This window comes from Lacerta agilis, chromosome Z (assembly GCF_009819535.1).
Source record: "Lacerta agilis isolate rLacAgi1 chromosome Z, rLacAgi1.pri, whole genome shotgun sequence".
In the NCBI taxonomy this organism is placed as follows: domain Eukaryota; kingdom Metazoa; phylum Chordata; class Lepidosauria; order Squamata; family Lacertidae; genus Lacerta; species Lacerta agilis.
Window position 1 is genome coordinate 13,430,176 of NC_046331.1, and position 288,358 is coordinate 13,718,533.

Here is a 288,358-nt window from a genome sequence, read left to right on the forward strand (position 1 = left end):
GCCCAACCTGGAGATACAGAAGACTGGACCCAGGACCTCTCTTGCTCTCAGAACTCCATGGGTCAGCTACCTATCCTGATGCATTCATATACAATTCTTTGCAGTGGCCCGTTTACATCTGCAAGTGCAATACAATGTCGTAGTATGGGGTATGCCAGCCAGTCCATTCCATTCCATTCCCTCTTCTTCTTGATTGTTTGATACAGGTCTCCAGCATACTAATGGGTGCAAAAGTTCATATACTGAGGTGTGCCTTAAAAATGCACATATTCTTGAAAGGAACATACCAAAAGAAAAAAGGACAAGAGAAAACGACTTTGCAAAAGATTTGTGTTGTAGGCAAAATGTGTGTATGTGAGGAAATCCTCAAAAAGGATGTTTCTACATTTGCAGTGAGTGCCCCCAGACTAACAGATCTCTGCAGCACTACTTTGCAGCTGCTACAAAATTAGGTGTTAATATTTGGAGGGAAATAAAAACATGAACACACAAATGAAAGAAAAGCAAATGAAATCAAGTGGGTCCAGGATTTCATATATATATATAAAATATTTGTAAAACCACCCTTCATCTGAAGATCTGAGGGCAGTTCATAGCATAAAAAGCACAAAATAAAAACACAAAATACATTATAAAAACAAGAAGGAAAACAAAACAAACCCATAACCTATCCAAATGTGTCCTGTAGGCTGCTGCAACTACTACTGCTTCCTTGAAAAGTGACCTTGTGTACTTGTGGGGTGGGATGTTCAGGAAAGGGGTGGAGCGACTCCTTTATGATGAAAGGTTGCAGTCTTTGGGACTTCTAGGAAAGGTGAGAGGGAGGTTAGAAGTTGGTAAAATTGTGCATGGTATGGAGAAAATGGATAGAGAAAAGTTTATCTTCCTTTCTCATGATATTAGAATTTGTGGACACCCAATGAAGCTGAACGTTGGCAGATTCAAGACACATTTAAGAAGTATTTTATGCTGCTCATAATTAAACTTAGTTAAACGTGTGGTGGTTGTTTTTTTTAAAGTAAAATGATTTAATATACATTAAGGTTACTTTTTGTCTTTTTTCAAAATCAATAGTTGTAATTGTTTTGATTTCTACCATGGAACCTTTTATAATCATAGACTGCACATCCCTTTCCTCCTGGGATGTTTTACTATAAACTCAGTAAATCACACAGCTGTGTCCTATGTTGGCAATCGTATCGACAACATTCCTAAACTATTTTCCTTTCATTTCCTTTTTCTGTAACATGTTATTAAAATTAAACAAAATATATTTAGAAATAAAAAAAAAAAAAGTTGCTGGAAGCCCCAGGAAAGGAGAGTGCTCTTGTGCTCAAATCTTGCTGGCAAGTTTCTTGCAGGGATCTGCATTGCTACTGTGAGAATAGGATGCTGGGCTAGATGGGCCATTGGCCTGATCCAGCCAAGCTCAGGACATTCTTTCTGCAGAGCAGGAGGCCTCAGTGAAGCCTCAGGAGGGCTCAGAACAGCTATGGGGGGAGTCTGAACAGGAGGTGGTGACAGCAGTTGAACACCTTTTCACCTAAAACCAGGCCATGCCTTCGTAGAGGGAAGCAGACCCACCCTCTCTGACAGAGCTCATGCTCGCAATCCCAACACCAACATTTCCGTGATGTGTGTGCCCCACCTTGTCATTAAAAGTGTCACAGGTGGGGTGCCGAAACTTGTTGTGACATCTTCATTGTTTCCATCCACTTCTTGCCCTGCTGCTGAAGTGTAACATCTGAGCACTGTGTCTGCTGCTGAGCCTGCACCATTATCTGACTGAATACATATCTCTTTTTTACTTGCAAGTCAGAGCCTTTGTCTGCATGTACTGTCTGGGAGAAGGATACTAGGGTTGAGATTTGTGGTGGTAGTGAGGAAAACATGTTCTGCATGTTTGCAGCAATGGCCAGAAGCTAGCGGTTGGTGTGAGCTGGCTAGTGCCCCTTACATCACCAATTCACTTTCCACTAATCCCCAGAGCATTGTTGTCGCTATTTTTAAAATGTTTGTTTTCTTTAAAAAGAAGAGGTGAATGATCAATCTACAAACATGTGGAATGTTAACATTTATTTATTTATTTTTAAAAATGCAAGCATCCTACCTGAAGCATAGGATTAGGGTGCGTGAGACTGACAACTGACTTAGGGTTGCTGTGTCTGATGGTAACAGACCCATTGAAATACATGGGCCTGGCTAATTTTGAAATCCATGGATTTCAGTGGGTCTAATCTGAGTAGGACTAGCACTGGATACAGCCCCTAGCGCTCAGAGTGATGGAAAGCCTATCTGCCATACATGTTGCAAAGTCAGGAGGCAGCCATACTCACAATGTGGGTGGAGAAACTGCTCCAACATCTCTTTAAATATGACGTCTTTCTTCACCCCTAAATGGGTCTGTCCCTCATCAGAAGCTTCTGCAAGCCATGAGGTCACACCCATTCCTTAACCTGTTCACGAGCCCTGCTTGTTTCCTTCCCTTCTGCTCTAATTCGGGTGTGTTTTTATTATTTCATTACACTCCCTTGCATTGTCAAACTCCTCATCATGCTCCCATTACGATTATTATTTCTGATTTATGGGTCCATGCCAGGCGGAGCAAAGGCCCGAAGTCTTCCCCCACCCCCCGCCTCCTTTCCTCCAGACAGCTTGAAATCAAGCCGTTCATTTGCATTTACATGATCTTGCTGCGCAGCTTATGAGATAGAGAGATTTATTTGCTACTTAGCTTGATGTTTGATTACACTTGGAGAAGGCGGAGAGCTACAAAGTGTGGGGGTGTGGAGAGGCATGTGCTGGAGAGCGTCCCTGAGGGAACTGTAACACAGCACATCGGGTTTAGTTAGATGATGAAGAAGGAAAGGTTTCATGGTTTGGAAGGGGACGGTCATTTTATCAAATATGTGGGCATAAAAAGGGAGTGTGTGTGTGTGTGTGTTGGACGGCATTGCATGTTGTGTGTTGTTTAAAAGAAGCAGTTCTTTATTACTGCTGCTAATATATCCTTGTATTAGGGAGGGACGGATCTCTCAATATTGGTTTTTCTCAGTTTCTCGTGATACCATCTTGAGTTCACTTTGCCATGTTTTCACCTTGGCTTCTAATCTTTATTATTTTAGAAAGTTCTGCTGAAAATGCACCAACATTTTAGTGATGCCCTCCTAGAACACACATTTTTGTGAGTATTCCCCCCATATTATAATGAAATTTTATACACATTATTTTCAAAAAGATGTCTGCAAACAGGACATGAAGGCTGCCCTTGTAGACAACCACAGTGCCTGGAGACAGACAGTCAGGTCGTGTATCCACAGCAGTGACCAGAGGAGGAATGACCACTGGGTGGAGCACAGAAAGAAGAAATGCCATGGTACACCTGCACCAGCACAGCCAGACGCCTTTATTTGCTCCAGCTGCAACAAAACACGTATCTCCTGTATCAGTCTCTACAGTCATAGTAGGTACTGCAACTCTCTAACATAATGGTTTGACTTCACCCCCAAAGGCACACTCTTTTATTGTCTCCTGAGACAGGCGGATGCCAACCAGTACAAATATGTGGTCCAAGCATACTTGGAATACAGTGGTACCTCGGGTTAAGTACCGTATTTTTCGGCGTATAAGATGACTGGGCGTATAAGACAACCCCCAAATTTTCCAGTTAAAATACAGAGTTTGAGATATACTCAACCGCAGATTCTCTACCCGGCGTATAAGACGACCCCCGACTTTTGAGAAGACTTTCCTGGATTAAAAAGTAGTCTTATACGCCAGAATATACAGTACTTAATTCGTTCTGGAGGTCCGTTCTTAACCTGAAGCATACTTAACCTGAAGCACCACTTTAGCTAATGGGACCTCCTGTTGCCGCCGCGCCGCCAGAGCACGATTTCTGTTCTTAAGCGGAGTTCTTAACCTGAAGCGTACTTAACCCGAGGTACCACTGTACTGCAAACAGTTCTGGTTGCCTCTTCTCAAAAAGGATACTGTAGGTTTGGGAAATGTTGAGAAAAATGCAACTGATTATCAAGGGGTTGGAGCAACTCCCCTTTGAGGAAAATCTACAACAACTGAGTTTTGGAAAAGAGAAAAGGTGAATAAGGCAGGACATAATAGAGGTGTATAACATTTATGCATAGTGTGAAGGTGGTGAATAGAGATAAGCTTCTAGAACCCAAAGGCATGCAATGAACAAAAACACTGGAAGATTCAGGACAGGCAAAAGACAGTACTTTACACAGTGCATAGTTAAACTATGGAACTCATTCCCACAATATGTAATGATGGCCACCAACTTGGATAGCTTTAAATGAGGATTAGACAAATTCATGGGGGGAAAGGCTATCAATGGTTACTAGTAATGTACTACTAGCTGCAACGGCTATGTTCTCCCTCCACTGTTGGGAATCGCAAGCAGGAACAATGCTGTTGTGCTCCTGTTCTACTTGCCAGCCTCCCATTAGGGCATCTGACTGGCCACTGTGGGGACTAGATAGGGCTAATGGCCTGATGTAGCAGATGGCAGATGAACAATCATTGTCCATATTCGATTGTGTCAGAAGAAAATAGTTGGAATTTAGCTCCGAGGCTGCCAAATTACCAAAAGATCTGCTGCCTTAATGAAGCGAAATTACTAAAAGGCTGCCTTGGCTGAGGAGTAGCCTCACTGTCATTGGAGAGACTGCCTGGAGGATCACAGACTTAATTGCTGAGGGCTTACAAAAACAGAATAGCCCATTATGGCTAAAAGAACGCTTGTTGCATCCCCCTGTATCCGACTCTGAAAACTGGCAGGCTTATTGCAGGCTGGCTGAATCTTGCCTCTTGTCTATATCACACTGAGCACAAGCTCTTGAATCTGAAGTGAACATTTTGAGATGGGGTTGGGTGGGAATGACTAGACCAGGCTGTAATTACTGAGGGGGGGGGGGAGTGGCGGCGGGGAGGAGGAGGAGGAGAGAAGAGTGAAAAAGAACAGCGGGTTTTTCTAATGAATGACAAGCTACTGGGTGGAAATCTAATTTGGTCTAATTAAGCAGCCTTTGTGAGGATTTGTCTTCAGATGAGAAGGAACCAAAGGAGATCTAAATGCAAATGAACTCTTAGGAATTCGGTTTTAAAGGGCCAGCAAGATAGAAAAGCACTTAAGCACAGGCTCTCTCTGTGTGTGTTTGTGTGTATGTGTGTGAGAATAGGAGGGGGGGATTGGTAAGACTTTAACTTCCTACTTGAAAACAGGGTGTTTCTAAGCAGAAATAACCTTTAAAAGTATTTTTGCATGCCTAGTGTTGTGCACTGGAAATTGACAGGGGCTATGCACTGGAAATTGGTGAGGTCTGTGCACCGGAAATTGACAGCAAGACTTTTACTATCTAGGCCCAGTTGCTTAGTAACTTTAAACACGTGATGTACGAGCCTATGACGGTATAACAGTTGCACAAGTGCATACTTGCTGTTCAATAAAGTTTGTGGAGGCTTTAAAGCTACTCAGAGCCAAATGATAAAGCCACCTGTGTAGCAATACAGATCATTGTCTTTCATTAGAGAGTGTGTTTCGAGAACAAGTGAGCCTTTTTATATCATTGTGAATCACAATAATATTTAATCTTTACTTTTTGTAAAAAATAATAATGAGTAAGGGATATGAAAGTTGTGCTAGTAAACAAAAGCGACAAAAAGAGCAGCAGGAAATACTTCAACGTTTAAAGCTAATCCTGTCATATGGCTTTGTACAGCAGGCAGAAGCAGTCCTACATAATCCCTCCAATACGGAAAACTCATGTTTACAAACAGAAGAAAATCAAGTAGACTACACTGAGCAGTCTGAGCACACTGAAGAACAACCAGTCAACCATTTGCAGAATGTAGCCTCCCAAAAACTTCGATGAGAACTGTTGTCAGTAACTACCACTACACAGGTACAGACACTTCAGGAGAGGAGAAAATGACCATGAAGTGACAGGACCTACAGTCAAATAATTAATACAAGGCGCAGAAGGAACATACCACAAGATAAGTTACTCCAAAAGAAGCAGTTCATGTTCATTACTGTCTTAAAGAATTAAAGGAAGTCCAAGTATTGCAGACACAAAAATACCAATACTAGTGACATTTCAGAGACAATAATGATATAGGTTTCTGGACGACACTGAATAACAAGGAAATATTCTGAATTGAGAAAGGTCCATTGGAATGTCAGCACTGGGATGGACCTACGACTTAGAAGCGAACATACAGAAACCAAGCCCAGTTCTGCTCAAATAATTTATTATATTCCACCAAAGTAAATGGAGAAACCTACCACCTGTACATCAGATAAGCTCAACCAGAAAAAAATACATTTCAGCCACCAGTATATATATCAAATAATATTCTGTCATGGCCTGGTTGGGCTCAGAGGAATGGTGGGAGGAACCAGTTTAGAGCCCGGGGACTGGTGGTGGGACAACGTCGATTGTGCATTGTTCCAGTTACAGGTAGGTAGCTGTGTTGGTCTGCCATAGTCAAAAAAAAAAAAAAAAAAAAAAAAAAAAAAAAAAATCCTTCCAGTAGCACCTTAGAGACCAACTAAGTTTGTTCTTGGTATGAGCTTTCGTGTGCATGCACATTTCTTCAGTGTATCTCTAAGGTGCTACTAGAAGGATTTTTTTTTGATTTTTTTTATTGTGCATGGTGTAATTTACTACCAGCTCACTCCTGACATATTCTAGGAGAAAATTCGGACAGCTTTTCCAAATGTGGGAACACTTTTCAGATTGTTGCTGCGTTTAACTAGCTACAAATGTTACTGGTGAAAGATCACTTTCTAGACTAAAAAGCATGAAGAGTGATCTGTGGTCAGCAACGTCCCAAGATCTGTTGTGTGATCTAAGCATTCTCTGCATAGAAAACAATAAATTGTGGCTTGCTGATTTTAATGATATAATTGATAAGTCTGCATCCAAGAGATCATGAGAGAAACTGTTCTGACTTTGTATGTAGTGTATGGTCTGTGTGAATGGTCTATGTGAACATCTTCATTAATGCCATACTTTTGTTAACTTATTAAGGGTTATAAACCTATAAACAATCATTTTATTAATGCTAAAATTTCGGCAATTTTCTATTTTCATTGCGTAGATAAAGAAGAGAACATGGTTTTGTTTCTCATGATCAGACGCTATCAAGTTTGGGCCTCCCAAGGTTTCCTAGCCCAGGGCATGCAGTTGCTTTTATTTGGACCCAGATTGCTCCAGATATTGCACCTGTGACCGTGTTTGCCAGGTCAGTCAGAGAAGTGTCTGGGCAGCAGGGTAGACATTACACCAGCTATAGGGGTGGATAAATCATGGGAGTTTGAGTAAAAAGTAAGCAAATTCCATATAATGTAAGAACATAGGAAGAGCTTTGCTTGATCAGGCCAATAGCCCATCTAGTCCTGCATCCTGTGCTCACAGTAGCCACTGAGAAGTCTGTAGGAAACCCACAAGCAGGACTCAAGCACAAGAGCCATCTCTCCCCTCCTGTGGTTTCCAGCAACTGGAATTCAGAAGCATTACTGCATCTGACAGGGAAAAGTAAAACACAGATATTGTGACTAGCAGCCACTGATAGCCTTCTCCTGCTCCATGAATTTTGTCTAATTCTCTTTTAAAGACATCCAATTTGGTGGCCATCATTGCCTCTAGTGGGAGCAGGGAGCACGTAGCAAGTTAGCCAGCCAATGGATGCGGCTTTGGATCCTGACCGTTAGTGTTTTGTTAACGTGACAACACTGGCAGAGGAAGAACCCCTCCTCTAGCAGCCTTGTACCCCACAATTCCCATAAGAAATCAAATATAATCCTATTTAAGAAGCTTTAAATAATTTTGAGCTTTCATATTGACTTATTAAAATGCAGCTTACAAATGCGCCTCACTTGCAATCCTTTTACAAGAAAGGGATATTTTTTAAAAAAAACAGATGGAAGGAAAGATGATTGGAAAGATCAGTGAGTGAGAGAAATAGATATTTTCTTCTCCAGTCCTTGTGAGATCCGTTCTGTCTCTTCCTCTCCCTAACACCCCTGGCACCTAGTCCAGTCCCAGACAGCTGTATGACTCTGGCTGGACTATTAATAGACACCAAAGCCTTTGGGGAGGTGTTATGGAGGGGGTTATATCTCCCTGCTTTTGACAGTCTCGTCTGTGCAGCACAAGAGGCTCTGGGAAGTAGGGACAACAAATGGCAGACCAAGGTTGGGGAGCCTTGCAAACACCACCTGCCCTGCCCCTCTTGCCAAGTCCCTGGATTTTGTGCCACAGTGTGGGGACAGGGATGAGAACAGTGAGAGGCGAGCAGCCCCATGGGGACAGATCACCCTAGTATAGCAATGAGCCCAGTCCTTGTCTGTTCTAATACAGGGTGTGGAAAGAGCAGACTTTAGGGGGGAAAGACATCCGCTACGGTTTTTTCATTTTGCTTTTTGGCAGGGTGGAACATGCCCCTTTCAACGTGGCATCTTGAATCTTCACCCCCAGGCATGCTTCTGGCTTGGGCTCCTTAATGTAAATTGGTCTACTCTAAGTAAAACATAGATAAAACATAACATGAACTTGCTGGATCAGGCCACAGGTCCATCTAGCCCAGCATTCTGTTCTCACAGTGGCTGACTGAATGCCTGTGGGAAGCCTGCAAACTGGACATTAACTCTTCTTGAAGAGGGTTCTGAGGTCTGATCTCACAGTTGAAGGTGTAGGCCAAACAAAGCCTTAGATCACAAGTGATTCAAGGAAACAGTTGCTCCTCTCTTACGGCTGTGTGACTGAAGCAGCGGGGAAGCCTGATGTAGTTCCACCAGTGATATTTGAGGTAGACCTGGTACCTTCAATGGAGGTAGCTGCAAATCTGGAACAGGGCTCTTTGTTTAAGGGGTACTCCCTGTTACCCCAGTGACTGGCCTTTCATGGCCCACGGCATCAGTCAGTTTTGGGGCTGACTAATTATCCATCAATTGGTGCTGCAAATCTTAGTAGTTGAGTATTAAAATGTGTGTGTGTTAAATTGACTCCCTGAAACCAAACCAACTTTCAACCACTTAAAAATTAGCCCAAGGTTTAATACTGACATCTTCGTGGAACTCTGCTTTATCTCGCAGTCCCCAACCTCTTGCAGGCATAACAGAAGGTCTTGTTGTGTCAAAATCATGGTGTGCATGTGTGTGTTTTTAAAAAAAGCATGGAGAGGGGGAAAAATGTCACACACATCCTGTGACAGCTGCAACCAAAGTCCAACCCTCAGGCATGAATAAAAAAAGTTATTAGTTGCATTACTTCCCCGCGAAGTGGTTTGACATATTAGAATGTCACGATCACTAAAAAAGGTGTAATGAGCAGGGTGTGTGCTGTTGCCCATCAAGCTCAGCCTGTGAAATTTTGGCATGTTGAACGCACATTGCTGTGGGGTATGGCTTGCAAGCATAGGCGGAAAACGAGAGTGTGTATTCCAGGGAAGTGCAAGTCTCAATTTAATGGACACAGGCAAATTTATTGCATTTTAGGAGGGTTTAGGCTTGCCATTTCTAGGTACAGAGGAGAAATTAAATTCTTTTTGCATTTTGATGAGAAACTATCTAATTCACACTTCTTGAACCAATATGTGAAGCAATCTTTAGAAATTTGCACTTCCCTGAATTTTTACAGTGCAGTTCTTGGACCAAAACAAAAAAAAAGTGTTTATTAGGGGAAAGTGTGCATGAAAATATCGGTGGAAATAACATGCAAAAAGGCATTATGCGAGGAGAAAGACTCTGTGTTGGTCAGAAAGTAATGGCTGTTTCCACCTGCCTTGCCCGAACCTCCATCCATAGATACCTTCACAAGGGAGCTACCGGGGGGGGGGTGTTGGTTTAAGTGTGTATGAACTAAACAGTGCTTAGTTTATTTTTTGGCTGCTAGTTTGTTAATGTTGTTAGTATTGCTTTAGAGATTATAAATGCTGTATTGATTTGTTAATTATATAATATGACTTCTGCTTTAATTGTGATGTTTAACTTATTTTTCAGTGTCCTCTACATTGTAATTGTGTGTGAAGTCCCCCAAAACCACCCCCAAATAAATACACAGTAGACACAGAATTTTAGTTTAAAGTTTTGGCAATAATTTTAGCCACAACTTTATTGATCACAGCATGTGAGTGGTTGCTTAGGCATGGTTCCAGACTACCTGAACTTGCACTGTGGCAGGAACAGGACTGACAACTGGACACCACCAGAGGTCAGTAAGGGAAAGCATTCTGGGGAAGCACGAAGCTGGCTTCAGTCTCTCAGCTCACCCCAGATGCTCCCAGGGACTCTGGTGTGGCCCTAGCCCCCCAACAGGGTTCGGAGAAAAGCAACGCGAGCCCCTGGATTCCTTTAACGGAATTCCCTAGCAGCAGCAAATGGAGGGGCAGGCACAGCCAACCACTTCCCCTCCGAAAACATTGAACCAATGCCTAACCGCCAACCTTACAAAGTTGTGACGATTTGCTACACGGCAGGCAAAAACCAAAGGGCAACAGCCAAACAGCCAAATGGCAAAATTCCTACCGGGCCCCTGCTCCAAAACAGACGACCCCTAGACAGGCATAGCAAGGCCAAAAGAACAGGGAGGGAGGGAGGGCAGCTGATCCGGTGCACATTGCAAGAAAGAGGAAGCTCCCAGAAACGTGCAGCAACTTAAATATACCAGTGGTAGCCAATAGACAACCCAACAGGCCACATTTCTGCCCCAGCAACCAAGGGGCAACCATTGGGGTGTTGTGGCTATCAAAATGGTCCTGCCCCACAACAAGGAGGCAGTTTAGGTGATCTCACCGCAGCACGTGCTGCTCTCCATGATGGAGGACACAATTTGTTTCACTGATGATTTGTTAATTATTCTATAGGACTTATGCTGTATGTGTGATGTTCTATTACATTCTGTAATGTTATCCTTATTTATTGTTTGTAAGCCGCTGTGGAATTCATTTGAATAAAAAGCAGCATAGAAATGTAATAAATCAAATCAAATCAAATTATACCAAGGCTTGAAAAATTCAACAATGTGTATATTGGTCAAAACTGCATTCAAATAGAATCACAGTAGAGCTGGAAGGGATACATACTTGTCCCTTTAATAGGTCACTGTTAGAGCACATGCTTTGCACTGAAAAGTTTTGAAAGACTGGACCTGCAGGCTGGTGGTGACCATAGATTACCGGTACATTTAGAAAACACGTTTTGTTAGATTGACTCATACATGCACATAAACAAGCAAGGTCTTCTGTGTTGTGGCCAGGCATGCCAATTCTAGGGGGGTGGAGGTATTGCCAGCCTCCTCAATATTCTTTAGCAGGTGGTTCAGCCTCCCCCACAAATATTGAGGGGATGGAGGAGGCCAAAGCATTGCTTTGAGCATGGTTTGTGTAGCATCAGTGGAAGGCTGCACCGGCCTGTGTGGTGTCAGGAGGTGCTGCGCAGGTCGGTGCAACCTCATGCCAGGCCCACACTGGTCCCCCACATATGACATCACACATGTGTGGCGTGTGGCGCCCCTGAATCTTGGGGGCAACCCAGCGCCTGTGGTTGTGGCACCCGCATTATGAAACCAGATTCACCAGGCACTTAATCGGCATACTTTTAGGTACCAATTTAGAAATGCAGTTTTTGCTCAGGCTCTTGATAAACAAGAATGCTGAATTTTTAGTGCTGCATGGGAATATTGGGTTGTCGCCAACTAAGTACCCATCTGCACTACACATTTAAAGCAGCATCATATCACTTTAAAGTCATGGCTCCCCCCAAAATGTATCCTGGGAACTGCAGTTTGCTAAGGGTGCTGAGAGTTGTTTTGCAACCTATTCTGCACACAGAGCTACAATTCCCATAACTTCCTAGGAAGAGGGATTGATAGTTAAACCACTCTGGGAATGGTAGCTTCTGTGAATGGCATCCCACTGGCACATTATGTACCAGCTCATTAGTGAAGCAAAGTGTAAGTAAACATTGCATGCGGCTCGCGTAACTTATTTCAGGCACAGAATTCTCAGGGTAACCTCAGAGCAGAATGTGGGGAGTTTGTGGCTAGGCCTATTCTAACTGTCACTGCAGCAACCCAGCATTGGCCCTGCTAAAGTTTCAGGTCCTTGAAGCTTGGGCGGCCAAGAAACATCTCCTTCACACGCCTTTCCCCCCCCTCCACCCTTCGCGAAGCCTCATTCAGCTGGTGTGCTGTTTCCCTTCATTATGTTGGTGCCTCCAGACTGTAAACCTCTCTAATTTTCTACATCGCCGCTATTTATTTAAATGCTAACTCGCATTATGAAGTGATAATCCACCAGCGCAGGAGATAATTTATGAAGCATTTAAATTAAGAGAAGCAGCTAATTGGGAGCATGTGTCTTATAAGCCCGGCTAACACCAGAAGACTACAAATTAGGGAGGAAATGGAAGATCTGTATTTATATATATATTTATTTTCATCTGAGCATAAAGGCACAGAGGGCCAAAATAACAACATCATATATATGTGTGTGTATATGTGTGTGTGTTTTATATATCTATATCTATAGATATCTATATTAAAAAAATGAGGGGATGAATACTCAGTCTTCCCCTCAGAGGGGATGAATACTCAGTCATGAGTTGAAAGGATCCCAGGGGTCATCTAGTCGATCCCCCTGCAATTCAGGAACCTCAACTAAGGCATCCAAGACAGATGGGGAGACAAGACAGATGGCCTTGTCTTTCTTATGTGTGAGGTCATGTAATGTAACATCTATCCTGCTGTTTTCTTAGTTCATCTTTTGCCAACCCTCTGCCCTCTAGGTATATCAAAGGGGAGAATGCTCTTCTACAGAACAAGGGCCAGCAAACTGCAGGCCCTGCTCCAAGTTACTGTGGAGTAGGATTCTGACATCTTTGGGACTTCAAGGAGAAACCATATTGCAGAACACAGTGACGTACTGTGTATATATAGGGATTTTACTAGAAACTAGTGGATGCGGGTGGCACTGTGGTCTAAACCACTGAGCCTGGGGCTTGCCGATCAGAAGGTCGGTGGTTCGAATCCCCGCGAGGGGTGAGCTCTCGTTGTTCAGTCCCAGCTCCTGCCCACCTAGCAGTTCGAAAGCACGTCGAAGTGCAAGTAGATAAATAGGTACCACTCCAGTGGGAAGGTAAACGGCGTTTCCGTGCGCTGCTCTGGTTTCGCCAGAAGAGGCTTAGTCATGCTGGCCACATGACCCAGAAGCATCCCAAACCTTTCATCGCCTACAGACAGCCACCCAATCTTAAACAACTCCTCACCCACAAAATACAACAGGACTCAACATGGACACTGGTACCAGAGCCTGCAATAAACCCAGATGCCAACTTTGCTGCCGCATAAACCCGGAAAACACCACTACTGGCCCCAACAACATCAAACATACCATCTCAGGACTATTTAATTGCTCATCTTCTAACATTGTGTATGCCATCAAATGCCAACAGTGCCCTTCAGCTCTCTATATTAGACAAACAGGCCAAACACTACACCAAAGGATAAATAAATATCAGACATAAATCTGATATCATGAATCACAAGATAGAGAAACCAGTAAGAGAACACTTCGATCTCTCAGGACATTCTATACAAGATCTCTAAGTAGCTGTCTTAATACAAAGGAATTTCAGAAATAGACTGGAAAGAGAGGTTGCTGAATTGCAACTCATTACCAAACTTAAAACCATGGAGAGACCTGGTCTGAACAAAGACGTTGGATTATTCTCTCATTATACATGACAAAGCTATCTTTAGCCATCTCACCCCTTGCTTTTTCCTTTACAACTAATTGCAGTCGTTAACAGTCACCAACAGGTTTCCCACACCCATCAGCCTATCACCTATTCCCACCACCCTTCTGAGTAATACCCCTCCCCACCCTCTCACTATATATAAGGGTCTGGTGACTTCTGTTTCAGTGTATCTGAAGAAGTGTGCATGCACACGAAAGCTCATACCAAGAACAAACTTAGTTGGTCTCTAAGGTGCTACTGGTATGATTTTTTTAAAATTTTTAATTTTTAATTTTGTTTTGATCATCTTTGCATAAGGATGTGTATGGAGATAGTGGGTGTGGTCTGAGTCACATTTGGCAGCTATGTGGTTCAGACTGCACACTCTTCCCAATTTGCAGTGAAAAAAACAACAGGGCAGGGTCAATATGTTTATCTGCCCCAGGTGAGGATGGGGCAGGAATTAAAAATAACTGCATTTAATAGGTAGTATTTCACACATTTTGAAACAACATTCAAATCAAAGCACAACCCTTCTTTCACAGAATTGTAGAGCTGGAAAGGTGTGTGTGTCCCCCCCCCAATTATTATCTAGCCCAGGCTTCCTCAACCTCAGCCCTCCAGATGTTTTTGGCCTACAACTCCCATGATTCCTAGCTAGCAGGACCAGTGGCCTGGATGATGGGAATTGTAGTCTCAAAACATCTGGAGGGCCAAGGTTGAGGAAGCCTGATGTAGCCCAACCTCCCTGCAATGCAGAAATCACAGCTAAGGAATCCTTGACAGGGGGCCATCTGACCTCTGTTGGAAAACCTCCAGTGAAGGAGAGTCCACCATTTTCTGAACAGTTCTTGCCACCAGAAAGTTCTAATGTTTAGTCAGAACCATCTTTCTTGTAATTTGAATAAATGAAAACATTAGATTATTTTGCCCTGGAGAGGGGTTTGCACTGACTATTGGGTTGGGCTCACTCTGAACGGTTAAAGGGGTGGGGAACCAAAAACCCTTCATCCAAGGAAAGCCATAAATCCAAAACTTCAGTTGTGTCTTTATGTCCGTTCAGCAAAGGAAAGTGGGAGATTTATTCAACACAGAGGAAACGGCAGGGGGTTATTGCAGGAGCTATTGGTTTAGCTAAGAAACAATAGTTCCCCTGGGTGTCTCTGGGGAGCATCTGATGTGTGTCCATGCCATTGACAATAACAAGGCAATTATAAGGAACAAGGAGATGGACAGATGGGTGGCAACGGGATTGTGTATGTGTGCGTGTTGTGCATGGGCAGGCAGTGGTGGTGAGGGGAGAGTGTGTTCAGGCTTTGTTGAAGGTTGCACAGCAGTGCCCAAAGTGAGGCATTTTGTGTGATTCAATACTTACCTTCAATATTTTTTTATTAGCAGCCAAGGACTCTGAGGACCTACAGCCAGTGTTTTTCAAAATTCTTGTTTCCCCCTCATTCTGTTAGAGATCAGACATGACAGAGAGCATCATGGAAGAACCAGCCAATAGCAAAAAGGAGGAGACACCTCTCTCTGCTTTTCCCACCACAAGTCCCTGGGCACTAATAAAATCTGTATGGTTCACTCATAAATGGAAGGGCCATAGCTCAGCGGGAGAACATTTACCTTGCATGTGGAAGGTCCTGGGTTCGTTCCCCAATGGCATTTCCAGGTAGAGCTAGGAGGGCTCTACCTCAGAGAGGCACTGCCAGTCAGTGCAGTCAATACTAGCTAGAAGGACCAATGGGTCTGCCTTAGTATAAAACAGCTTTCTATGTTAAAAATTAAGATAAGCCCTTAAGGCCATATATTCTCACACTCCTTTTCCAGTAGGTGTTCCAGCTACATGCCTCTGGAGAGCCTACCTGAAGGGCAGGGATGGAGACTGAAAATAGTATGCAGACCGAAAGGCAGACTGAAAATTTGCACTGCTCTGAATTTTGCAATGCAATCCTGCAGCCAAATAATGTGTGCACATTATTTTATTTTTTTGCATACACTCAGGTAAAGTGTGCATATAATCGCATATGATAGAGAAAATTACTAATTAAGAAGACAGGGCTGCAAGGCAGGCGGATAGAGAGGGAATCTGGTTAAATTAAAGTTTAAATGAATAATAGGCCATAATATGGGGCCCTAAATATTCCTGGGAGAGGCAGGACCGCAACTCTTAAAACAGCCGATTAATTAGATTATTTTTTTTAAAATGTGAAACCTGCACACTCCCTTAATTAAAGGAAGGAAAACGTTGCACTTTTCATTTTGCAAAAGAGCAATTGCCAGTTTATTCCCAGTGGCATTTCCTTCTATGAAACTGCATTGCAGGCGTCCCATCACACCCCTGCCTCCTCCCATGCTGCTTTGCTTTCTTTGTGAGTCATCACAAGCGGCTTCACCTGGGCCAGCAGAAGAGGAAGTTTTGAAATATTACGGAGAAGGGCAGGGGACATTCCCTGTGGTCCTGCCCCTGGTGGCACACAGCCAGACATTTAAACAAAAAAAAACAAAAAAACAAGCAACTACAAACACTATCAGTAACCTGTCGCCAAAGCCCAGCTCCGAGGCAGGAGTTTTCCTCCCTGCCGTGGCTGTTAACCACGATGTATATCTTTTAGCACTAAGCACCGTCTTTCCTGGGGCTGCATTAGAATGATTTATAAACCCCATTTCTGTGGCAAACTAATAGATCAAAGCGAGAGGGGAAGGATGACGCCGACAGCTGGAGAAAAGCAGTAGGAACAGGGAAAAACTAGAGGATGAAAAACTAGATGGTGACACCACTGCGCCTCTCCACGCTGTGGTTTTATTAAGGGGGGGGGGAGGAATAATAACAGGGGCAGCTGTATTTTAACCTCCTCTAATTCTTTTTCTTTTAAATGTGTTATCCATCTGAAGAGCTTCTTCTGAACAGTGTACATGCTTGTACATGGGAAGGGGAGGGAACGCATCTGTGTCATTACACCAGAACATTTGTGTTGACATTTTTCAGCCCCAAAGGTGGCTTATCGCCAATACTTCAAAGCCTTGTCCACATGCTCGACACCAGGTGGCAGACACCAGGCCTGGTCTGATAGCAGAACAGTGATGTCAGGCTTTAACCAGAGTCAGAATCTGTCAGATCCATAGTGCCAGGAGAGGGCTGTTGTGCCCTCATCCTGCTTGCAGGCTTCCCACAGAGGCATCTGCTTGCTCACTGTGAGAGCAGGAGTCTGGACTAGATGGGCCTTTGGCCTGATTCAGCAGTTGAGCTCTTCTTACTTTCCACTTCCAGTATCAGAGGCAGTATGCCTCTGAATACCAGCTGCTGGGAATCATAAGTGGGGAGAACATGGTGCACTCATCTCCTGTTTGTTGCCTCATCATTGCGGCATCTGGTTAGCTACTGGCAGTGCTTTTTTCCCTTAAAAATGTTTAGGGGTACTCTCCCAGGGGTACTCTCCCAGAAAAAAGCACTGGCTTCTGGGAGAACAGGAGACAGGGCCAGCTGGTCATTTTGTCTGACCCACTAGGCAGGCTCTTCTTATGTTCATAAACCTGTTTCCAATGCCATAGGTTACACCTACGATTCCCAGATTATATGCCCGGATGCAGGAGCAGACATTGAGGCAAGCAGATATGTCCCTTGAGAAACTAAATCACCAGGGGAGCCGCATTTATGTCCTCCACGTGAGGGCATAAGCTGATCTACTGATGGCCATCACCTTGGAGGATTAACACAAATTCATTGAGAACAGCTACCGGCCACCATGGCTAGGTTCTCTCTCTGCTCTCTGAAGCAGTATGCCCCTGAATACCCATTGATAGGAACCACTGGAGGGGACATGTTTTTGCACTCTAGCCCCTTCTTGTGAGCTTTCAAATGGGGCACCTGGCTGGCCACTGTAAGAACATGATGCTGAACTAGGTGGGCCCGATCCAGGCCAGCTCTTCATTTCCCAAATGCATTGGGATACCCTAATGCAGGCTGCAAGATAACCAGGGCCCACCTGCCCATGGAGCAGGGGGAGGTGGCTGCCTCAGAGTGGTACTCTAGAGAGGCCTCGCTGCCGCATGCCACCGCTTGCCACTGCTGCTTTACATGGTTGTTGCTGAACAGTGGCCTCTAGTGTGGAGAGCAGCAATACCTCGCTTTCACAGAGAGAGCTCTGTGCAAAAACAACGAGGCCTCCATTTCGCTGAGGCTGGAGAGGGGTGGCTTTGGCTGATTAGGGGACACAACTACCACAATTTTATACAAAAAAGAGGTGGCATTATTGCTGGCCAGGGAGTGTGTTCAGCAGGGCTGCCTTTGCTATCACTGATGTGCTGAGTTCCCTGCCCTCCCACTAACTCAGTGTGTGAAGCTGGGCCGCTTCCTCCTTTTCCTCCTGCTCCTGCAGAGAGATGTGCTCAATTCCTTATGCATCTCTGAAGGATGATGATGGGAGAACTTTCTTTTTGGAGCAGCAATTGTGTTGCTTCAGAGTAAATGGCCTTCGAGGATGGCAGCCCCGATCTGTGCAGTACACCTTTCAAGATTTACACAGGAGTAAGTCCCCCACAAAGCATACTCCTAAGGACTTTTGCCAATGTTCCACAGAGTAATTAAGCATTTTTAAAGCCAATGTTAATTGGAGAAGCTGCTAATTGATTACTGTGCTCCAATTTAGGGTTTTGTAAGGGCTGGGACCCAGGTGGCGCTGTGGGTTAAACCACAGAGTCTAGGGCTTGCCGATCAGAAGGTCGGTGGTTCGAATCCCTGCAATGGGGTGAGCTCCTGTTGTTCGGTCCCAGCTCCTGCCCACCTAGCAGTTCGAAAGCACATCAAAGTGCAAGTAGATAAATAGGGACCGCTCCGGCGGGAAGGTAAACGGCGTTTCCGTGCGCTGCTCTGGTTCGCCAGAAAGCAGCTTTGTCATGCTGGCCACATGACCCGGAAGCTGTCTGCAGACAAACGCCGGCTCCCTTGGCCTATAGAGCGAGATGAGCGCCGCAACCCCAGAGTCGGACACGACTGGACCTGATGGTCAGGGGTCCCTTTACCTTTACCTTTAAGGGCTGCAATTGCTCCCCTGCCCCCTGCTCCTCTCGGGTGCCAGACCCTCCAAAGGATGTTGTTTGTTGGCTGCAATCTTGGGTGTCCCATTTGGGATCATCCAGGCACACCTTCCAAAGGAAACCCTGTCACAGTGCAGGGACATGAGGCAGATGCCCAAATGAAATCCCCAGACGTCCTCCTTCCACAAACAGCTCCCATCTCCCCACCACAACCAATAGGTTATTGGGTCTTCTTAGTTATTTTACTTGGCAGCTGTTTATACTCTATGGACGTGCATGTAGTGGGGGGATCCTTTAGCAGGAGCAGTCCATGCAGGGAAGTTAGGCACATCACCTGATCTGGTCCTGCTTAGAAGAAGAGTTTGGATTTGATATCCCGCTTTTCACTACCCGAAGGAGTCTCAAAGCGGCTAACATTCTCCTTTCCCTTCCTCCCCCACAACAAACACTCTGTGAGGTGAGTGGGGCTGAGAGACTTCAGAGAAGTGTGACTAGCCCAAGGTCACCCAGCAGCTGCATGTGGAGGAGTGGAGACGCGAACCCGGTTCCCCAGATAACGAGTCTACCGCTCTTAACCACTACACCACACTGGCTCTTGATCAAAGGGGCTTGAATGCTTCATGCTGCAATATATGCAGCATGTTTGATTTGGAAGGTGCCCCTTAATTCAATTAAAAGGACTTCCAATGATCCTGAACAAAGTATACAGTCTTAGGTATACAATAAGGTGGCTGCAGCCTAAGTGGGATTGAGTAAAAACTTGCAGGATTGTATCTCAACTCCCTTTGAAACCCCCCCCCCCCGGGGGTTTGATTTCACAGGTATTGACTGTGAAACTCTCTTCATGCCTACCAAGTTTAATGGGGCTTAAAGGTAAAGGTAAATTTTAGCATTGATAAAATGATGGTTTATAAATTTATAACTTTTAGTAAGTTTACAAAACTGTGGAATTAATGAAGACATTCACATGTAGCATTTGTAGGGGAATCATAGCTCTGTTATAACATTATACTATATACAAACTCAGCACCCAAGAGGATCTGTAGGGAAGGAAGTGCTCTTTCAGATATTTGGAGCCTGGGTGGTTTAAGACCACCCAAAAAAGAATCAAAAACAGTTAAAGCACTTTGCATTCACAAGAACAGGGTGGGTCCTGAAAGCGCACACCTCAGGTGTCACATAATTGAGAGTAGGGAATCCTCCTAGCTAGCCTAGCGTCAATAGAAAGTGTGCTATGGTAAAGGGATGATCTCTACAAAAGAAAATCAGAATGAGTAGCTGGAAGCTTAAATTTTCAGGAAAGAGCTGGGGGGAAAAATCACTTGACATTCTCTGGCCCATCCTTAATTATGTTACAGGCGCCATAATACTTGTTCTGCATTTAATGTGGCAGGACCCACACTTTGGAACTCCCTGCCTATTAACATCAGGCATCTTCATTTTATCCTTTTTGGCTCCTGCTAAAAACATTATTGTTTAGGCACAGCTACCTAGACATGAATAATGTTGACATGTGCTTTAATATGGTTTTTAGCTTATTGTTGATTTTAATTATAATTTTGAATGTTTTAAATAGTTGTTTTTAACTGCTTTTTACTGATGATGATGGTTCTGTAAACATTAAGGTTTTTTAACAAAATAATAATAATAATCAAGTTTTATATATATCTTAGGAACTAAATAAATAATAAGATTAATGATCCAATGGTTTAAGAATTCATGCCTGAATTTGATTCCACCCTGCTTCCTTCCCTCTCCTTGTGTGTCATACAATTTTTGCTTAGATTGTAAGCCTATGGGCAGAGATTGCCCTGTTTCAACTAATTGTATGTAACCCACTCTGGGAACATATTTAGCTGAAGATCAAGGTAGGTAAAGGTAAAGGGACCCCTGACTATTAGGTCCAGTCGCGGATCTCTGGGGTTGTGGCGCTCATCTTGCTTTATTTGCCGAGGGAGCCAGCATACAGCTTCCGGGTCATGTTGCCAGCATGACTAAGCCACTTAGAGTAGCACACAGAAACGGCGTTTACTTTCCTGCTGGAACAGTACCTATTTATCTACTTGCACTTTGACATGCTTTCGAACTGCTAGGTTGGCAGGAGCAGGGACCGAGCAACAGGAGCTCACCCCATTGTGGGGATTCAAACCGCCAACCTTCTGATTGGCAAGCCCTAGGCTCTGTGGTTTAATCCACAGTGCCACCCGTGTCCCATGAAGATCAAGGTAAAATGCTCTCATTCATTCATTCATTCATTCACTTCCTTACTGGCCTGGGTTATCTCCATGCAGTTCACTGCTTCTGCCAGCAATGGATGGTGGTTCATAGGCTGACTCTCCCTCTTAAGTCCTCAAGCCACTGGTTTGAAACCTGCCATGGGCTCATCTCTAAGGTATGGTGAGAGCTCAATATCTTGGTGTTCAAATATCTTTCTGAAGCAGGTACCCGTCCCTAACAACTAACTAGGTGCCACTTTCTACGATAAGGTGTGTATGTGTGTGTGTGATTTTCATTTGCTCAGAGGCTTCAAAAGAGGCTTTATGGCTTGTAAAAACACAGCTGCCCCTGCTTCAAATTGGATGGAAAAAATGAAACCTGGTAATTTATTACTCTCCTAAATGTGCAATATTGTATCCATAAATTACTCACCCCCACCAACCCTGTTTCTGAAGTTGGGGAAAGGAAGCAGAAGGGCTGTAGTCTGGGTTTGTTTGCAATGTACTTATTAGTTTCATAATTTATTATTATTGCGCTCCTGCCGCAAACGTGCCAGCCAATAAAAAGCCAAATCTATTAAAACGACTGCGTTGCTTTCTCCTAGCTGCCAAGGGACACCACTCCAAAGGAATTGGGGATAAATTGCTAAAGGCAATTCCCACAGCTCTGATGTTACAAAGCAGTGGTTAGCAAGCATGCAAGATGCGTGTGTGGTTTTAAAAATAATAATAAATACGAAAAACAAACATGTAGGTGGGTTAATTCAGGATTCAGCAGAGAGGGGCTGGATGATCTAGGAAGTAGTCCATAAAACACCTCTCTCTCTATTGCACTGCTGCAGCAAGGAGGAAGAGTTATTTGATTCCAAACACCTATTGATTCCAGTGGAGACGGTGGGTGGTGCGGGTCAGGACTTAATAGGGTAGAAGGCTGCAGAGCCAATGGTAGGCAGAGCCAACTAATTCTGCTTTGGTTCCTATTCTCCTCCCTGTTGAGTTGTATAAAGACAACACCAAGGAGGAGGAAGTGGACAGCCAGTTCCACCCCCCTCCCTAAGTGGTTGTAAATAAGAGAGCAGGTAAGGGGTGCTGGTTGAGAGGAGACTGAGGGTAGTAAGGCAGTGCCCCATTCACCCTAATGGACCAGCCTCCACTAATGATCCAAGATTGGAATAAGAAGAGCCCCATTGGATTGGACCAAAAACACATCTGTTCCAGCTTCTTTTCCTACCTGCTGGCAATCTCCAAAAGGATGATCCAGGGAAGTAGGATGGGTGGTGGTGGGAGAGTAGTCCTGCTCTTTGTGTTCTTAAGCAATGATTGAGACCCAACCAAAATGGGTCTTTTTAGTTTAGAGGCACAAGAGTACTTTGATGCGAAGCCCACAGGCTGCACACTGCCTTGTCATGAGGGGGTGAGAGAGAGAGCCCAAAATCTGATAGCGCCAACACCACCAGCCCTCATACTGCCTTGCCAAAGTCGGCTAACCTAGGCGAGGTGGTGGCCTTTGGGAAAGAGGTGAAAGGCTTTGGCAAGGTCCTAGAGCCCTCCCACCTCCTTCCCAAAGCTGGAAAAGCACTAAGTAGGCTTTGGGAAGGAGGCTGGAAGATTCTAGGACCTTGTGAGAGCTCTCACACCTCCTTCCCAAAACCCAACACCCTGCTTACCTGGCTTTGGGAAGGCAGAGCAAGGGCTGAGGTGTTGCTGAGGCCAGCCAAGAAAGGCCTTGAGGCCTCGTATTGGACCACCCTGCAACAGACGTTTATCTCACAGTGGCTATTCAGCTGTCTGTTGGAAACCTGCAAGCAGGCTTCAAGCACAAGAAGACGCCCTCCTGCACTGCACCCTGTGGTTTCCAGCAACTTGTATTCAGAAACCTTATTGCCTCCAACTGTGGAGGCAGAGCATAGCAGAGACTTCTCCATGAATTTGTCCAAACTTCTTTTAAAGGCATCCAAGTTAGTGGCCATCTCTGCCTCCTGTGGGAGAGAGTTCCATAGTTTAAATTTTGCGCTGAATGAAGAAGGGCTTTCTTTTGCATGTCCTGAGTTGCGTTGGGCATCCCTGAGTTCCAGGAGAGAGGGAGAAAAATGTTTCTATAGCCACTTTCTCCAAACAATGCATTTTTTTATACACCTCTTTTGTGTTTCCTCCTACTCACTGCCTCCTTTAAACTTGCAAAGTCCCAGATGTTATAAGCTTTCCTCATAGGGCAGCTACTCCATAAGAACATAAGAGCACATCTGGTCCAGCATCCTGCCCTCACTGTAGCCAACCAGATGCCTGTGGAAAACCCTCAAGCAGGACTTGAGAACAAGAGCACTCTCCCCTCCTGTGGTTTCCAGTAGCTGGAATTCCAAAATGTTACTGCCTCCTACTGTGGAGGCAGAGCATAGTCTTCATGGGTAGTAGTCATTGATCGCTTTCTCCTCCATGAATTTGTCCAAATCCTCTTTTAAAGGCACCCAGTCCTCTGATAATTTTGGCTGTACCTTTCTCAGCTCTACAGTACCCTTTCAGAGGTAAGGCAAATGGGGAATAGCTGATTGAGACTCACTTGGTCATGATCTCCCCTGTCTTTGAACAGTCTCTACTAGGAACAGATGGAAGGTTTATAGTCAAGTTTCCATGGTCCCTTTTAAATGTAGGTGGTACTCAGAGCAGTTTGGAACAGATGGACCGAACCAGGGATGGGGTGGAGGTCAGAAGTTAAAGGCATCTGTGCACAGGTACAAGCCGGGGAGAAAGTTCTTACAAAAGCGGAAAGAAAGAGGAAGATTTGTAGCAAAAAACCATCTAGAAAATAGAATCTCCAAGGCAACCCCCTTAGAACAGGGAAGAGAGGGAGGGAGAAATGCATTTCTATGCACAAGCATTCATCATTTATGAAAAAGTGAGGATATTTCAAGGAAAATGGGGCTGATCCATGCGTGACAAGGTATCTATGGGCCATGCAAGGTGCAGGAATATTGTGGGGCACTTGACAGCTTGTTACTGTAGAGTTGCTATTCTGCTGAAATACTGCAACCTGGTAGTTCGTTTGTTTATTTTGTCTGAAAAGTACAAGACGGCCCCTTTATTAGCTGTGAATCAAACAGAAATCACACATGAGACAGCACAGATGCAAGAGGAGAGGTTTGCATGTTTCTCCCAGCTGACAGAGCTACTCCCCCAAAACAAAAAGGGTTGGAAGTCTCATTAGTATTCATAATTGCCCGGGCTTATGACAAATGGAAAGTGATGTGCTTGTACAATGGCCAGGGTTCCGTTTAGATTTCATATAACTCCTGTTTTAAAACAGCTGGGCTGGTTGCCAGTTTGTTTCTGAATCCAATTTAAGGTGCTCACATTTGTGTTGAAAGCCCTGAACAACTCAGGCCCCCAGTACCTGAAAGAGCACATCCTCCCCTACAGCTTCTTGGGTGCTAAGATTGGCAGGGAAGACCTTCTTGGTTGTTCCACCAGCCTCAGAAGCTTGGAGCAGTGGAGGTATGCCAAGAGAAGGCATTCTCCATGGCAGCCCCTACACTGTGGAATTCCTTCTTCTCAAGTTGACACTTGAGTGCAGGGAGGAAGCAAGGGCTGTTGCAGGAGGTTTAGAAGGCTGTGGTCTGATGGCACATGATGCCAATTTGGTCCTAGTTCTGAATCGGTGCCTGGATGAGACACCACTTTGGAACCTCATGAACACCACACCTGTGTTCCATGACAGAAGAAAGCTAGGAAGGAAATAAAGGTAATAAATAAATAAAGTTCTTTTAAAAATAAAAGCCACCATGAATCTTCCATTAAGGTACCTTCACGCATTACAAACAAGCCACCAACTTGAATGTCTTTAAAAGAGGATAAGACAAATTCATGGAGGAGAAGATTATGCTCTCCCTCCACTCTGATTACCAGCTTCTGGGAAATGCAGATAGGCATAGTGCTGTTGTGTTCAGATCCTATTTTTGGGCTTCCCACAGGCATCTGGCTGATAACTGTGAGAACAGGATGGACCTTTAGGCCTGATCGACCAGTCAGACTCTTCTTATATTCCATCTCCACTGTCAGGGGCTGTATACGTCTGCATACCGTGGCCTTGTAGCAGCCATGCTCGTCTTTTGTTCTTAGTTGTAGTTATTTCTTTTAAGAAGCCAAGCCAAACAATTCAAAAATAGTCCCTAAGGGAGAAATACCACCAATGAAGTTTTGTAAGTAACTGTGCCTGCCAGGCCTCTTTTTAGCTAGGGGAACCTGTTCGTGAATTAAGCCATCCATCTTTTTCTCTGCCCTTCTCCTCACAGGCGGCATAGTCTTGCCGTATTGTAGGACTTCAGGGGTGGCTAAGGGGTGTTGTTTTTCAATGACCAGAGTGGAGATACATTGTAGGAGAGATGAAATGCTTGCCAAATCTTTTCCTTCTCATTAAGTTTGTTTACAGTCTGGGACCACCTTGGCTTAGCTGGATTTTTCTATCTCATGAACCCTGTGTTGAAAATATCCAACATTCATAAAAAGAAAAGTGGAAAGAAACAGAAATGCTACCAAACTCCTGCCCCCAATCCTCCTTGTCTACTTTGGGGAAAGTGTGAAATGAATTTTGTAAAGCAACGCAAACACGCTCACAAACGTGCTCTGGAAGACAAAACCTCAGGCTAAACTAAGGGATGTGGAATCTTTTTCCAGACTAAGGGCCACATTCCCTTCTGGGCAGTCTTTTGAGGGCTACATGCTAATAGTGGGCAGTAGCCTTACCTCCCAAGGAATTTGTGGGGCTGTGCTTTTTATTGCTCTTTGGTATAAACCTAAACTGGGCAGCCCTTCATAAGTACATAGGAAGAGCCCTGCTGGATGAGGCCAAAGGAGGCACATCTATTCCAGCATCCTCTTCTCACATAGCACCCCAGATGTCCCCCAAAGGGAAGCCCACAAGAAGGACCTGAATGCAGAAGCAACACTCTCCTCACTTGCAATTCCCAGCAACTGGTATTCAGAGTTATGCTGGCTATAAAAGGGGAGGGAGAGCACAGCCATTGTGGCTGGTAGCCATTGATAGCCTTCTCATCCATGAATTGTCTAATGCTTTGTTAATGCTCTCCAAGTTAAGTAGACCAGACCATCAACAGTGGGCACCTTGGACAGCAATCTGAGCACATGCCAACGTGGCCTAGTCACTGTCTCTCCCCAACATGGTGATATCTATTGTATATTTTACTTAAATTATAGTCATTATTTCTGAATTTGCTCCTGTACATACAAATTAGCCCACACAGATTTTATGCAAATATGCATACCTTGGTGGGAGGTGAGATGTGTGAGAGGCTAACCTACCGTATTTTTCTGTGTATAACACTGAAGCCAAAGAGGCAGATGAAACAGATAAACTAACTTTCCAAAGTACCATTCCACAACTATTTAAGCAAATCAGTTATTGCAAACTTTTGATTGGTTGACAGCTGAACTTAAGGGGTTTAAACAAATAACTCTTTATTTATTTTAAAACCCTCCAATACTTTCAAAATGGCCCCTTTAAATCCAGATGAAGAAAATCGTAGCACAGCACCATAAACAACCATGCCCTATAAAAAAGGAGTCGCCATTAGGAGGAGCAGCTGTTTACATAAAATATAATTAATCCGTTACAATACTATCCCCATCCCCTTTTTAATGTAGCCATATGCTGATTTGTTTAACGACGATTCCCAGCCATCTTGATGGGTTAACTTTCTTTCCTTTTTTTAAGGCAAGGCAAACCATATTTTCTCACTCTGCTCGTAATCACTGTTATCACCTCATTAGTTTATTTGGATGGTATAATTTTCAGGAATGATTGTTGGGGGGGGGGCCTTGTTCCTCCTCTTTCCACATGCCTTCCTCATCTGACAAACCTTATTAATTGCAGACTTGGCATCGGTAATGGGGATGGCTGCTCATGCTCTTAGTGGAGTTTTAATTTCCCCGTGGCGAGTCAATATTGACTTAAAGTGGGGGTAATGTCAGCAAAAGAGATGCTCTCTCTCCCCCTCCCCTCCCTGCAACAAACACAATAATCGAACGGCTGAAGGAACAATACATACAAATGACTCTAGAGATGAAGGCCATTTTATGCAACTCCCTGTGGTGACTGTCTTCATGGGATTTGTCGCCACTGAGGGACTCCCCCTCCCTCCCCATGCCAACAAAACCTTGATTTCTGGTAGCTTGGAAAAGGGATGCATATGCACCACAGATTTAAAGTTATATTAGCAAACTACAGTTCCCAGGATAATTTGTAAGGGTGACATTGACACCATATATTTAAAGCACTGTGATACAGCCACTTTAAACTGTAACAGTCACTTTAAACAGCCATGGCTTCCCCAAAAGAATCCTGGGAGTTGTGGTATCATTAAGGTGCTTAAAGTCATTAGGAGACACCCCCCCCCCCCGGCCATTCCCTTCACAGAGCTAAAAAAGAACTTAAACCTGTCATGGCGTGGAGCACACAAATTCACCGTGTAACAAAGACAACTTTGAAAGGACAGCCCAAGATGTTCCACTGCCTGAGGCAAGACAAGATGGTGCCTCCCTCTCCCCTCTCCATTTCCAAGTACAAAAGCTGACCGACTCATTGTCAGTGTCATCTATTGCACCCAAGGAGATCAAGCTAGCTTAGGGCAATGGAGGTTGGTCCACTCGGGCAAATGGGGCACTTCCCCATGAAGCTCATTCTGCCCTCGCTTGCCTGCCTTTCTTAAAACCACTACAGGGGGTGGGACTGGCTCTCAGCTTTGTCCTTCTCCTTGGTCTCAGGACACACCCACACCATACATTTAAAGCACTATTATTCAGCTTTAAACAGTCATGGCTTCCCTCAAAAAATCCTGGGTTCCGTAGTTTGTGAAGAGTGCTGAGAGTTGTTAGGAGACCCCCCTGTTCCCTTACATAGCTACAGTTCACAGAGTTCCCTGTGATGAGTGACTGATTGTTAAACCACTATGGGAATTGTAGCTCTGTGAGGAGAATAGGGGCCTCCTAACAACTCTCAGCATTCTTAGCATACTAGAGCTCCCAGAATTTTTTTTGGGAAGAAAAGACTATTTAAAGTAGTATCACAATACTTTAAATGTGTGGTGGGAATGTGTCCCTTGTACGTTTTATTTTCTCTCTGTTCTGAGAACTTGTGGAGAGAGAATGGTAGAAGAGAGCTACAGACAACCACTTTACCACATACATGTACTGACGATGGCCAGTTACCAACTGATAAATAAGTGTATTCACCCATTGTTTTCCTACAAATGTGTTTAGGGGCTGGAGTGCACCAGAGAGATTTGTGGTAGAAATGCACCTAATTTATCTTTTCAAATTCTGTGTCAACGGACACAGGAGGAGCCATTTGTTAATGACACAATCACATTTTAGGCTGATTATAATTTTGTAACAGTACAACGAAATGATGGCCACAAGCAGGAATTCACATGTTTTGTAAGCACACTGTTTCTGAGACTGATGGATGCCATCCTTCTCCCAACCTTCCTCTTTCACAATCTCCCCGATCATAATAAGCCTGTCCAAAAGTGATGTTGCTCATTCCGTTGAAAGATGGTTTCATTTTCTACTCAAAATTGCTATGGAGAAGGAAGGGGGGGAGGAGAAACAGCAACCCTAACTTTGGTGAATGAATGTTGCGTACAAAACCTGACAGATTCTCTTTCCTGACAGAAATAAAATATAACTCTGGGTAGCGGAGCTTAAAACAGATTTAACAAGGCAACTGAGACGGAAGCAGAACATGTTTCCTTTGAGGAGGCAGGAGAGGCAGGATTAACCAGGGTGTTGTGTACGCTGAAGAGTGCACAGGCCAGAGCAGCGAATCACTCAAGAGTGGCAGTGGGCAGCCTTCCCTGTGGGTGGGGTACTTTAGGCACCTGGTGCATATGTGTGCACCTTTTACTATTTAATTTAATTTAATTTAATAGGGGGTCAGTGTGGTGTAATGGTGAGAGTGTCAGACCAGGAGCTGAGAGACCAGTGTGCAAATTCCCACATGGCCTTGAAGCTCACTGGGTGACTTTTGGCCAGTCATTGCCTCTCAGCCCTAACTTACCTCACAGGATTGCTATGGGGCTCAGATGAGAAGTGGAAGAACCATGTATGCCACTTTGAGCTCCATGGAGAAGGTGGGATACAAATGCAACAAATCAATAAATATAAATAATTCTTACAGGACACAGATTTTTCCCTTGTAAACACAATACACAAAGCCCCTCCAAACTGGTGTGTTTTTTTTTGCAGGTGTATTCTGAAATGTGTCATTCATGTAGTAATAGCACGTTAGTGGTGGTATTATGAGTTTGCCCTGTGGATATTTCCCCAGTGTTGCTACATTATGGTCTGGAGGGGTAACTCTTGTGCTACAACACAATAAAAGTGAAACAAAAATAAACTGGAGCATTTGCAGTATGAAAAGTTACAGATTTTCATCGGGAAGTTACAGGATGTATACTGATTGCAAATGAAGCAGGAAATCCACCCTGAAACCTTTGCAGGTTGAAGCAGTAGTAAAAGTGGGAAGGCAAATAACTGCCCCCATACCATCATGAGCACTAATTAATGCACTTTTAAAAGGATGTCTAGAGGTACCCATAGTTTTGGAAATCACTGCCTAAACCACAGGCCCAATGAAAGTAGAACATTGCTGAAATTTTAGCATTGATAAAATGTTTATAGATGTATAACCTTTAATAATTTTACAAAAGTATGGAATTAATGAAGACCTTCACACAGAACCTTCACAGAGGAATCAGAGCTATGTTTTAACATTACGCTATCTACAAAGTCAGAGCAGCTTATTCTGAGCTTCTTTCAAGCTCTTTTGGATGCACACTTACCAATTATTCCATTAAAATAAGTAAGTCACAATTTATCATTTTCTATGCAGAGAATGCTTGGAGCACACAATCAATCTTGGAACAGTGTTGAATGTAGATCATTATTTATCCCTTTTAGACTTTAAAAAAATGATATTTTGCAGGTACATTTTGTAACCAATTAAACATAGTTGGAAAAGCTGTCTGAATTTTCTTCTGGAATATTACTTGACACATATCTTGGTGGGTGAAATTTTCTTTTTCAGGGTGAGCTTGATTGATGTACAGGTAGAAGTGCAAGTGTTTGTTGACCAGACTAAGGTCCACATGCTTTAGATACTCTTGCATCAACATCTCAATGCCATTGTGAATATGTTCCTTGGTTGTCTGCAGGTTTACCACAAATGAAAAATTGTCAGCTACAGTTTTATATACTGTTGGCCTTCTGTTTAGGTTGGCTTCAAGAGCATCCATGACAGGGATAATTAATTTCCCCTAAACTTGACTTTTGGAGAAAGTTCATCTAAGTTTTCGGGTGCTCTCTCACAATTTTCCCACACTGCTAGAATCTCTGCTTTCTTTGACAGTTTTGTACTCTACATCTGGTAGAGTAAATTTTGTTTGCTGTTCAATTTCATCAAAATTAGCTTGAGTGTTAGATACGAGCTGCAATAGTGAGCTGTAAATATTTGCTCAACAAAACTTGTGAAATTTATGAGTGCCTTGTTAACTTTATGAAATTGGTCCAAAGGTGAAGCACGAATTCAATTTATTCAATTTTCTGCAGAAGAGTTTCAGCCTGTCATCTACCGGTAGTACAGTGGTACCTTGGGTTACAAAAACCTTGGGTTACAAACACTTTGGGTTACAGACTCCACTAACCCGGAAGTAGTACCTCGGGTTAAGAACTTTGCTTCAGGATGAGAACAGAAATCATGTGGTGGTGGTGCGGCGGCAGCAGTGGGAGGCCCCATTAGCTAAAGTGGTACCTCAGGTTAAGAACGGTTTCAGGCTGAGAACGGACCTCCAGAATGAATTAAGTTTGTAACCCGAGGTACCACTGTATCTTCTGTCACATGTCTGAATTTTCCCATAAATATGACTGAGCAATTCAACAATGTTAGCATAACTTTTGCTAATAGCTGCAGTAGCTTTGGCATGAGCCTCTCATCTTGTGTCTGATAAATGTTTAGGAACTTTTGACTCAAGAGGCAATAATAATTATTTTTTATCATCGCCCATCTTTGTGTAGAAGCTGAGAAGTAAAACAAGCTGCAAACTTGTTCCTCTCCAGAACTTTTTCTTGAACTCTGTTATCCTTGCCAGCCATATTGGCTGCATTGTCATATGACTGTCCCTCTACATTTGCTGGAATCTATTTCAAGTTCAGTATCAGCTCAGCCATACTTTCACTGGTGTGATCTTTCAGCTCAAAAAGATTCAGAAAGCATTGAGTTGGTATTCTATTGTGGGGAGAAACATATCTAACAATCACAGTAAGCTGATAAACATGGGAAACATAAGGGGTTGGGGTTGAATTGACTGATAAACTAAAACAACCTGCCTATTTGAAGTCGCTCGGTATTGCTTCTTGAACTGTATTAGCTATCACCTGGATAACCTCGTCGCATATGGCTTTGGATAAGTAGGATGGGTGACCAAAGCCTTTACCTCCATGCCGATTTATGAGAGCACACAGGAAGGGATCAAATCTGGCAATTAATTCAAGCAATTCCAGAAAGTTACCATTATTTGGTGAACCGAATTCCTGAATTTCATCATTTCCCCTAAATGCCAAGCCACGTTCTGCCAAAAGAGAAATCGCTGCAATAACTCACTGAAATACATGCCTCCAGTAATCCTGCTCTGCTTTGATTTGCTCTTCGAGTTTTGATGTGAGCATCTGACCATGCTTTCTTGTTAAGTATGTTAGCGTAGAGTTCATATTTTCTGCGTTTCTCTAGGTTTGATGAATCCAGAAGAAGCTAAAGCTATAGTTGAGGTAGTTTGGTTATAAAAAAAAGTTTGCAAAAAAGTGGACTGTTCCTTTTGTGGGAGAATACACTAGCCATTCTTGAGGGTAGGTTTCTCCATTGACTTTGGTGGAATAGAATAAATTACCGGTATTTGAGCAGAAGAGCGCATGGCTTGCTTCAGAGTAGTAAATGGTCTTTCCAAGTGCTGACATTATGATGGACCTTTCTCAATAGAGTATGATATTTCTCGTTATTCAATGTGGTCCATAAACCTACGTTTTTATTGTCTCTGAAATCACAAGTAGCATGAACAGTTGGTATTTTTGTGTCTTAAGTGTTAGGATTTCCACTGAGATGATTTGCTTTGTTTCCAAATAATCAATCAATAACAATTTATTCGACCGTCAGTCAGAACACAATCATCCATACAAATTTTAAAAAAATCTGAGACAACTCAGAAGGGTTTACACTAAAACATACACTAAAAGTAAATTATACATAAAAACCCGTATCGATACCATCGATTTTGACCTTACGCTGTTTAAGGGCCAAAAAAAGAAATTTGGCCACCTCAAAAGTTGTGGTGCCAATAAAATTATTCAGCAAAAACGAAACCTGACATTCTCCATCTACCAGGCTAAGGTGGCCTAAGAGTGGAGCTATCAGTTTCTGTCTAAGGGCAGCATAAAATGGGCAGGTCAGGAGAATGTGTTCGGTTGATTCTACCTTTCCTGAGGCACAGGGACAGACCCTCAGAGCATATGGGACTCCCTTATATCTTCCCAACAGGACCTCTGTTTCCAGGACGTTTAATCTTGCTGCTGTGAGCAGTCTGCGATATTCTACATATTGGATTTCCACCAGGTAAGGGGAAATAATAATGTAAAACGGTAATGAGCTTGAACTACTTCTTTTGGTGTAACTATCTCATGCCATGTTTCTTTTGCGCCTTGTATTAATTATTTGTCTGCAGGTCTTGCCACTTCATTGTCACTTTCCTTATAAGTTTCTGTACTTGTAGTGGTAGTTACTGACAACAGTTCTCATCAAAGTTCTTTGGAGGCTGTGCTCTGATATAAACTGGTTGTTCATCAGTCTGCTAAGACTGCTCTGTGTCGTCTACAGGTACTTGATTTTCTTCTGTTAGTAAACATTAATGTTCTGTATTCAAGAGATTATGTAGGGCTGTTTTTGCCGGCTGTACAAAGCCATTGAATATTTCCTTTGGTTTGGGTTTGGGTTTATTTTATTTTTTTGGTCACTTTCATTTACTAGCACCACTTTCATATTGCTTACTCATTTTTATTATTTTCATAAAAAGTCAAAAAGAATATTATTATTCACAATGATATAAAAGAATCCTCACTGGTTCTCAAAATACACGCTATAATGATGGACACAAGTGATCTGAACACTTGTATTGTTTTATCATTTAATTCTGAGTAGCTTTAAAACCTCCACGAACTTTACTAAAGTATGCACTTGTATAACTGTTAAAAAAATGGGACGCAGCTAGCACTGTTGTGTAAACCACTGAGCCTCTGGGCTTGCCGATCGGAAGGTAGGCGGTTCGAATCCCCATGACGGGGTGAGCTCCCGTTGTTCGGTTCCTGCTCCTGCCAATCTAGCAGTTCAAAAGCACGTCAAAGTGCAAGTAAATCAATAGGTACCGCTCTGGTGGGAAGGTAAACGGCATTTCCATGCGCTGATCTTGTTTCAGCAGAAGCGGCTTAGTCATGCTGACCACATGATCTGGAAAAACTGTCTGCAGACAAACGTCGGTCCCCTCGGCTAATAAAGCGAGATGAGCCCCGCAACCCCAGAGTCGTCCACGACTGGACTTAATTGTCAGGGGTCCTTTACCTTTTAACTTTTATAAAATCATAGTACATAGGAAGCTGCCTAATACTGAACTGCTCCACCTAGCTCAGTATTATCTACACCAGGGGTCCCCAAACTAAGGCCCGGGGGCTGGATGCGGCCCAATTGCCTTCTAAATCCGGCCTGCGGATGGTCCAGGAATCAGTGTGTTTTTACCTGAGTAGAATGTGTGCTTTTTTAAAAAAATGCATCTCTGGGTTATTTGTGGGGCTTGCCTGGTGTTTTTACATGCGTAGAATGTGTGCTTTTATTTAAAATGCATCTCTAGGTTATTTGTGGGGCATAGGAATTTGTTCATATATTTTTTTTCAAAATATAGTCCGGCCCCCCACAAGGTCTGAGGGACAGTGGACCGGCCCTCTGCTGAAAAAGTTTGCTGACCCCTATCTACACCAACTGGAAGCAGCTCTCCGGACTTTAAGTTATAGCTGGAGATGCCAGAGATTGAACTTGGGGTCTCCTGCACACAAAGCAGGTGCTCTATCACTTCGTACATCCCCAAGCCCACTGAATGTGCAGAGTTTTGGGGGGATTGGATAGAGTGCAGATTGATTTTGATGTGTGGTGTGGGCAGTACCAGATTTACATATGGGCTGAGCAGTCTGCAGTCCAGGACCTCATAATCAATGGCGGCCTGGAGGGTGTGAATAGTGGTGTGGCGGGGATGGGCCTTCCAAACCCATGGGACCCTCGACCAGTGCCCAGTTTGGCTAACTGCTGGATCCAGGCCTGCTTATAAGGAGTGTAAATGGCAGCTAGAGTCAGGCACCTGGGGCTTCTCGGACCATTGTCCACCCATTAAGACCCTACTGGCATAGCTCAGTTGGTAGACCATAAGACTCTTAATCTCAGGGTCATGGGTTCAAGCCCCACATCAGGTGAAAAGATTCCTGCATTGAAGGGGGTTGGATTAGATGAACCTGATAACCTCTTCCAACTCTACAATTCTATGATTTTATGACCCATCAAAGGACAGTATCTTTGCCTACCCTGCCCCTGAAAACCTGCACAAGCAGAGTTTATATCTGCATGAGTCTGTTCATGCAACCTTCTGGATGCATGAGTGTTGGGGTGTGGGCTCTGGATATGACTCTGCTCTCCTCTCCTCAATGGTGCATTTTCTCACCTTAGATAGTGTTATAGGTTTGTGGAGGTCAGTCCAGATAATGCACATGTGATCACAGGTCAGTATCTATAAGAGGAAACATGCTGAACCAGTCAGACATGTTTCCATGGAAGTTCAGTGCTGCCATGTACTTGTCTAAAAAAGTTGCCTGTTGCCATCAAGATAAATAGGTGGGCCTTATCCTACCTCACCTGGCTCGATGCCATGCCATCCAAGCATGAAAACCTACATGCGAAGGGGGGCTGTGTGAGTTTTGGCTGATGCTGGAAGCTGAAGAAACAGAGGCTTGTATTGCTCTGTGCTGGACCCCAAAGCTATGGGTGATCTTCCTCAAAACCTAACGGGGAGAGAAGATCTATGGAGTGTTAATGCGGTGACCCCCTCCATCCTAAGCTCAGGTTGTATACATACATAAATAAATGAATAAAGCCATACACCCCTAAGACACCACAGGCTCCACTGACCTTCTCTCCAAGGAAATCAGAGCCAGTGTGGTGTAGCAGTTAGAATGCCAGACCTTGGAGACCAGGGTTCAAATCCCCACTCAGCCATGGAACTTCTCTGGGTGACCTTGAACCAGTCACTGCCTCTCAGCCTAACTTACTTTACAGATTTGTTGTGGAGATTAAATGAGGGGGACAACAACCACGTAGGCCACCTGGAACTGAACTCTGGGTAAGCATTGGAACCCCTGGAGTTTGCTTACACTCAGAAATTGGAGTTTGTGCGACCATAAGAAAAAGCTTCAGTTGCCTAAGATCTGTACAGATTGTTCTAGTTTTGCTCTTTCCAAAAGTTTTCAGCAGTAGAATACTCACTCCCCCCCTGCTCTTATGGGGGGGGGGCAGAGAAGTGATTCAAAGGTGTGCTTAAATATAACCACGGTAAATGATAGCTGTTTCATTATATTGCCCATCACACCATCTAAGCGACTTCTTTCCCTATTAAAATTGTTGATTGAAGGTGGTTAGCTGTTTATCAGCTCTAAATTACATTTCTTCTCTCTTAGGGCCCTGTTGGTTGAAAAATTGGGGGGGGGGATCATCAACAGCCCTCCTAGTTAGTCACAAGGAAAGCTTCCAAAAGCTGGATTTTCAGGGAGTTGGGAGTGGGGTGGGGGAGATCGACAAACACAGATTGCACCTCCAGATCTCCCTTGAGACATCATGCTTTCTTTGTTCTGCTAAGAAAAATTAACCTCAATCTTGGCTCAAGGTCCCCGGATTGATTATCATAGTCATTTAAATACTGTAATCTCATTTGCAGCATCAAGGAAAGGGAGCGAAAAGGAGAAGGAATTAGAAAGGGAAAAGGAGGGGGGAGGAGACCAGAGAAAAGAGTGAGCAGGGCGGGTGGTGTCTTTGGGGGAGAAGAAAACCGCATAAATTATCTGACAAAAAGAGAAGGCTTTTGGCTTTCTGCTTATGGACCCCATTTCAAGATCTTTCCACTTGATTGAAAAAGTTGATGAAGTTTAAATGAAGCAGAATTAGGAAGCGGGGGTGGACGAGTATTGACGTCGGCCCAGCTGAAGAATGTACAATTCAATAGGGCTGGGAGGGATTTCTCTCCCCTTTTCAGTGGCAAAGAGGGGGAAAGGCCTAAATGGTATAATCTTCAATCAAATCTAACATTGAGGATGACAAGGCAGGGGTAATGAGAAGAGGCCAAAGCAGGCGTGTTGGTTAAAGAAATTAATCCCTCTTGCTGAGCCCAAGAGTTCAGACTTTGATGTCTATTGTGTAGCCGTGGTGCCATCCTATCTAAATGCTAACTAACTAGGAGAGGGATGTGGGACTGTGCTTTTCATGGCGAAGGCTAATCTGATAATAACTATTTTATCCTCTCGATTCATACGCTCCAACTGTCCCCATTTCCCAGGGAAGGTCCTGTTTGTTTCGTCGTCGTCCCCTCCTTGTACCTGATCCTGATAAAATACTGTCCTCAGTTTGGGGGGGCCAAAAAAAGAGAGTTAATTCTGGCTGGGAAAGAGCCACTCACTTTGTATGGTTGCCTGGGGCACACAAGGATTCCCTTCAGGAAACCCAAGTGCAAAAAGCTGACAACACCTAGTTCTTGGAGTGGGGATGTTTCCTCTTTTAAGCCATAATTCAAGGACCAACTGCACATGATGGTGGTGTGGGGGCAGGCATTGTGTCTAAACTCAGGTCTGTCCCATTCACTGATATAGCAGAGTACAGGATCTTTGTGTTAAGAGTCATGTGGTGAAGACTCTTGACTTAATGGTTCCCTCTTTAGATGCTAAATTTTCAAAGGTAATAAGCCAGCCCTGTTGTGTTTGGAGACCCATGTGGGGCTCTAGGCTTCTGCCCCAAGCTAACACCCTTATGATGCCACTACCTCCCAGCAATCTAGAGATGGGGGAGAATGTGTTTCAGTTCACATTTAAAGGCCAACCTACCAACTTCGCCATTTCCAAAAGTATATGCGAACCAAAATGCGGCCATCTTTCAAAGTTCACACTTCTCCAAATTTTTCAATGCAGCTGCTCAGCCAAGTAATGCTTTGTTGTTGTTGTTGTTGTTGTTGTTGTTGTTGTTGTTGTTGTTGTTGTTGTTGTTGTTGTTGTTTAGTCGTTTAGTCATGTCTGACTCTTCGTGACCCCATGGACCAGAGCACACCAGGCACTCCTGTCTTCCACTGCTTCCCACAGTTAGGTCAGACTCATGTTGCTAGCTTCGAGAACACTGTCCAACCATCTCGTCCTCTGTTGTCCCCTTCTCCTTGTGCCCTCAATCTTTCCCAACATCAGGGTCTTTTCCAGGGAGTCTTCTCTTCTCATGAGGTGGCCAAAGTATTGGAGCCTCAACTTCAGGATCTATCCTTCCAGTGAGCACTCAGGGCTGATTTTCTTAAGAATGGATAGGTTTGATATTCTTGCAGTCCATGGGACTCTCAAGAGTCTCCTCCAGCACCATAATTCAAAAGCATCAATTCTACGGCGATCAGCCTTCTTTATGGTCCAGCTCTCACTTCCACACATCACTACTGGGAAAACCATGGCTTTAACTATACACACCTTTGTCAGCAAGATGATATCTCTGCTTTTTAAGATGCTGTCTAGGTTTGTCATTGCTTTTCTCTCCAGAAGCAGGCATCTTTTAATTTCATGGCTGCTGTCACCATCTGCAGTGATCCTGGAACCCAAGAAAGTAAAATCTGTCACTGCCTCCATTTCTTCTCCTTCTATTTGCCAGGAGGTGATGGGACCAGTGGCAATGATCTTAGTTTTTTTGATGTTGAGCTTCAGACCATATTTTGTGCTCTCCTCCTTCACCCTCATTAAAAGGTTATTTAATTCCTCCTCACTTTCTACTATCAAGGTTGTGTCATTAGCATATCTGAGGTTGTTGATATTTCTTCCGGCAATCTTAATTGTGGCTTGGGATTCATCCAGTCCAGCCTTTCGCATGATGAATTCTGCATATGTTAAATAAGCAGGGAGACAATATACAACCTTGTCGTACTCCTTTTCCAATTTTGAACCAATCAGTTGTTCCATATCCAGTTCTAACTGTAGCTTCTTGGCCCACATAGAGATTTCTCAGGAGACAGATGAGGTGATCAGGCACTCCCATTTCTTTAAGAACTTGCCATAGTTTGGTGTGGTCAACACAGTCAAATGCTTTTGTGTAGTCAATGAAGCAGAAGCAGATGTTTTTCTGGAACTCTCAGCTTTCTCCATATTGCACATGTTTGCAATTTGGTCTCTGGTTCCTCTGCCCCTTCGAAATCCAGCTTGCACTTCTGGGAATTCTCAGTCCACATACTGCTTAAGCTTGCCTTGTAGAATTTTAAGCATAACCTTACTAGCGTGTGAAATGAGTGCAATTCTGCGGTTGTTGGAGCATTCTTTGGCACTGCCCTTCTTTGGGATTGGGATGTAGACTGATCTTCTCCAATCTTCTGGCCACTGCTGAGTTTTCCAAACCTGCTGGCATATTGAGTGTAGCACCCTAACAGCTGGATATTCAGCTGGAATATCATCACTTCCACTGACCTTGTTATTAGTAGTGCTTTCTAAGGCCCATTTGACTTCACTCTCCAGGATGTCTGGCTCAAGGTCAGCAACCACACTACCTGGGGTGTATGAGACCTCCATATCTTTCTGGTATAATTCCTCTGTGTATTCTTGTCACCTCTTCTTGATGTCTTCTGCAGGGCCGTCTTAAAGGGATTGGCCGCCGTGGCGCAACGATCCCTCGGTGCCCCCAGCGGGCCGCCTCTCCGCCCACCTCCCTCCCGCGCTGGCCGCCCCTCGGGAGGGGGGTTGGGCGAGCGGGGGGTGAGGGGCGTGGTGCTGCAAACCGGCTGCCCTCCGGAGTCCCAGCTTGAGCGCTGGGAAGGGTGCGCAAAGCCCCGCGCCGCTCCAACGCCACGCCCCTCATCTCCCATGGGGCGGCCAGTGCGGGAGGGAGGTGGGCGAGCGGGGGATGAGGGGCGTGGCGCTGGAGCGGCGCGGGGCTTTGCGTGCCCTTCCCAGCGCTCCAGCTGGGGCTCCGGAGGGCAGGCGGCTTGCAGCTCGCCCGCCCACCCATGGAGGCGGGGGCGGGTTGGGGAGGGGGCATCCGGTATGCCGGCGGGCTCGCGGGGACGCCCCTGGGGGGCCCGGTGCCCTGGCGCGCCGCGCCACCCAGCCCCTATGGCGAGACGGCCCTGGTCTTCTGCTTCTGTTAGGTCCTTTCCACTTTTGTCCTTTATTATGGTAATCTTTGGACGAAATGTTCCTTTCATATCTCCAATTTTCTTGAACAGATCTCTAGTTTTTCCCATTCTGTTGTTTCCCTCTATTTCTTTGCATTGCTTGTTTAAGAAGACTCTCTTGTCTCTCCTTGCTATTTTTTGGAAATCTGCATTCAATTTCCTGTATCTTTCACTATCTCCCTCACATTTTGCTTGGCTTCTCTCCCCCGCTATTTGTAAGGACTCATTGGACAGCCACTTTGCTTACTTGCATTTCCTTTTCATTGGGATGGTTTTCATTGCTGCCTACTGTACAATGTTACGAGCCTCCATCCATAGTTCTTCAGGCACTCTGTCCACCAGATCTAAATCCTTAAACCTGTTCCTCACTTCCACTGTGTATTGATAAGGGATCTGATTTAGATTGTGTCTTACTGGCCCAGCAGTTTTTCCTACTTTCTGTAGTTTAAGCTGGAATTTTGCTATAAGAAGCTGATGATCTGAGCCACAGTCAGCTCCAGGTCTTGTTTTTGCTGACTGTATAGAGCTTCTCCATCTTTGGCTGCAGAGAATATAATTAATCTGATTTTGATGCTGCCCATCTGGTGATGTCCGTGTGTAGAGTCATCTCTTGTGTTGTTGGAATAGGGTGTTTGTGATGACCAGCTTGTTCTCTTGACAGAACTCTATTAGCCTTTGCCCTGCTTCGTTTTGAACTCCAAGGCCAAACTTGCCAGTTGTTCCTTTTATTTCTTGGCTCCCTACTTTAGCATTCCAACCCCCTATAATGAGAAGAACATCCTTCTTTGGTGTCATTTCTGAAAGTTGTAAGTCTTCATAGAATTGGTCAATTTCAGTTTCTTCAGCACTGGTAGTTGGTGCATAAACTTGGATTACTGTGATGTTAAAAAGGTCTGCCTTGGATTCGTATCGAGATCATTCTATCATTTTTGAGATTGCATCCCAGTACAGCTTTCGCCACTCTTTTGTTGACTATGAGGACAACTCCATTTCTTTTATGGGATTCTTGCCCACAGTAGTAGATATGATGGTCATCCGAACTGAATTCGCCCATTCCCGTCCATTTTAGTTCACTGGTGCCCAGGATGTCAATATTTATTCTCGCCATCTCATTTTTGACCACATCCAGCTTACCAAGGTTCATGGTTCTTACATTCCAGGTTCCTATGCAATATTTTTCTTTACAGCATTGGACTTTCCTTTCGCTTCCAGGCATATCCACAACTGAACAACCTTTCGGCTTTGGCCCAGCTGCTTCATCAGCTCTGAATCTACTTGTACTTGTCCTCTGCTCTTCCTCAGTAGCATGTTGGACACCTTCCTACCTGAGGGGTTCATCTTCCAGCATCATAACCTTTATATGCCTGTTGTCTTTGTCCATGGAGTTTTCTTGACAGGGATACTGGAGTGCCTTGCCAGTCCCTGCTCCAGGTGGATTACATTTTATCAAAACTCTCCACTATGACCTGTCCATCTTGGGTGGCCCTGCACAGCATAGCTCAGTGTTTTTTAACCTTTTTTGGGCAAGGGCACACTTGTTTCATGAAAAAAATCACGAGGCACACCACCATTAGAAAATGTTAAAAAAATTAACTCTGTGCCTATATTGACTATATATAAAGTAATTCTCTTGAATAGGAATCAAATAAGCAATTTTTTCCCACGGCACACCAGGCAACATCTCGCGGCACACTAGTGTGCCGCGGAACAGTGGTTGAAAAACACTGGCATAGCTCATAGCTTCTCTGAATGATTCAAGCCCCTTCACCACAACAAGGCAGTGATCCATGAAGGAGCAAGTAATACTAACAAAAGTGCAAATCCCAGAGTAAAGTGTGCATAAAAAATCATATATTAGTGAAAATGACATATAAGAATTCATTATATTATGGAAATTTGACTATTAGGTATTCAACACTAGTCCTAACCAGAGTAGGCCCCTTAAGGTTAATGGGCATGTATAACTTATAGAATCATAAACTTGTAGAGTTGGAAAGGACCCTGAGGGTCATCTAGTTCAATCCCCTGCAATGAGGAATCTCAACTAAAGCATCCAGTTTGCCATCCAACCTTTAAAACTTCCATGGAAGGAGAGAATACCACCTCCCAAGGGAGTCCATTCCACTGTTGAACAGCTCATACTGTCAGAAAGTTCTTCCTGATGTTAGTCAGAATCTCCTTGTTTTGGTCCTACCTTCTGGAGCAGGAGAAAACAAACTTGCTCCATCTTCCGTGGGGCAGCCTTTTAGATATTTGAAGATGGTTCTCATATTTCCCCTGTCTCCCCTTTCCCAGGCTAAACATACCCGACTCCCTCAACCATTCCTCATAAGACTTGTTTTCCAGACCCTTGATCATCTTGGTTGGTTGCCCTTCTTTGCACACGTTCCAGCTTGTCAATATCCTTTTTAAATTGTGGTGCCCAGAACTGGACACAGGACTCCAGGTGGGGTCTGATCAAGGCAGAATAGAGCAGTACTATTTCTTCCCTTGATCTGGACACTAGACTTCTGTTGATGCAGCCTAGGATAGCATTTGCTTTTTTTGCTGCTGCGTCACACTGTTGACTCTTGTTAAGTCTGTGGTCTATTAAGACCCCTAAATCCTTTTCACTTGTACTACTAAGTGCACAATCTTACATTTTTCCCTGTTGAAATTTATTGTGCTAGTTTTGGCCCAGTTCTCCAATCTGTTAAGGTAATATTAAATCCCGATTCTGTCTTTTGTGGCATTAGCCACCCCTCCCAGTTTGGTGTCATCTTCAAATGGGCCTGCTCTGAGTAGGATGTAGCCAAATGCTACCCTAGACATTCAAAGCATGTGGCTTCCTTCAAAGAACACTGGGAACTGTAGCTTATCAGGGTTGTAGCTCTATGTGCAGCAACCCATAGTTCCCAGGATTCTTTGGGGTAGTCATATGCATTAAATGTAGGTGTGTATGCAGCAAGAACTCTTTGATGGCCCTCAGACACAAGAGGGAGGGAATTGTATTTCAATGCATATCAGTGCTTTAAGGCACCATAATGTGCGGTCATTATCCTGTCATTTCAGCCGGTCTTGAAACCACACAGAAGGGACTCACAGATTAAAATAACTTACACTTGTCACAGTGGAGCACATAAATTCATTGCATAACAAACACAACTCTGCAAGAATAGTCCAAAACAGTTTGCAGTTTGAGACAAAAGACAAGATGACATATCCCTCCCCTCTCTCCATTTCTATGTGCAAAAGCTGACCACACTAGCTGTTGAATCTTCCTTCAGCGTCCTCCATTGCACATGAAGGATTCAGGCTAGCTTAGTGGAAGCTCCACCAAGCTCAGTCTGCCCTCACCTGCCTACCTTACTTAAAAACAGTCCAGGGGCAGCACTGGCTTTCAGCTTCATCCTTAGTTTCAGGCCACACTCACACTAAACATTTAAAGCACTGTGATACCACTTTAAATGGTCATGGTTTTCCCCAGAGAATTCTGGGAGCTGTAGTTTGTGAAGGGTGCTGAGAGTTGTTAGGAGGCTGTGGTCTAAACCACTGAGCCTAGGGCTTGCCGATCGGAAGGTTGGTGGTTTGAATCCCTGCGATGGGGTGAGCTCCCATTGTTTGGTCCCAGCTCCTTCCAACCTAGCAGTTTGAAAGCACGTCAAAGAGCAAGTAGATAAATAGGTACTGCTCTGGTGGAAAGGTAAACAGCGTTTCCATGTGTTGTTCTGTTTTCGCCAGAAGCGGCTTAGTCATGCTGGCCACATGACCCAGAAAAACTGTCTGCGGACAAACATCAGTTCCCTCTGCCAGTAAAGCAAGATGAGCACCGCAACCCCAGAGTTGTTCGCAACTGGACTTAACTGTATATTTCTCAGAGAAGAGTGACTGATTGCTAAACTACTCTGGGAATTGTAACTCTGTGAGGGGAATAGCGGCCTCCTAGCAGCTCTCAGCTCTCTTCCCAAACTACAGCTCCCAGAATTCTCTAGGGAAAGCCATGTCTGTTCACCATGGTATCATGGAGATTTATACATATGATGGTCTTCTTTTTGTCCTTTATATAACTCATCAGGAAGGAAGATGGAGACGAAATTGAATTAATTGGTTCTGCCTGTCATTGGCTCTCTGGCACCATCTACTGGTAGGCTCCCAGCAGTCCCAATGGCCACTAGCCACCACTGGATTAGAGGCTGTGCAACCGGCTGCAGGGCACATGAACACAGACACACAGCTCTGTCCATTCAGCACCATTCAGCAGCTGCCACATGAGACAGGGCCTTATGGAAGGGACAACTTTCAAGGGGTGATGGCAGCTAAACAACAATAGCACAGGCAGCTCCAGTTTGCTCTCTGCTTCTGTATCACTGAAGAAGAAGGCACCCTGATGGACAATTAGTCAAACCCTTTGCTCACTGCAACTGCCACAGCCCCACCAGGTGGGTATTCAACCTCTGCTAAACTACTTCCATGTTGTTCCACTACTGAATAGCTCTTCCCATTAAGACAGGGGCGAGGAACTGTGAATATTTCAGTGGTTTCCTTTAATATTTCAGGGCGTTTTGAGGATGGGATATATACATATATATATATATATATATATATATATATATATATATATATAATGTGGAGGGTTTTCACTCTTCGAAATATCAGCATTTCCAGAAATGTTACATCTCTAGATAAAACTGCTTTGGTTACTATCCATCTGTACCCTGGACAGATCACTGGGTATTTCCTGTTCATTCTTACTGGAGAGAGGGAAATGGAAGTTCTTCTCTAGGGTTCTGCAATGACCCCAGAGTCCAGCAGCTGCCAAGATCCTGACTCAGTTGGATTCCCACTAGGTTCTGGGAATTTTTTAAATCACAATTTATTTATTTTTTAAAAGTTTATATCCCAGTTTTCACTGCATCTGACTGGATTAGGAAAATAAAACAAATCATAGACAAACCTAGAAAACAATACGTACAGTACGATTGTTAGCATGCTGTGCAAATTTAAATATAAAGGGTTGCCGCCGACTTAAGTCCTTCTCAGAGTAGACCTACTGGAACTAATGGGCCTAAATTAGTCATGTGCATTATTTCAATGGCTCAATTATTTCAATGGCTCTTCTCTGCCCCCCCCCTTTAACCATCCCATCCACTTTCTCAAGTGCAATGCTTAAGGGGCTTTTCTCTTGATATAACTGCATATGGCTTTGCTTTGGGGCATTACACTACCCCGATAATTCAGTCTGGGGTAGAAAAAGGCCCCCATAATATAGCCTAGGTCTGTTTCTTATTTTATGTATCTGAGGATGGATGTACCACTCAGAACTGCAGTCATGTTATAGCTTTAAGCAACCCTTTCCAAATTCTTTCATTTTATGATCAGGCCAATCCCCCATCTTGCCCCCAGGATGTAAATATATGTAAAGGCAAGGGCGGGGGAACCTATGCATTTTCAGGTGTGGTTGGACTACAACTCCCATCATCCCAGACTATTGGCTATGTGGCCTGAGACTGATAGGTGTTGTAGTGTAAAAAAAAAATCATCTGGAGGGACACGGTTTCCTCCAGTCCTGTTATAAGCAAACTTTTCTCTTTTTAAAAAAACTACATCTTACGCTATTGATAAAGGCAGTGAAATAAGGAAACTTATGAGAGGTTGCCCCCTAGAGGAGGAGGAAGAAAGTAGGTGCTGTTGAAAAGGCACTCTTGGTGTTGCTAAGAGGGCGACAGCTGCCATAAATATATTTATTTTGGAGGGATGCACAGAAGAGGCAAAGTGAATTTTTGAGGACAGTGATGCTTCATCCCACAGACTAGATTTCTAAAAAGGAAGTAACTGGATATACCCTAATGTCGAAACACAATTCCTACAATGAGTCCTGCTAAATTTTGATGGGGTTAAGTTTCGAGAGAGCAGTGTTTGGGGGGTTTCAGCCTTGTTTTAAATTCTAGATTGTAATCTTGTTACACAATTTGTATGTGGGAAGTGCAATCTGACGGTGATGATGAACAAAAAGGCTTGGCTTCAGCAGTTGGCACCCTTGGGCAGCTAACAGGACACATCCTCAGTATGGGCTATGAATGGAAGCTGCAGGCTTGCACATATTGTACAGTGTAGTGGTTAGAGTGTCAGACAACGGTGCCTGGGAGACCAGGGCTCAAGTCTTTCACTCAGCCATGAAGCCTGCTAGGTATCACTTTGGCCAATCACCAACTCCGAGCCTAATCTACTTCACAGGGTTGTTGTGTGGATTAAATGAGAGGAGGCAGAACTATGCATGCCATCTTGATCTCCTTGGGAGAAAAGCTGGGATATGAATGCAATAAAAATAATAGAATAGAATATAGAATAAAATAGTCATGTTATCTAATAACATTCCTAGTCATTAATCTTTCAGGTGTCATTTAACAAAATGTATACAGAAAACCTTTAAGCAGGTTTGCAAAAAATAAAAACATTAAAATTATAAATAAAAAACCAGTTAAACAGATACTTACAACGTTTTTAAAGATTATTAAAATCAACAGTAGCTAAAAAGAAATAAAACACCTGTCAACATTCTACAGGTCTGGAGAGGTCTGCCTAACCAAATAGGAGAGCACAGTGAAGGCGCCTGCCTGATGCCAATAGGCAGGGAGTTCCAAAGTGTAGGAACTACTGCATTAAGAGGCTGATTTATTAAAAGTGTAGAACAAGTATTGTGTGACATCTGAAACAGTGCCGAAATTATCAACTCCCCTGTAAAGAAAGGCTTCAGCATTTGGGACTTTTTAGTTTAGAGAAAAGGTAAGAGGCAACATGATGGGTGTTTATAAAATTATGCCTGGCATAGAGAAAGTGGATAGGAAAAAGAAAAGCCTTTCCCACTCTCTCCAAACACTAGAACTCTGAAGAAGGTATCTGAAGAAGTGTGCATGCACACGAAAGCTCATACCAGCAACTAACTCAGTTGGTCTCTAAGGTGCTACTAGAAAGAATTTTCGATTTTGTTTTGACTATGGCAGACCAACACGGCTACCCACCTGTAACTAGAACTCTTGAACATTAGGACCAAAGGTACTTCTTCACACAGTGCATAGTCAAAGTATAGAACTCGCTCCAGTGATGACAGTGATAACCACCAACATAGACAACTTTAAAAGAGGATTAGACAAATTCATGGAGCAAGAGAAGGCTATCAGTGGCTACTAGCCACAATGGGTATGCTCTGTCTCCAAAGCTGGAGGCAGCAATGATTCCAAATACCAGTTGTTGGGACCACGGGAAGGGAGAATGCTGTTGCACTCAGGTCTTGCTTGTGGGCCATCTTGTTGGCCACTGTAAGAACAAGATGCTGAACAAGGTGGGCCACTGGCCTGATCCAGCAGGATCACCTTACATTCTTATGCCAGTTCTGCAGATCAATGCAGTTGAGTGGGCACATATGGGTTAAAGCAATCCCAAAAGTAAACTGGTCCCAAGTTGTTAAGGGCAACAGCTTAAACTTGGCCCACTAACAAATAGGCAACCAGATCTCTTCATAGAGGTGTTATAATAGTATACAGTATATTGCTATCACTAGGCCTAGAGATTTTTGCTCCATACAGTGGTACCTCTGGTTACATACTTAATTTGTTCTGGAGGTCCGTTCTTAACCTGAAACTGTTCTTAACCTGAAGCACCACTTTAGCTAATGGGGCCTCCCTCTGCCGCTGCGCCACCAGAGCACAATTTCTGTTCTTATCCTGAAGCAAAGTTATTAACCTGAAGCATTATTTCTGGGTTAGTGGAGTATGTAACCTGAAGTGTATGTAACCTGAGGTACCACTGTGCTCTGTGGGAACCAGCATAGTGTAGTGGTTATTGTCATGAAATTCTACTCAATATTGATCCAGAGCAGATTCCAACATATAGTTAGCAGAGTAAAAACTTAAACATGTTGTAGGATTCCCCAAAAATAGACCATAGGCAATTGTATTTCATCCAGCAGAGCTTTACTGCTACTGAAGGCAAATGAGCATAATGGTCACAAATCCAATACATTCAGGAGTGGCACTGTCCATAAGAAATCCAGTTGCAGCAGACTTAATTTAAACTTACAATAAGTTATAATAAGACTAAACCTTAACTCTATATACAGAACACCAAAGGAAAAGAGACAGAAAGATAAAGTTAAACCCAAGCTCCTTCTGGCCTTATTTTTATAGTCAGCATGGCCTTGACTGAAAGAGATAGCAGAACCAGTTTAAGCCAGCTGTACTCAAGCTTCTCAGAAGGAATAACCCAAACATCATGAACCTTCTCCTTGTTTCTTTCACACAGAGAAGCTTCCATAACCCTCTTGAATTAATTAGAATAGGAAAGATCTCTACACATCAGATCAATGCTTTCTACACTAAGAAATGCAAACTGACAGTTACAGTGCCATACTCCATACCTGGGAAACCAGAGTTCAAATCCCCAGTTAGCCATGACAGCTCATTGGGTGACCTTGGGCGAGGCATGGCCTCTCAGCCTAGCCAACTACACAGGGTTTTTGTGAGGGTTAAATGAGGATGGGGAGAAGAACCAGGAGCAAAAAGTACGATATGAATATAATAAACAACTGTGCAAAGGAAACAGAATCTCAGCTCATCCTTAAAATATTACAGGATCACGTGCTTCCCTCTAGTGTTTAATATGGCACCTGCAGGCAGTTGCAGTTCTTCTGTGTAATCATCAATATTCAAGGCCACTGGAACTTTGCTGTTTACTAAAAGTAGTCAACCTGCATTCCCTTCCATACTGACCATACTGACCTTCCATTCTGACCATAGAGTTTATCTTATTAGCGAGCAAATCCTGATGTCTGCCATTTGCTAACAACCATCCCAGACCCTGCTCTCATCTCTGAAGGGTGGCAACAGGAGAGGGAGACTTTTCTGTGGTGGCTTCCTGTTTGTGGGATGGTCTCCCCAGGGAGGCTTGTCCAGTGCCTTCATTACATATCTCTGGGCACCAGGCAAAAACATTCATCTTCATCCAGGCCTTTGGCTAATGAAACTGTATATGGGGCAGGGTATTGTTTTTGTTTGTTACTATGTTATGTATTTTTGTGTTTTTGTATTGTAAACTCCCTGTGATCCTTGGATGATGGGCAGTATAGATATTTATTTAATATAAACAAACAAACAAACAAATAAAAGCATTTATTGATGTTCCTTTTCTAACATATAAAAGAAAATTGGTGGCAAAATGTATGTTCCCTGTAAGGCAGCCTTGAAGCACCTTAAAATTATTATTCCAATCCAGTGCAGTGAGAAGACAGGAAAATACATACATACATACATGCATGCATGCATAAATAAATAAATATTCATCTAATGAGAAGGTCAGATCTAAACAAATGATACTGGACAGCATGTATGTAAACGTGCTTGGCATCTACAATTTAAGGGGCAGTCCTTATCAATCTATCTGCCTACCCCAGGCAGCTGCTGGGGACCTCGCACCCTCCCAAGACAACCACCATGTGGCTTCCATGTAAGCCCCTACACCATGAAGCTGGGTGTGAAAGCTGCCATTTTGAACTTCTGCTGCTCCGTATCACTGTAGGAAAGTAAAATTCCCTCAGTAAGAAGCTGTGAATAGGTATGTGTCAATCTTAACTTTTTCTACAGTTTATTACTGTAGATTACAGATTGGCATAATTTAATATGAAAACAGGTTGCCATGGTTGCCAGAGAGCAAAACAGAAAATGGCTACTGCTACAGCCAGGCCCAATGGAGGGGAAAGATCTGTAGCTCAGTAGTAGAACATCTGCTTTGCTGTCAGGAAGTCCCAAGTTCAACTTGCTAGGGTCTGGTAAGGCCCCTGTCCAAAACCCTGAAGAGCTGCTGCTAGTCAGTGTGGACAATACTGAACCAGATGAGCCAGTGGGTCTGACTTAGTTTTATGGCAGCTCCCTGTGTTCCTATTTTAATCAGCCTTTAAAACACAATGATGACTGGAAACTTGCTTTGTTTTTAGTGCTACAGCTCAGTGGCAGTCCCTGGTGCCTCCAGGTAGAGCTGGGGAAAGTTACTCCATAAAACCCTTGAAAGCTTCTGCCAGTCAGTGTAGACAGCACTGAGCCTGATGGACCAATGCTCTGACTCTCTATGTCCCAAAGCAGCTGGGGTGGGGGTGCGAAGGCTGTCAGTGGTCACTTTGCTGACAGTCCCATCAACTTGTGAAAATGCCACATACAGTACACAAATCCCAAGAGGTCCCCGAAAGCGGCCTGGGGACCTCCCTCCCTCCAGTCCCGCGGCATAGCCTCCTCACCTTAGCAATGAGATGGTTCTGGAGCATGCTCTCACGGGCCACTCCTAGCCGCTCGTTCTCACAGCCTGGGTGCAACTCTGCCAAAGTCATTGGCCTCCGTGGTGGGGGACAGATCTGGCTGACACTGTGGCGCCGGGGCAGGTGCACCTTCTTGGCAGTCTTCTGCTCAGGGATGGCTGCTGCCATGGCTACCCACCGGTGCCACACTTGAGATGCCCACCGCTGCTCTGGAACAAGAGGGATCTTGCGGTGGCTCCTGGCTCCTTTTGGGCTACACCACGTTGGAGGGGAGAGAATGAATGCAGAGGCAAGTTGAGTAGAGAGACGAACCTCTGGGTTACGTCAAGGCCTTGAAAAGAAAGAAAAGAAATCCTGAAGGACCAAAGGTACACATACACTCTCTCCTTCTCCTCTCTGGGGAATGGTGAGGCTGGTTGTCGCGGCAACAGGGGACGCTAACTGTGTTTATAAAACAATAGCCAACAGCAGGGTAGGGCGCAGCAACACCACACCAGTGCAAGGGGTTGCTAAACAACCGAGTGCAAGAAAGCACACACACGCATATCAAATTGTAAAACCCTCTGGCTGATAAGATGGGCCAGCAGTCGTGAAGTCCCAGGGCAACTTTGCACTTAGGAGCATGTGGCAGTTTATGCACTGTAAAGTCTGCCATGAACTTTCAGGGCCATAGGTACCAACTCCTAGAGGCCAAGGCAGTCCCCCCCCCCCATGTATTTTTTGAGGGAGCCAGGCCACCTCAATGTTCAGAGGGTGTTCAGCTCCACCCCCCTGGTTCCTTGCGATGTCATACATGCGACGTCAGGATGTCGCACAACATCGCATAGGGGCCCATCAATAATCTGGAGAATTAGCACCTCTGTTCTGGGCAAATCATAATCAAAACATAAACAGCTATTCAAGCTCTAGTGCTCAAGAAAGGAAACAACATGCACAGTTGTTCAGGAAAAGCTCAATTAAGTGGTTGGAGTGCTGGGCCTGGGAGAGACCAGGATTTGAATCCTCACTTGGCTATGAAGCTCTCCTGCTAACCTTGGGCCAGTCACTTCCTCTCAGCCTGACCTACCTCACAGGGCTGTTATGGGGATTAAATGAGGTGTGGACCATGTACGCCACTTTGAGCTCCTCGTAGAAAAATGTGTGCAATGAATAAATGGAGTAAAAATAATTTTAAAATGAAAAGTAGAACATTTAAAATAAAAAATAGTATACAAATGCAACTTTGCATTCATTATTAGAACTATCTTGACACAACTTTTAAATTAGATTAGTTACATTAAAAACAACAACAAGGTTCTTTGGAGATTAAAGGTTGTTCTTTTAAAAAGTGTGGTGGGGGGAGATCTGGACAAAAGCTGCCGAGATGTGTTGTGTATCTATGTATGTATGTATGTATGTATGTATGTCGTTATGTATTTATTTGGCAAAAGTGTCACTATGGGGAGTTGCTTTGCAACTACGGAACCTGGAACAGTTAGAGGAGAAACTGACCAATCACCAGGTGAACTAACTGCAGGTCTCAACAGTTATGGGTCACTTCATTCTACCATTTGTGAGAACAAGCAGTCATAGATTTTACTTAAACCCAGTAAGGGGGAGCTATGATGATCAAGAATATAGCCCAAGTTTTTTGAAGCTAAAAGTCTAGAATGCTCTAAACACACACACACATACTCACACACCCCCATAACAGCCAGAACGGAGAGGAAGGCCACATTCACCCCATACATTAAAAGCGTTATGCTACCACTTTAAACAAACATGGCTTCCAGCCAAGAATTATGGGAGATGTAGTTTGTTAAAGGTGCTGAGAGTTGTTAAGAGGCCCCTGTTCCCCTTACAGAACTACAATTACTATTCATTTCATTTCCATACCACTTAATATTTTTAAGAAGAAATCTCAAAGTGGTTTACCACACATTAAAATGTGAAATAAAACAATCCAGAATAAAACATTAGTGAAGAAATTCAAACATAAAGTATACAAAAGACCCTACCCCTCCCTCTCCCTCCAAAAGGAAGTACTAGAGCTCTCCCGTTGCCTCCCCAACTGAACTTAGTGTGGCCTGTGAGAAAACTTTTATCTCTCTGCAAAATTGCCTCTAGGAGTCACAGAATGGAACGGGGGGAGGGGGGAGAGGGAGAATCCAAGCAGTAGTTAGGCTGAAGAATCACTTGGCAGCAGTCTGGGCAATCAACTGCTATTTTGAAGAAAGGAGATACTCTCTTCCTTTTTCATCTTAGAATAAACTGTTGTAAGAATTTTAAGGTATTTTATTTATATATAATAATTGTTTAAACTGAATGTGTATGCAGGGTGTGTGTGTGTGAGGAATTAAGGTACGAATGCAGTAGACAAATTTGTCATCTTTTTCTCTCCTGTGATGCGCTTTTCTACTTCCCTATGCCCTGGAATAGCCCCACCCTCACAAAAACGAAGTAGCAAGCAAAAAATGCAAGGTCCAGTAGCTGCTGGCCATACCAGAGCAGTTTATTTTCATCAGGTGGAAATGAAATGCCTGCGTTTGGTAGACAGAGCGTAAATATTCATATCCAGGAAATGAACAGATCATTTACATAGAAAAGTCTCCTTTAACTTGATGTGCGTGGAAGAGGCATTGATTCTGTTTAGCAATTAAGGTTGCATTAGGATAATACATAGGCATGCCACACTCAGGACTGCCCCCAGTACAAACACTTTGCACCACAAAAACCCATTATTTGATAAAGACAAATCACCACCTGATTAATTATCATTGCTTTCTCACACTGCTGGTGCATAGCACTGGCCCACCTTGTTGTGCCATTTTGACATCTTGGATTAATTTCCAACATCAGAATACTAGCACAAGTGACAACAATGGCTATTTCCTCTGAGAACAGTTTCCCTGCTGATTAGACCTTTCCCATACATATTATCACCCCAGTTACAGGTAGGTAGCCGTGTTGGTTTGCCATAGTCAAAACAAAATAAAAAAGAAAACAATTCCTTCCAGTAGCACCTTAGAGACCAACTAAGTTTGTTCTTGGTATGAGCTTTCGTGTGCATGCACACTTCTTCAGATACACTGAAACAGAAGTCACCAGGCCCTTATATATAGTGAGAGGGTGGGGAGGGGTAATACTCAGAAGGGTGGTGGGAATGGGTGATAGACTTATAGTTGTGGTAAACCTGTTGACGACTGTTAACGACTGCAATTGGTCTTACAGGAAAAAGCAAGGGGTGAGAAGGTTAAAAATAGCTTTGTCATGTATAATGAGATAAGAATCCAATGTCTCTATTCAGACCAGGTCTCTCCATGGTATTAAGTTTGGTAATGAGCTGCAATTCAGCAACTTCTCTTTCCAGTCTATTTCTGAAATTCCTTCTTAATAAGACAGCTACTTTGAGATCTTGTATGGAATGTCCTGGGAGATTGAAGTGTTCTCCTACTGGTTTCCCTGTCTTGTGGTTCCTGATGTCAGATTTATGTCCATTTATCCTTTGGCGTAGGGTTTGGCATGTTTGTCCAATATAGAGAGCTAAAGGGCACTGTTGGCATTTGATGGCATACACAATGTTAGACGATGAGCAATTAAATAGTCCTGAGATGGTATGTTTGATGTTGTTGGGGCCAGTAATGGTGTTGTCCGGGTGTTGTTGTTGTTCAGTTGTTCAGTCGTGTCCGACTCTTTGTGACCCCATGGACCAGAGCACGCCAGGCACGCCTATCTTTCACTGCCTCCCACAGTTTGGCCAAACTCATGCTAGTCGCTTCGAGAACACTGTCCAACCAGTGTTGTCCGGGTGTATGTGGCAGCAAAGTTGGCATCTGGGTTTATTGCAGGCTCTGGTGCCAGTGTCCGTGTTAAGTCTGGTTGTAGTATTATTGTGGGTGAGGAGTTGTTTAAGATTGGGTGGCTGTCTGTAGGGGATGAAGGGTCTTCCTCCCAGAGCTTGAGAAAGAGAACTGTCATTGTCTAGGAGAGGTTGTAGATCCCTGACGATGTGTTGTACTGTTTTAACTTGGGAGCTGTATGTGATTACTAGTGGTGTTCTGCTATTTTCTTTTTTGGGTCTGTCTTGCAGCAAGTTCTCTCTGGGTATCAGTCTGGCTCTGTTGATCTGTTGTTTAACTTCATCCGGCGGGTATTTTAGTTCTAAAAAGGTTTGCTCTAGATCAGTGTTTTTCAACCTTTTTTGGGCAAGGGCACACTTGTTTTATGAAAAAAATCACGAGGCACACCACCATTAGAAAATGTTAAAAAATTTAACTCTGTGCCTATATTGACTATATATAAAGTAATTCTCTTGAATAGGAATCAAATAAACACAATTTTTCCCACGGCACACCAGACAACATCTCGCGGCACACTAGTGTGCCGCGGAACAGTGGTTGAAAAACACTGCTCTAGATCTCTTAGGTGAGAGTCTCTCTCTGTAGAGTTGGAACAGGTGCAGCTATAACGTAGGGCCTGGCTATATACAATGGATTGTTTGGTATGTTTGGGATGGTAGCTAGAAGCATGTAGATATGTTTGTCGGTCAGTTGGTTTACGGTATAAGGTGGTGTCTATGCACCCATCCTGTATTTTTATAGAAGTGTCCAAAAAATGTATTTCTTGTATAGATTGGTTCATTGTTAGGTTGATGGTGGGGTGGAAGTCATTGAATTTCTGGTGAAATTTTCCAATTTCCAATTGAATTTATCACCCCACAACTCTTATACAAGCCAAAACAAGTTTCCATTAAAACATGCTGCACATGTGAAGTGTACCTTAATTACTGCAGCATCATAAACATTTACTAAGAAGTCTTATCAGTTCAATTTCCTTTCAGTAAGGGTGCCAGCCTTATTTTCAAGGCCAGCTCAGCAATATTTTAAAATGCAAAGATTTAAAAGGGGAATGAAGTATTTAACTCACAACTGTTGCCACAGTTCCTTATGAAGTGGAGTTGTTAAACCTCTGTAAGTTGCAGCTCTGTGAGTGGAACAGGAACCTCCTAACAACTCTCAGCACCCCTAACAAACTATAGCTCCCATAAATCTTTTTGGGGAAGCTGTGACTATTTAAAGTGATAGCATAGTGCTTTAAATATACAACTGAAACAAGAATATTGAGGGGTCCCTTCAAGGGGTCCAGCTTCTTAAGGAAGACTGGACCTTTGGAGAAAGCATACCTTTTAAGGCTCAAACCGGTCAGGAAATGAACAGAGACCAGACCAGGATATACAAAAGCAAAGCGGCTATAAGCCTCATCTTTATTAAAGCCTTTGCAACAGGGTGCTCCCCACACACACAGGAGAGAGGACGACGACCCGGGACAAAGGTGTGCAAGCCCTTATACAGACTTTGAAATTGCCCACCCTGTAGCCCAAGACCACCTCTAATACATCATACGTACATCAGAGAAGGGGCGGGCAAACTACAACAGAAATCTGAGTGCATTGTTTTTCTCTCCTGTCTGCTAGGTTACTTCATTGGATTACCTGGGCATCCTGGCCACTCTTTTGTTTTCCTGAATCCAGGTCACAGGTCACAGGCTCACCCTATTCATATTTTAACTGTGCCCTTGAAACAGGATTTGTGAGCAAAGAGACAATGGGAGGCTCCCCATTTCCTTCGACCTTGCAGAGAAATATTTGAGGTCAATATGGAAGAGACAAATGGTTTCAGGACTTTTTCTGTGGGTCTCAGACATATGGTCTATCTATACATTTATGTATGTGCTTGCTTGGTACATTTATGAACATTTGCTACATATATATATATATATATATATATATATATATATATATATATATGATCTTAACATTCTTATAACACAGTGAAGATGCTGTATCTTTACTCTTGGGTCCCCTGATGTTGCTGGACTCCCATCAGCCCCAGCAGACATGGCCAACAGTCAGGGCTGATGAGAATCCAGGCAGTATCTGTGGAACCCAAGATCGAAGAGCACTATGCTGGCTTACTAGGGTGGGGGCCACAATTCAAATGCAACAGAAACGTAAGGCAATTTGATGCCTTGCAAGATGTTCTGACTACAATTTCTATCATCCCCTGACCATTGGCTATGTAGGGTGAGTGTCCTGATCCACAGGTCCAAAGGAGGCCCTGTGAGAGCCAGTGTGGTGTAGTGGTTAAGAGCGGTAGACTTGTAATCTGGTGAACTGGGTTCGCGTCTCCGCTCTTCCACTTGCAGCTGCTGGGTGACCTTGGGCTAGTCACACTTCTCTGAAGTCTCTCAGCCCCACTCACCTCACAGAGTGTTTGTTGTGGGGGAGGAAGGGAAAGGAGAATGTTAGCCACTTTGAGACTCCTTAGGGTAGTGGTAAAGCGGGATATCAAATCCAAACTCTTCTTCTTCTTCTGTACGAGTGGTTTGATGCTAAAGGATGCTGAAACACAGCCTGGTCAAGTCACAGTGCTTTATTATAAGAAAGGGCAAAATTACAAAAGCCTGCAGTCTTGCTGCCTTGACTCAGGGCAAGAAACGAAAGATCAAGCGTTCATCATGACTGTCTGCACCGAGGCAAGCATTACGCAGAAAACATTGTATGCTAGTTGGCCAATTAAGCCCACCTGTCTGTGAAGACCTAGGTAGCAGGCCTCCAAGCTGAACTGATAACTCCCCTTCCTAGCCAAGCGTCCCAAGCCAAGAGATAAGCATAGCATCAAAGCAAACCAATAAGCATAAATCAAAGCAAGTGGATAAATGTATGCGAGCTCATTCTTGCAGTGAATAACAATTAGTCCACCATGATGTTTCCAGGCCTTCCATGACATTTTAATTTGTTTGGTTCTACACACTGAGGCCAATGGGAGAAGTCTAACTATGAGGAGAGTATGTTGAACCCAAAGTGAACTGTTCTGGAAGCTCTGCAAACGCCAATTTGGTAGTCAAGATGACCCCACAATTAATTGGTAGTTATAGCAATGAGCTCATATGTTTATATTAACTTGCTTTGATATAAGCTAATTGGTTTGCTTTGGTGTTATCCTTATCTGTGGGCTTAGAGTGCTGGGCTGTAAGCCCAGGAAGGGGAACTATCTGTAAGATTTGGATATTTACCACCTGTGCCCTCAGATGAAGTCAGGGGAAGTGCTGGCCTAAGTGACTTAAGCTGCTTTGTGTATAAAGAATGCAGGAACGTTAGCAAGCCATCTCTTCCTGTGGTGCCCATCACATGTCTATAAAGGCTGTAAGCCCGGGCAGGCTGATTTGCTGCAAGTTTACAACTTTCTTTTAATAAAGCACTCTGGTGGCATCCCTGCACCCAACCACTCCTACGAGCCCTCCTTTAGGTCTATGGTTCAGAACAGAGGGCCACAGGTTGATGGGCTTCAAAGATAACAAAACAGGAGTTTCATGGCCTTACTGTGAAGCTGCATGTGTGAACAAGAGAGCCATAAAACTTGCCCAAGAGGCAACTGATGTGCCCAGGAGGCAGCAAAGCCCTAAGCCAGGGGTCAGCAATTTTTTTCAGCAGGTGGCCGGTCCACTTTCCCTCAGGCCTTGTGGGGGGCCGGACTATTATTTTTTGGGGGGGTGAGGGGGATGAACGAATTCCTATGCCCCACAAATAACCCAGAGATGCATTTTAAATAAAAGGACACATTCTACTCATGTAAAAACACCAGTTAGGCTCCACAGATACCCAGAGATGCAATTTAAATAAAAGGACACATTCTACTCATGTAAAAACACCAGTTAGGCCCCACAGATAACCCAGGGATGCATTTTAAATAAAAGCACACATTCTACTCATGTAAAAACACGCATATTCCCGGATTGTCCATGGGCTGGATTTAGAAGGCGATTGGGCCGCATCCAGCCCATGGGCCTTAAGTTGCCTACCCGGCTTAAGCTATAAGGCAGGCATGAAGAACCTTTAGTGCACCTGATGATGCTGAACTACAACTCAAATCATCCCTGGCCAATGGCCAGATGTTTGCTTTGACTGGTGGGAGTTGCAGGTGGGCCTAACTTCTACATGGATGCTAACAGACCTAGCCAACATGTCCCCAGATGTGTGAACCAAAGTGAACGGAACCATCACCATCATGAACTCAGGGTCTCACACACTTTTAGGCAGAATAAAGGATGCTTGATGCTGGCTGAGAAGCACAAACCAGATAGTCAGAAAATCCATATTTATTTTCTGGTACGGGGACCCACTTTGCCACTTTTTAAACTGCTAAAGGTGCTCTCCTTTGTTTTCAAGTATTTGTCTTGCTTATCTGATGTTATTTCTGGTGTTTTAATGCAGCCATATGGTTGCTTGGGTTTCCCCTTGCTAATCTTCTGTAGCTACAAAAGCTCTTTTAGTGAGAAAGTTGTTGCAATTGTGTGCGTTGTTTTCTTTTAGCCATTCTGTAAGGTCCATGTGGTGGTTGCTCGTGAGAAATGAGGCAAGAGTCCAGACTGTCTTTTAACAGGTTTATTGTGCATACTATGTACAGTGCAGAGCTACAATTCCATGTCTGTATCCATCACTTGCAGAATCCGGGAGTGGCCCCTTCCGGTTGCGACCCCTGGGTAAGGGGAGTGCAGGGTCTCTACAGCATCCCCAGAGCCCCTATGCTCATGGCCCTTCCCCACTGGAGACATCACCGTTTCTTTAGTGGAAACTGAATGTTGCACCATTATATCAGAACAAATAATAAATGTCACTGGTCACCAAAATAATATACACCTTCTCCAAAATAACCTAGCAGAGGTAGAGCATGGATGTATCTTGGATTGGAATCTCTGGGGGTAGCTTCCCAGACCCCAGTGGATTCAAAGCTTCTCCCATAATTCTTTCAATGGACAATGTTCTCTTGCTCCTTCAAATGTAAGGTAGTAATAAAATGTTAAGTACAATCCTAAAAAATTAAATAAAGCTTTATTTATCTTTTTTAAAAACAGTGAAGAATAAAATATTTTTTTCCAGTGGAATTACAGTTCTGCTGGCTCTTGGCATTGGAAGCTCCAGGTCCTAATTCTCCTGATCGTCGTCCGAGTCATCACCAGAGATACAGTCACTGTCGTGAAAGATCTCACTGAACTTGAACTCTCTCTTCCAACTGTGGTCTTCAGCTTGCTGGGGCTCCTCAGTTACATTCTGTCTTGCCATTAGTTCCGCTTGTTGTTTCTTTAACACTGGAAGTGTCACTTCATACAGATGACTGATGATTTCTTAAAAAGACACAAACAAATACCAAATCTCAATAAGCCACAATGGCTATGTTCTCCTTCCACTGCTGGATGCAACAACCCTCTGAATGCCAGTTGCTGGGAATCACAAGTGGGGGGAGGGGAGTGCTGCTTGCATGGTTCCCATAATTAATGGGCATCTGGTTGGCCAATGTGAAAGCTGGACCAGATGGACCTTTGGCCTGATTCTGCAGGGCTATTATGCTCTGATCTTGCTGGATTTTCAATAGTTGGTTTGCCCCGCCTCCAACACTTAAACCTACAGAACAAGGTAATACTGATAGTTTGATAAGGGTCAAGAACCTTATCAGGAAGCCAAAACTAGCATCTCTCATAGAGCACAGTTGGTTGCAGATGGTGGCAAGGTTGCGCAGTTGTAAAGGGGCCCTGCATTGCTCAAATTGCCTTGCCATTTTCAGTTCAGGTGGAACATCCAAGGAATCAAAGAGAGATAGTATGAAAGAGTTCCTGGTTCACCTTCCACAACTTTGGAAGCTGCCTTGTTCTGAGTGATACTGATATAAAAATTAAGAGAACCAAGGTGTATTATTTTTTATTTTAACAATTCTTCAATGTTTTGATTTTAATTGCATGAAGGGAAAGCCTTGCTTTCTGTGCAAGGATCTTGTGGGCTTGTATTTTACAACTGTATACCCTCTAGCTCCTTCATGGATCACTGCCTTGTGGTGGCGAAGGGGCTTGAAAAACTCAGGGAAGCTATGAGCTATGACATGCAGGGCCACCCAAGATGGACAGGTCATAGTGGAGAGTTTAGATTAAATGTGATCCACCTGGAGGAGGAACCGGCAAGCCACTCCAGTATCCCTGCCAAGAAAACACCATGGACAAAGACAACAGGCATGTAAAAGTTATGACGCTGGAAGATGAGCCGCTCAGGTCGGAAGGCGTCCAACATGCTACTGGGGAAGAGTGGAGGACAAGTACAAGTAGATTCAGAGCTGATGAAGCGGCTGGGCCAAAGCTGAAAGGTCTCTCAATTGCGGATATGGCTGGAAGCGAAAGGAAAGTCCAATGCTGTAAAGAAAAATATTGCATAGGAACCTGGAATGTAAGAACCATGAACCTTGGTAGGCTGGATGTGTTCAAAAATGTGATGGCAAGAATAAACATTGACATCCTGGGCATCAGTGAACTAAAATGGACGGGAATGGGTGAATTCAGTTCGGATGACTACCACATCTACTACCGTGGGCAAGAATCCCGTAAAAGAAATGGAGTGGCCCTCTTAGTGAACAAAAGAGTGGTGAAAGCCCTCTTAGTGAACAAAAGAGTGGTGAAAGCTATACTGGGATGCAATCTCAAAAATGACAGAATGATCTCGATATGAATCCAAGGCAGACCTTTTAACATCACACTAATCCAGGTTTATGCACCAACTACCAGTGCTGAAGAAACTGAAATTGACCAATTCTATGAAGACTTACAACACCTTTCAGAAATGACACCAAAGAAGGATGTTCTTCTCATTATAGGGGATTGGAAGTAGGGAGTCAAGAGATAAAAGGAACAACTGGCAAGTTTGGCCTTGGAGTTCAAAACGAAGCAGGGCAAAGGCTAATAGAGTTCTGTCAAGAGAACAAGCTGGTAATCACAAACACTCTTTTCCAACAACATAAGAGACGACTCTACACATGGACATCACCAGATGGGCAGCATCAAAATCAGATTGATTATATTCTCTGCAGCCAAAGATGGAGAAGCTCTATACAGTCAGCAAAAACAAGATCTGGAGCTGACTGTGGCTCAGATCATCAGCTTCTTATAGCAAAATTCCAGCTTAAACTGAAGAAAGTAAGTGAGGAGGAATTAAAGAACCTTTTAATGAGGGTGAAAGAGGAGAGCGCAAAATATGGTCTGAAGCTCAACATCAAAAAAACTAAGATCATGGGCACTGGTCCCATCACCTCCTGGCAAATAGAAGGGGAAGAAATGGAGGCAGTGAAAGATTTTACTTTCTTGGGTTCCATGATCACTGCAGATGGTGACAATAGTCACGAAATTAAAAGACGCCTGCTTCTTGGGAGGAAAGCAATGACAAACCTAGACAGCATCTTAAAAAGCAGAGACGTCACCTTGCCGACAAAGGTCCATATAGTTAAAGCTATGGTTTTCCCAGTAGTGATGTATGGAAGTGAGAGCTGGACCATAAAGAAGGCTGGTCGCTGAAGAATTGATGCTTTTGAATTATGGTGCTGGAGGAGACTCTTGAGAGTCCCATGGACTGCAAAAAGATCAAACTTATCCATCCTTAAAGAAATCAGCCCTGAGTGCTCACTGGAAGGACAGATCCTGAAGTTGAGGCTCCAGTACTTTGGCAACCTCATGAGAAGAGAAGACTCCCTGATGTTGGGTAAGATGGAGGGCACAAGGAGAAGGGGACGGCAGAGCTTGAGTTGGTTGGACAGTGTTCTTGACGCGACTAGCATGAGTTTGGCCAAACTGCGGGAGGCAGTGAAAGATAGGCATGCCTGGTGTGCTTTGGTCCATGGGGTCATGAAGAGTCAGACACGACTGAACAACACAACAAATGCTCTCTAGGCCATAAACAAGAAACCCTGAAAATGGCACAAATGGCCCTCCAGGGTGTCTATCATAAGTTAGCACCAGTGGGTTAATCAGAAATCCTTAAGGTTTCCCGAGAGGCTCAGGGACAAGCGAGGTAAGGGAGTGAAATAAGAGAGAGGAATGTCAGCAAGCTCTGATCACAGGCTTCGTTACCAGGGCAACATATGACATCCAATACCTAAAATGGTCAAATGGCATGGGTATATTTGGGGCACTCCAAGGTGATTGCAGGGATACCGATATGGAGCCATGCCTGTTTTACTTCTCATGACCTATAAGCTTTCCTGATGTATGTTTAAGAATGTTTAGATGCTTAGTACTGAACTACTGTACTATATAAGCTTTGTTCTGATTTGCCTCTCATCAGTCGGCAGTCCTTCTAACTAGCAGCTGGCTGGCAAGGCTGTCCCACTGCAATAGTTTTAATAAATGCTGGGTCCCTCCTGGATGTTGGATTTATTTCCTTGGTTCGGTTTTTTTTTTAAGCTGTGTTCCCTCACCTGGGTAATGAACAAAGTGGTATAGAAATTTTATTTTTTTAAAAATATTTATGCTTTTACAGTAAATTGGTACATCCATTTCACTATCCTTCTGCCTTGTTCTTCCCCACACCTCCCTCCAAGGGTTCCTTTTTACTCTTAGTTGTGCTACAACTCTTCCTACAACTTCCAATTAATTTAGCTGCTGTTCATATCTAGTCCTACTTGGAGATTTATGTAATTCTCCCACTCCTCTCTTAAGGTATGTTCATCCTGGTTTCTTATCTTTATAGTCAGCATTGCTAATGTATTCTATTAAAACAAAATAAAAAATAAAAAAATCCTTCCAGTAGCACCTTAGAGACCAACTAAGTTTGTTCTTGGTATATTATTTTGTTTTGACTATGGCAGACCAACACGGCTACCTACCTGTATTCTATTAACAGTCATTCTATTCTATTAACTTATTCTGCCAATCCTCTTTCGTTGGACTGTTTTTGTCCTTCCACATTTGTGCATATGCTACTCTGGCTGCAGCAGTTGCATAAACAAAAAGATTTAAAATATTCTTAGGTATCTCACCCTCGGCTATACCCAAAAGGAACATCTCCATTTTGGGGGAAATGTCAGCCTTAACATCTTTTTTATTTCTGTGTATATAATTTAATATTCCTTAGCTTTCTTACATCTCCAACACGTCCCCTCTATTTCTTCGCATTTCCAACACATCTTAGATCCCCTTTTATACATTTTGACCAATTTAGTCAGGGTGAGGTACCATCTTTTGTAGTTTTTCCTTTAGGGTGTGACATACTGAAAAGTTTAATGCCTTTTTCCACAGCCTCTCCCAGGATATTATGTCTATGTTACAGGTGAAACTCGAAAAAATTAGAATATCGTGGAAAAGTCCATTTATGTAAGCAATTGTTTTCATTAGCTACTGGAGTTTAATATATGAGATAGACTCATGACATGCAAAGCGAGATATGTCAAGCCTTTATTTGTTATAATTGTGATGATTATGGCGCACAGCTGATGAAAACCCCAAAGTTGAAATTGTTAATTTGGGGTTCTCAGCTGTATGCCATAATCATCACAATTATAACAAATAAAGGCTTGACATATCTCGCTATGCATGTCATGAGTCTATCTCATATATTAGTTTCACCTTTTAAGTTGAATTACTGAAAGAAATGAACCTTTCCACGATATTCTAATTTTTTGAGTTTCACCTGTATGTCCCAAATCAATTGCCTGTGGGATCATTGCTTCCTTTGTTGTTTCTTCCTTAGTCTCCCATTCTAACAAAAAATTATAAATTGTGGAAGTTAGTTTTTCTCTGTTAACCATTATAGCTTTTTCACACTCCAAGCTTTTCTTACTAAATCCTTTTTCTTTAACTTTTTAAAATATCTCGTTTACTTGATGGTACTGAAACCAGTCACTGATCCAGCCTTGTATATCTTTTCTCTTTTTAATATTGGTTGGCCTTCTTTGAATTATATCTTTATAAGTATCTCAATTCTCTTTCACGTTTGTCTGAAGACACAGTGCATAGTTCAGGGAGAGGTAACCTTTTTTTAGCCCAAGAGTCACATTTCTTCCCAGGCAACTTTACAGGAGCCACATGCCAGTGGTGTGTGGGATGAGGGCAAAAGTGTGTGGGAAAATGGATGCAAATGTTAGCTTTCGTACAGAAGTCTGGTTTCCAGTCACACAAACCCTTCTCTATCCTCCATTCAAGCAAGCAAGAGGCACCCTCAGGGTTCAATTACACATTCCAGCCAAGCAAAAGCACTCAAGTAAGGGGTTGGAGCAGGGCTAGTAAGGGGGTCCTGAGGGTCAGATAAAGTCTTAAAGGGCCACATTCGCCCCCCAGAGCTGAGGTCCCCCCCCCCGAGTACATCAGAAAAAGATTTATATTTTCAATACATGGGATAAAAAAACCAGGCACAAACTGGATGAGGGATTGGGATTAGGAACTGTTGGCCCTCTAGATGTTGTTGGACTCCACTTCCCATTAGCCCCAGCCAACATGGCTAATGGTCAGGGAATAATGGGAGTTGCATTCTCAACAATTTCTGAGTGGGGCTGCAGGTTTTCTGTCCCTGAGCAAGAGGAAACACCAGCAAACTCACCACCGAAGCTTATGCTATTCCAGTGAGGGACACGGTAAGCCTTGATTCTGTAGAATCTGCTCCGAATATAATATGGAGAGACGTTCCTGTGGGGCAGAGAAGGGGGTATATAAAACAAGAAATTATTCTGCAATAGTGCTTGCATGAAAGAATGAAAAAGCGAGCAACTCACATTTATTTGCTCACATTGTGAGAGGGGGAGGTTTCTTGCTGTTGGTTTTTTTGTATCTTTATTTTAAATGATTGTGATTTATGTGGAAATTGTTCTATTTGGTTGTGTATTTTTGTTTTATTTATTGCGTTTATTGACTACTTTTTGTCATGTTGTAGTTATGCATTTTTTTCATCTGTAAGTTGCTTTGAGCATGGTTTGAAAAGTGGAAAGGTGGCATACATATAAAATTATGCAAGCATTTATTTAATGAAAATTGAAAGATTGCTCCTATGAATGCTTCTGCTGTAAACAAACCAGTCAACATCTATGGTCCATGGAGCTTGCCGTTGTCCTGATCCAGGAGACAGTTCTTAACTGTCTTTTCCTTTGCTATGGATACTTGCCAATACACTTCAAATAGATGTGTTCAGAATCATTACATGCTCCTTTCCATACACCTGGGATGGGAGGCTTATGACTCTCCACATGACGTTGGACTACAACTCCCATCATCTCCTGACCATTGATCCTGCAGCTATGTAGAGGGAATCCTTCTCCTTGGATCAGAGGTGGGAAAATCTGTGGCCTTCCAGAGGTTGTTGAGACTCCCAACGCCTATCATCCCTGAGTATTTGCCATGCTGTCTGTTGGCTGATGAGAGTTGGGAGTCCAGCAACATCCGGAGGGCCACAGGTTCCCAATCCCTGCATTATACAGACCAGCAATACATCTAGAACTTGACAAAAAGGATACAGAATTGTAGGCACTTCCCCCATGTTACTGACAAATATTTTTAATGTACCCTATAGCACTGGCTATCTCTTCCCAATCAACTTCTTCCACGTCATCAGCTTCCACTTCATACAACCTGAAATACAGAAGAAATCTGGGTGATTTGCTCATTATCTATTATTATCATCTTTATTATTATCTTTTAGTGTTGTCCCACCTTTTCCCCAGAAGCTGAACTCATTATTAAACATGGTAAGCTAAAAACATATAAAAGTTTAAAAGTATAATAGAATTAGAATGATTGATGTAAAATACAATTTATTAAAATGCAGATGGTGAAAACAGCACACCGTTAAAAGCCCTTTCTTTAAAAGCAGCCAGTTGCAAAGGCTTATTGCAGAAGGACAACAAGGAGGGAGCCAGCCTAGCTTCTCTAATAAGGGAGTTTCAAAGTCTAGGAGCAGCCACTAAGAAGGCCCTCTCTCGCATCCTCACCAGACATGTCTGTGAGGGTGGTAGGACTGAAAGAAGGGCCTTCCCTGATGATCTCAGAGCTCGGGCAGGTTTGTAAACAAACTGAAAACAGTGGGCAGAAAACTTAAAATTTCAATGGGTTTATTCTGACTGTAAATTAGTTAGCTACAGCCCTATGTTACTGTTAAAAATAAATAGGCTCTTTAAAAAGGAGACCTGTCTTTTGGTTGTTGTTGCTTATCTTCTTATATTCTTTTGTATAATTATAGCATCACAGGATCTGAGACTGATCCAGGTACTTGTAAGGAACCTGGGCAGAGCTTATACACTCACTCAACCGCTTTGATCTGTGGAACTGGCACTGTTACAGATGCCACATAATTTTCATTCTGCATTGTAAGGAATCAATCTTTTAGCATAGCAAAACCTATGCTTTGAAACTCCCTGCCTATTTGCTTCTCAGCACCTGCTAAAAACATTGCTGTTTAGGCAAGCCTACCCAGACGTGTTTTGATCTGGTTTTTAGTTTATTGTTAATTGTATTATTACTGAATGCTTTAAAATAGCTTTAAACTGTTTTTATTGGTAGTTATTGAGGGAGTGGTGCACCCAAAATGCTATGGAAAGAGTTAATGTAATATAGAATCCTATGACGTCAGCACAGTAGGCAGTTTTTGTCATGAATTCCACCTCAATATTGATCCAGAGAAGATCCCAACATATAGTTAGCAAAGTAAAAGCTTAAATACTTTGCAGGATTCCCCCCAAAATAGACCAGAGGCAATTAGCTTCATCCAGCAGAGCTTTTACTACTGAGGACAAATGAGCTTAATGGTTACGAATCCAAGATCTTCCAAGATTGGTACTGTCCACAAGAAATCCAGTTGTAGTAAACTTAACTTAAACAATATCCTGAAAACTAAAGACTAAGCATACTGTGTACAGAACACCACACCAGAATGAAACAGGCTCCTTCTGGCCTATTATTACAGTCAGCATGACCTTGACAGAAAGACATAACAGAACCAGTTTAAATGAGCTGTTCAGCTTCTTTGAAGTTACCGTATTTTTCACTCCGTAAGATGCACTTTCCCCCTCCTAAAAACGAAGGGGAAATGTCTAGGCGTCTTATGGAGCGAAGGCACTGGATGTCAGTGGGATCCCTCGAGTGGAGGGATGCCACTGCCGCTGGAGCCATGGCTCCCAGCGGCGGGGGAGGGGTGAGCAGCCCAAAATTGGGCTTCCTCGCCTCCCTCCGCTGCCAGCTGCAGAGCAGCTGGGCTGGGCAGCAGCCGCTTAGCTCCTGCCGAGCCCCACTGCTTTGGGGCAAACCACGAGGGAGGGCTCCGTTTCCCTCCCTTGTGGCTTGCTTTGGAGCAGTGGGGCTGCGCAGGAGACGCTTAGCTCCTGCCTAGCCCCGGTGCTTTGGGGCGAGGAAAGGCTCCGTCTGGGCCGCTTTCCCTCCACTCGCCCCACAGCGAGCCAGGGAGAAGGTGTGGGAATGTTTTGGGATGCAGGAGAGGATATATTGTTTAAGATATCCTATTCCAACTACACAGTCTTCTATAAAAGCATAAAACATTTACTCACGAGAAATCATCTGTTCACAATTGCATCCCAGATGGCAGACTTAAACTTAGTAAAAGTAACATTTACTCAGGAGACTGTTCCATAAGGGAAAACAGTTCCTTTGTGGTCTCTCAGTGGTAATCCTTCCTTGAGAGAAGGGAGAGAGAGATGGAGTCTTGCCCCTGTGGTTTTGTGTTAACCTGCCCAGGTGAGACCACACCCATCTCCAGTTACACAGAGGAAGTCCATGCCAGCCCAGGGGAAACAGCGAGTTCCGACTGGCTGGCCTAGAGTTCCCTTTCTATGTCCACTCTAGCAATGTTGACTGCTCCTGCATTTTACATCCCACAGAAGGGAGACGTGGTTGCCCCTGCGAGAGGTGGCAACGGGATCAGCACCCTGAAAGCGCTCCTTTCGGGGCGCTCATCCTGCTGCCACCTCTCGCAAGAGTAGGCTTCCTCCCCCCTTTCTCTCTCCCTTCCTTCTCTCTCACCACCCCTTCCTTCCTTCCTCCCTTCCTTCTCTCTCTTCCCTCCCTCCATCCATCCCTCCTTCTTTCCCTCTCCCCCCTCTCTCTCTCCTTCCTTTCTTCTCTCTCTCTCTTTCTCTCTCACCCCTTCCTTCCTTCCTTCTCCCTCTTTCTTTCACTCTGTCACCCCTGAACGCAGTGGAGGTGGGGGGTGGCGGCGGAGGGATGCTGCTGGTTGCTCCCTGCCAACCCTGTTCACCAACGCAGGCTTGTTGGGGAAGAACCAGCAGCATCCCTCCGCGCCCCCCCCAGCCTTTTAGAGGGGGAAAACCAGAAAAAAATATTTTTTTCTTGTTTTCCTCCTCTAAACACTAGGTGCGCCCTATGGAGCGAAAAATACGGTATAACCCAAACATCAAGAAGCTTCTGCTTGTTTCTAGGCATAATAGAAACTTGTTTTTTAGCTAGAAATTTCGCCTAGCACCAGCTTGTATCACACAGTGAAGCTTCCAGAACCCTACTTGAATAAATTAGAATAGGAAAGATCTCTGCACATCAAATACCTTCTGCACCAAAAAATGCAAACTGACAGTTTTTTCAATTAGGTCTGTTATTAACTGTAGAGAGTGAGAGAGCACACATACACACATGTGTGTAAATATGTTTTAGTATACCAATTAAAATAATGTGTTAAGTTTAAACTCTAAACAGAGAATATTGTACAGTCTTTTCTAGGAAATTCTTTCCAGTAGCACCTTGGACTTCTGTTTCAGTGTATCTGAAGAAGTGTGCATGTACACGAAAGCTCATACCAAGAACAAACTCAGTTGGTCTCTAAGGTGCTACTGGAAAGAATTTCCTATTTTGTTTCGACTATGGCAGACCAACACGGCTACCCACCTGTAACTTTTCTAGGAAAGAAAGAGAACTATATTTTTAAAAGGGACAAACAACCTGGGCAACTTTCATGTATATAAATACCAGAGTTTTATTGTCTTATTCCTTTTGAAAACCACGAGTCTGTTTCTGCTGTCAAGTGGTATATAAATTTTATTAAACAAACAATAAATTTTGCTAATACCTTTCAATGAGGGCAGTATTTATCTGCAGATGTTCAAGTCTGCTCCTCTTCTTCTGCTTACCCATAATCTTCTTGGTTACAATATTAATCCTTAAGAAGAAAAAGAAAGCTGATTACAATTGTTTATTCAGTAAATTGAAGGCATTTGCAGGTGACTTAGTAATAATGATGGAAAATGCACAGGAAAATATCTTGAAAACGCTGGAAAAAATGAGTATATTTGGTAAAGTTTCAGAATTTAAATTGAATAAATTTAAAATGAAATTAATGGTTAGAAATATGGGTGAACAAGAGAAAAATGAGTTTTAAAAAAATCTGGTCTGTCAATAGCGAAGAAAGTCAAATATTTAGTAACTGGGGTAACCATGAAAAATATTAACCTATTTGAGGACAATTATAATAAAGTATGGAAAGAAATAAAAAAAGATATGGAAATCTGGAGTAGATTAAATTTGACTCTATGGGGAAGAATCTCAACCATCAAAACGATATACAACACAATAGAAAATGAAATGTAAATAGAAGAAATTGCAATGTGGTGGTGGGAAATCACAGGGGAAGAAAAGGTAGTCACAATATGGACTGGTATACCTTAAATATAGATGTGAATTTGTAATTGTATAATGAAATGAAATGAAATAAAAAGCAATAATTTAAAAAGGGGTGGGATTGAGCAGCAAATTTGAATAGCCCCACCTAGTAGAGCAAAAGGGAGGAGCAATTTTCCTGAGCACAGCTGGCAGGGGTTTCACAAAAGGATCATTCTGCAGACCTAACTAGAGGTGTCAAGGATTGAACCTGGGGCCTTTTTGCATGCGTGTTGCCAGTGGCTGATGAGAGTTGTGCTCAACGTCTAGAGGGAGACACAGGTTCCCGGCCACTCTTACCACTTCTGTTTACACTGCCTCCAGTGCCTGGTGCCCACTTTGGTTTCCACTTGGGACCACGAGATGCCCTTGCAGAGATTCTCATACGTGAGCGTGAGTGCTCCATCCTCATCTTCTTTCTCTGAAGCAGAGTCTCTCTTTTTGGACAGGAGTGTCTCCTTGATGGCTTGAACTAGCTTCCTTGTCTCTTCAGAACCCCAAGGACCGGAGTTATATGCTGAATTCATTTAAAAGGGGGAAATATTGATTTAATTCATTGTTAGCTCTGGACATCTTGCAAGGGCTTATGCAGGGGAAGAAGAAGAAGAAGAAGAGTTTGGATTTGATATCCCGCTTTTCACTACCCGAAGGAGTCTCCAAGCGGCTAACATTCTCCTTTCCCTTCCTCCCCCACAACAAACACTCTGTGAGGTGAGTGGGGCTGAGAGACTTCAGAGAAGTGTGACTAGCCCAAGGTCACCCATGTGGAGGAGCGGAGACACGAACCCGGTCCCCCAGATTACGTGTCTACTGCTCTTAACCACTACACCACACTGGCTCTCAAGTGTCTTGGCTGGCTAGCATCAGTAAAAAGAATGGCAAACTGGATTGCTGGTTTAAACAGATAGCAACAGTCCTCCATTCAACCTAGTTCAGTAGTTCCCAAACGTTTTTGGGCCTGCGTCCCCTTGGTTCCCTCACCCTCAAGTTGCCGGACTTGAATGACAGAGGTAAGAAAGTACCATAGAATAGATGATCCAAAAAAGATACACCAGCACGCCCAATTTGCATAATTCTGCTTTTTTGGTGAATTTTTTAAATAATTATTTTTAAAGCCCTGAGCCCTGGTTTGAGGATTAGGCCAGGGTTGGGGCGCGGTGGGTGGGGTGGGGTGGTGGAGAGCAGGAGTGTTAATTTACCACACTTGATCTCAGAAAATTTTGTTTCAACTGAATGGCTGCTGCGAGACATCAGGTCCGAGATCTTTTTCCAGTTGTTGCCATACATGGCTTGATACTTCTTGAGCTTCTTCTTCTCCCTCTTAGAATACCTAGGGAGAAAAGGGGTTGCTGTTCTCACTGAGCTAGTTGCACTGGTAGTGGGTTAGAGTGTCAGACTTGTGGTAATTATACTTTACAGAGTTGTGCGGAGGTTGCCCCAGGTTGTTTGGCCCTTTTTATAGTTCTCTTTCTCTCCCAGAAAAACAACAACTATGCAACACTTGCTTTTAAAGTTTAAAAATAACATACGGCTTTTACTAGGTGTGCTTGCTCTTGTCAGATTGAATGAACAAGAAAGGCAGGTAATACTTACACTACTGAAACATATTTACATGAACTTGTGTCTGAGGCTGACTAATATTTACAGACTGACTATGAGGCAGACTGCAGCACAACACAATATACTTGCTGCTCTAGCAGCTAAATCTCACAACAGTTGATAACTGAACTAACTGGGGGGGGGGAACTGCCTCAGGCGTATGACACCACAGGATTCTATGCTACAGCATTAACTCTTTGCATAGTATTCTGGATGCACCATTCCCACGACTAAGACCTAGTAGAGTAGGGTTCAAATTCCCATTCAGCCATGAAGTTCATGAGCCAGCTGCAGTCACTCAGACCAACCTACCTCACAGGGTTGCTGTGAGGATGAGGAGGAGGAGCTCCTTGAAGGAAAGCAGGTAATAAACATAATAAACATAATAATAATAATGTCTATGACTGGATCCATGGGCAACCTTTGGTAAATGAACATTTTGGAAAGAAAGCACCAACAAAGCACCAATGGAATCAATATCGTAATGCCCTCATATGGATCTATGGTGCGACCGCATTTGGAAGACTGTACAGTTTTGGTTGCCTCACCTCAAAAAGGATATTGCAGAGTTGAAAAAGCTTTAGAAATGGGCAACCAAAATAATGAAGCAGATGGAGTGACTGCTTTATGAAGAAAGGTTGAAGCATTGAGAACTTTTCCGCATAGAGATAAGGCAAGTAAGAGGTGACATGATAGAAGTTTCTAAGCTTATGCATGGCTTGGAGAAAGTGGAGGGATAGAAGTTTTCTTCCTCTTAACATTTGAACTCATGGACATCCAATTAAGCTGAATTTTGGAAGATACAGGAAAAATAAAAAGGGACTTCTTTATGCACCACAGAGTTAAAATATGGAGGATGCTCCCACAGAAGTAAGTGATGGCCACTAATCTAGATTGTTTTAAAAGATTAGACAAAATTCGTGGTGAGGGGGCTGTCAGTGTCTACTAGCAATGATGGCTATGCTCTGCTTCTATGGCCAGCAGCAGCAATGATGCTAAAGACCAGTTGCTGGAAACCACAAGAGGGGAAAGGGCTCTTGTGCTCAGGGTCCTGCTTGCCCAGAAACATGTGGATGGCCACTGTGAGAAGATGCTGGACTAGGTGGGCCATTGGCCTGATCCAGCAGGCTCTTATGCTCTGACTTCACTCTGTAGGAGCTGGCTTTCTGCAGATACCATATTATTGGGAGGTCCATTTGCTATGATGCAGGAATCGTCCCTTTAGTGTAGTGGCATGCTACATTTGGAACTCCCTCATGCTACACATCAGATAGTGGCTGTCTCTATTGCTTCCATGAGTTGCTTCCTTGAGATCAGGAGCCAGTACCCCCCCCCAAAAAAAGTATGCATTGAAGTGGGAGTGACAAAGGACAAAATTTAAAGCTTTAGTGGAATCAGAAATCTGGAGCTAAAATGTGAGTCTTTCGGAGTTCAGGCAGAGAGAGAAACTTCCTGAGTAGGAACTCCAGAACCCTGTCCTGTTAGGCTCGGTGGCCATGTATTCTGGGGTGCTTCCATGACAACAGCAAAAAACCCGAGAAGTCCAGTTGCCTTTCTTACCTTCCATTATAATTCTTGGGATCGTATATTTTTCTTGCTCGGTAATATACTAGCCTCCAAGGCCTTGGAATTCCCTGAGCTTCAGAAGAATCAATAAAGATGCATTAAAATTGACATTTTGTGATTAAAGACAATCTACACTAAGGAGCTAATTGGATTATGGGTTGCTGATTTTGCAGCAGTTATGTTTTGATTGTGTTTTTATACACCAAAACATTACCACCCTTTATTCAATTTATATAATAAGCCCAGGGCAGCATTTATTTGTTTTGAACCTTGTTCTCTCTGGGAACATGTTATCTAGGCCAGCTAAGGAAAACTGTACATCACACTAGAAAAAACATGGAACTTTTTGATTTCATAATGACTGTGGTTGATCTTTTTCTTTAGGGGATTTCCCTCTTTCTGAGAATTTTAAAAAATAAAATTCACTCCATCAGCCCTGCTTTGACCAGATGAGCTCCATCATGCATCCTCTCCCTAAACTGTCATCTGTGAGCAGCCATTCCATTAGGCTGCCTCAGTATGGGAGAGAGAGGAAGCCGAAGACCATCAGCTTGGCCAAAGGACCAGCTCCATCAGAGCCTTTGACTCCTGAAGTATGCAAGCTGGCAATTGTGAGAACAGCTGTTTAAAGGGACCTCAGTTTCATTCCCACCCTTCCCACCCTGATGTTGCTAGACACCCATTACTCCCAATCATCATGGTCAATGGTGATGGGAGTTCATAGAATTGGAAAGTACCCCAAGGGTCATCTAGTCCAACCCCCCACAATGCAGGAATCTCAACTAAAGCATCCCTGACAGATGGCCACCCAACCTCTGCTTAAAAGCTTCCAGCAAAGCAGAGTTCACAATCTCCCAAGGGAGTCTGTTCTACTGTCAAACTGCTCTTACTGTCAGAAAGTTCTTCCTGATGGTTTTGTGCAGTGATATGTACAGAACCAAAGGTTCTCCATCCCTGACTAACTTGTATATAACTAGCTAGCTTGTGCCCAGAACTGCATTGGGAATCTAAGAAATGAAGAAAGCCAGGGCAGTTTTGTAAGATTTCAGTTCGCCATCTTGATTCAAAATGGCATCCAATGGTATCCAAACAAACCTAAACACCTGCTCTGCAATCTCAGGAACCATCATGCTAAATTTGCCTACGGTCTCTTAACAAGTGTCTGAGCACATGGTAAAACAAACAACTTTCCCAAATATGTAATAGATTATGGTTTGATTTGGATAAAGGAGGGAATTTAGACAGCTTCACAAATGTACTAGAGAGGCAAATCTTTTAGCAAGACCACCCCCTCACTACCAAGTCGCCCACAAAAGCCACCCAGTCAAATACTCACCAATCTTTGCACCAAACAAGTTTGTAGTTTTCAGCTTGCTGATGGATTCTCTTTCTTGGGGGAACCTGTGCGCAAAGAGGAGTTTTTCTGCAGACTCTATCCCAGTCTCTTTCAAGAAGGCCTCAACATTTTGCCGCAGCTGATCATTTTCCTTCTTGGTAAATTTACCAAACCGCACTGCAATGCCTACATCATTTCCAAGGGAGAACAGGAAAGTTAAAAGTTTCAGATTTCAGACCTTGCCCTTTAGCATTATCACTCGTTCATAAGGCTGAGTAGTTTTCAGGGACACATGACCACATATACCTTGCACTATTGCAACATGACCCTCACGGATAACTTGTCTAATGTCAGCTTTTGTGGAACTGGCCATTTTTCAGGACCCAGGACCCCTAAATTGTGCTTGGTGCTCCCATAAAACAGGTGCAGTAACCTTTGGGTCTCTAGATATTGCTGAACTCCAGCTCCCAACGGCCCCATCGAGTTTAGACAATGGCCAGGTATGATGGGAGTTGGAAGTTCAGCTACCTCTGGATGGCCATAGCTTCTCTACACCTACCACAAAATGATAAGCTAGCTGTAGATGTGGGTTTGGGTCTTGGTTATTAGGACAAACACCAAATGTTTGCCATCTTAAAGTTCTCAAAGCCAGAGGTGGGAAACATTGTAACCCTCCACATGGTTGCTAGACTTTTACCTCCCACCATCCTTGACCATTAGCCATGTTGTCTGGGGCAGATAGGAGTTAAAGTCCAACAACATTTGGAGGGCCACAAGTTCCCCATCCCTGCTGAGCATGTACACACCTACATGTGCATGAGTGACATATATGAGGGCAGACCGTGCTCTTTGATTTTCTGAACTGGGAGTCAAGAAACATGGTGTCCCAACCTTTCCCCACAAAATAAGCAACATCTAGAGAACTACCGGTTACTCACCGCTGCTATACCCTTTGCAAAGAGCATGTGTGTGTTTGTGTACAACCTACCATTCCATCAGATTATCTTGGTGGTAAAGAGGGGAAGGACTCTCCACCAGTTCTGCCAGAATACAAGCTGCAACAGAAACCCCCTACCCCTAAACTGTTTCTGTGTTAGCTGATTATTAAAGCCCTGAGTCTGGTGCCTGAGTTTGTGTTTTCCTCTGCCCGCCATGTCCTCCTTTCCTTATGTGCTGTCTTTTTTAGATTGTGGGCCCATAAGAAGCGACTGCTTTGTTTTAAGTGATTGTATGTAAGCCACTAAGAGCCTCTTTTGGTTGAAGAATGGGGTACATGTGCTCTGAATACAAACAAACAAACAAACACACACAAATACACACCCTTTCTTTCAATAAATATATACATGTAACATTTGTATTCCACCTTTCCTCCCAGGATGAAAGGGTAGTGTACACTTCTCTCCCCTCTGCATTTTTGTTATTTGAGTGTTAATCACCTGTACACACCTTTTTTCTTAAAATTTCTAAACCTGACCAGGTCCCGACCAGCCAGCTGTTTGATTGCTGATTCACTCAGGGTCCTGACGTGAGGAATGTACTCTTCTAGCTCTTTGGTGACAGAGTCCAGATCTTTCATTGCAAGCTGGGAAAATTCTACAAACTCATTGTCCACAAGGGAAAACTTGCTGGAAGATGATTCCTTGGCGTCCAAATGGACAGGAGTTGTAGATTTCTGTGGCCTGTTAGGAGAGCAAAACATAAGGCCTGCATACTATTACTGGCACTTGTTGGCATCAAAAATCGCTTTGGGGTGCCAGGGAAAAGCCCAACATTAGCTTGTGAGACACATGCTATTGACAAAAGCCACACCTCACCAAGATTCCTGTCTTGGTAAGATTACTTACTAGGTGACCTGATCAACCAGCCCAGTGATGCTTATGCAGTGTTGGAATAGCATATCTAATGCTTGAGTGTGAGATTCTTGGAATGTGATGTGTGTATTGAAACAATTTACTATGCACACAAGCTTAGATAAGGAATACTAGTGGTAGCTGGCAGCTGAAACAGTCTTTTTAGTACAATCAGGCACTCCAACCATGGAAACGTTTACAATTTGGGGGGAATTAATACTGCCAATTATTACAGTCATACCTCAAGTTGTGTACGCTCCATGTTGCATACGTTTGACTTACAGACCTCCGCAACCCAGAAGTCCTCCCCGGAGCGTGCACAGCTGTGCAGAAGCGTTCTGCGCACCTCACGCATGCGCAGAAGTGCAAAAACGTGCGAACTTCCAGCTTTTTTGGCTTTTGGGGGGGCATTTGTGTTAAGCATGCCTGTGTTACGTAGCGCGATCCGCAACGGATCGTGTGCGTAACACGGGGTACCACTGTATTATTATTATGAAGAAGTGTGCATGCACACAAAAGCTTATACCCAGAACAAACTTAGTCGGTCTCTAAGGTGCACTGCATCAGACCAACACGGCTACCTACCTCAACCTAATTGGCTGTGTTTCTAGATTGTAAGCTAGTTGGAAGCGACTATTTCTGATACCTGTAAGCTACCTGGAGTGTCTTTTTCAGCTGAAGTGGCAAAGGAAGGAAGGCTTCAACACTCCTAAGCTCCACCCTGTTTCTAGTGGGTCTTCTGAATCCCAGAATCTCACTTCTACGCATCTGGGACAGATCTGGGTCAAGACACACAAGAGACCTGCTGCCAACAAACTTGTTTTAGCCTTGAGCCTGTGCATGAAGCCCTTCACCCTTTTGCTAAACATCAATTTAAATACTAAAGCAGTTCATATTTTCCTCACACCTGCCAAGAAAGCCCATCCATGGGTAAGGTACTCACCCATCATAATCATCATTCGTGCTGGGAGTATTTTTACGCTTATGTGATTTCTTACGTGTGGCAGGGCTGCTGCATTTCACAGTTCTGTCCAACTTATTCACCTCATTGTTCTCCTCTTGGCAAAGGTCTGAGGGCTGTGTTAAGGGTACAGGAGGAGGCAAAGCTGTAAAGAAGTCCTCCTTCACATCCTCTGTATCACTGCAGTTGGTTGTATTGTGCTTGTGTAAACCTGCATCAAGCTGGCTGCTGGCCTCTTCTGGAGTTTCAGCTTTTTTACGCTTTTTCTTCTTCCGTGCAATGGGACTACAAAACTTCTCAGTTTTGTCCGACTCAGCTGCCTCTATTCTCTCCTCCTGGGAAAGGTCTGAGTGCTGTGTTAAGAGTACTGCAGGAGGTGAAGGTGCAAAGAGGTCCCTCTGTGTGTCCTCTGTGTCACTGCAGTCTGTTCTATTGTGCTTGTGCAAACTCGGAGGGTTAGCCCTAATATCTGTGAGCCTGTCAGAAGCTATGTTTGCCTCGGCCTGCTCAGGTAACAAGAGCACCTTTGCTTTCTTCTTCTGAACAGGTGTGGATTTAGAGACATAACCTGAATTTTCCAAATCACTGGCATCAAGCTGGCTGCTGGCCTCTTCTGGAGTTTCAGCTTTTTTACGCTTTTTCTTCTTCCGTGCAATGGGACTACAAAACTTCTCAGTTTTGTCCGACTCAGCTGCCTCTATTCTCTCCTCCTGGGAAAGGTCTGAGTGCTGTGTTAAGAGTACTGCAGGAGGTGAAGGTGCAAAGAGGTCCCTCTGTGTGTCCTCTGTGTCACTGCAGTCTGTTCTATTGTGCTTGTGCAAACTCGGAGGGTTAGCCCTAATATCTGTGAGCCTGTCAGAAGCTATGTTTGCCTCGGCCTGCTCAGGTAACAAGAGCACCTTTGCTTTCTTCTTCTGAACAGGTGTGGATTTAGAGACATAACCTGAATTTTCCAAATCACTGGCATCAAGCTGGCTGCTGGCCTCTTCTGGAGTTTCAGCTTTTTTATGCTTTTTCTTCTTCCGTGCAATGGGACTACAAAATTCTGCAGTTTTGTCCAACTGAGCCATCTGCTTTTTCTTCTGCAGGGAAAGATCTACGCGCTGCATTAAGGGTACCACAGGATGCAGGCTGCTGCCCTTTTCTGGAGTCTCAGGAATGCAAAAGTCTCTGCCACCCTCTTGTTCAGTAGGTTGATACTTCCTCTTTTTCTTATTACATACATGAGTATCTGTTCCAGCCTTGCTACCCAGCTCACTGTCTGTTGGGATCCAAGTAGCATCTGACTCAGAGTCTGGAATCTTTTCCCCAGCTTTTATGTTCTTTGTTTTTTTTCTACAGACCCCAGTAGCTTCTGTATCCTCAACGAGCCAAGGAAAAATTGAGGAATATCCAGAAGATGGAGGCGAGTAAAGGGCAGCCTTCACAGGTTGCTCATCCCCCTGTCCATTAAGGCCCTCCTTCCTCTTCTTTTTCTTCTTCTTCTTCACCAACTCCGGGAAATGAAAGCCATTTGAGGCTGATGATGTATCAGCTCTGTGCATAATTTCCTTTAAAAAGTAAGGGAGAGGTGGCTAATAATAATAATAATAATAATAATAATTTACTGTTTATACCCCGCCCATCTGGCTGGGTTTCCCCAGCCACTCTGGGCGGCTCCCAACCTAATATTAAAAACATGATACAGCATTTAAAACTCAAAGTCTTAAGAGTATGTAGGCACTGTCAGGCCCAGTACTGTAGCACTAGTTTCCAGTTATTTACTTATTATATTCGCATCCTGCCTTTTCATGCAAGGAGCACAATGTGGTGTACGTAGTTCTCATCTCCCCATTCTATCCTCATAGCAAACTTGCTAGACAAGTTAGTCTGAGAGATGGGTTGACTGGACCAAGGTCACCCAGTAAGCTTCATGATTCAATATGAATTTAACCCATGTCCAGCACTCTTAACTGTTACACTACTCCGCAATATATTGGTATTGGGAGATATAGCCCACAGATCTCTCTGCAGGCTCTTTTTCAATTTAGTTCCCAAAGAAGGCCTTTAAACTTGCTGGGTATTTTTGAAAGTAAAATCTGTATTTCCCCCCCAGCATCTTTGCATAGGTTGCAGAGCTGCTGTCTGGATTTTGCATTTTTTGTTTTGTTTTGCAATTTAAAGACTAACTTCATCTGTTGCATGATACATTTTCTTGGGTTGCAGTTCTGTGAATAATGTTTGTTAGAAACTTTCATAAGCTGCTTTTGAGAACCTGTCAGGGATATAAGTATAAATATATAAAAGGTTTGATCGTATATTGGCTTGCTATACTAAGATGAGATCATCCAAAGCAGCTGTTACATCTCCCACCTAAAGGTAATACTTTAGGCATCTGACAAAATGGGGCCAGTGCACAAAAGCTTCTGTACTACAGCAGATGAAGTCAACATAGTGCCCTCCAAACTTTCATAACAAGCTGCCTTATACCAAGTTAGACCATTGGTCAATCTAGTTCAGTACTGTCTACACTGGTTGGCTCTTCAGGGGTTCAGGTATGAGTCATTCCCAGCCCTATCTGAATAAGCTGGGACCTTCTGCATTCAAGGCAGATGCTCTACCACTGACCTGCAGCCCTAATCATAACAACATAAGAAGAGTTCTTCTGGATCAGGCTAATGGTCCATATAACCATCAAGCAGAAATTGATGTCACCAGCACTCCCTCCTTCTTTGGTAGCCAGCAAGTAGTATATTTTATAACCTATGGTTATAAAATTTTAGGATGCACACACACAGCAGACATACACTCCTCAGAAAAACAACCCTTCCATCATCAAAATTTATGAAATATTCCCTGAGAAAACAGAACAAGCCTAAAAAACCATCTTGGCTGTCCTAATGACTATTTCCCTTGCAGAAGAGAAACCTTTCTTGATACATTAGTTCTTTCACTTCCAAATCCTGTCTTAAGGGCATACTTTGTGTATGAATAGGGTGGACCTGTGACCTGGATTCAAGAACTAAAGTATTTACCACTTCAAAAGAATAGCCAGACTGCCCAGGTAATGCAACCAGTAAAACATTATCAGGTATCCTGGCAGATAGGAGAGAGGCCACACTCTCAAATTTTTGTGGTAGACTGCCTCTTTCTGTGATATTTTTCTGGGTGGTCTTTGGCTAAGGCAGGGGTCCCCAAACTAAGGCCTGGGGGCCGGATGCGGCCCAATTGCCTTCTAAATGCAGCCCCCAGACAGTCCGGGAATCAGCGTGTTTTTACATGTGTAGAATGTGTCCTTTTATTTAAAATGCATCTCTGGGGTATTTGTGGGGCCTGCCTGGTGTTTTTACATGAGTAGAATGTGTCCTTTTATTTAAAATGTATATCTGGGTTATTTGTGGGGCATAGGAATTTGTTCATATTTTTTTTCAAAATATAGTCCGGCCCCCCACAAGGCCTGAGGGAGTGTGGACTGGCCCCCAGCTGAAAAAGTTTGCTGACCCCTGAACTAAGGGGTTGGGCAATGCTAAAAGTCTTTAAAGTGGCGCCCGCCCTGTGGAACGCCCTCCCATCACAGGTCAGGGAAATAAACAACTACCTGACATTCAGAAAAAACCTGAAGGCAGCCCTTTTTAGGGAAGTTTTTAATGTTTGATATTTTTGTATTTGATTTCTGTTGGAAGCCGCCCAGAGTGGCTGGGGAAATCCAGCCAGATGGGCGGGGTACAAATAATAAATATTATTATTATTATTATTATTTAAAGGGGCTTACAAACCTTTGCTCCGAGCCTCTCATCTACTTGCAAGGAGGGGGGGAAACTCTGTCACACAACAGAAAAATAAAGATCTGCCTTGCTTTCACTGGATCTTGCCTCTATTCATTCTTCTCTCATAATGGACTTAGGGGACTCAAGTCTATTGGGGAATTGCATAGCTGTCAACTTTCCCTTTTTTGTGGGAAATTCCCTTATTCCAGTGCAGTTTCCCATTGCAAAAAAAGGAAGGTTGACAGCTCTGGAATTGGGCAGCAAAAGCCAACACCATTTCCCCCCCTACAATACTAATATCAAACATCTCACACACAGATGAGGCCTTGCTGGTGGTGCCACTATTGAGGGCTGTCTGGTTGGTCCTAACTCATGACACGGCCTTATCAGTGGTGGTTTCGGGTTTGCTGTATGCCTTCTCTAGTGAGGCGAGTCTCTCTCCAACATTATTAACTTTCAGGAGGAATTTGAAATTGTCAAGCTTACCCAGATATTTGGTGGCTGAAAAACACTGATCCTGGCAATCCTGAAAACACTGGATGAAATGGCATTTTAGAACTGTTTTAAGAGTTTTGCTTTTTTAAAACTATGAATGGGTTTCCCGCCTTGGGCTCCTTTGAAATGGTCTGTGAAATAAATTAGGTCCTCCCCAGACCCTCTATTTAAAATGGGTTCCGTTCCCAGGAGGGAGTCCAAAAACCCCTGGTGAGAGAGCGTAATTTGGAGGCTCTTACCGGCAGCATAAATGACAGAGACCAAATCAAGGGTTTCCAAAGCAAGGCGGGTTGCCTAATACAGCAGTTTATTTTCTAAGAATACAAAAAACTGTTGCAACAAGGTGCTCGCCACACCCACAGGAGGGAGGAGGAGGGACCTTGAGCACATTTGATATTGCCCGCCCTGGAGATCAAGACCACCCCCAGAAGCATCATAAATACATCACCGAATACATCACGGAAGGGGTGCAGCCCAGACCACCCCCTTAATACATCAGAGAAGGAGCAGAAATCTGGGTGTGTTGTTTCTTCCTGTCTGCCATTTACCTGGTTGCATTATCTGGGTTTGGCCACTCTTTTGTTATTAAAGGTAAAGGGACCCCTGACCATTAGGTCCAATCGTGTCCGACTCTGGAGTTGCGGCGCTCATCTCGTGTTACTGGCCAAGGGAGCCGGCGTACAGCTTCCGGGTCATGTGGCTAGCATGACTAAGCCGTTTCTGGTGAACCAGAGCAGCACACGGAAACGCCATTTACCTTCTGGAGCGGTACCTATTTATCTACTTGCACTTTGACGTGCTTTTGAACTGCTAGGTGGGCAGGAGCTGGGACCGAGCAACGGGAGCTCACCCCGTCGTGGGGATTCAAACCACCGACCTTCTGGTCAGCAAGCCCTAGGCTCAGTGGTTTAACTCACAGCACCACACGCTGTTATTATAACTACTTAATTCCTGAATCTAGGTCACAGGTCACAGGCTCACACCCTGTTCATATGTTGAATGTGCCCTTAAGACAGGATTTGTGAGGACAGGATTTCTGAGGAAAGAGACAATAGGGAGATTAACCACTTTGACCTTTCAGAGAAATATTTGCGGTCAAATTGTTCAGGGCCTAATCTGTGGGGTTTCAGACATGTGGTTTATATATACAGTTATGAACATTATATATATATATATATATATATATATATATATATATTCTTAAAATTCTTTTAACAAAGTGATATGGGTATATTTTCCCAGGAGAATGGTACCCTTTAGCAGTATGGACATAGTACAGCAGAAGTTGTGAAATTGGAAAGTGTGCATAGTGCGTTGTGATGATCCAATAACCAAGGTCCCCTCTCTGTCCAGGTGTGGGTTCATATATTCTTACAACAACGGGATGCAAATTTAATAAATAAAAGCAAATAAATTGGCCCCGGCCAGCGTGACCAACAGTCAGCGATAAACTGAAGTTAGAGCAAACGTGCGATATGAATAAATGCAGTAAACGAAGGAGTAACCCACATGGAAGCGCTTTAGGCACCAATAAATACAGTAGTGTTGTAAACAATTAAGCAACCCTTCCTGCTTTGAAAACAGCATCCCGCGAACCCTAATTCCTCTTTACGAAATGGCCAGGCTACTGCAATGCGACATAAACACACTAAAATATACCTGATGCATCTGCTTCTTCCTAGGTCATCAACAGCTGCAAAACGGTCCAGCACGCGCGCCACAGGCTCCACTTCCGGTTGTTTTACACCGTTTCCTCTCCTCAGCGGAAGGAGCGTGTTGACTTGGAAAGGCTAGAGCGCCCCGACCGAACTTTCGAAATACGTTCTATCCCCGCCCCTGCGGGTTGGTTGGAGAGAGGAATAAACATCTCCTGAGAGGAGAGGCGGGACGTGTCTTCTCGGGAGGCCAGGGGCTTGTGCTATATATGGGTGGGGTGGATTGGGTTTGGGGCGGCTATTTTAAGCAGAGCGATGGGTGTGACAGCCCCTTGAGCTAATCACTTTTCCACTCACCTAACCTCTCTCACAGGGTTTGCTACCCAGGGTTTGCTACCCAGAGCTCCTTAGGTAAAGGGTGGTGTTAGAAAGCGGACCCAGGTAAGAGGCCAAGGCTCAAGCATCTGCTAAGCTACGAAGATCATTGCGTGTGATTTTTGAGCCGCTTAGCTTCTCTTTCTCGAAGCTTAAGCCCACTTCACAGGGTTGTTGTTGCGTCTGTCTCTGTAATAGCGTTACAAAAAGAACCACAGTAGAGAGAAATAAGCACAATAAAGTGCATGCACACGAACTGCGCCCTTTTAAAACAAAGAGTGCAGCCATACCAATGAGCGATGAGAAACAATTTAAAAATACAGGCGCAACTAGAATTTCGCTGTGAGTTCAAGGCAGCACGTGGAGTTGTGTTTTTTTTTCTCCTGGTGACGCGAGAAACTGCCGTCCAATCAGCGCCGGGCTAAGGTCCTGCGTTCCCGCCTCCCTTTCATTTGGCTCAACCTTCACAAGGCGCGCAGGCGCCGTGCGTGCGGAGGAGAGCGAAGAGTTTGTGTGTGTGCTAACTATATATGTATATATCTATATCGGACGCATCGTCTCCGGCAGTGAGAATGATCCGCCTACTGTTTTATAAGGCTGTGCAAAATGAGCAAAGAGGCAGAAGAGCGGCAAGCAGAGCCTGAGGCGACTCTAATATTTTTCCTAACTCTAGGGTGGCGGGAGGGGAGAAGGGCGGCAAACAGAGCTGAGGCGACTCTGCTATTTTTCCTAACTCTAGGGTGGCGGGAGAGAAGGCGTTTTGAGCACGCGCGTTTGTGCGCTTGCCTCTCATTTACTTATCCACCTCTGTGGGCGGAGCCAGGGAGGCGGGGCCAAGAGACTAGAAAGGGAGGCTCGGAGGGTAGATTGGCCTCTTCGCTGGAGTGAGAAGCTTCCGTCGCGTGGTGGTGGGCGGGGCCAGTGCCAGGCGGAACAGCTTGAGCGAGCGGAGAGAACGGGAGAGCGAGAGCCGGAGGCAGCAAGGTTGTCCGCTCCTGCGGACCGGCTGTGGCAGCAGCTACCTTGCCTCAGGGGCTCCTCTCCGGAGCAGGAGGTGAATGAGGTGAGGGGCTGGGGGTGTGTGGGAGGCTTATGAGGGGCTTGGCGAAAGTGTGGGGAGGAGGGGAAGGAGTAATACAACTCAACAGTTCCTTATGGTTGCGGGGCTGTCACTGCTATTCCCCGCTTCAGATACTCCCCACAGCATCTCTTGTGTTCCTCCAGTTCTGCATGTTAGAAAATGTCTTTGCTGCATCCCTCCCTCACACACACACACCCCATCCCACTGTTAGGGGATAGTCCCCGTGAAATGTGCGCGTGTGCGTTTAATTCGCATGTTACACTTACGGATCGGTTCCGGAGGTCCCTCGCGTTTTCGCGAACTCTCTAAAACACGGACATCCTTGGGGTCGCTGCCGCTGCTCAGGTGGGAAGGTGGAGGGCTGCTTACCAGACTTTGGAAGAAGACGCGGTGGGTTCCCGGAGTTACTTGTGTGTAGCCCCTCTTTCTTTATATGTGAAGTAACTTTATCCCCTGAAGAGATACATTATACATTAGTAGCATTATTCTTTGTAGCAATTCTATGCCAACGGTACAGTTTAGTACAGTCTAATGCTTTTTAAATAACTTTTTTTATTAAGTATTTTCTTGGTTTGCAAAAGTACATGCATTCTCTTTTTCAGGTTGTAGACTTTTTTACATTTGAAGTGAGACATTAATGTTGTATGCAGAATAAAGTTGGGGGAGAAGAGGGGGGAGAGGGGATGGGTTGGGGTGGTAATACAGTACTTGGTGTGTGTGTGGTTTTTATGTCAGCGTCACTTGGGTCGTTTCCCTTTCTATCCATTTATTATATTTCCTTGGTACTGAGAGAGGTGGCGGAGGGTGGGCATGGCTGGTTGTCTTTAGCTGGCTGCAGTGAGATTTGTTTGCCTGCGGGCATGGGGGGAATTGTTGGATTGTTAGCCATATTGATTCATATGCTGTCGGTGGGTTCTTGTTGTTGTCTTGTTGGGTACAGCCTGAGAATGTTGAGCTGTTGACTTCTTAAGTAAGCCTGTGCTGAATCTCTCAACAGAACCATCTGGCAGTGGGTGCCTCCCCATATATATGGGTAGTGGGGTATCTAGTCACATATATATCTTCATTGCCTGCTTTGTAAGACAACATAAATATTGTCAAGGCCACGGGAGGAATAACCCAAGGAACAGGCAATTAATGCGTTCCAAGAGTGGGGATGGGGTGAAGAGTTATTTCCTTTCAGAAAATCCACACAAAAATACAACTGTAGTGTGTCAAAGTGCTGCACCTCTGCTGTCAGGGTCTGACCATTTTGCCATCCTGAGGGGATTCTCTGGCTACTGAAGGAGTTTACTGTATCTGCTTTCCTTTGCTCTTTACCTTCCTTGTTCTCTGAATAAAATCCATTTAAGAAACAAGCTTGGTTCCTTTATTGCCTACTTGAATCAAGAAAACCTTGGCCTGTTTGCCAGTACAGTAGCACTGTGGCAGAGCAACTGCTTTGCATTCAGAAGGCCCCAGGTTCAATCCTCAGCATGCCCAGGTAAAGCTGTGGAAGTCCCCTGTCTGAAACCCTGGTGAGTTGCTGCCAGTCACTGCAGACAACATTGACCAAGATGAATCAATGGTCTTGTCATGGTATGTGGCAACTTACTATGCTCCTATGCTGATGTGTTCTGCAAAAGTTGAGTTTATCTATCAATTATAACTTCATAATGATTTATAAAGTGCCTAAAAACTAAACACTGGGTGATGATTGAAAAGAACGAACCATGCCCATACACTTAGTCTTAAAAAATACCTACCCACGAGGAAGAGTAAGGAAGTCAAAAGGAGATGCAAATACAGAGATATGGCTTGGGATAAGAGTTCTGCTGTTTAAATAATGGCAATAGTTGTATAAAATAAAGGTGTGGCTGTAGTGTCCCTGCACCTAGGCTGTGGAATTCCCTATTAATATTTAGGATGCACCATCAGCACTTTGTTTCAAATGTCTGCATTGAATATAGCCAAATTCATAATTTTATCACTCAGTTCATTTGTTACTGCATATCACTGTACAGGTGCTTGCTTTTATGCTGTTTTACAGATGTGACTGCCACCATGTTGATTTGTGCAGTATGCCTGTAAAATAAATGTATTGGGGGTAGCAGGTTACAAAGAACAGGAAAGAAGTGAGTCAGGGACAGTGGTATTAGGAAGTAATCTGTAAGCCAAGAAAATTTGGCAGAGTGAAAGCAAATAGGAAGAAACCAAAGTAACAAATATGGCTAGTCTTCATCTGCTTAAAGTGTATTTGGGGTAGACATTTATATTTTATTGTGGGGAAATTTTAATTGCCTTAAAGCAATCTTATCCAAGAAGCAGTGAATAGTTTGTGTATTAAGGTTCCATAACTGAAGCTGAAGTTATGGAACCCCTTCCCTTGTGATCTTGTGCAGTTGATTTATCACTCCAAATTTATAAGCTGCTTCTCCCCAAAAGGAAGCTTTAGAGCTAAAACATTAACCAAACTACTGGACACAACAGTTAATATCCATTGTAAAACTTCCTTAAATTACATTTCAAAGGCCTTGGCAAATATTAATAAAAGTGTTACTATTCCTCAGAGCAAACTAGGGTGTGAGACTGCCTGGTTTGTCCTGGGAGCACAATAGGTTGCCAACACAAAGTTGTGCATTTCTTACCTTCAAGTGTTGGCAGATTCCTTGCTCATTTTTACCCTGGATGGTTTTTTTTTGTGGGGGTGCATAATGGTCATGAATGAATGAACATCATCAAATCAATTTACATCTTAATGTCTGACAGAATAGACGGCTGATGTACCAGTCTTAAGCATATTTAGTTCAGGGCCACTGTGATAGTCACCAGAGTGCTAATCTCTTCCCAGTCTCTGAAAACAAACCACAACTCTGGCGCAGGGAGCCATCTCTTTTTGGCAAATATTTATGCTTTAAAACAACCTATGTTGTGCTGCCTTGTCAGGCAGGAAGCTGGGAGATAGATGTATGTGGGGAGTGTATGTTAGTAAAAGTTACATAGGCACATTAAGTCATTCGGTCACAAAATAATGGTAGTTCTTGTATGTACAGATGTGAACCTGTGTAGGGGAGCTTCCCCCTGAGGTAACTTGGGAGGGGCTGTAGCTCAGTGATGGAGCTGCACCCACTTTGCATGAAGACAGTACAAGGTTCAGTCCCCAGTATCTCCAAGTAGGGCTTGGAATTGCCCCCTGTTGGAAACCCTTTGGGCTGATTTGGCAAGCTCATTTATGTTATTATGCCAGGCTTGGTATAAGGTAGCTTTCTGTGTTACTGAACTTGGCTCAGGTCATTTCTGTGTTCATGTTTCCAAATAATTAAAACAACAATTTCTCTAACCTTTTCCTTATTTGTTTATCTGCAGAATGGAGACGTGCTGTTGGTGCACCCCTGTTAATTCAGTTGCCACCACCTTAAAGAGCTATGCCTCCTCTTCATTGCCCCCGGATGAATTTACTGCAGCCAATGAAGATCTTTGTTACTGTTTGGAATGTGTGGATGAGTATCATAAAGTGAAGGATGAGATGCCATCCTTACATGAGGTAATTTGCTTTCATTTATAGGCCACCATATCCTGGCTGTGTTGGGGTTAACAGAGGACAGAGACAAAGCAGATTTAGGTAGGCAGAAAGCCAGTAGTTATTCGTTTAGAGACGGGGAGCGCAATTCACCTGGTGGGAGAGATGGGAAGTCACCTGACAACAGTGATGTCAGGTGACTCATTCCACCCTACCCTATGTAATGTGTAAACAAATCTCTACCTATCTTCCAAATGCTGAACGCTGCTTTCGGTTCTAAGTTAGCCACTCTTGCCCATTACCGGTAATTTAACGGGGACCAGCTCAGATTGAATACAATCAACTGTAGGGGATTTGTAGTTGAATTCACAAGGTGGCTGCAGCAACTATGAAAGTAAATTATCTGCGGTTGATTCACTTTGGAACTGAGTCTTTGTGTAAAAAGAAAAAAAAGTCATCTGCAAATCCTTTCCTTTGCCTTGTTGCTCTGTCTCTAGCTCCTTAAAAATAAAGTCCTTTGTTCCTCTAGTTCTGAAAACAAATTTCAGATTAATTTTTGCTGTTTAGACCAGGCATCTCTAAACTTCAGCCCTCCAGATGTTTTGGACTACAAGTCCCATCATCCCTGACCACTGGTCCTGTTAGCTAGGGATCATGGGAATTGTAGGTCAAAACATCTGGAGGGCCGCAGTTTGGGGATGCCTGGTTTAGACTTCCAAGTGGTGTTCACTGTTTTGTCTCTGTCTTTTGGTGTAACTCAAACTCTGAATTGCACAGAGAATGATCTAACAAAGTCTACACAAGTGTTTTTACCAGCTGCAGACTTTGGAGGGTTCCCCCCCCCCCATGCCCAGATTTTTTCTTTCCTCTGCCGGGTCTTTCTGTTTTATACTTTTGAATGCTTATCCTGTTGTAATTAAACTCTAGTTGCCATTTACAGTATATACGGAAGACAGCCCTGGGTCTTTTGACCCTTTAATTAGTTCTCTTTTCCCTCCTATAAAAACTATGCAAGACACTTTCTTTTAAAATTTAAATAACAAATAACTTTTGCTTTAGTGTACTTGCAGTTGCAGATTAAAATATACAATGGAGGTGGATGTTTCTTAAATTGCTAATACATCTTACACAGGTTATACTGTTACAGACTAACTAACCAAGGCAGACAGTAGCACAACACAACATACCTGATGCTGTAACAGTTAAGACTGTTCTACTAACTGTCATAGAGTTCTACAGCTCTTGCAATTAACCCTTTACATATGCATTTTGGATGCTAACATCTCACATATTGAACCCTTAAGAGTTCTTGCTCATTACATTCTGACATGTCACTCTCTTTTTTGCTCTTCTTTTTTGAATAACTTTTTACTAGGCTTTGGAATAATAAATTATGCATATAAATAGACAAAGTCATCACATGTCATTTGTTTATCACAAAAATAGCATAATAAATGTGCAGTAATATCTACAATATTTGATTCATCATTAGTGGTCAATGTATAGTTTCCTGGTTCGTAAATTGGTTAAAACAAAGCAAAGGGGAAACAGTACAGAGTTAAAAGATAACATTTAACATTGTATTGTCAAACATCCAATCAGGAGCCCTTGTGGTTGTGCTTAGATTAAGTATGAGTAATAACCACGCTCCTTTTACATTATCAATGAAACAATAAAAAGTTTTAGTGTACTGATGAATTTGGGAGGGGGAGTTCAAAGTGAAGATAATTACATTTAAATTTAAATTTGGATTAACCAAATTGAGCCAAACGCTGATGAGGGGAATGGTATGTGTAAACCATATTAATTTAATCTCTCAAGGAGGGCTGTTTCCAAACTGTTTTGTACCAATTGTCTATCATTGTGCCAGAAAGGTCTTTCCAGTGTCTGGTTATGTTGCATCTCGCCACTTGCAATAGATGGCTGTTTTGAAATAAATTTGTTAAATAAATTCATTAAAGCTAATTCTAGCTTTAACCAGACTTCAATTTTTATTTTTATTTTTTTATTTTTTTGAGTATTGAATTCCAGAAAGGCTGCCTTAGTGGTGAGTTTGCTTACTGGGTTAGCAAAAAAGAAAAAAGAAAAAAAAAAGGTGCAGATTTGGAGAAGTAGCAGCGAAGGGGGTTGTAAGTGTCCTTATTTGGTCCGTATTTCTTGGTCTGATAGTGGTGTATTTCTGTTATTAAAGTCACATAACTGGTATAGTCCTTCTGTTCTCCATCTGGCCACATCAAATTGTCAAGAAGTGTTGTGAAATTGTGGGTGGAAGCCGAGGGCTGCCAGAGGGGACAGTGCTGGAGTTAGCAGTCCTGCCTTCTCTTTCCATGCATTAAGAATCACATATGAACTTTGGGAATGGTTCTAAATGTTTGCGCTTTAAAGGGTATGCTGAGGTTAGAATTCCCTCAATTACCTCTGCTTCCAATTGAATAGGGTTGCCATATATCAAGAGGTAAGAATTGAGACAAAAGAAGTTTTTTTTTTGGTGACTGCCTCTCCTGCCCCGGCCATCAGCCCCCATCAATGCCCCAACTGCCCACACCAGAGCCCAACCCAGAGCCTAAACCTGAGCCTAGACTGCCCGCTTCAGAGCCCGAACCAGAAACAGCCCAGGTTGTCTGTGCCAGACCCCAGAGCACAAACCAGAGCCCAGGCTGCCACCGCCAGAGCCTGAGCACAAACCAGAGTCCAGATGAACCATGCCAGAGCCCGAACATAAACCCAAGCCTCCCGTGCACAAAAAACTAAATAGAATAAAATAACCCCCCCCCATACCTGTACAATTGGTGTAACTTGTAAAAATCCCCCTTAATGGGTATGTATGCCTCCCCAAAGAGGACATGTATGGGATTTCCTGGACATACTGCAACCCTACAATTGAAGTCATTGTTTTGAGGTATCATTTAAAATAAAAGGGATAGTTGGCAATAAAATATAGTATCAAGTTTGGCATGCCACTGCCTCCTCCTACTGGGAGTTTGGCATGTATTCTGGGGTTGTTGTTGGGTTGTTGGTTTTTTTGCACTTTTGTTGAGTAAGATCCAAGTGATTGGAATATAAATGGCAGTTTTGGTAGAATCATCATTTTTACCATTGCTAATTTGTCTAGGAGGATAAAATGGAATTTGCTCTATTGTTTTCTTTTTCAAATTCTGAAGAAATGTCCACTCTACAGAAGGATATTTTGTCAATAGAGTCTGTTAAGGTTTCTTGTTATAACTATTCCTAAATAGCTAAGCTTTGTGTGAGAGAGTCTAATGCATGTGAGTTTTGTGAAAGCTTTTTGGTTGGGTGGTACACTGAAGCTTAAATCTTCAGATTTTGAGAATTTAACATGCAGACCTGATTGTGTTGCAAAGTTGTGAAGCTTTCAAAGTATTGCTGCTCCCATTTTCAGGGTCAGGTGTCATTATCATTAAATCATCAGCAAATAGTCCAGTCATATAGTTTTGTTTTCCAATTAGGACTTCCTTGACATCTGGTGTTGCTCTGAAGTATATAGCTAATGGTTCTAAAGCTAAGATGAACAAAAAAAGGGAGAGATTGGACAGCCTTGCTTTGCTCTTTGAATCCCCACTGGGGATGAATTTATATCGTTTATTTCTACTGTAGTGGAAGCTTCAGAGTATATTTGTTTCAAAATTTGTATGAATTTGGGGCCAAATTGCATTTTAGAAAAGGACTGCCTGCAAGTACCGTAGTCACATTTCAGACATTCAAAGGCCTTGAGGATGTCCTAAGGTGATGACTACCAGTGGGGAGGTTGTCTGTCTACTATGTTTGATTATGTTTAAAAGCTTTTTGATATGTCCGGTAATCTTTCAATGTAGGACAAAACCAGCTTGGACTTGGGCTTAGTCTGGGGCTATTAGTTTGTATAACAGTGTCTTAATCCTTTTGACTAGCACTCATGAAAAAATTTCATAATCAAGAGATTGGCTAAAAAGATTCTACTTTTTGGTGGTCTTTAAATGGTTTTGGGATAGCTATAATCTTGGTGTGTTACCATGTTTTGGTGATAGGTGCTCATCTCATTAGGTCATTAAATAAGAGGACCATATATGATAATAATGTTTATTTGAATTGTTTATAAAGCTCAGAAGTGAAGCCACCAGGTCCTGGGAATTTAATGTGGTTTCAGTTTTTAAGAACATTGTCAATTTCTTATAGGGAGATGGGGCTATCTAAAAAAGGTTTTCTCATGAGTTAGTGAGGGTATAGGTAAGTTTTCTAAGAATTGTGGATATCTTTTGAGGGGGGGATTGTGGGGTACATAATTTAGAATAATAGGAGAGGGTAGATGTCTTTATAAGAGAATGTTTTAGTAGCTTTTTAATATTGTGTACTCCTGACAATATTTATTTCTTTTTAAATCTGTTCGCTCAAAGTCTAGAGTCTTCCCTCCGTATTCATAAAAGTATTGTTTCATGTATAAGAGGTTGACCAGTGTACTACTATTTCCAATGAGCTTATTTCTCATCTCTTTTGTTCAATTACTCTGAGAAGGTGTTTTGACTCTGATTCTGGGGGGTGGCAGCATTATTCTGTCTTTTGTGGCATTAGCTACCCCTCCCAGTTTGGTGTCACCTGCAAATTGAATAAGCATCCCCTCAATTCAAGCCATTTATAAATATATTGAGCAACTGTCCCAGGACAGAACCCTTTGGCACCCCAATTGTCACTTTTTTCCAGGAAGAGAAGGAACCTTGAGTAAGCACTCTTTGGGTTTGGTCAATTAATCAGCTACAAATCCACCTAACAGTTACCTCATCTACCCCACATTTTACTAGCTTCTCCACAAGAATTTTATGTGGCACTTTGTCAAAAGCCTCACAGAAATACACTACATTGAAAGCATTCTGTTGATCCTCCAAGCTTGTACCTCAGTTAAAATAAGAGAGTTATTCGTCTGGCATGACTTGTTCTTAAGAAACAAATTCTGGTCTTGGTAATCACAGCATTCTTTTTTAACTGTTCACAGACTGACTGTTTAATTATCTGTTCAAGAGCCTTTCTTGGAATCAATATCAAGCTGTCTGGTTGGTAGCTATTGACGTCAGTATTCCCCCCCCCTTTTTTTTGAAGATGGTGACAATATTTGCCCTCCTCCGCCGTGGGTGCAGCTCATTGGGCCCTGGGAATCTGAATTCATTTAAAGTAGCTAGGTGTTCTTTTACCACCTCTTTTCCTATTGGGGCTTCAGCTCTCTTCTTGCATTGTTCTTCTCTTTTTTATGCCATGCATAATTTTATATACTTCCGTCATCTTTTCTCTAAACTAAAACGTCCCAAATGTTGCATCTTTTCTTCATAGGCGAATTGCTCCATCACCTTGATCACTTTAGTTTCCCTTTTTTGAGCATTTTCCAACTCTGCAGTATGAGAGTTTGAGTTGAGACAACCAGAACTGTGCACAGTATTCCAAATGTGGTTGCACTGTAGATTTGTTTTGATGTGCTTGGATTTTTCTTTCTCATGTAATGGACAATTTCCAGAGAGGTTGCCATGTTAGTTTATTGCAGCCTAAACAACAAATTTCTTGGTTTTTAGGTGCCACAAGGCTTTGAGGGTTATTGCTGCAGTTTTTGCATTTCTTGTGTCTGCCAGCATTTAGCATTTCTGTTGTATTGCTTCCTTTTCTGCTTGACTTAATGCTTACACATCCTTTCAGTATTACTTAGCCTTGTCAGTGGCCCTGGCCTTATAAAATGGCGCTCTATCCTTTGCCCTGACCTTCCAGAAACAGGGCCGTAAACAGGGCCATATAATCTTTTCTGAAAACTGGCACAGCACAGTGGAGACATATAAACAGTCAGTAAGAATTCGAGTGTGGTTGAAAACTCGTCAGATTACAAAATGGCCAAGGATATGTTTTGTCTGGCTCCTGAATACAATCAATGTACAACATCATTTGCCAGTCCTGAGCTCCATCCTGCTTTGACCCTCCATTTGCAACATTTCTGTGTTCGCATATCTTTTAAACCTATTTTCTTAATTTAAAAATCTCTCCCCTGCACCTTCCAGTTGGATCACTGGTCTCTATAGCTCAGTACTGCGTACACCAATTGGCAGCTGCTCTCCAAGGTTTCAGACAGGGAGTCTCTCCCAGCCCTGCCTGGAGATGCCACTGGGGACTGAACCTGGAACCTTCTGCCTGCAAAGCAGCTGCTCTGGCCCTGAGCTGCTGCCCTTCAACATGCAGGCCCTCAGTCTTGATATCTTTGGGGTGGAATCCACATGTATTTGGGGGTGAGGGAAGCAAAGGTTTATAAGGAATCATGGAGGCACATGGTAGGAGTGGGCAAAAGCTGAGTTTAGAAACTTGGTTTACATACAGGGCTGTCCCTCCTGATTTCTCTCAGCCTCAGTTTTGAGATGTGAGAAAATACTGCATAGGTGGGCTAGGTTTTTGGCCCAGCTATGGAATAATAGCCCAGTGTCAATAAGATACAAGGCTGCAGGCGTGGAGGAAGCCTCCTCGCTACCTGGGGCGGCGAATGGAGGCATCCCCTGGTGAAACTCAATCAAAAATATTTTAACTTTTAGTTACTGTTTTTCAACCAGATTAATTTTTTCCTGGGTTTCCTACATTAGACTGATTTATGCTAATTTACACCTGAGATTGTACAAATCTATTTCTTGAACTCCTGTTATGAATTGGTAACTGAATTCCCACCCCCCTCTCCATTACTTGGAAATCTAACATATCAACTAGGGTAGCAGTGGTAAATAAATAATAATCTGTAGATTCTATTTTCAGCTAGCATCTTTTTAGGGCAGCAGAATTAGTTGCTGCAATCTCTGTTCTGGAATTCTGTAGTTAATTTATTTTCAAATTACAGATCCTGTGGAAGCTTGAAACCACTCGTCTTATTGCCCATTTTGAGAAATCAATGCCGAAGGAAGAGGATGACAACTCAATCCTGGACGATGATAAGGAAAGCAAGGTGCAATGCCTGGATTCCGACTTTGACAAAAAGCTTAGAGTGCCATTGTTGGAAATACTGAAATACCCCTACCTATTGCTTCATAAAGACCTCAGTGAGTATCTCAAGGCACCTGAACTTGATCTGGTTCTCCCTTGCATAGTAGTTACCGTATTTGAAAGCAGCTACTGAAACAAGTTGTGACAAATCACTTAGTGGTTGCATTCTCAGGATACACCATGAGGTGGTATGTTGACTGGGCTGTTTTGTACTATTTCTTTCCTCAGAAAATCTTGTACACAAAATTATTACAATTTTATGTATATTCTGTTGCCATCACAAGTGATCAGAAATTGTGGCCTGGGTGGTGTTGCTCACTTGACTTCCTCAAGACATACATCCCTGCTGTTTACTAAGAACAGGAGGGTAAAATTCTTTTTGTTGCAGGCACCTGTGAATTAACTGTGCTGGAAGGACAAACTGTGGATTTGTTTTGGCTCAGCCATATAGTAACAAGGTGCCAAGGGAAGGCTTGCCAAATCTCTCCTTTGAATTTGTGTGTGTGGGGGGGTGTCTCTTGAAAATACCAGACAGTTATCTCCCTTAAGAAACTTTATAAAATAAAACTGTCTGCATAGTGTTGAACCCACTATGCAGAGGGTTCCACAGAGTCCATTCCTGTTCTATGAATCTGTGAAAATGACTTTCATCTTATGCAAGGATCATTTCCCTTCAAATTATGGTTATTCCAGCAGCCCTAACACTTGGTGTTCTCTTTTTTTGAATTGTAGGCATGCTGTTTGTGGAGGCTATTTGCAAAATGGAGGTAATCAACTACCCCTGCCAGGTGCTTGGGAAACACCCAGGGGTCTATTTGCTCATGGTACATCCTAATGAAACGGTGAGCTGCTTTAATTTCCTTCTTCATTTTCAGTTTTGCTTCCCAGGCTTAAATGTAGGATTAAGCTGCCTTAACCAATGGTCAAATGAAAGAAAGTCCTTATGCATAGAATTGTAGAGTTGCAAGGGACCCCAAGCGTCACCTAGTCCAACCCCCTGCAATGCAGGAATCTCGGCTAAAGCATCCATGACAGGTGGACATCCAATCTGTTTAAAAATCTCCAAGGAAGGAGAATCCACTAACTCCCAAGGGAGTCTCTTTCACTGTCAAACAGCTCTCACTGCTAGAAAGTTCTTCCTTATGTTTAATCAGAATCTCATTTCTTGTAAATTGAAGTCATTGGTTCAAGTTCTCCAAGCAGGAGAAAACAAGCTTGCTCCATTTTCAACATGACAGCCCTTAAGATATTTGAAGATGACTATAATCTCTTCTCTTGTCCAAGCTAAACATACCCAGCTCCTTCAACCATTCTTTATAAGGTTTGGTTTCCAGACCCTTGTTCATCTTGGTTGCTCTCTGTATACATTTCAGCTTGTCAATATCCTTTTTAAATTGTGGCACCCAGAACTGGACACAATATTCCAGTTGTAGTCTAACTAAGGGAGAATAGAGTTGTACCTGTACTTCCCTTGATTTGGACACTACACTTCTGTTGATGTAGCCTAGAATAGTATTCACTCTTTGTTCTGCTGAATCGCAGTACTGACTCATTTAAGCTTGTGGTCTACTAAGACAAGTCAGGTGTCCTTCCATCATATATTTGTGCAGCTGGTTCTTCCTGCTTAAAATACAGAAGCTTACACTTGTCCCTATTGAAATTCATTCTGGAAGTTTGGACCCAGTTCTCCAATCTGTCAAGGTCCTCTTGAATTCTGATTCTGTCTTAAGTGGCACTAGCTACCCCTCCCAGTTTGGTGTCATCTGCAAATTGCATGAGCATCCCCTCAATTCTTTCCTCCAATTCATTTATAAAGATATTGAACAACAGGCCCCAGGACAGAACCCTGCAACACCCTATTTGTCACTTCTTTCCAGGATGATGAGGAACCATTATTGAGCACTCTTTGAGTTTAGTTATTCGGCCTGCTACAAATCCACCTAACCGTTACCTCATCCAGCCAACATTTTACCAGCTTCTTTACAAGTATATAATGGGAGAATTTGTCAAAAGTCTGACACAAATCTTATTTTTCAAATTACATTAACAAGTTTGAGAAAACAATGGTTCCAACAATGCTTTCCTTCATAGTTCTAGGAAATAACAAACAAGCTGTTCTGTGTTTTATATATTAATAGAAACACCTTGAACTTGGCCTGGTAACAAACCAACATGTTGGTCTGTGAACATGTGTGTTATATGCTGACAAGGTCTCACACCTGTCAGCAGCCATGATGCACCATTCTGCACTAACTGCAGCACAAGGAAAGCCCCACACAGAGCACATTGCATTAATGCAATATTGAGGCAGCCAAACCTTTATAGGAAGCTTGTTCTTTTAGTCAGACTGAGGGCCTGGTTAAGACCCTTGGGGGGCTACCCTGTGTGAGAAGAAATAAACAAAACCTAACTTTTGTAAGCAGGGGCGTAGCAAGGTAAATTGGTACCCGGGGGCAAAAAAATTTTGTCACCCACCCCCCCGAGGCATAGGAAGGTCAGGTGGTACCCAGTGCGGAAAATTTCTTGTCAATCCCCCCATTGCCCCCCCGCAAATATGGTTTTACGTTATTTCATATTTTCTTACAAAGGAATAATAACAAGTAATAATAAAAAACTTTTTTTATATCCCACCCTCCCCGGCCGAAGTCGGGTTCAGGGTGGCTAACATCAGATACATAACATTGGTATAAAATCAAGCAATAATTAAATTACCTCCTAAAAACATCTCAAAATCAAATTAAAGTCTAATTAGATGGCTTTCCACATGGTTAGGGTTGGGAACAGTAAGTGTTCTCTGAACTGAAAACAGCCAAGTGAACAGCTATTTTGGTGGAGGAGGGTCAAGATATTAACCGATATGCATGAAATTTCATATATAGCTATATAATCCCTAGTATAGTAAGATAAGACCTTCGGAGCAGGCATTTTTAAAAAAATCAAACTTTTTTTTTCAAAAAAATCTTGTTCCTTGAAAATTTGTCACCCCCTCCATTTGGAACATGGGGCGGACCGCCCCCCTTGCTACACCCCTGTTTGTAAGCATTTCTGAGATCTGTTTTGGCTAAAGGGCGAGGTATAAAAAGACTTGTATCTAACTTCTACTTGGAATAGATCCATTGATGTTAACAGTCCTGAATTAGTCATGCCCATCAATTTCAATGGGCCTACTCTGAGTAGGACTGACACTGGATTCAACCTAAAGTAACATCCCAGCTGTTCTACACTGTTATTAATACAGTTCTATTTTTAGTGATTCCACCCAGGTTTTTTATTTGTTTCTGATAGGTTGTTGTTAAAATATCCCTGTCCCTCATTTTCTGGGATGATTGGTAAGTGAGGAGGCTGTGGAGAAGTCCACGACCTTCAAGTAAGTTTCCCCTGAAACAGATATCTACATTGTCTGGTTTGGAATGTGACCCTTTAGGTTAGACTTGGTAACAGTTGTCTTTCACACCAACTTGGTTTCTGCCCCACTTTCCATAACAATTACTGCTCTGATTCCTTACCAAAGTAATTAATAATGTCCCTTCAAACCCACAGATCCGTCGATGGGCCATTATGACAGCCAAGAGTCTGGGAAAGGTGGACAGGGACGATTACTATGACATACAGGACGTGCTAACTTGCTTGCTCAGAGTTATAGAGCTGAACCTCTTTGAAAATGCTTATGTTTATAACCCCACAACAATTGAGAAGGGTAATCTCATCTTGTTGCCTGACCACCTGTATGATATTACCAGTTACAAAAACTACTGGCTAGGTGAGTAGAAGCAAGCTGAGATGGTCTGAAGGGTAAAGGGATTTAGGCATGCCCCATTCCACTGGGCATGGTAGCATTGTGGTACAGCAGGAATAGCTAAACTTTTTTTTTCTCCTTTTGGTGAGAGCCACATTGGCTCATAACGAATGCTCTGGGGGCCTAACGCCAGCAGTGCTCTCAAAATGGGTATGGGGTGAAAGCACCATACACACAGCCTCTGCCTCTGTCCCTCTCTAATACACACACACACACACACACACACACACACCAACATAGGAAGCTACCTTATGCTGACTGACCATTTGTCTATCCAGCTAATAGTTCACATTGACTGGGGCAGCATCTCTCCCCAGGGGGTGTATTCCACCCCTCATCTATGAAATCAGGTGCCACAATAAACCTATTAGCCTTCTCACCCCACACCCAGCTTATCTCTGGCCTTCCCGATGTTTCTGGAGTACGTTTCTCATCCTCTTCTTATTTTTGGACATGCCAGCTGGGGCTGATGGGAGTTGTAGACCAATAACATGTGAAGAGCCACTGGTTTGCCCACCCCCCTTTTAAGAAGTAGCCAGGCTCCTTTTCCTCCTGTTCCATTTAGAATTAAAACTTTGCTTCCTTATCATTGACTTTGTGGTGCTTAACAGTTGTATATATCATTGTTTTAATTAAACCATCCCATCCATGTATGTGCAACTCTGCTAAATTCTAAAATAAAGGTTCCTGTCCCAAGGGATGTGTAATGTAAAGCAGGGGTAGCTAACATGGTGCTCTCCTCATATGTTGCTGAACTCCACCTCCTTAAGCCCCAGTCAATGTGGCCTATTGCCAGGGATTGTGTGCTCCCAAACTCTGGAGGACACAAATAGTCTAAAAAGCAGGCGCAATTACATTAAGTAGGTTTTAGTTTGGTTATGGATTAAGATTGGGAATTAAGGCAATGTCCAGTGACAGTTTCTGAACTTTCTAATTTTCATTGTTGTAGGTATATGTATGGTGCTGATGGTGCTGGATGAGCAAGCCATGGATTCGTTGTTGCTTGGGCCAGACAAACAGAACGACTTCATGCAATGCATAATAAGTACCCTTAAGAAAGACACGGGTGGTAAGTAATTAATAATCTTTGAGGGCAGTGATATAAGTAAATTAAAAATAGTCTAAATAGCCATAAAACTTGTATGTCAAATAAATTATTTAATGTTCAAATGCTATAGTGCATGATGGCTGACCGCTAGTTTCTATGCTTATAAGAAACAGACCTCAAATGTCATTGAAGGTTTGTTTTTCTTACATGTTTTGCAGTTATTGGGTGAGATCTAAGTAAGTCATAGATTAGACACATTGGTTAATGAAAGTTCATTGATTTCATTGGGGTCTGGATTATTAACTGCAGTTTGATATCCCCAAATGGATTTCAGGGGGTTTCTTTTTGGAGAATCACCGTATTTTTCGCTCCATAGGGCGCACCGGACCATAGGGCGCACCTCGTTTTTAAAGGAGGAAACAAGAAAAAAAATATTATATATGAGGATCAGCTAAAAGTGTTGCAGCTTTTTTGCAAAGGGAAAAGCCCTGGTTTTTTTGAGGATCAGCTAAAAGTTTTGTAGCTTTTTTTTGCAAAGGGAAAAGCCCTGTTTTTTTGTGTTTTTTTTTGGAGGATCAGCTAAAAGTTTTGCAGCTTTTTTGCAAAGGGAGAAAAGCAAAGCTCCTTTTGCAAAGGGGGAAAAGCAAAGAGGAAAAGCCCCATTTTTAATGGGGTTCAACTCACATTTCCTGCAGCTTCTGAAGGAAAGGGAGCCATTTCTACAGTTTCCAGACAGATAATCTAATCAGCCAGTCACATGTCACTGGGGAAACAAACAACCTCCCTCTGCAGCACATTCAACAATGGAGGGCAGGGCTGAAAGGGAGCCGGGACTCTTATCTCTCTCCCGATCTCTTGCTGATCAGCTGCTGAGGGGGGTCCTTTCAACACCCCCTTTTCTCTTTGTAAAATAAAAAGCACTATCTGCTTTTAGCCCCTGGGCAATTCAGCTCCAGGGACCACCATTCGCTCCATAAGACGCACAGATATTTCCCCTTAATTTTTAGGAGAAAACAGTGCGTCTTATCGAGCGAAAAATAAGGTAGGTGTCATTTCGTCTGAGGAGGGATAGAAATCTGTTTGGATGCACCTCATTTCTAATTGAAATTGCATAAATTGATATCTGTAGCTTGCCTTCCTTTATCTATAATACTTGTTTTGGTTGCTACATGAGAAATTCAGTTTAAAAACATTACACACACACACACACCCCGCCATGTGCTTTGGCTCATGCATATTTACCTGCAGTGTAATACCTTCTTTCAGCACAGTTGATTATTAAAGTCCTTAGGTTTGCAGACGTTTATTCTTACTGTTGTTTGCTGATAAGCGCTGTTGTGTTGATTGGCATTTTCCTGCAGCAGAGAGGAATCCTCATATGGAATGTCCCCTCCACACTTGCTCCATAGGCAAGAATATGTAATTTAGACAGATCTTATCTCAGAGGGACAACATCGCCTCCTTTCCTTCCTGCCTTGCTGCTGTGCAGGCCCAGGTCACAGCTCTACGCTGCTGCCGTTTGCTTCGTGAGGAGAAGCTTTCCTTTCCTTGAGGCACATTTAATTACAGAGAATTCAACAACAAAAAGGCATGAGTCGCCACTGAGGGCTCGCAGCCTCCATTTTTAGCCAATTTCTCAGATGAGGAGGCCGGAGGAGCAGAGGCTACCCACAGCAGCGGGCTGTGGTGTACCCGTGGTGTACCCTTGGTGTACCCTCAAGCTTGCCAAGAACTGCATCCCAGGAGTCAGCAGAGGCTGCAGAGGAACAGCCAGCAGAGAGAACTGAGGCTTTGTAGGGCCCGCAGCTACTAGGCCTTGCATCACCCTCTCATTTACTGATTGACAGCACAACACTCCACACAGAGTTCTGTCAGTGAATCCGGCAGGCATTGGCCCAGGGTGCAGGTGTTGGTTTAGTCCCAGTCCCTCAGATGGCATTTCTTGGGCCTGCTCTTTTCTGAGCCAGTGCCTCAGGTTTTGGCAGGAAATACTTTGGCCTCACACTTGTTTTCTGCTGAGAGCTTTGCCCACCTGTTGAAGATCCTAGCGATAGATAACTGTGCCCAAGAACACAGGAGCTGGTGGTGGCGGCGGCGCAAAGGGAGTGACCAAAGTGAAGACTGTTCCAGTCCTTCAACCCTTTTGACACCTTTTCCATCTGTTCTCAGTGCCTGGGGATAGTCACTCCTCAGGCCCAGGTAGGCCCAAGTCCTGAAAGGTTTTATACCTTTCAGCCTGAGACTATGGCTAAATGGTGAGTTCCCCACTGTACCTCTGTGTGTTCTTTACAGTGGGTACAATGACAGCCAAGGGCAAAGATGAATTTCCTAGGAACTCAGATGATAAGACTTCATTTGACCCTTGGGTGATGCCTATGGCCCTGGAGACAGTAGAAGCTAGTGGTACCAGTGGGATGGGCAGAGTTTCCAGCCCCGGCAAATAGAACCAGTTGTCACCCAGTTCTAGAGAGACTGGACAGAATCAGCAGGGAGGAAAGAAGTCAACTTAGTCCTGACTAGAGATGTTAAATTTCTGGAAATTTTGAAGCCATGAGGAAAAAAGCCCCTCCCCCTTTTCCCAGAAAAAATGGAAATTTTGGGGAAATTGAAAAAAAGTTCAGTGTGGAGTTGTTGTTGTTTAGTTGTTCAGTCGTGTCCCCATGGACCAGAGCACGCCAGGCACGCCTATCCTTCACTGCCTCTCGTAGTTTGGCCAAACTCATGTTAGTAGCTTCAAGAACACTGTCCAAGCATCTCATCCTCTGTCGTCCCCTTCTCCTTGTGCCCTCCATCTTTCCCAACATCTGGGTCTTTTCTAGGGAGTCTTCTCTTCTCATGAGGTGGCCAAAGTACTGGAGCCTCAACTTCAGGATCTGTCCTTCTAGTGAGCACTCAGGCCTGATTTCTTTGAGAATGGATAGGTTTGATCTTCTTGCAGTTCATGGGACTCTCAAGAGTCTCCTCCAGCACCATAATTCAAAAGCATCAATTCTTCGGCGATCGACCTTCTTGATGGTCCAGCTCTCACTTCCGTACATTACTACTGGGAAAACCATAGCTTTAACTATACGGACCTTTGTCGGCAAGGTGATGTCTTTGCTTTTTAAGATGCTGTCTAGGTTTGTCATTGCTTTTCTCCCAAGAAGCAGGCGTCTTCTAATTTCGTGACTGCTGTCACCATCTGCAGTGATCATGGAGCCCAAGAAAGTGAAATCTCTCACTGCCTCCATTTCTTCCCCTTCTATCTTTTAAAATTTTAAATAGTTCAGCTGGAATATCATCACTTCCACTGGCCTTGTTGTTAGCAAGGCTTTCTAAGCCCCATTTGACTTCACTCTCCAGGATGTCTGGCTCAAGGTCAGCAACCACATTACCTGGGGTGTATGAGACCTCCATATCATTCTGGTATAATTCCTCTGTGTATTCTTGCCACCTCTTCTTGATGTCTTCTGCTTCTGTTAGGTCCTTTCCACTTTTATCCTTAATTGTGGTAATCTTTGTACGAAATGTTCCTTTCATATCTCCAATTTTCTTGAACAAATCTCTGGTTTTTCCCATTCTATTATTTTCCTCTAGTTCTTTGCATTGCTCGTTTAGAAATGCCCTCTTGTCTCTCCTTGCTATTCTTTGGAAATCTGCATTCAATTTCCTGTATCTTTCACGATCTCCCTCGCATTTTGCTTGCCTTCTCTCCCCCGCTATTTGTAAGGCCTCATTGGAGAGCCACTTTGCTTTCTTGCATTTCTTTTTCATTGGGATGGTTTTCGTTGCTGTCTCCTGTATAATGTTACGAGCCTCCATCCACAGTTCTTCAGGCACTCTATCCACCAAATCTAAATCCTTAAACCTGTTCTTCACTTCAACTGTGTATTCATAAGGAATTTGATTTAGATTGTATCTTACTGGCCCAGTGGTTTTTCCTACTTTCTTCAGTTTAAGCTGGAATTTTGCTATAAGAAGCTGATGATCTGAGCCACAGTCAGCTCCAGGTCTTGTTTTTGCTGAGTGTATAGAGCTTCTCCATCTTTGGCTGCAGAGAATATAATCAATCTGATTCCGAAGTTGCCCATCTGGTGATGTCCATGTGTAGAGTCGTCTCTTGTGTTGTTGGAAAAGAGTGTTTGTGATGACCAGCTTGTTCTCTTGACAGAACTCTATTAGCCTTTGCCCTGCTTCATTTTGAACTCCAAGGCCAAACTTGCCAGTTGTTCCTTTTATCTCTTGACTCCCTACTTTAGTATTCCAATCCCCTATAATGAGAAGAACATCCTTCTTTGGTGTCATTTCTATAAGGTGTTGTAAGTCTTCATAGAATTGAACAATTCCAGTTTCTTCAGCACTGGTAGTTGGTGCATAAACTTGGATTACTGTGATGTTAAAAGGTCTGCCTTGGATTCGTATCGAGATCATTCTATCATTTTTGAAATTGCATCCCAGCACAGCTTTCACCACTCTTTTGTTGACTATAAGAGCCACTCCATTTCTTTTACGGGATTCCTGCCCACAGTAGAAGATATGATAGTCATCCGAACTGAATTCACCCATTCCTGTCCATTTTAGTTCACTGATGCCTAGGATGTCAATGTTTATTCTTGCCATCTCATTTTTTACCACATCCAGCTTTCCAAGGTTCATGGTTCTTACATTCCAAGTTCCTATGCAATACTTTTCTTTACAGCATTGGACTTTCCTTTTAATGCTGTAAAGAAAAGTATTGCATAGGAACCTGGAATGTAAGAACCATGAACCTTGGAAAGCTGGATGTGGATGTGTGGAGTAGTTTTACAAATTGCGTGAAACACGGTGTAGATAAAGTTTTATGCTTGCGATAAAACATGTAACCACCCCCTTTCCCTCAAAAGCAACAAAAAAGCAAGAAACCTTCAACATAAAAAATAATCAGATTTGCCCCTTAGCACCAACAGCAAATGAAGTTAAGGTCCACTTCAATATTTAAGCTCCTTAGAAGGTCTACCCTTTGAGTAGTGCTTTTTTTAAAATAAAAAAACAAAAACAGAAGTCACAACATATACATGCACTTTATTCTATCTCATTTTCTGAACTACTGCTATCATTTTCCATTTCTTCTTGCTCTTTGTCATTTTTTTATTAAAATTTTATAAGATTTTCCAATTAAAAGCACAAATATTACAAGGTTGAACATTTCACTACTCCCCCCTCTCCCACCGAGGGGAGCAATTTAACCTCGCTCCCCTCTCACAGGAGCCATTAAAATCATTTTAAATTCAACCACATTCAATATTCTAATTGTTGCTTAATCCCGACCCCCCCTCCTGGGTCAGGTAATCATATATTTTTCATTTTTCTCATGGACTTCTGAAAAACGGCTTTGGAAAAAAACAGGGGAAACCTGTTTCCCCCCAATTTTTCTGTCCCCCCCCCCGGTCTTTCCAAATCTACTGTGAGGATAGCCAAGGGACAGCATAAGGCAATTTTTATTATATATTATAAACCGCATGATGGTAAGAGCTTTCTAAACAGTTTACAAAAATATACAGCAGAATATTAAAATGATTGAAAGTGTCTGTTTGATTAGTTTGGAGATTAACCTGATGTGATGTTACTGTCCTGATGGAAGGTTAGTTTATTATGTAAGATGACCTGTAGGAAGATCTTGACCAGCATGTCTTGTCATGGCTGATGTAGAATGGACCATGTGGAACTGATTACGGTATGTACTTAGCGCCATGTAAGCTGTGTATGGAGAAGTTTAAAAGCTGTCTTGAAACCTGTGGTTAGCACAGTACCCACTATTCTATGGGATTGTCCTTTACTGCAGTAAATTTAATAAAGGGTATTGTCTTGCTGGAATTCGTTCTCTGAGGTCCAACTCTGAGGGCCTTCTGGCGCTTCCTTCACTGCAAGAAATAACATTTAGTCAATGAAAACACATAAATTAAAAAATGAAAATGTTGGGTACATGAGAAAGAAAGAAAGAAATAAAAACCCAGTATCAAGCAATACTGAAATTGCCATTAAATCAGTGAGCAAGTTTGTTTGTATTCAAATTACGTTTTACTCAGAGTAAACTTCAAATGAAATGAATGAACCTGGCTAAGTTAAGGAACTGGCTTGATATTGAATACATGGGCAACCTGTAGTCCCTGCAAGTATTTCATGCTGCCTACTGCAGCTGATCAACTGTCCTCTGGCAGCAAGATTTTGCTGCCTTGGGAGGTGTAATGCCCACATGTTTGGAGCAGGAGAGTACTAGTGCATTAAACTGAACTCAGGAGAGAGTGTTTCAACACTAAACTAGAACGTATTCAATTAGAGAAAATACTAAAAAGCAACATATGTGTGCAGCCACACAGCCAATTACGCACACTACCCTAGGGTGCATAGAATCCCCTCCACCCTCTGCAGAAAATGGACCTTCACTGGTGCTCCAATGTCACATTTCCTTGCCGGGTGGGGGGGGTCGGTCGGTCCTCGGATAGGATGTACCAAAGCTGCTCATACGAGCAGGACTAGCCACAGACCTATCAAGGAAGTGACTTAGAACACCCCTCAGGTTCATTCCCCAGTAAAGAACTCAATCAATCAATCAATAAAAATAAATTAATACCCCGCCCATCTGGCTGGGCTTCCCCAGCCACTCTGGGCAGCTCCCAACAGATTTTTAAAAATAAGATAAAACACCAAACATTAAAAACTTCCCTAAAAAGGGCTGCATTCAGATGTCTTCTAAAAGTCAGGAAATTGTTTATTCCCTTGACATCTGATGGGAGAGCGTTCCACAGGGTGGGTGTCACTACTGAGAAGGCCCTCTGCCTGGTTCCCTGTAACCTCAATTCCCATCTCAGCGTGTTTTGGCTTGTCTTTTTCAGATGAAAGTAACAGTCCCTTCTGGCCTGCACTCCACTGCTTCATGGTGATCCTGGATAAGCTTGGGTCCAAAGTGTGGGGGCAGCACATTGATCCAACTGAGGCATTTCAAACTATTAACAACAGTGTGAGTTATAATAAAGAAATAGAGAATATTCGCCAAAGGTGCAAGAGGTCAGTCCTTTATCCTTTTATACACATATGCTAAAGCTAATACATGATATGGAGTCCTAAAGGCTCAAAGTGGATTCAAACAAGATGAAGAAAAATGGAGATTTCTTCTTTGCAACCATCTGTGGTTTAGAGTTAAATTTGAGTGAAACCCTGATCTCTCTGGCTTAAGTGAATTAGCTTTCACTAAGGCAGTTAGTTTAAGACTGAGAGCAATTTAAGTACTCTTTGTGACAAATGTGAAACCATAATTATTTGCATAGTCTTTGGGACTCCGGGGCAGGGGAGGAAATAACATTGACCTTGATTACATATTCTGTTCTGTCCTACCCCCTAGCAGTCTTGAGCTTTAAGAATGATGTACAGTGGTACCTCGCTTTAAAAACTTAATTCGTTCTGGAGGTCCGTTCTTAAGCTGAAACTGTTCTTAACCTGAAGCACCACTTTAGCTAATGGGGCCTCCCGCTGCCGCTGTGCCGCCAGAGCATGATTTCTGTTCTTATCCTGAAGCAAAGTTCTTAACCTGAAGCATTATTTCTGGGTTAGCAGAGTCTGTAACCTGAAGCGTCTGTAACTTGAGGTACCACATTTAAATAAATAGTTTTTGTTTTAAATGCTTTGCTTTCTTCATGTTTTCGAAGGGCTAGATCTGTGCCGCTATCAGACTGTGAAGATGAAATGGTCACCTGCAGCCAACTGGTGTATGACTACCGCCTAGAAAAGCCACAGAAGGTAAATTGCATGTTGATCTAATTTATTTTCTCCTTCCATGGTTGAAATATTGTTATGTGGGCAGCTCCAGAATATAGCTGGAGAGAAGAATCAAACCACACCTGTCCTCTAGAACAAACACTTTTAAATTTTCAAAGGCTGGATCCTGTTTGTTTGAAGGGTGATTTCTTACTGGCAACAAAATTCAGCCTCCTGAAAACTGTAGACCTGTTGCACTCTGGATGATGCTGGGCTACAACTCCAATCGTCTCTGATAATTGGCCATGCTGGCTGAGGCTGATGGGATTTTGAGTCCAGCAACATCTGAAGCACAACAAACCCCCTTTCCTGTCATAGTAAAATCATTGGGAGTGAGGAGGATGGCAGCTGTATATGTTGGGGGGGGGGGTGGCGGCAGAATGGCGTACATGCTGTTAAAACAGTGACTTCTTGTTTCAGGTTACCGGGCAGAAATATGCTGTTTGTCCTAATTACTTCCCTGACTTGTACGAAGATATGAGAACATTAATCGACGCATTCCAGACTGACTTTGGCCAAGACATACGGTTGCACAACAGCACTTTTCTATGGTTCATCCCTTTCATCCACTCCCTTATGGGCCTCAGGGACCTGGGGGTTGGCTACAGTGTACAGGTTATGAACCACCTGTGTTTAAAAACGGATGTCTCCAATAACTTTGCTGAATCTTATGACAAAGTATCTCAGTTCTTTATTTGGGTCCTGGTGATCGTGATTCAACTCCACCTTAACAAAAAGTGCCTGAGTTCTCTGTGGATCAGTGCAGAAAAATGGGTGCAGACAGTGGTAGCATGGGCCAAGCTTCCACGTGCAGAGTTCATGGCTGGGATTGAGAGAAGGGCAGCCAGGAGCTGCTTAAGAAGCACAGCTACATCACCATCTCTGGAAACAGAGTCTGTGCAGTCTTTCTGCATGAAACTGATTCGTAATATCCTGAGGGAAGGCTTACATGATGTGAAGTCTCACGTTTGCAAGCAGTTCTTTCTTGAACTCAACTTGCTTCTCCGTAACCGCATGAACTGGGAGCTGAGTCCCCAGCAGACTCAAGAATTGCAGGGTACTCTGAAGCATATCATATGGAGCATGTGGATCAAATTAGGATCTCCTTCCCCCACCGTGGAGTGCCCTCCCGCTTGTGAAAAGCAGGAAGACATGTGTCCAGTGAATATGTGCAATGAGCACCCACCTTCCTTGTCAGCGGCAGGGAAGGATGAAGTCTGCCAAGAAGGCCAAGTACAGGAAGGCTCCATGTTAGCAAACAGAGACACAGATGTTCAAAAAAACATGAGCTGTCACCAGACATCAGGGGCCCATAACAAGGGAGACTTTGGCTGGGGTTTTGAACACATAAAAGTTGAGAACATCTGGTCATTGGCTTCCAGTTCTCTGATGACAAAGAACGATGACAGCAGTGATGCTTTGGAGAAAAGTGTTGGTCAGAATGACCTTACAAGCCAAAGGAAACCTCTGAGACCTGACATCACCCTGAAGTTGAGACAGCTGATTGAAAACAGTAGAAGAAGCACCACACTGGAGCCAGAAACAGAGGAGGAGCAGTCAGTTAGAGACGAAAGGAAAAGCCAGGAAGGGCCGAAGAGTGATATTGTTGCAGGTAGCACTAGCAACACATCGGATCCATTGCTCTGCAAATCGGGGGCAGGCTCAAGCAAGGCTTTCCTTGGTCTGTCAGCCTGTATGAAAAATAAATGCAAGGACAGGCAGTTTAGAACAAGACAGCAAGATTCTGAAGAAAGCAGTGGCTCTGTTCAATCTCAGTCTTCCAGTGAGGACGAGTTGCCTTCTAAGGCAACAAAGGGACCAATCCAGACAATTATTATTTCTGATTCTTCTGATGATGAAAACCAAGAGAACACTAGTAGAGAGAGCAGGAAAGATAAAATGTTTGTGTGCCATGAGAAGCAATCCAGTGCACAGGGGCAAGAACCAATGAATACCTCACCAACAAACGCGGAACATGAATCGCAGTTGTTTGAGTTCGAAGCAGAAGATGAAATTTACTCAGAATGGCAGGAGAGCCTTTTAGTGGAGACAGACAAAGACCACACAGCCATTGAATTGGAAATAAATAGCTGGGGTTATGAGTCGAACCATCATTGGTTTAATGCCACTGAAGAAGCAAAAAAGGACCAGGTGCCACATACATCGGCTCAGAAGGTCAACATTAGCAGCAGAAATGCAATATGTTGCTCGACTTCTACAGGGATGGATGCAGGGTATTCCAGACACATAGATCCATCAGCACCTACTGGTCCTTCAGAGTCAGCATCTACTCTCAAAGAATCTGCTATTCAGCCAGGTAATGAACCACCACAGGCAAAACCAGCAAGATCTACTCCTGCTGTGGTCCCACCTGCCAAAGTCCACCATTTCCCACCCCCAACCTCACTGACAGAAGCACTTGGCCTGTCAAAGAAAGTCCGTAGAGCAGCTGAACTATCTCAGCGCACACAGGACAGTCTCGCTGAGTTGCGTCGTCATGGGGAAATTGCTGGCAGGGTAGATGTTGCACAGAAAAGGACATCACAACTAATAAATGCTCTGCACCTAACCACTAAAAATAGAAAAATGCTTTCTTGCCAAGAACTTCAGTTCTATAGGCAGACAAGGCCTAAAGAGAGAGAGAAGGGTCAGCACACTCAAGGAGGAAACCCAAGTTCCTCAATCCTTGAAGCTAGAGCTAGGAAAACCAATCCCTGGACCTCTTCCGATTCCTCCTCTAGCTCTTGTGATGAAGATGTGGCTTTGATAGAGGGAGAACCACAATTGAATGAGAACATTGAAGATGACAACTTGTTTCTTACACAGTTGGATCCAGTGGACATGGAGCTGTGTTCACAAATAGAAAGTGGCAGTAACCCCACACACATGGAAGCCAGGGTATCAGAAAGCCCACTACAGGATGCTGAGATATGCAAGGAATCAGGTTCCAAAAGAGCAGCTGAAGCAGGGGCTCACAGCTCAAGCTGTTCTGCTGGTGGCCCACAAGACAATGCGTCTGCCAAAACTTTTGCACCCCCTAGGCTCTCCACAGTGAAAGTCTTCAGTGTTTCTTCCCGGAGCGCGAACCTCACCAAGGAGCTTGAGAGCACCCCAAAGCCTCCAGCAGTTCCGAAGAGCAAATCAAATCCCTTCAAGCCCCCCACCCCAAAGGGAAATGGATTGCAGTCCAAAATCCCTGTGCCGAACAGCATTCTCCAACCACACAATTCAAACAACGTCCCTCAGTTGCTAAATGTGCAAAATAACTCTAATGTGCATAATGGTGGGGTGCTGCGTGCCTCCAGAGCTGTTTCCTGGCATGAAATGAATCCACGCTTCACACAAGCAAACAGCGTGAATGCTCAGCAGAGAAATCCTGCCATATTTATTCGAGAAATCCTGAAGTGGAACTATGACATGTTTGCACAGTTCGATCAGTTTGGGCCACCAAGTAACCTCCTGCAATCTGTTGTGACTACTGTTCCAGCCACGTTTAACGATTACAATGACTACTTCAATACTTTCTTCCCCTTAATGATGCTAAATACCTTTGAAACAGTAAGTTAAGTCTCCCTCAGTTCTTTGTAGTCTGGTGGCCACTTTTAACTGGAGTCTTTTGGCTAGTTTCAGGGAGGCCCACCTGGCTTAAAGAAACACATTTTTAATTGATTTTCAGACCATTATGTAAGCAAAACAAGTGAACAGTAACAACAATAATATAATAACTTGACATATCTAAAACAAGTCAAGGCAGATAGAAGAAGAACCATAAGAAGTAATGACACCCAATTTTAAATCATGACATCCTGTTTCTCTAGGTGGTGTAAGAAAATATTGTTTCATGTCCATCTTTGAAACCTAAGAGGGAAATTCCCACCAAACGGAGTAAGGATGTTCGGGGTCCTCCTTCCCCTTGCAGACCCATAATTTAGGTTTTTAACACCATAGAGAAATATTCAAGCTCTGTAATGTTTTCCATTGTTGGGATTATGGAAATATAGGCTACTGCCAGCACCCATGTTTAATGTTCCTTTGAGCGAAAGGTCTTCATCATTTCTGCCCACATATTTATCAAAGAAAGCTGGGCAAAAATTTGAACAGGTATTTGTATGATACAACTTGTGGGCATTCCAACCAAAGGTGGGAAATGTCCCTTTGTTCACACTGCCAACTGTTCCATGCTATAGTAGAAGCAATGTGATGATGCACAGTGCCACTGGTGTAATATTTTAAAGTGCATTCTTGGGTATGTGCAAATACAGATTGGACAGTCTAGAGTTTCATAGTTTTATATTCAGCATTTTCTGTACAAAGAATTAAGTCTTTTTAAGAAGACACTTGTAAGGAGGATGCATACCTTAGTTGGTGGACCCTTGAGGAAGTGCAGTGGAGGTGGTTGGGAGCTGCTGCATACCAGCAGTGGACAGGACCAGAGTTGGCAACAGAATGCCCCATTTTTCTCTTTCCTCCCCTCTTCCCTACCTACCTCCAAGGCAATTCCACTTAGGCTACATCTTCACAATACATTTAAATTAGCATCATACTTCCTTTTTATTAAATTAATTTTTATTAATTTTTCATTAATAACAATCCTTAGAATCATAGAGTTGGAAGAGACCACAAGGGCCATCCAGTCCAACCCCCTGCCAAGCAGGAAATACCATCAAACCTGCAACCTTCAATCCAATGTAGGCCACATTAATACAATACCAAATCATGCCAAATCACACTACAATCAAAAGAGCCAATTAATGAGTTGCGAATTAAATATTTTTGGATGACTTCCCATGCTCCGGCTATCAGGAGTTGATGTCATTCCTTGGTCCTGCACCAATTCTCTTAATTAGTCCAAGTTCCACAATTCTGATCTTAATCCTTTATTTTAACAGCCACTGATGTGATGACTTTCGATCGTATTTAATAAAACCCTCATAAATCTCATTTTACAACAAATTCAGAGGTTTCTTCTCCAGGGTACATTCCTGTGCCTCCAGGTTCTTCCAGTACACCATGATCTGTAGTATTAGCCCTCTCTTCCAGCTCTGCTAAACTCCAGGTGGCTATGTTAGCTACAGTAGTGGGGCCACTTTGCCCAGGGCCCGACTCCACTGGTGGTTGATGCAGGCACCACAACTTTGGCACCAATTCTCTACAGCCTGCCTGCCCCATACCAATTAGAATGTCTCCGTTATTCTACCAAGGGTCTTTGCTACACCAGAGTGCCCCAGCTTCTTTAGTTTTGTTAGAGTGCAGTGCTGATAATGCCAAGGTTGCAGGTTTGATCTCCATATGGGACACCTGCATATTCATACATTTGCAGGGGTATGGACTAGATGATCCTATGGGTCCCTTCCAGCTCTATGATTCTGTGACACAACTAGCTGCCACCTTGCCTAGCCCCAGTGGTTTCTACCCATTATCTGTATAGTATGTCACCTGTGAGCTCTAGACTCTCCCATTGAGACCAAAAGGCCTTCATGGGGTGTTGAGTGGGGACACAACTCAAGGTGGAAGAGCCCATGAATTAATTTTTCTCTTACACAAAGTGTTGATGTCTGGATCACCCCTTTGTAAAGTCTAGTGGATGGAAGAGCACTCTTCATAGCTGCTGTGTTAAGCCAAAGCTTGCTTTTTCTTGTAGGTGGCACAAGATTGGATAGAGAACCAGAAATCAAAAGATAAAAGGCATTGCTACTTAATTTTGCTGAACTGCAATCTGGTCACAAATGAAGCAGATTTTACAGGTGAGTGAGAATTTCACGGCATATAAACAAACGGGCAGTAAAAATTTGGTTCTGTTTTCAATGGTGGTTGAAGTAGATAGCAAATGCTTGTGTTAAAGTAAGGTTGCTGGGGTAAGCAGACAAGTGCTATTATACTTCTTTCTGCCTGCATAATTCTTGCTTTTCTGCCCACACATGTTAATCAGTTTTACACTGATCTGAATTTTTAATTTTTTTAAAGATGATGTTTATAACAATAATTTTATTTTGTTATATACCTCTTGTATATAAAGGAAGTATACAACCTTGTGGGTGGGTATAAATTTTGGGAAATAAAATAAACCAATATCCCATGCCCATGACCCAAGCAAACTGAACTCCGGGTTCTGTAAAGGATTAAATAAATAAAAAAACTAATGCTATTTCATAAAATACCCCAAAACAAAACGGGGATTGAGGAGAGGTATGCCTGTTTTATCTCAACACCTAGATTGCTTTATATGTCTCCGAAACTGTTCTCATCAGGTCTTACAAATGAAAAAACAAAACAAAAAACTCACACGAAAGATTTATTAGGCTGGGTCACACGTGTAACTGAAAACACCTGAAATTCAAAGCTGAGCTTCAGCAACTTGTGGTTGATGTGTATCTTTTTACTGAGGGTTTGGTAACATTAACGCCATATCCATTTGTTGGTAGATGCTTGCATATTTTTATTCTGTGTTCTAATTATTTTTCCAGCTAACCTCTCGGAGAGCAATTTGGGGAAACAGCAGTACCCAAAGCAAGATGACTTGGTGGTCTTAACAGTGTCTGAAAAGCAAACTTTTCATAGCAACCCTGGCAAGGCAGAAAGCCGCCCAGTGTGCCACGTCGGTTGTGTGACTCGGTTTTATTGTAGTAAGTTTTTTAAAACTAACTTGTCAGTGGGGAAAATAATTACCTTAGCCAACCATTTGTGTCATTAATTCTTTTGATTTGGGATGTGGGATTCCTTTCTGCTATTTGAGCGTGGAATTCTAGCTCGGCCCAGATATTTCAACAAGCTTTGTGGTTAAGGAAAATTAACTCTAGTTTGATGTAAAGCCTGACTTGACAAACCATGGTGTATGGTCAGCTGGCAAGCCAAGAAATCTAGAGGTCATGGTTTGACATCAGAAACCATGGTTTGAAGTGGGGTTGCAGAAATGAATGGTTTTGGGAAATGAATGCAGACAAAGAACTCTGTTTATTAGTATGTATATATACTGGAAATGCTCTCAAACTATGATCTGGGATGCAGGTGGAGCTGTGGTTTAAACCACTGTGCCACTTGGACTTGCCAATCGGAAGGTCGGCGGTTCGAGGCCCTGCGACAGGGTGAGCTCCCGTTGTTCGGTTCCAGCTCCTGCCAACGTAGCAGTTCAAAAGGACACATTGCAAGTAGATAAATAGGTACCGCTCTGGCGGGAAGGTAAATGGCGTCTGCGTGCGCTGCTCTGGCTTTGCCAGAAGCGGCTTAGTCATGCTGGCCACATGACTCGGAAAAACTGTCTGCGGGCAAATGCCGGTTCCCTCAGCCTGTAAAGCGAGATGAGCGCCGCAACCCCAGAGTCGTTTGCGACTGGACTTAACTGTCAGGGGGTCCCTTTACCTTTACATTTATATATACTGGAAATGCTCTCAAACTATGATTTGGGTTCTAAATGTGATGAATGCATATACTGTTATTTCTGAATTTTATCCCTGTGTATGTGTCTTTTCTTTTAAAAAAATAAACAGGAAACAAACAGCAGGATGTCATTAACCTGTCTATCAAGACACAAGGGAATTTGTCCTGTATCGATAAGAGAGTAAAGTGCCTCACCATTGGTTCGATGGTCACCATGCAGCGAATGTTTAAGGCCCTTCTTCTGCTTAACCGAAGCCCTCTAGCCAAAGCCATCATCAGCCCAGAATACTCCGACTTCTCTGTCATGGACTCAAATGTGGACGCTGAGAAATCTGTAAGTGTTTGAATTGGTTTTAAATGGGCTAAAGATATGACCCAGTCCTGATTTAGGGAAGTATAAGATCCTTGCTACCCATTACCAAATTGTATGCCAATTAGCCATGTTTTAAGCTGAAATTCCCCTAGATGCGTAGAGAAGGCCAGAGAGAGGGGAGATGATATCTGTTTATTTCTACTCCAGCAGCCAACTTTTCTTAGTGGGTTGGGGAGGGGGAAGAAGAGAAGTGACAGTTAACTGGTAAGATTTAACTGGTAAGATTAGCAACAAATGGAAGCTCTCTTTCCTTCTGCCATCTCCAAGGAAACCTTCGGAATTATGGTTCACAAACTGCTGCTTTTCACATGGTGCCCATAACATGGCTACAGCTCAGTAGACCTTGGGAACACGGAATGGTCTTTTAGATGTCTTACAGGGGTGAGGAACTTCAACTCCTGGGGCCAAATTCCACCCTCCAAGCCTCTGTCTGGCCCTTGCAACTGTCCCCAGGCAATGTCCCTCACCAGCCTTGCTTTGCACCTACCTTGAGTGGTTTTGTTTTTTGCCTGGCTGTGATGTGGTGTATTGAGTGTGAAGAAGCAACTGTACAAAGGTAAAATTTACTATGTTGTTCTGCCCATATTCGTCCCTGGCATGTGGCCTTAAAAGGTTGCTCAAGAAGGAATGTTGTCTCCACCCAGGTGTATAATTCTACCTACTCCTTAGTCTCTTTTTTATTATGCATTTTGTGCTCTCATTTTGTATTTTTATGTTGTGAACCTCCCTATGAGCTTTGGATGAAGGGCAGTATACAAATTTAATCACTCATATAAAAATAGTAATATTGCACGAACTATGGCCTAGCTCAAAGCAGGAGAATTAGCAAGGTTCCTGTCCTAGGAACCCACATGCTCACACTAAGCCATGGTTTGGCATAGCAGCAGTGTGAACCAAGTCACAGAAATCTCAGGAAATAGAAAGTTCTGGTGAATGACATGCCTTTGTCCTCTCCCCCACCCCACAGTCTTCATACATGAGACAATTTAATGAAGATCAAAGGACAGCTATTGAAACAGCTTATACCCTCGTGACACAGTCTCCTTCGCTGCCCAAAGTTTGCTTGATCCATGGGCCACCTGGGTCTGGGAAATCTAAGACTATCCTTGGACTCCTTTACTGCATTTTCATTGAGGTGGGTTAGGTCAATAACACCCTGCATGTGCCAGTGTTTGTGAAATGCATGAGAGTAGCTAATAGGGTTAACAACAAATGGCATCCCCAGCTGTCTTATTCTGTTGGCAAATTACAAGACACAGTATTTTATATTGCTTTATGTAAAACACTTAGGGTTTTATTTTCAGTTATTGTTGTTAATTAATGGGAAACAACATAGCTATAATGGTAGAGTATTTGCTCAGCATACAGAAAAGGTCCCATAACTGATCCCTGGCATTTCCAGGTATTGCTAGGAAAGGGTCCCTGCCTGAAACCCTGGAGACAACTGATATCAGTCCATGCATACTATTGAGGGAGATGGGCCAGTATAAGGAAGCTTCCTATGTTCCCATATAAATCTTGTTAAATAAATAAATAATGATCCCTCTTATTATATGCTGGTTTTAGCCTGGTGCTTTAAAAAAAAAGTAGGGTTGTTTTCTTCTCTTTTTTTTATTGGACCTGTTCTTGTCCCTTTACATAATGTCCATTCTGCACTTGCAAGGAATTGAGCCTTCAGTGAGGCAGCGCTTATTCTCTGGAACTCCCTGCCCATTGAAATTAGGCAAGCATATTCCTTGTACTGTTTCTGCTCAAAACTTTTTCATTTAGGCAAGCCTATCCAGACGTATAATTTTATTATGTACATCTGGTTTTTTATTTTAAAAGTTTATTTATCAGCACACCTGATCCACGCATCTCTCCTGGGAATTACATGGTGGCTCTGCGCCCTACGCTGCCTGAAACAGCAGCGTGGGGCTTCCGTCTGCTGGTTGGACTTCGTGGGCAGCTCACCGTGGTGCCCCCATGGGCGGATCGCCTCGCCCCCACCACTCCAAGTGCCGGAGCAGCTGGCTACGCCCCCAGAGGGAAGAGTGCACTTGTGCTCAGATCCTGCTTGCTAGTTTCCCACAAGCATCTGGCTGGCCCCTGTGTGAACAGAATGCTGGACTAGATGGGTCATTGGCCTGATCCAGCAGGCTCTTCCTATTTGTACTTGGAATAGACTCTTTGCAGTTACTGTGCATGATTAACACAGGCCTCATAATTTTAAGGGTCTACTCTATGAGTAAAATTTAGTTGGATACAACCATTGCGCTTTAAAAAGGGTCTGAAAAGAAAGGGTGTAAGACTGCCCAACATTATTGCGTTTACATTTTTCTCCATCCTCTTTGTGCCCTGAGGGAACTGCAAGGGAGTCACTTATTGGCTAAATATTAGAGGGCACTTCATACTTTTGTCCCTTTGTCCAGCAGGGAATTGGACTAGATGGTGTTTGAAAGAACCTTCAAGGATTGTTATGCATTCCTCTTTTTTGATAATAATTTTTATTAGTTTTCAATTACAACAATCCAATAATAGCCTCGTTATAACAATGCCAAATTATAATACAGTTATTAATACCAATCATTCAGATGCCAAATTATATAATTTAGGTGCCCCCATGTGCTAGAATTGATGGTTTGATAATTTACTTCATTTCTGCATTCCAGAATCTTATTAATTTCAATTACACTCCAGTCAAAATAACAATCCCTTATACAACAACTGCAGTTTTAGCTGCTTCCATTCGTATTGACACATTAAATGATTTGTAAATCTACAGGTGAAGCATTCCTTGTTCTGTGTGGATTGATATGCATTCCTAGCCTGGACATGACTATTTATATGTTTCAGTTGTTTCAATTGTGCTACTCTGGGTGTAACTTACAACTTCTCTCCTCCCCCTTTTTTAATCTCCAGAGACCAGGAAAAGAAAATTCTGTGCAAAGCAAAATCAAGAACCGTGTGCTGCTGTGTGCCCCATCCAACGCTGCTGTCGACGACTTGATGAAAAAAATAATTCTTATGTTCAAGGAAAATTGCCAGGACAGTAGCAAACCTTTGGGTACACCAAGTTCTTGTCCAGTTCTCATCTGTGGAATTCATGGTTTGGTGGGAGCAATTGGGTTTGGTTATAGCTAAACATTAAGACTTATTCAGGGTTTAAGTCACTTAGGACTGTGCTCCCACCCTTTCAGTGTAGTTAGCAGTAATTACTCTTACTGTAGCCTATGTTCTTGCAGAAAAGTCATTCCAAATGGGGCCTGGTGCCATCTGTTTCTTTTAGTCTCCAAGCATGGTCTTTCCTGTACATCCTTACACTTTTTAAAAAGAATATTTAGGGTCCTTTGAGATAATTTTAGTGCTGCACTTATCTACTGAAAGGGTTGCTTCATTTCTTTTTTGCTAGTTTTAGTGGTTTTAATTTTTTTTTTTAATTTGTATTTGGTTTTTTGTAAACCATCCTATGGGTGTTTTCAGCAAAAGAATGTTAAGTACCTAAGAAGAGCCTACAGGATCAGGCCAATGGTCCATGTAGCCCTCTTCCGGTTCTCATAGTGACCACCCAAAAAACCTAAATTCTGCAACCTTTCCTTGTAGGAGAGTCACTTGATCATTTAGTTGCCCTTTCCTGAACATTTTTCAACTCTTAATGTGCAAGATGCAGATTTCAGTATTTGCTAAGCGGATCAAAATTGTTTGTCAAATGCTTCTCTTTCTTTCTTATTCAAAAAAACTGTAATTTAACAATGCACTGAGTATCTGTTTTACATCCAGGAAACTGTGGTGACATCAACTTGGTGAGACTGGGACAAGAAAGCTCGATCAGCAGGGACGTCTGGAAGTTTAGTCTAGATGCCCAGGCCGACCATGAAATGAGTGAGTATCTTATAAAGGGTTTTTTTCCACACGCCCCCCCCCCCCATTTTTTTTTATTAGAAGCATTTCATTTATAAAAAGAGAGTGAGGAAAGAGAAAGAAAATGAGTGAGAATGAAAAATAGAAAATTCTGTTACATTACCACACATAAATATCCAGATGTGTATATTCTTATTATCCTAATACACATATAATTGTCAGTAGTTTCTTCTGTGTAAACTCATTCCAAATAATATTGTATTTATCCAAAGACAGTCTGCTTCCTTAAGCTGTCCAATCATATGTTAAGCCATTGATTAAGGGAAATTGTATCTCTGTTCTTCCAATTCGTCAGTATCAGTCTCTTGGCCACCATTAGGGCATGTAGATTCCATTTTTTTGCTGTCCCTTTGTCAATTTCCATACAATGGGTATATAGCTCAAGAGCACATTCACCTCTGAAAATCTTAATTTTTTCCCGCAAGTGTCTTTGTTTTATATAGTTCAGCACTACCTCCCCAAAACTAAGTAAGTGTGTAACACAGTAAAAGCATATATTTCAAGGAATCACTGTCTATATTATAGCTCTAACAAAGAGCTACATTAGATAGTCATTTATTATACAAACATAAGGGAGTTCAGTAGAAAACAATACTTAGAATCTACTGGACTCCCTTATGTTTGTATATGATGCAACAATGCATCTGATGTGGGATGATGTCAGTCAAATCCAACATTCTAAGGGAGGACCAACTGCCACTTTGTGTCAGTTAGCTTTGGTCTGTTGGTTAGGCTGCTGCTGCTGCTTAAAGATGTGTTAAGAGACTCACTAATATAGTTTATATCTTTTGTTTTGTAACCTAAATATGTACATGAATGAATCTGTCAGCAAATTACTTTACTTTGGTTATTAATCAGATTCATGTGTTTATTTTGAGGGGGATAAGGGGATTGACAATCAAGAAAGGACGAAAGACTCAAACGTGTCAGCAATCCGCTTGTCGTTGTGCAGGTTTAAATAAATAACTTTTAACTCTGCAACTATATTCCCACATCTGATATTGAAGCCATGACATTTTCCAACTGTCTAGGAAATAGTGAGCATTCCAAATCTTTATTCCAATAATTTCTTAAACTCTGCCTATCAAACTTATTTGTTGATAATACATATCTATAAAAAGTAACCCCTGCCTTCTTAGTTTCAAATGAATTATCCAATTGCTCCAAAATCTTGGGTATGTAAGATGTTGTGAAGGCCGCTGGACCAAAGATGTTGTTGCTGCAAGGTATTGCCATTGGGCCACCTCTGACAGATGGTATTTTTCTTTTAGAGCATCGTACATGTAAAATTTGTCTTCCTCATCTATCAGTTGGTTTTTTCCCCATGGCCAATTGTCTCCTGATTAGTTGTTTTAATAGTGAGGTCCAAAAGTTGGTCTCAGTTCTATCTGAAATAGTCTTCCCGGATCATAAGCCCAGAGCAGGAATTAGCTGAGGGGATGAAATCCTGTAACACCACCCTATCCCTCCCATCCTATCCAGGTCTGTAGCCGGAGATTGTTTAATTAAATTTGTTTCTTGGAAATGGTTTGTTAGGCTAAAGTTCACAAAACAAGTAGTTCCTAAGTAACTACTTCTAATGTGGGATTTCTCAAGCCTCTTCCCCGCTCTCTCCATGGGCTGTTCCCAAGATGGCTGTAGCCAAAAGAAAAATAGATTGGTTTGATTTCTCCTGCTCTCTGATTCAGCTGATCTGCCCCTCCCCCAATCTCCGAAAATGGCTTCTGCTGACTAGCAAAGCACAAACAAACAAGAAAGTAAGGAAGTTGGTTGTTTGGCTGTCTGAATCTGCGAAGTGTATGGTAAGGTTTGGGCATAATTCTTTATGTGATGTTTGGTGAATTTTCAGATAGCAAGCATGCAGACAGCAGGACCTGTGTGTATTCTGCCCTTTAGGAAAATTCCTTACAAGTCTTATTTAAAAATAATAAAAATGATGAAGCATCACATAATAAACAACAGCATTTATTATAAGATGGAGGACACCTGGCTTGTCATAGGTGTTAGTCCTGCTTAGAGCAGACCCATTGAAATTAATGGACCTGACCAGCACTAGATAAAAACCTGCAGGAGCATTGAATATCAGTGTGTGAGAGAAAGCATCTTGGTAAGTGACCAACATTCTGTTTCAAAATTGGGATATAAATGACTAAACTAAAAGCACTTGGTTGGATTCCTTAGACCGAGCAGCCCTTGGCAGAGATCAAGATATCTACAGACGAAAAGAAGAGCTGGATCGACAGCTGGACGTTCTTTCTCGCCAGCGTGCTATAGAAAAAACCAAAAGAGTAGACAAGGTACTTGTTTGTTAGCATAGGTAATTGGACTAGGATTAGCACGTCCAAATCAGGCTGTTGAGTAGGCTGGCATTCCAAAACTTGTTTGGACCTGCTTTGCAGTTAAAAGTGTGAAGGCATGGGGGAGGGGGCAAAACGTGGTGGTGTCGTGCTTCACTTGTTCAAGGACGCAGTCTCCAGGAATGGGGGGACTCAAGTAGCAAGGGGGCTGTGCAGAAAAAAATGTTTTTAGTAAGATTTGTTATATATGTTACAACTCCCATCTCTTGCGGGGGCCCAACTAGTGCCAGCGCCTTCCGTCAAGAGTTTGGGTGTAACCTTTGATGCCTCTCTTTCTATGGAGGCACAGGTTGCAATCACAGCAAAGGTGGCATTTTTCCATCTCCGCCGTATTAAGCAGTTGGCCCCCTACCTCTCTCGCCCTGATCTGGCCACAGTGATCCATGCGACGGTCACCTCCAGACTTGACTATTGTAACTCGCTCTACGCGGGGCTGCCCCTAAAGCTGACCCAGAAACTCCAGCGGGTGCAGAATGCCGCGGCGAGGCTCCTTACCGGGTCTTTGCCGCGGGACCACATTCATCCAGTGCTTTACCAGCTGCACTGGCTCCCGGTGGAGTACAGGATCAGGTTTAAGGTGCTGGTTTTGACCTTTAAAGCCCTATGCGGTTTGGGACCCTCGTATTTAAGGGACCGCCTCTCCTGGTATGTCCCATGTAGGACCTTAAGGTCCTCAAGTGATAATCTTTTGGAGGTCCCGAGCAACAAAGACGTTAGGTTGGCCTCAACTAGGGCCAGGGCCTTCTCAATATTGGCCCCGACTTGGTGGAACAGCCTATCACGGGAGACCAGGGCCCTGCGGGATTTGGCATCTTTCCGCAGGGCCTGCAAGACGGAGCTGTTCCACCTGGCCTTTGGGTTGGTTTCTGTTTAATATTTATGCTTCATCTTTTATTGGTGGGTTATTTTGAAATTGAGACCTGCAGTTTTAATTGAATTTTAAATTTGTATTTTAATCTGTTATTTTAAATTGATCGTTTTTATGTTTTTTGTTGTGATTTTAATTGATGTTAGCCGCCCTGAGCCCGGTTCTCTGGCTGGGAAGGGCGGGGTATAAATAAAATTATTATTATTATTATTATTATTATTATTATTATTATTATTATTATTATTATTATTATTATATTGAGTTAGAGCATTGGTCCATCTAGCTCAGCATTGTCTGCTATAACAAGCAGTGGCTGTCCAGGGTTTCCGGCAAGGGTCTCTCCATTGGGGATTGAACTGGGACCCTCTGTGTGCAAAGCAGATGCTCTACCTCTGAAATAAGGTTCCATTCCTCATGGCTCTGAATTATAGCTGACTTAATAGCTGCTCTCCACTGAATCAGATCTCTCTAGTATTATTTACATCAGGGTAGGTAGTGGTTTGTTTGTTTTTTGCCTGGCTAGAATGTGTCCTTGGAGTTTTGCTTTCCTGGATAGCATATTGGGAGAGGGGGTGTAGAATTGAGTCAACTGTACAAAGGGAACAACTTGCATTCATTGCTCCACCCATTACTGACACGTGACCTCTGCAAGCTTGCTCACAAAGGGATGCAGCCATGAGGTTGAAAAAGGTTCCACACCTCTGATCTACACTGACTGGCAGCAGCTTTCCAGGGTTTCAGACAATGGATATTCCTCCCTGGAAATGCTATTGAGGACTGAACTGGAGCGCTTCTGCATGCTTAACAGATACTGCTGCTGAGCTCAGGAAGCTGCCTTATCTTTCATCCATCCAGCTCATTTTCTCAACACTGACAGGCAACAGCTCTCTGGGGTTTCAGACAGGGTTACCTGCCTAGCCCTACCTGGAGATTCCACTGGAGATTGAATCTGGGACCCTCTGCATCCAAAGCAGATGCTCTGCCACTGAACTATGCTCTTCTCCATGCTGGGTTGTTTATGCTTGTTAAAAATAAGAGTGCAACTTTCCCCCTTTCATCCAGATGCGATTGTTGGACCAGGAGATTTGCAGGCTTGGAGAGGAAAGAAAGAGGCTCACTGTTCAACTGAAGAAGGTAACCATTTGATCTCTAAGGTGCTCTTAAAAACAGCCTTTCTCAGTGAACTGCTTTGTTTCATCATGCAAAAAAAAAGTGTTTGTGTCTCAAGTTAGCTCCAGCTAGGATATATCTCTCATTACCGCAGATCACTGATGGTGATGCTGCTCTGTTGCACATCAGTCATGTACCATTAACTCAGCCAAGTCATGGACTTATAAGCATTTTGGGGGGCTCAGAGATCTAGTCCAGTGTCTTGCTTTCTGTTCATCTATTAATGCAGTGTTTTTCAACCACTGTTCCGCGGCACACTAGTGTGCCGCGAGATGTTGTCTGGTGTGCCGCGGGAAAAATTGTGTTTATTTGATTCCTATTCAAGAGAATTACTTTATATATAGTCAATATAGGCACAGAGTTAAATTTTTTAACATTTTCTAATGGTGGTGTGCCTCGTGATTTTTTTCATAAAACAAGTGTGCCCTTGCCCAAAAAAGGTTGAAAAACACTGTATTAATGTGCCAGTCTGAGCCTTGAAAAGCACATCAAATGAAAAGAAGATAGAAGTGTAGCACTCCCTCCCACTTCCTCTTTCAGTTCTACAAGTTGTATGCAACTAAATTTTAATAGGCTCATTATGTTATTAATTGTGTTGGATACAAACTTTTGCACTTTCCAAGGCAGGGGGTAGCTCTCTTCACCACCTTGTGGCACAGAAGGTGGGGCTTAGTGGGCATCGGGAGAAGTGGCACTGTTGTATTCCTGAGTGCCACACTGGTGAACACATATGCCTTCAAATGGACTCTAAGCAGGTATTGGCTGTGTTCATCCTGAGTCATAGGAGCACAGGGAAGCTGTGTTACACTGAGACCATTGGTCTATCTAGGTCAATACTGTCTGCACTGACTGGCAGTGGCTGTTCAGGATTTCAGGCAGGGGGTATCCAAAGCCCTAACTGAAGATACTGGCTAATGAAGCTGCCGCCTTCTGCATTCAAAATCGGTACCCCTCCACAGAGGCCCTTCATTTTAGCATCTAAGCCACTTCTTCCTCTAAAAGGAGCCGAATTCATCTTTAATCACGCACTGAGCATGGACTTGTTATAAAAACAAATCAGGCAGCAGAAAGAAAACTGGGCTCTGTCTGAAAACTAGGTCTTCTTCAAAATTTCTGGCTCTTGTGTTTTCCAGGATTGCGGACGATCGCAAGGCGATATGAAAGCGAACATCATCCTGAAGTCTCACATCATCTGCTGCACGCTGAGCACCAGTGGGAGTAACATGCTGGCATCAGCATTCCGGCGGCAGGGCTGTGACCCTCTGAGCTGCATCATTGTGGATGAAGTTAGTGGGCACTATGGCAGCAAGGGGGTATTCTGGGGAGAGGATGTCATTGGTACCTTTTATGCATCACAGAAACAACCCTGTTCACTTTGGCTGGCTTTGTATTTATTTGATTGTTTATTTCCACCTCTGACACTAAAAGCCCTCAAGGCAGCTTTTTTTGTTCAATGTGATTGATTGATTCTGGAGATATAGGCTGTATTTTCTTCTTCCTATCTTGAGATGTGCATGGTTTGCCTGGGGTTTTTTGTTGGCAGTATCGGTGAGTCAGAGCCTTGCCAGTTTTTCTTCCGTGAAATGGGTATTTTGTGGAGACCATAAGTTTCTTAGATTTCCAAATAGGCCCCTGAGCTCCAAAAGGTTGGGTATCCCTGTTAGTAAACAAAGGATGCTGCCTTATACTGAATGAGACCATTGACCCATCTTGCCTATCCTGACTGGCTGCAGCTCTCCAGGGTTTCAGGCAAGAGTCTCTCCCAGCCCTACCTGGAGATGCCATGGGGATTGAACCTGGGACCTTCTGCAAAGTATGTGGCTTCTGGAGGGCGTCTTGTTGTCTATCCATGAGAGGCCTTAGGCCTCTCTTTCCACCCTTTCTCTGCAGCGTAACAACAGTAAATATACTTTGCCTTTAAGGACTGCTGCTTGTTTCCTCTTTCTCTGACCCTGATCACCACATTGCACAGCCTTTCTTCTGGCAGTAAGGAATTTTTCCTTTTGCAGCTCAGACTAGTGGTTTCTTCATCCCAAAGAGTAGGATCCCCTCTTTGAACCTTCTGCCACTGAAGTATTTCTCAAAGATGCCTAGAGCAGGGGACTTGAGAGTTGCATAGCTTGTTCTTGGTCCCAGAACCCCAATAAATATCAGGAAAGAATTATATTAACGGACATAAGCTGTCAAGCAAGCCGCCGTGTCCCATCTTACAGCCTGGTTGAAGGCAGTCAATCTTGGGCCATGAGCAGGCTCTCCTCCGTCACTCCATTTAGCAAAATCTGACCCTGTCCCCAGCCCCCGTTGTGGCAAGAACAACATGCAGAGTGTTAATTTTCTGTGTGTGCTGAAATTTGAAAATGAGTTTTCCTTTTGGCTTGAGTGCTTTGCACATTTTTGAGGGTGGACATTTTGACTTTGATGCCTAGATAACTTTTTTCCCCAAACTGGCTATCCACCAATCTCAAGTTGAAGCCATCACCACCACTTAAAAAAAACAACAACCTCAACACTTTAAAATTCAGCTGCTGTAATCCAAGAACAAAATAATATTGTTTGTATGTTAACACTTAGCTGTGCAGTTGAGCATTATGTGAAATGGGCTCCCATTTGGGGCTGGTAGGAGTTACAAAACCTTTGATGGGCACTCGCTGGGTTGGAAGGGAAAGCTGAACTAGATCAAAATAACCATACAGGGAAAGCAGAAATACATTTTGAAATGGGAGGCAGACAAATGTTGGAGGGCTAGGAATTTGGGATATGTTTTTTTTTAATGCAAGATCCTCAGGAACCTCTGTGGTTTGGACTGAAGACCCTGGCTTTCCCTCTCCTCCTGAAAACTGGCTCCTGGGAGTCGCAGTGGATGAGCTGCAGATGTGGGGCTGGGGGTGGGAAGGGGGGGGATTTGATGCAAGATGGCTCCTGCAGCAAGATATTAGGATCCATACCTGTGGCTTTTCTGTCATTGCATGGAATACACCTCTCTTCCTGTCACCCCATTCACACTGGTGTGTTTTTCTTCTTAAAAGGCTGCACAGTCTTGTGAGATTGAAAGTCTCATCCCGCTCACTCATGGCTGCAAAAAAATGGTCCTGGTTGGAGATCCAAAGCAGCTTCCTCCCACAGTTAAATCCATGGTGAGTACGGCACAAATTAAGGTGTTTGGTTTATTCCAGGAAAGATGAAGTTGTGCAGCAAAGAGCTGATATTCTGTTTATCTCATGACCCTGTTATTGGCATGAATAAAGTAGACCACCAACAGCTCCTTAATGGCATATTAGCTGTTTCCAGTGACGATGACTGAATTACTTTGCCTGATCAAATGAATCACACAGTTTTGCAGGCTTTTCTGAAATCAGCCCAGACTCCCATTTTGGTAGACAACAGCGCTTTTGGTGGAAGAAAGATTTATGTACCCAAGCACACTGGGATACATTCCAGTGGCAGGTGAGGCAGAGGCAAAGGTGGGTAGGGCCAGTGTTTTAAAAATGCATTTTTAAAATGTATATCAAGAAATATTCCCATAGCAGTAGCCTTTGAGAGACTTTTGCTCCTCAAGCACCACTAATTCTCTTAGTTCTGATGCGCTGCGGAGAATGTCAGAAGAGGGGAGGTGTTCCTGCACTCTTTTTCTTTTGTCATCTTCCCCACTTTCAAGTATATAAAAAGTAGGGTTATTTCATGGGACTGTTAATTTCCCAAGCCTTTTAGGTAGCTCAAGAGAGCTCATTCATTCATAATCTCTACTTCAAACATCTCTTCCCTGCCATGAACCTATCCCTGCCTCATTCCCTCCCCTCCCAATCTGAAAAATGGGCATAGTAGTACTGATTTGCCTTTATAGGTGGTAAGGATTAACACAAAGTACTGGTAATGTACATGGGACACTTTGAGCCCTCTAAATCAGTGTTTTTCAACCACTGTTCCGCGGCACACTAGTGTGCCGCGAGATGTTGCCTGGTGTGCCGTGGGAAAAATTTGTTTATTTGATTCCTATTCAAGAGAATTACTTTATATATAGTCAATATAGGCACAGAGTTAAATTTTTTAACATTTTCTAATGGTGGTGTGCCTCGTGATTTTTTTCATGAAACAAGTGTGCCTTTGCCCAAAAAAGGTTGAAAAACACTGCTCTAAATCACTGTAAATGTTAAACTGTAAACTAATACTGATCTCCAAGCCCTCATGTCTATGTACCCAAAATGGGCAGCTATGCACAAAAAAATGCAGCTTGCAGCAGCCATGCAGAAAATGCAACAGCCATACACGAGACGGAGGTATCAGCAGACTTGGTTTGGCCTCTCAGTTTGCAGAAGTACAAAAATATGGGTGGGGTGGACCTAATGTTGTTTCTTCCAAAAACAGCCCAGTGAGAACTGAGTGTGCCAGTGCCCATGAAATATTGGCTCACTCTTGGAGAGGGAAAAGACAAAAAAAACCCAGAGGGTGTGGAGTTAGCTGTATACCCTGAGCAATTTCACATGGCAACCTCTTGTTCTTTAGTTGCTGCCTCCACCTGACTCACCCACTGAAAGTCTCATTCTTCCTCCTCTCTTGCTTCTTTCCCGCAGAAAGCTGAGGAGTACGGCTACGGGCAGTCTCTGATGGAGCGGTTGTGCCGACTGTTGAATGGGCAGCTTGAGGAGAAAGTCATTGACAGGCTTCCAGTCCTGCGCTTGACCACTCAGTACAGGATGCACCCCGAGATCTGCCTTTTCCCTTCTAACTATGTCTATGACCGTGCCCTGAAAACTGATGGGTGCGTAGTCATCTTTTTGTTACTATCTTGCCTCAAGTCAACAGATGTTGCAGAAGAAGTTGACCTGAACATGGGCAAAGGTTCCACTCTACCCTGAATTTTTCAGAACCCCCAAGTGCAGTGATGGGTTGGCTGTGCTCTCCAGATGTTGCTGGAGTCCATCAGCCAGCAGGGCCAGTGGTCAGGGATGGGGGGGACTTGTAGTCTGGCAACACCTGGACATCATATCCAGTGTGTGTGTGTGTATGAGAGGGGGGGGGATACACTTGCTCAGGCACTACAGGTAAGTACTCAGGTGAGTGAAAATTCTGCACATGATCATAGGCATCCATCCTGACTCCTTCTGGCAACTTGATTTGATACTTAAACAATAATAGTCTTTCTTTCTAACCATTTCTGAAATGTTACTCTTGAATTATGTGCTTTTGATACTTGACTGGATTTGTATAGTGGCAAGTAGCTATATTTATGCCAAGTTGCTGCTGCTGCTGAGCTTTTTTTAAAATAAAATAAAATAAAATAAAATTTTGTGCCCATGAAATTCAAATTCTGTGTCAGGAAAAGCTGGTTTCCGTGACATGCATGAATTGTGCATATGACTCACAAATTGTTTTTGTAATTTATCTTACTTAGCACAATTTCTTAGCTGGGTTTTCTGTTGCTACGGGGAAAGACAAAGGCACTCCAGAAACCTTGTTCTGACTTCCTTTTTGCTCCTGGGGGCTTTGGCAGGCATTGCCTTTGTGCTTTCAGGCATGTCTTTGGAGCATTAAGGCTTGAAACAACTTATTTTTACTGAATGCAAGTTAAAATTATCAGGAAGTTGGATTTCACACCCAGTATCATGTTCTGTAGTCCTGCAGAATCTCAGCATGCCAACAGCACTGAAAACAGCTGTCATGCCTTGTTGTCTCTGTAGAACTGGGTGATTCTTTGGAATCTGTGACACCGCATTTAGGATTAAGTGCACCCAAAAGATTTAATCATATGAGGCACAGTTGCTTAAACTTTTTTGTTTTCAAGCAATCCAGACTATGTGGCAAAGGGGGTGATGCTTTTCAAAGGGCAGGGAGACAGGATACTGTAGAAACAGGGAATGAGAGTCTTGGGGAAGAACCAGGATGCTAAAGTCTCAAACCCTAACTACTGAAAGAACTTATCAGAGTCCCATAGACTTTCTGAGCCTTCACCAGGGAAAATCTGTGTAAGCCTTTGTATTTTTTCACCCTTCCACTGCTAATCTCTGCCTGTGATTGTCATACTTTTGGAATGTTTCCCTGCAAGTAGAAAACTAGGACATCGGGGAGAGCAGTTTCAATCACCCCCACCTCCTTAGCTAGGGGGTGGTAAGGTGGGCCCCCATAGTCGATGGGGGAGGGACGTAAAATCGCCTTTAAAAAGTCCATAAATATAAATATCAATTATTGCCTCATAAGAAATGGTTTTAAATAGAGGGTGAATTGAATGGGTTGGGGGGGGGGTTGGAGGAGAGGCAGAAAGAAGAGCTAATTTATCTGTGGCTAGGGCGCACAATCTGGATAGTTCTGCCAGTGGCACAAGATCACCTAGCTACGGCTCTGCTGACATGCTAGTTTTCTTCAGGTGATGAATATCATGTGAATGGACAGCGTCTCCTCCAGGAGTAAATAATTTAGCCAATTGACTTTGGACACTGTTTTTAAAAGCTATTACATGGTGACTATTCTCATGGCATTATAGGCGGACAGAAGAGAACCGATTCTCTATGGATTGGCCCTTCCTACCGTACCTCCTCTTTGATGTTTTGGATGCCCAGGAGAAACGGGAGAGCGAGTAAGATATTCATTTATTTTCTTGTTAAATGTGTAGTCCGCTTTTTTCACGGTAGCTAGCAGCAGTGAAATAAAAAAGCAAAATACAAAATAAACAAATTCAAGTAAAAACCAAATCAAATGAAACATTATTGATTTGTTTTATTATATTTGTTGGCTGCTTTTTACACAAACAAGTCTCAAACCAATTTAACAGATTAAAAAACAAATAAGACTAAAAACCTTCAAAAAACAAAATGCATAATTTTATAAACTTCTGCTGCATTGCCATTTCTCTAAAGTAAGAAGTCCCAAATGCTGCAACTTTCCTTATAGGGAGAGTTGTTGCATCCCCTTCATCGTTTGGGTTGCCCTTTTCTGAGCCTGGCTCATGGCCCCCTTAGTCCAGCATCCTGTCCTCACAGAAGCCAAACAGATGCCCCACTGGAAAGCCTGCAGCAGTCTCAAACTGGTCTTTCCCACTGTCTGCTACAGCAAGAGCAGGTGACAGTTTTGCAGCCATGTCCTCCTTCACTGCTGGCAAAGAGTTTTGAGAGCTACCTTGTTTCAGAGTTGGGGAGAACCATTAAGTTTGAAGTCATCTTTTAGGTCACCTAGCCAGATCCATGTTGGGGCAGGGTATGTCCCCCAATCCCCCCTCTAAGAGAAACAAGTCAGCCTGTGCTGACTTTTAACCTGAGGCACTCATCCATCTACAAGGCCTTCCACTCATCCTTTTCTCCCTCCTCCCTTCTTTTTACTTCTTTCTTGTTCAGTTCCTTCATCAATCTCCAGGAAGTGAAACTGGTCGTAGAATTAATGAAGTTAATTACAAAAATGAAGAAAGGCATCAACTCTCGTAACATTGGGATCATCACCCCATACAGTGCTCAGAAAAGAAGGATCTTGAGCGAGCTGGAGAAAGAGTTTGAAAGAGAAGAAAAGAGGTAGAAGCTTTGCAAGCCTTGAGTGATCAGGGAATTATGGGAATTTGAGTCCCTCAAGCAGAAGATGGAAGAATTCCTCTATGGAGAAAAGGCATTCCCTCAGGGAAAAGGGAGGATGCTTCTCAGATCAGAGCTGGGAAACCTGTGCCCCTCTCAATGCTGCTGGACTCCCAACAGCCCCAGTCAGGATGGCCTATTGGGGGGTGGGGGATACTGTCCAGCACCACCTGGAGGGCCAGGGTTTTCCCATCCCTGTGGTGTACAAAAGTGCAGTAGTCTGTCCATAATCTCCCTGCTGAATGAAGCCAAGGGTCCAGCTTATTTATTCATTGTGTTTATATCCAAGGAGCTCAAGGTGCTGTACATGGTTCTCCCTCTCCTCATTTAATTCCCACAACCGCCCTGTGAGGTAGGCTGGGCTGAGAGGCAGTGACTGGCCCAAGGCTGCCCACTTTCATGGCTGAGCAGGGATTTGAGGCCTGGTCTCCCAGCTCCTAGTCCAACACTCCAGCCACTACACCTCACTGCCTCCAGATGCTTCTAGGAAACCCACAAGCTGGGCACCTCTTCTTCAGAAGTGGACTGCTTCTGCATGTGGAGATTGCACACTCCTTGCAGCCGCAGACAAGCCTCTCCTCAACTCACCATCTCCCCTGCTCTCTGGAACACCTGACCAATGACCTTCACTCCTTCATCTCCACCACCATCAGTGGCCGGAAGGCCTCCTATTCCTTTGAACAACTCCCATGATACTTCCTTGCTGAACCTTTGTGTCTGGAACTCCCTCTCCAAGAATACTTGCAATGTTCCATAATTCTCCCTATCTTCCTTCCCTCATGTGGCTGGTGAGGCCTTTCATTTGAGGCTTTCCCTGCTGTTGAAGTACACTTCGGCAGTCATCCCTTGCTGGACTTGCCTGCACTTACTTCATAAAATAAAAACTTTCCTCCCTCTGTTTCCCAAATGTACAGTGTAGGCTCCCTGGGGCAGGGACCTCTCTTCTTGGATGACAGTAAAGCTAGGGCTGCTGTATGTCTGGATTTTACCAGACATTACCAGGATTTCAAAGGCGGAATTGACATCTGGGGGATTTCTGAAAGGCAGTCTTTAGTCCTGGATCTTTCTGAAATACGGCAACCCTAGAAAATGTATGTAGACAAAAATACCGCCCCCCCCCAAAAAAAACCTCATTTCTTTATGCAGCAGCTGTGTGTGAAATACAGAATATGTTCTCATTTTAGAGGTGGGCCAAGTGATGTGCCGCAGCCCATTCAGTGACTCTGGTAATCTTCTCTCCGCCCCTCCCTCCCTCTCCACACACATAATGAGAAGTGCAGAGTTTTCTTCTGATGTCATAAACGTGTGGCTTGTTTCCTTCTTAGTTTCACCTCTGTTTTCGGGAGGCAGTACTAGTAAAAAGAAATGCGTTGAATAGCTCTGTACAACAAAATGCCTTCCTTTTTCAGCGTTGCAGAAGTCGACACTGTGGATGGGTTCCAGGGCCGTGAGAAGGACTGCATCATTGTCACCTGTGTTAGAGCGAAAAGCACGCAAGGGTCAATTGGGTAAGGCTTTGCCTTTTGAGGTGTCAACTGGGGTGCCTCTGCCGGCAATTCTAGGGCTCGGGTGCAATCCTTGGGGTGGTCAAGTGTGTGGGGCATTGAGCCCCCTGTTGGTCTCTGTCCGCATTCTTGCAGCTACCTGTGATGCCCATAAGGGAATTCAGGAGAGGAGAGGTTTGTGGTCCCACAATATTCTTTGCAGGGAGTGAGGGCAGGCCAAGGCCATGTGAGCTTCATCACTGCAGCTCTCTTACTCCAATGAACTTCCAATTCCTGACGCTGGCAAAATGGCTTCTCTGTGAGGGAGCTTCCTCTGTGTCTCGCTGGGGGAGAGGGGAAATGGAGCAGCAAACCCCTGTCCTCCCTGGCAGGCAAGGGGTTTGGTGCTGTCAGATGTGACCTGGCAGAATTGTTGGCTCCACAGAGGGCTGATGGGGTGAAATCGGGCAAACAGGGCTGCACTTCTTTTGGTTTTCCTTTACAGGTTTGGTTTTTTCCTGATTATTATTATTATTATTATTATTTGAGAAGGAGAAGAAGGTCACAGTTGCGCTAATGGTGCCTTTCTGTTTTGCAAGTCACCTTTGAAACGAATAAAATATTCAGGCACAGTCTTGAAATATTAACGAGAGAGTTTTCACTTGAATCACAACAAATAATATTAATCCGCCAATGGTTTGTACTGCAGGGGTGGGTGGGTGGGTGGCTAAGGTCTAAATCTGGTTCCCACCACCAGTCCACTTCCTTTCCACGTGGGGGTGTGGGGTGTGGAAGGGTGCTCTGTGCTTGGAAGCCACATGGTGGGGGGAGCGGGGAGCGGAAATTGCAAAAGCAGATCATGGACTGACTTCTAAGATTTATGCCCCAAGCTTCTCACTTTGCTCTGAAGTGATGTCCAATAAAGGATGCATCCAAGGAACAATTAAATTAAATGATAATTAAAGCTATCAATAAACAACCATTTTGAATGTTTTAAACTATAATCTTAAAAGGTATTTCATAAAAAACCTATGGGGGAGGCAGAGAGAAGCTAAAATATTGCAAAGCAATGGGAAAAACCCATGTATAAATGAATATCACTAATAAATATTCACCACTAATAAAACTGATCAAAATCAGGGCCTCCAATGAAAAATGTAAAGCAGAAATATGGCAGCAGGGGGTTGTCTCTACTCGGAGGAGGCCCGTTGAAATTATACATAGACATGCCTGCAACCTTTTAGTGGTGCACTTACAAATGCATTTCTAAGGCCCCTGAAACTCCAGCAGGGATTTAGTTCACCCCACTGTGGTCAGCTAGGAGGACAGGGGGCACTGCCCACCCTGAGCCAGCTTCACCTGTGGATTGTTTTGCCTTCTCCAGGTTCCTGAAGAGTCTGCAGCGTCTGAATGTCACCCTCACCCGAGCCAAGTTCAGCCTCTTCATCCTTGGACACCTGCAGACGCTCATGGTACGTGGAAGAAGGCATAAAGTCTCTCTCTGGATATATACAGTTACAGGTATATACCGTTACAGGTATATACGTCTGGATATATACGTCAGCCCTCCTTGTAGAGAAAAGCGGGACTTGGAGGGCCAGTGGTGGTGCCCTGGCAGTGTGTGGAGCTTGGCTCAAGGGTCCCTGGGTTTAGACACCCCCCCCCACTCTCCCATCGCCTCCCCAAGCCATAAGTCAAGCCTACTTCATAGGGTTGTTTGGAGGAGCAGGGTGCCAACAGGCCCAGTATGATGTATCTATAGGTGGTGCCCTCCGCCTGCCCTTGAAAAGGGGGCACAGATCTGCTGCTCTGGCTGTGGCAGGTGAGAGCTGTGGGCTGCTGGACTGCAACTCCCATCACTCCTGACCATTGAACACTGTAGTTTTTCATGCAAGGCCAAACATGGCATTTCTGGGAGGTGGCTGGAAGGTTGTTTGTGAGTTACCGTAAGGGCCGGGGGTCCTGCAGCTCTGCAGATGTGCGACGGACAGCAGCCCCACCGGCCTGCCCAATGGTGAGGGGTGTGAGAGATGGGGTTCAGCACCTTCTGCAGGGCCACAAAAGTTCCCCACTGCTTTCTCTGTGCTAGAATGCCAGCTGTGTGCAGGGCAGCGTTGATTCCCAGCAGAGAAAGGGATGCCGTTCTCTGCCATGCCGGTTGCCTCTGTCCCATCAGATTCCTGTCCTGCCAGTTTTCTCCCAGGGAGGCGCTTGGGATGGGAGTGAGCCCAGTCAGGGGAAAAAGCAGGTGGCACAGGGGACTCCCCTCTTTCCATCCTACCGCTTTCCTGCATGAGGTCACAATTACAGTACAGTACTCCCATATGAGCGCAAAGTCGTCATATGGTCCTTTTTTCCAGCCTTGTACTGCAATGACTTTGCCACTAGAGGGCCTCCAATCCAGGTTTGTCCATTGGAAGTCCTGGCAGTGATGGTTTGCTCCTGTAAAGTTTAGAGTTGTGAATGGATTCCTATTAAACACTCGTTTCCCTGCTGCTGCTGCTGCTGCTGCTGCTGCTGCTGCTGCTGCTGCTGCTTGTTTTGTACCGGTAACTGCAGTGAGGAGGGAAGGATCCTTATAGCCCGAGTACGGGCATATTGGAGGGATCCTCTGTTGTGTGCTCACAAACCACTGTTTACCAGTGGGTGCAATCCAGAGGAAGTTTGTCCTCATTTCTCCTGACACCCATTATTAGTGGTCTCTAGCGTTTTAGATTAATTCAGCCAGCCTTAGAGGAAGGGTGAAGAACACTTTTCAGGCTAAGGAAGGCTCCCATTTCCCCCAACTGAAAGCTGTTGAGAGGTGCACTCCAAAAGCAAGGGAAGCCCAAGACCCACACAGCCAGACTCCCACTTTCCTGCATTGCAGCAGAGAAGCTAGAATGGTCTTCTAAGCAGCAGGCAATGGGGTTGAGAAGAAGTTGAAGGTTGGCAGGCCAGCTGGGAACACTAGGGGGCTGCCAGGTTCCCCGTCCCTGCCTGAGAGGGAAAGAGAACTGGGATCGAGTTACAACAGCTTCTAGTATGAGGCATCAGATTAATTTCCCCCAGTTTATAAACCACCACTATCCCCAAATCGTAAGAATTTGTTTTGTAAAAAAGAAAATTTCATTTCGTAGGAAAATAAAGATTGGAACGCATTGATTCAGGATGCTCAGAAAAGAGGCTCCATCATCAAGACCTCCAGTACCAAGTGCAACAGTATTCCTTGCTATGCAAGTGGTGCTAAGATGATCCTGAAGCCCATGCCAGTGCAGCAGAGTCTGGTGAGAGCTGCAGTTGGGCAGGTGACCATGGTGGCCACATCGGGTGAAGCTCCTGCACAACATCCCCAGCCATCATCTTCTGGTGCTCCTGCTCCAGTGAGCAGTGGGGCATCTCCTATGCCAGTCCAGCAGAGTCTGGTGGGAGCCAGATTTAGGCAGCTGACCCTGGCGACCATATTGCGTAAAGTTTCTGCACAGCATCCCCAGCTATCATCTTCTGGTGCTCCTGCTCCAGGGAGCAGTGAGGTATCTTTTTCGCTAACCCTGGAAAGTCTGGTGAGAGCCAGAAATGGGCCGCTGGCCATGTTGGGTAAAGCTCCTGAACAACATCCCCAGCCATCATCTTCTGGTGCTCCTGCTCTAGGGAACAGTGGGGTACATCTGATGTCAGCATCTGGGGACTCCAGTTCCTCAAACCCACAGGCTACATCTCAGAATAGGCCAAGAGATCCGCGGCTGGCCAAGAGGGCAGAGGAAGGAATCAGAAGGAGCCCCACTGAGAGCCGTAGCCCCACGGATCCCAAACGACGGAAGACAACAGAGTAGCCCTACCTGTATAAGCAAGAACTCTTATTGTGGCTGCTCCATAGCCTTTTCCTGTATTGCCAGCTTTCTGGTTGGTTCCCTGATTCCTGTAAGATAATGTTTTTTGTTTGTTTAATATATTTTTAATAAACTTCTTCTTTGATAGTAATACAATATATTGAGTCTCTTGTTTTCAAGTCATAAAACCATTCAAACAAATGAGTTGTATCCGGAGTGAGACATTACTGTTATTGACAAAAAGCTTGAAATAAATTAAGGTCTTATATATATATATAATAACTGTTCATCAATGTACAAAGCAGACACGTATACAAGTGTATGGGCCAAATGTGTAAAGCAGCACAGGAAGACAGGCCTCAAAACCATTTTGACTCCCAAACTGACAAAATGTTTCTCTGCAAGCAGGGAGGGGGTGAGAGAACCTCCCCATTTTCTCAGGAATTAAAATGATTACCATCTCAAAGGAATGGCCAGGCTACTAATCAGGAAGGGCAATGCCTCTGTTATTTTCCACCCTCCCTTCTCCAGGTGGGCGGGGTTTGCGGCACTGAGCGGGGGTCACCTGGGTGGGTGCCATCCACCAGCTTAGAACCCCAAAGTTGAAATTGTTAATTTGGGGTTCTCATCAGCTGTATGCCATAATCATCACAATTATAACAAATAAAGGCTTGACATATCTCGCTTTGCATGTCATGAGTCTATCTCATATATTAGTTTCACCTTTTAAGTTGAATTACTGAAAGAAATGAACCTTTCCACGATATTCTAATTTTTCGAGTTTCACCTGTATTATTTTTTTGGGAGTGGTCATGGACTACAGGGTGGGCAATTTTCAAAGTCCTTATAGGGGCTTGCACACATTTGTTGAAGGTCTCTCTTGCCTCCTTGCAAGGAGAGGGAACTCTGCTGCAACAGAAAGATAAGGATCTGCCTTGCTTTCACTGCATCCTGCCTCCATCCACTCATCTCTGACCAATCATGGACCTTGGGGAGTAGGGCAGCAAAAGCTAACCCCACCTATTTTTCTATAACAACAGACATGTATTGAATCATAGAATCACAGAGTTGGAACAGACCCCCAACGGTCATCTAGCACAGCCCCCTGCAATAAAAGAATCTCAACTAAAGCACCCATGACACATAGCCATCCAATCTCTGCTTTAAAAACTTCCAGTGAAGGAGAGTCCTGAGAGACCCTTCTGCTGTCAACAGCTCTTACTGTCCGTTTTCTTGATAAAAAAAGAAAAAGCGAACAATTAATAAATAAAGCAAACGAATCTGAAGTAGACCCCTTCTGAGTGAGTTTGGTGGTAAATATATTGCAGGAGGCGTGGGGAAGCTTTGGTCCTCCAGATGCTGATGAACTACAACTCCCATGATCACCTGCCCCTGCTTGTTGGGCGCTGCTGTAGTCCAATCAGCTGCCAGAAGGCCGAAGGTTCCCCCGTCCCTTCCTCGAATAAAACCTCTGTTTACCGTTAGTTACCCAAGCATCCCGCATTAACATCCCGCCACATCCGCTTAGCAACCCCTGTTATTCCACGCCGCCCTCACTAGAGGGCGCTGTCCACCGTCCCTTCCTTTCTGTCCCGTCCTTTTCCTCAGGAACCAGCTCGACAGAGCTTGCGTTTCCTACCGGCGCTTTCCTTTGAGCTCACCCACTTCCGGTTGGCGTCAGGCTTGGGGCTCGTTGATTCTTCGGCAGGAGGCGCGTTGCAGGAGTCGGAGCGCATCGTTGCCACGTGCTGAACCCCGCGAGCTTCAGAGCCGGAGCCCGAGCGCTGGGTAAGTGGAGGGTCGAAGCACCGTGGAGTTAAGTGATCTTTGTGCACGCTGCCCTACCTGAAAGATTATAATTATCATCTTTATTATGAGTCATCTGGGAGAACTGAAGTTGTAAGACGCAGGACGATTTGGGCAGGGAGGGGGCTATTCCTTTAAACACTAGTGCGTACTATATAGCTATTAGGACGCCCCCTAAGTGATGCTTGTTGTTGTTGTTCAGTCGTTCAGTCGTGTCCGACTCTTCGTGACCCCATGGACCAGAGCAGTGTTTTTCAACCTTTTTTGGGCAAGGGCACACTTGTTTCATGAAAAAAATAACGAGGCACACCAGCATTAGAAAATGTTAAAAAATTAAACTCTGTGCCTATATTGACTATATATAAAGTAATTTTTCAATTTTCCCCACGGCACACCAGGCAACATCTAGTGTACCGCGGAACAGTGGTTGAAAAACACTGGACCAGAGCACGCCAGGCACCCCTATCCTCCACTGCCTCCCGCAGTTTGGCCAAACTCATGCCAGTCGCTTCGAGTGATGCTAGTTGCCTCCTAATGCTCTGGACTTCAGCTGTTGAGTCGGGACCCACTAGGTGGCTTTCAGCCTGATCCAGGATGGGATACCTCTTTTAATGCATGCATTTCATGTGCAGAAGCAGCTCCCGTGTGCAATCTTTTCAGTGCTGTGCCACATAATCTATTACAGTATTAATTGAATTTGTTTGTCACTTTATCTAGCCCAGGGCAGTCAAAAGAAACTTATAACCAACCAGGATCTAGCACAGTGTTTTTCAACCACTGTTCCGCGGCACACTAGTGTGCCGCGAGATGTTGCCTGGTGTGCCGTGGGAAAAATTGAAAAATTACTTTATATATAGTCAATATAGGCACAGAGTTAATTTTTTTAACATTTTTTAACATTTTCTAATGGTGGTGTGCCGCGTGATTTTTTTCATGAAACAAGTGTGCCTTTGCCCAAAAAAGGTTGAAAAACACTGATCTAGCAGAGCTATTGAGAAATGCTCTCTTCCTCGCACCCTTGCCGCCATGTGAACTAGATGTTTAGTTTTTAAGATTACAGGGAGTAGAGTTTGGAGGCAGTAATGCTTCTGAATAGCAATTGCTGGGACCTCAGGAGGAGACGTGCTTCTGCTTGTGAGCTTTAGGGCGTATGGTTGGTCACTGTGAGACTAGACCCCCCCTCCCCTATGTTTTTAGTGGTTCATGATTTTATCTGTAAGCCACCTTGAGTCCCATCAGAGAAAAGGACATGGTATAAATAAATAAATTAATAATAATAATAATAATATAGGTGGGCATTCGGCTTGATCTAGCAGGACTCTTATGTTCATATTCAAGATGCCAAGTTTCATATGCAGTGGAACCTCAGTTCCCGAGTGCCTCTGCTGTTCTCAAACGCCAAAAACCTGGAAGTAAGTGCTTCCGTTTTCGAATGTTTTTCAGAACCCGAACGTGCAACACGGCTTCCACTGAGTGCAAGAAGCTGTTGCAACCAATGGGAGGCCACGCCTAAGTTTTTGAATGTTTCGGAAGTCGAAACTATGCGGTTGCGCCACTCATCTTGCTTTCAAGCCTAGGGAGCCAGCATTTGTCCACAGATAGCTTTCTGGGTCATTTGGCCAGCATGACTAAACTACTTCTGGTGCAACGGGACACCGTGACAGAAGGCAGAGCGCACAGAAATGCCATTTACCTTCCCGTCGCAGCAGTACCTATTTATCTACTTGTACTGGCATGCTTTCGAACTGCTAGGTTGGCAGGAGATGGGACAGAGCAACAAGAGCTCACCCTGTTGTGGGGATTCGAACTACCAACCTTCTGACTGGAAAGCTCAAGAGGCTCAGTGGTTTAGACCACAGCACCACCTGCTGTTTCACATATACAGCTACCTGGGCCTTCCCTCAGTGAATTCCTTGCCATATGAGTATATCATTTGATATTTGTAGAGGGTTGGGTCTGCTTTGTCTCCTTTTGCTTCCAAAATTGGTTTGAGGGAATCCAAGCAGGACTGTTAGGGTTCTGGAATTTGTAGCCTATGAAGAAACATCTTAGCCTTTCCCCACAGGCTTTTCAGAGAAAAATGTAATTAAAAAATCCTTAGACTTCTTAGAACTAGAGGTGCCACTTCTGTGCATGCATGCGCGGTGGTAGACTGCTTCTGCTCATGCTCGTGCCACGGAGATGTTCCGGTACTTCTGGGTTTGCCGCGGCTGTAAACCGAAGATTCCGTAATCTGGATCTTACGCAACACGAGGTACCACTGTACATCACTGTCTTATTGCTCTGGCAGTTCTTTTTAAAGACAGATCTTACGTTGTTTTGAAATGTGTAATTGATGAGCAAAGGGGTATCAGGCTTTTGGTTTATTTTAGTGATTATATGACCATGTAGAGTGCCTTTTGGACCATGGGGGGGATGAATTAATTAAATACATAAGTTTGTGTTGTTATTATTGTGGAGTGCCTAAATTTGTTCTACATGGGTTATAAAGTTTGACTTTTTGTTTCAGAAATGGTTGTGGTGAGAGGTCAGTGACTGTCATGTCAGGATGGCAAAAATTAGAACCAAAGAATCAAAAGCCCTAGCAGGCAACTCCACAAGTATACCAGAACATTTAAAAAAACAACACAGGAAGGAGAAGAAGAAAACATTGTTTTGGAAAAAGAAAATCAAAGGGGCAAGGAAGAAATTACAAAAGGATTCCAAAGCCATGGCAGATATGCCTCCGAAAAATCCCCAGGAAGTTTCGTGCAACTGGAAGGCCTTGCAGGAGGTACGACTGGACAATGGTTCTCTGTTTTCTATCTGTGAGCCTTTATCTTCTAGAGCAGGATGGTCCAACATGCACCCTAGAGGCTGTTTTTGGTGGTCCTCCAGCTCCCCATCCTCTACCTCAGTTGGAGCAGCACAGCCAAGCTGGCAGACATGGTGGCAAATGTGTGTGCTGTTCCTCCTCCTCCACTGCTGCAGGAGCTCTGTGTGGTGAACACAGGCCACCACTTGGACCTGCTTGGAGCATGACTGCGTCCCCAGAGAAGTGTGGGGTGTCTTTGTGTATCTTGTCTCTCTGTATTTCAGTGTGTGGAATACTGTATTCCAGTATGGAATACTTTGCTTTCTTTCTTTTCTTTTCTTTTGCAATACAGAGAAGTTTGAGCTTTCGGATGCACCAGTTGGTGGGGGAGAGAAAGGAATTATGGTGCAGAGAAGTGTGGGGTGGGTGTCGGTCTGTGAACAAGCGTTTTCAGACATGAACGTCATAAAGTCCAAAACTTGAAACAACTTAGCAGACAATTCACTCGAGAGTTGCCTGCGGATGCCAACAACCAACCTCAAGGCAGACATCGATCCAAATTGTGATGAATTCTATACCCCAGACATCCATTTTATGTCTGCGTTGTTAACGAACGTGCATGCACCTGTTTGTGCATTAGATCTGTTTAATAAATAAATATTTTAAATCCGCTAATTGTGTATTTAATTAAATAATATTGAGTATATTGCAAACACATTAATTTACATTATGGAAATTTAATTCATCGTGCAGCCCCCAGATTCTGTGTTGAAGTATGCTTGCAGCCCATTTGGTCCGAGACATTGCGCCACCCTGTTCCAGAGGATATGGCAAGAGCAGCGTGTCTTGGATGTGAAAGTCCTATGTTAAACCCTCACTTGGTCTTCTGTAGTTATTGTTAGCCACCCTGGTGGAGATTACAATGTGGTTGTTGAGGGGTGAGAGTGTTATGTGGCCCAGATGGGAATCTGCATGGGCTGGAGTCTCTGGTTGCCGACACCAAATTGGAATTGCACTGATTTGTGCTTCTTGGTTTGTTTTTCAGCTTCTGAAACCAAAGGCTGCCGTTCTGGATTCCACTCTTACTACCCCCAGCACATATTCCAAGGGTAAAAACAAGGCCACAGAGGGAAGAGCTGCCCTCAAAATGTCAAAAGAAAACAGAAGTGAGAGGATGCTGGCATCCAAGCCTCCAGAAAAGGCCGAGAAGAATCAGGCTGAACTTTTGGCTCATCCAGTTTCTGCAAGCTCTGAAAAGCCTGTACATGGGAAGAACTCGCACCAGGCCCAGGAGGATAGAAAAGAGCCCAAGGGAGGCCATAGAAGGGGCAATGTTGAGAGGAAATACGGGGACATTAAACAGAAAAGAAGGAAAGCAGAAGAAGAAGTGGAACCAGCAGAGTAAGTCTTTTTCAGCCTTGTGCTTAATGATCTTTAGGCAGAGCTGGTAAAAGAGCTCAGGTTTCTCAGCACCAGCTGCAGGTGTATGGGCCCCTAGTTTCTTCATGCAGCACATAGTTAAACAGCGGAACTCCCTCCCACAGGAGGCAGTGATGGCCCCCAACATAATGACATTAGAAGAGGATTAGCCTTCTCCATGAATTTGTCTATCAATGGCTGCTAGTCAGGATGGCTATGCTCTTGTCTCCACATTTGGAGGCAGTAATGCTTCCAAATACAAGTTGCTGGAAATCACAGAAGGGGAGAGATGCCCCTGTGCTCAGATCCTGCTCGCAGGAGTCCCACAGGCTTCTGGTTAGCCACTGTGAGAACAGGATCCTGAGCTAGATTAGCCATTGGTCGTCTTATCTTCCTATGTAGGAGCTTAGCAACAGACAGAAGCAAAATAAATTCACTTGTAACCACTTGTGAAACTACCTTCTGCATATTTCAGGTGGAGGTTGGGTGTGTTTAAATTTGCAGACCAGATGGATAGCAACTCTTTAAGACAGAGCAGTCCCACTGAGGTCAACATCTGATTTGCAGTGTTGAAAATTTTATGGGCATGTTCATCAAACATGTTTACATAGAATCTGTGCTGCACGGACTGATTCTTTTACCAATCACACTTTTTACAGGCACAATGGACATCCCATTCAGATATGATCCATTCCCTCCCCTTGTTTTCCATACCACAAATAATTTTATACACTTCTATCATGTTGCTTCTTACTCGCCTCATCTCTAAACTTAAAAAGCCCCCAAATGTTGTAACCTATCCATGTAAGGAAGTTGCCTTATTAAATCTGAGTTACTTCAAGAAGATGCATCACATTTATAGTCAAAACAAAATAAAATAAAAAATTCCTTTCAGTAGTAGCACCTTAGAGACCAACTAAGTTTGTTCTTGGTATGAGGTATCTGAAGAAGTGTGCATGCACATGAAAGCTCATACCAAGAACAAACGTAGTTGGTCTCTAAGGTGCTACTACTGGAAGGAATTTTTTATTTCATTTTGATTTGACTATGGCAGACCAACACGGCTACCTACCTGTAACTGGAACTATGGAAGGCATCACATTTATAGCTTACACTTCTTCAAGGAAACTTGGGGAGGCATACAAAGGATTATGCCATTCCTATTCTCACAACAACCTTAAAAGGTGGGCAAGGCTAAGTGATAAAGAGTGGCCCAAATGAGCTCCTCGGCTAAATGGAGACATGAATCACCACCCATCTCCATTGCAGCTGCCTGACTCTTTTGCTTGGTTAATACTTTGTGCATTTTTTGGTCACCTATCTTTTGCTTTCCCTTCTAGTATCTGGTTTGATGATGTTGATCCTGATGACATTGAGGCAGCCTTGGGTCCAGAAGCAGCAAAAATTGCCCGGAAAAATCTGGGCATCCCAGAAGTCAGACCCCAGCAGTTGGCAGAAGAAACACTGGTTAAAGAAAAGGCTTTTGAAGGGTAAATGTTTCTCAGTAAAGCTGATACTTAATAGCACGTGCCTTTGAACTGTTGCAGCAATATTAATTGAACATTAAACTGCCTTTGAATTGATGGGTAAATGGATTCATTAAATACATCTTCGTTTTATTAAAAGAAAATTCAACAGAGGAGCAGTATGAGGCATTCAAAGAGCTTATAGTTTAACAGGGAAAATTCTGATTCTCACTGTTAAAAGAAAAAAACCAGCGTCTTCAATATTTTCTGCTTTGTGCCTGTTAACAGTTAATATGCTGGAACTAAAATAGCCTGGGAATGAAAATGTACGCACACACAAACACCAGCATGCTCTTAGCACACAGCACCACCATTTGAAAATTTGTCCTTGTCAGTTTCTTGAAGTAGCACCCTACAAATTCTTTCAGTATCTCATTATTACAAGCCTGTCCACTAGTAAAAGAGGACTTATTAAGAGGTTTAACTTTTAAGTTAGTATTGATTCCTATGAAAAGATTGGCAAATTAAATATGGCAAATAACGCATAGGAAAATTGACTAGCAAAATAACTTTTCACAAGGTTTGAAGCATAAAGACTCTTGCAACTCTCTCTTCAGCTTTATCATGCACATGGCTTAAAATGAAAACAGAGGAAACGCCCCCCCCCCCAACTATAAAACATTTTGGTAAAACATAAACTGTGCATTGCCTTCTATACATATGGTTGTCTGGTACAGGAATTTACTACATTATTTGGATATTGTTTTAGATGTAATGTCTTCTGTGTAGCGTGGGATATTTAATGTGTGTACGATGCACCCACTCAATTAATTGGCTTCCCCTAACTAAAGCTTTCGTTAATCAGTTTTCCAGTCAGACTGATTTAACACTGCAGATGCTTAACTGTGCAGCCTATTTTATGTTGGGAATAAGCTCTCTCCAGTTAGGGCCAAGTTCTGGGCAAAGAGCTCTTTAAATCCTTTCCCCAGAAATGTTTATGTCCTACGGAGACAGCTGGTGAACAGCTGGTTTACATAATAATAAGGCTCTCTCCTTTTGGCAGCCTAACCAAAGCTGTGGCCATGGACTGTGAAATGGTGGGCGTGGGACCCACAGGCAAAGACAGCATTGTGGCCCGTGTGTCCATTGTGAACCTCTTTGGCAAGTGTGTTTACGACAAGTATGTCAAGGCAATGGAAAAAGTGACAGACTACAGGACCGCCGTCAGTGGAATTCGGCCTGAAAACCTAAAGACAGGTTGGTGCTCTGGGTGTACTGATTTCATATTATGACTGTAAGGAGCTGTATTTTATTGAGTCAGGCCATGTCTGTACTATACATTTAGAGCACCATTCTATGACTTTGAACAGTCATGGCTCCCCCCTCCCCCACAAAAAATAAATAAATCTTGGGAAGTGCAGTTTGTGCAAGCTGGTGACAATTGTTAGGAGAGTCCCTGTTCCCCTCCCAGAGCTGCAATTCCCAGAGTTCCCTGGGAAGAGGGATTGTTTAAACCACTTTGGGAATTGTAGTTCTGCAAGGGAATCAGCATACTGTAATAGAACGGTAGAGTTGGAAGGGACCACGAAATGCCTGTTATTTTCAAAAAGGCCCAGATTGTCCCCCTCCCTATCAATTGTTGCTGTTGATGATGGGTTCTGATGAGATTTCATTCTGGTGTAAACTCTGACCCATTGCTCCATATTTATTAATATTGAAGAAGATGGTGGTGTAAGCAATCTTTATACTTCACTCAGTCACAGTTATGGTTAGTTATGGGTTTTTCTTCTGATTGATTTGTACATTGTGCTGACTTTTTACAGCTATGTTCTCAAAAATCAATATACATATATTAAAAGAAAGAAAGGCCCTTGTGTGGTGTGTTTCTGTGGACTCCTGTTGTGCTTTTGCTGAGAACATTTTCCTCTGTGTTTCTTTGGTTGTTCAGGTGAGGATTTTAAAATCGTTCAGGAGGAAGTGGCCAGCATCCTAAAAGGAAGGGTCCTTGTTGGTCATGCTCTTCACAATGACTTAAAGGTATGGAGCCCTTAACTTTGTTTATTATTTTGTATTGATTTTTTGATATATTTCTGTTTCTATGCTGCCCTTCCTCAGCAGGTCACAATAAGGCAGTTTACAATAAAAAATACAAAAAATATACAGCATAGTAAAAAACAAAAATAATAATCCCTCCTCCACAGTATTTAATATTCCACCTTTTTCTCCAAAAAGCTCAAGGTGGCGTACTTAGTTCTCCTCATTTAATCCCTACAACAAACCTGTGGAGTAGGTTAGGCTGAGAGGGGCAGCGACTAGCCCAAGATCACAGCCATAAGCTTCATGGCCAACTGGTGATTTGAACCCTGGTATCCCAGGTCATAGTCTGACATGCTACCACTGCACCACACTGGCTCATTGTCTTCTGACCCTTGCGTTTCATTGTTGGTATTCAGAGACTTGCAGCCAGTCTGGTTTTTCATCTGCTTCTCCCACCCTGAACTCAACCAGAGAGGCCCCGCTTCCTCTCCTCTTGAGGTCTCCCACTCTTGAGATGTCCTATGCTGGGCTGTGATTGTTCTCTTGTCAGCTGAAGTTTGAATTGCAGTTTGCAAGCCCAGTTGCTTCTCACTCAGGTTACCTGTTCACGTTTCAAGTGTGTGTGCTACTCCAATGTCTCGATTAATCAATTACTGCATGATTTTCAGCACCGTGAGCAATGTTCACAGTGGAAACCTTTTGACCATTTTCAGATCTTGTTCCTTGACCACCCCAAGAAGAAAATCCGGGATACACAAAGATACAAGCCTTTTAAACAAGAGGTCAAGGTAGGAACTGAGAGACATCCCCCCTCCCCCATCTCAAATCAACACTCTACATTGGGGTTGGGAACCTCCGTCCTGTGGGCCGGTCTTGGCCCAATAAGGGGTGCCACCTGTAAATCCTGATGAGTGGGGGAGGGGGAGGGCTCAATCTTGCTGAGTGCTGCTTCCTGTGTGCATTCCCTGCACACATTGTGCTGGTGAAGCAGACTCCTCCTCTCATTACCGCAGGCCAACTTGGGCAGCTGAGCATGATTGCCCACCTATTATTCACAGAGCACATGTTTGACAGTGCATGGGCCTGCCACCTGTCAAAAGCTGGCTTTCAGTGTGGGGGTGAGATAAAGATCTGGCCCGCTGGGCCAAAAAAGGTTCCCCTCTCCTTTAAATTGAAAAGTATGGAGGCTACTAGAACTTGGGGGCATTGATCATTCCACTGCCATTTACCTTCTGGACAAGTTTCATTGGTCTGGCAGCTCTACTTGTGCAAATCTTCTGGTCCAAATGCCAGCTGTCATTTCACTCCCAGCTTCTTGATGGGAAATCCCACTGCTTCATCTTCTCTCTCCCCCCCCCCTTTTTATTTACATTCTTTATAGTCACACTTTCACCCAGGGACATTGAATAGGTTACAAAAAGTCATTCAGTAGGAGGTCTAACAATAGCATGCGTTAAAAGCACACTACTACTATTGGCTATACACGACAGTATATACTTCTGTCCCTACTCATTTATCCTAAGGGTTTTCCCCCCTCTTTCCTCTCCCCCCTTCTCCCTCCCATTTAGCCCCCCACCCCAAATGTTCTCTCTTCAGATCTTTAACCATGTGCACAGATTATTCATTCTAATTTGGATGTTTGGGTTGGCTTCCCCCTGTTGCTATCCAATTCCTATAGCTTGTCTATTTATTCAAAATCTTTTGACATTTGTTTTCCCATGTATCTTCCGGCACTACCTGTTCAAATATCTCAAGATTGTACATATTCAAGAACATATTCATTCCATTTTCCCATTGTTAATTTATCCTTTTCTTTCCATCCTGATGCAATAACAAGTATACCAGCTAAAATCATAATTTTATACAAATCTTGCTCATTTCTTTCTATTTTACTATTCCCCAATATTCCAGAGATAAGCATTTCTCTATTGACTTCTATCTTAACATGAAATAAATCAGAAATAACCCTTATAATCTTTTGCCAATATTCCTTCACAAAAATACACTCCCACCACATGTGTGCATATACACCTAACTCTTGACCGCAGTGCCAACACTTAGGACTCAATCCTTTAACTATATATGCAATTGCGCCGGGGGTCTATATCATTTCAATAGAAATTTCCTACTTAATTCTTTATATTTGTCCATTTTAATTTTATCTATTCTATTCATCATCTCTTGGACCATATTCAAATGAAACAGCCCTTCCTGCTCCCATTTATTCTGAATTATCCTTATCATCCTTTCCTTATTTCTTAACATTAATTTATATACCATGCCTGCTTTCCCTTTCTCTGTTATTTGTCTTTTGTTGAGAATTTCATCAATTACTGACCCCGACCTAATCATATCCTCTATTTTTGCGGATTCTATGAATTTATATAGCCCTTGCACTTTCAACTAATGTTGTTTTCCTGCTTTCTCCAAGAGGCTGTTTTTTGTCCTTAACTTCCAGGCTTCATCTTCTCAATCCAGGAACACCAGGGACTCGCAGAATTTGGGGGACAAGTGTTTAATTAATTTGTATTTAAATGAGAATCAGTAAAAATGTCTTGTATTCCACTACTTTCGGACCAAACATCTGGAAATTTTTTATAATTGGAATATATAATTGGTGGTATAATAATAATAATAATAATAATAATAATAATAATTTGGAATGATTTGACTGGATTTTTCATTAATTGGAGGATTTTAATGAAAATGAATAAAAATTATTTACAAAAAAAGAGAGAGAGAATCAGGACTTGGAAGATAAACCACTACCGTGTTTACCCGAAAATAAGACACATAATTTTTTTTCCTCAAGGAAACACACTATGGCTTATTTTCGGGGGATGTCTTATTTTAACCGCTCTGCGTCGGTACGCTGCATAGCCACACCTACCCAGGCTGTCCTAAGGGAGGTGCCACATCACTATGTCTTATTTTCAGGGTATGGCTTATATTGCGCAAATGCATAGAAATCCTGCTACGGCTTATTTTATGGGTATGTCTTATTTTCGGGGAAACACGGTAATTGGATTTTTCTTAGCGGCAGCATGTGGTTATAGCCACATTCAGGAAGGACTTGAAACGCTTGGTACAAAAGAGTATGGCATATTGGACTTATGGAAAAATTGACTTATTACCATACTCTTTTTTTGCAGAGTATTGCCCAAAGTTTTACAGCTTGTGGGGGGGGGGATTGCCAAAAATCGCTCACACGCAGCATCCATGCTGACAATCGCCGGCAGCTGACAATCACCCACTTGCCACGGTGACAGCCAATTGCAAACAGACCCTTCCCCAGCAAAAAAATCTCTTTACCCAACTGAGAAAAGCTATCCACTGGCAATCGTGCACATCCCAGAACAGTAGCCGTCAGTTGCGGCAGTGACAGCCAATCCACAGCAGTGTTTGCTGCAGAAACCAATCACCAATCCAATTAGAGAAGCAGTAGCCAATCCAAAGCAGCTCTTCTAGCAACCAATAATTGTCGCTGACATGCTCCTGCTTGCAGCTGCAGCCAATCGCCCTTCCACCCCATTCACTATCCATGCATAAGACGAGGCACGTTTCTGAACATAATTTTAGAGTAAAACCTTGTCTTATACATGGAAAAGTACAGTAATTGACAAATGGACAGAATTAAGATAGGCAAGAGGAACAAAGCACAAATATACTTTGTGGGAGAAGTATGGAGCTTTATTTCATTTACAAATTCTCCAGAAAATCAAAGACCACTTCCAAAGGTTTATACTAACTTGTGGATCATTTAATAAGAGTGAGTTTTACAGATGTGTAAAATGTGTTATAAGTAGTGGTGTATGTACAGGAATATAGGTTTTCATAATGTATTTGGTAGGATCTCTGGGAAATGTAAACAAACAAACAAACAGGGAATACCTCCCAAGCTGTAGCATGGGAACCCCCTACCTGAAGTGGACTCCTGCATTTCACGGTAGCAAGTAAAAAGGCATTGTCCAGCTGTGTGCTTTGTAGGTTTTATTTAACAGAAATAAGGGAGATTTGTGCATCATCCATTAATGCAAATGGTCAAGACCAAAGCAGATCAACTTTGTGGTAATCTTGGATCCCTTGAGCTTTCTCAACAATTAAACCTGTCAGGATTTGTTAGTGTAGTAGGCCAAGTTGTTGGTGGCCTCACAGCAACACAAAGAAATCAAGCACAGTTCTTCCTCTTCAAACCATGATTTCTTCTTTCATATAGAGTGGGAGGCCATCTCTGAAGCTGCTCTGTGAGAAACTGCTGAATGTGAAGGTGCAAGCTTTGGAACACAGTTCAGTAGGTATTCTTTCATTAGGTTCTGGTTGCAAGTGATGTATTATCCCTGGCTCAGAAAGGAAATAATAGGGAAATGTATTCTATTTTACTGGGGAGCTGGCTCTTGTTTAACCCTGGGCTATCTCCTAATTGGTTATATTTCTTCTTCTTTTTCTAAGAAATTACAACTTTTAATAAATTATTATTGGTACACTGGCCATCACTTCTTAACACTGCTAAACCCCTCCTATCTAACCCACTTTACATAGCTTTACCAAAATGGAACATCTTACGTTTCTAGTTTATTTTTTTGCTAAAATGCAGAAAACTGATCATGTTAACTTTTTTCTTCCTTAGTAGTGTCACAGACTTCACAGTGCAGTTCCAGGCATGTATACTTAGCAGTAAACCCCCATGTCCACTCAGATGTAAGGCTGATTGGGATCAATGTATTTTACACCCAGGAAATTGCATATAGGATTGCAGCTTCAGTGTCCCAACAGTTTTCTATGCCATTTTCACAAATGATGTGTTTGAATCTTAAAATAAAGATGAGTTCACACATGTCCTTGTCACATATTGACTGATATTTTGCATATATAACACAGCCATCAAAAACCAACGCCTCAGAGAGGGCTTTTATATGATCTCAAAGACTATGCTTTTTAATGGGGAGGACCATAGCTCAGTGGTAGAGCATCTTATTTGAATATAGAAGGGTCCAGGTATAATCCCATGCAGGACTAAGAAAATGTTCTTTGTCTGAAACCCTGGAGAACCTCCTGAGCTAGATGGGCCAATGGTGTGACTCAATATAAGGCGGCTTCTTGTGTTCCTATTAAGTTTTTTATATTTCTGTCCCACCTTTCTTTTTCAAATGAAAAGAAATGAAAGTAGTTAATGCAAGCCTTATGAAATGCTTTTTGTCCTCATGTTATGTGGCTGGTTGCTGGTAGAATGTGCAATGCACCAGCCTTCCAAATCAGGGGAAGGATTATAATTTAGTCATTTAAGATGCCCATTGTTGTTTGTAGAAATGTGAGAGTAATTGGGGAACAACCAGGAGTTACATCATTCCTGCAGTCAGGTCACTTGGCAAGATTTCACCCTGTTGATTCCATCACTTGACACAGTCAACTAATTCAGTGTGTCCTAAACTTGTTACTCATTTCTCTCTCTCTCTCTCTCAGATTCAGGATGCCCAAGCAGCCATGAGGCTGTACATGATGGCGAGGAAGCAGTGGGAAGCCTCGCTCAAAGAAAAATCAAAGACCAAGAAATAATAAATCTAAGTATCTCTGGATATGTCCTGCTCGCTGTACTGCCTAGCACTGACTGAGTAAAAATATCAGTTGTCAAGCTGGCCTTTCCCCTTGGACTCTTTTGTTTGCCCTTGGTCAGCTACCATACAGAAATTACTCCCAAGTTATTCAGTTATGAAACCCTTCTATTTGCTTCTGCAACTGGCAGCTTCCCGGAGCCTCTCTCTCATAAGCTTGGGACACAGTGAAACACAATGATTTCCTTACCTGCAACAGTTAACTGTGTTCTGGTTGCCTTCAAATTTGCTATTTGATATACCATTCAAGGATAGCACAAGCCCAAGAACCAAACTAGTGCATCACCTGCCACTCCGAGGAAGTCTATGATTTCTCTCCATAAATGCTCTGAGAAGAGAGAAACAGCTGCCTCTACCCATAACCCCGCTTTTGAAGATATTGTGCTTGTTTGCACATAGAGCTGACTGTACTATCATATTGATAGTATATGAACATTTCACCAACTCTACATACCATTGAGCTCCTGTTGAGATAAATCAGGTTCGTGCTTTCAAACAGGCTGTTGAAATACAACTTGTTCCCCCCTAAAGTGAAACATGATCCAGACAAAATGTTGATATGGCTTATGTACCAGCAGATGGGAACCAGCAGGGCCCAGGGCATTGTTGCTGGACAATGAATGAATCATTTGAAAGGTGAACAGCTGCAGCAAGCACACCTCTGGCATCAGTTTCGTGAACATACAAAGCTGTCAGAAGTTAAAGAGGAGCCCGGAGCCATTGGCCTGAGTGCCAGAGGAAATCTACATAAACTTCAAAATCTGTGTAAACTTGTATATGTGTAAGCTGGAAGCATAATAAGCCATGAAAATAGAGGCACTTCATGTTTCTGGTGACAACTCTGCTTGTAAACGCTGATAATCGGTTGGCTTACAATTCCTTTCAGGTCACCAGCATCCAGAGAACTAGTTCTGCAGGCAGAAAGGGGAGCTTTAGGCATGATTTTTCACTCTTCGAATAGCAGCGTTCTCCACTGTGTATGGCAAGCTGCTTTTGAAAGGGGTGAGTTTCAAGAGCAAGTAAAATACAGTATATGGATCAGCAAAAATCCCCAAAATTCATTGGATTAGTTAAATATCTGCATCTGAAGCTGAATACCTCTGCAACACCACAGACAAGGGACAAAGTAGATCCCTTGATTGGATTTCCTAATTTTTTAAATAGCATTGACTACCAAACTGAAGGACCACATATTCTCATCAGGTATTCAAATTTATTGACTGTTTTGTAAAACAAGTGTATAGAAGGTTTAAGATTTCCCTGAAATATGGCAGGTTCCTTGAATGCTGTTGCTGACTTACAAATAGTGCAAAGAATCAATCTTCTAGAGTGAGACTTGTATCATTTCAGGCAAGGAGCCCTGCAGGTAGGGGTAAAAGATACATGCTTTAAAGAATACTTCTGAAGATTCAGATCTCTCAAAATAAAGAGCTGACATTTGTGTTTTGATATCATTTACCTTTTTCCTGCAGTTTAAAGAGTGCCTTTTCTGCTAGAGCAACTATTTCCTGGTTGGGGAAATAAGGAAGTTTCAGGTGTCAGTTTTTGTTTCGGTTTTTAAACTTCTTTTCATTAAGGTAGCTCCTTTTTTATGCAAATCCTCCTAGACTCTTTCAGATGTATGCTGTATTCCTTTAAAGCTTGACAATGAAAACTAATGAATGCAATATTGAAGTACTGAATCAAAGGCCACATTTGTACCCAGCATCTAAAGCACAATGGCACCACTTTAAATAGTCATGGCTTCCCCCAAAGAATCCTGGCAAATGCAGTTAGTTAAGTGTGCTGCAAGTTATGAGTCCCCTTTTACTCTCTCAGAGTGGTTCAACAGTCAGTCCCTCTGAAAGGACAATAGGAATATCCTAACAACTCTCAGCACCCTTAACCAGCTACAGTTGCCAGGATTCTTTGGGAAAAGCCAGGGCTGTTTAAAGTGGCACTGTAGTTCTTTAAATACAGGGTGTTTTAAAATGTATCTTAAAAAAAAAAAAGATATGCCGGGGCGTTTTACCCATAGAGGCTAGTGGCGTGGGGCGCCAAGTTCTGGAGGGCGCCAGGGAAGAGGCGGAGGCTGGGTGCGGTGCCTTCCGGCATCAGCTCACCGCCCTCACCCAACTCTGCCATGCCAGCTGAGCCGGGAGGTGCTGCATCCAGCCTCTGCCTCTTCCCCGCCAGAGGAGCTGCCTTCCAGCCACTACCCGCCTCCTCCAGCCCTGCTAGCAGCACCATCATCCCTAAAAAACTCTGGGAAACGTGTGTGTGTGCCAGAGGGAGCTTTGCACAACAGGGCTCGATATGCTTAAGACCTCAGTGGTACCCTGTTTGTTCCTGACACTCTAATTCCTTCACTTGTTTTCTCCTGGACCCAATCCATGAAGCCATTCAGTGATGTAGCATAAGGCAAGATGCTGCTGTATTTCCTTTCTCTTCTCTTGCTGCTTGACATGCTTAGAGAAGGCAAGTGAAGAACTCCCTGGGCTTACTACTGTTTTGTTATATTTCTACACAGCTCTTTGACCATTTAGGGATGGGCCCATGGCTCAGTGGTGTTTAATGATTTTATCTCCCGCCTTTCTCCCAAGTTGGGATTATAAAATGCAAAGTTAATAAAAAAAACTACTTAAAAACCATAGCTAAAATACATCAAAACGTGTAGAAGCAGCAATTAAATTATGTTTGCCCAGACAGCAGCCCAGCAATCAGCATCGTCTGTGCCTGTGTTTGCAAAGGTCTGTCTGAATAGAAATTTCTTAATTTGCCAGTGGAGGGATAAAAAAGGGAGCCACTCTAACCTCTTGGGAGGGAATTCCACAATGTGTGAATATCATGTCACCACTAGCCATGCTGCTGAAGTTGATAAGACCAAGAGAAGGTGCTCGCCTTCTTAGCACCTAGGCAGGTTCATAAGGGGAGTTAAGATCTGTCAGGTACTGGGCCAAAGCCATATAAGTAGACCACCTTGCTTTGAATGCAGAGGGCCCCAGGTTCAATCCCAGCATTTCCAGGTGGGGCTGGGAGAGACCCCCCTGCCTGAAACCTGAAGAGCCACTGCCAAATCAGTATGGACAATACAGAGTTTTGATGGATATCAATGGTATTAACTGTAGCTTCCTGTTTACTAAGTCCCCCAGTTTTCAAAAATAAGCAAAATACACTATTCAGCAGGCTTTACAGGTAAAAAGGTAAGCCCTCCTGAAGGAATGTGAGCCTTAGCAGGTGCACAACATGCCCAAGCCCTGGAGTCAGTCCTATAAGATGTTGACTTTAAACAGCTGAGGAACAGAAGGCAACAAATCCAATCTTTTCAGTTTATTATTTTTAGCCCAGTGGCTTTGTTGTAGGCCAGATGCTATTCTATTATCCCTTCTAAGTAGCTATAGAAAAGGCAGGGCTTCTTACTGAAGCGTCAAGGTTGTCCACTGTAAGCTCTAGCACCCTTGCTTACCAGACTAGATGTAAACCGGTTCTTCATTTCAGTCAGCATCTCAGTAATGTGCTGGGAAACCATCTCCAAAACTATTTCCTCTGTATTTCAAAGAAAGGGAAGAATCAACCCTTGTTATGCAGTGAGCATTACTAATTAATTTCCCTGCCTGTTGTTTGACCTTTTTCAACAATGGTCGCATCCTATGATATCAGACGTGTAGTGGGTAAAGTGCCATAGCTAAGTAATAGAGAATCTGCTCTGCATGCAGAACATGCCAAGTTGAATCCTTACTGCCATCTCCTGGTAGGGCTGGGAGAGACTGCTGTCTGAAGTCATGGAGTGCTTCTGACAGTGTGGACAATACAGAGCTATATAGACCCCAGTAGCCTGACTGGAAGCTGCAACAGCTGCGCTAGTGGAAGCTTGTTATACAGCAAATTGTGTAAGCAGCTTGCTGTAGCCTTGTGCAATCTATTGCCCAATAATGTTCCACTGGCACAAAACATTTTGCCTGTGGAACACATACACCACTAACTGGGTTGTATCCAATGCTAGTCCTGCTCAGAGTAGGTCCATTGAAAGTAATAAACAATTACTTGGGTCCATCGATTTCAGAGGGTCCACTCACTAAGTAAAACTTAGTTGAATATAACCCAGAGACTGGGTGCTACATTTGATACAACCCTTAGTGTTTTAGATTTCTAGTGCACTCCAACCCTCAAGGCTTGGAGTAAAAATTCCTCATTGGGTTTGCTTGTGAGGGAGGTTGGTAATTCATTAACCATTTTCACTTGCTCAAGGCTACCTTGAAAGTCTTTGCTTCCCAAGGCCCAGATCCTTCTCCCCACCCCCTTATTGGTTTGCAGAGCACACAAGCTGAGATTTCAAAGAAGACAGACTTGCCATATTTAAACATCTCGTTAATCAACATGCAAATGTTTTCCACAACTTCAGGGTCCTCACGGTGGAGCTCATAGCAGTCTTTGAGCAGGACAATCCCGTTGCCCTTCTCATCGGTTACTATGAACCGGAAACCACACAACTCTGGAAAAAGGGAGACAGTTTGTTAATCAGACCACCACCAGTCTTCTTCTGCAAACAATCTGTTGCCCACCTGCACTGTGGTGAAAGCTGAACCACTCTGACTTGGGAGTGCTCAGGCACAACCTTGCCATGCTCTGCATCTATTAGCACTGGCTTGTGTTCCTCTGGGTGCCTTAAGAAATAGTTACTGGTAGCATTTGATGGCTTGGCAATGATTGTGTGCGACCACTGATTATTTTCATTAATTGGTTGTTTTAAAATTACACCCCTCCCTAGCAATAAATAAATATCTAGGTATATATTAAAAATGCACCATAAACAAAGCCCGCCATCTGATGTGTAAAATATAATTTAACCTAGACCATCCCAAGTTTGGATGCCTGCAAAAGTTCGGCTTTATGTTCATGTAATCAATAACACAGTAACCAGTCAGCTGTAAATGAGCCTTTGCACCTCTGTCTTTTACCTAGTTGTATGTTCTTTGTCAACATCTCAGGGCGAAATGCCAAACCCCTTTAAGCCATTTCCAAATCTTTCCAAAACATCTACTGGCAACAACTATGTCAACCCTATCCACATCTCACTCATGGAAAGTCCTGTGTGGTTCAATTGCATTATTCTGAATCACTGCACTGGAGCAGCGACTTGCACAGCAGCTCATAGGATTCCACAATGTGCCAAGTAGTGCTGGCCACAATGTTGTCCAAGCCATTATATAGACTATTACCAGATGTCCTCAAGAGGCTTGCCAATGCCAGACAGGCGTTTTTTGCCAGCACTGGCCTTCCAGGATGTTTCCGGAGAGCCTCCAGGATAAGCAAGGAATAGGGTTCATAATTAACTTCATCTATACAACCTGGCAAGGAAAGGGGGGAGGAATCTGGTTAAGCAAATGCCATTTTGATGACTCCCCACCCCCAACTTTGCTCCAAAGATGGGTGAAGAACTGTTAGGTTATGTTGTTCCTGGTCTACATGAAATAATCAGAGAATGGGAATGTACAATATGACTTTGCTCCTTAAATTTTAAAGCTTCTAGCAGCAGGAGATAATTCTTTCTCCATTGATCATCTGCTGACGAATATTTAAGCAATCATTGTGGAATTACTCCACATTGGAGATTCTTCTGGAGTGTGCTTTAGAATGCACAGCTGTTTTGCTTTTTTTTTTTTTTATAAGAATTTATTGGCATTTTTCTATAACAAACATATACCCACACCCACACCTACAATTAAACAAATGCAAAACAGATAAAACAAATACAAACAATGTCAAGCTTTCTTATTGCATCCTTCTAGAAGAAAAAAAATTTTCTAATTCCATATCTTGACTTTTGACTTCCCCTGCCTTTTCACCTTCGAGTTTGTATCCTTGATCTATTTTATAACCATTTCTCCTACAACAAAAAACATTAACTTCAATTGTATAATTACATTCAATTATATCTTCAACATTTACTAAAAATGCATCATCATAATAATACCTCACCATTTAATCTTCTAAATCCATAAACTTAATCCACTTAAATTCACTTTGCTTATACTCCACCTCATAGATCTTCGCAAATCATTCGCATCTAATCTATCTCTTCTATCCTTAAGGTTGCTGCTAGTAACGTAAAAACTTGAAATATCTCCTTTCATGTTCAAATAAAAAATATAACAAAGTGTTGTTGACAGTATTCACCCTCCGATTTCAATTTACCATATCAGGCTACTTAAAGTTTTACTTAATGCTTCACCCCACACCCCCTCTGTCCATTATTCTTCTCCTGATGGCATCAGCACTGAACTTCCATATCTCTTCCCTCTCCAAGCGTCCACAGATCCAGGCACAGTCCAAACCTCTCCTTGCCGCGAGTTCAGAGGTGTCCCTCTCATCATCTCTCAGCTTCTTCGGTTCTTTGTAACATTCCTTTTCTTCTTGTAGATACCTTAATTCTCTGTCCCTGGCCCCCGAGCTCACACCTCGGGGACTGGATATACGAAATCTTAACGTCGCCTTGGGGCTGCCACCCCCAAAAGGCGAATTTCTTCTCCGAAGTAGCTCATTCATTTCACTCCATCTTTGCATCCATCCTCTCAGCTCTTTGGCAAGGCTTTCTTCCAAAGTATCAAAAGTTTTGTTAGCCTCCTCTGTGGGCAATTGGTTCCATTTCAGACCCCCACACAAGGCTTTGACTTTTCTATAAAGCAGTTCCACCTTCAAGGCAGTGAGTCTCTGTTCGTCCGTTAGTCCAGAGTTCAGTGCCAGTTCAAGGACAAAACCCAGCATACTGGCAGAGGAGGAGGAGGCGGGTGTCATATTTCTACTCCCCTCTTTGTTCATCGCCATTTTCCTGAACTGGAGCGCAAATACCGCAACTTTAAAAGGAGATATTTTCCTCTAGTTAACTTCCCAAAAGAAAAGTTTGCCAGTCTCCTGTGTCAATTCTAAATACATTGTAACCAGTTCTGTAGCAGCAATCGCTCAAATTGGTTAGATTCTTGAGCTCGAAGGGAGGGAGGGCAGGCTGCCATTCTCCTTCCCCCCGGATCGTTCCAAAAGCACGATTTCTAATCAAATTCTTTACTCACGAACACCGGGTTCTTTTAGCTCCATTCTTCACAGGTAGAACTTGGACGCTCACCGCGGGCTCTGTCGCCGCATTTGCATCCCGGTTGGGGCATGTCCCCGAAGCCCGGCTCCGTTTGCCCTTCACCCCCACTCCCCCTTTACAGGGGGGGCAAGGGAAGGGTTCAGAGCCTCCGCGGGCGCAGCCGGGGAGCCCAGGGTGCGGGACGCTCTTCCCGCACCCCAACCGGAGCCGCGCGCTGCGGTAGCGCGGCTCCTAACCCCCGGGATGGACAAGGCGCTTCGGACCCGAAGCAGCCTTCGACCACCCGGCGATGGCGTCGCCGCCGGAAGTCCTGTTTTGCATGGATATGTGTGTGTGTCTATGGAGGCCTTTTTTGGGTCTAGCTAATTAGCGCTGCCTTGGATATGGGCACTGGTGGGGAAGATCAATCATGCGGAGCAAGTTGCCCATCATTGCCAATCTTGGTTGAGAAGCGTGCTTGTAAGCTGTACTTTGAAATAATACCCACCATGCCCAGATGGGGGAAGTTAAGCTCCTCTGTCCCACCACTTTGGATGAAGCAGATCTTGGAAGCTCACCGTGGAGAGAAAGAGCCCAGAAAGCACAGCATGCCGCCTCAGCCACTTCCACATCCTCAAGGTGCATGTGAAGGACTATAGACACAATCTCAATAGCATACTTCAGGGGGCTTTCAGCCACGTTGGTTGCTGCATCAACAGAAGAAGGCAATACCGTATGAGATAGCAGCTAGGTGACTGGCTTTTACAGCATACTCCTTCCCTAAAGCTCTTGGGTGGGCAACAGTAAAATGAAGTGAATAAGTAAGCTTGGGGCTGTTAAAGACCTGTGTGCACTGAGGGAAGGCAGAACCAAGGGAACCCAGGCCAGGGAGCACACATGCCATCAGCTCTCAGCTGGCGTGAATGGATACCATCAGTCTTCGTTATCTATAATGTTTAAACTGGCCACTTAATACTGAGCTAGGTTCAATGTTCTTGTATTAATTTACAAAGACCTGAACAAATTAGGCCTATGGTACCTCAGGAGTCGCCTGAACCCTTCAATCTCAGCTTGATCACTGGGATGATCTGCAGGGGCATCAATGATTGCCAAATGAGCCTCAACAACGGGGGGACAACAAGAAACCAAGCCTATAGTGTCACTGGGCCAATTCTGTAGAATATTCTGTGACAATAGAGATTCAGCAGGTGCCTTGTGTTTCAATTTTTAAACACCTGCTGAAAATGTTTGTATTACACCAGGCCTAGGCAGGCAATTAAGAATATATCCTTCAACAATGGTTAACTGATGTCTGTTTTTAACTTTTTATGGTTCTTATTGTATAGTTTTATATTTTTACTGCTGTAATGCACTTTTTTAATGACACGATGGTATACAAATATTTGTATAAATAAATATATAAACCCAATAAATAAATAATAAGAAAAATATGTTTAAACACACCCTATCTTTCCATATTTACTTGAAAACCCAATGTAATTTAGGCAATGGATTAGAATGAGCAGATGAAAAACAGAGCAAGTTTTTTTTTATATAAAAAAGGAGGGGAGCCTTGAAAATGAAAGAGTCAGGTGCAACAAAGGCCCAAGAAAAGCCCTTTAAGCAGATCTGCTCCCTTGCTTCTGCTTTTACTCAGGGCACACAAGTTATGACCACCAACATTTTCTGCCAGAGAGATCTGAGCAAGTCAACAAATTTAGGAAGCGTTTTTCCCAACTGCAGAAGCCAACACGTGTTGCACATACACATACCTACCATGTATTACCAGACTCCAAATAACCCCACAGCAAGCAAGGCAGATCTCTTTGTTCTGGGCATAGTTATCCAGAATGGTCAGGATGTCTGAGAAGACACCAACTTTCCTCAGGGTCTGAGCCGCAACTTCTGAGAAGCAAAGGGGAAAGCATTTTAATGGACAGTGGCTGTAACTGCACAAAGTTATTTTTTGCACTCAGCGAATTGATGACAGCATGAAATGTGAGTGTTTTAAAAACATAACAAAAGAAATAGATCCTAATGTTATTTGACCATAACATAAGGCTTTCCGCCTTTTCCTGTTCTATCTACTTCAGCAGTTCCCAAACCTTTCTTTATCCCCATAGAACACTTGAAAATTGTGCAGGAGCTTAGTGGATTACTTAATGAATTTCTGTCTATAGTGGCCACTATAATGCTGCTGTACATGCTAGATGCTGTATGGTGTTTATTACTTCCTTTAATTTATTATCTATTGCATTTTAATTGTATACCATAAAATTCAAATTGCAATACAATAAAACACAGTGCTAAGAAATAAAAATGGCAATTAAAATGCAATTAAAAATAAACATGAATACTGAATGTGATGGATGTGCCCTCTTCTGCCTTCAACCACAAATCCACAAGCATATGGAGGACTATCTGAATGAATTGGCCACAGCTTGGGAGTGCCTGACCTAGTTATATTTTTTAAATTGCTAACACCCAATAACTTTATACACACACCTTTTTTCTGAGACTGGAATTTGAATAGAGGAAGGTTCAAGACCAAGTAATATCTCTATCCATTGACTCAGTTCCATGGAAGCGAAAATGCCAGTTAATTTATATTTATTTATTTTAATTTTAATTTCTATACCGCCGTTCATCTGAGGATCATAGGGCAGTTTACAATATAAAACACAAAAATACATAATATACTGTATTAACAAACAAAACATATACCCTCCCCGTTTAGATGGTCACATTTTAAAAGGCCTGGGAGGAAAAGGAATGTTTTTGCCTGGCATCTAAAGTTATATAACAAAGGCACCAGACTAGCCTCCCTGTGGAGAGCATTCCACAAATGGTGAGCTATCACAGAAAAAGCCTGTTCTCATGTTGCCACCCTCCATACCTCTTGTAGGGGCACACAAAGGGGCACATGAAGAAGCACCATAGATGATAATCACAGGTTCTGGGTCAGTTCATATGGGGAGAGGTGGTCCTTGAGATAATTGCAATTCTAAGTCATTTGAGGCATTTTAGGTCAAGCCAATGCTTTGAATTGGATCTGGAAACTGAATAGCAGACAGTGCAGATAGGGCAGGATTGGCTCAAACTGTCTTGCCCTGGTGAGCAAGCTGGCTGCTGAATTCTGCACCAGCTAAACTTTCTGAACTGTCTTCAGAGGCAGCCCTACATACAACACATTGCAGTAATCTAACCTAAAGTTTACCAGACACAGGCGACAGAAGTTAAGCTATCCCTGTCTAGACAGGGGCACAGCTGGGTCACCTGCCAAAGCTAATGGAAGGAATTCTGTACCATCGAGACCACCTGAGCATCAACCAACATATTCAGAAGTACTCCCAAGCTGTGTACCAGTTCCTTCAGAGGCAATGTAACATGATCAAGAGCAGGCAACCTCTGATTCATCTGATCTAGTGAACCACCCACTATGCCTCAGTCTTATCTGGATTGAGCTTCAGCTTATTGGCTCTCATCCAGTCCATTACCCAGGCAAGTTAAGTTATTTGGCTTTCTTTCCCCAGTATGAAGAGAAATGGGGGCTTTGGCAGAGTCCTCCATAGAAGCATCACAGCTACTGACTCTCATTGGTCTGTATCTTGCCTCACATAAGGCAGGGGTGGGGAGCCTCAGGCCTGTGGTGCAGATGCGGCCCTCCAAGCATTTCTATTTGGCCCCTGGGGTTCTCCCCAGGCCACACCCCTCACCAGCCCTGCGTTGCACCCTCCCTGAGTATTTTTGTCTGGCTGGAATGTGCCCTTGGAACTCTGATAATGCTTCTAGCATGCTTGGATGAAAGCTGGAGAAACGTTTGTGTGTTTGTGTAGAAATGCTGCCCCTGTTCACAGCATCTGCCACCAGTATATGGCCCCCAGAAGGCAAAGCAGCCCTCAGGCTAAAAAAAGGTTCCTCACTCTAGACATATCGTATGTGCAGCTGAGATTTCCAACTAAGGGCCTGTCCATACTTCCACAGGTCAGACCAGTGTGCTTTCTAGGAATGGGTCCAAGTGGTTTTCAATTTGCCCCACCACTTTCATCAGGAAAACCCGCTCTTTACTACTGAATCAGAGCAAACATCAATCCACAGAAAAGCCAATTGACGTTTGCTCCGATTCAGCAGTAAAGAGTGTGTTTTACCAGTAGAAAGTGGTGGGGAAAGCAGAAGCATGTTCCAAGCCCTAAGCATCTGTTGCTGTTTACACAGGGGTGTGGAGTACTTTAAAATGCCCTTTGCCTCTTTCTTGGCTCAAGTGAGAGTCCTCTAGCTGTTCATCCCTTAAGCCACTAGCTGTTCATCCCTAAAACAAAAAAAAGCTGCCTTCTCAATGTTACCATCAAGGCAGACTTTGAGAAAGCAGCTCAGGTCCCCTGAGCAAGAGGGTCCCCAAACATAGCAGGGCTGGCTGTGTCTACATTTTGTAATGAGTGAAATAACACATGTTGCTATCCTGGGCTTTGTCAGCAAACACTGATCATATACACACCATATATTTAAAGCACAGGACTTCCCAAAAAGGATCCTGGGAAGTAGAACTCTTTACAAAATCACAGAATTGTAGAGTTGGAAGGGACCACAAGGATCATTTAGTCCAAACCCCTGCAATGCAGAAATATTTTGCCCAACATGGATGATGATGATGATAATGATAATAATAACAATAATTTATTATTTATACCCCGCCCATCTGGCTGGATTTCCCCAGCCACTCTGGACAGCTTCCAACAAAATATTAAAATACAGTAATCCATCAAACATTAAAAGCTTCCCTAAACAGGGCTGCCTTCAGATGTCTTCTAAAAGTCTGGTAGATGTTGTTCTCTTTGACATCTGGTGGGAGGGCATTCCACAGGGCAGGTACCACTCCCGAGAAGGCCCTCTGCCTGGTTTCCTGTAACTTGTCTTCTTTCAGTGAGGGAACCAACAGAAGGCCCTCAGCACTGGACCTCAGTGTCCAGGCAGAATGATTGGGGTGGAGACGCTCCTTCAGGTATACGGACCAAGGCAAACTAAAATTCCAAGGATTCTTTGGGGGGAAGCCATGACTGTTAAAAGTCCTGTAAATGTGCTTTAAATATATAGTGTGAGTGCAACCATTATTCCATTATTTACCAGGATCCAGGACCAAGCTCACCAATGCTTTATGGAGTAAAAGCAGAGTTACAGTGTTAAACAGGATACCGCTTTGAACTAGGACAGCATCTGGTCTTTTGTACCCACCATTAGTTGACATCATCATGAACAATGTGCAAATCATCCAGATCAACTCTTCGTTGTTGAAATGAGTTCTCATGGAGGCTAACAGGCAATCGAGTATGTTTTCAGAGGCTAGGAATTCAACATTCAGGTTCTGCCTCATGACTGCCAAAAGCAGAACATAAAGCAAGGAGGCATCAGTTGCTTTAGATGCTCATTCCAACATCTCATCACAAAGTTGCCAATAAAAGAGTGATGGTGACTGGTGCCTATTAGGACAAGGTGTAAGGCAAGGAGGCCAACAATAGGGGGAGCCAGGGCCAATGACAAGCAGTCAACTCATTCCATCTGCCTCCATGCTGAATTTGGTAATTTCTTATAAACCACTTATTATAATCAAACAGTATGTATGTTTTGTTAAATAAAGAAAAGGGCAACACTCAGACTAAGAAGGAAGTTGCTGTCAGACAGGGCCACCCCCTGGGGCATATCAGAAGAAGGAAAGGCAGGTGGGGGCTAGCTGAAGGCAGATTGAAGTTGGTGGTGCACTGCTCCATTTGTCACAATGGGCCAGCCTCCACTGCAAAGAGAACATCTCTTGCTACATAGACACAAGACTAGATTCAGGAACAGTCTCTGGCCTGGTTCACACATAATACTAAACCATAGCCAATGTTAACCATAGTGAAAGCTGAGGTGTCTGGCAGATGAGCACTTAAACTTTTCCATTAAAGAGACACAAATCAGAAGAGCCACTTTGTAGCTTTGGGGCAAGTCAACATCTAACACCTAAAAAAAGAGGTCAAAGAACATGGTAAGAAGTAGATTAAAGTAAATTCAACTTAGGTGAAAGAAGATGATAAGAACAGCAAGACACTTTGCCAATAATTTGAGACCTCCAAGTATAGGGTAGTATATAAATCAAATCAAATCAAATCAAAGAATAATTGGTAAGGAACTCAAACATTGCTCTTACCTCTGCTAGTGAACTCAAGCAGCAAAGAATATCCAGCTAACTGTACCTCAGGAGAATCAATGTGATTCTTCATTGCAGAGGTAACAAGCTCCATTAATCCAAAGAAGACTTTTAGATTGGCTGTGGGGAAGAAACAGCAGTTATTATTATTTTTTTAATCTGTTACTGCTCTTCCTTTATAGTTTAATTTTTTTTTAATTTTCTTGGCATGGACGCTGGGAAATGCAGATATGTGCACAGAGGATGAAGGCCTACAGCACTTCTTCATTAGGGGTTGCCACTTTGCCGTATGGAATCTCTGGGGTCTAGGAGCAGGCTTAGTTGACAGGCATGCAGTGACTATTAGCGTGGCTGCAGAACTTACAAGGTACCACATAGCAGCTGCATAAGGCTGGCAAAGCTGCTTTCTGAAGGAACTGACTATATGACTGAGTTACCCCATGGGGAACATTGATGCACAGCCAATCCAGCCAAGTCTAACCAGGATGGTGACTTCAAATCTGTTTTCTGTATAGATTGGCTGTACAATGAAGTTCCTGATCACACAGCCAATCCAGACGCGTCTTTTCCTCCCCCCCATGTCACATATGGCATCAGGTATGGGGCATGGGTGTGGTTTGGGAGCAGGGCCGTCTCGTCATAGGGCCTGGGAGGCCCAGGGCGCCAGGGCGCCGGGCCCCCCAGGGCGCTGGGCCCCCCAGGGGCGCCCCCACGAGCCGGCGTGCATACCGGGCGCCCCCTCCCCAACCCGCCCCCGCCCCCATGGGTGGGCGGGTGTTTGCGTGCCGGCTGCAAGCCGCCCGCCCTCCGGAACCCCAGCTGCAGCGCTGGGAAGGGCGTGCAAAGCCCCGCACCGCTCCAGCGCCACGCCCCTCATCCCCCGCTCGCCCACCCCCCCTCCCAAGGGGCGGCCAGTGCGGGAGGGAGGCGGGCAGAGAGGTGGCACGCCGGGGGCGCTGAGGGATCGTTGCGCCACGGCGGCCGATCCCTTTAAGACGGCCCTGTTTGGGAGGAAAGTGGCCACCTACAGTTCAAAACTTCCCCACCTCTAATGTAGCTGATCTCCTTAATCACTCATGGTTCTTTCCCAGTCCTTGAAATGTTGCTGGAAATGCAGCAAATCCCACCCCACTGGTAGGAGCTATGGCACATGCAACTAGCACGATGCCCCACTCTTATGACCAAGATAAGCCTTTCCCATCCAGTTTGGCTCTGAACATCCCCCTCCAAACAGAAGTAACATGCCCAGGGCTTTTTTCAGCTGGAACTCACTGGAATGAGAATGAGGGAGGTGTTCATGGTGAGTTCCAGCACCTTTTTCTACAAAAATAGCACTGTTAATGCCTATATTACAAGTATAGCAGGGGCAGGCAGGAGAAATCTCCACATTTGCACTCTCTTTGGGAAGGATTCCATCACTCTGCTATCCCACTCTGACTCATGCTCCTTATCCTCATGGAACCCCGTGCATCAGTTTATGAGTATCCAATGAGAGACAGCAGCACAGTCAAAGCGTACCCTTTCCTTCTTTCAAGAGGACAGTTAGACGCTCAATGCTCTTTTCTTGAGCTTCCTCTATGTCCTGGTAAGACAGCATGAATTCTGCAAGAGACAAAACAGTAACACCTTTCTGTGAAATCTCTCTCTCTCTCTCTCTCTCACACACACACACACAGAGACAGAGACAGAGACAGAGAGAGAGAGAGAGAGAGAGAGAAAGAGAGAATATACACAGAATTGTATTCTGTGCTAATCCTACTCAGAGGAGAATCACTGAAATTAATGGACCTAAATTAGCTGTATGACTGGTAGCACTAGCATTGGATACAGCTCATTGTTCTTCAAATACCCTAATAAATGCCTATCAATGTGCATGGGTTAATGTTTTCTGATAATAGCAGCATATCATACCCATGGCTTGTCCAATATTAATCCTACTCAAAGTAGATCCATTAAAATTAATGTCACAATGAATTTAGGATTATTTATTTCATGGGTCCAACTCTGAGTAGAACACAGTTGGATGCAACTATATGTCCACAGTCTTCCTACACACTTTACTGGGAATACATGCCCCCAGTTTCAGTATGCCTACTCTCAGAGTATGACTAACACTGGATACAAACCCATTGCATTTAAGGGCATGAAGTATCAACTGCAAATCCCTGGATTAAGCCTTAGTTTAGCCACACCCTTACGAGACAGCTTGTGGATACCTTGAATGCAGAACATTTTCTCTCACTAACCCATCTGCCTAAAACAAAAGGATTATGTGGGGTTTTAATGGTTTCAGATTATCTGCATGTTTCTGTCATTGGATGTAAAGAAGAAGGGGTTCAAGGCAACAATAAGATAGGGACTGTGTTTGGAAGTGGGGATGAATTTGAGAGTCAAATGCAGCCCACGACAAACACCCCCTTATATATTAAGGTAAAGATAAAGGGACCCCTGACCATTAGGTCCAGTCGTGTCTGTCTCTGGGGTTGCGGCGCTCATCTCGCATTACTGGCCGAGGAAGCCGGCATAAAGCTTCCGGGTCATGTGGCCAGCATGACAAAGCCGCTTCTGGTGAACCAGAGCAGCGCACGGAAACGCCGTTTACCTTCCCGCTGGAGCGGTACCTATTTATCTACTTGCACTTTTGACGTGCTTTCGAACTGCTAGGTTGGCAGGAGCTGGGACCGAGCAACGGGAGCTCACCCCGTCGTGGGGATTCGAACCGCCGACCTTCTGATCAGCAAGCCCTAGGCTCTGTGGTTTAACCCATACCGCCACCTGTGTCCCCCTCATATATTACATTTTTTCATATTCCCAAGAAAGCTACAAGCCTCTGTTTCAGAGCTGCTTTTCCAGCATTACCTAGAATAGTTGGGATCCCACCGTTGAGTATTAAGTCCAGTAATCCTGGAGGCAGAGGTTTCTTCACCTTTACTAAGGGTGACCCAGCAAGAATCAGGCATTCTCTGATAAATGCATTGTCAGTCAGCTCCCTAAAGTAGCAAGAGAAATGGAGTGGGGAATCAATTAGTTTAGTTTAAAATATGTACATTGTGTTGAGGGTCTAATTTGGGCTGAAAAGTGAGTTAGAAATGTAAAATAAGCAAAATAAAGGGGAGGGTTTATTTGTTAAAGTTGGGCATTCATTTTGAGGGATCCTGAATCCCCTTTGAGATTGTGCATAAACCATTAAGTTTAACCAACTACCGTCTCTTTCAGTGAACAATGACAGTAACTTCAATAGAGTTAAATCCACACCACACATTTTTTTAAAGTCCATTTAAAGCCCATGGCTTTCCCAAAGAATCCTGAGAACTGTAGTTTGTTAAGAGTAAAGGGCATTGTTGTAGGAGGGGTAAACTACAATTCCAAGGATTCTTTGAAGGAAGCTGTGACTACTAAAGTGGTATAAATGTCCTTTAAATGCATTGTATGGGTTACTGGGTGGAGCAAGGGAGAAAACAAACCCAGGACTGACCCTGATGTGGGCCTCATTGTTGGATCAATCTTCAGCATCATTTGCAAAAGAGAAGACAAAGGTGTATCCACCTGCTTTATAGTTATTAGGGCTTCTTCCAGGTGACTGCTATTCTCCTTAATGTTACGCAGCAATGAAACTGGATCTTTCACCTAAAAAGAAACTCATGCAAATACACAAAAAGAGCACATAACAAAATCTGCGCATGTTTTTTCTTTACAGACTCATTGTAGCAGAGTGGTTTATAGTATAGCTGCTGTTCTGAGCATCTTTGGGAGGAACAGTGGGACAAAAATGTAACCAATAATAATATGTGTGAGTGCTGGTTGGTGCCCATGGGGACTGTTGGAGCAGAAGGCACTCACACTTATATTATTAGTGGAGCCAGAACCAATGACATTAGTTCTAGAATGGCAGAACTGAGACTTGAGGAGGCTACTGGCAGCCAGAGCTGTCCTTTGCATTGGTTGCAAGTAGGAAGGAAGGCAGGTAGAAGGGGGTTGGCTGAAGGCAGCGAGGAGGTAGGGCAGTGTTCCACTTGCCTTAATAGACCAGCCTTCATCCGCAGACCCCCTAACTCTTCATACACCAGAGGAGGAATATCGAAAGTGAGCATGGGTTGTTCCTAATTCAAATGATGGAAGTGACCTTGCCAACTGGCAAAGCCTTTGAACATTTTTATTGCTTCTAAAGGTTCTGCTTTCTTTCACTTCTGGTTTATCACTAAAGTACAGAAAGAAATAGGTCCACAGGAGGGTTACACTACCTGTAAAGACATACCCTAAGTGGTGTCCAAACTTTTTTCAAAGAGGGCCAGATTTGTTGAGCTTTTTATGATTTTACCCCAGATTTGTTGAACTTTTTTAGGGTTGAAGTTGTTGAGCTGTTTTTAGGGTTGAAGTTGTTGAGCTTTCTTTAGGATTTTACCCCAGGAAATAAACTGCCATAGGGGCGGATTAAACTGAACGGCAGGCAAGATTAGGCCCCCAAAACGGACTTTAGACATGCCTGCCCTAAGAGCACCTTAATTTGCTTGCAGGACTACAGCTGCCAGAGCTACTTAGCAGGAAGCTATGCCACTGGCACCAGAAAGGCATGATCCAGCCCATGCTAAGCACTTTTAAGTAAAATTTGCTTCAAGGTGAGAAGGAAACAAGGGCCTGTTTCTCCCATGATAATCAAAAGTAGTTAACTTTCACTTATCAGAACTGAAGTTTGTAGTGAAATGTCCAATGGTTTCCCCTTTTCCACACCCAAGATGAGTAACCAGCATGCTGAGGTGCTCAATTCAATATTGTGAAGGCTTGAGTGATAAGAAGAATCTGCTCGGTCAGGCTAGTGGCCCATCTAGTCCAGCATCCTCTTCTCTCAGTGGCCAACCAGATGCTCCCATGGGAGGCCTACAAGCCAGACACGAGTGCAACACTCTTCCTTCCTGTGGTTTCCAGCAACTGGTATTCAGAAGCAGTGGCAAAGCTAGCCACTCAGGTGCCCAGGGCAGCACGCGTGCATTGCATCCGGGGGTGAGGTGAGCCACCCATGGGGGCAAGGTGAGCCGGGGCAGGGCGCACTGCGCGGAACCTCGCCACTGCCTCATCCTCAGCTGTAGGGTGGAAGCCTGAGGGGGAGATGGTGGGCAGATGCAAGCCCCACACTGCCGTTTCAGGCAGAACAGATGGCCTGCAGGCACCCGAGTCACTGTGTCGCTCCCAGAAGAGACATGTGGCTCGGGCGCGCTGCAGGCCCTGCAGTAAGTGCCACCCCCTCGTTCAGAAGCATACTGCCTGACAGTGGAAGTACCTCCAAGCTCTATACATACACACATCCAAGGGTTCCAGAAACTCATCCAGGGTCATGTGTCCGTTGGAAGTTCAGAAATGGCAGAGGCAGTAGAGTTTTAAGATATATGAGTGTAACCTCTAGCCTTCAACAGAGGGGTCCACAGCAACAGCACCCCAAGATGCAGTGCCAGCTTATCCTAATGGCAGCATCATCAACATCTTTTTTGCTCTGCAGGGCACATACAAGCATACTTTCTTCTCTACTTCCTGGTACTATCTCCCCTAATTCTGCTGTTTCCGAAATTAAGCCCCCTTTATTCATTTGTATTCTAATATTCAGTTCTTTTGATGCTTTGACCTCATCAACACTTGTTGATTGACTAGGATTAAGGTAAAAGGTAAAGGACCCCTGAATAGTTAAGTTCAGTCAAAGGTGACTATGGTGTTGCAATGCTCATCTCGCTTTCAGGCCGAGGAGCCAGCGTTTGTCCACAGACAACTTTCTGGGTCATGTGGCCAGCATGACTAAACCACTTCTGGCACATGACACCTTGATGGAAACCAGAGCACACGGAAACACCATTTACCTTCCTGCTGCAGCAATATCTATTTAACTACTTGCACTGGTATGCTTTTGAACTGCTAGGTTGGCAGGAGCTGGGACAGAGCAACAGGAGCTCACCCTGTCAGGGATTTGAACTGCTGACCTTCTGGATCAGCAAGCTCAAGAGGCTCAGTGGTTTAGAACACAGTGCCACCTGAGCCCCTATACTAGGATTAATGGCTAGTACACACTTAGGATGTTTACCTAGGTTAATTGAATTTTCAAATGCTAATTGATAATGCTCATATGTAAGGCCACACACATATTCCAATACACATGGATCTTGATTACATTCTCAAGGCCTTATATTTATGTGTTTACACATATATGCTAATTAAACACCTCAAACCTGTTACATTAACCCATTCTAATACACACTGAGACCGTCTTATAATATATCCCAGTTATAACATACAAGTTATAATCGAATCCTATTATTTACCAAATCTAATCATTTAGCACAATATATCTATTATCATATACATAACAGAGGGAGGTACAATTGATATCTATATCTATCGTAGGCATCTCCAATGTTGGAGGCAGCATGCTTCTGGATACCAGTTGACGATAACTCTTATATATACAGTATACTGTTGTTAGGTTTCTGAATATCAGTCACTGAAAACCGCATGCAGTGTGTATTTAATGTAACTATCTCTCTCAAGAGCCAACTCTGAACACCTTCACAGTACGGTTAAAGGGGAAATGTACTTTCACGCAGGAGATCATGTCGAGAAGAATACAGCCAAGAGACCAGATGTCAGATTTGTCACTGAAAGAAAATTTGAGTGCCTCTGGAGCCATCCAGGATTTGAAAGGAGGATCTGTTGGAAGAAAAGCCAGGGGTGTGATTTATTTGTTTATTTTTATCCCTTGTAACTTTTCCTTTGTAACCAAGAGTAACATCTCTTTGGAGGTAGAACAATATTCCATCAGAAGGCAACTGAATACAAATTTTTGTTTTGTAAATGTTTTCTAGCTAGATGGGGAGGGGGGAGGTCTGTGCTTTATGTGTTAATGTTAATTTTGTTCAATTTTTAAACCTATCCTCAGTCTCTGCTTTGTACCGTTTTTGTGATATGTTTGTAAATCACCTTGAGATGTTTATAAAAGACAATTCATACATTTAATAAACTGAAGAGCCAGTGTGGCATGGTAGTTAGAGTGCCAGACTAGAACATGATAGATAGATCCCCACTCGGCCATAAAGCTCCCCAGCTGACCCTTGGCCAGTCACTGCCTCTCAGCCTAATCTACCTTCCAGGGTTGTTGTGGGGATTAAATGAGGAGGGGGAGAACCATGTACCCCATGTTGTGTTCCTTGGACAAAAAGCTGGCCTATAAATGCAACGAAATAAATAAAGATAGTTGTTTTCAAGCTTTCCACATTCAGAGAACCATTACTACACCTTAATTGTAAAAGAACCCGCAAAACATTCTAAGGATACCATTAAGTTTGCATGGGGCACTGTGGAGGTCTGTCAGTTTGTTTCTGGGCCTTATTTAAGGTGCCCATGGTAGTGTTTAAAGCCCTGGTAGTGTTTAGGCCCCAAATATTTGGAAGACTGCCTCCTTCCCTACTAGTCCTTCCTGGGCAGTGCTTCCCCCCCCTAAAAATGTTTTGGGGTACTCTCATTTTCCTACTCATATTGAAATACTGCCCCTCAATGAGGCCAAACTTACGATTCACAAAATGTTTGGGGGTATGTGTCCCCCAGAAAAAAGCACTGCTCCTGGGTACTAAAATCAGTAAAGCGGGGGACCCTCTTGGTAGTCCTCATAAATGTGGGGTGGTGTTGGCCTAGAAGAGCAGTCCCCTAGGTTGTGAAACTCCCTCCCCACAGAGATTTATTTGCCATGCTCATTATAAAGCTTTCAGGGAATGGTGAACATGAGCCTCTGTACTCTGACCTTTTGACACCTAACATGTGTATTTTCAGGACCCACCCTATTCCTTTAACTGCAATTTGTTTTAATGGTCTTTAATGCTGACCTTTATATCGTTAAAACCTTGCTTGTGAAGGGACAGGTAATAATAATAATGTCACTGTAACTTAGGGTTGCCATATTTTGAAGGGCAAAAAAGAGGACTCATCTGCTGACTTTTCACTATGGATCCCTATGACAACTCTCATTTTACATACCTTTGATAAAGAGAATGTGTCCTGGTAAAAGAGGACAACCTAACATGTTGCTTCACATGAGGTGACAGAACAGCTTAAAACAGGGATAGGAAGTGTGGCCCTCTATATATGTTGTTGGAACTTCCTTCAAGTCTCAGAATAGACCCATTTAAATTAATAAGTTGGTCATTTCAGTTAATTTCAACGACTTTCCTCTGAATAGGATTAAAACTGGATACAACCCATTGTAACGTACTGGATGTGAGTATGTTCTGACAATATGAGCACATGTCTATTGCACTGAGACTCACTAACCATCCACACCATACATTTGATGTACATTTAAAGCATGTGGCTTCCCCCAAAGAATTTTGGGAAATTCTAATTTAGGTGTTGGGAATTGCAGCTCTGTGAACTACAATTCCCAAGGTTCATTGGGGGAAGTATTGCACTTTAAATGTATAGTGTGGACCACTCCACATACATGTCAAACTACCATTACTAAACTACATATACTTTAACGTTCTTCTAGATGCCAACAATGTCATGTCATAAGGAAATATTTTCTCTTTGACCTTATATTTTCAAAACCCCCATAGTCTTTCTGAAGAACAAGGCTGCTGAAAAGATAACAAAACATTGCTACCTTCTTCCACCCTAATCTTCCATTTCATCTCATCATTCATGAGGGTTTCCGTGCTGAAATCACCAAGCACGAAAGATGCCTTGTTGTCTAAAAGGATGTTGGATGGTTTGAGGTTTCTGAAACACATCAGAGTTGTTTTTACAGCATGTTGAAACAGAGTTGCAGCCATGTTAAGAGTTTGTTAAAAGACCGTAGGCTTTTGTTATGTACTAAGCTTGGATCCTAGAACAATAGGCTGGTAGGATCATAGAATGCAACAATTGCTTGGCCTGCAGGAGAAGACCAATCAGGCTCCAGGAGGGAAGCAGAATCAGCCAATCAGACAGGACTCATTGTGTAAATAATGTATATAAAAGCCTGAGGTTTGGGGGGAATTCAATCACTGTTTTACAAGCTGCAATAAAGAGCATAAAATCACTGCAGGACTCTGAGTATATTTCAGTTTTGCACTACAAACTACTGTAGATAAATAACAAAACAATATTTTGAAAAACTGACACCTCACCTGTGAAAAATGGTTTGTTTGTGGATGTAAACTAAAGCATCCACCATCTGCCCCAGAAACATTTTAATCACCTATGGAAAGAAATATATGAAATGATGAGGACATAATACACAGGAGAAAAGTTTGCTGTCATGCCATGTTAAAGTCTTGAGAAATTCTCTCCCTCCTGTTGGCCCTTGACAATGGGAATACAGTAATGCTCTTCCTTCCATAGCAACATTTGTCCACCTCCTGTTTTCTGATTATGCTATCATGCCTTACCTCAACATAGATTTGCCGTGAAACATGCCAAGAGTAGGCTGAGCCTGCGAGTGACAACACCCAGAACCAGGTCGCAGAAGTGGACATTCTCTCAACTGTTCCTGTGGTTAATGCCCACAAGGGGTTTGTGTACTTAACTACCCAGGCAGGAATAATCAGTAGCTGTAAAAACTATGCAGGCAAACTATATATTCAGTATAAGCAGTCTTAGGCATGTGCCTGGGACTGGAGCAAACAAAGGAAATGCCTGCCCTTGTGGCTGGTCCAAGGAAGAGAGATAGGAACAGAAGTACTATATGCTCCTTCCTCTTCAGGAGAAAATGACACCACACAGTATCTGCCTATCAGATACAAAGCTCTGTGGACCTAGCCCCTTCTAATGCTAACCAGCAAGAATATGCACTTTTTAGGTTTGGCTGCTAATCTCCCACGATTATTACTATTTGTATTATACATGTTTATTAAATAAAAACATTCTTTGCTACCTTGTTTTTAATTTTCTCAGGCTTTTGCCTCTTGGCCTTGATCAGAGATGAAAGGTCCCCTTGATCTGAATAACGCATCACCAGACAAAGAAAGAGGGAGGAAATCTGCATGCAACAGGATGAAGATGAAAATCAAAGTTTGCCACAGTAAGGCTCCCTACACCAGTTCCAGCCCAGTGTGGGGAAGGGGGGGTTGCTAACAACACAGTACAGGCTTTTCCAAGTGAAACTAATAACCCAATCTTGCATATATGGTCAGGCAAGAAATCCCAGGACTTGCACTCTACCTAGGTGTGTGTGGCCCGGCCTCTTCAAGTGATAATTTGGCAGAGTTTCTCCCTAACATGAGACTTTTTGTAAGTACAAGTAATTTGACAAAATAAACAAATGGGGATGCATTCAAATATGTGTCTGCCTCCCCATCCTCCCCTCCCCAACCTAAGGTGGTACAATCTAGTAACAGGGAAATCACATCTACCCACTATGGGGAATATGAACCTGGGTCTCCATGGTATAGATCTTTGTTATTTAAAGGCATCCACTGGACTACACTGATATGGATTCAGAAGCGACACATCCCTGGATCACCAGTTTAGAGCTGCTGCAATTTACTTGGGAGCAAGTCTCATTGAATTCAGGAAACTTAATCTTTCCAGTAAGCATATATACCATAGTAGCCTTAGGAAATTGTCACCTTGTTGTCCCAGATGATGAAAAATTCTTTGTAGCTGCAGATGTTCTCATGATTCAGCTTCAGCAGTTCCATGGCCTTTCAGAAAAATGATGAGAAAGGTTCTATAGTAAACTATAACAATTTAAGCTAAACTGGTGCGGTCCCTAGTTAGCCAAATTTCTCCTCCTGATTCAGTCACACTGCTGGATGCTATACAACTGATTTCAGCAGACCATGCTCCCATGAAACTGTGCTTAGGATCACACCTTAACTTCTTTTTTAAGGGGGGGGAGGGATTGGGAGTCCAACCACCTTCCAAGTTAAGATAGATCTAAGGTTTGTAACAATCCTCACCTAGGTTTAGAGAGGGATCCTAGCTCTGCAACAGATTTCCAGTTACTCTGCCATGGGAATCCACCCTTTCCACATCTGGGTAATGCAATTCTAAAATTACAGGAGAGTAACTAATCATATAGGCAGCACCGGGTGGGGAGGAAAGCACCCTCTGCATGCCACTTCCTACTCCACTGCAGAAACACTCTCCCCTTGAGTGATTCGCAGAAACCAGAAGCATTGCTGCCTCCAACTTTGCAGGCAGAGCACAGCCTTCATGGCTAGTAGCCTTCAACAGCCCTCTCCTCCATGAATCTGTATAATCCAGAGGTGTAGCTAGGTAATGCAGGGGGCAGTGGGCTTCACACTGCGGGGCCTGCAGTGTGCCTGAGCCACACGTCTCTCCTGAGGGAGAGGTGGTAGGCAGACTGCCTGCGAGCAGCACCGGGCTTGCATCTGCCCACTGCCTCAGCCGCCCTACAGCTGAAGAGGAGGCTGTGGAGAGGCTCCATGCAGTGCGCCCTGTCTTGGCTCACCCTGCCCCCATGGGCAGCTTGCTCCACCCCCGGTTGCAGGCGCGTGCGCCACCCCGGGCACCCAAGTGGCTAGCTACTCCGCTGCCTACTTCACCCGATGTGTGAAATAAAAAAAGGATGATTAAGAGAAAGCTACCTCTTGGAGAGCATCATTTGCTTGCTTTTCATCAATGCATTCAACCTGCACAAAACAACAAAGAAGTTGGTAAAAGTAGAACAACTTATTATCCAAACACTTAAGGCACATTCAATACACTTAAACATTTAACACACATTTAAAGCACATGGCTTCCCCTAAGGAATCCTGTGGGATGTAGCTCCACTCTCACAGAGCTGTAATACCCAGCAGTCTTAACAAACTACAATATAAAGCACTTTTCTTTCTTGGTGTTGACCTTTAAAGCCCTAAATGGCCTCAGCCTGAAGGAACATTTCCATCCCCATTGTTCTGCATGGACACTGAGGTCCAGTGCTGAGGGCCTTCTGGCGGTTCCCTCGCTGCGAGAAGACAAGTTACAGAGAACCAGGCAGAGGGCCTTCTCAGTAGTGGCACCCGCCCTGTGGAACACCCTCCTACCAGATGTCAAAGAGAAAAACAACTACCAGACTTTTAGAAGACATCTGAAAGCAGCCCTGCTTAGGGAAGCTTTTAATGTTTGATGGATTACTGTATTTTAATATTCTGTTGGAAGCTGCCCAGAGTGGCTGGTGAAACCCAGCCAGATGGAGGGGGTACAAATAAATAAATAAATAAATAAACCACTGAGCCTCATAGCTGATCAGAAGGTTGGCAGTTCAAATCCATGCAAAGGGGTGAGCTCCCATCAGTGGCGGAGCTTCATGCTCCAGCAATGGGGGTCAGAGAGCAGGCAGGGGCATGACGTGCGTCCTGGGGGCGTGGCGCCTAGTGTGGGCGGGGGAGCAGCTGTGATGGCACCCCACCGGGATCACGCTACCAGGGGCAGTGCACTCCCCCTGCACTCCTCTTCCTCGGCCAGTGGCTCCTGTTGCTCTGTCCCAGCTTCTGCCAGCCTAGCATACCAATGCAAATAGATAAATAGGTATCACTGAGGTGGGAAGGTAAATAGTGTTTCCATGCGCTCTGGCTTCCTTCACGGTGTTCCGTTGTGCCAGAAGCAATTTAGTCATGCTGGCCACATGACCCAGAAAGCTGTCTGTGAACAAACACTGGCTCCCTCAGCCTGAAGTAGGATGAGCACCACACCCCATAGTTGCCTTTGACTGGACTTAACCATCCAGGGGTCCTTTACCTTTACCTTGTCTTTGGAATTACAACTCAGAAGTCCTTCTCTCTAACTCTGAATGTCTCTAGACAATGATTGTGGCCAATGCCAAATTTACATATAAGCTAAACAAGTTATACTTAGGGCCCCACCCTTGTGGGGGGCCCAAAAAAATTAAAGAAAAAAAACTGGATGTCCATTTCCAAAATGTAAGATAAAAAATAAAAATAAAACCTACATACAGGAACAGTGTTTTGTGTTGTGTAGGCTCCTATGATGTAAGTAATGGGCTCCACCTGCTAGCCTGCTCCCTAAAATATCACCGATTTGCTCATTTCTATATCAATTACTTTGATAAAATACATATTTTGTTATGTGCAAATGGCTTTAGATACCTATTAGGTCCATAAATTACCATATAGCATATATTCAACACAAAAAACAGTGACCATTTGTTGCTGACAAAGAACAGCTGGACATATAAAGGGTCCCATTACCTTCAGTAGCTTAAGGCCTCATCAAACCTAAATCCAGCCCTGATTGTGGCTATTCAGTGAAGAAAATAGACTCGTTACATGTCCCAGCAGCATTGAGCCCTGGCATTTCATTTTGACATTATTGAGCGTTGTAAATATCTCTCTGTGTGGTTATATGAAGATTTTTTTTTTACTGCAAACCATATAGACTGAGAAGTAAACAGGTCATACATTTCTGAATAAATATCAAAAATAAATATTATACAGTACACACCCATATATAAGCAGGTTCCCAGGCTAAACCCTCCTGAATGCATGTTTGTATTAAGTCCTGGCTATTACACAACAGATAAAATGGACTGGTGAGAATATGTAAGTCCTTTTACTCTAGTAATGTTCTGATTGTTAATATAATAAAACATTTTGTAACAGAAGCAAAGTGGCTCTTGATGAATATGCAGTTTTTCACACAGCCAATATGGTGTAATGGTTAGAGCAGGGGTCGCCAAACTTACCTGGCCCCGGGCTGGTTCCTCCAGCGCTGACTACGTGGTAGGCTGGAGGGCGGGGGAACGCGCGCCCACATACTATTTCTGGTGCACTTTCGGGTCGACGGAGCGCTGGAAATAGCTTGTGCGCGTGCGCACGGTCCTCCGCAGACCCGGAAGTGTGCTGGAAATGACACAAGCTATTTCCGGAGCTCCGCCGACCCAAAAGTGGGCAGCCGCGCCACACCATGCCGGTAAGAGTGGGTGGCGGCAGCGGGTGGCGGAGGTCGCCACGGGCTGGAAAACAGTCCCTTCGGCTGCATCCAGCCCGCGGACCTTAGTTTGGGGAAGCCTGTGTCAGACTAGGATTTAGGAAACCAGAGTTCCCCCACTTGACCATGAAGCTCAGTGGGTATGACTTTGAGTCAGCCCTGCCTCTCAGCCTAACCTACCTCTCACAGGGTTGTTGTGTTAAATAAGGAGGGAGATAGAACCATGTATGCCACCATGAAGTCCTGGGAGAAATAGGTGGGATATAAATAATAGAATCATAGAGTTGGAAGAGACCCCTCTAGGCTCATCTAGTCCAACCCCCTGCAATGCAGGAATCTCAACTAAAGCATCCCTAACAGATGGCCATCCAACCTCTGCTTAAAAACCTCCAGTAAAGCAGAGTTCACAATCTCCCAAGGGAGTCTGTTCCACTGTCAAACAGCTCTTACTGTCAGAAAATTCTTCCTGAGATTTAGTCGCAATCTTCCTTCTTGTCTATGAAGACACTGGTTGGGGTTCTATTCTCCAGAGCAGCAGAAAACAAGTTTGGTTCATCCTCCATGTGACAACCCTTTAGATATTTGATGATGGCTATCCTTTCCACTTCCAGTCTTCTTTTATCCAGTCTAAACATGCCCAACTCCCTTCATTTTTCCTCCTATGGCCTGTTTTCCAGACGCTCAATCATCTTGGTGGCCCTTCTCTCCACACCTTCCAAGTTGTCAATATCCTCCTTAAACTGTATTGCCCAGAACTGGACACTGTACTCCAGGTGGGAGTTGACCAAGGCATGAAAGAGCGATACTATAACTTCCCTTGATCTGGACACTCTATTGTACTTCAGTTGATGCAACCTAGGACTGCATTAGCTATTTTTGCTGCTGCATCACACAATTGACTCATGTTAAGCTTGTGGTCAACTAAGACCTTTAGATCCACATGTACTCCTATCAAGTCACGTGTTCCCCATCCTTGCAATCAATCAAATCAGATAAAATAAAATAAAAAATAAAATAAAATCACTGGAGAAACATCTTGTCATAAAGACCATAAAGACCCTTGCTCCTTCCTTACCTTTTTCATAATATACTTCTTTCTGCCACCATCTCTTTCTTTCTCCACTTTTGATTCCACTATCAGCATTGTCCCAAGGGCCCCATGAGGCAGCATATCCAGAATCTGCGAGGATTAGTAGATGTATGTAAGGCAAGTGGTTAAAGGACAGTGGGACTACCTTAAAGGCACAATACTTCCTCAAGACAAGACAGATACTACATTTCAGTTACGCACAGAATGCTTGTTACTCATATCACAATATATGTGAAGAAATATATTGATTATTTTAATCAGATCCACACTGTACACACAAAATGGTTTTAGAAGTTGTCACAAAGGGTACAGTCAAAGTGCCTGTCTGATGTCAATAGGCACTGGCAGGGAGTTCCATATTTATCCATCACAATATACTGGGAACAAAGAGAAGGAATTTTCAAGCAGATCCACACTGTACATCTAGAGCCCATTCAACACACATTTAAAGCTGACAGTCTCCTTGAAAAAATACATGGGAACTTAGTTAAAGAACTTACAGCTCTGTGAGGGGGAAACAACAGTTCCTGGGATTCTTTGGGGGAATTTATGAACTTCAGATGTGCATTAAATGTGCTTTAAATATATGCAGTTTACTCCTTCAGAAAGCTACAATTCCCAGTACCTTTAACAAACTACAGTTCCAATTATTCTTTGGAGAACATTTAAAATTCAGAATTAAAAACAGATGAAACATTCCCTGTTTGCAGCTCTCACTGATTCTCTTTCCTCCGTGACTCAAGACCCACGTGGAGGCAACACTCCCCCACACCTTTACAACCATTTTAGAGGGAATAGTAAAATAAAGTCTACGAATGACAACGATGAAAGCAGCATTGTTCCATCCATTCCCTCCTTGAAAACCTAACTTGCCTCAAGACACCCCTCCCTAGGTCTGATATGCCTTCTCACACAAATTGCCCATATGTTACCCACCCCACCCCCCCAATTCCTACCACTCTCCTGCAATGAAATAAATGTACATAGAGGATGGGCAGCCATTTCGGTCCTCCAGATGTACTACAACTCCCAGATGTCAGCATGGTCCAGTAGTCGGGGGGGGGGGTAAAGGGAATTGTAGCCTTAACAGCATGTGGAGAGGCTACAGAAATGCTCCTTTCACTCTCCAGATGTTGTTGAACCACAACTCCCAGCAGCCTCATGAGCCAGAATGGACAAACCATCAGGGGATTAGGAGAATTGTAGTTTTAACAGCATCTGGGGGGAGGGGGAAAATATATTCCCCCCCCCCAATCCTGCCCCCTCCCTCACTTCAAATGTATGTGTGGGGAGGGGGAGGAGTCAAACCTCCGTTGCTTTCCCTCCCCCTCGCCTCAAATCATGTCCCCCCCCCTCTCCTCAGGCCAACCATCTGCCCCCACACCTCGTAGTTCTCCATGGCTGACCGGGGAAGGGGGAGGGGCAACAGACACAAACGGCTCCCGCCTTCCTCCTCCTTCTCTCCCCTCCCCCCACACGTTCTTCTCCTGCCAATTCTGTGGCGGGAAAAAAGTCTCAGACCTGTTTTACTTTTCCCCGCCCATTTTCAACTTTCTTCAGCATATATATATAAACTTTTTAGAATTTAGTTTATAATCTTACCCAAAAAACGGAACCTACTTCTTCCCACTGTCTTTCTCTCACACACAAAAATCCCAAACAATGTGATATTTTATTAGGGTTGCTGCACACCAATTCCTCTAGAGGGCGTGAGGTGTTTTAGAGAAAAAGGCTCCAAAGCATGTGCAAAGTGGTTTTTTTGCCCCACAACGAAGTTTTTTTTTTTTTTTTTAAATGGGTCAAAATGAGTTGAGAACAGTGAAGGGTGCCTTTCCTTTGCGATTACAGCTGGTTTTAAAAATAAACCCAACAACCAAAAGTCCGCAAAGTTACTTTTAGGCTTTAGCAAATATTTGCTAATCATAGGTCTAAGTGGAGGTTGCTGGGTAGCACTTTTGTGCTAACTGAAAATCAGTGAATGTCTATTATTATTATTATTATTCAATTATTATGACCTTATTTACAGACGAAAGGACAGGTAGCCACATTTCTTTGTTATGAAAACTGGACAACAACTATAATTATGATGATCTTATTAATTTATGGATCATTGTTGATGTTAAGTCTCAAGGCAATTTACAATCATATAAGGAACTAAAGCAGATTTTAAAATAATACCAAAAACAACAAATGACTGCAATAGCAGTACTGCTACCATACAAATATGTATAGTGTTATGGGTTTCCCTGTAAGATTTCTATGTGCATAGGCTGCCTTGGGGCAATACCTGGGTCAGCTTTGACAAAAAAAAAGTTGGGAAGTGATGTAGTGTTAGGCATAATTGATATAGGAGGCACTCTTGTAGTTATTTGGGTCTCTACATAAGTGCTTTGAATTTGGCCCAGTGGCAAATCAGCAATCAGCATAGTTAATACTGCCATTGTTGCTTTTAGTTTTACATTTATATATCATCTTTCCTCCAAGGAGCTCAAAGTGGTGTACAGTTTTGCTTCTTCCCATTTTATCCTTACAACAACCCTGTGAAGAATGTTAGGCTAAGAGTGACTGACCCTTCTCCAGGTTCCCTGCAAGGGAGGCTCAAAAGATGGTGACAAGGGAAAGGGCCTTTTCATAGGTGGCTCCTCACCTGTGAATTGCTCTCCCAGGTGAAGTTCACCTTCCGCCTTCACTGCCATCTTTTTTTGTGCTGGACTGACCTTTCCCTTCAGGCTTTTGATGGACCAAACTGGTTTTATTCTGCTGTTAGCATTCTGCCAGTGCTTCCTGTTACTGTTATAGTATGTATATATGTCCATGAATTGTGTTTGTATGATAATGTTAAATGTTTCATTTGAATTTGTAATGGTATAATGTTTCTATATTGGGGAAAGGCCATAGCTCAATGGTAGATCATCTGCCTTGCATGCAGAAGGTCCACAGTTCAATCCTGAGTCTCTCCAGATAGGTCTGGAAAAGATTCCCTGTACCAAACCCCAAGAAGCTGCTGCTAGTCAGTGTAGACAATAGTACTGAACAAGACTCAGCTGATGACAGCTTTTTATTTAATTCAGCCTTTAATTCAGAACTGTAAGGACTAGAATCTTACTTTATCTCTAGAGGAAGGGGTGTAGTTCAGTGGTACAGCATCTGCTTTGCACGCAGGAGGTCCCAGGTTCAGTCCCCAGTGGCATCTACAGGTATGGCTGGGACTGAATCCTTGCCTGAAACCCCAGAGGAGCTGCTGCAAGATAGTGAAGACAATGCTGAGCTAGTTGGACTCAGTATAAGGCAGCTTCCTATGTTTGATGTTTTTAAATGGAGGGTACTTAGAGACCTTGGCAATAACAAGTGAACAAATAAATTAATAATAATAAAAAAGTTGCAGAACATATTGGTCTGGAGATCCCCCTACTTGCGAGATGCCTTAGAAACGGACTGCAGAACTGCAACCCTAATACACCAAATGCAGGTTTTGCTCAGAAGCTAAGGGTTCACTGGGGTTTTATTCCCAGTCCTCTGCATTGCGCACGGGATTGCACCCTTGGCCTCGGGAAGGGTGGCGGGGCCTTTTGTGGGGCGACTCCACGTGCACCGGTTCCCGGGTCAGCCTGCGGTGGTTCTCCTCCCCAAACCTAAGGGAGATTCCTCTCTGTTCTGCCTGGCAGAGGCTCTGCCGCCCCGCGCGGTTCCTTTAAGAGTTGGCCTACGTGGCAGTGCTTCTCGAAGCGAGTGCAACACAGCCCAGCCACTTCCTGTGCAGCCTCGTTGCAATAGGAGCAGCAGCAGCAGCAAGCTGCCAGCAGCCAGCACAGGAGGGGTTGTCGGGGGTGTGTGAGAGTGAGCGGCTAGTCCGGTCTCCCAGGCGCTGAGCAGCACCCAACACATCCTGGAGCGAAACCCACTGCTCTCTTCGCCACTCCCGCAGCACTCACTTAGCCATGGGGCAGAACGATCTGATGAGCACCGCAGAAGATTTTGCAGACCAGGTGGGTGTGGATTAATTCCTCTTTCCTCGCCCCACTTTCTCTTGAAGGAGAGGAGGCCTTCCTGCACACATGGGGTTTTGCAGATATTTCTGGAGATTCCAGCCCCTTTCCTTCACGCGTCTTCTTTGTATTATATAGGAGAGAAGATTTGCGGAGTGGGGGTGTTGATATTTTGTGCCCGCTCTTGTGTGTGTGTGGGGGGGAGGGGATTGGTCGTTGAGGATGCGATCTCGTTCCCAACATCATAGGATCCACCTCAGAGGGAATCGGGAGATCAGCCTTCCCCGCTCCCGAGTGCTTTGCACCCGCACAGATTTGAGGGGCGCGGCCCCATCTTTCAGTGATCTAATCTAAAATGACAGGGGAAGATTGCTTAATAGAGTGTTCGCTTAATCGGTCTGGGATAAGATTTACTTCCCCATCACAGACAGAATGAGAAACCAAAGCAATGTCAAGAGGGCCAGGGTTTTAACACTCGCCTCCTCAACCTCTTAAATTTTTGCGTCTTGCGATAATTGGGGTTTAGATCATCTTCTGTGAATAGCCAGCCCTATCGATCCGCTAATCAAGCAGATGACTAGGGTGAAATTCACCATTCCCCTCAAAGAGATCGTAACTCTGGATTATTATGGGACAGAAGACCATTTTCAGACATCATAGAGTTTCCAACCCCACTGTCAATAATTTGCCTCCGAGATTAGAGGGATTCGCTTTAACGTTATGGGGTTGCACGTGAGCGAAATGAAGGTGTGTCTTGTGCGCTCCTTTTCTATACCTATCCTGTCCTTGAGGGAGGTAAGAGATTTGGCGATTTCCAGAAAATGGTGAAGTAGATGTTGGAATAGGGGTGGTCTATAAATTTGAGGGTGGGTGGGTGGGGGGGGAAGAAAGGGAAAGGAAATGTGAAAATAACGAGAAGTTTCTCTACCCATGAGCTTCTGGAATCTGGGAGTGCTATGGTGTGTAACCACCACCAGTATAATCTCTCTCTGTCCCTCTGTAGAATGTGTATGTATGAGTCATTTAATGTACCCTACCTTTGGAGTGGGGCACAAAGAACTACCCCCCCCCCGTACTTTAATGAAATCATTTAAAACACTTTCCACATTTGGGGATATGGAGATTTCCAAAGTAATTTAAAGTCAGAAAAGGCGTTTTTTCTCAGAGACCATGATCCTATCAAAATGCTGGACAAAGCATGAGGAAATTGATCAGTGTATTGGTAATATGCTGATCATTTGTGTTTTATATTTACCTTTACCTATTAGATTTGAGTAGTATTCAAGTTTACAAAAACCCCAAGTCTTTTCTTACATTTTTTAAAACTGATTTCTGTACTGGAGGCATCAGTACCTCTGTCACTCCAGATTAAATAGAGTGCTAACACAAACCAATCTTATCCTGGGGTTGTTTATTAGCCAGAAGAGCCAAATCTTCACCTTTCTCTGGATCAAAAGCAGAGAGGCTAAAAACTTTCCTCCCTATCCCCTGTGTTTCTGAATGAATGGAATTCAAGCTTCCTTTCCTCAGCTCATGTGACATCTGGTTCCTTACTGCCCTTGTGTATATTTCTTTTTAGCTTACGAGAAGGTAGAAAACTGCCCCAAACTATTGCTCTGGTTTCCTTTTTAAGAAGAAAATGACCAGGAGGTGTTGAAAGTTGTTTTAATTCTTTTGGTGTTAGGGAAAGAACAATTAACCAAAGGCAGCTGGTGACAGATTCTGTTGTTCAGGTGTGTGGAAGGTAAAATACACTTCTGTGCTTCCTACCTTTTGGACAAAGGAAAAGACAATCTGGTATTATCTCATAAGCCAGTGTCAACTGTCCCCGTCCTGGTACAGGTTTATTTAACCACAGTCTGGCACTGTGATGGAAAACATGTGTGAGACAGGCAACAGCTTAAGCTGTTTCATGTGTCTGGTGCCTCTTAAATGAACCAGCAAATGATGGTGGGGTGGGTGTGTTGCCTTTACAAAAAAGGTAACATACATCCTGTGGTACTCCAGGGTATTTCCCCCCTCTTAAATATAAAGCAGTATAGAAATGAAACGAATAATAATAATTCTTTTCATTTCTATACTGCTTTATATTTAAGAAAATAAACAATCTCAAAGCAGTTTACACCCTACATTATTATCTGCTTTCCTTGGTTTGGAAAAAAAATGATAATATCCCTTGGTAAAAATATCCCTTGGTAACAAATACATTTAACTGCATGACCTTAATTTACCCTGGGTAAAAAATACATAAAAAGCCACCTGAGACGGCAAGCATGGTAACAGTGACTTCTGTCACTTCTGCAGTAAGAGTTTTAATAATTTGATGATTGAGGGCCATGGAGCTTAGCAGCTTGACTGAACTTCTACATTACCGCAACAGATAACTTATGGGATGCTGTTGTGGTGCAGGAGTTAGACTGCCATACCTAGGACCCAGGAGACAAGGGTTCCGATCCTCACTCAGCTATAAAGTGCACTGGTTGACCTTGGGCCAGTCACTTACTCTCAAGCTAGCCTACCTCACAGGGTTGTTGTGAGGATAAAATGGAGAGGGGGAGAACAGTGTACACAACTGTAAGCTCCTCCGAGAGAAAGTGGGACAAATAACTAGATGTAGCATAGTGGCTGAGATGGCGCATAGGAACACATGAAGCTGCTTTATCCTGAGTCAGACCATCTTCATCTAGCTCAGAATAGTCTATACCAGAGACTGCGACCTACTCACAGAGTTAAAAACTGGCAGTGATCTACCCCCTTTTTGGGGTTCAGGTCAAAGTTGCTTTTTTTTAGGAAGGAAAGCCCTGTTTTGGGAGGAGGAAAGCAGGGCTAAAATCATAAGCTTTTTTAAGGGGAGCCAAAGTTGTTGAGCTTCTTTGGGGGGAGCCAGTGATCTACCAGTGATCTACCAGAGATGTCCAGTGATCTACCGGTAGATCACGATCTACCTGTTGGACATGCCTGGTCTATACTGACTGGCAGCAGCTCTCCAGGGTTTCAGGCAGGGAATCTCCCAACCCTACCTGGAGATACCTGGGATTGTGTCTGTGACCTTCTGGGTGCAAAGCAGATGTCAGAATAATAGAATCATGGAGTTGGGAAGGACCCCAAGGATCATCTAATCCAACCCCGTGCACTGCAGGAATGTTCTGCCACTAAGCTATGAACCTTGATTCAGGAAGGCCCTGGCTCAGCTTGAAGTTATGAAGTGTCAGATAAGAGAAAGTACTTCTTCATGCAGCACGTAGCTGAACTATGGAACTCATTCCCATAGGAGGCAGTGAAGACCACCAACTTGGATGGTTTTAAAAGAGGATTGGACATAATTCATGGAGGAGAAAGCTACCAATGGCTACTGGCCAGGATGACTGTGCTCGGCCTCTGTGGTTGGAGGCAGTAATACTGCTAAATACAAGTTGCTGTAAACCTCTGGAAAAGGGCTCTTGTGCTCAGAGGCTCCTTTCCGATTTCTATCAGGCCGTAGTTAGCAGCTGTGAGAACACGATGCTGGACTAGATAGGCCATTGACCTGATTCAGCAAGCTTTTCTTATGATCTTGTGTCTTTTTGTTGTTGTTTAGTCGTGTCCGACTCTTTGTCACCCCATGGACCTGAGCATGCCAGGCACTCCTGTCTTCCACTGCCAGCCCACAGTTTCGTCAGACTCATGTTAGTAGCTTCAAGAACACTCTCCAACCATCTTGTCCTCTGTCGTCCCCTTCTCCTTGTGCCCTCAATCTTTCACAATATCAGGGTCTTTTCCAGGGAGTCTTATCTTCTCCTGAGTCGGCCAAAATATTGGAGGAGCCTCAGCTTCAGGATCTGTCCTTCCAGTGAGCACTCAGGGCTGATTTCCTTCAGAATGGATAGGTTGGATCTTCTTGCAGTCCATGGGACTCTCAAGAGTCTCCTTGTGTCTTTAGGCAAGCATATAAAAATGCTGAGTTAGCTGTATTAATGATCACATTTTTCTCAGCCCCCCCCCCCTCAATTCCCACACAGCTTCATTCTCCCTTAGGTAGCTCAGACAATTGCAGTGTCCTTCAGATGTTGCTAGACTACAACTCCCATCATCTCTGACTTCTGACTGAACTGGTTGGGGCTGATGGGATTTGGAATCCAACAACATCTAGAGGGCACCACAATGGCTACATCCCTCTTTAAACCTTCTACAGCCCAGTTTTGTTCTATCCCTAAGCTTTGATTCCTTATAAATTCCCTGCACATGAGTTGCATCCTCCTAGCTTTGCTCAACAATTCTGCACCTGTCCTCACCCCTGACAACTCCCCATCTGCTCATATTCATTCATTCTCTCAACTCCTTGCCTCTCCACCTTGATTATGCTCCAGGTGCCAATAATCTTTTTGTGTACTGTTACTCTGCAAAGTGCTGTGCACGTTAGTAATGATATACCTGGTATATTTTAAACAGCAGTAAGCATTCTTGCCTAGAAACCATTGTTCTATCTAGCTCAGAATTTTCTTCACTGGCTGGCAGCAGCTCTCCAGGGTTTCAGGCAGGAGGCATCCCTAGCCCTGGCTGGGGATGCAGGGAAATGAACCATTGTGCTTGCTACAGGTGGGTAGCCTTGTTGGTCTGCCATAGTCAAAACAAAATCAAAAATTCTTTCCAGTAGCACCTTAGAGACCAACTGAGTTTGTTCCTGGTATGAGCTTTCGTGTGCATGCACACTTGCTTGCATTGTGCTTGCAAAGCAGATGCTCTACCTCTTAGCCATGTCCCTTGCCAATAAAAACCCCAACTTAATATTGTCCTAGGAGCAGAGGTTCCTAGGTGAAACAATATTTTTTTAAAGCATTATCTAGGATCATAGGAAGCTGCCTTTATGCCAGGTCAGATCATTGGTATGTCTAGCTTAGTATTATCTACATGGACTAGCAAAGGATTTTCAGGGTTTCAGACAGGGTTCTCCCAGCCTTACCTGGGGATGCCTGGGATTGAACCTTGGACCGTCTGCATGGAAAGCAGATGCTCTACCCTGAGTTGTCTCTTCCATGCTGCTGGCAGGCCCATCATCTGGATAGAAAAAGTCAAGATTTTTGTTATCCATACAATGCAGGGTGACAACAGATGTTTTGGATCTGCATCTTCTGCCCAGTTTTACAAGACTACATTCTCAGATGCTTCTCTCCTTTAAAGAAAGGAAACTGTGCATTTATATGTACAGCATATTTGCATATTTATTTCTATGAGTTTGTTTATACTAGTTGTGAAATGAGGTTTCTTAAACACACACTCTGAAAGCCCAGTTGTCCAGGAGAAGATCTTTTTTTACCCTTCCCAAAACGACTTCCACTAAAAATAAGTTTTTTTTGCACTGATTTTTTTTGTTTTTTAAATACTCACATCTTAGCCACATACTCTGTTGATCTAATTTTCAAATGGTGAGTTGGCAGAGCTGTTAAATAAGGATGTGTCTGTATTAGTTCAAACACAAATGAGGCTTCTTACTTGGTCTTCAACAGTCTGCTCTTCCCATCTGGTGAGGACAAATTGAGGTATGGCAGGGCTGCTTTTGGGTGAGAAGACAGACCAGGTGTGTGGAAACCTTAGCTCTCCAGATGTTGCTGGACTACCACTTCCATGAGCCCTAACAAGCATGGCCAGGAATGATGGGAGTTGTAGTTCAGCCATATCAGGAGGACCAAAAGTTCCTCACACCCTAGGACCGACACAGGGAACAGAGTTTGCATTTCTGCTGGTGGAATTCTCATTGCCACATGGGCCCATAACCACAAGGGGTTGCCCCCCTCCCCATGGGTCCCTTTTAGGAATCTTTCAGACTCCTTTCCTAAATTGTTGGCTTTCATTTCAAAAGAAAAAGATGCTTTTAGTTTACTTCATTTTGAGGATTTTTTTGAAAACACAAAGGCAGTATTTTTTGAATTGTTTAGTAAAATGCAAATCTGCTCCTGCCTTCAGTTGATCTAGCCAATGAGTGCAAAGCTGGCAAAATTATCTGGTGTGTGTGAGGGCGTGCATGGATCCTCTTGAAATTGCAAGGTGGGTATTCCTTTTTAAAATACGGTATAAACCATAACCTCTAGCAGCACTGATGCACTTCTGCCATGGTTGCAAAAGGCAGCCTCAGGTGTTTTGCAAGTACAGTACTTTGCAATTTAATTGCAAAGCAGCTGTTGAGGTTTTTGCAGCTAAACTGATTTCTCTGCCAACTTCTCCAGATAATTTCCTCTTCATGTCCCTTCCCCTGGGCCAATTGCCACCTATGCAACTACAAAGCAAAACCATTCAACTTTGGGGGGAGCGCAGCAATGTACCACAGGTTATATGTCTGTATGTGGGGAGATATATTTGCACAGTTGGCGTTTGTGTACCAAGCAACTTCTGAAAACATCTAATCTGGGATTTAATTGAAGCTTCTTTAGATAAGGAAGGGGAGGAATGGAAAATTCAACTCTACAAGCTATTATTATTTTTTGGATTGGCTGACATTTCTGCTCTAATTAGTGTGATGCCAGCATGGCTGTGATAAGCTAAAACACTCTGAAGGGGAAACATGTTGCTATGATTGCACCAGTAGGATTGTGATATGGGATTCTCTAATTTTTGCTGGCCGTGGTTGCTAGCCATCTGTGGTTGCCATCAAAACTTGAGAGACCACATTATGCCATATATACACAGTAGGTCCCTGCAGTCTACAGGAGAGCTTAGTCAAGTTCCAAAGACCTCAGAAGTCTACTTCATAGTACTGTACAGTATTGTAATCGCAGCAGATCTTTCAGTATGGATGTGTGGAACAGCATTCCCATCAAGACAACAACAGGTGCCTGCTATCTGCACCTTTCTGGAAACAATGGAAACTTGTTGTTGTTCTGATAGGCTTTCCCAGCTTAATGGGTGTCTACTTCATATTACAATATTTTAAAATTTATCTGTTGTTATTTTATGTGGTGCTTACAACTGTTTTTAGCTGTGTATATTGCACTGAGGCAATGTAGATAGCTAGATGATCGCTAGATAGATAGATAGATAGATAGATAGCTGTAGCTCAGTAATACAGCACCTGGTTTTCATGCAGCAGGTTCCAAGTTTAACCCCTGGCATTTCCATATAGGGCTAGGAGAGACCCCTGCCTGAAACCCTGGAGAGCTGCTGCCAGTCAGCGTAGACAGTACTGCACTAGAGAGATGAACAGTCTCACTCCCTATAAGATGGTGACCTTTGCTACTAGCAGTTGCCCTTTCTCTTCCCCAACAAGCCTCCTCTCCAGAGCTCAGGCCTGAAGAGAACTAGACCCAGTAGAAGATCTGAATTGAATGCAGCCAGGTGCTCTGTAATTGTTGTTTATTTTACCCTCTTTTCCATTACAAGGCTTGGCAGGCCATTCATATAACCTCATTAGCAGCCAAGCTGTCTGCATAAAAGTCCTTCCCACTAATGGTTTGGCTTTAGAAGGAATAAGCTGCTGGTCGCCTCTCCAACATCTTTATATTCTTACCCTAGGTGCTCTGTTCACAAGCTCAGTAGATACATTAGTATAGAAACTACAGGAGAAAAACATGCTGCTTTTTATTATGTACAGTGCAGGATAATCTGCCTACTCTCAGGGTTTTCGAAAACAAAACTATCCGCTTCACACACCTGTAGGAAGCTCTATAACTCTTCTATTTGGGTTATTTCTTTAGATCAGATAATCTCTATACCATTTCCTGACATTTAACCAGTTGCAACTATGTGAGCGTGAGGCAGGGGGAGGAGATACAGGTTTTAAGCAACTGGGAAACAAGAAAGCCAAAAGCAACTACTGTACTATGTAAATCAAGGAACGTACTATGTAAATCAAGGAACCATATGCTGTTGGACTATAGCTCTCATCAGCCCTAGCCAGGATAATGGGAGTTGTAGTCCAACAATGTCCAGAGGCCCACAGATTTCTCAATCCCTGATGTAAATGATCAACATTAGAAAGTGTGACCTGAAATCAGCAATTGCATGTCTCACTGTGTCTTCCTCCAGAGGGCTAGAACCATGTTGTGGTTTTAAATATTGAATTTAAGATGTTTAGGGTTCCAGGACAGTTCGCCAAACCTCTGTCCCAGTTTCAAATTTTGTTTAATTGCATCTAGTCACTGGGCCATCACAAGTGCAAGGGTTAAAAAAAAACAACAACAAGGGAAAATATGTATCCACATTGTAACATGAGTTAACAAATAATTTCTTCACGAAAGGTGCCAGATTTCTTGTAAAATTCTAATCAGGGTTGGAATTGTGGAATTATGAACAAGGCTATTCAACTTGAGTAAATATGTGCCATGCTTTTCTCCTTGTTTCTTCTTCCAGATTTCCTCGGTTAGTTCCACCCAAAAGTGTTAGTCATGTATGGTCTGTGAGCATGCCTGAATTTTTACTTACTGCTTTTGCATCTTGCTCTCTCTGTGTGTATAAGCGATTTCAGCACTTGCATTTTAACCAGGAGAGCTGCATAAATTCCTGCCTTGTTGCATGGTGGACATCAGGAGTTGGGGACGTCTGGTGATCACAGAATCATAGAATCGTAGAGATGGAAGGGACTCCCAAGGGTCATCTAATCCAACCCCCTGCAATGCAGGAAACTCAACTAAAGCATCCATGACAGATGGCTATCCAAACTCTGCTTAAAAGCATCCAGTGAAGGAAAGTCCACAACTGCCTGAGGGATTCTGTTCCACTATTGAACTGCTCTTACTGTCAAATCTCTTTTCTGTAACATGTTCAAATCTCCTTTCTTGTAACATGACACCATTGGTTCAAGTCCTACCCTCCAGAGCAGAAGAAAACAAGCTTGCTTCATCTTCCATGTCTCGGCCTCCTTTCTCCCAGGCTAAACATACCTAGCTCCTTCAACCGTTCCTCATAAGGCTTGGTTTCTAGATCCTTAATCATTTTGGTTGCTCTCCTCTGCACATTGCTGCTTGTCAATATCCTTCTTAAATTGTGGTGCCCAGAATTGGACACAGTATTCCAGGTACAATAGAGTGGTACTATTACTTCTCTTGATCTGGATGCAATACTTCTGTTGATGCAGCCTAGATCTCACCTGGTAACACTTTAAGATTTTTGAAATTGGCATTCTTAAAGTCCCGAGTGCCTGTCCAAACTACGCTCACCTTTCCCTTGCCTCTGTATCATGAACCCTAGGAGGGGAGGACATGATCACTTCCTCCCAAGTTTCCAAGTACTTCCACTTTTTCACTGATTTCCTCCTTGTTGGTGAGCACCAGGCCTGCAAACAATCAAGCCTCCAAACAGCTCAGACAAACTACCAGCTTTAATTAAAAAGAAACAAGCTCACTCTCTTCAGTCTCGTCCACCAATCCTTGCAAACACCCCTGTTTACGAGTCCTGTTCATGGAGCTCCCAGATGTTACTGGCCTGGCATTATTCACACTGTAGCTTTCATCTGCCCCAACTTGCTGGTTGGTTGTCCCGTAACCATGCTCAACAAACAGCATGAAGACTTATTTTCATCTGCTTACTTCCTGGGAAGGGTGCATTTACCCAGTCGTCAGAAACGAGTGTGGCAAGCCTTTCCTGGTATTTATCACTTCAAAATATAGGAGTGTGTGTGCATGTAAGTGTATCGCTGCCTGAATCCAGAAAGCTAGCCTGTTGGGGAAAATGCTAGGCTGAAGCTTTTTACCTGACTTGCTTTTTTTCCTATGTGCCAGGAAGGGTGGGGGGCTTTTGGGGGGGGGAGCTGGAAAACCTCTTTTTTTTGTAACCATTTCTTAAATTGCTTTGTCCAATATAAACAAGTAAATGTACAAAACCATAACAAGGAATAATGAATAAAAAAAGATAACAAAACAATGTATTAGACTTTTGTCAGTTATATAAGTTGCAAGCTATCAACCTCAGTCTAAAACAACACCGAGGAAGATATATAATGTTACTAGAGTGCTGCCTCTGTTTGTGTTACTTGTCAAAACCACCTACCTGCCAGCACCTCCACCCCCTCCCTTAACACCTCACCCAACCCTTCCATCCTTTCACAACCTCTCAGCTATTTTGTGTTCCTCCATCCCTGTTTTATTCAAACCTCTGCTGTTGTTTAAAACCACCTGCTTTGTTGCAAGAGACTAAAGGGAGGTGGGGAATGGGACTTTGCAGATGCTGCCTAAAAGCAGTTGCATTCTGTGACTTGCAGTCCCCCCCCCCCCCTGAGGAACCACTGATGTAGCAGTCAGGAGTTTTATACCAAAGCAATCCGGGTTCAGGTGTGGGTGATTTTGAGTTAGCCAGCCTAACCTACCTAGCAGGGTTGTTGTGAGGATTAAAAAAAAAGTGGGCAAAGACCACCTCAAGCTCCTTGGAGGAACGTAGGATAAAAGTGGACTAATAAATAAAGAATTACTTTAATAGGGTTTCTGGCACACTGCTTACATGAATAAAAGGACAGCTAAATAACACTATAGAACAGGAATGTGGCCTGCCAGATATTGCAGGAATTCCAGTAACCATTAGTCCTGACCATTGACCCTACTGGCTGGGGCTTAGGTTTGGTGGGAGCCCAGCAATGTCTGTAGAGCCACAGTTTCTATACCCCTGCTATATAAAGTTGCCTGAATTGAGAGATATTTCAAACTTGGGGTAAGAAGCTAAGCTGCCTCCCTGAAGAGTTACAGACAAACCATTTTGCAGCACCATCTGAACATGGAGTGGCAAAAGTCTCTATAACTCTTGGTCTCACGGTGCCCCAGGGCAAAAGGACTCACACCAGGAAATTTTGGCTGTTCACAGAAATTGTGTGGTGGTAGGGAAGCAAAGGCAAGGATCCGCAGGTACCTGTAAGTGGGCATAGGATTGCAACCTATATTATACATTCTGGGGAGAGAGTGGACAGAGAATCCATCTAATTGAACTGATTGGTTTGGCAGTAGATCCAGGATGAGCAAAAGGAAGTACCGGTACTTCACACTGTTTGTAAATTAAAATTATGCAGTACACTGGAGAGGGCCACTAGCTTAAAATAGGTTTAAAAAAAGAAATCATGGAGAATTGGGTCTGTTAAAAGAATTTGGTCTGTTACAAGGCTCTGGCTAAATAGACTTATCTCTGAGCCTTTTGTCTCAGAAATCTTCAGTACAGTACTGGAGTAAATGAGGCATCCTTGGAGCATCTAGGGCTGGCAATTGAGAACCAGTGCGGTAGAATGGTTAAGAGTGCTGGATGAGGACCTGGGAGATGGGTTCAGATCCCCACTTGGCCATGAAGCTCATTCGTTACCTCTCAGCCTCAGCTGTCTTGCAGAGTTGTTATGAGGATTAAATGAGGAATGAGGGAATTGCCTATACCATCTTGAGTTCCTTGGAAGAAGGGTGGGATATACCGGCAAATGTTAAATAAATAAATAAATAAATAAATAAATAGAAACAAGGTAGTGAGCTCCCGTTGCTTGGTCCCTGCTCCTGCCCACCTAGCAGTTTGAAAGCACGTCAAAGTACAAGTAGATCAGTGTTTTTCAACCTTTTTTGGGCAAAGGCACACTTGTTTCATGAAAAAAATCACGAGGCACACCACCATTAGAAAATGTTAAAAAAATTAACTCTGTGCCTATATTGACTATATATAAAGTAATTTTTCAATTTTTCCCACGGCACACCAGGCAACACCTCGCGGAGTAGTTGAAAAACACTGAAGTAGATAAATAGGTAGGAAGGAAGGTAAACGGCGCTTCCATGTGCTGCTCTGGTTCGCCAGAAGCGGCTTAGTCATGCTGGCCACATGACCCGGAAGCTGTACGCCGGCTCCCTCAGCCTATAGAGCGAGATGAGCGCTGCAACCCCGTTGCTATAGCTCTGGGATTAGACTGCCTACTGCAGCCTTCGCTAACCTGGTGCTATCCTGGTTGGTTTGTGTGTGTGTTTTGGACTACCCATCAGCCACAGGCAGCATTGCTGATAGTTGGGGATGATAGAAGTTGTAGTCCCAAAAAATCTGGAGAGCACACAAGTTTTCAAAGGCTGGTTCATTGCAAGTCCCCCTTCCCCTCCAACTTTGATTAGTTATGGTCTCTGTACAGTCACACAGTTGGGAGCATTTTCAAGCTAGATGTGTTTTGCCATGTGCCCCATTTCCACCCTTTATGTAACGTCCGCCAAGGGGCATGGCTCCTGCACCCCACTCAGTTTGTAATTGCCTCAGAGGGAACTTGCTCTGGCTAGAGTCTCCTGGTGTGTCAACCTTACCACCCAAGATACAAATTTGGTTTGTTTACATTTAAGTGATGAGAAGGTATTCCCCAAGCTAAACACTTTGGAGGTGCCCTTAAGTACATTAGGAAAAGCTCTGCTGGATAAGGTCAAAGGCCCATGTAGTCCAACGTGTTGTTCTTACAGTGGCCAACCAGAGGCACATTAAGGGAAGCCTGAAAGCAGAACCTGAATCTTGCCCACTCGCGATTCCCAGCAACAGGTATTGAGGCATGCTACTTCGGACAGCAGAGGGAGAACACAGCTGCGCTTTGAGGGAAAAGCCATCCCTATCCAGCTAGGTAGCCTCTTCTCACCTGTGTTTCTTTCCCCTGGCAGTTCTTGCGAGTGACAAAACAGTACCTCCCGCACGTGGCCCGCCTCTGCTTGATCAGCACGTTCCTCGAAGATGGCATCCGCATGTGGTTCCAGTGGAGTGAGCAGAGGGACTACATTGATGCCACATGGAACTGTGGGTACTTCCTGGCCTCCGTCTTTGTCTTCATTAATCTTTTTGGACAGCTAAGTAAGTGGCACAATACTGAGATCCACGTATGTTTGTTGTTAAATGGAGATTCTGGTTCCTGGACCAAGGGACCCATAAATTCTCTGCTTGGACTACAGCTGCCCAGTCTATAATAGTGGTGTGCCCTCTACAAGATCACAACCCTTAAGAGCATTCTCAGTCCCCTTCCCCACCCCACCCCTTTATGGCAGATGACAGGTTTTGAAGCCACCCTCACTCCTCTTAAAACCAGGGGTGGGGAAGCAGATGCATCCAGCAGGCCAAATCCTTATCACCCCTCCCCAAATTTGACAATTATGGTGAGGTGCTTTGACGCCCCATTAATCAGCTGATCTGCAGGGCAGCAAAGAGCCCTGCACTGTGCTTTGAGGCCCCACAGATCAGCTGATCAGCAACACTTAAGGAGACCCTTCTGGCCAACCCATCTCCTTTTTTTACCCTCCTGCTGACAACACACATGGTATCAAGTGATTGGCAGGTGGGCCACGTTAAGCCCTTGGACTAGAGGTCCCCCAACCTCTTTAGAGATAGGAGCCCCAGTCAGATTGTGGGCAGCCTTTCCAGCTTCCTCCTATAAATACATGTGGTTGCCATTTTGCGCTGGAGTTCCGTTCCCGGCCCCTGTGTGCATCAGCAGAGCATTAATAAGCACGCTGCACTCCATTACACCCCGCCCCCATTCTGGCCTCTTCTGGGTCCAAAAGGACTTGTACACCAGCAATCGCGCATCAATTACGCATGCCTAAAATGGTTGCCGCCTCTACTAGTCAACCATCCTTACATTCTCCTGCAGAGTCATTTTCATTCTTCTTCACCCATTCTCTCCTTTCACCCCCTGGTGGCTTATAAAGCAGAAACAGCCACTCATAGGCCTCTCATTTTCCAATCCTGCAGCAGTACACCATGGCTTGATGCCCAACAGCTCATGTAGGTGAGATTTGGAGTATTTCCTCAGTTGCAAATTGCAGTGACAATTGCTTAATATACTCTTGGCTTAATATACTGTAGAAGAGCAGTGGGGAATCTCCGCTCTGTGGACCTGATTTCAGCCAACCCATGCCCAACAGCCCTGCACCTGGCTGTATATGACAGCTGATCATCAGTGCATGCCAAGCGCTGGACCTTTGCCTATGCGCTTTGTTTTTGTCTCTCTTTTGGCTCCCATGTCTGTCAGCACTCGGTCCCCTGAGTTTGCTTTTAGTGGGAAAGGAAAACGGGCCAGCTGATGTCATGGCCATGTCACATGGTTGACAGGCAGGTGATCTGGTGGCTGCTGGACTAGTGCTTAAAAACAAGGCTGCCTTTAAAGAGATTGATGTTGCTAAAGTTTGAGGAATGAAGGCTATGGTTCAAGAGACAAGCCAGTAGAAAGCTTTGCAGGCGAGTCAAGGATTTAAAAGATATGAGGGTCAACAGAACCTTAGCAAGGGGAACATGATTACTAATGCTGTTGACTTGGCTATTTCTTCTCTTCCGCCTCCTTTCCTAGGTGGCTGCATCCTAGTGCTGAGTAGGAACTTTGTTCAGTATGCCTGCTTTGGATTATTTGGCATTATAGCACTACAGGTAAGGAAATCAATCCCAACTCTTAATTGCACAACACCGAAAAATCGTGCCTATTCACACTTGCGCCTCCTGGCTCTGAAGCTGGAGGTTCCATTGCCCTGCAAGCGCCCCTCCAGTAGCAAACTAGGGTGTCTGAGTGCTGACGGGGTCGAAGTCAAAACAAGAGGCGTGGTCACATTAGCCCTGAGTTTTGTAGAAGTGGAAAAAACAACAACACCTCTTGTTTTCTCAAAGAAAACCACAATGGGGGGCAAACAGAAATTTAAAAAACAGCCCCAGGTCCAGCAGTGCAATGTTCAGTACTTCAGGCGGAATCTGCACACTCGCCTTGAGCCCTGAGTTATGATGGCTATGCTCTGCCTCACAGCCAGAAGCAACCCTGCAGTTGCTGTGGGGAGAATGCTCTTGTGCTTGGGTCCTTCTAGTGTGGCTTCTGGGGGGGGGGGTGGCACTGTGAGAACAAGATGCTGAACTAAATGAGCTGTTGACATGAACCAACAGACTCATCTTACGTTCTTACCTTATGAGATAGCTGCTGCATGGTTCTTGGGAGCAGGGAAGCAAAATAAATTTAAAATGGGTACCCCCCCTTCAAAGTCATGCACATGTTTGCAAAATATATTAGCAGTAAGGCTGTAAAGCATTTGTTTTTCTTTAGCAAAAAAAGCGCTACTCCATTTTCACTCTCATACCCCTTGCTTGTCCAAAGAACCCATCTTATTTACACAGTGACATCAATGTGCATAGATCTTTGCAGAGAAAGCATAAGTGAACGTAACAGATTCTTGGTCCCAAGGAGTTTGTGTGCTAAATAGGGGACAGAAAAAGAGTGTAGGAAAGGGGGAGGTAGAAGAAGCAATGAAAGTGAGCATCAGCAGATAGATGCCAAGCTTCTTTTTGGAGCACCGTATTTTCCAGTGTATAAGACGACTGGGCATATAAGACGACCCCTCAACTTTTCCAGTTAAAATATAGAGTTTGAGATATACTTGACCGCAGTTTCTCCACCTGGCGTATAAGATGACCCCTGACTTTTGAGAAGATTTTCCTGGATTAATAAGTAGTCTTATACACCAGAATATACAGTATTTAGCTGCTTCAGCCTCAAGATCAAAAGGAAAAAGGTGGTTTTAAGCAAAGGGTTCAATCGTGTTTGGTTGTTTCCTCCTAGACAATTGCGTACAGCATTTTATGGGATCTGAAGTTTTTGATGAGGTACGTCTCATTTTCTTTTATCTTGTTTTACTAGTTCTTGCTTATTTATTCTTAGTTTGATTTATCGTTCACTTCTAACCAGCCAGCATTGAGGAAAATGATTATAGCGTCCCTTGTGCATTTTGCTTGTCAAGGTTGCTTTTGAATGCTTCTTAACATTTTATCATTATTGCTATCATCCGTTACCTACCTTTCACTCTTAAGGCCTCAGTTTGGCAACAACAATCAGGTCGCAAGGTTAAAAACTGTTTACAACTAACAATCACAGAAATGAGGTAGATCCCAAAAGATATATACATCTCAGGTGTCAAAATGTAAGCCACTTTCACTCTTGGGACTTGTCACTCAAAAACTCCAGAGGCAACCAGCATATAACCTTTAAGCATCTTAAGACTAGTAACGGCATATTTGAACACCACTGTGTCACTTTAATTTTTGTTGGTGCACAAGCCTTTTGTGAATTTTGTCACGCCTGGTGTAGGTGTTCAGGTGTGTGTTTTTTTGGACTAACTATATTTCACCGTCTACAGGAACCTTGCTCTGGGGGGCGGTCTGCTGCTGCTGCTGGCTGAATCACGGTCAGAGGGGAAGAGCATGTTTGCTGGAGTCCCCACCATGCGGGAAAGTTCCCCTAAGCAGTACATGCAGCTGGGCGGACGAGTGCTGCTAGTCCTCATGTTTATGACGCTGCTGCATTTTGACGCGAGCTTCTTTTCGGTAAGTGGCCCAAACATTACAAATATTTTGTTTCTATTTAGGAGGAGAGGTATTTTTGTATGGGATCTGCCTCCTTTCCCTCCAGCTCCTCCTATTCCCAGCACTGGTAGGTGCCTGTTGATCCTGGTAGGGTGGAAAGCAGGGAGGCCAATGTCAGGCGGAGCCAGAACAAGTGATGGGCAGGCAGAGTCAACCGATTACAGTTTTCTCCTCACCCTCCTTCCTAATGAGATGCTATTGTTATTTATTGTATGCATTGGCCATATTGGTTGCACTCAGCTGCCTCAAAGCAAGTCATACAGTAAAAATAAAATAGCAAAGATATTAATGTCAGATTTTAAAACAGCAATAGATAACTAAAATAATGTATTTACAAGGGTAAACATGGCAGTGATGGTGCCAGGTCTGCTTCCTGGGTGTGTGTGTGTGTGAGAGAGAGAGCATTCCACCACTGAAAATGCCTGTTCTCAGAGACCAGGGAGGCTAAGGAGGAGGAGGCTGACACCCAGGGCTGCCTCCCCCTAGAGTGGTGGCAAATCCTAAGGCCAGCAGCTGGGACCTGGATGAGGGGAGGCTGAGTTAGGTGGGGTAAGATGCCCCCTTCTCCCTTACACCAGCCTCTGCTGAATTCTACCTATCTCTGTCCCATCTCCCTCCCATAGATCCTCCAGAACATCGTGGGCACAGCCTTGATCATCCTTGTGGCTGTCGGCTTCAAGACGAAACTGGCTGCCTTGACCTTGGTCATCTGGCTCTTTGCCATCAACATCTACTTCAACGCCTTCTGGACCATCCCAGTCTACAAACCCATGCACGACTTCCTCAAGTACGACTTCTTCCAGACCATGTCTGTCATCGGAGGCCTCCTGCTGGTGGTGGCCCTTGGGCCCGGTGGCGTCTCTATGGATGAGAAGAAAAAAGAATGGTAGAAATAGGAGGGGCAGGCAAAACACATCATCTCGGAGTCTGGGGACTGACTTTTTCAACATGGGTTCCGTGGGGGAATAAAACCAAACTGCCAGCATCTTATGTATGTGCCCAACAATCCCTTCTTAAAAGGCACACCTTCTTTATTTTATTTTTTTTAGAATTCATGACCGCACTGATAATCTGATAACTAGAGCATTCTTCATCAATGAATTGTGGTTTGTTTGTTTTTTTGCCTCGAAACACTGTTCTGCTTTCTTTTGTAATCTCCAAAAATTGAAACATATAGAAGCTGGCTTGCCAAGCACCATGTGGGCACTGTATTTGCCGCCTTTTAGTTCCTTAATGGTTTTTTAAAACACTTTTTTTTTTTTTTACAAAAAACACACAAAACAAAAACTGTTGTGATCCGATACCCCTGTTTGTATACTTTTGGTGTCAAGGTGTTCCCCACTTCCTCTTCTTTTTTGCGTTCTTGTTGTAATTAAAGAAGTCGCCTCCCTGATTGAGCCCTGACCATCTGAGCGATAGATCTAGCGCACCTTTTGTACTATGGGAAATGGATTTTTCTGCTTTGAAACAAGCCAAACCACCACAGTATTACAACAGCTAGAGAGAGGACCATCCCTTGAAACAGAGGCAGGAGAAAATATGTTCAGCAGCTGGGTCCCTCCTAGCAAAAAGCTTATCCACTGCTATGTTGTAGCAAAAAGAAGTCGGTGGGGGACGACAACAGTGTGTTTGGGTTTCTTGAAAAATTCTTGCAGGCTGGGCAATCAGAACAAAGTCCCATGGCAATTCAGATTTCTCAAACCCATCTTCACCTATAGCCATTCTTGTTACTTTGCAGGAAATTTGCATACATTATAAATTTTGGAGCAGTTCCCCATATTCTGTAGATGTATGCAGTTGCTATTTGGGGGCTGTAAAAATCTGACCCAAATGAGCCTTGTGTACCAGAAGAACAACCTTGCTGTATTACACCAAAGACCCATCTGACAGACAGATAGAAGATGCTAGAAGAGTGATGGAACCTGTGACCCACTAGATCAGGGGTCCCCAAACTAAGGCCCGGGGGCCGGATGCGGCCCATTCGCCTTCTCAATCCGGCCTGCGGACGGTCCGGGAATCAACATGTTTTTACATGGGTAGAATGTGTCCTTTTATTTAAAATGCATCTCTGGGTTATTTGTGGGGCCTGTCTGGTGTTTTTACACGAGTAGAATGTGTGCTTTGATTTTAAATGCATCTCTGGGTTACTGGTATTTGTGGGGCATAGGAATTCGTTCATATTTTTTTTTTCAAAATATAGTCCGGCCCCCCACAAGGTCTGAGGGACAGTCGTCCGGCCCCCTGCTGAAAAAGTTTTCTGACCCCTGCACTAGATACTGTTCTGCTACAATTCACTGACCACTGTCCATGCTTGGCAGGGGCAGGTGTGAGTTAGGTGTCTATTAAGATACGGAGAGCAGTAGGTTCCCTGTGGCTATATTATGTCACAAACAGGGCAGATAGCTGTTGTTATCTAGTATTCAGAGGTAAAATGCTTCTTTCTGTGAAGGTTCTCTCACAGCAAATGGCAACAAGTTGGAATCTAGACAGTTATTTAGTCGTTCTTGCCTTATTTTGTGGCACTGATTTCCACCAAATTATCTATAGGTTTGGTGAAGAACTTCCATTTTATGTAGCCCTCATCTATCTTCATTCACGGGTGAGATGAACCATCTGCGTTTAGGGTTTTTCATTTTTGTTTCTGTTTACACTTTTTAGCCCTCTGAAGGGCTATGGCAGTGCGAATGAAGATCCAGCTAGCTACTCTGTGCTAAAACCTCAAAATCCTTTGAAGAAAGGTCCTTGTCAAATTTTTCATCTTGCCCAGTAGATTTCTTCCATTTATCCACCAATAAATATATTTTGCAATACCCCAGAATTTGCACCTGGAATAATAATAATAATAATAATAATAATAATAATAATAATAATGTCAAATTCACTTGTATTTATCTTGTATAACCTAAGAGGATTCAATCATTTTTTAAAGGCAGAAACTTTGCATTTGCCCATCTGTCCGAGGAGTTATGGACACTTGTGTTCCAGAGGAAAGAGTCTCTAATGCACCACCGTTACGTATTTTGGCTGGTTGTGGAAGATACAAAATGTAAAGTAAGGGAACCTCCTGGTTTAAATCTGCTTTCACCTTCACTTCTTCAGAAGAGGAACTGCAAAGCCAGCCTGACTTGCTCTCTCACATATGACGAGCCTCCTTGTTCAGGCCAATGGCCCATCTAGTCCAGCATCCTGTTCTCAGTGACCAACTGGAATCCATTTGGGGGTAGGAAATCTTGGTTGTACAAGTATCATGGCTGAAACGAGGAGGAAATCTGTAGAGATCTAACTGATGAGGAACCTGTGGCCCTGGTTCTGGTCATTAAGACTACAACCGGACCATTGGCCATGTGGACTGGTGTTGGAGTGCAGCAGCAACTGGAGTACCGCGGACTATCGCCATCCACGATAAAGACTAGAGCAGCCTATTCTTTATTAACAGACACTGCCCAGATCCCCCTCAACCCTGGAGCCTGCCCCAAATACCTTGAGATTAACAAGAAAAAGGCAATTTTTGAGTGAAGGAAGTGCTACACTGAAGGCCAGCAACACTGGCTGTGCCTTCAAAGCAAGACTGAAAGGGATCTTGCAACAAGGACCATTCTGTATTGAGTGGTGTCTAGTTCAGATGATAGTAATATAATAATAAAAAATTTTATTTATACCCCGCCCTTCCCAGCCAAAAAAACTGGGCTCAGGGCGGCTAACACCAATTAAAATCACAGCAAAAAACATAAACACAATCAATTTAAAATAACAGATTAAAGTACAAATTTAAAAATTCAATATTAAAACTGCAGTCTCATTTTCAAATAACCCACCAATAAAAGAATGAAGCATAAATATTAAACAGAAACCAACCCAAAGGCCAGGTGGAACAGCTCCGTCTTGCAGGCCCTGCGGAAAGATGCCAAATCCCGCAGGGCCCTGGTCTCTTGTGATAGACTGTTCCACCAAGTCGGGGCCAATACTGAGAAGGCCCTGGCCCTAGTTGAGGCCAACCTAGCATCTTTGTTGCTCGGGACCTCCAAAAGATTATTATTTGAAGACCTTAAGGTCCTACACGGGACATACCAGGAGATGCATTCCTAGTCCAACAAACTACTGGATCAGGGATGAATTGGGAGAGTGCCTGCCTCCTCTCACTCACCTCAAAGGCTGATATTCTAACTCCCACTAACCTGGTAATAAGCCCAGGGTTTTCATTAGGACTTCTGCTGAGCAGACATAAGTTAGCACTGTGCTGTAAGCCCTGATTCATATGTTAGAGCCTGGGAGGTGCAGATTAGGTTAGAATCCCCAAAGTTCAAATTCTGTTGTTTGTAAATGCAATAACATGTGCAAATACCAAACTGCAATAATCAGGCCTGTAGCTACAGTATCCCACGGTTATAGCTGCTTCTTTGGCGATAACTCGTAGCCAAGTAAGATTGTATTCCATAAACACGGTTTTAAAACTGAGTCTTTTAAGTGACTGGAGGCCAATTCTGGATCTGCTTGTCCATCCACAGTGGGGACATAGGTTTCCGGGCGGGAGTTGATCATGTGAGGGTTTGCCAAGCGTGCCTTCCTCTTAGCACATTTATCCATTGTGTCCTGAGTTCGAGTGTCTTCGAATCCCATGACATCTTTGGTAAAGGCTTTTCATCAATTGGAGCACAGCGGGCCAGTGTTTCCTCCTCCACTGGTGACCAGGTAGGGAACTGTTAGCAGTTTTGGCCCTTTAAAAAACAAACAGCAAATGCAGGCAAGCATGTCAGAAAAACATTGTGAACTAGAAACTTAGAAGGTTTGTACAAGCTTAAATAAATCAAAGTACAATGGCATTATTTCTTCTACACCCCCTCCCCAAAGATCAGAATTAGGCCTAAAGCAAAATACACATCCAGACAAAAACGCAGACTTCCTTTTCCAGCCTCCTTGCCACACACAATCTGTGCTTATGGTGTAAGAAATGTCTACTTCCGACTGATGTCTCCCAAAGCTTTGAGTCTCTGATTTCAGCTTTTGAAATCAACCTCTTGCCCAGGCCTGCTTGTTTCTGGAAGAGAAAAAATCATTCCACGTGTAGAAATTTGTCTTTAAAAAAACAAGAGCTGCTAGACCTCATGAAGGTGAAACGTCTTTAAAAGGGACAGGACTGTAGTTCAAGGGTGCTGGGAATTGTAGCTCTGTGAGAGGGAAACAACAGTGGGGAGTCTTAATGTATGGTGACTTAAATGCATGGTGTGTTTGCAGCCTGGTTTTTAACCCATTTCTGTTTGGAGGTGGTAGGATTTGCTTCATTTTAATGCTCCCTTTTGCTTGATGGTGAAGCAATTTCCCCCCAAAGCAGCAAAGAAGCCTTTCGTATAAATCAAAAAGATGTCCAATGTTATAAGAAAAAAAAAACTGCTCCTTTTCCCCTATGGGGTACCCAAGAGCCCATATAGAGTCCTTAAGTGGGTTCGCTATCGGTAGGAGAAAATAACAGGGACCAACCAGAGAATATTGAGAAGCAAAGAGGCTAGTAAGCCTGATCTTTATTAAAGGAAATAAACTGTTGTAACAGGATCCCCACTCACCACATGCAGGAGGTAGGAGGACTCTGAACAATGGTACGCAAGCCTTTATATAGACTCCTGAAATTGCCCACCATGTCGTCTAAGGTAAAGGTAAATGGACCCCTGACCATTAGGTCCAGTCGTGGACGACTTGGGGGTTGCACGCTCACCTCGCTCTATAGGCCGAGGAGCCGGTGTTTGTCTGCAGACAGCTTCCGGGTCATGTGGCCAGCATGATGTAAGCCGCTTCTGGCGAACCAGAGCAGCGCATGGAAACGCCGTTTACGTTCCTGCCAGAGTGGTACCTATTTATCTACTTGCACTTTGACGAGCTTTTGAACTGCTAGGTTGGCAGGAGCAGGAACCAAACAACAGGAGCTCACCCCTAAAACATCATCACAGAAGGAGGTGGTTTACAGCAGAAATCCTGTCTGCCAGGATACTTGATAATGGTCACTGGTTGCATTACCAGGGCAGTCTGGCCATTCTTTTGTGATGGTTAATACTTTAGTTCCTGAATCCAGGTCACAGGCTCACCCTATTCATACACAAATACGCACTTTAAGACAGGATTTGCAAGCAAAAGACCATGGGAAGGCTTTCCCCATTTGCCTCCCTTACTGCAGAGGAATATTTAAGGTCAATGTGGGAGAATCAAAATGGCTTCAGGATTGTTCTCCCATACTATTTCAGACACATGGTTCGTATATTTAGATATGTGTGCATTTTTTTGAGACCTTAAAATTGTTATAACGAGGTTGTGACTCCATTTGGGGGACTCCAGAGCTTGTGCCCAGAGCTGGGGTTGCCAGTAAGATGTGACACCCCATTCCACACACAACACTGCTGTTTCTAGTGAGAAGGGTGTGTAAAGTGACAGAAGTTGCATTTGCACTCACCCTAAAGAATGCTGGGAACTGTAGTTTGTTATGGGTGCTAGGGATTGATTATATGTTTGTGAGGTGTAAATCACAGTTCCTAGGCTTCCTGGGTGAAGCTTTGTGCTTTAAATTATTATTCTTAATATCATCATACCCATCTGTGACTTATTAATTGCTTTCTAAACAACTGTCTCAAGGTGATTTGCACACGAGATAATTAAAAATGATTAAAAACAGCAGATACATTTAAAACAGGTCTAAAAACCTAACAACGTAGACACTGGTGGTAAAGACCAATTTATCCAGCTGGGAAAACCTGTGGGAACCAAAATGCTGCTTTGGAAAAGTACAGTACGGTAAGTGATTGCCTGCTCTATCTCAAAGAGGAATGCTATTCCTCAGAACAGGGAAAGCCATGCTGAAGGCTCTGTTCCAAGTTACTGGGGAGCAGGCTTCTCATATCTTTGGAGTTTGCAGGAGAAACTCTCCAGGAGATGGCAGTGATCTACTGGGTGTAAAGGATGAGGCAGTTTCTTAAGCAACATGATGCTGAGCTGTATAGGGTTAGTACTGATATAAGGGGGGGGAAACCCGCGCCTTTTCCCTTATGGGGTACCCAAGAGCCCACATAGATTCCTTTTGTAGGTTCTCTATCGGTAGGAGAAAATAACAGAGACCAACCAGAGAATATTGAGAAGCAAAGCCTGATCTTTATTAACTGTTGCAACAGGGTGCTCCCCCACACGCATGAGAGAGGAGGAGGACCCAGAACAAAGGTGTGCCCGCCCTTATATAGACATTTTAAATTGCCTGCCCTGGAGTCCAAGACCACTCCCAGAAACATCATACCTACATCACAGAAAATGCAGTTTACAACAGAAATCTGAGTGCGTTGTTTATCTCCTGTCTGGCAAGTTACATTATCTGGGTTTTGGCCACTCTTTTGTTATTGTTGTTGTTTAGTCGTTTAGTCGTGTCCAACTCTTTGTCACCCCATGGACCTGAGCATGCCAGGCACTCCTGTCTTCCACTGCCAGCCCACAGTTTCGTCAGACTCATGTTAGTAGCTTCAAGAACACTCTCCAACCATCTTGTCCTCTGTCATCCCCTTCTCCTTGTGCCCTCAATCTTTCACAACATCAGGGTCTTTTCCAGGGAGTCTTATCTTCTCCTGAGGCGGCCAAAGTATTGGAGGAGCCTCAGCTTCAGGATCTGTCCTTCCAGTGAGCACTCTGGGCTGATTTCCTTCAGAATGGATAGGTTGGATCTTCTTGCAGTCCATGGGACTCTCAAGAGTCTCCTTGTGTCTTTAGGCAAGCATATAAAAATGCTGAGTTAGCTGTAATAATGATCCCATTTTTCTCAGCCCCCCCCCAATTCCCACACAGCTTCATTCTCCCTTAGCTAGCTCAGACAATTGCAGTGTCCTTCAGATGTTGCTAGACTACAACTCCCATCACCTCTGACTTCTGAGTGAACTGGCTGGGGCTGATGGGATTTGGAATCCAACAACATCTAGAGGGCACCACAATGGCTACATCCCTGTTTAAACCTTCTACAGTCTCCTCCAGCACCATAATTCAAAAGCATCAATTCTCCGGCAATCAGACTTCTTTATGGCCCAGCTCTCACTTCCATACATTACTACTGGGAAAACCATAGCTTTAACTATACGGACCTTTGTCAGCAAGGTGATGTCTCTGCTTTTTAAGGTGCTGTCTAGGTTTGTCATTGCTTTGTGAGAAACAAAAAATAAATAAAATAAAATAAATAGAATAAAACTCCTTCCAGTAGCACCTTGGAAATATCTGAAGTGTGCCTGCACACGAAAACTCATACCAATAACAAACATAGTTGGTATCTAAGGTGCTACTGGAAGGATTTATTTTTTATTTTTTGTTTTGTTTTGTTTCGACTACGGCAGACCAACACGGCTACCTGCCTGTAACTAGGATTTGTGAGGAAAGAGACAATGGGGAGGTTTCCCACTTTGACCTTGCAGAAAAATATTTCTTCAGGACATTTTCTGTGGGGTTTCAGACATGTGGTTTATATATATAGTTATGAACAATATATATATGACCTTAAAATTCTTATAACAGTACCAACATCTTGAACTTGGCTCAGTAGCAGATTGGCAGCCAGTGCAAGTCCTGCTAGCAGGGGGTTTATATGCTGGCTGTAGTTTGCCCCCACAAGCAGGGCCAGACACTGCATTCTGCGCCAGTTGCAGTGGGGGAGCTTCATTCTCTGGCACCAGCAGCAGGGAGCAGGCAGGGGTGGGGCTGGCATGCGTCCCGGGGGTGTGGTGTGCCACACAAAGGGGCGGGTCACGCATACTGGGGGCGGGGAATACTGCCGACAGAGGCGTGGCGTGTGTTCTGGGGCTGTGGTGCGCCACCCGCAGGGGCGTGGTGCGTGTTCTGGGGGCAGAGTGTGCAGCCTGCGGGGGCGGGGCACCCAGCGCGGGCAGGGGACCAGCCGCAATGGAACCCCACCGGGATTGCACCAATGGGGACGGTGTGCTCCCATTGCCCCCCTTCCTTCGCCCCTGGCAAGCTGCAGCCTCCGGACCAACCCTGAAGACAATCCCACAAATAGTAGGGTTACCAGACACCCCCTGGTTCCTGGGGACAGTCCCCAGATTTGCAAATCTGTCCCTGGGAACCATGGCAGCAGCAGCCTCAGCAGCCCAGAGCCAGCCTGGTAGCGCAGTTGGCTCTGGCTGGCTTCAGGAGCTGCTCGCTGCTGTGGCGCCCACCATTTTTCCTCACTGGATGTGTCTTGTGCGCAACACATCATATGGGGACTTCCAGTGAGGAAAAATGGCGGGCGCCATGGCAGCGAGCAGCTCCTGAAGCCAGCCAGAGCCAACTGCGCTACCAGGCTGGCTCTGGGCTGCTGCTGCCACCGCCACTGCCGAAGGGGAACCAGGGGTGTCCGGCGGTACAGATCTCCTGCCCCCTTTGTTTGGACCGATCGGGGAAGGCTCGGGAGTTGCGGGCTGGTGGGCGACCATTGCCCAGTTTTTAAAAAACTCCGGCGCATTTATGTTTCACAGGGTGCAAAAAAGAAGGGCTTTGCACCTTTATACAATATGCATGTGTGCTTGGACCCAGGGTCTTTTGCCTCACCATTCCCACTACTGACTCCCTGTTGCTACCCAGCTTCAAAAAAAGAAAAAGAAAAAAAGAAGTTCCCGGATTCATTGAAAAAAATCTGGTAATCATAACAAAGAGTGCATTGCAGTAATGCAGCTGCAAGGTTACCCATGTATGGACAACTGTGTTCAGGCTATCCCTATCCAGGGATATTTGCTTTAAATGTATGGTGTGTATGCAGCCAGCAATGAGATATCATCAGAGCACCTGAAAGCACCAGGCTTGCTTAGGGTGCTCAGATCAGACTGCATGTCACTCACAGCTATGTCTTACATAAGTACATAATAAGAGCTCTGCTGGATCAGGCCACTGGCCCATCTGGTCCAGCATCCTGTTCTCACAGTGGCCAACCAGATGCCTGTGGGAAAGATCCGAGCACAAGAGCCCTCTCCCCTCCTGTGCTTTCCAATAACTGGTATTCAGAAGCATGTCGTGAATAATTTTGTAAACTTCTATCATTGTCACCTCTTAACTCAACTTTTTGTATATTAAATGCTATTTTTATTTTATTAAAAATAATAAAATAAAATAAAATAAATAGCTGCTCACCCCTTCCAACTGCCTCCTGCGGTGCTTGCCCCACCCTGCCTAATGCTAGGGCTGGTCTGAAGACACCACATGTCCCCCAAAATGCAAACGAGGGAACATGGTTCATGCCCCCTTTTGCCAGTGAACACACTTCCTCCATACACACCTCCGACTGCACTGAATTCTTGACCTTTTGGAAATCCAGGCCAGTGCATGTCACTACAGGGAAAGTTGCTCCCAGTTCTTCCAAAGGCTGCTGTCAGCCATGGAAGTCCCTTCAAAAATGGTTGTGTGCTGCAATGAATCTCTCCGCTAGATGGCAGAAGAGGAGCATTGCTGAATGAAGTTGATTTACCTACATAACAGGATCTCCTCCTCCTCCTCCTCCTCCTCCTCCTTCCTTTTTAACAAAATAGATTATATGATTATTTTTCTTAAGAGAAAAGCTAGGTTATCAAAGAAGGAGCTCAGGGGAGTTTGTACAAAGTAGGAGGACAGTAGTTGGGCATTTGCCTAGTTAAACCTCCTTTTGTACTAGATGGGTTATTACATGGGGTGAGTGGCCTGAACCTAACGCCAGACTAGAAGATTTTTTTGCAGGATGTTCGTAGCTCAGGGCGGGTCTCATTTCCAAGAGCTAAGGCAAAACCAGAGGCTAGACACATGTGATGACACAGACCTGCAAGTAACAATATGGGCTAATGCTATCAGTGGCTATTAGCTATGATGGCTATATTCTGTATTTGCTATCAAAGCCACCATGCCTTTGAGTACTAGTTCCTTGGTTATCTCAAGTGGGGAGAGTTGTGCTGTTGTGCTTGTGTCTTGCTTCTGGGCTTCCCATTGGGGCTTCTGGTTCGCCACTGTGAGAACAGGATGCTGGACTAGGTGCTGCTCTCATGGGTCATCTTCAAATTTGTATGAAATAACAACAACAACAACAACAACAACAACAACAACAACAACAACAACAACAACAATTTATTTGTACCCCGCCCATCTGGCTGGGTCCCTCCAGCCACTCTGGGCGGCCTCCAACAGATATTAAAATACATTAAAATACCACAGGTTTAAAACTTCCCTAAACAGGGCTGCCTTCAGGTATTTTCTGAATGTCAGATAGTTATTTATCTCTTTGACCTCTGCTGGGAGGGCGTTCCACAGGGCGGGCGCCACTACCGAGAAGGCCCTCTGCCTGGTTCCCTGTAGCTTTGCTTCTCACAGTGAGGGAACTGCCAGAAGGCCCTTGGCGCTGGATCTCAGTGTCCGGGCTGAACGATGGGGGTGGAGACGCACCTTTGGGTGTACAGGACCGAGGCCGTTTAGGGCTTTAAAGGTCAGAACCAACACTTTGAATTGTGCTCGGAAACGTACTGGGAAATGGGAGACAAGAGCCAAGGGGGAGAGAAAATCTGTGAGTGGGGAGGACAATTTTTAAAAAGGAGGTAGGGATCTATCCTCACCACTTCTCCACTGCTGCTTTTTTGCTTCGCCCTTGAACCAATCAGCCCACTTTCCCAGGGACGCAGCCCTCCCAGACTCTTGCTCTCTACAGAAACAGCACCCCCTGCAGCAAACTCAGGAGCAAGCAGGATCCCTCAGAGCTGTCCAAGGTCCTGCATGTTCTCTGCTTAACTTGAGCATGTAGCTAGAAACTGGCTTTTGTTCATGTTTTGTTCGACTGAGAAGGAATTAGGTAGGCTTTCCTTTAAAAGTGCGCTGAATCAGATTTCTCCTCTGCAAAAAAAACCAAATACAGTTTTCTTAAGGCAGTTTCCTCTAGGAATCTGTACTTCTTGTCCACCTGTTTGTGCTCATTCCTGGGCTATTCCCACAAGCGTCCCTTTGCAGAGCGAGTTCGGTGAGATGGGCAATGGCTCTGACATGGCTTCCCTAAGGAGAGCAGGAAGAGCCCAGCAGTGTCTCTTTCTTTTTCTGGACTCATTGTAAGACTCACCTCTTCACCCAAGGCAGCAGGGTGGAAGGGAGCCTGCTTTGTGCACCCAGCGATGAAACAGAAGCAGACAGCAAAGTCAACTAGACCTACAGAGAATCAGATCCTTTCTTCTGGCAGGAGTTTTGGTGTTTGTAAAAAATAATAACACACCTTTTGGGAAAGGCCGTTGTTGTTGTTTAATGGATTTATATCCTGCCATTCTTCCAAGCTTGGATTTAAAAACATCATTATAAAATACAAAGTCATAAAAAACAAACCCGCTGAAAAACTATAGTTAAAGTACATCACAACCCAGTCATTAAAATCCACTTTCCCCTGACAGCAGCCCAGTGATCGGCATCATTTGCACCTTTGTTTTCAAAGGCTCATCTGAACAGGAAAGTCTTAGCCTGCTGGTGGAAGGAAAGCAAAGAGGGAGCCAGTCTGACCTCTCTTTGGAAGAAATCCCTCAATATGGGAACAGGTGTAGAAAAAGTCATTTTTCTCTTGTCACCGCTGATGCTGATGGGAGCAAGAGAAGGTGCTCACCTTAGGATCTTGGCATTCGGACATAGGGAGATACAAACTTTCAGGTAGCCTGGATCCAGGTTTTGGAGACCTTTTGGTACAACACACTCCATAGGGTTCCTTTGTGAGTCCAGGGCTCTCTCTGCTGCTTTGCATGCCCAACCATGCCAAGTCTTGACACCTCTGACCCTGCTCATGTGGCCCTTAAACAAAAAATATTAAGTTACACTCTAACAGGTAGTTCTCTCATGCTTCTGTTAGGAACTCAAGAGCTGCCTTATCCTGAGTCAGACCATTGATCTATCTAGCTCAGTACTGTCTTCAGTGGCAGGCAGCAGCTCTCCAGGGTTTTTTCCCCAGCCCTGCACCTGGAGATGCAATGGGCTATTGAACCTGGGAGTTTCTCAATGCAAAGTAGATGATCTTCTTTACTGAGCTACAGCCTTTCCCTACTTTTAGCAATTCATTGCAGTTTTACTGATACATTGCATTTTATTTATTATTTATTCAGCAAGGTGTGCATGCTACTTAATCAGAAAGAAGAAGCAGCTCTGAGTGGTTTGCATAAAATATTCATTAAAAGTAGCAATAAAAGCAGACTTTAAAAACAGCAGGAGCAATAAAATTCTGAAATTACCAAAATATTGATAACCGAGAGCTGCCACCCCCTGCTTGCTTTGCTCGAGCCCACTTACCTCTTTGCCCTTCCCCACACTTGAAACTCCTCCCTCACCTGAAAACTCACCTGAAACCCCTCCCTCTTCACCCTAAGCCTCACCTCCTTTTAAAGGAGGGGGAGGGACCACGAAGGGCAGCTTGCTAAACCCCACTGTAGGTAGGCATGTTAAACGGAGGGTGGGGTGGGGGGAGAGATGCTTTAACAATGCTTCCTCGCTTTATTATACAGCTTGCCTGGGCCTGTCTGCTGTTCCTGTTGGTGGCTGCATGAACTGCAGAGTGTGGTGACACCATGCATTTCCACATATATAGGAATAAATCAATATTACATATCTAGGCAGGTTGTTGGATTGTTTCAGCTTTCACTTCACAAACTTGGATTTCACCCTGAAAAGCAGTGTACATTTATTTTTTAAAAAATGATAAAAGAAACAAGTATTTTAAATAAGTATATACATGGGCATAGCCAGGATTTTTGTGGGGGGGGGGGGCAGAACCTCAGATTTGTATTTTTAAAAATTGATTTAGGGAGGGTGCAGCTTCCCCCTGCCCCTCTGGCTACGCCCCTTAATATATTCTATTAGTAAATAAGCAGCTTGGGATTAGTTTACCCACAACATTGCCTTCTTCTACTTCTTCTTTGGCGATCACTCGTAGTTGAGTAAGATTGTCTTCCATAAACACGTTTTTAACAATGAGTCTGTAAGTGACTGTGGAGGCCAATTCTGAATCCACACGTCCTTCTACAGTGGGGACATTGGTTTCCAGGTGGGAGTTGATCATGGTGTGGATTTGCCAAGCGTGCCTTCCTCTTAGTACGAGATTCCCAATGGCTTCGCTCACAAGGAACATAGGAACATGCAAGCCCACTCACCACAACAAGGTGATGATCCAGAGAATGGGAATATTGCCTTACCCGATATTTGCCCACTGTTACAGTTGCAACAAAATACCCATTCTGCATTTGTAAGAACTCAGTCTTTTAGTATGGCATTACCTACACTTTGGAACTCCCTGCCTAATGACATGAGGCAGGTGCTGCAACTATACTCTTTTCGGCGCTTGCTGAAACACTGTTGGTCTAAACCATTGAGCCTCTTGGGCTTTGAATCTCTGCAATGGAGTGAGCTCCTTTTGCTCTGTCCCAGCTCCTGCCAACCTAGCATTCGAAAGCATACCAGCATGAGTAGATAAATAGGTACCGCTGTGGCAGGAAGGTAAATGGCATTTCCATCATAGTGTCCTGTTTCACCAGAAGTGATTTAGTCATGCTGGCTGCATTACTTGGAAAGCTGTCTGTGGACAAACACCGGCTCCCTCAGCCTGAAAGCAAGATGAGTGCCACAACCCCATAGTTGCCTTTGACTGGACTTAACCATCCATGGGTCCTTTACCTTTTAACTTAAAATACTGTTGCTTAGACAAGCCTGTCCAGATGCTTTGGTCCTTTTTTATATATAGGAATTATGATGGACTCCTTCCATGATCTAGGTATCTGGCCCATGGCATTGATTGCATCAAAGATTTTTGCAAGAATTTTGGCCCACCATGCTGGATGTTGTTTAATAGCTTCCGCCAGGATCAGATCAGGTCCTGGGAAAGTGGATGCGAGTTTTCATCTGTTTTTAGTCTATTGTTATTTCAATTTTTTGAACATTCTAAATTATTGTTGTCAGTTTTTCTTAGCGATAATTTTATTGCTTTATCTTTTTTTTGAAAACCACTTTTTTATTTTATTTTATTTTATTTTATTAAGCGATGTATAAATTTTATGAAATAAATAAATATGTCACAGCAATTTGGTTCCTTCATTTGCTCCAAAACGAAGGCCCGTCTTTAATTTATACAGTGTTTTCTCCCCTCTTTTTAAAAAGTATTCATAAGACATTGAATACCTCATTCAGCAATCCTTTCAGCAACCGTGGAAGGTCAGCCACAGTGATCATCTCTATGTTTTACTGATGGGATGGCTGTGTGCGCTTGTGCACATGAGGGAGGTTGCATCCTGAAGAGACCACCTCGTGATTACGCATCCTGAAGAGACCACCTCGTGATTACGCAGCAGAGGTGGCAGACCTCGAACTGGACTAGCCACCTTTGTAGTCTATGCACCCCACTCCCCCCACTTTTTTTTTTTAAGGGTAGAAATCGCCCCACGCTACACTGGTATGCACCTGCTGTCTCCTTCGACGGCGCTTTCTGGCTTTGCTAATTTGTCTGTACAAACACTCTGCAAAAGGTTCTGGAAACTTAGCCCTCATTTATAATTTAAGCCCCTTTCGCTCTTTCTCTTGTTAAATATATTTTCCTCACTCCGTCTCTCCTTCCCCCCTCCCTGCCCACCCCGTTCTCTCTTAAAGCACCGGGGGGAAAGCGCTAGAGAATAACCGTGAATTATGAAGGTCTTAGGAAGTCTAAAAGCGACTCCCTCTGCTCAGGACTTTCAAAGCCTCATTAACATATATTGACCTGGGTTTTGACAGCTGGAGCTGAATCCGTGAGCCGGGAGTGGATTCCCAGGACTAGAGAAACTTTGCTTTGGCTGCTTGTTGGGAGCGGCGGGCAAGCGAGGGGTGGGGGGCGCAAGGAGATGGCTGGTAGCTAAGCCTCCAGCCTTCTCTCCTCCCTTTCTCCTTTCTTGTTTAAATAGATCTGTGTGTTTTCCCTTAAGCATGCATGAATGAAAGAAAGAAAGTATTGGGATTATGGCTGGATCTGGGTCCCGCACTTAAAAAGGACTCCAGATTTGGGTGGGGGGGGGGTGGTTGTGGTGGAATAACAACCTATCAGACCATTGCTTTATTATTATTATTTGAAAGATGATAATATCAGTCGGTGCTGATTTGATATGGGGGGTTGGCAACAGCTCCTGACCAGTCACCCTGGAGCTGCAACAGCTGCTGTACGCAGTACCCATTGCTGGTTGTCTATGTTCTGATAACCGCCTATGGAAAGAGCACATTCAGAGTGGCCAGCCAAGTGCCAAGCTCACCTTACATAACAGTCCTCTTGTTCTGCAGTCTTATTTGCTTGACTATTTATTTGTTTGTTTACTAGGGGATCTACCACTGAGCTGTGGACCATTCCAGAAACATAGGAAGCTGCCTTACACAAAGTTAGACCATTGGGCCCATCTAGCTCAGTACTGTCTACACTGATTGGCAGCAGTGGCTGTCCAGGGTTTCAGAGTCTCTCCCAGCCCTAACTGGAGATGCCATTAGGAACTGAACCACTGAGCTCTACCACTGAGCTTTAGCCCAAGGAAGGGTCAACTGGTAAGGAAAAAAAAAAGACCTATACTGTATACCCCTTCTTGTTCAGAAAGCATCACTTGTGTGCCTCAGTGAGTGGAGTTAGTTCAAAAAGCAACCAAAATCATCAAGGAGTTGGAGTAACACAACTATGAGGAAAGTGGTTAGGGAGATGATTCCCTCCATAACACTAGAACTCATGGACATCCAATGAAGCTCAATGTTGGAAGATTCAGGACAGACAAAGTAAAGTCCTTATTCATTCAGCCCAGGACATTTTGCTGTTTGAGGCAAAATAGAAAACTGCACCCCAGGTGCTCCCTCCATCCCCACCTGAGGTGATTAGAGACAGCGCGGGGTGGGGGTGGGGAGCCCCAGCACTCTGAACATGGTAGTGGTGGGGAGAAAAAAGTAGGCTGGGGATGAGTGGCAGTGGTGGAAGATGAGGCAGCAAGTGGCAAGTGCAGGAGGTGGTGAGTGGCCTGCTCCTTGGCCAGATCCGCTGCCCTTCCCAGCTATCCCTAACCTGCTGTCTGAGGTGACTGCCACACTGAGTCTTATAGGTGGGCCGGCCCTGAGCACATAGCTAGACTATGGAATCTGCACCCACAAGATTTAGTGATGGCTGCCGTAACATATGCTTTAAACTAGTATTAGACACATTTGTGGAGGATAATGCTAATCAACAGCTACTAGGCATGATGGCTATGTTCTGCCTCCCCTGGATGTTCTGTTCCCAGGTTTATCTGAACACAGGGCAAGTTGGTATGCAGCCTGGGCTCTGCCAGCCAATTCATGCACAGCAAAACTGGCTCTTCTGCAGTGAAATTGGAAGGGCGGTAAAGCTTGGGGTGGCGGCTGAGCTGTTTATTCAGCCATGCTTCGGAGCAGCACATGACTGGGAAGCCAAAGAGCAGGAAGAGTGTGTTGGAGCGAATTCCTCTGACACTTTCAGCCCACCCACCAGCCACTATCAGCAACCACACCGGACAGGGGCGAAATTGGCATTCGATACGGAAACGTGGGAGCTGGAGGCTATTGAGGGGGAAACAGTGGGAAGCGAAGATGGCGTCCAAGGCCCAGGGGCTGTGGATAGGTTGCTTTCAGCAACCCCTGAGGCAGGAAAAATGCAGATCAATAGGGAGAGAGAATATGCTTGTTCTGGTTTGCACCTTATCTAGAGAAGGCCAGCCTTGCCTTAGTGACGTGTCCATTGGCTCCATCCAGACTAGATTACCGCAATGCATTTTTTGGGTGGGGCTGCTCTTAAATAATGTATGGAAATTTCAATTGGTGTAGAACAGGGCTGCCCAAACTAAGGCCCAGGGGCCGAATGTGGCCCAATCGCCTTCTCAATCTGGCCCACGGACGGTCTGGGAATCAGCGTGTTTTTACATGAGTAGAATGTGTGCTTTTATTTAAAATGCATCTCTGGGTTATTTGTGGGGCATAGGAATTCATTCATATTTATTTTCCCCCCAAAATATAGTCCGGCCCCCCCACAAGGTCTGAGGGACAGTGGACCGACCCCCTACTGAAAAGGTTTGCTGACCCCTGGTGTAGAAGGTGGCAACTAGACACTCAGAAAGGTTGTTTCTATTGTTCTGTTTCATGCCGTATATATTGACACATGCACTGGTTCTGTCCAGGCTATATTACTGAAATGCGTTTTTTTGTGGGATTTCCATGAAAGACAGCGAACTTCAGTGAGTGCAGAATGTAGTAACTAGAAAAACCAGAAAGGAAAAAATGAGATGATTATTTTCATTATTGCCTCAGTGACACAACCATTGGTTCTATCCAGGCTAGATTACTGCAATGTGTTCTTTGGGGACCTGCCTTCAAAGAGAGTATAGGAAGATACCCCAATGTATAAAAATCATAGAATCATAGAGTTGGAAGGGGCCCAAGGAGTCATCTAGTCCAGTCCCCTGCAATGCAGGAATCTCAACTAAAACATGAATGGCCATCCAACCTCCAATGAAGGAGAGTCCCCCCCCCACCTTCCCAGGGAGACCATTGCACTGGATAGCTGTCCACTTTCCCTTTTTTAGCAATGGGAAACGGCGCTGGAATAAGGGAATTTCCTGCAAAAATAGGGAAAGTTGACAGCTATGTTCCACTGTTGAATGGCTCTCTTACCACCAGAAAGTTCTTCCTGATTTTCAAGACAACCCTCATCACAAGCCTAGCAAATCTGGAGTTGATAATCTGATAATGCCGGTAGGCTTTGCTTGGACTGTGTTATTTTATTCAAGTGCAACTGGACTCATTCTACGTACCTATTTTGTAGTTTCGTTGTTTATCTTTTAATTTTCACCTGTTGTTAAAATTACCATTCTCTGTTTTATATATATATTATCACGTGAATTTTTTTTTTAAAAAAAACTTTACAAGAGAAAAAGAAAAAGAGAGAGTATGGTGCAGAAGGTGGCATTTAGATATTGAGAGAAGAGAGGAGAGACAGTTTTTTTTTTCAACTGCTCTGTTTTGTTCTTATCTAGAGAACCATAGGATTGCAGAGTTGGAAGGGACCCTGCTTTGCAGCTGGGATGTGTCCTTGAATTCTTGCTTTCCTAGACAGAAGATGGTGTGTGTGTGTGTGTGTGTGTGTGTGTGAGAGAGAGAGAGAGAGAGAGAGAGAGAGAGAGAGAGAGAGAGAGATTACAGTACTGTAAAATCTACACTACTGTAACATTTCTATTTGTTGCTCCGGCCACTTTTGTCTCTAGCCCCGCCCACTATTGGCATGTGGCTCCCAAAAGTTTGCCCAGAAGGGAATGAAAACAGTCCCTCTCCCCCCGCCCCCCAGCAGGCTGAGACCAGGCGAGCTGAAGGGAGGGAGAGGCGATGCAGATTATAAACGTAATAAAATTAATTAATTTCTTAATGCAGAACTTATATCTTTGATTCAGGAGTTCCCATTCCTCATGTACATGGCTTGTGTTTGTCTTTTAAAATTAGACAATTTGCCAGAGATAATGCAATCATACTCAAGAGAAAAAGTCAAATTAAACCAAACAGACATTACTTTTCTAGGAAACAAGCGCCCAGGAGCGATGCACGAAACAGCGTGGTGGAGCAATTAGAGGAGGTGTGCAGAGTCTTTGGGCCTGCAGAAGTTGCTCAACTACAACTACAGCATCATCCCCGGCCACTGGCCATTCTTGCTGTGCTGATGGGAACTGGATAGAGGACTACAGGCATCTGGTTGGCCACTGCAAAAACAGCACGCTGAACTAGATGGGACTTCATCTAGGTTCTTTAGGTGAGGAATTAATTTAAAAAATGAACTGAGACCAGTCGTTATAAAACTGACCTCTGGTAATGTCACCTCTGACTTTTCTGCAATGTTTTGTTAGTTTTTTCTAAAAGTGCAGTCTTCCAAACCTGGTCATACCAATTTTGTGTAGTTAACAAAACAATCACATCTCCAGGAGAATGCTAACTCCATCCGGGTTGCTACCAGGAAATGGATTCTTAATGGCTAAGATCAGTGGTACCCAAAGTGAGCAGCAGGAACCCCTGGGGGTGGGGGTAGTTGGGATTAACTAGCGGGAGCACTAAGAGGTAAGGGAATGGTAAGGGGAGCTAGAAGTGTAAATGACTATCAGACTTTGAAAAGCTGGCATCAAGTTAATCAGTTTTGATGAATTAATTAAACGGAATAGTTTTAATTGGATTTTGAATAAATGTGCAATTAATTGTTACTGTTTTGTATTTTATTGTGTTATTATCTTCCTGAGTCATGAAAACCACTATTCTGAATGCTTTTTATAGGGTAGTTGGCACTGGGGATGGAATTATGGAACCAAGGGGGTGCCCCCCCAAAAAATAAAAGTTTGGGAACCACTGTTTTAGATTAAATAATGATAGCAAGGCCACTGAATTGTGGGAGACTCAAAAACACCAACTCTGAGTCAAATGGACCATGCACAGCTCAGGTTTTTAGGAGGACCGGCTGTCGCTCAGCAGCAGAGTATCTGCTTTGCATGCAGAAGGCCCCAGGATCAAACCTCAATTGCATCTCCAGGTAGGGCTGGAACAGACTTCCTGCCTGAAACCCTGGAGAGGCGCTGCCTGTCAATGTTGACAGTATAGAGCAGGATGGGTCATTGGTCTGACTCAGTATTGAGCTGCTTCCTGCATTCCTGGTGTGAATTGCTGGTCTCGCTGCTAATGGAATTGCTCTGCTGGTTTCTCAGCAACATTCCTGGCTCCGCAGCTCCTCCTGTGACCGGTCACTGTAGCTGCCTTTTGGCTAGCGGCATCTTTCAGGTTCCTTGGAGCACCTGTCGGAGATTTGACAAGCCACAGCGACACAGAGGTGATTCTGCCACTCGGTTGGGCTGCCAGTCAATCAATCAACTCAACCAACGGAGGCCTGACAAACCTCATTTGGGGAACGCGTAAATGACCTTCTGCCAAGGTGCCAACTGCACCAGGCCTGACAAAACCATCATTACACATCACTCAGGACAGTTGCATGGGCTTCCGCCAGAGTGTCAGTCATAGGGTGGCATGATCAGCCATTATGCACGCACATGTATGACCTAGGCAGATCTTTCCCAGCAGACTGTGCAGTGAAGCTCCAGAGCCCACCACTGGTAGAATTTTCCAGTCAAATCTCATTAAAGTCAAGCTGTCTGCGGTTTTGTCATTCAGGAAGGAGAATGAAGGGATTAGTTAAAGAATGCTGGCCTCTTTTCCTTCTGGCTTCCTAAATAATCGTATGAATATGTCATGATCTGCTCCAGGATTTGATAGTGACCACAAAATTCAGCTTCCTGTGTAGAAGATCTAAGTTTGTATCGTAACAACAACAACAACAAAAGTGAGTTTCTAGTCCTTAAGACTGGGACACCCTGTTTAAAAAGGTGCAGACCCTAGAGGGGTCTCTGTCTTGATTCCTAGCGATAAGTTCTTGTTCCTCCTTGTGATTAGCGAAATAGAATTAATTATTCAATCTAAAAATGTTCAGATTGTGGGAAATTATGCAAAATTACTCTATTTGCATAATGTATGCAGTTGGCATTGCTCAGGGTTTTTTAAATTTCTTCAAGAAGGAATTTGTTTCAATTGGCGTTGAAGGGTTTTGGGGTGGTGTTACGGAAATTATGGGGGGGGTCACCTAAGCAAAGTCTCCTACTGAGTAAACTCATTTGGGGTATGGAGTGATGCCCTTAAGGGGACCCATCTCTCTGCCATGATCCAGTAGGCGAGAGACCATGTACACAGGGAGATGCCTCAGCAGGTAATCTCTGGGTGCTTCAGGAAGCCACTGGGCTAATATCCCTCAGCTGGAATACCATTGTTCTCTCCCAGATAAGTGCTCAAGGTATCCTTGCCAATACTTAACACCAATTCACATTGGCCCAGGGCTATCTCCCTGATATTGCTCTGTTTACCCCATATGCTAATCTTGTCTTTCCTATATGTCAATCATGTTTAACCCTTCCCTTTAGTGATGTAGTGATGATGTAGTAATGATGTTTCCAAACTGTATTCTGGGATATGATAGGAGTTTTTAAAAGTTCTTGTAACACTGCTCTGGGTGTGCAGTTTGACTGTAACCTATTGCGCAATAAAACCTGTCTTGTCCTTGCTCCAGTGGCTGGACTTCTTTTATTTAACTCCGCAGAAACCAGTGGGCTTATCCCTAAGGGCCAGGTGGCTGGGCAGTTCCACACCTGGGATTTTTCCTTTACAGTGGCAATATATACTCAGAAGTAGGGATGGAGGAGAACTTGACTTTAGACAGATTTATAGGTGATATTTGGTGATTCTGACTCGATCAGAATTTGTCAGTATCAAGAATAAGTACCTGCTTATATCTGAAGTTTAGTTTTAAGCAGCCTCACTAATTATTCAAAAAATAAATGAAAAAATACATATATTACATATACCGGTACATCTTTTCATATAAGAGAGTTGGGTTAGGGTTAGGGCTGTACTCTATGCTGTAAAACATTTCTGCAGCATAACACATAAGTATTTTTTATACATTGCTGTATCCATCTGTTGATTTGCTGGTTACTTTAGTAAACCTGAAGTGTAATAATAATGATTATGAATGCATTGCAATGATCAATGCAGAGCTCAACGTGTTGCCTTTCAGCTAGACCTACTATTTTCTATGCACATTCAGGAGCAAATGATCTGGAGTGCTCCAATATCTTCTTAGATTTTGTTTCCCTTGAAGGTCTATTGTACCTAACAGAAGTTGTACCTCATTCCATGGAAGCTGAAGGCCCTTAGCTTTGGAGCAGTCAAAACAATTTCTCCTCTGTGTCCTTTCCTAAGGCCTTCTTTAAAGGGATCAAATGGACTTCTAAGGGATCCCCAGTGGTTGACACATTTCTATTCACTCTGATTGGCTCCAGTCAGTACAAAGGGTGAGAAGACATCTTCTCAGTGGACAAAAAGCTCCCTTTTCATGCTGAGTGGGTGGCCTAGGGATGCTGGAGACAGAGACCCCGCTATAGAAATAGTATAGAATCATAGAATCATAGTTTGAAAGGACTCAGAAGATCATCCACCCCCTGCAATGTAGGAATATGCAGCTGTCTCCTATGGGGATCAAACCTGCAACCTTGGTGTTATTGGCATCATGCTCTAACACAGTGTTTTTCAACCTTTTTTGGGCAAAGGCACACTTGTTTCATGAAAAAAATCACGAGGCACACCACCATTAGAAAATGTTAAAAAATTTAACTCTGTGCCTATATTGACTATATATAAAGTAATTCTCTTGAATTAAGATAAATTCAACCGTGTAAATAAGTTTTTACTGATGTAATAATGGAAAGCTGAATGGTTTAGTAAGTTTATATAAAATATGCAGGGATTTATGTTGTGCAAAATGAACCACAGAAAGAGAGGAAGTGAAGTCACTGACATTTTAAGGTGAATATTCTAAAATGTAAAACAGAAATTTAATTTTAAAAAATTCATTCTTGCATCGTGATCACAACTTGCGTCGCACTTCTCCGTGCTTCGGGTTGCAATACCGCAGCAGGTTAACTCAACCAGAGGCTGACTTCTAAGTACGCCATGCTTGGGAGCGCGCTGTTAAAGCGAGAGCTTTGGGCATTTCCCTCCCGGGTAGGCAAGACAGAAGCCGTTCCAACTCCAACTAAACCGTTCCAGCTCCCAACTAAATCACTGCATCTCCGAGCAGGCAGAGGGCAACAGCACAGCAGAAGCCATCCGATTTCGCGGGCTCACACCTTCCCCCTCTTACAGCAGGCAGAAATCCAACAGGTGCATGCCATCCCTTCTCCCGCTGTGCTGGCGGAGGGGGAAGCTGTCCCGGCTGAATCTCTGCCCGTCCCAAGGAAATCGGCATATACAAACAGACAGACAGACAAACAAACAAACAAACAAAGGGACAAGGAGCAACCAGGGCGTGTCCGGCGGCTCTCCAAGGAGCTCGGATCCTTGGAGTGGCCACCCTCCCGCTAGAAGCAGGGCTTGGAGGAGGCCGGAGAGCCCGCTGCCCCCTCTGGGGAAGGCAGGCCTGCAACCCCGGACCCATCGGGATGCACCACTCGGCGCCCTCGCAGGCGGGGCTGGGCAGGAGGCGGTGGCAAACGCCGCCAAAGGACCACGATGCGCCCTCGGCACCTTCTTCATCCCCTCGGCCGGCGGCGGGGACGGCGGCCCGCGATGGAGCCCCGGAGCCGGGCTTGTTGTGTCCGCTGAGAGGCCGGCTTGCGTGCTGTGCGCCCTGGCCGTGCCACGGCTTCTCCTACCCAGGGGTGCCGGGGCTGAAGCGGCGTCTGCTGGCGGTCAGGCTGTCCTGCTGCACCGTGCTGGCCTTCTACGCTGCCAGCAGCCTGCGGGAGCTACCGCCCGCGTGGGGCTGCGGCAACGATGAGGGCGACGAGCCGGTGACCGTCCCCTTTGGGCGCAGCCGGCCTTTGGGCGGCTGCAAGCGCCGCTTCGGCATCCGCGCCTGCAACCTTTTCAATTTTTCCCACGGCACACCAGGCAACATCTCGCGGCACACTAGTGTGCCGCGGAACAGTGGTTGAAAAACACTGCTCTAACACAGGCTTCCTCAAACTCGGCCCTCCAGATGTTTTTGGCCTACAACTCCCATGATCCCTAGCTAGCAGGACCAGTGGTCAGGGAGGATGGGAATTGTAGTCTCAAAACATCTGGAGGGCCGAGGCTGAGGAAGCCTGCTCTAATGGGTCTTTGAGTCCATAAAACACTATACTACTACATCTCTACCACTAATGTGTCCTTCTATGCCAGGGACGGCCCAATGTGATATCTTCCAGCTCTTATCAACCCCAGCCATAGCCAGTGGTCAGGTATATGGGGAGTTGGAGTCCATCTGACCAGGGGCACCACATTGACTAACCCTGCTCTATGCCACCAGACTATCGGCTGCCTTGCCTATTTTGGGGTTGCCGTATGTCCTCTTTTTCTGGGACACGCCCTCTTTTTCATGGGTATGTAAAATGCGACTTGTCTTAGAGATCCATAGTTAAAAGTAGAAGTTGACAAATGTGCCCTCTTTTTCCCTCTTCAGAATATGGCAACCCTAGATTTGCCCCAGGTCCTGGTCAGTTCGTGGCCCCAATATTAAGCGCTAAATCCTGTTCATTCTTGAATATATCAGACAGACACCATCTCTCTAATAAAGATTGATAATGATGGTGATAGTAATAGTAAAAGTCGTAGTCGTAGTCGTAGTAATAGTAAGTCAGATGACTGTCCTTTTGGTGCCTATTGAAGAAGACATTCCTTTTTAAACCAAGACTTCTCAGTGGAGATGTATTTATTTTTCATCCTGGTCTGCATCTGTATTAGATTGAGGATTGCTTCATATATGAAACTGCTGCTGCTGCTGCCCTTCTTGTTGATGTTCTTGTTAAATCGCTTCGAGATGTTTTTATTGGAAGCAATTTATAAATGGAAGTAAAAATAAAATAAAATAAGATAAAGCAGGATTGCAAAACCTAACATTTCACCTAGAAAAACACACACACACACACACACACACACACACACACACACAGAGAGAGAGAGAGAGAGAGAGAGACCTGTGATAACTATTGCTTTACTTGGGATGCTTATCCTCAATTATAAATATGCATTTTTTTTATTTTCTTTGCCTTTGGGAAACAAACATCCAGGATATTCATTGCATCCGTACTTACATTTTTTTTTAAAAGTAAATTTGCAGTTGTATCAAAGAGGTTTGATGGCTGGCCTGGGGCCTTGTGGAGCTCAGCTTTGAAAAGATATAGTAATAAGAAGTGCTCAGCGTTTCCAGCAGAGTTTGCCACCCAGCTGGACATGGTGTCAGAAGAGAAGAGGAATGGAGATTTTTTTTTACCCACATTTTAATCAACAGGAGATACAAAAAGCAGATTTGCCCAGATGTGTTGAACGGGAACCAACAGACACCTTACTGCCACAACCCACAGACAACATCATGTTGTTATTTATTTTTAGACTGAGCATTCCTTCTCTGTACCAGAGGAGAGCTCATATAACTCTTTATGGGTTTTTTAAATAAATAAATAAATAAATAAATAAATAAATAAATAAATAAATACCAGGGCTTGTTGCCCCTGCTTGCATTGCTCACTAACACCACCTACCTGCAACCCCCTACCCCCCTCCCTCTGGTCTCAGACCCTCCAAGTATCCCTATTTTCCAGTGACAGTCCTGGATTTACAGAAGCCATCCTGGTTTCTTATTTGATCCCAAAATGTATCATTTCCTTCCTGTTGCTGTTCAGTCGTTTAGTCGTGTCCGACTCTTCATGACCCCATGGACCAGAGCATGCCAGGCACTCCTGTCTTCCACTGCTTCCCGCAGTTTGGTCAGACTCATGTTGGTAGCTTCGAGAACAGTGTCCAACCATCTCGTCCTCTGTCGTCTCCTTGTGCCCTCCATCTTTCCCAACATCAGGGTCTTTTCCAGGGAGTCTTCTCTTCTCGTGAGGCGGCCAAAGTATTGGAGCCTCAGCTTCAGGACCTGTCCTTCCAGTGAGCACTCAGGGCTGACTTCCTTCAGAATGGATAGGTTGGATCTTCTTGCAGTCCATGGGACTCTCAAGAGTCTCCTCCAGCACCATAATTCAAAAGCATCAATTCTTTGGTGACAGGGGCAAGGGCAGGGCAAGGGTGGGGCGTTGGGGGCGGTCTGCCCTGCGTTCTACCCTGGAGGGGGTGACACTCTCGGGGCCCCGGCCCCGCAATTGGCGATGCAAGCTGAGCCCAAAACCCTGCGTGGCGCATGGCGGCGGCTGGCTTGTTGGCTTGTTTCCTTGCTTGTTTGGCCGGCCGGAGCCCGCTTTCCTTTTTTGTTTTTTAGGATTTTTTTGGCACTGGGATGGTCCCTGGGCGGAGCCAGTGAGGTGTCATGCTTGTGGTTGTTGTGAAGCCCCTCGCTCTCACTCCGCCCAGGGCCCAGCAGCAGGAAGGGAGAGCATGCGCCGGCTGAGAGAGCAAGCCGAGCCCTGACGTGCCAACTCTGAGTGAAGTTTTTGCCGGGCCGAGCCCAAAAACCTTGTCGGGGCTCGGCTTGCTCTCTTGGTGTGATGGCCTGGGAGTCAGACTCTGATGCTGAACCTGAGGGATCCCAGCCTGCACAGGATTCCCCGCCTCCAGAACCAGCTGAGCCGGGGCCAGGGCTTGAGCCTGAAGGATCCCCACCTGTGCTGGATCCCCAGGTGCAGGCATCAGCAGAGTCTGCTCTGGCTCCTGATGGGAGGGAGGACTCATTGCCTGCAGGTGCTCCACTCCCAGCCTCTTCAGAAGAAGCGGAGGCATCCCCTGGGTCTAGTAACCCACCAGCCTCTCCTGAGCTACAGAGGCTCAGGGCAGAGAGGCGAAGGGAGTTAAGTGTCTGCAGGAGGAGTGCTCGCCTCCAGGCCCGGAGGAGAGGCGAGTCTCCGGAGGATCGGGACCGCCCTAAGCATAGGGCCAGATAAAAGCCAGCCAGACCCAGCCCAAGTTGCGTGAGCAACTTAGTTGCAAGCGTGTGCTCAACCTGCAACCTTGTGCCTGAACCCGCCTTGGACCTTGACCTGCTCCCTGCCTTGCTCCCCGCCGGATTGACCTCCTTTGGACCCCTAGACCCAGGACTGGACTTGGACCTCGCTTCATGGACAAACCCTTGGGGCCAGCACAGTTTGCTCACGCCACACCCGCACTCCCCCTTCGCTGGGGTGCGTTCGGGAGGAACTAGTAGCCATGGCAGACCAGGCGGCTGCGCTAGTGGCATTGGCCCAGGAGAACCAGGCCTTGACCCACACCGTGCAGCAGCTAAGCAATGCGGTTACAGCGCTTCAGCAGCATTTGGATGCCCTACCGGCTCCTGGGGCCGCCGCCCCAGCTCCTGGCAAGTACCCAGTGGCCCTGCCAGAGAAATTTGATGGGTGCCCAGCCAGCTTTCCCATGTTTCTCGCCCAGGCCAAGCTGTATATTCAGGGGCGAGCTCGGGATTTCCCTGACGACCGCACCAAGGTGCACTTCCTGATCAGCTTGCTGAAGGACCAGGCGGCCAAGTGGGCGTTGCCGCTGCTCCGGCAAGACTCCCCCTTGCTGACAGACTATACGGGGTTTTGCAATCATCTGGAAACCATGTTCGCCAACCCTCAGAAGGGGAATCAAGCCAATCGGGCAATTCGGCGGTTGAAACAGGGCAAGTCCACAGTGGCCACCTACGCCACGGAATTTCGGCTGCTGGCGCAGGACTTGACCTGGAACGACTCTGCCCTGCGGGACCAGTATCTCGAGGGACTTTCAGACGAGATACTGGATCAGCTGGCCACATTGGATCGCCCTGCCACACTGGATGCCCTCATCCAACGGAGTCTGCAGATAGACGATCGGTTGGAGGACCGTCGCCAGGCCCGGGGCCGCCGGCACTCCGGGCTCCCGGCGCCGGTGCTTCCCTGCAGTTCCGTGGCCAGAGCTGAGTCATTGGAGGAGCCGATGCAGCTCGGGGCAGCGCGGCCTCGCCTCTCCCCCTCGGAAAAGACTCGGCGTCGGGAGGGGAACCTGTGTCTCTACTGCGGTGGGAGTGGACACTACGCCCGAACCTGCCCTGAGAAACGCCAGCCGCAGGGAAAACTGCCAACCCCAGTAGCTGATGGCCCAGGCTACCTGGGGACCCAAGCATCACATGATGGGCCCTCACCAGTGGAATTGCAACACCTCATGATACCGGTGCGTCTATACCCCCCCGGTGGGCCCTGGATTCTCACCCACGCTCTGGTGGATTCGGGGGCAACCCGCTCCTATATGGACTCTGCCTTCGCCACTCAGCATCAGGTGCCGCTTCAGAACAAGCCGGAACCAGTACAGGTGGAGGCAATTGACGGACGGCTCCTATGCTCGGGCGCTGTTACTCGGGAGACCCAGCCCTTGGTCCTGTGCTACCAGCAGCACCGGGAGGTGCGAACCATGGACATTGCCACCATGCCCCGGTTTCCCCTGGTGCTTGGGATGGACTGGCTGGAGTCACACAATGTTCAGATCGACTGGGTCAATCGGACTGTACGCTTCCCAGACCCGGGTTCCCGTGCTCAGTCCAAGTTAGTAGCAGCTGCCCCCATGGGGCAGGCTGTGTCAACGCTCCCTGCCGTGTACCAGGACTATTTAGACGTGTTCGAGGAACAGGGAGCAGACAAGCTGCCGCCTCATCGGTCCTTCGACTGCGGCATAGACCTACAGCCTGGGGCGCCCCTGCCTGTGAGCCGCCTATATTCTCTTTCGGAGCCAGAGCGTGAAGCTTTGCAGGACTTCCTTCGCAAGAACCTGGAACGTGGGTTCATTAGACCCTCTACCTCACCCACTGCCGCTCCTGTACTCTTCGTTAAGAAGAAGTGTGGGGAGCGTCGCCTCTGCCATGACTACCGGGCCCTGAATAAGATCACCATCCCAGACCGGTACCCCTTGCCCCTTATTGCAGAATTGCTGGAGCGGGTGCAGGGGGCACAGATGTTCACCAAACTGGACCTCCGAGGGGCCTACAACTTGATTCGGATCCGTGCCGGGGACGAGTGGAAGACTGCATTCGGGACCCGGTATGGGCAGTTTGAATACCTGGTTATGCCGTTCGGATTATGCAACGCGCCCGCCGTGTTTCAACGGTACATCAACCACGTGTTCCAGGACTTGCTAGACAAATACGTGGTGGTGTACCTAGATGATATTCTGATTTATTCCCGTGACCCAGCCCATCACGAGAGTCATGTTCGGTCCGTGTTGCAGCGCTTGCGGGAGCACCGCCTGTACGCCAAGCTCAGCAAGTGCGAGTTCCACCAGCGGTCAGTGGACTTCCTTGGACACCGACTCTCCCCTGACGGGGTGCAGATGGACCCTGGGAAGGTGGCTGCGGTTCGAGAGTGGGCAGCGCCCCGGAACCGCAAGGACTTACAGCGGTTCCTAGGGTTCGCCAACTATTACCGGACCTTCATTGCAGATTATGCTCATCGCACCACCCCATTAACCCGACTGCTGCGCCCCAAGACGCCCTTCTCCTGGGATGAGGAGGCTGAAGTGGCATTTCAGGGGTTGAAAGCCTGTTTCCAGAGGGCGCCGATTTTACAGCATCCTGATCCCTCTCGTCCCTTCGTGGTGGAGACTGATGCCTCCAGTACGGCTCTCGGTGCCATCCTGTCTCAGCAACACGGACCCGATGCGCCACTGTTACCCTGCGCTTACTACTCCCGGCAGCTCCTTCCGGCGGAGCGTAACTATACCGTGTGGGAGCGGGAACTACTGGCCATCAAGGTGGCCTTTGAGGTCTGGCGCCATCATCTTGAGGGGGCACGACACCCGGTGGAAGTGAGAACGGACCACCGGAATCTGGAGTACCTCCAGACCACCCGCAAGTTGAACCAAAGGCAGATCCGGTGGGCGCTGTTTTTCTCCCGGTTCCAGTTCCGGATCCGCTACATCCCTAGCTCCCAAAACCGGAAAGCGGATGCCCTGTCCCGGAAACCTGAGGACGTCGCAGACACTGTACAGCAGGCAGTACCGACGACTATCTTACCACCAGCCGCATTCCTGGCTACTCAGGAGGCCAAGCCGCTGCAGGCTCGGGTGCGAGAACAGCAACGGGTCGACGCTTGGGCACAGGAACGGCTCCGGGAACTGTCTGACGGGTCATGCCCTCGATATCCGGGGCTGGCCCTGCACCAGGGCCTACTGCTGCACCAGGGTCGTCTATACATCCCACCAGGACCATTGCGGGCTGAGGTTCTCCAGATGTCCCACGATGCCCCAGCAGCAGGGCACTTTGGGCGGTACCGGACCACCCATCTGGTAAGCCGGGAGTTCTGGTGGCCCCGCCTGAAGGCTGATGTGGCACGCTATGTTGCTGGTTGCGACGTCTGCCGGCGGGCCAAGGGTCCTACCAGGCGACCCCCCGGTCTGCTCCAGCCATTACCAGTCCCACCGCGTCCCTGGCACACGGTCTCGCTGGACTTTGTGGTGGACTTGCCCCCATCTCGTCACTGTACCTGCCTCCTGGTTTTCACGGACCATTTCACTAAGATGGTGCACTGTGCCCCCTGCCCGTCCATACCCACAGCTAAGGAAACGGCGCAGCTGTACTTGCAGCACATCTTCCGCCTGCATGGCCTGCCCGAGCGTGTGGTTTCTGACCGCGGCGTCCAGTTCACATCCCACTTCTGGCGAGCCCTGCACCAGACCCTTGGGACGGAGGTCTGTCTATCTTCGGCCCACCACCCGCAGACCGATGGCCAGACGGAACGGGCAAATGCGGTGTTGGAGCAGTACCTCCGGTGCTACTGCAGCTTTCAGCAGGATGACTGGGTCGATCACTTGCCATTGGCGGAGTTCGCCTACAACAATGCAGTGAACGCCTCCACCCAGCAGACCCCGTTCCAGGCCTCCTATGGCTACCATCCACGTTTGTTCCCGGACGTGCTGCCAGCTTCCGCGGTCCCCGCAGTGACAGACGGGCTTCAGGAGCTTCAGTCCCAGCAACAATTATTGATGGAGCAACTGCGCCAAGCCAAGGACGCATACAAGGCCCAGGCTGACCGACATCGTCAGGAGGGGCCAGAACTCCGTGTTGGCGATCGGGTGTGGCTCTCCACCCGTCACCTGCATCCTTCTCGGCCCTCACGAAAGCTGGATGCACGATTTGCCGGCCCATTCACCATCACTGCGCAGGTGTCGCCGGTGGCGTTTCGCCTCCAGTTACCTCCATCGCTCAAGGTTCACCCAGTATTCCACCGGTCCCTACTTAGTCCAGTCGCCCCGCCCGACGAGTTCCACCCGGACAATCCACGACCGCAGCCAGTTTTGGTTGAGGGGGAGCCTGAGTACGAGGTGGAGCGCATTCTCGACTCACGATACCGCAGGGGGAAGCTCCAATACCTCATGCTGAACCTGAGGGATCCCAGCCTGCACAGGATTCCCCGCCTCCAGAACCAGCTGAGCCGGGGCCAGGGCTTGAGCCTGAAGGATCCCCACCTGTGCTGGATCCCCAGGTGCAGGCATCAGCAGAGTCTGCTCTGGCTCCTGATGGGAGGGAGGACTCATTGCCTGCAGGTGCTCCACTCCCAGCCTCTTCAGAAGAAGCGGAGGCATCCCCTGGGTCTAGTAACCCACCAGCCTCTCCTGAGCTACAGAGGCTCAGGGCAGAGAGGCGAAGGGAGTTAAGTGTCTGCAGGAGGAGTGCTCGCCTCCAGGCCCGGAGGAGAGGCGAGTCTCCGGAGGATCGGGACCGCCCTAAGCATAGGATCCCCAGGTGCAGGACTTGGACCTCGCTTCATGGACAAACCCTTGGGGCCAGCACACTTGGCCAGCGCGCACTCTCTCTGCTGCTGGGCCCTGGGCGGAGCCGCAGAGCCGAGGGGCGGGCCAGCGAGGGGCATCATGCCAGCCGCAAGCACTGTTTGTCCTGGCACACGCATCGTGACGTCACGACGCATGATGCACGCGTCAGGACACATGCACGCTGTGGAGCGACGCCCCGCACCCGGGGGGTGCCTCTGCGTTTGCCGCCCCGGGCAGCCAAGTGGCACCATTCGCCTCTCTTCAGCGATCAACCTTCTTTATGGCCCAGCTTTCACTTCCATATATCACTACTAGGAAAACCATAACTTGAACTATATGGACCTTTGTTGTCAAGGTGATGTCTCTGCTTTTTAAGATGCTGTCTAGGTTTGTCATCGCTTTTCTCCCAAGAAGCAGGCGTTTTTTAATTTCGTGACTGCTGTCACCATCTTCAGTGATCATGGAGCCCAAGAAAGTAAAATCTCTCACTGCCTCCAATTCTTCCCCTTCTATTTGCCAGGAGGTGATGGGACCAGTGGCCATGCCCCTATTTTCAGACGAGAAATGTTGGAGGGTATGTTATCTCTATGAGCGTGCTCCCTGATCTTTATTATACCTGTTTATCAAGTGGATCACTTCCCTGCAATCTTTTCGAGGTAGCTTTTCCCTCACGTCTTTTGCTGTTTGATGCTGGCACTAAATTTCTGTTTGTTTGTTTGTTTGTTTACCATTTGCTGCAGTGTGGCATTCAGGCTCTGAGCTGATTTGAAACTCTCACAGCATATCAGGCAGTGAGCGGGGAGACAGAGAGCTGACCCCAAGGCTGGGGATGGGAAGACAATAGCCTGGTTGGCTTGTGGGAATGAAACAGAGCACTCCCTCACTCATGATTTATTTAAGAACTTTTTTTTTTAACCCTGCTAATTTTTTTTCTTGTGGATCCTTAAAACTGCTTGGAACGGCTAATGCAAACGAAAATGTATGTTCTGTAAGTGAACATTCAGGATCTCCTGCTGGTGCTAAGAGTGTATCTACTTCATTCTTCCCTGAATAATGCCTGCTTCTGGCTGTTTTGAGTTGCTCCCATTAGCAGTTCAGGAGTCAACTTACCTGCTAGTTAAGATGGACGTCCTATAGCTGGGTAGAGACAGGGGTGGGCCAGGTGCACCTGTGGTCCGTGGAAACCTGACAGATGGGCAGCAAAACGTATACACTCCTATATATTGTTTTTCTTCTGTCTAGGTTGGTTTCAAGATCACCTATGACAGGGATAAATGAATTCACCCTAAACTTGTCTCTAGCCTAAACAATGCCCCATTGTTTTTTTTTAAAACGCACCCTTCCTTACCGGCCCAAAGGTGCCTTCCCAAAGCTGGCTAAGTGAGGCACTGGGCTTGGGGAAGAAGGTATGAGGCTCTGGCAGGGTCCCAGAGCCCTCCCAGCTTCTTCCCAATGCTGGGCAAGCACTAAATAGGCTTTGAGAACCCAGTATGGTTCCCCATTTTCACATAAACAGCTTCCCAATGTCTCAATAAATGAAACTGATTTGTAAAAATGGTACATGTAAAAAATGCGAGAGAGAGAGAGAGACATTGCACATACCGGTACTTTTGTAAATCAAGAAATCTTTAATAAAAATACTTCAACAACAACAACAACAACAACAACAACAACAACAACAAGACAACAACAAGAATCCACCGTCAGCATACAAATCAATCTGGCTTGCCTGACCCAACAAGCCCGCTCTGCTCACAAATGCAGACAAACCCCACTGCAGATAACCAAGCACACCCTAACCTCCAATGCCTCTCACTACGAAGGAAATGCAATAAACAAACAGAAAGAGAACCTACCCAGCTGACACTGACACAAAACCCCACACGTACACCATACAAAAGAATATAAGCCTCACCACCCCACCCCTCCCCTCCCCCTCTTCTTCCCCAACCTTACACTGTAGTCTACACTAATTTCTCACAACTAATGTAACTGATTTGTAGGAAAGACTGTACAACCTGTAAAAAGAGACAAAGCATGTACTTTTGCAAACCAAGAAAATCTTTAATAATAATAATAATAATAATAATAATAATAATAATAATAAGGCTTTGGGAAGGAGATGGGAAGGCACCCTCTTGGTACAGAGCTCTCTCTGTGTGTGGGGAGAGGGGGGGAAACCAGTTGTGCTGCTCTAAATCCACCTTTGCCAGAAGCAACTGTTGCTGAAATTATTAGTAGTATTCTTAAGCTAGCACAAAGGGACGCGGGTGGCGCTGTGGTCTAAACTGCAGAGCCTAGGGCTTGCCGATCGGAAGGTCGGCAGTTCGAATCCCCACGACGGTGTGAGCACCTGTTGTTCGGTCCCAGCTCCTGCCCACCTAGCAGTTCAAAAGCATGTCAAGTGCAAATAGATAAATAGGTACCGCTCCGGTGGGAAGGTAAACGGCATTTCTGTGCAGTGCTCTGGTGCACCAGAAGCGGCTTAGTCATGCTGGCCACATGACCTGGAAGCTGTCTGCAGACAAACGCCGGCTCCCTCAGCCTATAGAGCAAGAAGAGCGCGCAACCCCAGAGTTGTCCGCGACCGGACCTAATGGTCAGGGGTCCATTTACCTTTTAAGCTAGCACAAATACTTGGAAACAGGTCACCAAGTCTGTTCAACAGTTCTATTGGCTTCAACTGTGCATTTACAAAAGTTGTTTATGTACTGAGAATAAATGTTGCATTTCTTTTCCAAAATAATCAGCATTAAAGTAAGCAGGATAACACTCTGATAAATACAAAGCTCCCCCCCCCCAACATCACTTTCAGACATGGTGAGATATTTCCACAAGAAATCAATTTCCTCCCCTGCCAACTGTTTAACAGCATCACATTCTACTAGAACATTGTTTACCAAAACGTAAAACATACACTTTCTGAAGCAGGCCTCTTCTGGAGTATAATCCGTGCCATTCATTTCTTCCAAGTTAGCATCAGGTGTGGTGTCATCATGTGGCCTTGCCCTCTTGCACCCAACTCCATTACATCCATGGGAAGAGTTTTATTTCCATATTTAGGTTTGACACAACCAATCTGGCTTCATTCCACATGCATTTCCAGTTGCTTCCAAGTTTTGTCAGCTCTTTGAGGAGAGTTTCTACATTTGCTACTTCAACATCCAGTGTGGCATCTCTAGCTTGAATGACCTTGTTGCAAATATCTATGCCAGCTAACATTTTGTACCGCACAGCTGACATCAACATGCAGACAAAAGATGTCACATATAATAAAACTCCATGGACTTCATGGCTTGTTTTGGCTGTCAAATTTGGTTCTAGGAGGTCTTCCAGTGCTAATTTAATGCCAGGCAAGTGAGCTGCAAAAGGTTTTACACATCCAGTACAATCTGGCCATCTTGTTTTGGACTCTTGGCGTTTTATCATACCATGAAGAGAACAACCAATACCGTTTTACTGCTTAGGAGTGGAAGTGGTGTTGAACAGTTTGAATTGTTTTGAAGAAGTGATTGCCTCAGGTTTGCATTCAGCACCATCATTTCAACATGTGTTGAGTGTGTGACTCCCACAAGGTGAAATAATGGCTGTTGAGCTTTTTTCTTTTCCACTTTTGCATGTGCGCTGTTGTGTTTTCCGGCCTTATTTGCCCCGTTATCATAATCTTGAGCAATATGGTCACTGAGAGGAATAGCATGTTCTTTCAATGTATCAGTTATCAACTTGTGGGATATTTAAAATGCAGTCAAACCAATGATTCATGTTTGCTAGATAGGTGCATGTTGGGAACTGAAGCTCTCATAGTTATCCTGTTAGCTTCCTAGAGAAAACTCTGTGAGAGACACTCCCACTGTGACCAAGACACATATATTGTCCCACCTGCCTGGGCACATCTTCTTTCTTCTCTTACTCTTCATCTTCATTATCAAGCCAGAAATGTGAGAATGTCTGCTCAGACACCATCTTAAACTAGACTAAAGCATGTCTTTGTAACTGAATTACAATTTTAAGCCTGCCTGAACCTAGTCGCTGCATTTGTCATTCTGCAACAGAAACTCTGAGTGAGTAAATGTTATTTTTACTTTTTACAAGACTGTTTCTGTGATTGTTGTTTTAAAGGGGAAAATACCTGGAGAATCCAATCTGCTTTAAAGCATCTTGGATTACTTAAATTTAAAAAGCTAAAACTAGCCTAAGTTTCTCTTTTAAGCTGCAAAGGGACGCACTCTACTGAACTCACAAACATGAGGAAGGAAAGATAATAACTAATAAATCTATTCTCACCCCTGCACAACTAAGCAATTTGATTCCTTCTTTCACTGCTACTATCTGCAAACTTGAGAAATCTTTCTTGAACCTCATTTTGTGTTTCTTTTAAAAGTACATATCTCAAAATAAATGTTGTTTGATCAATGTGGAAAGAATCTGGTGTGGATTTACTATTACTGCAAAGTACTTTGCAGATTGTCACTCAATCTGTTGTTTCATATGATTTGAGCATTCTGCAATAAATACATTTTGTGAGTCAGGGGACAGATAATGGACTTGAAGCCACTCACTCCTTTTCTGTGACTCCTCTACACTTAGCACATGTTCCTGAAGGATGGGGCCCCACCTGGAGAACAGTTCCATGAGTTTTAAGAAGTTTCCATTGGTTGAATCACCAATTTGATGGAATGAACCAGTAAATGCTAGACCACATTTTCCAGAGCTTGATGGAGCGGCTCCTACAGGGTCTGCCTGGCGTTGTGCCATATTTTGACGATATGCTCGTCTCGGCGGAGACAACACAACAGCTTTTTGATCGGCTTTGGGCTGTCCTGACCAGGTTCCAAGAAGCAAGTCTCAAGGTAAAGAGGGAAAATGCCAGATTGCTGTACCACAGGTCAAATTCCTGGGATACCTGGTTGACAGCTCTAGAATCCACCCCACGGCAGCAAAGGCCAAAGCTATCCAGAAGGCTCCCAGACCAAAAAAACAAGAAGGACCCGCAGGCTTTCTTAGGTCTAATGAACTTCTATAACGTGTTCCTGCCACACAAAGTGACCATTGCTGAGCCCCTTCATCGGCTTCTGGACAAAAAGGCGTCGTGGACATGGGGCCACTGGGAAGTCGCCGTGTTTGCTGCTGTAAAGATGTTATGTGTTGTGTATTAAGATTGGCTGCAGTTCTCACTGAGGGCCACCAGTATGCAAATGAAGGATTGAGAGCTGTTGTTCACTGATTGGTTAGTTAGTTGGAAGTTACTTAGTATTATATAAAGCAGCCAGCTATGCTGTTGAGGAGACAAAAGGAGCAGTTTTAACAGCTGTAATAAAAGAGCGGTGTCCTTCGTCCATCTTTCCCACAATTTAACAGCTTACACAAAATGTAAAAGCCAGTCTTCACATAAAATCTGCAAAGGTCTTCTGAGGTCCCAGGAAATTTCTGGCTCCCCTCTTTTGGCTCCCAGCCCCCATTTTGATCCCAGGCAGGGGTATGATCCACACCCCTCTCCTGCGCCCTGCCCTCTGGTTGGCCACTGTGAGAACAGCATGCTGCACCATGACAGACATTTGGCTTGATCCAGCAGGGCTTGTCTTACCTTTGCACACAGGTCATGGTGGGCACCCATATTGTTCTTAGTGACCCTTGTTATGACCTATACATCTCTATATAGCATAGGCCCAGGCTATCTGAAGGTCTACTTTCTCCCATACTAACCTGCCCTAGCTCTGAGATCTTCAAGGCAGGCGCTTCTCTCAGTCCCTCCACCCTCACAGGCAGGCTTGATGGGGAAGCAGGAGAGGGCCTTCTCGGTGGCTGCCCCCATACTGGAATTCCTTTCCTAGTGAGGCCAGACTGGCTCCTTCCTTTGTTGTCCCTCTGCCAGCAGGTGAAGACTGTCTTGTTCCAACAGGCCTATGGGAACTGGCTGACTTTTGAAGGAAACGGCTTTTAGCAGTGCTGCGCTGTCTTTATTTGTATTTCAATAGGTTTGTTTTTGATATTGCTTCAATTATATTATAGCTTAATTACTTCTTCATGGTTATCTTTTATTTGTTTTTACTTCTTTGTATTTTATCTGTGTTTTGTATTTTTTTATCTGCCAGCCACATTAGTCCCATTATCTTTAATAATAATAGTTAATAGGGCTTCAGCGGCTGAGACAAAGGAACAAATTCAGGTTCTGCATAGGGTCTCCCACTTCCATTTTGCGCCCCCTCTCATGACCTCACTGTGCTTTCTCCTCCCTTTAAGGGGGGGGCATGCAAACATGGTGCTTGGCAAGCAGTCTAAGAACCTTCCAGGCTGTGAGGAGAAAACGTTCTTCTGATTTGCTTAATGAACGTTAATTAAGGAGACAGAAGATAGCAGATTCCTTCAGGGTAGAGATGAAAGGACCGTTAATTAAATCTGGAGAGAGAGGAAGAGTCGGGGACGACTGATCCTCCTTCTGATCAGACTTGACAATGCAAGTGACGGAGGCACGAGGAGGCGAGGGGTGTGGAAGAGCACAAAATCCCTCCTTTCTCTCATCTCATCTCATCTCACTCCCTCCCACCTCCCCCCTCTCAGTTCAAAGCCTGGAGCCTCAGCCAGCGAGGAGCGTAAGCCTGGCTATGGAAGCAGCAAGTTGGGGGCGGGGGGGGGGCGGAATCCTTCAGCATGAAGAAATGACTCCTTTTGGGAGGTGGCAAAGATCCCCCCTCAAGCTACCTAGCCAATCGCTCGGGATTCCTCAGTTTTAACACTTCGTCCAGCCCTTATTGGGACCCACAGATATTTGGTTCCCAAGTGATATTTCACTCATAGAAACACACACACACACACACACACCTATTCATCTTTTAGTGTGACACTTTGAAACTCCCTGCCTATTGACCTTTGCTGCCTGTTATAAATGTTTTTTTTCTTCGGGAAAACCTATCCAAACCCACAGAATGCTGACATGTGTTTTAATGTGGTTTTCGCTTATTTTAAATTTTTTTTAAAGGTTTTAAATAGCTAGTGGTTAAGAGCAGTAGACTTGTAATCTGGGGATCTGGGTTCGCTTCCCCGCTCCTCCTTCGGGTAGTGATAAAGCGGGATATCAAATCCAAAACACTCTCTCTCTCTCTCTCTCTCTCTCTCTCTCTCTCTCTCCCTCCCTCCCTCAACTGATAATTTTATTGTTTTACTGTATTCTCTTTTTTTGGTCAACTGCTTTGAGGTTTCTTTTTTATTACAATCAGGTGGTATATCAATTTTATGAAATAAAAAATAAAATAAAATTAGACTGAGTCAGACTGATAGTCCACCTAGCTCAGTACTGTTGACACCGACTGGCAGCAGCTCTCCAGGGTTTTCAGGCAGGGCTCTTTCTCTCTCTCTGCCTGAGCTGGAGATGCCACTGGGGATTGAACCCATGGACTGCAGATGCTCTACCAGTGAGTTGCAGCCCCTTCATGGGAAGATAGGACGCTGCCTTGTACTGAGTCAGAACATTGCTACATCTAGCTCAGCGTTGTGTACACCTACTGGCAGCAGCTTTTCAAGGTTTGACGCAGGGGTTTTTAAACAGAGCTTGGTTGGCCATCTGTCAGGGATTCTGTAGTTGTGATTCCTGTATTGCGGAGGGGGTTGGGCTGGATGACCCTTAGGGATCCCTTCAAACTCTACCATTCTATAAGCCAGCGACTAGCTTGTTAAAATGGGGCGTGTGTTCCTTGAGACCCAGAGAGACTGACAGCCACTGACAGGATCCTCACTCACAGGCTCTCCCTCCCTCTGTCCCACCAGGTATTCATCTGCTCTAAGTTGCTTTTCTTCTGTAATTTAATTTTAAAACCACAGCTGCAGGGCACAATCCTTGTTCTTCCATCAACAGCATATTGGGCAGGATAAGCCTCGTCTCCCCACCCACTCTGCTCCATATACTATCCATCTTCCTTCTCCCCTCAACACTCCCCTCAATATTAGTACAGCACCTGAGGGCACAAACCGATCCCTAGGGGATGTTCAGCTTTCTTCCCTACTTTAATTCTCCCTTCCCAAAGAGAGCATCCTTTGCAATTCTGAGTGCGTCCTTTGAACATCCTGCTGGTGGCATCCGAGATGGGATTAGGGAAGGGAACAAACAGCGGCAGGCTCTCTGTGCATTTAAATAAGCATGCAACAACAAAAAGAAGACTACTTTTTCTGTTCTTCAAACATAACAATCCTCAACACACACACACACCTGGAGAATTCCCATCCTGCCATGCTGTACGACTGGAGAAAGTTCAGAAAAGGGTGACCAAAGTGATCTAGGAGCTGGAGCAACTGTTTTTATCATCATTGTGCCATGGGCCAAACAAAGATGTTCAATCTAAACAACTTTTATGGTTTCTATTGACTGTGGCCTGACAGACTATAGCTGAACTGTGGAAGGTTTTGGAATGCTTGACTCCCTCTGGAAGGTGACCAAGATGCTCAAGGGTCTAGAAACCAAGCCTTATGAGGAACAGTTGAGGGAGTTGGGCATGTTTAGCCTCGATAAGAGGAGACTGAGAGGTCATATGATAAAAAGGTACGGTAATAGTTGTCTTCAAATACCTAAAGGGATGCTTGTCACATGGAAGATAGAACAAGCTTATTTTCTGCTGTTCCAGAGGGATCCACTAACCAGTGGATTCAAATGACAAGGAAGGAGATTCTGGCTAAACCTCAGGAAGAACTTTATAAGAGTAAGAGCTGTTCAACAGTGGAATTGGCTTCCTCAGAAGGTGGTAGACCCTCCTTCCTTGGGCAATTTTAACCAGAGGTTGGATTCCTGCACTGCAGGGGTTGGGCTAGATGACCCTTTAGGATACCTTCCAACTCTACAATTGTGTGATTCTATGATTCTATGAATTCCTTTCCCACCCAATAAGGAAAAGTTACTGAACCTTCTACATGCATTGCAGGTTCTTTGCCAGTGAGATGCAGCCCTTCATGAGAAGATAGATTAAAAAACTGGTAAATGTTTCCTAAGTTGTACTGCCTTTTTTCTTCTTGCTGTATGGAAAAGCACATGAACCTGAGCTTTGAAATATTTGAAAGTAAACCATTTTAAGCTTACAAACATATGATCTCTTACCAAACTTACCAAACATACGCTAAGGGGAAGTGGGGAACTTTGGAAGAAACTTAAGAAGGGGATATTTAAAGGTCTAACAGCCTATATTTCAATACTTTATTTTGCTGCATGTTTGTGATTTTAAATTTCTCACCAAAGAGTACTTGCCCCACACCTGGATCTAGGCATCCAGGGAATTCCCATTTTATTCTTTAAGTAAATCACTAAAAGAATCCAAACACTGCCAGCATTTAACACCTGGTTGCCCATTTGCTACCTGACCAAGTTCAAGGTGTTACTATTAACTTATAAAGTCCTTAACAACTTGAGACCAGCTTACCTATGAAATCTCCTTACCCAACATGGGCCCACTCAACTGCTTCAGTTGATAGAATTGGCACCACCAAACTGGCCACATACACCCACTCCACATTTGTAAGAACTTGGTCATTTAGTGTAGTGCTGCCTACACTTTGGAACTCCCTGCCTATTGAGATTAAGCAGGTTCTGTCACTCATATCTTCGGTGCCTGCTAAAAGCATTCTTGCTTAGACAAGATGCTACCCAGATGCTTAGGTAATTTTAACCTGTTTTAGTATTCTAACTTTTCTACATTTTAAAGCATGGCTGTAATTTTTTACTTGCTTTATCTTTTTGTAAATTGCTTTGAGGTTTTGGATATTATTATTGCTTTTTTACAATCAAGCGGTATATACATTTTATTAAATAAACTAAGAAATATGGTTCTCTGAGCATTAAGACTCAGAATCCATGATGCAGTGCAATAGCAGGCCATTTTATGGCCGTAAACAAGTGCCAGGCTCAAATGACCTCTTAAAATTCCACATTTGTCGGCAGACAAAATTGGCCATGTAGAAGGGTTGGTATCATTTCCCTGAGCTTCTCCAGCGGAAGGAGAAATTCTTCAGCATTTTCTGAAGTATGGGCTTACCATGAAGCAGCTGCTTCTCTCTCCCCCCCCCCTAAAGGTTTGGGTTTTTGTTTTTTTTTGTTGGTGGTGGATCTACTGTAAGAATATTTGCCACATTGCTTGTGGATGTACTGGTGGTTGATTCTGCAGCCTTACACCAGCCAAATAAACATATTTAGGAATGCCCTGCATCACTACAAAACCCACAGTGCAGCACAACTCTGAACTGTGCACACATGGAAATATCTATAGGGTTGTGTCTGGAATTGGTCAAGCTTAGAGGAAATCATGGGTCTAATATAAGCTTGACAAAGTCTGAAGCAAACTCAAAGTCTTAAGAATTCAATGACTCTAAATATTTGTAGTCAAAGTACAAATTCACTTGTTTTATCTCCTGCTCTGTGGAGGGGAAAAAAACTAAACAAAACATGGCCTCAAGGGGCCTATGCTATACAGTCCCTACTTTCCTAAATCATATTCTATGCCTTTAAGTGCTGCACAAGAGGCAGAAACCCAACAGGGACATTTCCCCCACAGCATAGAGAGGCAATGAGGAGAGAAAACAGCTTTAAAGTTGATTCAGAGCCTACAGATTTTAAAGGCTCAAGTCAATTCCCAATTGCGGGGTGGGGGGTGGGAGAACGGAAACCAGCTACTTTCTTTCCCTAGAACCTGCCTTTAGTCCTTAAGGAAACTCATTTCCCCTTGGAGACTTGCTAGGGAGGCAATGGCTAGGGTTGCCAACTTCTTGTAGCAGCTCTGCTCCTGCACCTTTAACTGGAGCCTGAAAATGCTGAAACCTTGCCAGGTTTTGTTTGTCAAAGCACTTAGATAAAGTAATGGGGTGGGGAGACTTATCCAGGTGGATTTCTGTGCATCACAGGTTGCTGCTTTAAGGCACAGCAAGAGGGCCAGAGGTTAAATCTAGCAGACTCCCAGGGCTGGTGGGGAACATTTTTTAAGCCTGAGGGTTTTATTCTTCCGAGCATCCTGTACCAGTGGTGGGAGGGTCCAGAGGTAAAATTGGGTGCAGCAACGCACACACATTTTACCTTTGTACAATGGGCACCCTGATATCATTGTACTGAGGAAACCGAACAAAAACAGTGTATAATTTGAGGAGAAAGGAACAGGGGGATTTTGTGTTTCTTACAAGTGGGTCTTGTGCAAACCAAAGGTTACCCATGGCAAATGCAAGGATTTGAACACAGGCCTATTTAACCTGCAGCCCTCCAGATGTTGCTGGACTGTGGCTCCCATTAGCCCCAGCTGGCATGACCAGTGATCAGGGATAATGGGAGTCCAACATAAAGTTCTGAAACACACCCTGTGGAGATTAGTCCATTAGGGCAAATGCAGCACTGCCCCACCAACCTTGATCAGCCCTCAGCAAATCCCTACCTGCATGCATTTTTTTTCTTTTTAAACCAATCAGTGGGTGGCTCTGTCACTGTGTCTGGCACTTCCCACTTATGGCCCTCCTGTCTGCCACCCTACCAGTCCCATTGGGCATGAGGCACCCTTGCCAACACACCTTTCTCCTGCCACAAATACAACCACAGCCCACTGATGTTGTAGAAAATGTGTGGCTGTACAGAGTCCTCTGAATGCTCCCCTTTTCACAATGCCAAGTCCGATTAATTAATCTTGTGTGCCCATTAGCTCTGTCGTTGGCATTTGATCGTTCAATTGTTTTGTCGGCGAGTCAAATTAAAACTTACTTAGCTCCCTTCGTTTGCCTAATTAATCCTACAGCATCCCGTTTAGAAAACTGATCCGATTTAACAAAATTCAATTAATCTGACATCCAGGGCCCAGTTTTCGAGGCTGCTGCTGTCCTGAGGGTGTGAGGCAGGTTGAGGCTTCAGATAAACAACCCTGTAAAAATAGCAAATTCAGATATAAAGGGCCGCATCCTCTTGACAAATTAAAACCATCTTATGCTTCCTTAGTTTCTGCTGTTAAAACTCAGCTGAAACGGACAAGTCTTGCAGCAGGGATAGGGAGCTTGTGGCAGCCCAGAGGAAGTTGGACTCCCATCAGTTCTAACAAACATGACCAGGTACAAAATGCTTACAACCCTGGTCAGCAGCTGTGCTCGCCAGATCTCAGGGTTTGATTTGTTTTGATTGATTGCATTTTTATTATCCCACCTTTCTCTCCATGGCACTCAAGGTGGTGTTCATGATCCTCCTCAGCATTTAACCGCTCACAACAACCCTGTGAGGTAGCTTAGCATGAGAGGCAGCGACTGGTCTAAGGCCACATCCAGTGAGCTTCATGTAACGTGGGATTCTGTTTCCTGCTGCACACTTAATGCTACTCTTAGCCTATCCCAATGTAATCTAGTTCACAGAATCTCTCCCAGTGGTGGGAATGGTGGGGCGGAAGGCAGGGAGCCCAACAGTAGGGGGCGTCAGAGACACCGACAGGCAGAGCCAATTAGTTTTATCCCCACCCTTCTCCCTGTTGGGTTGTGTAAGAGCAGCACTGAGACTGAGGAGGGTCCCCATCTGGACTGGATGGTGGCTGGCTGAGGACAGATGGATGGTTGCCCCGGCACAGTTTGACAGAGTATTTTGTTCCTGTTTAATTCAGCCCTTTATCCATAACCATGAGGACTAGCATCCTCGTGGCTGTAGCTCCAGGCAGAGTGCCTGCTTGGCATCCAGAAGACCTCAGGTTCTGTCTCCAGGTAGAGCTGGGAATGTCCTCTGCCTTGAAACTCAGGATAGCCTCTGCCAGTCAGTGTAGACAACAATGACCTAGATGGACCAACGGTCTGACTCGGTATAAGGCGTCTTCCTGTTTCTCTGTTTGAGGAAGGTTCCCATGAAAGCAAAATGCTAAGGTCAAATGCAGTTGTTAGGGAAAAGGCACTTCTCATTTGAATGGCACCAGGAACCTTTGATCTGATTCCAGACTCGACAGCTGCCCTTTCTGGCTTCAGATGTGATTAAGCCTAGAAATCCCAGTGCTGGATTAATCAGACTTGGTTGCTGCTGTTGTTTTTATCTCCATCTTGATTGGTTGGGCTGTTCTCCCGTGTTAAAAACACCCCTCAGCTGCAAAGCAGAGTTGCCAAGTTGAAAAACCACCAATGATATTCAGAGCAGACATACAAAGATCTAGGAGATGTGGATGCCAAAGGTAGGAAATCAGGGAGAGGGCCAGAATATAATTTAAAGACCAACTTATCTCATTGCACTTTTCCAAAATGATCCTCAAACTGAAACATAACCCCAGTTTTGCAATACAGTTTTGCCAAGGCGCAAAAATGGGTACCCTGTGATATAGTATTCTTAAAAATACATTGTGGAAATAACACACCAGAGATACATTGCTTAAGGAAATTTGCTTTGCATTTCTGGACTGGGAAAGCCTGGCCACAGCAGTTAGCGCATTGTTCAAGACTGGATTACTGCAACACACTCTATGTGGGGCTTCCCTCACACTTGATCTGGAAGCTGCAGTTAGTGCAGAATGCTGCAGCACAATTGCTGACAGGAGTGAGGCCTTATCAGCATATGACACCTGTGTTCAGAGATCTGCACTGGCTGCCGATTTGCTATCCGGGCTGGTTGCCTCCTAGGGTAGCAAGTTCCAAAGTTTAACTCTGTGCTGCGTGGAGAAGTACTTGGAATCATAGAATCATAGAATTGTAGAGTTGAGAGGGACCCCCTGAGGGCCATCTAGTTCAACCCCCTGCAATGCAGGAATGTCAAGCATCCATGACAGATGGCTATCCAATCTCTGCTTAAAAACCTCCAAGGAAGAAGAGTCCACCACCTTCTGAGAGAGTCCTTTCCACTGTCGAACAGCTCTTACCAGCATAAAGTTCTTCCTGATGTTTTGTTGAAATCTCTTCTTGCAACTTGATGCCGTTGGTTTGGGTCCTCCCCTCCATGGCAGGAGAAAAAAAAAGTTTTTCCCAACTTTCGTGTGACAGCCTTTGAGATATTTGAAAATGGCCATCATATCTCCTTTCATCTGTCCTGAATCTTCCAACATGCAGCTTCATTGAATGTCACAACCTCCTAGAGTGCTTTTCCCTGGCTGGAATGTGTCCTTGAACTTGAAGGATGCCTCTTCCTTGTCTGGATGCCGAATAGACAGGTGTGTTTTAGAAACCTCTGGCTTTGACTGGAAAGTCTCCTGCTGAACAAACTGAAGAGTCCTCAGGAGGTTACTGGGTTGGGAAAGGCTGCGCCTCTGGACTAGACAACACTTGTGAACTGCATTTCTATCCCACCTTTTTCTCCAAGGAGCTCAAGGTGGCTTACATGGTTCTCCCCCTCCTCATTTAATCCCTACAACAACCCTGTGAGGTAGGGTAGGCTGAGAGGCAGTAACTATGACCCAAGGTCACCCAGTGGGCTTCATGGCCAAGTGGGGATTCAAACCCTGTTCTCTCCCAGGTCCTGGACATACTCCAACACAATAACCACTGCACCACACTGGCTCTCCAAATAGTAAGTTAGATGGAGAAATTTTCTGACCTGGGTCACATCTACACTATACATTTAATGCACATGAAAGCTTGTGCCCCCCTCCCCCAAGAAACATGTGGAGTGTAGTTTATGCCTCTCACCCAGCTACAATTCCCAGCACCCTTAATTGACTACATTTCCCAAGATTATTTGGGGGAAGCCAGATGCTTTCAATGTGTGTTAAATGAATTGTGGCTTCTTCTAAAGAATCTTGGGAATTGTAGTTAGTTAAGGGTGCTGGGCGTTGTAGCTCCTTGAGGGGTAAACTGCAGTTCCTAGGATTCTTTGTAGGGGGCAGTCATGTACTTTACTGGTGCCTTAACTGGGCGGTGCAGCTGCATCCCCAGAGGCAGATCCCTACATCTCTGGTTGACAACAGATCTGCAAGAATGTTGGCTTTATTCTGCCGTTGTTTCAATTTGCTTTATATTTGTATGTTAGGGTTTATTGGGTATATTCCTGCATTCCAGGGTTTTATTTTATTTTAACTCCATTTTATGAACTCGCCCAGAAGAGACTGGCTATTGGGCAGCACAGACATGCCACTAAATTAATTAAACCCTCACCACCACTGAACTGTATCCCATCCTCATAAGCTATGCAGATGGAACTTTACACTCAGCCAAAACCACTGGTGCATGCAATCCAATATATCCCACTCTCACTGACTGAGAGTCTCAAGCAGGAATTTTCCATCACCTGCCATCAATTGGGATCCTAGAAGCTTTCTTCAGCCCGAGGGCCACCTTCCCTCCTGTGTGACCTTCTGGGGGCCACATGCCAATGGTGGGCAGGGCCAGAGGCTAAATCGGGCAGAGCAACATGTAAGTTTTAACTTTATACAGAAAGCTAGCTTCTACACCATGCCTCTTCCCTCCATTCAGGAAAGCAAGAGGTGTGATCAGAGTTGAAGGGCACATCCCACCCTGGCAAAAAATGCCTGAGGATGGTATGAAGCAGAGCCAGGGAGGGGTATGGCCTCTTAGAAGAGAAATGCTGGTAACACTTTACTGTGGAAACTGAACAAAAGCAGCGTATAACTTGAGGGAAGATAAAACAGAGGGGTTCTGTCTCTGTTCAGCCCTCTGTACAAAGCAGGGGGACATTCGTCCAAGCATACAGAGGGCAGGAGGACTCCCTCAGAACTACACAGCCAATCAGGACAGGTGCTACCTCAGCAAACAGCAGGCCACTCTGCCTGGCTGCTCAGCAAAATCTCCACCTGTCTTTATTTAGGCTTCTTGCTTATAACTCTAGTAGAATTAACCCTTCACTTCCACATGGCATGATCTCTGCTGTTGCATTTCCATCATGATCTGGGGAAAGGGTGTGTGACTGGAGTGAGTGGAGGAATGTAACTCAGGAAGATTCTCAAGGGCCAGAGATGCCTGAAAGGCTGCATTTGGCCTTTGGAACTGAAGTTGCCCACCTCTGCTAGACCCTCCAGGGGCGTCCCTGATTTAGAGAAGCTGTCCTAATTTGATCCTGGAATGTCCCACTTTCCCTTAGGATGTCCCTATTTTCATTGGAGAAATGTTGGAGGGTATGGAGTTATCTGACCCCTGAGCCGTCTGAAGAAAAACCTGTATAGGGAAGGTTGGGTTTTTTTTTTAGTTTAATGTTTTATTATGTTTTTATATATGTTGGAAGCTGCCCAGAGTGTCTGGGGCAACTCAGTAAGATGTGAGGGGTATAAATAGTAAAATTATCATTATGGAATGGGACATCCCTAACTTCATCAGAGAAATGTTGGAGGGTATGTATGCTCTGCCTGCATAGTGACCCTTGTGACTTAAAAGTTTTTATTTGGCATTTTCCAGTGCCTTTTAAAAAGGTGTTTGTGTGTTGTTGTAGTAGTAGTGGTGGTGTTGGTGGTGGTGGTGGTGGTGGTAATAATATTTAAATCCATTGTTTCAATACATAATGTGCTGTCTGGTTTAAAGCCCAGAGGTGTAACTCCCGCCCCCCCAAAAAGCTGCCCTGTATTTGCCCCTCACCCACCTTGTTTACTTCCCAGATCTGCACTGACCCCAGAACTCCAAGGAGACTGCCAAGAGTCTGAAGGAACCACAAATTATTCTGGCTCTGCGGAGAGCCAGGCCTTGCCTTGTTCAAAGCATCAGGAACCTCAGGGGGACAGCTGAGGCCCAAGGCTATTGTCTGCTGCAAAACCAGCTCAGCTTTTGCACGGCTCAGAGCATTGCAGCAAAGGCTAGAAAAGTTTTTCTTGCCTTTAATTTACCCCTCTACCCTCTTTCCTTTCAAGTGCAAGGCTCTGAAGAGGGTGACAAGGAAGGGCACATTCGCAAAGAGCAGAAGGTTTTTAGGGACTGTACCCTGGGGAGGGGGGGGGAGGCCTTCTCGTGGTGTACAAAGTGCTTACAACCCTGGTCAGCAACTATGCTTGCTGTATCTCAAGGATTTTTTTTTTTAACGTTTCCTGCTGAGCGCCTAGTCCTACCCTTAGCCTGTCCTGATCTAATTTAGTATCTCTCAGTGGTGGTGGAAAATAGCCATGGGAACAGCAGGGGCTGAAGGCGGGATGCCCAGCAGTAGGTGGCACCAGAGAGCTTTGGGCCAGGCTCTGCCTCTCAGGCTGACCTACCTCACAGGGTTGTTGTGAGGAGAAAAAAAGGTGGCATATAAATGCGATAAATATAGAATAAATATTTGTTCATTCAGGCATGTATAAAAAGGAGCAGCAGACAGAATGAACAAGATTTCAGTACTTTGCATTGGGAGGAAGCCTCATTTAACTCAGTGCCTATGGTGGCTGGTGCCAAATGGGAATGGTAGGATCAGAGGCAGGGAGTCCAACAGCAGGTGGTGCCAGAGCCAGTGAGAGGCAGAGCCAACTCATTCTAGCTTTGTCCTCATTTGTCTAGCCCTCTTCTAACCCTCTTCTTGAATCTTCCGTGTTTGTGAGCAATTTCTCAGGTGCCCATCCCAAACTCAGTGCCACTTCTTTGGAGAAGTCCTAGCCATGGTTTCTGGTGTATGATTTCCTGGTATACAAGAGGTTGACAGAATACAGGTTCAAATCCCCACTCAGCTATGAAGCTCACTGGGTGACCTTGGGCCAGTCACAGACTCTCAACCTGACCTGCTTCACAGGGTTGTTGTGAGGATAAAATGGGCAGGAGGAGAACTGTGTATGTCACCTTGAACTCCTTGGAAGAAAGGTGAGATATAAATGCAATCAACCAATCATTCTGGAATAGGTGGTGTGAACCAGTTTTAAGTTGGGATCCACATGAAAACTGCAGATAAATCAACAACAAATAATCATGCAAGGGACTAGTCTCTTGGCTCCACGTTAATCAATCCCTGAGTTGCACCAATTTCACTGTTTCCTCCCCCACCCCCACCCCACCCCCGCTCTCACTGCATCATGTGGGATTGTGGCAGGTTTGTTTATGACACAGCTAATTAAATACCTCTCCCATTCAATGGTACCTGAGATCTCCTCTGCCTAAGCTAGGATTATCTGTAACATGCCGAGACCGAGATAGAATATGAAGGGATGTTATCGCAAGGAATTCTAATAGAGATTTAGTTATTCCCTGGCCTCGCATTTGCTTATTCCCTGACATTTGTAAAGTTCAGGTTTACAAAATAAACCCATATGAAAAAGAAAAAGAGAGAGAATCTCAAGGCGTTATTTACACACTGCTTGCCATTTTCTGCTCGGCTGGGCCGTCTTCCCAGTTCTTAAAGGGAAAGCATGTGAGATCAAGGTTTTAAAGTTGTTTTTTTAAGGCTTGGCAGGTGGGTTTTAGCCAAAGGGGAAAGTACTGGGAAAGGGGAAAGGAGGGGGGCTGTTTTAGCGATTACACATAATTTCTCCCCATGGGTGTGGGAGATTGTAAGCTTCCTTAGTTGGTGGAATCTGGTCCATTAGCATGAATGGGGCACTGCTTCAATCTGTGCCCAGTCCAGGGGGTGGCCCTACCTGCTAGGTCCCTCCAGAGTCTCAGTGTTGCCCCTTGTAGAACTCACCAGGGAAGAGAAGGAGGATGGAGACAAAACTAGAAATAGTCAGCTCTGCCTGAGGTTGGCTCTGGTACCACCTACAGTTGGGCTCCTGGCTTTCAGCTCTACCAGTCCCAATGGGCACCAGGCATGATGGCTTGCTCTGTTTGCCTAAAATGTATCATTTTATGTAAACCCAGCTTGATACGTGTATGTGTGTGTTAAAAAGAAAGAAATACTTGGAATGTTGTTTTCTGGCAAGTGGTTTGCATACCAATGAACAACAAAATAATCCACTAGACAGGCAAGCTAAGCAATCCTGTGTCTCTCCAAGAGGATTGTAGGGAAGCTTTTCCTCTTACTGTAAGCAGAGAATGGCTTACTCTGTGGCCAGGCAGGCAGGAGGCTGGTGGTGAGCTGATAAGCAGACCTAGGGAAGGTGGAAAAGAGAGGTGGCTGAGCAGGCATGCAGGTAAAGACCATCTGATGGAAACCTGGGCTGCACACACACTATATATTTAAATCACAGGACCCCCCCCCAAAGTATCCTGCAACAAAGCACTTCTTGCCTTCCATTTATAAGGCAAGGTGGCTCCAGTTCTTTGCTGAGACAACACCTCCACATGTTGCCTAATGAGGGAGCCAGACACGGGAGCTGTCCATAGTGCTGATTCAGTACAGGATCCAGGTTGGAGGGCCCTTTTTGGGAACGACAAGGGAGCAGGTCTGATTCCTGAATCTCTGCTTTTACTGCTGTTGAAGGACTCAGTCTATGAATGTTCCAGGTTCTAGTGCCGCTCACCACCATGAGTTGTTGTTGTTGTTGTTGTTGTTGTTGTTGTTGTTGTTGTTGTTGTTTATTTTATTTGCACTCTGTGCTTCAGTCAAAAGGCTCCCGGAGTAGCTTATGCACAATCAACTAAATCAAGAGAGTTCCCTGTCTGCTGGCTTACAATCTAAAAGACATGACACACAAGTGAAAAAGGAACATGGAGGGAGGAGAGGAAAAGCAAGCTCTAGGTGTAGTGGTTAGGTGTGGGACTCAGACTTGGGTGACCAGGGTTCAAATCCACACCCCGGCCCAAGGTAACCTAGGGGCCTTCCAGGCTAACCTAACCTCACAGAATCGATGTGAGGATAAAATAGGGAGGAGAACAACTATGTATGTCACCTTGATATAACAACAACAACAACAACAACAACAACAACAACAACAACAACAACAACAATTCTTCTACTGACCAGCTGGTACTGGAGCAGTTGTCCAAGTTATAGACATACCTGGCTGGTCATTTTCAGAGGGTGTTTCTTTGGGAGTATTGTTCAGCCCTATGGAGCCTTTAATGTAGGGCTCTTCAAGATTCAATTTTATCCCCTGTGCTGTTTAACATCTTCATTCAACCACTGAGTGGAACCATATGGAGTTATGAAACACACTGTCAGCAATATGCTGATGACACACAGCTCTACTTCTCCTTTACATCTGGTGTGGCAGTGGATGTGCTGGTCTGTTGTCTTGCCTCCGTAAAGTCTAGATGAGAGTCAATAAACTGAAGCTTAGTCCAGATAAGACTGAGGCACTGTTAGTGGGCAGTTTCCCAAACCGAATGGATGGGAGGTTGCCTGTTTTTGATGGGGGTTACACTCCCTCTGAAGGAGCAGGTAAACAGCTTGGGGGTCCTTCTGGATTCATTGTTGTCACTTGAGGCTCAGTTGACCTCAGTGGTGCAGAGTGCCTTCCATCAGCTTTGGCTGGTGGCCAAGTTGTGCCCCTATCTGGCAGGGATAGCCTAATTTCTGTTTCCTATGATCTGGTAACCTAGGTTAGATTACTGCAACACGTTATGCATTGTGCTGCCACTGAAGATGGTTCAATAACTTCAGCTAGTGCAGAATTTGGTAGCCAGGTTGTTAACCAGAGCAAGATGATTTGAACATATAATTCCATTCCTAGCCTGACTGAAAATTAATTTCTGGGCCCAATTCAAAGTTTTTGACCTATAAAGCCTTAAATGGCTCAGGACTGCAATACATCAAGTTCACGTTTTCCCATATGAACCGACCTGGACTGCAATCATTTTCTGAGGTCCTTCTTTGTGTGCCTCCTTTGCATTCTTGTCCAGAGGGTGGCAACATGGGAATGGGCCTTTGCTGCAGCAGCTCCCTGTTTGTGGAATGCTTGTTACTACTATGTTATGTATCTTTGTGCTTTTGGATTGTAAAATGCCCTGTGATCCTCAGATGAAGAAAATTAGCAAACAAACAAACTAAAATTAAACAGGTCTGTAGGAGGAGGTGCCTGATGGAGCTGGTTGTTTGGCATAGCTGGTGGAACGAGGCTAGCTCCCCTTTTCTCCCATAGGGGCAGCCTGAAGGAATGGCTACCTCCCGGTGGCAGTAGGGAGTGCCCTCTCAAAGCCTATCCTATGCCCATCTCCATTTAGTGCTGGGATGGATCCATGCTGGAAAACCTGGGGAGCAGCTACCTGTCATTGTGGTGCAGGGCTGGGTAGATTATTGATGCTGTTGTGCCACAACTCCCATAATTGTTGACTATTGGCAATGGTGGCTGGGGCTGATGGAAGCTGGAGTCCAACAACTCCAGGAAGAATACCATTTCTATCCTCAACCTCAGACAATCCTGAGCTAGCTGGACCAGCAGTCTGACTCAGGATAAAACAGCTTCCTGGGCTAATCCCTTCCTTTTGTCACCCCTGAACTGAATATCTTCCAAAGGCAGATCTGAACTGCTGGTACCAGCATGTTCAGGCAGAGCTTTAGAGCCAGCACAATCCCCAAGACCATACTGAGATGAACCGGATGAGGCTGACTCTACCTCAAGCAAACTTTTCTAAATACTGAGCCAGCTGGCTGCTCAACCTGACACTTCCTAAGGGATACAGTCAACACTGTCACCCTGCTATGGAGAAACTTCCCTTAAATTGTCCAGCTGGGGTCCCTCCATAAGACCCCTTAATGGGCTTGCTAATGTAATCTGAGGCAACCTCAACTGCTAACAAGACTGATCCTGACATCCTCCGATCTGATAGCTTAAGGGTGGAGTTGAGACTGGCTGACCCCTAGGATGCATCATAGAATTTTTATAATTGTGAAGTTTTAAAATTGTAGAATTTTATCATTGTGGAAGGGACCTTAAGGGCCATCTAGTCCAACCCCCTGCAATGCCATGAGGGTAGGAAGGGAATTGTTGTGATGCTTGCCATATGGCCTAAGGATCTGCTTCCTGCTTTGACTTGAAGTTTCCTTCCTCTGATTTGCCATCAGTTTCTGCCTGTGTCTCTGTGTAAGGTCTATATGTTGGTGGAGCCCACCCCTTTACAAATCACCCCAGAGTAGGACATGGATTAGAATAACATCTGCATATGTTAAGTTAGAGGGGGACACGGGTGGTGTTGTGCTCTAAACCACAGAGCCTAGGGCTTGCCGATCAGAAGGTCGGCGGTTCAAATCCCCACGATGGGGTGAGCTCCCATTGTTCGGTCCCAGCTCCTGGCAACCTAGCAGTTTGAAAGCATGTCAAAGTGCAAATAGATAAATAGGTACTGCTCTGGCGGGAAGGTAAGCGGCATTTCTGTGTGATGCTCTGGTTCGCCAGAAGCAGCTTAGTCATGCCAGCCACATGACCTGGAAGCTGTCTGCGGACAAATGCCGGCTCCCTCGGCCAGTAAAGCGAGATGAGCACCACAACCCCAGAGTTGTCCATGACTGGACTCAACGGTCAGGGTTCCCTTTACCTTTACCTTTATGTTAACTTAGAGAAAAGTCTTGACCATCACCTGAGATACCATCACCAGATTGGCAGGACACCAGCGGAGGTTACGTTTGGCCCATACATTTAAAGCACATGGCACCCCCTCCTGAGAATCCTGGGAATTGTAGTTTGTTAAGGGTGTCAAAAGTTGCTTGGAGACCCCCTGTTCCCCTCCCAGATGGATTCCTGCCATCCTCGACTTCTAAAATTAGGTACAATACACCTAGGAGTTATATTCTATGGCTCTCACTGAGAGCTCCTGTTCATTTCAATGGGAGCCTAACCTGTCCACCTGCCACTCTGCTGCCTTGATGCCCCCAACCACCACCAGTGGTGGCAGCCATCTGAGCTCGTCCCCCACCATCCAGTAGTAGAGCCATTTCTGATAGGACCTCCACCCATGGCTGTTGACAGATCAATGAACACAGGCATCTACTTGAGCAGGCCTTCGATGTAAACAGTTGGCTCCCATCAGTCCAGGAAAGAGTCAAACCGATAAACTAAAGGTGAAAGGCTCTGTATCCCATTACAAGTCATTAGTTAAACTATCTCTCCTGTCACCATTCAATTACCCTCTGCCCCTCCCCATTAAGTAATTCAACATACACCTGTTAGATTGGCAGCTCAGTTTGAGCAAAGCGGAGGGAAAATACAGTTGATTGGGGGTGCGGGGGGTTAGGACAAAAAAGAAAAAGAGAAAAAGAAATGACTGCACTTTATATTCTCTCTGTCTCACTCACCCACATCTCCCTGCAAGTTCCATCCTATTATTGCACTGCCAAGCTTCTCCCTAACTTCTTCCCAATATTGCTACAACCAACTTCAATTATTTCCATCACATTATTGCACCAACCAGCTCCCTCTAAATTTGATCACTTCATTGCTACCGTATTCTTATGGAGATACCTATTCCCCACCTCACCCCTTTCCACAAAGTAATTTCCCTGGGAATTATAGCAAGCAATGACATACTAGCCCATAACACCTGGAGGCCAGTTTACTTGCAAGATTGCTTTACCCCACACATGCCCATGTAACTGCTTCGATCTTCAGAACTGACCCTGTTACAGGTGCCACATAATCCTTGTTTCCATGTTTGTAAGTAATCAATCTTTTAGTATGGCAGCACCAGCACTTTGGAACTCCCTGCCTATTGACACCAGGCAGGCACAACAAAGCAATAAAAACACCAGCAAAACCAGATTTAAAATAGTTAAAAAATCAGAAAAGATTAAACCGCACATCAACTTTCTACATATCTCGGTAGGCTTGCCTAAACAAAAATGTTCTTAGCAGGTGCTGAAAAGAGTACAGTGGAGGTATCTACCTGATGTCAATAGGCATGGAGTTCAAAAGGGTAGGTACTGCCACACTAAAAAACAAACATTTCTTACAAATGCAGAATGGGTATTATGTGGTACGTGTGGTGGTAGTGCCAATTCTGCTGACGGAAGTGGGCACACCTGGGGGTAAGATGATCTCACAGGTAAGCTGGACCCAAGCTGTTAAGGACTTTATATACTAGTAGTAACACCTTGAACATGGTCCAGTAGTAGATCGGCAACCAGAGCAGAGCTCTGAGCACGGGTGGTGCATGCTGACAAGGCCTCTATCCTGTCAACAATTGCGGTGCAGCATTCTGCACTGACCACAGCTTCCGGATCAAATGCAAGGGAATCTCCACATAGAGTGCATTGCAGCAATTAATTAATTAATTAAAATGCACAGTAGGACAATTTCATCCAAACGTTAAAAGAAACACCAACCTATTGAAATGTGCCATAAAACTAGCCCACTGAAGCAGGCACCTGGCTGGCCACTGTGAGAACAGGATGCTGGGCTAGATGGGCCACTGGCCTGATCCAGCCGTGAGGCTCTTCTTACACTCTTTATGTTCATTAACAAGCAAAACAGCAGTTAAAACAGGAGGTTCAAGTCAGGAGATCCAGTGGAAAGCTTGTCTGATGTGTCCCCAACAGCTGGTGGAAGGAATGGGGCCACTCACATTCCAGCAGGAAAAACGTTCCGCAGCATTGGTGCCGCCAGCGTAAAAACATATCTCTGTGTTCCCAAAAGCTGATCATCATCAGGCCATGGCAAAAACTAGCTGGGAGTTGTCTGGTGACATAGTCAGTGACTATGCTGATTAGGGTTTGCAACTCTGCCATGCACTTTTTTCTAAATCTTGCATGGAATAAAAGCTTGGTTTGGACCTGTGTTTTATCCGGTGGTGTGATAGCTTCCAGGGCCACATACTACAAAGTTTCTGCATGGCTCGAGGCTGAAGCTGTGGACCTGACTTAATATTCCTCTGGAAAACACTGACCCTGATCCAATTAACCGCAGGGATTTCACCACAGTCAGCAGTTGGAGCAGTGCGATGGCGCGGAGTGGGAGGGGAGGGGGAAAGGATAAAATGAGGAAAAGTCTGAGCTGGATAACAAGGATGCACTGATGCAAGCCATGAAATGCCTCAGTTCCCCACAGAGAAACTTCTTCCTGGTTGGGTCAGAGCACAAACGGCAAAAGGGGATGGGGGAAAAAAAATATTCAGACAGGATTTTCCCCACTGGTGTGTTCTTTAGATCAGGGGTGAACAATTTTGACTCTCCTGGATTCTCCAACTGTCTCTTAAGCATAGCGGCAGATAACCAGCCACTGCATCATTGAAAATCGGGCTGCAGGAAGGGGGGGGTGGATGTGGAGAGAAGGAAGGTAAGGAGAAACCACAACAATCCCAGAACACAAGAGTTAAGGAAGAAGCAGCAGCTAGTTTTAACTTGTAGTTTTTCAAAGCAGGGGAAATTATTGATCAATACTGTACACCCTTATCAATAACGACTTAAACCCATCCTGCCTATCTGAATAACTGTATTATTATGCTGGCCTGATCCAGTAGGGCTCTTACAGTGGCTAACTAGATGCCTACAAGCAGGATTCAAGCATACTCTCCCATTCTGTGCTTTCCAGCAGCTGGTATTCAGAAGCATTGCTGCCTCCAACTGTGGAGGCAGATCACAGCCATCGTGGATGGTAGCCGCTGATAGCCACTATCCTCCATGAATTTGTCTAGTCCTCTTTTAAAACCATCTAGGTTGGTGGCCATCACTGGCCATCACTGCCTCCTTTGGGAGTCAGTTCCACAGTTAACTATGCATCATGTGAAGAAGTCCTTTCTTTTATCTGTCCTGAATGTAGCCATTGATAGCCTTATCCTCCATCCTTCTTTTGAGGTGCAGAGCAGGCTGGCTTAGGGGAGACCCTGGGGGAACGCATCTGCCGCTTGAGGCAACTGCAGCTCCCCTGTCTAACCGGCTAACTGGCCCAGTGTGGGGAAGTGTGAAGCCACATCAAGCTTTCCCCTCCCACGTGTGCTCATTGAAAGTCAGAGTCAGGCCCCGCTTTCCAGAATCAAATCCTCCAAGTGAAAGTCTGATTGTTCGATTAAAGCGTCAAGGTGATAACCCAGCCTGACAGCTCCGAGACAGGCGTCTCTCCCTCCCCCGGTGGAGCCGGGTTTGCTCTCTGCCACCACAGAAGCCGCAAATGAAGTGCTGTGTGGGCTGGAGGCAGGGGAGGGGAGCAACGGGGAAGGATGTCGGGAGTGGGAGAGAGAAAGTTACGGTGCCAACCTTTCTTTTACCCTTCACATTTTCACTTTCTCCTGTGCTTGCCAATAAATAAATAAATATGGAAATAAAAGAGCTTGAATTTCCCTCCCTCCCTCTTTATCTGGGGATTGAAGAGCTGCCTTCTCTCAAGGGAAGCTTTCCAGGAGCTGCTCAGACAACTCTCCTACAATGAAAGACTGCCGTGTTTGGGGCTTCCTAGATGGACAAATCTGTGGAGAAGGCTGTCAATGGCTATGAGCCACTGTAACTATGGTCTGCCTCCATGGTCGGATGCAGTAATGCTTCTGAACACAGGCACACCTCAGACAGATACAAAGACTTCTCCACACAGTGCATTCCCTACTGCATGCAAGAGGTGGAAGAATGCTCCTATTTAGAAGAGGCATTCATTCATGAGAGGGGAGCACCCCTTCTTATATCAGCAGATGGAAACTTGTGGGCCTGAAGGTGTTGTTGGACTCCAACTCCCATCAGCCCCAGCCAGGATAGACAATTGTAGGGGGATGATGGGAGTTGTAGTTCAGTAATTTCTGGAGGGTCACAGGTTCCACACACACATGGTCTAAAACTAAACTTTCACATTCCAAATCCAAATTTGGATCTCAAACAGAACATCTGGTAGAAGAGGCAAAATACAGAATCTTCACAAATATTTATTTCAGCTTGAAAGAAATGGTTCATTTTCTTCTCTTTCTTTCTTTTTAAAGCAAATCTTCCACCGCCCCCAACAAAAGAACACTTCCATAATCTTGAATCCCATCAGTTGAAGATGTGGGATGTCGGGTTTGTGTGTTGTCAGGAGTGTTTCAACAATGCTCCACAGGGGTAAGGCAGAGCAAAGTATGCATAACACTGTGCACCTTAAAAGTTTCTGTGTGCAGGGGCATAGCAAGGGGGTGGGGGGTGGGCCGCCCCTAGTTCCAGGGGAGGGGGGTGACACTTTGGCCAGCCCACTGCCACCCCGCCCCGCTGGGCAGGCCCCGAATGGGGGCATGTCGCCTTTTCCCCCTTCCAGCGGCTATTTTTCGGCGCGGGGTGGGCCAATGAGGAGGGGGGTGTCAAGCACCTGCTCTGCTTCTCTTTTTCCCCTTCCCAATGCTTTTTTCAGGGGGGGCGCGGGCCAGTGAGAGGGGTGTCACGCTTGTCACTGGCATGACACCCCCTCCTCGCCAAAAAAAAGCCGCGGAAAGGGGGAAATCCCCCCTTTCTGCATCCACGTGCGTCGTGACGTCACGATGAAGTGATGACACATGCATTGTGCCCCTCCCCCAGGGGGGGTGCCTCTGCGCCGCCGCCACCCCCAGCAGCGCAGAGGCTTGCTATGCCACTGTCTGCGTGTGTCTTGAATTAAAAATCTGAAGGAAACAAGGCTGTGAGATGCACAGACATCTATTAAGAGAGGTGGGGGGGGGAGAGGAGATAAAGGACTTTACATTAAGAAAATTTGCCTTGTCTTCCTTGGATCTCATTGCGCCTTCCTCCGATATTAGTATTATAATAGAATAACAACATATCCCGGAGGTGCTGTTCATTTTAGTTAAGTAATGTTTGCAAAGGGCTTTGATTTCTTTGAGAAAAAGGTGCCACTGAAATGCTAAGTCTTGTTGCTTTAATAAGCTCCTGGCTTCAAAGATTTAGCAGGGAGCTGAATTATTAGCACTATTTTCCCAAGCATGTCATAGATTTAATAAGGACAAAATGGAGATCTGGTGATAAGTGGTATGTGTGGCCATAGGCTTCTGTGCCTTTTCTTACACCCATCATCATCATCATCATCATCATCTATATATTCCACCTTCAACTCCTTGGAGGAAAGGTGACATAGAAATATAATTAAAAACTCTAGTTTCCTCCCCTGCCCTTTTTAACCACACAACAACTCTGTGAGGTAGGTTAGCTGAGGGGCAGTGAATGGCCCAAGGTCACCCAGTGAGCTTCATGACTGAGTTATGAACCCTAGTCTCTCAGGTCCTAGTCCAGAAATCTAACTACTATACCACACTGTCTCTCTTAACATGTACCCTTATTATTAATTTTGAAGATTTGCACTCCACAGTTTACATTGCCAGCTGTATGAACACAACTGCTCCTCAAGCACAGCATCCCACATGAGCATGCAACCCAGTAAGGCTCACACTCTAGATGAAGGGTGTGGCCACACTTGACTTTGGTTCTGCATTTCCAGGGCAACTGGTAATCTCAGCTCAATGTTAGTCCTAGCTTGGAGGTGAGTTGTAAGCTCACCAAATAGTTCTAGATTCAACCCCCAGCTTCTCTGTAGGGCTAGGATTTCTTGTCTGAAATCTTGGAGAGCCACTGCCGGTCAGTGCAGGCAATACTGAGCTAGGCAGGCCAACAATCTCACTCAGAGTAAGGCAGAATCCAATGAATTTATTAACTTGCCACCCCAGTGCTGCTGACACTGGATCCAGCTCAGGCGGCCTCCTTCCTCTAATGCAGGGACATCCAACTCACAATAGACTGTGATCTACTCACAGTTTAAGAAAACTGGCAGTGATCTACCCATTGTCATAAAAAGACTGGCAGTCAACCACCCAATGTTGTGGAGCTTTTTTTAGGAAGCCAAAGTTGTTTTTTTTGCTTTTTTGTAAGGAGATCACTGAGGGGCCAGAGGTCAACCAGGATCTACCAGGAAACCCCCCCCCCCCGATCTACCTGTTGGACATGGCATGCCTGCTCTAATGTAATTAAAGAATGGCTGTAGCTCAGTGCTAGAGCTTCTACTTTGCAAGCAAAAAGTCCCTGGATCAATTTCTGGCATCTCCAGGAATGGCTGAAAAAGATCCCTCTCTGAAACCCCAGAGAGCTTCTGCCAGTCAGTGTTGACAATACTGAGCTAGATGGACCAATGGTATAAGGCAGCTTCCTATGTTCTTCAGGAGCATCTATAGTTCCATGGTTGACCATCTGCTTTGCACACAGAAGGTCCCAGGTTTAATCCCTGGCATCTCCAGAAAGGGCTGGGTACGTCCTTGCCTAAAACCCTTGAGAACTTCAGCCAGTCAGTGTTGACAATACTGGGCTAGATGGATCACTTGTCTTGGTATAAGGCAGCTACCAGTATTCATCAGGAGCATCTATAGCTCCATGGTAAAGCATCCACTTTGCATGCAGAAGGTCCTAGGATTGATTCCTGACATCTCCAGGTAGGGCTGGGTATGTACCCTGCCTGAAATCCTGGAAATCCACTGCCTGTCAGTGTTGATAATACTGGGCTAAGCTTTGGATTCCTTTGGGTGGGTAACCACATTCTCAGAACACCAGCTGTGAGCCACTTTCCCTTGCAACATTGCCTCCCGTTGACTCCTTGCAAGAAAACAATTCTCTTTATTTCAGCTGGAAGGTAAAATGTTGCTTTAATGATGTTTGTGGGGTTTTAAGGACCAGCAGTAAAAATACTGTAAAGAGGCAAGCCCAGTAGATGCTACAACCGTCCATCCATTTAAAACTTCATTTTGGAGGTTTTGTGGTACATTTTATATGTGCTGCAGTAAAAGACTGAAAAGCTTATATTCTGAGCCCTCCAAAACTTCGCCATCCAGTGATATCTGCCCTTTGGACCAAGTTTACAAAATATCAGAAAGGGGGGGGGGGTTGAGCTTGTTCCCAGGGTCTGTTTTTTTAAACATCAAAGTAATGGGAACCTTGTTTCTAGTGTTACACCGTTTTGTTATTTGAAAGGCAGGAAAACTTTTTTTCATCCTCACCAGTGCTGCACAAAATGGGACATCCATCGATCTGTGGACATTTCTTTTCAAGCAGAGAAATATCAAAAGAAAGAAAGAAATATTCCCATTGTCGATCTGATTTAGCCAACAAAAATCTGATTGTTTCCCTTCCAATCTTCAAAAGAAACCTATTTCTAAACAAGAAGAAGAAGAAGAAGAAAGAACATAGGAGGCAGAGAAATACGAGAAGTTTGTAATTATAGGACGTCACAATTTTCATTGGAGAAATGCTGGGGGGGGGGTTATGGAATAGGATGTCTCTGTTTTCACTGCAGATATGCTGGAGCATATGAAATAAGACATCCCTATTTTAATAGGAGAAATGCTGGAGGGTATGGAGTTTCGCAACCTCCCAGCCAAGGAGATAAGACACTATACAATCTGTAGAAGACATCTGAAGGCAACCGTGTATAAGGAAGTTTTTAAATGTTTTATTATGTTTTTAAAGATGTTAGAAGCCGCTCGCCACCCAGAGTAGCTGGGGCAACCCAGTCAGATGGGCAGGGTATAAATAGTAAAATTATTATTATTATTTTCATCTGAGAAAGCACCAGGTGGGCAGTTCCGAGGCCTCAGGCCAGGCCAACGCTCTCTCGTGTATCCAAGCAGCTGATTTGAAGGGTGTTTTCAGAAGCCTCCAAAACACCAGGGCAAAAGCAAGCCAGGAGGCAGTGAGGATCTGTTAGGCATTCCCTCATTGTTCCGTTCAGCTGGGTTTACTTACTTGAGTCACCTGGAGCGATTTCTGACAGTGTCCACATTTTCCTATTTTCCAATCATCCCGGTTTCAGATTAGATCCTGGAAAGTCCTGCTTTTCCTTAGGACGTCCCTATTTTCATTGGAGAAATATTGGAGGGTATGAAATTATGCACACACACACCCCCGAGTCATCTGAAGGCGGCCCTGTATAGGGAAGGGTTCCCCCCCAGATGTATTTTTATTAAAGAATTCTTGATTTACAAAAGTATGTGCAATGTCTCTCATATTTTTTACATGTATCATTTTTACAAATCTGTTTCAATTGTTGAGACATTGGGAAGAAAAAGGGGGAAAGAGGTGGACAGGGGTGGGAGGATGGGTGGGGGTGGGGTCGGGTGATGATGTTTCTATTTTACTTGATATATGTAGGGTTTGATGTCAGCGTTGCTTGTGCAGGTTCTCTTTTGTTCGCTGGAAGTTTTTTTTTTTAATGTTTAAAGTTTTATTATGTCTTTCTTTATATTGGAAGTCACCCAGAGTGCTTGGGGCAACCCAGTCAAATGGACAGGGAATAATAATAATAATAATAATAATAATAATAATAATAATAATAGAATAGGACATCTCTATTTTCATCAGAAAAATGTTGGACTGTATGAAGATTCCTCACCAACAATGAGATACTGAAAAATCAGGAGCGCGGTGAGGTGGCTCTGAGAAAGAGATGGGAAAGGATGTCATGGGACAGGGATATGGGGAACATTTTGCAGCTGAGGGCCGCTTTCCTATCTGCAAAACCTTCTGGGGGCCACATGCAAGCAATGGGTGGAGCCAGAGGCAAAGTGAGTAGGACAATGGATACCTCTGTGCAGCCGTCTAGGTTCTGCACCCCCCCCCCCGCTCTCGATCCTCCATGCAGGCCAGCAAGAGACATTGTCCGAGTCAAGGACAGCAACACCCACTGAATGGGAGAATTGGGGTCTGGGACCAGACAGAGAAGCCCAAGGGGTGCATTTGGGTCCCTGAGATCCCCCACCCCAGACTCAATAAGCCACAGAGTCTCCAGGTCTGGGCAATGCCATTCTTTGTGACCGCTAAACAGAGGCTATTCAGGGAGGTCAACCCCTGTTAGGCTCACAATGGCACAGAGCCAGGCAATTCTTGGACTGAGCTGTTCCCTGCATGGTTCTCCTGTGATCCAGAGAGGATTCCCCTTGCCTGGTTTCTCTTCCCTCCACCCTCCTTGCTTTCTGCTAGATCTCCTAAACCCTTTGCAAGGGGGCTTCTCAGCTTGCCCCACTTCCTCTGGCTCACCCTCTTCTGCAAATGTCTCTATGCATCCGTGATCACAGAATAATAGAGCTGGAAGGAAACCCCAACGGTCACCTAGTCCGACCCCCTGTGATGCAGGAACCCACAAGAAGAATCCCCGACAGATGGCCATCCATCCTTGACTTTAAAACCTCCAAGGCAAAAGGAGGTGCCAGACCCAAATCTTTTAGGAGTGTGTGTGTGTGTGTGTGTGTGTGTGTGTGTGTGTGGTGTTTGTCATTGTTAACTGACTTGTATATTAAGAGACATGTGGTAAAATGTTGTGTAGAGAAACATTTGTGGGATATAAGGTAAAGTGAGAGCAGTGGGTGGGCCGTGAGAGGAGGATGGAACCTTGGGGTGTGCTGCGTGCTGATTGGCTGAGGATGGAGTGTGACAGGCAGGTGACAGGACAGGTGTGTGTGTGGCAGTTAAAGGCAGTTGGGCTTCAGAGGGAGGAGGGAGTCTCCAAGAAATCCAGTTCCTCAAGACACGTTTGTGGCTTAGACAAGCTGATTTGTCTCAGGAGGGCAGTTTGGTCCCAGGGACTCCGGTTCCCATTCCTGATCTCCACAGAAGAAGGGCCTTGACAGTCTCATCTTTGGGAAGGAGCGAGGAATCTGCCCTGCTGAGGTCTTCCAAAATTTGGTAGTTGTGGTCCCAGCCAGTGTCAACAGATACAAAACCAGTTCCTTATTATTAAGGTCTTGATCCAAATATACAAATTCAAAAGAGCCAGACAAGATCTCAGAAAATACTTTGGTCCAGGACTCTTTGTTTGGTGTCAGGATCCTGCCATGGCGGGGAGGCACCCCTATGTGTTCAAAATAAATTCATTGTGGTGTCAAATAGCAACCATGTGCCATTTGCAGGGAGAGGTCCCTGGTTTGAGCCAGAAGAGATATCTGTGGGGACCTTGGAGTAGAACAGGGGTCAGCAAACTTTTTCAGCAGGGGGCCGGTCCACTGTCCCTCAGACCTTGTGAGGGTCCGGACTATATTTTGAAAAAATATATATGAACAAATTACTGTGCTCCACAAAAAAACCAGAAATGCATTTTAAATAAAAGAACACATTCTACTCATGTAAAAACACGTGGGCCGGATTTAGAAGGCGATTGGGTCGCATCCGGCCCCTGAGCTTTAGTTTGGGGACCCCTGGAGTAGAACTTTCTCCCATCTTATTCTTGTATCTGAACTTGCCTGGGAAGTCTCTTGTCACCATGGGCATAGCCACGGGGGGCGGGGGCAGGAGGGAAGCTCCCCCCATCAATAAAAATCAATAAAAATACATAGGAAACTGAGGTTCTGCCACCCAGAACCAAAGGCCTGCTGCCATAACCAAAATCATGGCTACACCCATGGTTGTCACTCTTTGTGGCCAGACTTAACTTGGCAAGATCTCCCTCTCCCCTGTCTCAAGGTCTTTGAAGATGACTCCACCTGGGTGGAAGGGAAAGGGAAAGAAGAGAACGGCCACTTAAGTGATGGGAAACCCCTGGAGATGCCACATCCCACCCTCCCATGCCCAAACTTCCCCCATTCTGTTGGCTACTGCGATGAACCTCCCTGCCAACTTCCCCTCTGTTACTAAGTGTATTGTTTCTGAGGTGTTCCGGGTCACTCTTGCTATTCCCCCCACCTTGATCCTTGAGGTCCGTCTGTGTGGATAATCCCCTTTTATTATAACTAGGGATAACTTAGTAACGGGGTTCTCTTGTCCAACTGTTGTGGCCTGTTATATATATATATAATATTGCTCTGGGCTCCTGGGTTAAGAATACCTCTCAGCTGTGAGTTCCGGGTCTCTCTCTCATTAGATTCCCCCACTGCATCAGTTAGCTAAACCCTTTTAGTAACTGTGTAGCCTTACCAAGGTTTCTGCCCTTTTGCCCCTCCTGAGTGAAACTCCAAGACACAAACTATCACCCTGCAGGTCAGTTTTGTCTTTTCCCTGAGTTCACCTTCACCTCCTCATGAACATCCATATATTGCTGGACCAAATAACTGCCTCTTTTCTCTTGACTCAACAAAAACAATATTTCAGAACATCATGGTTCAAGTACTTCAATAGTTCATCAGCTTAGTTACATCTAAATTATAAACTCTTTCAGTATAACCAACTGACCCTCATCCTATCCTAGCCTAACCACCACTATCCTGGCCCCACACCCCTCTTCTTCCCTGTCTCCATACACAACCTCCCTCTTCTCCCCTGCCCAAACTGTTGTTCCCTCCTTTTAAACTGGGGATTGCCCCACCCCCAAAGGATGAACTGTCCATCAAGATGAAGGTGGCTTAACTCCTTTTGAGCTGGGATGTAATAACTTCTCCACCCTAGGGCCAATCCGTCACAGCTACCAAAAGATGTTATTTCAAGCCTGATATCAGTGGGGGCGAGAGGTGAACCTGTGGGCACCAGAGGTGGTCTCACCGGCCCCCAGGGTGCCCTATCCAAGGGTGTCCTATCCAAGGACTGCCCCCCACTGCCTCCCAGAGCTCAGCTTTAAATGCAAAAGATTGTGGAGGTTGAGATACCCTTCCCAAGTTCTCCTGGCCACATGAAGATCATCTTCCCAAGGGGCTCCACCGGGAATCTCCTCAAAGAGGCTGGCAACTCTGCAAGTGAAACAAAGGGGAAAGGTTGGAAAGAAAGTAACCCCCCCCCAAAAAAACCCCAAAGAACCCACTTCTGCCTTCCTCCAAGTCTCCTCGAAGCAGAGGTCAGTCTCCTCTGGACTCCAATATCATCAGAGTCTTACAGTCTTCCTCTCAGCAACAAAACAATTGCTCACCTGGACCCCCAGACTTGCCTGTTTCCACCCCCTGGTGATCCACAAGGATCTTCCTTGGAGACATGGGGTGGACGTTGTTCCTCTTGGGGCAGCTCTCACAGCCTCTTGAAGCTAGGAAAGAATGGGGAGAAGTTGAGAAACTGGAGCCCTCGGTTCAAGACATCCTTCCGCCACCACACTCACAAGTTGACCTTGGACCAGCCCCTCTCTCTGCCCAGTCCACCTCAGGGATGTCCAGATGAGGCAGAGGAGGGCTGCAGCAACTGACCTGACCATTGCCATGGGGGCCAGGGCTTCAAACACTTTCACTGCCAACTCTTTCACTTCTGCTCCTCACTCCCAACTGCTGATCAGTTGCAGTTGGTGCCTTTGAATCCAGCAGTGAGTGATGTCACATAGGCTGGGCGGGGCGAGTCATGGTTGCCTTGACAACAGCCTCCCCACTAAAGCTGGACACTCTGGCTTCAGAATAGGGAGGCAAGACCCTCCAAGTGCCCGTATTTTCTAGGGACAGTCTTGGATTTACAAAAGCCGTCCCGGTTTCTGATTTGATCCTGAAATGTCCTTTTTTTGCTTAGGACATCCCTCTTTCAATTGGAGAAATGTTGGAGGGTTTGTAACTGAAATGATTACATGTGATGGGGTTTCTGCTTTACCAAAGCCCTGAACAAACATTCTGGTTGAGTCTGGATGTCATTCTTGATATGCTTGTAATTTTGCCTTTTCAAGGACATCTTTTTAGATTTATGAAAGGGAGGAGGAACACGGACTTATCCCAACACTGTCAATCCACTTACCAATGAAGCACATCACAATTCATTACTAGCAGAGACAAATGCTCACATTATGGGTTAGGTGCGGGGCAGGTAGGACAGGAGAGATCCTAGGGATGTGGGAGAAATTGTTTGTTTGCTATTACTGGTAAATTTATTGTGACTTTTTGAAAACCAAAGCAATGCAAAGCGACTTACAAATGAACAGACTACCTCAGAAGGTGGTGGGTTTTCCTTCAATGAAGGTTTTTTAACATAGGTTGGTTGGATGACCACTGTCAGGGACTCTTTAGCTGTGATTCCTGCATTGCCAGGGGTTAGACTAGATCAGAGGTCAGCAAACTTTTTCAGCAGGGGGCTGGTCCACTGTCCCTCAGACCTTGTGGGGGGCCGGACTATATTTTGAAAAAAAATATATGAATGAATTCCTATGCCCCACAAATAACCCAGAGATGCATTTTAAATAAAAGCACACATTCTGCTCATGTAAAAACACCAGGCAGGCCCCACAAATAACCCAGAGATGCATTTTAAATAAAAGGACACATTCTACTCATGTAAAAACACGCTGATTCCCATACCGTCCGCGGGCCACATTTAGAAGGCGATTGGGCTGCATCCGGCCCCCGGGCCTCCTGAACTAGATGACCCTTGGACCCATTCCAACCTGATGATTCTATGAAACCACATACATTGAAACCAGCATAAAAAAGACAATCCCGTTTTTTAAAAGCAGGATGAAAACATCCCAGTCAGTCATAGAGGCCACAGATAATTTAAAAGCCAAAAGTCTGGCACAACAATACATATATTTGCGTGGCACCTAAAGCTATTTCATGATGGTGCCAGCTGAGCCTCCCTGTATAGCATTCTGCAAGTGGGGAGCCGCCAGTAAAAAACAAAAACAAAACTCTTCTCATGTCACCACCCTCTGGAATTCCCATGGGGCTCAGATGTTCATCCCACTTCTGGAACAAAACCAGGTCTCTCCTTTGAAATTTGAAATTCCCTAGAGATGGAAGAATCTGTCAGTATGGCCACTCCCTTTCAGTGGCATAGTAGGGGTGCAGGGGGCTGTGTCCCTGGGTGCAAAATTCTGAGGGGGCACCCTGGCACCCCTGTACAGGTGGTGGCTTCCGTGGGGATCCCTGCCCCACCCTGGCAAAGGTGGCAGAACAGCCTGTCAGGGGACTTCCAGCACCACCACCCAGGCATGTCCTAGAGGGTCCCACTCCTGGCTCCCTGTCCTTCCCTGCTTGCCTGCCTTCTGCCAAGGGTGTCTCTGGCTGCAGAGTCTGGCCTGGCCTCGCTGCGATGTCCTTCACAGAGGCCAGCAACCTTTGCCTTATTTTCCTGGTCTTGAAGTACCGGTAATTTCCTTACATTTCATAGAGAAAGAATAATAGAATAATAATTTTTAGAGTTGGAAGGGAACCAGAGGACCCCAACCCCCTGCAATGCAGAAATATGCAGCTGTCCCATACAGGGCCTGGACCTGTACAATCCATACAGGGATTATCAGTACCACGCTCTAACCAAGTGATCTATTTCTGCAACAATATGCTATATATAAAATCTCTTGAAAATTCATTGGCATTTCAGAGTAAATTTATCCATATACATACATTTTTGTATGGCCTTTTGACTAATGCACACATTTTTGCAAGCAACCTCCCCTAATGCATGCTGTATGGTTTCTCCCCGAATACCTTTGTTTTAATGCAAACTTTCCCTAACACACGCAGTTTTGTAAGCACTGGTTGGTTGGAGAACTGCACTGCAAAATTCAGTTATTTCATTGTCAATTTATTGAATTTATCTCAGGTTGGAATACCAGTTGCTGGAAGCCACAGGATGGGAAAGTGCTCTTGTGCTTGGCTCCTGCTTGCAGGCTTCCTACTGGAGCACCTGCTCAGCCATTGTGAGAATAGGATGCTGGACTAGATAGGCCATTGGCCTGATTCAGCAGGGTTTTTCTGATATTCTTATCCTTCCCCTCAACCATCACACCCCTAGGGAGCACAGGGAGGCAAACAGATCCACAATTTAAAATGAAAAACAAAGCAAAAGATCAAAATATTCTAAAAACAATGACAAACTTCAGAGCAATTTCAGTTAAAAATGTGGTGGTTTTTTGTTTTTGTTTTGTTTTGCATTGAGTGATCCTAGAATTGCCAAGAACAGCCACCAAATGCTAGATAAATGCCGATTCTGGAGGATGGCTGTGTTTTTCTGCTTGTATTGTTTCAGATCAGAAACTAAATTTGATTGATTTGCCTTCAGTGGTACTGAATTTCTCCCCCATCCTGGAACTTCCCTGAATTTCCCAATGGAGACCTCCAACTAAAGAACGCCGAAGGAGATTTGTGCATTTGTGTAAGATATGTATGAAGACTGGAAATAATATCGGAAATGATGTATGATGGTGCATTCTAGTGGGGGAGCAGTTCTTGCAAAAAGTGCATATTTTAAGCAAAATTATGTAGACATGCCGATGTATTCATTTATTTATTTGCCGCATTTCTATCCCACACCTTTTTCTCCCTCCACAGAGCACAAGAAGGTGGACATGGTTCTTACCTTCCTCATTTAATCCCCACAACAACCCTGTGAGGTAGGTTAGGCTGAGAGGCAGTGACTGGCCCAAAGTCACTCCCATGACTTCATGGCCAAACTAGGGATTTGAGCCCTGCTCTTCCAGATCTTAGTCTGACACTTTAGCTCCCACCCCACACTGGCTCACATTACAATGGGTGGCAATAAAATGCATGTGGACTTGAAAAGAAATTGCAAATGGAGCAAACTTAAGACTGCACAGTGGCAGATTTGTCCATCTCCCCTGCACATTGGCCTTAGCTCGCCTCTACAATCTGGTGGTGTGGGAGTTCAGGGCAGGCCCAGCCTGCCCAGGAGGCAAGGTGAAGCAATTGCCTGAGGTTGACGGGCATGGGACCATTGGGAGGGTCTGCAGATATTGGCCCACAAGGAGTGTGCTGCTCACCGCTCGCCACTCACCACCTCCCCCTCCTCCCCTCCTTGCCTCCTCCTCCTCCTCAACCACCCCACCTTGCCACCGACTGCCCCTCTCTGCCAGCCTCTTCTTCAGCCTCCTTTTTCCTCTCATTTTTCTCACCATCATTATCAGGGAAGGGGTAGAATCAGTAGGAAAGTTGCCATCAGAGTGGGGGGTCAACAGCAGGGGACGTCAGCATGGGGAGAAGTGGCCCTTTCTATTTTGCCTCAGTGGCAAAACACTCCAGTGTAGCTGAGAGGGGCTTTTGCTCCAAGTGGGGCTAGAAGATTGCAAAACAGTCAAGGCTGTCGCTCCTCAGATACCTGCAAAGGTAAGAAGAGGGAGCAATCATGCAGCCGCGGTAATTGGTGACAAGATTACTCCTCTGAAGTGTAATGTTATGCAAAGTGCTTCCAACGCTCCGAAGTGTAATGTCAGTCAGGTATTATTATTTTGTAAATGCCAGGTATTATTATTCTTTCTGTGTGTGGGTGGTGGTGGGGCTTTCTGGTTATTTCGTTCCAGGGGCAGGGAACCTATTATTTCAGACCAAGGGCCACATCCCCTTCTGGGCAGCCTTCTGGACGCCATGGGCTGGCAGTGGGTGGGGTCTAGGGCTGCCACCTTTGGTCTGGCAAAATATAGAACAGGGCGTGGCAGGATGGTTGGGGGGTGATATTTTTTCCCATCTCGTGCTGAAGTGACTTCAAAGCAATCTATTGCAATCTATTGTACCCTAACAGGATGGCCTCTCTGAAATTTGTCACACACGCACATGCACACACACATGCATGTGAATTTGTAAATCTATCTGTGCTTGACTATCCCAGAGCTTAAATACATGACCTTTCACACACTCTTTCACACAGATGCATTTGGAGAGGATCCCTAACTTGGCCTAGAAACAGAAAGGGAGGAGCAGAAATACAGGACATTCGGCATCCTGTATTGAATATAGGAGAAGAAGGCTGATCGCCAAAGAATTGATGCTTTTGAATTATGGTGCTGGAGGAGACTCTTGAGAGTCCCATGGACTGCAAGAAGATCAAACCTATCCATTCTTAAAGAAATCAGCCCTGAGTGCTCACTAGAAGGACAGATCCTGAAGTTGAGGCTCCAGTACTTTGGCCACCTCATGAGAAGAGAAAAGACCCTGATGTTGGGAAAGATGGAGGGCACAAGGAGAAGGGGACAACAGAGGATGAGATGGTTGGACAGTGTTCTCGAAGCTACTAACATGAGTTCGGCCAAACTGCAAGAGGCAGTGAAGGATAGGCATGCCTGGCGTGCTCTGGTCCATGGGGTCACGAAGAGTCGGACACGACTGAACGACTGAACAACAACAATTGAATATAGGATATAGCAGTTTACATTGAAATACGGGATGATCTTGTTTTATACAGGACAGGTGGCAACCCTAGCACTGGGGCCAGGGGCAAAAATGGACAGAGCACGGAATACAAATGTTACCTTTGCACATTTGATTTGTTTTTACACACACTCATCCACCCTTCTCTATCCTCCATCCAGTCAGGGGCGGAGCAAGGGGGCGGAGGGGCCCGCTCCAGGTACCACCCTGGGAGGGTGACATTCGGCGGCACCTGCCTCTGCGATCGGCGCGGCTGGCGCGTGGCAACTTTTAAGTGAACGCTGTGCTGCTGTTCACGCGCTGCAGCCTTAAAACTTGCTGTGCTGCTGCTGCATGGTCGGAAGGGGGTGTTGGCCACTTGTGCCCACCATGGGATGCTGTTCACGCGTGCCGTGACATCACGGCGCACGCATGCTAGGGAGCGGCGCCCCACCCCCAGGGGCCCCTGCATCCAGTGAGTCAAGCAGCATGATCTGAGTTCAAGGACACTTTTACAGCGAGGCAATAACACTCAAGGAGGGTGTGGAGTAGGGCTAGTGAGGGGTGTGGCTGGTGAAAAAGGGGGCGTGACCTAGAGAGGTTACCAAGGGCCACAAAATAAATGAGATTTGTTTGGTCTGATCCCTTTTTCTCCTCCTGCAAACTCCTTTCATTGGCTTCCTGGGGCTTCAGGGCCTCTGTGTTTATGCACCCATCCCTTCACTTCTGCCAGGGACACCTCTACATCATGAGAACCAGTGTGGTGTAGTTAGAGTGTTGGGCAAGAACCTGGAAGCCTAGGGATAAAATCCCCACTCAGTCATGACCTTGGGTCAGCAACTGCCTCTTAGCTTACCCTACCTCACAGGGTTGTTGTGGGGATTAAACGGGGGGGGAACCATGTACAGCATCTTGAGCTCCTTGGAGAAAAAGTGGGATATAAATTCAGCAAAATAATAATAATAATAATAATAATAATAATAATAATAAGACGACTTTCTGGTTGAGAGGGTAGAATAGCTACTATTTATTTGAGAAGAGAGTCACAAGATCCCTGGTTCAAATTTTACCTTCCCCCAATAAAAGAATAGGCAGTATTTCCCCCTGAGCTCCCAACTTACAACATGGAGAGATAATCATCACGTTCATTGACTTACCTTGCAGGGTTGTTGTGAACCTTACCAAAACAATACCTGCAAAGCAACTTATCTATTCATTTATAGAAATACCTATATACCTCTCTCTCTCTCTCTCTCTCTCTCTCTCTCTCTCTCTCTCTCACACACACACACACACACACACAGGCCTCGGGCTTGCAGGACGGGGGGGGTTAACCTTCCTCCCCCTCACAGGGGGATTTAAACACACACCTCACTTAATGGATGAGTGAACTGACGAGTGAACAAACACAGAAGCGTCACAGAGCAGAAACACTAAGACTTGCCCATCCTGCCGCTATAATGACTACAAATCCCAGGAGCATTTGGGAGCCGTGACAGTCAGACTAGTGCAAAGCCGATATGTAGACAAGTATCTTTTTTATTAAAAAAAGAAGAAGGTGGAAGTAGCTTTGGGATTCTGCCAAATAAACACTGCAGGTGGATCAAATGCTTAACAACTTGGCGAGATGAGGATGAAGCTGAAGGGTGGAGTGGGCTGGCAGTGGCGGGGTGGGGTGGGGTGGGGAGAGAGACTCTGCCTAAATCAGATTATGCAAAAGGCTTGCTTGGAGTAGAGGCAAGTGAAGAGGGAAGGAGGATAGGAATTCTTGGGGGGCGGAATGGCAGGGCCAAAAGGACAAGCGGCAAAATGAAATTAAGCAAAAATGAAGTGTTATGCTTGGCATGTCAGTTGCTGGGTGGATGGAAAGGGGAGGGGGAGGGGGGAAAGCCCTGAGAGCTAAATCTATTAGCTGGCAGAGCAGTCTCCTATGGGAAACTCCCAGGGTAAAAAATACTGGTAACCTGAGACACTGAAAGGGAACCTTGACAAAAATATTAGTGTGCTGTGCAAAACTGCCCATTGAAATTCTCCCTCATTCCTATTTTTTGGATGGAGGGAAAAAATAGGTGAATGGGGGACATGAACAGTTTCACAGAATTTATCCAGGGAGGAGCACTTTAATTCACATTTAGATGCTGTTCAGCAGTGGCAGTGACTCCCTCGGGAAGTTGTGGGCCCTCCTTCATTGAAGTTTTTTAAGCAGATGTTGGATGGCCACCTGTTGGGGATTCTTTGGCTGCAATCCCTACATTGCAAGGGGTTGGATAAATGACTCTTGAGGTACCTTTTTTCAACTCTACATTTCTGTGATTCTATGACCTTGGAAAGTGGTGGCCTCTCCTTCACTGGAGGGTTTTTTTTTTTGAAGGGAGGTGAGATAGCCATCTGCCAGGGATTGTTTAGCTGTGATTCATGACCCATATAGGTCCCTTCCAACTCTACAAGTCTGTGTTTCTATGATTCGGATCCCTGGCACTTTGCAGGGAGCCACCCAGAGGAGCCACTCCATCTCAGGAGGCAGTGGATCAGAGGCTGGAAGGCGTAATGGAGGTGAACGGGGTGGGGGGTGCTTTGCAGGAGAGGCCTGTTCAGAAGCAGGTAAGGACTCTTTAGCCTTTGTGCCACTGAGAAGAAAGGACTGACTGACCAGCTGCTGAAAAGGCCTCATTATCAGGCTATCTAGAAGCTTGTACAGGGACAATGGGCTCTATTCTTTATTTTTTTAAAAATAATAATCTTTTTTTAAGAAAAGGGGGAGAAAATAGCAGGGAGAGAGAACAGAAAGGGACAGGCTCCCCTGCCTGAAGAAACTAGGACCTTTTGCCTGCTTCTTGGCAGCTGCAATCATTACTAGTGGGCACCCCCTACCCTTCCAAGCCTCTGCCCTGGCCATGAAAGTGTGCCATCTATAGTTAATGATAGCAAATAGGTTGCCGTTCGAAGAAGAAAAAGAAGAAAAAGAAATGGGAATGTTCTTTTCCCCCCTCTTAATGCAACCAGCCTCTCTTGCTTGTGCATGGCAGAAAGAAAGAAAGAAATCATCCAACAGGGTGGTGGAGGAAGGGGGAATAGAAGAGCAAAGATCTGCCTGCCAGCGGGTAGGTTAGCCAGAGCTCCAGGTCTTTTTTCTTCTTGTGAATAATTTTTATTTCATTCTATAATGTATATAAAAAACAGAGAGAACAGTTGTAGCAACAGATGAAAATTAAAAGGTGGGATACAAAAACCATAAAATTGTAGAATGAGTCCAGTTGCATATGGAGGCAGAAAATAACAAAAGTCCAAGTAAAGAATATCAGCATTATTCTGATTATCAAGTACAGTGTTCTGTATCTGGCAGGCTTGTGTTGAGGGTCATCTTGAAAATGATGGTTTCGCTGTACATGTAACAAAGGAGTGCCAAATCATATAATAATAATAATAATAATAATAATAATAATAATAATAATAATAATAATAATAAATGCCTGGAGGTTCCAGTCTCTGGCAAAATCTCAAATGATCCATAATTTTCTCCATTATAACCACATTCCAGAGTGAGTGGTGACAAGATTTTGGACTGTTTTCCATTGATTTGCCATTACTATTCAACTTGCCAGTATCGTTTATAATACTTTCAGGTCCGACCTGAATTCTCCTGGTTGGGGGCTTGAAAATACAGGTGGGCGAGAGGGCCCTTAGCAATTTTTTAAAAAATATTAAGAGGACTGTGCATGCAGCTTGCAAGCTTCAGCCTGTCAGGAGCTGCCTTCAAATTATAGAACAGACCTTTGGGAGGAGACGGGGTTGCCCTCCTCTACTGCCCCCTCCCAATCACACGCACTGCCTTTCCCCTGTGATTGAGGGGGCCAGGGCTATGCAACGTCAGCACATCCCATGGCATGTTGACGTCACTTGCGTACGCCACGGAGCATGCTGACATGTCGTGCGGACGCCCTCTGGCTTGCACATGTAATGTTAGCACACCCTGCGGCGTGTGCACACAGCTGACAGAGAACTTTGAGGTTCATTGAAAATATTTAGGGAGCCCTGGCCCCCCAACCCCTACTTGCCATGCCTGCTCGTAGTTAACCTCCATCTCCAGGGGCCTCCCCCATGACATCACTTGGGTCCTCCTGCATGACAGCACCAGAGATTGTTCCTAGGTATCAGGTATGGGCCCTGGAATCGTGGGGTCTGGGATGCTGTTGACTTGGCAACCCTACCAGTGGGTGTTGTGGGGGGGGGAAAGAAAGCTTGGATCTGGGCAGTTTGGAGGATGCCCTTCTTGTAAGGGGATATTGCTCTGAGTAAGGGCAGCCACATGGAAGATTACTGTAAAACAGGGACAGGGTACACCCAACGTGGCCCTCTGGATCTCTCTTTGACACTCTTATTTTTCTCCCTAGGCCACATTCCCAAGTCCTTCACAGTAATCAGCGCTGCTACAGACACCACGCAATCCCATACCCTCCAAAATTTCTCTGATGAAAATAGGGATGTCCCATTTCATAATCTTACTGGGTTGCCCCACACCCCAGCCACTCCGAGCAGGCTTCCAACATATAACATAAAGAAACATTAAACATTATTTTTTTAAAAAAACTTCCCTACACAGGATTGCCTTCAGACGGCCCAGGAGTCGGATAACTCCATACCCTCCAACATTTCTCCAATGAAAATAGGGACATCCTAAGGAAAAGTGGGATATTCCGGGATCAAAGCAGAAACTGGGACTGCTTGTCTAAATCAGGGACGTCAATGGAAAATAGGGACACTTGGACGGTCTGTAATTCTCATTCAGCATTGTAAGGAATTGATCTTTTAATGTGGCAGGACCCACAACTTTGAAACTCCCTGCCTATTAACATGGGGCAGGTGCCTTCACTCTGAGGAGTCCATGATCCAATCACTGATGTCTGGAGAGGTCTAATTGGAGATCAGGGAAGGAGATACAAGTTCTGGGGCCTGCAGCTCCAAATGGGATGGGCCAGGCAGTGGATCCATCTGCTCCTCAGGGCTGTTGTTGTCAGAGGACTCTGCCTCTGACGATTCCTTGTATGGAGACTACCACACATAAGTCCCTACAATAATCACCACTGTCTGTAAAAACCTTGTGAGAGAGTCCAGTGTTCATCCTCCCTCCCATGTTCCCTCCATTGCAATTGTTGGCATATGCAGTTAATGTAATTAGGAGTCCCAATGCAAATTAGATTTGTTTTCTTTCTTTCTTTTTAAAAAAGCAATGACAACAGCCAATGTCTGTTGCAAGAGATTAATTCCATGGCTTAATTGAAAGTGCAAGAGCAGAACAGGGTGGGGAGGGGGGAAGAAGGGGAAATGAAATATCCCTGAGTGTGAAGGACCTGCTTCTTCCTAAGCTTCATTCATCTTTCTTGATTCCTTAAAGGGTTTCTGCAGCCACAGCTAAGTCAACCAAGACTATATCCCTCAATTAAAGCAGGTAACCATTTACTGTCAATGTTGTTTCTGGTGACCATGTTGCTTGATTGCTTATGCCTGCTGTGTTGCTCCGAAGCCTTATTGTTGAGTGTGTGACTTCAGTCAGTGCCGTAAGGGGTTACAATTAATTGAACAAAGAAGGTGGGGCAAATGGAAACACTAGGAATCCCCAAAATGGGTATTGAGGGGGCAGAGAGGAAATACCTGCCCTGCCCTCCAATGCACACACCTGGGTTTTCTGAACACCCCCCCCCCCACACACACACACTCCAGCGGCCAGCCTAGTGAAGAACATAAGATTGTAAGAAAAGCCTGGCTGCTGGATCATGTGGTTTCCAGCAACTAGTATTCAGAAGCTGTACACTCTTTTATCTGTCCCGAATCTTCCAGCATTCAGCTTCACGGGATGTCCATGTGTTATGAGAGAGGGAGAGAAAAACTTTCCTCTATCCACTTTCTCCAAGCCATGCATAATTTTGCAAACTTCTATCATGTCGTTGTTTGCTTGTCTTTTCTCTAAGCTGTCTTTTATTCATCCTGGATCTTGCAACAGGGGATGTCCACGAGTTCTAGTCCTATGAGAGAGGGAGAAAAACATATCTTTATCTACTCTCTCCATAACATGTAAGACCCTTTCCTAAAATGCCTCTGCGTGTTTTTTAAAAATGGCCTGAAGTCTCTGTTGCACAGCACTTGGGGGATAGAATGGGGCGGGGGGGGGGGAACACCTTGCAAATCAACTGGAGAGAAACTGACCTCCTTTAGCCAGTTGCAATAAATAGCACCTTAAAAGGACCCACCAGTATTGTTGTGCACACCATATATCATATAAATCAATGGTGGGCCTTCAGTCCTCATAAGGGGAATACTGTCCACTTGTCACTGCCCCACTTCATTACTGAGCTGATGGTACAACAGTTTTCCTGTGTCCTTCTCCAGAACGCTTACAGTGTCTCTTTGAATCTCGCCGAGCGGATGTCAAAATCCCTTAAGCAGCTCCATTCCATTTTGTCTCCCTTATAGGAAGCACCTCTGCAGCAGGTTTATTTTTAAACCCTCCAATCTTTTAGACAAACATTTAGGCAGTTGGTGCAGTACATCAAGGGAACAAAAGATGCGGCCTTCTAATGAGTCAGACCACAGGTCCATCTGAGCTCCGTATTGACTACAATGACTGGCCAAGGCTCTCCAGGGTTTTCAGGTGGAGATCCTTTCCAACCCTGCCTGGAGATGTCATTGCATCTTGGATCTTCTGCATGCAAAACAGATCCTCTGCCCCTGAGCTAAGGTCCTTCCCCTCAAAACGAAGTAAGCTTCTAGTCCTCAGTTTTTAAAATAAAGAGTTGAATGATATAGGGAGCTGGTTTATGTCAAGTTATACAATTGGTCTATGTTATTCAGTATTGTCTCCACTGGCTGGCAGTCATGTTCCTAGATTTCAGACAAGGAGTCTCTCCCAACTCTACCTGAAGATGCTGGTGGGGAGGGGCGAATCAAACCTGGTGCTCTACCTTTGCCCTCAGATCTAGTAGTAATATAGTTTTAAAGGCATTATTAAAATATTTCCTAAAGGCCAAATAGGGACCGTATGTTACCAGTGACCAAGGCCATATCATTTTATCTGCCATAAGAACTTAAGAAGACCCTGATGGATAAATGGCCCATCTAGTCCAGCACCCTGTTCTCACAGCAGCCAACCAGATGCCTCTTCTGGAAAACTCACAAGAAGGACCAGAACACAAGATCATTCTCCTCTTCTACGGTTTCCAGCAACTTTTATAAGGAAGCATTTCTTCCTCCAGTTGTGGAGGCAGAGCACGGTCACTCACCCAGTCTTCTTTCAGTGTTTTGTAGTAGTTATAGAGCGTCGGACTAGGAACTGGGAGACCAAGATTCAAATCCTCGCTTGGCCTTGAAGCTCAGTTTGTATGACCTTGGGGCCAGTCACTGCCTCTCACCCTAACCTACCTCACAGGGTTGTTGTGGGGGATTAAATGAGGGGAAGAAGAACGAAGACACCACCTTGAGCAAGACATAAATAAAACAAAGAAATATTTAGATAAACAGAGACACTTGATGTAGAACGGGATCCTGAAGAACAAGACACACCTGGTTTCCCCTAAACTAACAAGAACCAGTTTTCATTCCTGCAACAGCCCAGCTGCTACTGCACCCCCCTCTCTTAATTCCTCCAACCTACCCCCCTCTTTCCTGAGGATGAAGGCAGATGCACTTGCAAGCAGCTAACACATGCAGATTCCCCCGGCTTCCACCTGGGACTGTTCAAAGCCAATTTTTTTTTTATTTTTTTGCAGAAACAATGGATTACCCAGCGTTTCAATCAATATTCTTCTGTGGTAGAACGAAAGAGAGAGAAAGAATGAGGGAGAGCTGGAGGCTTGGAGACAAGAAAAAAAAATAACATTTGTGTTTGTGCGTGTGATGGGAACCAGGAGGGAGCGAGAGAATAAAGATGTAGGGTTGTTGATCACTGAAAAAAACGGGTTTTGTTTTCCTGTTGTTATAACAGTGATGTGTGTTCTCCCGCCAAATTAAGTGTTGGGGGACAGATTCCCCAAGGAACTTGGTGAATTCTGTCCCCTCCATAGGCCCCTCCATTGCCTACAGATGGGTCTCTTGCTTCCCACCTCAAGGAATCCAGCAGAACATCACCCCACCCTGCTCCACTTGCCATTAATTGGAATTCAACAAAACACATGTAACACTGGAGTGAGAGTGAAAGCAAGAGAGTGAGAGAGAGCCGTATGGCACACAACCCCAGAGCAGTGAGAATTGTGTTCTTTTCCTAGGTGTTCGCTTAACCTTTCCCCACCCCCTTTCCCTTTGTGTTCAATCTGAGCACCTCTTTTGGGTGGGCTAATGAAGACTTGAGGATGAGGAAAGGAACCCCTTGAACAACAGGGGGCAGTAGGTACAGGTATGAGTACAAAAGGGGACCTTTGAGGAGGGTTGATGCATACAACCAGGCCAGTGATGGATCTTTTTTTTTGGCACTGGGCCAACAGGTTAAGAGGCCCAGAAATATTGGGAGGGCGTTCAAATGGAGGCCAAGTGGAATTTAGAAATTGGGCATCATAACACGTCATCAGAAGTCCCCAGCAAGATGTCCTTGTAATAGTTCAGATCCGTGGGCTCTTCAGAAGGATGCCCCTTGTGCTAAGCTTTTGCTCAGGGTCCCACAATATGTAAGAAAAGTCTGCTGGATCAGGTCAGGGGGCACTCATCCAGTCCAGCTTCCCGCCCTCGCAGTGGCCGGCCAGATGCCCCAATGGGAGGCCCACAAGCAGGACCTGAGCATGACAGCAACTCTCACCACTTGTGATTCCCAGCAACTGGTATTTGGTGGTAGACTGCCCCTGGGCATGGAGGTTCTGCTGGATTGGAGCAAAGGCCTATTATGGAAAGCACCTTCTTAACTCTATGATGCTAAGGAGTGGACACAGCAAAGGAACTGGTGGAGTGGTGGCCACCTGGAACTTCAGATGGCTTTCCCTGGCTTTAAGTTCCCATCACGATCAGTTCACAGGAGGGAGAAAAAGACCTGCAGAATTCCAACACACAAGCCCAGATGTTGTGAACTAAAAAGCATTTGTCTTGATTTTTTTGATCCTCGGTGATGAAGGGACTGGATCAGTGTTTTTGTTTGGGAGGGCTTTCCCCCTCCCACCCCCATGTTTTCCATTCTCTTCTGCTTCGAACGATGCTCACGAGGCTGTTTTGCATGCAAGGCTTCTGTCAGCTGCTCTACACTAGGGGTCTAAGATCTTAGAAAGAGCTGCCCTTTCATTATTAATATTATTATGATGTCTGATGAGGTGTTTGTGTGCAGTGGCTGTTTGGTGGCTGTAATGGCATGTTTCCAAGAGAAGCGTGTTCCCCAACCTGGGGTGGGGGGGCGGTGCGGATCTCAAAGCAGAAGGCACTGTTGTTTTTGCATCTCTCCTTTCTTCCAGGCTCATATATGCACAGCAGGAAATATTGGGAAGGGCGAGTACATTTGGTTTAGGGCAGATTAATGCCTCTGGGCTGTATCCAGAAAAATATGAACCACCAAAATTAATGAATCTAAGTTAGTCACACTCATTATTTTCAGTGTGCCTACTCTGAGAAGTACTAGCATAAAATAATGATTCTCCCCCCCCAATACACAGTTAAACTATGGAACTCACTCCTGCAGGAAGCCATGATGGCTATTAACCTAGATGGCTTTAAAAGATTAGACAAATTCAAAGATGGCTTTGTTCTGCCTCCACAGTTGGAGGCAGCCATGCTTCTGAATATCAATTGCTGGAAACCACAGGAGGGGAGAGGGCTCTTGTGCTCAGGTCTTGTTTGTGGGTTTTCAGCATAAGTTATTTGATCTGTTCTGAATCCTCCAACATTCAGCTTAATTGGATGTCCACGAGTTCTAGATTAATGAGAGAAGGAGAATTTTTTTCTCCGCCCACTTTCTTCTCGCCATGAATATTTTGTATCATGTCACCTCTTACCTTTTCTCTAAACTAAAAAGCCCCAAGTGCTGCAAATGTTCCTCATAGGGGAGTTGCTCCATCCACTTGATCATATGGTTGGCCCTTCCTGGGCCTTTACAGACTCTACAGTATCCATTTTGAGGTGAGGCAACCAGAACTGTAAACAACAGCCTAAATGTGGTTGCACCATAGATTTCTCCCCCATCCCAGAGAAATTTTGCATAACGGTTCCCCATTGCCAATTTCTCTGCCAGAAAGATAGAGTGGAGAGTTCTGAGAAGCCCTTTGAGCACAGCTGTGTATTTAGAAATCCTTCATTGATGTCACTCATTTAAATTCCTGGTTCCCACATGCTCCCTGGCCAATAGAAACAATGCCACTACCGATTTTATGGATCAAGGAGACTACGAGATGTTTAATTTATTGTGTTCCCTTAAAAAATGAAGATGAAAGTAGGCAAATAACAACAGTTGCTTTCTGCAGGAGCTCTCCAAGGTCCTGAAACAGACCCACACCATGCTGTTTGGGACCCTACCTACTTTTGGGTCGCTGTGGCTGGAATGTGAAACGGTGTTGACTGAACTTTGTAACTGATGGACATAACTTAGTCATTTTCATGAATTTCTTAAGGACATAAGAAGAGTCCTGAGGGATTGGACCAAAGGCCCATCTAGTCCATTATCCTCTTCTCAGATCCCCCAATGGGAAGCCCAAAAGCATAACCTGAGCACAAGGGCACTCTTCCCTCCTGCTGCCTCCAGCTGTGGAGGTAGATCACAGCCATCATGGCTAATGAAGAAGAAGAAGAAGAGTTTGGATTTGATATCCCGCTTTTCACTACCCGAAGGAGTCTCAAAGCGGCTAACATTCTCCTTTCCCTTCCTCCCCCACAACAAACACTCTGTGAGGTGAGTGGGGCTGAGAGACTTCAAAGAAGTGTGACTAGCCCAAGGTCACCCAGCAGCTGCATGTGGAGGAGTGGAGACGCGAACCCGGTTCCCCAGATTACGAGTCTACCGCTCTTAACCACTACACCACACTGGCTCTCAATAGCCATTGATAGCCCTATCCTCCATGAAATTGTCCAATCACATCTCACAGCCATCTAAGCTGGTGACCCTTGCTGCCTCCCGTGAAGGAAACCCAAAATGAAATTTGAGAGGCATACAAAGCAAGGCAGGGCACACCAGAGGCACAAAGGTTGTGTCCTCTCACCCGTGTTCTTGAATCTGCAGTGTGGCATATATGCGGAGTGGGTGGCAAGGAATGGATCGTCACAAGCTCAAAGCATGATGGAACAACCTATTAATCACTCCATTGTGAAATAAACTCCAATTTGTATTAAGTTCAATGCACAACAGTTAATATTTGTTCAGACTTGCTCCCACGGGAGGCAGTGATGGCTGGCAATCTAGACGGCTTTATTATTTATTTATTTATTTATTACATTTGTGTACCATCTTTCATCTGAAGAGCTCAGGGTGGTTCACAGCATAAAAATACAAAATATAAACACAAAATACGTAATAAGAACAAGAGCAATCCTCATATAAAAGAAGATTAGACAAATTCATGGAGGAGAAGGCCATCAATGGCTATTAGCCCAGATGGTCATGCTCCCCTTTCACAGTCGGAGGCAGCAATGCTTCTGAATACCAGTTGCTGGAAGCCACAGGTGGGGTGAGCACTGTGGCACCCAGGTCCTTTTTTCAGGCTTTCCATTAAAGCGTCTGCTTGGCCCCCGTGAGAACAGAATGCTGGGCTATAAGGGTCATTGGCCTGCAGCAGGCTTTCCTTTTGTTCTTATATTTCTTGTATTCTTACACTCACAGACAAACAGTGAGCCCCACAAATGGAGTGCTTATTGCACTGGGCTATTGTGAGGATGGATGCCATCAGGATGTGAAAGAGCATTGCATATGAAAAGTGCTATAGAAATGATTAATAATAATAATAAAGGGCCATTTTCTTTTTGTCTTGGATGAATAAAATGCCAGCAAAAGAGAAGAAGCCAAGAAAAGTGTGTGTATGTGTGTGTGTGTGTGTATGTTTTGCAGCGCTCCCAACTTCGAAGAAGTGTGAAGGCGCATTGCGGGGAAAGTAAATGCCAACATTAATCTGGTTACCAAGATGCTGAAGTTAAATCAAATGCCAGCTGATCCCTCCCTATTCCCCACCCTGCCCAAGTTTCCCAAACAAAAGTTGATGCTGATACAGACAACATCTTTGCAATCAGCCAGTGGACACCTGCCTGTCACTCCAGAATCACTTTGAAATCACCAGCATAAACAAAGACTATGTCTCCTCAGGTGTGCGGGTCAAAGATGGCCCTCTAGCCATCTTGGGTCTCTCCAAGCCCCACCTGGACATGCCAGTGGGGATTGAATCTGGGACCTTCTGCATGCCAATCAAATGTTTTACCACTGAGCTAAGGTCTTTCCTCAATAATTTGTTTAATTCAAAATATGCTGCTTTGGGACTGATCCTCAGACCTTCTGCATGCCAAGCAGACCACTAAGCCTTCCCTACCTGTCTCCAGTATTGCAAGTTCCCTACTTCACATCCCACCTCTCCCTCCCTGCCACAGCTGTGTCAAATGCTTTGAGTTTCACTGTCTGTCTGAATAACCTTTCCATTTGGCTTTAGAGTAATTTTCTTTTGAGAGTTGGGTGGGGAGCAGTGAGAAACCTGACCAGTCTGTCTGAAATAAAGTAAAACAAATAAAAAGGTCCTCCCCCCAGCATTTTTGTGTGTGTTTTAAAGAATATATTAAAAATAAATAAAACCAAGCCAGCAATCTTCCAAGCCTCAGTGCTGAGGTCCCTTGTGAACAATTAAGGAGCAGAGAAGCTGTATGAATCTTAGCTAACTCTGAAGATGCAGAGGATCAGGGTGCTATTAGGAGAGTTCTACAGCCGCTTAAAAAAAAACAAAAAACCCTCAACGCAATCCCAGATGTTAATGAACGATTCATTTCTCTGCTGGGTGTTCAGAAGAGTGTTTGGGTGACGTCCAGGGTTCATAATGAAGACAGAGCCTCTGCATATTTATTTCTCTGTTGGAGTGTATATTTAGTCTCTGCCAAATGACAGAAATTCTCAAGGTGGTTTACAATCTACAACAAGATAGACATGAGTCAATATAGAGGGGCAAAGACAGATGCAGGTCCCCACTGCCTCACCCAGATGTTCCAGCTTCTGCTCCACTTCTAAAACAGGATTGTAGCTGAAGGAAAATGGTTGCTGTAGAGGCTGGATAGTGGTCCTTTGTGGGGCTCCTTCAACCTGTGGAACTGGTACTGTTACAGGTACCCCTTAACACCTGTACTGCATTTGTAAGAAATCAATCTTTATGCATGATAGCAGCATATTGACACCAGACAGGTGCCTTCCATATTTTTTTTTCTTTTTTGCCAACAACTAAAAACATTTTTGTTTAAACAAGCCTACCAAGACATGTAGAACACTGATGTATGTTTTAATCTGTGTTTAGTTTGTTGCTGATTTTATCTTTCGAATGTTTTACGGAGTGTTTTTCCCCACTGATAATCTTATTGTTTTATTCTCTTTGTAAACTGCTCTGAGGTTGCTGGGTCCACTCTTATGCCCCGATTAAGCAATGTATAAATTTAGTGAGATAAATAAATAGTTCCTGCACTGTGCTTGGGCACCATTCGTTCAAAACGCAGCAGCAGCAGCAGCAGCAGCAACAACTGCTGCTGTATGTGTGTGTGTGTGTGTGTCATATGTTGCCAAAATCTTTCCCTTTCTGCTGCTTTCTCCAGGGAACCCCAGCAATGTGAATTGAAACACACTTATGCAGGAGAGAGAACGACTGTTTGCGTACTCCCTGTTGACAAAACTCTGCCAAGAGGGAAAGGCAGAGAGAGTATTTTATTAGCTGGGTCTAGGAAGTCTGGACAATTACTGCTGGGATCAGTCTGCCCCCCCTCCACCATGTTGATCAAGCAGCAGCAGCAAGCAGAGTTACAGAAATCATCCAGGAATGCTGGTTGGGGTATATTCTGCATGACATCTGCATCTAAGATGTATTCTGCATCTAAGATGTACAACAGACACCTCAGCCAACTGTCTCCAAAGACATCTCTTTTTTAAAAAAGGATGGTAGGATCAGTCCTGATGGGCATCATTTCAACACACTAGGCCCGAAACTCTTTTAAATGCCCGCCAGAGAAGAGTAAGCACAATTAAACCCATCTGTATTTGTCAAAAACTAAACTCCCTTGAAGGAACTTCAAAATTCCACCACCAGAGGAGCAGAATTGGCATGCTCTCTCTTACATTGTTGGATGTAGGGTGCAATCCTGTACTTAAAAGACTCATTGCCTGACGTAAGAACATAAGAATAGCCTGCTAGATCAGGCCAATGCTTGTCTAGTCCAGCATCCTGTTCTCACAATGGCAACCTGGCTGCCTGTGGGAAACCTGCAAGCAGGATCTGAGCACAAGAGCAGCACTCTCCTCTCCTGCAGTTTCCAGAAGCTGGTATTTGGAAGAATTGCTGCCTCCAACTAGGCAGAGCACAACCATTGTGGCTAGTAGCCATTGACAGCCCTCTCCTCCATGAACTTGTCCAATCTTCTTTTCAAGCCATCTAGGCTGGCTGACATCACTGCCTCATGTGGGAGCGAGTTCCATCGTTTATGCACTGTGAGAAGAAGCCCTTTCTGGCTGAAGGATAGTGGGATGCTGGCAGGATAGATATCTCCTCTAATATATTGGTGGGATAGTGCACTGGTGGAGCAGCCTCACCACAAGGAAACATGAAAACATGGGTGAGATGGGGTGACAGGAAAAAAAGAGAGCACACTTACACCAAATCCCATTGCCATGCTTTGCTTTACACCAACCTCAGAACTGGGTGTATGGGGTTTCTTTCCATTGACTTCACAGGTGATGCACAATGGCATTTAGTTTTTGACTGTCATTGTTGGCACATGTCCAATCGTATTTAAGACCTGACTGTATGTTTTTACAGTTGGAGAGTCACCTTACCCCACATATTGTCACTTTGATCTGCAGAACTGGCACTTTTCCGAGTGCAAAATAGTATTTCTTCAGTGCTTGCAAGGCACCAATCTTTTAGTGTGGCACCCTGGAACTCCTTGCCTATTGACAGGTGCCTTCCCTGTATTTTTTCAGCACCTGCTAAAAGCTTTTCTGTTTAGGCTAGCCTACCTAGACAGGTACAGCTCACTTACCTTTTAACCTATAATTTTATCTTATCATGCATAATTTTAACTGTTAGCTTTATTCATTTTGTCTGTGTGTGTTTGTGTGCCCTTGTTTTTAGCACTGATTTTTTTCTTCCAAGGACCTGAAGGTAGAATACATGGTTCTTCCTTTCTCCTCATTTAATCCCCACAACAACCCTGTGAGGTAGGATGCATGCAGAAGGTCCCGGGTTCAATCCCCAGCATCTCTGCATAGAATAGTTTCACTCTGTGGATCTGCTCCCAGACAAGGTAGACATCACTGGCCCAGATGGACATATGAGACGACTCCATGGAAAGTAGATCCATGCATTGCAAAGCAATCAAGAGAGATGGTCATAAGCAGGGATAGTGAAGAAATTCAATTTAGGTTGGATTTAGAGCCAAACCTATCAAATTAGCAGTTTCCAAGAGAGTTGAACCCAACTGTCCTTCAAAATTCACACTTACCCAAATTTTGTGATGTTGTTCTCCAGCTGAAAATACATATATTATGAGGAAATGTGCCCTGAAATGGCTGCATTAGCGAAAATAACATACAAAAATGCATTATATTAAGAGAATTTGGTTACAGAAATGTGCACGTGGGTCAAAAGTACATACAGAAATGTGTTTATCAAGAGAACCTCAAACAAAATGCTGAAGAGTTTTCAGGAAGATTTTTTTAATTGGAAATTGCTCCGAAAATGTGAAGAATGGTGAGCCTGAAAGACATTTGACTCAGCCTGATGCTCTTTACCATCCTAGGAAAACAACTGATCAATTCACAAATGGATACCAGTATATCCATTCACACCTATCTGTAGCATGCAAGCTACTTTAAGCAAAAAAATTGTGCCGGCCCCAAGGGTTTGTCCATGAAGCGAGGTCCAAGTCCAGTCCTGGGTCTAGGGGTCCAAAGGAGGTCAGTCCGGCGGGGAGCGAGGCAGGGAGCAGGTCAAGGTCCAAGGCAGGTTCAGGCACAAGGTTGCAGGTTGAGCACACGCTTGCAACTATGTTGCTCACGCAACTTGGGCTGGGTCTGGCTGGCTTTTATCTGGCCCTATGCTTAGGGCCGCCCCGATCCTCTGGAGACTCGCCTCTCCTCCGGGCCTGGAGGCGAGCACTCCTCCTGCAGACACTTAACTCCCTTCGCCTCTCTGCCCTGAGCCTCTGTAGCTCAGGAGAGGCTGGTGGGTTACTGGACCCAGGGGATGCCTCAGCTTCCTCTGAAGAGGCTGGGAGTGGAGCACCTGCAGGCAATGGGTCCTCCCTCCCATCAGGAGCCAGAGCAGACTCTGCTGATGCCTGCACCTGGGGATCCAGCACAGGTGGGGATCCTTCAGGCTCAAGCCCTGGCCCCGGCTCAGCTGGTTCTGGAGGCGGGGAATCCTGTGCAGGCTGGGATCCCTCTGGTTCAGCATCAGAGTCTGACTCCCAGGCCATCACACCATCCCCCCTCCCAGGCCTCCCCCTCAACTGAGGGGCCGGACCAGGCTTGCTGGGGTAAGCTGCATGGAAATCACGGAGGCAGGCAGGTGCGTGGACGTTTTCCACTGGTTCCCATGAACGATCCTCAGGCCCATACCCCTTCCAGTCGATGAGGTATTGGAGCTTCCCCCTGCGGTATCGTGAGTCGAGAATGCGCTCCACCTCGTACTCAGGCTCCCCCTCAACCAAAACTGGCTGCGGTCGTGGATTGTCTGGGTGGAACTCGTCGGGCGGGGCGACTGGACTAAGTAGGGACCGGTGGAATACTGGGTGAACCTTGAGTGATGGAGGTAACTGGAGGCGAAACGCCACCGGTGATACCTGCGCAGTGATGGTGAATGGGCCGG

The 288,358-nt window shown here is 44.6% G+C and overlaps 6 protein-coding genes across 8 annotated transcripts; 3 read left to right on the forward strand and 3 right to left on the reverse strand.

The window, feature by feature from the left end:
• Nucleotides 1–58,731: 58,731 nt before the first annotated feature.
• TTF1 (transcription termination factor 1) lies at nt 58,732–82,654 on the reverse strand. The gene is made up of 11 exons (XM_033137806.1): nt 82,492–82,654; nt 76,574–78,141; nt 75,227–75,459; nt 73,781–73,966; nt 72,439–72,517; nt 70,479–70,609; nt 69,580–69,796; nt 68,693–68,782; nt 65,170–65,235; nt 64,214–64,299; nt 58,732–58,992 (listed from the first exon to the last, which is right to left on the reverse strand). The coding sequence occupies exons 1-11, from the start codon at nt 82,498–82,500 to the stop codon at nt 58,793–58,795; spliced, it is 2,865 nt and encodes a 954-aa protein (XP_032993697.1). The 5' UTR covers nt 82,501–82,654; the 3' UTR covers nt 58,732–58,792.
• A 1,131-nt stretch (nt 82,655–83,785) lies between these two features.
• Nucleotides 83,786–136,037, forward strand: SETX (senataxin). The gene is made up of 25 exons (XM_033137692.1): nt 83,786–83,916; nt 87,289–87,466; nt 94,287–94,485; nt 95,162–95,271; nt 97,970–98,189; nt 99,175–99,294; nt 106,125–106,296; nt 106,935–107,025; nt 107,464–110,601; nt 112,685–112,787; nt 113,508–113,666; nt 114,528–114,751; nt 115,758–115,925; nt 117,692–117,836; nt 118,550–118,651; nt 120,872–120,987; nt 122,978–123,049; nt 124,219–124,371; nt 126,112–126,219; nt 127,654–127,841; nt 129,561–129,653; nt 130,408–130,578; nt 132,045–132,143; nt 133,504–133,591; nt 135,239–136,037. The coding sequence occupies exons 2-25, from the start codon at nt 87,290–87,292 to the stop codon at nt 135,929–135,931; spliced, it is 6,909 nt and encodes a 2,302-aa protein (XP_032993583.1). The 5' UTR covers nt 83,786–83,916; nt 87,289; the 3' UTR covers nt 135,932–136,037.
• Nucleotides 136,038–137,613: 1,576 nt separating this feature from the next.
• On the forward strand, nt 137,614–151,077 carry REXO4 (REX4 homolog, 3'-5' exonuclease). Its single transcript, XM_033137430.1, has 9 exons — nt 137,614–137,716; nt 140,244–140,507; nt 141,574–141,929; nt 143,288–143,437; nt 144,477–144,670; nt 145,362–145,450; nt 146,164–146,238; nt 149,667–149,741; nt 150,911–151,077. Exons 2-9 carry the CDS (start codon nt 140,283–140,285, stop codon nt 151,001–151,003), a joined length of 1,257 nt encoding a protein of 418 aa, XP_032993321.1. The 5' UTR covers nt 137,614–137,716; nt 140,244–140,282; the 3' UTR covers nt 151,004–151,077.
• Nucleotides 151,078–152,261: 1,184 nt separating this feature from the next.
• On the reverse strand, nt 152,262–173,518 carry STKLD1 (serine/threonine kinase like domain containing 1). The gene is made up of 15 exons (XM_033137431.1): nt 173,426–173,518; nt 172,921–173,036; nt 170,863–170,975; nt 167,764–167,915; nt 167,148–167,278; nt 165,807–165,890; nt 164,289–164,408; nt 163,337–163,477; nt 159,884–160,012; nt 158,686–158,814; nt 156,258–156,386; nt 155,390–155,530; nt 154,505–154,584; nt 152,519–152,567; nt 152,262–152,419 (listed from the first exon to the last, which is right to left on the reverse strand). The coding sequence occupies exons 1-15, from the start codon at nt 173,485–173,487 to the stop codon at nt 152,406–152,408; spliced, it is 1,590 nt and encodes a 529-aa protein (XP_032993322.1). The 5' UTR covers nt 173,488–173,518; the 3' UTR covers nt 152,262–152,405.
• A 1,168-nt stretch (nt 173,519–174,686) lies between these two features.
• Nucleotides 174,687–180,931, reverse strand: LOC117040166 (serine/threonine kinase-like domain-containing protein STKLD1). The gene is made up of 4 exons (XM_033137764.1): nt 180,886–180,931; nt 179,269–179,373; nt 175,850–175,894; nt 174,687–174,940 (listed from the first exon to the last, which is right to left on the reverse strand). The coding sequence occupies exons 2-4, from the start codon at nt 179,362–179,364 to the stop codon at nt 174,851–174,853; spliced, it is 231 nt and encodes a 76-aa protein (XP_032993655.1). The 5' UTR covers nt 179,365–179,373; nt 180,886–180,931; the 3' UTR covers nt 174,687–174,850.
• A 2,111-nt stretch (nt 180,932–183,042) lies between these two features.
• Nucleotides 183,043–200,799, forward strand: SURF4 (surfeit 4). Of its 3 annotated transcripts, XM_033137579.1 has the most exons (7): nt 183,043–183,269; nt 191,589–191,597; nt 195,818–196,004; nt 197,494–197,570; nt 198,742–198,785; nt 199,316–199,502; nt 200,165–200,799. In XM_033137579.1, exons 1-7 carry the CDS (start codon nt 183,222–183,224, stop codon nt 200,429–200,431), a joined length of 819 nt encoding a protein of 272 aa, XP_032993470.1. In that variant the 5' UTR covers nt 183,043–183,221; the 3' UTR covers nt 200,432–200,799. The 3 variants fall into 3 exon arrangements, with proteins under 3 accessions (XP_032993470.1, XP_032993471.1, XP_032993472.1); XM_033137580.1 differs by lacking the exon at nt 191,589–191,597 and having other exon boundaries at nt 200,165–200,431; XM_033137581.1 differs by lacking the exons at nt 183,043–183,269; nt 191,589–191,597; nt 197,494–197,570 and having other exon boundaries at nt 195,873–196,004; nt 200,165–200,431.
• Nucleotides 200,800–288,358: the final 87,559 nt, after the last annotated feature.

What these genes read in the sequence shown, in the direction of transcription:
- LOC117040166 (XM_033137764.1), bottom strand. Translation starts at nt 179,364, where the DNA reads ATGCTGCCTCATGGGGCCCTTGGGACAATGCTGATAGTGGAATCAAAA. An exon ending in AGAAGTATATTATGAAAAAG is followed by an intron (nt 175,895 to 179,268) that starts GTAAGGAAGGAG and finishes TGTTTTGTGCAG; the next exon opens with GTTGAATGCATTGATGAAAA. An exon ending in CAAATGATGCTCTCCAAGAG is followed by an intron (nt 174,941 to 175,849) that starts GTAGCTTTCTCT and finishes TTTTTCTGAAAG; the next exon opens with GCCATGGAACTGCTGAAGCT.
- SURF4 (XM_033137579.1), top strand. Translation starts at nt 183,222, where the DNA reads ATGGGGCAGAACGATCTGATGAGCACCGCAGAAGATTTTGCAGACCAG. An exon ending in TAATCTTTTTGGACAGCTAA is followed by an intron (nt 196,005 to 197,493) that starts GTAAGTGGCACA and finishes CTCCTTTCCTAG; the next exon opens with GTGGCTGCATCCTAGTGCTG. An exon ending in GATCTGAAGTTTTTGATGAG is followed by an intron (nt 198,786 to 199,315) that starts GTACGTCTCATT and finishes CACCGTCTACAG; the next exon opens with GAACCTTGCTCTGGGGGGCG.
- REXO4 (XM_033137430.1), top strand. Translation starts at nt 140,283, where the DNA reads ATGGCAAAAATTAGAACCAAAGAATCAAAAGCCCTAGCAGGCAACTCC. An exon ending in AAAGAAAAGGCTTTTGAAGG is followed by an intron (nt 143,438 to 144,476) that starts GTAAATGTTTCT and finishes TCCTTTTGGCAG; the next exon opens with CCTAACCAAAGCTGTGGCCA. An exon ending in CTCTTCACAATGACTTAAAG is followed by an intron (nt 145,451 to 146,163) that starts GTATGGAGCCCT and finishes GACCATTTTCAG; the next exon opens with ATCTTGTTCCTTGACCACCC.
- TTF1 (XM_033137806.1), bottom strand. An exon ending in GAGATAGCCAGTGCTATAGG is followed by an intron (nt 64,300 to 65,169) that starts GTACATTAAAAA and finishes TCTGCCCCACAG; the next exon opens with GAACGTCTCTCCATATTATA. An exon ending in GAATAGCATAAGCTTCGGTG is followed by an intron (nt 58,993 to 64,213) that starts GTGAGTTTGCTG and finishes TGTCTTTTTAAG; the next exon opens with AAATCATCAGTCATCTGTAT.
- STKLD1 (XM_033137431.1), bottom strand. Translation starts at nt 173,487, where the DNA reads ATGTTTCTGGGGCAGATGGTGGATGCTTTAGTTTACATCCACAAACAA. An exon ending in TTGGAGTCTGGTAATACATG is followed by an intron (nt 158,815 to 159,883) that starts GTAGGTATGTGT and finishes CTGTTGATGCAG; the next exon opens with CAACCAACGTGGCTGAAAGC. An exon ending in TAACGAGATGTTTAAATATG is followed by an intron (nt 154,585 to 155,389) that starts GCAAGTCTGTCT and finishes TTTGAAATACAG; the next exon opens with AGGAAATAGTTTTGGAGATG.
- SETX (XM_033137692.1), top strand. Translation starts at nt 87,290, where the DNA reads ATGGAGACGTGCTGTTGGTGCACCCCTGTTAATTCAGTTGCCACCACC. An exon ending in GCCTAGAAAAGCCACAGAAG is followed by an intron (nt 107,026 to 107,463) that starts GTAAATTGCATG and finishes TTCTTGTTTCAG; the next exon opens with GTTACCGGGCAGAAATATGC. An exon ending in TGTGACTCGGTTTTATTGTA is followed by an intron (nt 113,667 to 114,527) that starts GTAAGTTTTTTA and finishes AAAAATAAACAG; the next exon opens with GAAACAAACAGCAGGATGTC.